Source organism: Leiobunum rupestre, chromosome 2 (assembly GCF_980474605.1).
Source record: "Leiobunum rupestre chromosome 2, qqLeiRupe1.1.hap1, whole genome shotgun sequence".
Classification (NCBI taxonomy): Eukaryota; Metazoa; Arthropoda; class Arachnida; order Opiliones; family Sclerosomatidae; genus Leiobunum; species Leiobunum rupestre.
The window spans coordinates 57,323,007-57,611,364 of NC_143385.1; the positions used below are offsets into that span (position 1 = coordinate 57,323,007).

At 33.1% G+C, this 288,358-nt stretch overlaps 1 protein-coding gene across 1 annotated transcript; it reads right to left on the reverse strand.

Annotated features, from left to right (window-relative positions):
• Window positions 1-6,554: 6,554 nt before the first annotated feature.
• Window positions 6,555-240,048, reverse strand: Ephrin (ephrin). Its single transcript, XM_090164968.1, has 6 exons — window positions 239,500-240,048; window positions 10,874-11,015; window positions 9,761-9,929; window positions 9,580-9,684; window positions 9,192-9,515; window positions 6,555-7,997 (listed from the first exon to the last, which is right to left on the reverse strand). Exons 1-6 carry the CDS (start codon window positions 239,601-239,603, stop codon window positions 7,822-7,824), a joined length of 1,020 nt encoding a protein of 339 aa, XP_090021094.1. The 5' UTR covers window positions 239,604-240,048; the 3' UTR covers window positions 6,555-7,821.
• Window positions 240,049-288,358: the final 48,310 nt, after the last annotated feature.

Below are 288,358 nucleotides of genomic sequence, written 5' to 3' on the forward strand. Positions count from 1 at the left end.
GCCCATAACCCAGAGGTCCGTGAATCGAACCATGCTCTGCTAGCTAAGACGGTTAACTTGTTTGCCGAGGATTTTTTAATTTTTTATAAATGAAACTTGTTAAACAGGGCATCCGTCAAGCAGAGTGGCGCAGTGGGAGCGTGCTGGGCCCATAACCCAGAGGTCCGTGGATCGAAACCACGCTCTGCTAGCTAAGACGGTTAACTTGTTTGCCGCGAATTTTTTATTTTTTATAAATGAAACTTATTAAACAGGGCATCCGTTAAGCAGAGTGGCGCAGTGAAAGCGTACTGGGCCCATAACCCAGAGGTACGTGGATCGAAACCACGCTCTGCTAGCTAAGACGGTTAACTTGTTTGCCGAGTATTTTTTTTTTTTATAAATGAAACTTGTTAAACAGGGCATCCGTCAAGCAGAGTGGCGCAGTGGGAGCGTGCTGGGCCCATAACCCAAAGGTTCGTGGATCGAAACTTAGTCTGCTAGCTAAGACGGTTAACTTGCTTGCCGATGATTTTTTATTTTTTATAAATGAAACTTATTAAACAGGGCATCCGTTAAGCAGAGTGGCGCAGTGAAAGCGTACTGGGCCCATAACCCAGAGGTACGTGGATCGAAACCACGCTCTGCTAGCTAAGACGGTTAACTTGTTTGCCGAGTATTTTTTTTTTTTTTTATAAATGAAACTTGTTAAACAGGGCATCCGTCAAGCAGAGTGGCGCAGTGGGAGCGTGCTGGGCCCATAACCCAAAGGTTCGTGGATCGAAACTTAGTCTGCTAGCTAAGACGGTTAACTTGCTTGCCGATGATTTTTTATTTTTTATAAATGAAACTTGTTAAACAAGGCATCCGTCAAGCCGAGTGGCGCAGTGGGAGCGTGCTGCACCCATAACCAAGAGGTCCGTGGATCAAAACCACGCTCTGCTAGCTAAGACGGTTAACTTGTTTGCCGAGGATTTTTTATTTTTAATAAATTAAACTTGTTAAACAGGGCATCCGTCAAGCAGAGTGGCGCAGTGGGAGCGTGCTGGGCCCATAACCCAGAGGTCTGTGGATCGAAACCACGCTCTGCTAGCTAAGACGGTTAACTTGTTTGCCGAGGATTTTTTTATTTTTTATAAATGAAACTTGTTAAACAGGGCATCCGTTAAGCAGAGTGGCGCAGTGGGAGCGTGCTGGGCCCATAACCCAGAGGTCCGTGAATCGAAACCACGCTCGGCTAGCTAAGACGGTTAACTTGTTTGCCGAGGATTTTTTAATTTTTTATAAATGAAACTTGTTAAACAGGGCATCCGTCAAGCAGAGTGGCGCAGTGGGAGCGTGCTGGGCCCATAATCCAGATGTCTGTGGATCGAAACCACGCTCTGCTAGCTAAGACGGTTAACATTATTGCCGAGGATTTTTTATTTTTTATAAATGAAACTTGTTAAACAGGGCATCCGTTAAGCAGAGTGGCGCAGTGGGAGCGTGCTGGGCCCATAACCCAGAGGTCCGTGAATCGAACCATGCTCTGCTAGCTAAGACGGTTAACTTGTTTGCCGAGGATTTTTTAATTTTTTATAAATGAAACTTGTTAAACAGGGCATCCGTCAAGCAGAGTGGCGCAGTGGGAGCGTGCTGGGCCCATAACCCAGAGGTCCGTGGATCGAAACCACGCTCTGCTAGCTAAGACGGTTAACTTGTTTGCCGCGAATTTTTTATTTTTTATAAATGAAACTTATTAAACAGGGCATCCGTTAAGCAGAGTGGCGCAGTGAAAGCGTACTGGGCCCATAACCCAGAGGTACGTGGATCGAAACCACGCTCTGCTAGCTAAGACGGTTAACTTGTTTGCCGAGTATTTTTTTTTTTATAAATGAAACTTGTTAAACAGGGCATCCGTCAAGCAGAGTGGCGCAGTGGGAGCGTGCTGGGCCCATAACCCAAAGGTTCGTGGATCGAAACTTAGTCTGCTAGCTAAGACGGTTAACTTGCTTGCCGATGATTTTTTATTTTTTATAAATGAAACTTGTTAAACAAGGCATCCGTCAAGCCGAGTGGCGCAGTGGGAGCGTGCTGCACCCATAACCAAGAGGTCCGTGGATCAAAACCACGCTCTGCTAGCTAAGACGGTTAACTTGTTTGCCGAGGATTTTTTATTTTTAATAAATTAAACTTGTTAAACAGGGCATCCGTCAAGCAGAGTGGCGCAGTGGGAGCGTGCTGGGCCCATAACCCAGAGGTCTGTGGATCGAAACCACGCTCTGCTAGCTAAGACGGTTAACTTGTTTGCCGAGGATTTTTTTATTTTTTATAAATGAAACTTGTTAAACAGGGCATCCGTTAAGCAGAGTGGCGCAGTGGGAGCGTGCTGGGCCCATAACCCAGAGGTCCGTGAATCGAAACCACGCTCGGCTAGCTAAGACGGTTAACTTGTTTGCCGAGGATTTTTTAATTTTTTATAAATGAAACTTGTTAAACAGGGCATCCGTCAAGCAGAGTGGCGCAGTGGGACCGTGCTGGGCCCATAACCCAGAGGTCCGTGGATCGAAACCACGCTCTGCTATCTAAGACCGTTAACTTGTTTGCCGAGGATTTTTATTTTTTATAAATTAAACTTGTTAAACATGGCATCCGTCAAGCAGAGTGGCGCAGTGGGAGCGTGCTGGGCCCATAATCCAGATGTCTGTGGATCGAAACCACGCTCTGCTAGCTAAGACGGTTAACATGTTTGCCGAGGATTTTTTATTTTTTATAAATGAAACTTGTTAAACAGGGCATCCGTTAAGCAGAGTGGCGCAGTGGGAGCGTGCTGGGCCCATAACCCAGAGGTCCGTGAATCGAACCATGCTCTGCTAGCTAAGACGGTTAACTTGTTTGCCGAGGATTTTTTAATTTTTTATAAATGAAACTTGTTAAACAGGGCATCCGTCAAGCAGAGTGGCGCAGTGGGAGCGTGCTGGGCCCATAACCCAGAGGTCCGTGGATCGAAACCACGCTCTGCTAGCTAAGACGGTTAACTTGTTTGCCGCGAATTTTTTATTTTTTATAAATGAAACTTATTAAACAGGGCATCCGTTAAGCAGAGTGGCGCAGTGAAAGCGTACTGGGCCCATAACCCAGAGGTACGTGGATCGAAACCACGCTCTGCTAGCTAAGACGGTTAACTTGTTTGCCGAGTATTTTTTTTTTTTTATAAATGAAACTTGTTAAACAGGGCATCCGTCAAGCAGAGTGGCGCAGTGGGAGCGTGCTGGGCCCATAACCCAAAGGTTCGTGGATCGAAACTTAGTCTGCTAGCTAAGACGGTTAACTTGCTTGCCGATGATTTTTTATTTTTTATAAATGAAACTTGTTAAACATGGCATCCGTCAAGCAGAGTGCCGCAGTGGGAGCGTGCTGGGCCCATAACCCAGAGGTCCGTGGATCGAAACCACGCTCTGCTAGCTAAGACGGTTATCTTGTTTGCCGAGGATTTTTTATTTTTTGTAAATGAAACTTGTTAAACAAGGCATCCGTCAAGCCGAGTGGCGCAGTGGGAGCGTGCTGCACCCATAACCAAGAGGTCCGTGGATCAAAACCACGCTCTGCTAGCTAAGACGGTTAACTTGTTTGCCGAGGATTTTTTATTTTTTATAAATGAAACTTGTTAAACAGGGCATCCGTCAAGCAGAGTGGCGCAGTGGGAGCGTGCTGGGCCCATAACCCAGAGGTCCGTGCATCGAAACCACGCTCTGCTAGCTAAGACGGTTAACTTGTTTGCCGAGGATTTTTTATTTTTTATTAATGAAACTTGTTAAACATGGCATCCGTCAAGCAGAGTGGCGCAGTGGGAGCGTGCTGGGCCCATAACCCAGAGGTCCGTGGATCGAAACCACGCTCTGCTAGCTAAGACCGTTTACTTGTTTGCCGATGATTTTTTATTTTTTATAAATTAAACTTGTTAAACAGGGCATCCGTCAAGCAGAGTGGCGCAGTGGGAGCGTGCTGGGCCCATAACCCCGAGGTCTGTGGATCGAAACCACGCTCTGCTAGCTAAGACGGTTAACTTGTTTGCCGACGATTTTTTATTTTTTATAAATGAAACTTGTTAAACAGGGCATCCGTTAAGCAGAGTGGCGCAGTGGGAGCGTGCTGGGCCCATAACCCAGAGGTCCGTGAATCGAAACCACGCTCTGCTAGCTAAGACGGTTAACTTGTTTGCCGAGGATTTTTTAATTTTTTATAAATGAAACTTGTTAAACAGGGCATCCGTCAAGCAGAGTGGCGCAGTGGGACCGTGCTGGGCCCATAACCCAGAGGTCCGTGGATCGAAACCACGCTCTGCTTGCTAAGACCGTTAACTTGTTTGCCGAGGATTTTTTATTTTTTATAAATTAAACTTGTTAAACAGGGCATCCGTCAAGCAGAGTGGCGCAGTGGGAGCGTGCTGGGCCCATAACCCAGAGGTCCGTGGATCGAAAACACGCACCGCCAACTTTAATGGATGACTCGGACGCCGTGGATTTTTTATTTTCTGAAAACCGTTTTTTTTTTAAATATTAATTATTTAAGATTTAGGTTTTATTTGACGATGGTTTTTGTTTTTCTTATAAACCGTTTAAATAAGTTTTCTCGTCGTGTGGTTCGTCTCCGTAAAAAAAACGATATGTCAAACGCAAATACTTTTCGCAAATTACACCTTAATCCTTACTTTCAAAATACCTCTTGAGAACTTAGAATAAATTTAACAAATATAAATACCTAATGAGACTAACCACCACATTTCAAATCGCTATCTTTTACCGTTTACTTATTTGAAAAATTCTAGCATTTATGTAATCAACTTTCATTAGGTATAGGTTATAACATAATAAGAGATTAATATATGTTCATTATTCTCAACAAGGGAAGAGAATGTTACCTTGCAGCAACTTGGGGAACAACCATTTCTTTTAAACTTGGCACTTCCTTACTTTCTCCCGACTGCTACTAAAGACTGTCTCTCAGCCTTTCTCTCTCCTTTTATCCTTACCCCCATACTGGTGCCACCAATGGTGGCCTTTGGAGCTAGGTCTAGGGTCAATCCACTTACCATGATATCTACAAAGTAGCAACCCTTTGACTGTTTTACAGTTTTGAAACTTTATTGCATTGATTTAGTGAATATATGGTGAAGAGCAGATCTGAGAATATGTGTTTAATAGCATATCTTAGAATATGTGGTCAAGAGCAGATCTGAGTATATGTTGTGATTAGCAGATCTGAGTATATGTTGTGATTAGCAGATCTGAGAATATGTGGTGAAGAGCAGATCTGAGTATATGTTGTGATTAACAGATCTGAGTATATGTTGTGATTAGCAGATCTGAGAATATGTGGTGAAGAGCAGATATGAGACTATGTTGTCAAGAGTAGATCTGAGAATATGTGGTGAAGAGCAGATATGAGAATATGTGGTGAAGAGCAGATCGGAGAATATGTGGTAAACAGCAGATCTGAAAATATGTTGTCAATTGTAGATCTGAGAATATGTGGTGAAGATCAGATCTAAGAATATGTGGTGAAGAGTTTACTGTTTGGCAAAAAGCAAATTTAATACAAAACTCTTTTTTTATTCCCTTTCAATACAAAAACATACAGCTCTTCTATACATTTCAAATCACAAATTTTAACTTTTCAATTTTGTTTCATCATCATTTAATTATTTTTCAATAACTTTTGTTGTTTTCATCCGAATTATTTCTACGAGTCGCTGCTAACACAGTATTACATTTATGTGACTAAATATTTTTTTTTAGTTTTTGTTCGAATTTCGCTTAAACGATATACACAGTTTTTTATTTTATTTTCTCAAATAAAACTTTTTCAATTCGTATTTCATAAATAAAATTAAAAATTTGGCGCGCTTATCGTAAGAACTACACAACCCCCATTTTCGTTTGACTGAAATTGGATTTCTATTTTTCATTTAAATTTTATTTTAACCTAAAATGATAACGTTATTTTTTCCGTTTTACATAATAAATTACATAACGTTAAAATTAAAAGGTTAAATAATTAAGTTCTAAAGACACCTAATTTTATGTATCATTTTTTTTACACATTAAAAAACCGCCTAAAGCTTCCGAAGAAATTAAACTAACCTTTTAATTATTTTGGCGCTTTCTTTTAAGTTTGAGATCTTAAATTAAGGGAGTTCAAAATTAAAAATTCGGCCAAAACGAAGAAAATGTATATTTCAAAAAGCAGACAAATGTACTTTAAGTTAACAAAGGTATTGGCGTGCAATTTTAAACTAACTCTAGACTGTATTTAGTATTGAAATTTTCAATAATTAAGTTAAGTTAATTATATCCAGATTTTTAATAGTTTGGAATAGCTAATTATTAAAATTACCCTGGACTTTAAATTGAATAAATTTCAAAAAATAAAAATATAGATTTAACTATCGACTAATTATCAAAATGTTAAATTAAAAATTAAGTTTTAAACTAAGCCATTATTATATTTAACATTAACAGAGTATTAGTTTAGTAAAATTTTCAATTAAAGATAATTACGTAATTACGGGTAAGGTACGGTCTAAATTGAATTAAAATATTCGAATTCCAATTGTTCTCTTAAAGTACATTATTATACAAAATTATATTACAATAAGGTATAATTAAAACTAAACTAATTCGCGAAAAATCTACGATATTTTAAATTAGTTTAAAAGCATGATTTTGAACGGAAAGAAAGTAAATAGCTTATATTTAAATTAAAACATTAAGGCACTTCTCACCACTTCAAAAATTAACTAATTAACTAATATTAATTATCCCAACTAGCGCCATGTTTTCAGTGAAACAATAACTAAAAAAAAACAGCTCCAGTAAATGAGTTTACTACGTTTTGGCACATTATACCGATTTTCTTTCAACAGAAAAAAAACTGCACTAATTTTAATTAGTATTTTTTTCTTTAATAGATAAGGCGACTTTTATTAGATATATTTAATTAAGATTTAAGCTCCTTCAGAAACGACGGAAATTTTTTTGAAAAATAAACTAATTTAAAATACGTAGACTTGGATATCGTGGAGGGGGGATTCTGGGCAAATTGTTTTATTTCTGGAACACGATAGATGGCGCCTGTGTTTACACGTGGAGGGTTGAAGGGGGGGAAGCGCGCGCCATTCAAGCTTTCGTATAAAACAACATTACAAAGATATTTTTTTTATACAAGCGCGGTTTTTTTTCTTCTTTTAATTAATATTTTTTTTTACAAAATAATACGTGGAAATTAACGTAAATCAGGGAAGGGTCATATACGCACATGTTAATTCTACACCTCCCGATGAAAAATTGTCTTTAATTTGACCAGATATCGAAGTGTATTACGTTCGCTTCGGTATTAAATTATTTAACACAATTTTTTCTTCTTCTTCTCTTCACTATAATACACGGTTTTCGTTAGGCCTTGGTTTAGGCCTAACACGCTGGCTGTAGCGTCTTGGATTTTCTCGTCTTTTTTAAATTAGTTCCATCTAGCGTTAATTATTGGACGCAACATCATTTTTTTTTACTTATTCGAGCTTTTATTTTTTTAAGTATTTAAAAAAAACCACGAAAAATGTGTTTTTTTATGTCTTGGACCGTGAACACGCTGTGATTTCTTATTTCCAGAATCGCGCGCTGAAAACAAACTCCTCAAAACGGAGTAATTATTTTTCCGTTAGTTAGGTTAAGCTTAATAAGTTTTTTATTTAAAGTTAATTAAATATTCGAAATGTCTTGGGCGTTTTTTGTTTCTTAATTTTTTATCTTAATATATATTTAGTTAAAACGTTTATTTTTTGTTTTTTTCTTAATCTTTTATATTTCACCTCACCGTCGTCGACGATAGTCTCGTCGGCGACCAATAGATGGCGCCGCAAGTCACAATCAACGACACAAACGTGAAATGGAGCCGCGACCTTGACGCGATATCACAACCCGAGTTTTTCACCAATTCCTCGTTTTTGGCTCGCGTCTCGTTCGGTAACTTGTCGCGATCCTCTGCAAAATAAACCATAAGGAATTAAATTAGTCAATCATTTCAACTTAAGTATGTGAAGAGTAATCAAAAACGGTTAAATATTAAACCACCAAATCAAAACGCAAAGATAAATATAAAGAATTAGAAACGGTAATATATTAACGATAATTTTAAAGCAACACGTTTCAAAGGTAATTTAAAATTATCCTTATTCAGGGTTGCCACAAAATTTTTAGATTAAAATTCCCTGACCATTTTAAGAAATTTTCCCTGACTTTTTAGGGCCAAAAGTTTGTTTTCTTATTCACTTTTATCAGGAGTTAATAAATTTAAATGGACTTATATTTCAGTAAAAAGGTTATTGCAAACTAGAGTTAAAGTACCTTCAAAAAGTGGCAAATTAAAATTGAATTCCCTGACTTTTTACAAATTCTTGAAATTCCCTGACTTTTAGGCACATTTTAAAATTCCCTGACTTTTCCCTGACGTGTGGCAAACCTGTTATTTTAATAATGTGATCAACAGCGTTTAGTATATGTAAGATAGTTTGCTAAATATGGGAGTTCGAGGACTTTAAATAACAAATATCAGTGTAAGATAAATCCGATAGCATAAGATGAGATACTAGGTGGTTTCTTTTCGCCTATTCTCGGACTAAAAGTGTACTCTTTTTACCCTAAAACGTTTTATTGGCCGGTTCCGGGAATGAAAATTACCCTGGCCCATAAACTATTCGCTGGTTCCGGAGTATTATGGCTACTCTTTCTACAACAGTCCTTCTATATCTTACCCATGGAGAATATAAGTGGTTTCTTTTCGCCTGTTCTCGGACTAATAGTGTACTCTTTTTACCCTAAAACGTTTTATTGGCCTGTTCCGGGGATGAGAATTACTCCGGCCAATAAACTATTCGCTGGTTCCGGAGTACTTGGTCTACTCTTTTTACTCCTTGTGGAAAGAAGGTGTCAAGAGAATGAATCGGATTTTGTGGTCTGCTAGCCAGAATTTATCCGCTAAAATGGCCACAGGCAGCCATTTTGGAAAAACCTTTTTATTGCGACCCAAACTATTCGCCACCCCAGAATCGGAGTAAAATGACGTCATAGCCTTGCTCTTATTACTCTACTCCGAAATCCCGGAACAAGCGAAAAGAAACCACCTTATATTACAACGTAATAAGAATTAACGAATTAGCGAATGAAAAGACCGCGAACCTGTTTTCTTCGTGGGTTTTTTCCTGTCGCCATCTACTGGCAGATCGTAGGTTTTGTAAGGCGGTCTCGTGGGCGGGTAAGGTCGCAACCAGAAGGGTGGTAGCGAGGTGCTGCTGCTGCTGAAGATGTAAGGAGGCAGCGCCTTTCCGGGAGAACTGGTGGGGAAATACACAGCCGGACCGTACGTGCTGGACTGCAGCTGCACTCCTGGCTTAGTGATTCCGGAAATAATCGGGCTGTAGTCAATGGCGGGTCCCTGGCTGGCAGCCGGAGCCAAGGTCGGCAGTGTCACAGCCGTGGTGCTGCTGCTGGTGGTGGTAGTCACTAGGGAACGAGAAAAGAAAGTTAATTCACTATTCTAGAACGCGGATCCGGCGACGCGACTTACTTTTGGATGGGTCACAGCAGACCTTGAAGATGACCTTCATGTTGTGAGTCTCGCATCGTCCACCTATTCGCTGATGAAGTCCGCTTAGACCACCCGTCGACGTAGCTGAAAAAGTATATTAAATGGTTAGCGACGGCGGCGACGGCGGGCAACGGCGGTGACGGTCGGCTACGATACTCACAAATGAAGTAGTAGTCTTGACCTGGTCGGAACTCGAGGCCTCCGGGCTGGGGCGTGAATGAGCGAAACGTAATGGTGAAGTACATAACTTGGTGAGGCTTATCACAGACAGCAATTATGCGAGGATTCGGATTCGTGATCCGACACGAATCGTACTCTTCTTTCGATACCTGCGCGAGAAAGGATTAAGTTCAAATTAGTTCAACGATTTACAAACGCGCTTCCAACTTGTAAATCTAGGATAAATTGATTTTGGTTGTAATAAGATTTTTGTTTAATTAAAAGATTTTCAATAACTCCAATTTAATTTTCATATGACTAACTTCGACCACGTTCGACGCCGAAATTCATGCAAAGTTTTAATTTAATTTTAAAACCCACGAATTTTTCTTTAATCGATAATTTTTCTTAAATCGATAGTTTTTCTTTAATCGATAATTGTTTTCAAAATCGATACTTTTTTAAATAAATATTTTTTTCTGAAATTGATAGTTATTTTTTTAAAACAATATATTTGGTTAAATTAATAAATGTTTTGAAAACGATATATTTGGTTAAATTGATATATTTTGAAAACGATATATTTGGTTTAATTGATATATTTTCTTAAATCAATATTTTTCAGTAATTAATTATTTTTTCTGAAATCGAAATTTTTTTGGTAGTTAATTTTATTTCCAATCGATATTTTTTGGTAATTCATTTTATTTCCAATCGATATTTTTTTCTGATATATTGTTTTTCTGAAATCGATTTTTTTCTGATATATTGTTTATCTAATATCGTTTTTATTATAATATATGGTTTTTCTGAAACCGATTTTTTTCTGATATGTTTTTCTGAAATCGATTTTATTCTAATATATGGTTTTTCTGAAATCGATTTTATTCTAATATATGGTTTTTCTGAAATCGATTTTTTTCTGATATATTGTTTTTCTGAAATAAGATCTGAAATCGAAATATTTTGGGTATTTTGGTTCTGTAATCGATAATTTAACTTTAATCAATTTTTGTTTTATGAAATCTAATTTTATTCTGAAATGGAGTTTTTTTTTGTAATCGATACTTTTCTGTTTTTGTAGCAGTCTAGGCTGGGTTTCACTCAAACTCACATTGTAAATTATGTATCTTTCCATGTCTTCCTCCTTGGTTCCGGGCGTGTACACTGGACAGATGATGTTGACTTGGTCATACTCGAACGGATTGTTCCCTTTGTTGACGTCTATTATGTGATCCGTGTTGTCTATCCGGAATCTGCAACATTCAATTTTTACAAATTAATCAAACCAACGTTTTAACGAAAGTGGACGTTATTTAGCCAGTTTTGCACTTTTTGTGGATGTATAACTTAGCTTCAAAATTTACTTATTTGGAAACGGGCTAATGTGATATGATTTCTACCTTAAAATTATCAAAAAAAATTACAAACATCTTCGAAAGTCTATATATTAATTATAAGATTTCTTATAAAATACTATAAACGTCTATAAGATTTCAAACCAATCTTTAAACTTCTATAAGAGTTCAAAGAAAGTCTATAAATGTCTATAAGATTTTAAACCAATCTTTAAACTTCTAGAAGAGTTCAAAGAAAGTATTTTAATTTCGATAAGATTTCAAAAAAATTATAAACCTCTATAAGATTTCTTAGAAATTCTATTGAATTCTTAGAAAGCACATAGACTTCTATAAGCTATTTATTAATAAGTACATATATTTCTAAACGACTTTCTAGAAAGTACTTAGTACACAATAAGATTTTAAAGAAAGTAGATGGACTTCTAGAAAGTTCTAAGAAAATACAAACTTCTGTGAGATTTTTAAGAAAAAACAGACTATCATATTTTATGGAAAATACAGACTTTATCATATTTTATGGAAAATAAAGACTTCTGTTAGATTTTTAAGAAAATACAGACTTTATCATATTTTATGGAAAATACAGACTTCTATCAGATTTTATGGAAAATACAGACTTCTGTAAGATTTTATAGAAAATACAGACTTCTGTAAGATTTTATGGAAAATACAGACTTCTGTAAGATTTTATAGAAAATACAGACTTCTGTAAAAAAAATTAGAAATTACAGACTACTGTAAGATTTTATAGAAATTACAGACTTCTGTAAGATTTTATGGAAAGTATGGAGACATTAGCGGTAAAGGAAATATTTCTGAATAATTCTTTTCGAAATTGTCGCAGTTGGAAATTAATAATGAAATTAAAGAGTAGCGTGCGTTAATACGGTTCAGAGCCGCGTTCATAAAGTGAACCGAGTCCGGCTCTACGATTCCGATAACATAAAAGTCATCGTGTAGGAGTGAATCACTGAAGTACATATTTTTTATATTTTCAGACGAAATGAGTTTGCCCAACGATAGATGGAGCGCTTACAGGCGAACCTCTTCCCTGAAATATGGAAGGGGGTGGAAACACTCATTTTCGATTCCCCGATACTCCAGATATCTTTGTGAAACTCTGGGAGCAAACGCAAGCCGGCAAACATTTTCGTCTTTGTGGACTTTATAGATTTAACGCGCTCCCTCTACCGGAAGAAAATCAGAACTCAAATCTAGAGCCGTCAAAAAAATAACATTTTTCCAATAGAAGGGACGAGGGAATCTCTATTTTTAACAAGAGCGTCACGATAGGGCCAAATTATAGATATACTTCTACTTTAATTATATTTAAACTTTGAATGGAAAAAAGTGAATTTATAATTCAAATTAAATACCGTAAAGGGGCACAAATTAAAAATAAATAGTTCGAAAAGTATTCTGTCGTGATATTTTGAATTAACGAAATTAAGAATTTTCAATTGTCTACTATAAATATTGCATTACGATTCTAAATTTACCTGTATGTTTTATAGGTTCAGTATTTAATAAAAAATATTTTAAATTACTTCGCCTTTAAAAAAAAAGTGTAAGTTCACTAAAGCGTTGATGATTTTTAAATTCATTATCCTTTTATAAATTAGGATTAAATCTTGGTCTGAAATCTAAAAGCCTTATGCTATTTCAAATTGAAGTCTTTATTAAGTTTAAAGGGAATATAACATCAGGTTTTTTGGTGTGGAACACCAACCCTTCGACCATTTCCCGCTCCCTCCTATGGCTTCAGTTATTTTTGGCGCTGGTTAGTGATTTCCCGCCTAAATTGTTAACATCAAAAACATAAAAAAAACTTTAAAGGGAATATAACCTCAAATCTTTTTTAAAGTTTCTATAACTTGAGGAGTGTTTTGTAGTTATTTATATTTCGAATGGTTTCGGTTTTATTTAATGGCTATGGAAAATAAAAATAAGAAATATATTTCTGTAGATAAAAATAAGAAGTATATATTACCAAGAATTGATCTATTTATATATAGAGAAACTCGAATAATATGTATATTATCTATAATATCTGAGAGTCGAAAAACGTTACGCTAACTTGTGGTCCAGTAATTCATGAAGCTAAAAGGAAATCAAATAACGAACTATAAGAGTGACGCTTCAGTCTGACGCCCCCGCGGTTATTCATTTATAGTTTCCACCGTATGTGGCAAATTTCTAATAAATATCTGTAGAGGTCAGCATAAACCTCTTCCCTTTAGCGCAAATGCCTGTCCCCCACATACCATATATACAAAGTTACTAGTTTGCCAACTTTCGCGTTTATAGCCAAAACGACTCTTTAGACTTTAGCCTGCCAGCGTCCCCGCCTTCGAGCGCGCTTTATTCAAAGAGTGGGTAACCGCTGAATCAGGTAACTTGATTCTATAGCAGACTTTTCTTCGAACTTTTGGGACACTTGAAAAGTCGCCAAAGCTCTTCCCTTCGCGAGACACGTTTTAAATATTCTGCCATCCTTGCTAGAACTAGGCTTCTTCGAGATCTAAAGCACCCTACCCGAACTTCAAAAGTTGTTATATTCATAAATTTCGTACCTGCAAAAGTTTTACAGAATTTGGAAAGGCGTTATTTATTAATATTTTTCTGTTTCGACTGTTTAAAGTTCATAAATTGAATGTTTCTAATAGTTCATAAATTGAATGTTTCTAATAAGTTCATAAATTGAATGTTTCTAATAAGTTCATAAATTGAATGTTTCTAATAAGTTCATAAATTGAATGTTTCTAATAAGTTCATAAATTGAATGTTTCTGTTCATAAATTGAATGTTTCCAAAAGTTCATAAATTGAATGTTTCTAATATAGCTCATAAATTGAATGATTCTTAAAGTTCATAAATTGAATGTTTCTAATAGTTCATAAATTGAATGTTTCTAATAGCTTATAAATTGAATATTTCTAATAGTTCATAAATTGAATGTTTCTAATTTTAAAGAGACTAATTAATTTATATTTTCATAAATTGAATAACAACTATTCTATTTTTAAAAGTATTAATAATTAATTTAATTTAATTAAGCCTTATTTTGATTTTCAATTATCTGGCGCAAAACGTTTCAAAGGTAGAAAAATTAGAATATCGGAACATATTTTTTACTTGTTTTATAAGCAAACTATAATATCCAAAGAATAGTTCTTAATGGATAATTTTTCTAAAGTTATTTGTCTAAGGCTTCCGATACCTTTTAAGGTGTATAAAAAAATTCTATAGAAATGATGTCGAAATTTCTAATGGCTAGAAAGAAATTCACCTATAGATTTAAAAGAAATTTGTGTAATTTTCTATACTAATTCAACTACGGTAATAATTTTTTTATAGAAGTTTGATAACTTTTCTATAGAATTCTAATAACTGTTGTAATGAATTTCGGAGAATTTCTTATTATTTTTCTATAGAATTCAAATCACTGTGGTATTGAATTTCTGATCATTTTCCATAGAATTCTAATCATTAATTGTTGTACAGAATTTCTGATAATTTTCCATAGAATTCTAATCATTGTTGTACAGAACTTCTGATAATTTTCTAAAGAATTGTAATCACTGTGGTATTGAATTTCTGACAATTTTCTTAAGCATTCTAATCACTTGTCTACAGAATTCTGATCATTTGTCTACAGAATTCTGATAACGTAACTTCTATAGAATGGATAAATCTATTTCTATAGAAAATCTTTGTAATAATATAAAGAAATGTGACTAATTTAATGGAGAAATAACGCTCAAAAAATAAATAATCAATTGACTATATTTACCCGAATTGAAACACCGCAAGCGGGTACAAAAATTTAAGTTAAATTCGAAATACCACATATACATAAATTGATATCTTTTGCTAAATTGTGGTCCATTCTACGCTTGCTACAATATAAAGCCAGCAAATTATACATTTCTAAGGCTGCTCCCGAGTATAGCGGGTGAATTATCCCAAAAACGAAGCGCTGGAGTCTGGAGAATCATGATATGTCAGTTGCATCACGAGATACAATATCAGTAGCTAGAAATATAGAAGCGACTGGGACGGGGGAGGAACGCCATTGAAAACGGAGAAGAGTGGGCTGGGCCTCCATTATTCCCGAAACCATGCTTTATCCAACGGAGGTTTCCCCCTTTGAAGAATGTCAGCCTATCAGAAACACCTGGAGACTCTTCCACGACGTTCCAAGTTGCTTTAATTAAGTGGCGTCGACCACTTCGATTCGACGTTTCCGAGGTATTAAGCGACGTAAAACCACGTCGTCTGAAAGCCTAACCCACGTAACCTCATTGAACGGGGCATTTAAAAAAAAGTTCATTTAATCATGGAGGAGTTCGGAGGTTTATTGGAAATAAAGTCGAAATTGAAAGGAAATATTTGAGAATTATGGGGAAAATATTCGAGATTTTTAACAGGGTTCATACAATATTTCAAAAACCATTTTCCCTGATATTTCCAGGTTTTCCAGAATAGTTTTGAATATTTTCCAGGTGTACTTTTAAAAAACAATAGGGATCTATAAAATGTTAAAAGCATTACCGTTACACTTTTTAATATAATATAGTCAAGATTGAACCTATGAATTCAATACTAAGTAATAATTTCAGTAATACTAAAACAAATTGCACATAATTAGGAGTTCTCATAATTATTTTCCCTGATTTCCCTGATTTTTCAGGAAAGTTTTCATTTTCCCTGATATTTCCTTGACTTTTTTGATTTCAATAAATTTCACTGATATTTCCAGGTTTTCACTGATTTCCATGTTTGTATGAACCCTGTTTAAATAAATAATTGTGAATAATGGGAAGTATATTCGATATTTTAGAGAAATATTTGAGAATTATTTGGAAATATATACGAGATTTAAGGGATATATTTGAGAAATATAGTAGAAATATTTGAGAAATATAGTAGAAATATTTGAGAAACATAGTAGAAATATATGAGAAATATAGTAGAAATATTTGAGAAATATAGTAGAAATATTTGAGAAATATAGTATAAATATTTGAGAAATATAGGGGAAATTTTTTAAAAATACGTGGGAAATATTTGAGAAATATAAGGGAAATATTTTATAAATATAGGAGAAATATAAGATAAATATTTGAGAAATAAAGGATAAATAATTGAGAAATATAAGGGAAATATTTTATAAATATTTGAGAATTATAGGATAAATATAGGATAAATATTTGAGAAATATAAGGGAAATATTTGAGAAATATTTGAGAATTATAGGATAAATATAGGATAAATATTTGAGAAATATAGGATATTATTAAGAAATATCGGAAATTATTCGGGATTTAATTGAAACATTTGAGAAATATCGGATATTATTAAGAAATATCGGAAATTATTGAAAAATATGCATAATATTTTGGTAAAAAAATATAGAAGATATTCGACAAGAATGGAAAACCATCGAGAAATGTCGATAATATTGGAAAAAGGTAAAAAAATAATTGAAAAATGTCGAAAATGTTTGAAATATTTACTGCGGTATTCTACACTGGTTTACGGATTCATCGTAAATTCGAAATAACATTTTAAAGAAAAATCACGATATGAAAGTTACGTGGTTTTGACTTTCAGATGACGAATATTTTTTTTACTGTTTAGTCAAAGCCTCCGCGTCTTGCGCCGAGTTTTAAGTCCAGTGGTCTAAACCACTTCGCGTAAAAATCTCGCCGGGAAAACTGAGGTCGGAAGGTTATTGGATTATCCCGAAAGGAGCTTTCGAGGGTTCTAGTGACGCCAAACGCCAAGAGATGGCGCTAGTGGCGTCGTTCCTCGGATAAACTCTACAGATGAACTTCGTATAGTTTATCGCGGTCTGTAGGCTTGTTGTTCAGTCGCTAGTTTCGAGTGAACTTTGTATTGTAACCTCATTTTTGAGTTAATAATGGTGCGAACGCCAAAGACTCTATTCTAAGTATATACATGACAATACTTGTTAAGCGAAAAACTTAGCTAAAAGCGTCAGATTTCTGAAATTAGATTATGTGGGCCTGATTTCTAAAATTAGCTAAATTAAGAAAGGTTTTTAAAATTAACTGAAAGGAGAAAAATTTAAACAAACTATTAAAATTCGTTCAAAAGGATCACATTTTTATAATTAGTTAAAAAGGATCACATTTTTAAAATTAGTTAAAAAGGATCACATTTTTATAATTAGTTAAAAAGGATCACATTTTAAAAATTCGTTAAAAAGGATCACATTTTTAAAATAAATTAAAAAGTTAGATTTTTATAATTTGCTAAAATAAGTTAAATTTTTATAATTTGCTAAAATAAGTTAAGATATTTCCTAAATTTGTTAAAAAGGATATTTTAAAAATGCATGTTTTTTTTAAATTTGCTAAAATGAACTAGATTTATGAAATTAGACGAAAAAGATAAACTGCTTAAATTATCTGAAATGGCACAAAGTAGCAGAAAATTTCTTAAAATTAACTAAGTACGAGTAGATATTCCAAATTAGTTAAATACGAGCTGATATTCACGATTACTTAAATACGATATGATATTCCAAATTAGATAAGTATTTGATATTCAAAATTACTCAACTACGTTCTGATATTAAAAATAATTTCAGTGCGATCTGATATTCCAAACGAGAATAAGTACGACCTGATATTCCAATTTAGATAAGTACGATCTGATATTCAAAGCAAAGAGTATAAAAACTACGTAACCTAGAGATATAATGACGGTCGAAAGCAGTAAAGGAAGTTGTAGCAACCGGGGGGGAAGGCACTCAGTGAATTTGAACTTCAAATTTCGGTACCGCAGCGCCACTACGGCAGTTTTAAGTGGCAATCATTTTGATTTAGTTCAACATTCTTGAAAATTCCTTAAGGACTTGGCTACCTTTAGGACTTGGCAACGTTAGAGAACAAACGCCTTATTCTTCACTTTTTGAAAATAAACACCGAAACAACGAATCCACAAATTCTAACTAAAAAATCACGAAACAGTAACCAATTACTGTCACTTTTTTGAATTGACAGATATTAGACAATTAAATATCCAAAATGCCAAATTTAGCACCTCCGCAACACCGTAACTGCCATTTTTCTCCGGTATTATTATTTATTGTACTAAAAACTGCCGTAGTGGCGCTGCGGTACCGAAATTTGAAGTGCAAATTCACTGAGTGCCTTCCCCCCCGGTTGCTACAACTTCCTTTACTGCTTTCGACCGTCATTATATCTCTAGGTTACGTAGTTTTTATACTCTTTGTTCAAAGTAAGCTAAGAAAGCTCTGATTTTACATTATATGGTTGAGTGGTCCATTGAAAAAACACACATTTTCGGACAAGATAAATATACATTTTAGAAGTGGTTTCAATTTTCCGAAATTCTAAAGTAACAAAACGGTATAAAATTTCTCCTCTCCGAGAAGAGAAAGTGAACTAGCTGGTCTGATCGTCAAATCCCACTAATGTAAAAATTGACTATCAATCGCGCGTCATCTACCACCGCCTCGTATTTTGAAAATACTCGGATTACGCAGACTGCAAAGGCCTATTCTCCACCCCCCCCCCCCCAAACGGTATTGCACGCGCTGCGAGGGAAAACGTAAAAAGATGAGAGGAAAAATAGTTCCTGTAGGGGGCGCCCTGTTCGTAATCAAAGCGGCGGATCAATTTAAAAGGCTTCTTTAACGTAAGCGCCGACATTAGCCTACGCGCCATGCCTCTTTTTTAAGCTCCGAATTCCATTTAGAATCGTTGGTCGGTTGTGAACGCCATCTGTTTTTTTCTCTGGTAATGATATTTCGAACAAATCAAAATACTTTTCCCTACTATATTCAATGTAAATCCAATTTTTATTGCCTTTTTCGAAGCAATATTTCTATAAATTTAATAATTGTATTTTTTGGTAAAGTGACGTATTAACTACAAAATAAACTAAGTAATATAATTTACTAATCGAGATTTCTAAAACGGTTTTTTCCATTTAATTTAGATATGAAAATGAAAACCACTTTGATAAATTTCAACCTTAAATTTAAAAAAATCAAAAAATGACATTGTAAATAGCATTTTTTTATTTTATAAAAATAAATGTTCAAATTTAACCAAGTTTAATTTTCATACTTCTTAGACATTTTAAATTATATTTTTAATAGGGACCAATGTTCAACAATATAAAATTTTTATTCGAACCACATTAACTCAAAAGCTGACTTAGTTTTTTAATACAATAGACTAAAGAGTTGCGAATTAAGTAAATATTAAGTTTCGATACGACTCAGCTTTGACAATTTCGTAAGTACCAAAATATGCTGATTTATTAAAAATAGGGTACGTTAGGGACCAAAATCCCAAGAAAAACAGAAACTTTTAGGTAGTAGAAAATCCGAAAATAGAGTGAACAAAATAATGTGGAATGTACATTATAAATTTGAAATGATTAAAGGAGCTAAATGTCGAATACACCGCAGATCCAAATGTCCATAGCGAGACGCCCCAATAAAAGGGGAGCAAAGGGGCTAGTGCCCCTGGTAAGGCGCCCCCTATAATCATTTTAATGGGCTTTTGATGCACAGCGAGAGAGGGCGCTAGTGAGAGATCCGAAAACATCTGCTGGCTTCCCAACGTCCTCGCTAAGCCTCGGCTCATTTGGCGCTAAGTCTCGGACAGCGAGTTAAACACGTCCAATAATATCCCCGCTAGCGAATCGAGGCCAGCGCCATCTACCGGATGACGGCGAAAATATAAAATATTTTAGGCCTTGGACGCAAAATTTATTTTACCTCCTTTGTTATTCTTAGAAAATTAGGATTAGGAAAAGTTATCTTCAAACTTTTAAAATCGTTTCCGACGAAATTTTAACAGCAGAGTTTTGTTTTTGGAAAGAGTTCGAAGGGGATGGGAAAAGCTAAAATTGAGTTTATTTTAGGAGCGAATTCCGCTACGGTGGTAAATTAAAAATAGAACTTTATAGCGACGAAGTAACTAGAATAGGAATTTCAATCAGGAAAACAGGTCACTTTAACATTTCGAGAAAATTAATATTTCAGTTAAACGAATATGATATTTTGATATTTTTCAATTTGAGAATGAGTGATTTAAATTAAATTTAGAAGGAAATATTAATTGGAAAGTTTCAAACATATATTATTTTAAATTTTAGATAGTATATTTCGACAACATAAATTAAATAAGAACTAGGTTTTGTAAAAAGGTTCCGTGAAAAATTAAATATTAAATACAATATGATATTATTAAAAGTGCCAAAATAAGAGTTAATTTAGTAAGATTTAAATATTTTTAGATCTTAAATGCACAAGTAATTTTTAAATTTACTATTTTTCTTCATGATAATTGCAACGAATTCCAATGGGTATTTTATCGGAATGTTGCGCGCGAAACTAAGATCCAATATTTATTTCCCCTCAAAGATGGACAGGTGTGAAAACGTCGCTGGAAAAAGCGCGAAATTTATTCATGAAAACCCCGCCCACTTGGCATTTCGAGACGTCACTCGGGGGCGTGTCCAGCCGCGAAATTTGGGTGGTGGCGCGATTCTAAAGACTCTTTAAAGGCCCTATAATACACGTCGAAAAAGCGAAAATATATAATTCTTTCGGCACAGTTAGGCGTTTCCCCATTAGACCGTGTCTTTTTTTTTAATATTATTTTTATTTCGAAGCGAAATATTCGGCGCCGCGAGATGGCGTGGGCGTCGTAGTCTCCCGCAACAAAAATATAAAGGTGATAATGAGAGGAATAACCACTTTGGTGGAAATCGCTATTTCGCGCCCGCTAGCGGCGAGCCTACGCATTACCGTCTCGGATAAATTGCGACCAGAAAATCGGCGATTGTGGGATGAGCTGGAATTAAAAGCCGCGGTTTGGTCGATGTACGAGTTGACACTGAAATACACGAAAAAGCGAGTTTAATTTTAAATGCAAAAAGATTTAAATTTTTTGTAATTATACAAAGATTTGTAAAATGATCAATTTCAGATATTAATTTAAATTTATTTATCGATAAGCTTGACTAATTGTGAAGCTTATCGATGAATGCACTATTCGTTAAGGTCGTTAGTCAGACTTCGTTGATCGGAATTTCGCTAATCCGACTTATTCGTTAATCAAACTATTCGTTAATCGGTCCATTCATTAATCAAACTATTCGTTGATCGGTCTATTCGTTAATCGGTCTATTCGTTAATCGGTCTATTCGTTAATCCGACTATTCGTTAATCCGACTATTCGTTAATCCGACTATTCAGTAATCAAACTATTCGTTAATCGGTCTATTCGTTAATCCAACTATTCGTTAATCCGACTATTCGTTAATCCGACTATTCGTTAATCGGTCTATTCGTTAATCGGTCTATTCGTTAATCGGTCTATTCGTTAATCGGTCTATTCGTTAATCAAACTATTCGTTAATCAAACTATTCGTTAATCAAACTATTCGTTAATCGAACTATTCGTTAATCGATCTATTCGTTAATCGGTCTATTCGTTAATCGGTCTATTCGTTAATCGGTCTATTCGTTAATCGGTCTATTCGTTAATCGGTCTATTCGTTAATCGGTTTATTCGTTAATCGGTCTATTCGTTAATCCGACTATTCGTTAATCCGACTATTCGTTAATCCGACTATTCGTTAATCCAACTATTCGTTAATCAAACTATTCGTTAATCAAACTATTCGTTAATCGGTCTATTCATTAATCCGACTATTCGTTAATCCGACTATAAGTTAATCTGACTATAAGTTAATCCAACTATAAGTTAATCTGACTAGAAGTTAATCTGACTAGAAGTTAATCCGACTATTAGTTAATCCGACTAGAAGTTAATCCGACTAGAAGTTAATCCAACTATAAGTTAATCTGACTAGAAGTTAATCCAACTATAAGTTAATCTGACTAGAAGTTATTCCGACTATTAGTTAATCCGACTATAAATTAATCCGACTAGTAGTTAATTCAACTAGAAGTTAATCCGACTAGAACTTAATCCGACTAGAACTTAATCCGACTAGAACTTAATCCGACTAGAACTTAATCCGACTAGAACTTAATCCGACCATTAGTTAATCCGACTATTATATAATCCGACTAGTAGTTAATCCAACTATTCCTAATACGCTTAAGCTAACCGTATAATTGAAGCAAAAATTCCTTAATTTCATTAACTGATAAAATAAGTAATCGTTAATCGTTAAATATACTAATCGTTAATTGTTAGGCCGACTAATCCTTAAACTAGTAGCTAAAATCATACCTAAAAATCTTCAACCTTAAATAATAAAGTAAATCCAAAAATATATAGTTCGAAACAACAGTTGAATAGTTTCTCGAAGTTGGGTCCATAGATGTCACCTTAGTCCTAAGTCGATATCTAGTAAAGGGGGAGTGCACTCAGTGTTCGGTCGTAAAAAGAAGCGACCTAATCCCGTGCACGCGCGCGACGCATCGGAGGATTTACAAAGAGATTAAAGGCGGGGTTTCCATGGCAACGAGTGAGAGTGAGAGAGAGGTTTCCTAGATAGATAATCCCAACACGGGGCTAATAATCCCGGAGACACACTTTACACGTGGACTTTAAAAGGAAATGAAAATAAGAGCTTTTTCTTTGTCTTCGATAGTAACGCCAGGACAATACGAAAAAGACCTATGGTAAAGGTAAAACAAAAAACTAAACCCACTAAGTATCGTTTAGAAGGTATTTAGGTTACTGAGAACGCAATGGTTTACAGAAGCAAAGACGAACTATCAAAATAAATAAAAACTAATAATGAAATGAAATAAAAACATAAATGCAATATTTTCTTAAAGGGAATATAACCTGCAAAGCAATATTTATGGAAGACCCCTTAAATTTCCCTGTACAGTGGCGCCAAACATTTCTAAAGCCAAAGGCAAGAGCGGACAGAGCCGCGAACGTTGGTGTTCCACACCAAATATATGAGGTTATATTCCCTTTAATATTAAATAAAATAATTTTTATATATTAAACTTATTATTTACCATGGTGAATATTAGTAGAAATTATGTTTAATTCAGAGAAAACGGCATGGTATTAGAAGATAAAACTTATTTTATACAAGACGTTTCGAGCCGAGGCTCTTCTTCAGTCGTTCGTTAGTTTTATCTTCTAATACCACGCCGTTTTCTCTGAATTAAACATAATTTCTAAAAATAATTTTTGTTTTATTTATTTTCATTATAAAAACGGTTATTTAAATTGCTGGAAAATGCCATAGATGACTAGTCATCGAGCGATTTTTAAAGCCATAAATTCAGGTGTCCGGGTTACAAATCGTGGGAGGGTGGTTGCAGGCCCTAGTGCCAACAGCTCCCTACACTCACTATTACCGTTAACTTCAACAAGCGGGGAGCAAACTTGCAATCTCAACGCAGAAAGAGTTGTTCCGATTTTTCATCCAGTGCCACAAACTGGGATCGAACCCGGCTCCTCTCGCTGCGAAACTGGAGTGCTAACCAATCCGCCACTGTTTTTTTACTTTTATTATTATTATTGTTCTAAAGTAATAATACTTGTTCTCTAAAAAAAACAAGAAAACGTTCTTACGACTGATACTAGATGGAGCTATGCAATCGGAGAAAAAGAGGATTTTTATTTTGTGAAAGGAGCTTAGGTACGATATCCCCTGAAAGTTGAAAGTAGACTGGACCGTTTTCAGTAATCGGAAATTTCAGGGGAGATTATGTACTATTGGTTATACGTTAAAATTGATAAAACTTCGAGATAGTTCCCGTGTGTACGGTTTAAAGTGGCTTTTAAGTACTTAGCGACTTTTGTAGAGGGTGTTACCGTGGAATCATTCCACAAATACGAGGATTTACTGTTTTAAAAATAACGTTTTCAAGCGAATGTGAATAGTTGAAAAAAAAAACAGAACACCCATAAAAGACTATAGAATTTCTAAAGAATCCTTTTGAGTTATTCTTATATCTATAGAGCATTTTTGGGACTTCATAAGAACGCCAAAGTAAATAGTGCTAAAAATATATCGTAATTATAAGATAAAATTATAGGATAATAAATTATAGTATAAAAACTTACAAATTATAGTATGAAAACGTATCTATTATAGGATAAAGGATAAAAACGTATTAATTATAGGATAAAGGATAAAAACGTATTAATTATAGGATAAAGGATAAAAACGTCTTAATTATAGGATAAAGGATAAAAACGTATTAATTATAGGATAAAGGATAAAAACGTATTAATTATAGGATACAAACTTATTAATTATAGTATAAAAACGTATTAATTAAAGGATAAAACTTATTAATTATAGTATAACAAAACTTATTAATTATAGGATAAAAACGTATTAATTATAGTATAAAAACGTATTAATTATACGATAAAAACGTATTAATTATAGGATAAAAACGTATTAATTATAGTATAAAAACGTATTAATTATAGGATAAAACTTATTAATTATAGTATAACAAAACTTATTAATTATAGGATAAAAACGTATTAATTATAGTTTAAAAACGTATTAATTATAGGATAAAAACATATTAATTATAGGATAAAAACGTATTATTTATAGTATAAAAACGTATTAATTATAGGATAAAACGTATTAATTATAGTATAAAAAGGTATTAATTATAGTATAAAAACGTATTAATTATAAGATAAAACTTATTAATTATAGGATAACAAAACTTATTAATTATAGGATAAAAACGTATTAATTATAGGATAAAAACGTATTAATAATAGGATAAAAACGAATTAATTATAGGATAAAAACTTATTAATTATAGGATAAAAACGTATTAATTATAGTATAAAACGAATTAATTATAGTATAAAAACGAATTAATTATAGGATAAAAACTTATTAATTATAGTGTAAAAACGTATTAATTATAGGATAAAAACTTATTAATTGTAGTATAAAAACGTATTAATTATAGGATAAAAACTTACAAATTCTAGGGTAAATTAACTTACAAATACTAGGATAAAATCGTCGGAATTATAGGATAAAAACTTCCCAAATTATAGGATGAAAAATTCCAAATTATAGGATAAAAACTTACAGGATAAAATGTAAAATTTATAAGAAAATAAAAGAATAAAAATTTCAGAGTTGTAATGCAATCAAAGATTAAAATCGGAATAATATAGGATAATTATATAACTTAATTATCATAAGACGGATCGAAAAAAATTGAAAATTTCGGCTCGCGCGGATTGGAATCTCACGATGTCAAATCGAAAAATGAATGCACGAAACAAGAAGTTCGAAGCTACCGATTCCCAAAATCACATCCTCACGATTTTAGCCCTCACACTTAAAATGACATTAAGGTCGAAAATCACATATGAACCAAATAATAAAGTAACGCCACCTATAGTACGGAACACGAACTATAAAAAAATGGAAATGAAACTCAATTAATTTAATTAAGTTCACCTTAAAAACAATCAAAATTGGAAGCGTATAATAAATTTTATATTGTTTCGAAAGCCGCTTAGTAATTTCATAACGACGTGAAATCTAATTCGAAAACCATGGTAATATCGCCTTAGGGCGACCATCACGCTAAATCGTTGTTGTTCCGAGCGAAATGGTCACCGCCAGAGCGCGAGCGGTCAGTTACCTCATCTTCCAGCTCAATTATACCCGGCGTATACCGGTATAAAGCGCCATCTTACGAGGATAATATCGTGCCCAGATATAATATTTTTACTACAATATACAATTACGTAAACGAATTTAAATCTTTGTCGTTGCGTTTAATTGTGGTAAGCGACTGTATTTTATTTTAAATGAGTTTACAAAAATTAGCCGATCCTTCTTTGTCACGGTCGAAAACCTGGCGCCATCTCTAAATATTAATTACTAAAGTAATAGAATTACTATGAAGATCTACAGTAAATTAATACATTAATAAAATGTAATTTTGTCACTTATGCAAAACCAAATTTTTTCACTCTTATAGAAATAATATTTTATCACGTTTGGAGAAATATATTTTTGTCACTTGTCTAGAAATAAAATTTTGTCATTTATGCAGAAATAAAATTGTCATTTATGCAGAAATAAAATTTTGTCACTTATTTATAAATAAAATTTTGTCACTTATCTATAAATAAAATTTTGTCACTTATCTATAAATAAAATTTTGTCACTTATCTATAAATAAGATTTTTTCACTTATCTATAAATAACATTTTGTCACTTATCTATAAATAACATTTTGTCACCTCTTTAGAAATATTTTTTTTTTTCACTTTTTTAGAAATAAAAATTTGTCACTAAAGAATTTTGTCACTTAAATAGAAATAAGTTAAATAACACCATTTTTTTACTTATCAACTATCAATATTTTGTCCATAATAATTTTATATTTGATTTTTTTTAAATACAATAATTTTATTATCTATTCATAAAATCGGATAATTCATAAATTTATCTGTTTTGTGTATGACCATTTTACCTAATTCTTACTCATCTTAAGTTATCATAAACTGACCAAAGCATATAACAAGTTATTACGCCTAAGAAAATCGAGATTGTAATTGCCAAATTAAGTAGAAGAAAATGGCAATTTGACTAATAACTCGGGGAAATTCGAGTACTTGTAGTAGTGGACAGTGGTCAAGTCATTAAGTGAGAGAGAGAACGAGAAAGAACTGACCAAAGTGACCGAGGGAATTCCTTCCTCCCTCAAACCGAATTAACACGATTGGTCGAGAAAAAAGGTGGCAATCTGAAAACCCAACGGAAATACGTGACCAGTGGTCAAATAGCCAGATAAGGAAAGAAAATCTGTAATGGACTCCCCTCCCGACTCCTGCGGGAAAATGACCAAAAGAATAAATAAAGATTGACCCGCGAAGGTGACCAACAACAATGAAAGCGAAACAGAAAAGCCTTTATATACTCTTTCCTTCGACCACACGCGCGGACCGATATGGTCAATCCCGTCTGACCATAATGCCACGCCTTCAAACCACCGCTCTTCTACGAGTCATTACAGCCATATGCTGTTGGTCATTTGGTGCAGGTGTTCGGACAACATTTGTAGTCATTGTCTTAACTTGAGTAAATATATAATTAACAGTTAATTAAAAATTAATTTTTAATTAATTATAATGAAATTTTGCGCATGAACATGACAGTTTGAAATCGTTCATGGTGAAATTTAGTGATTGTCAATTATAAAAGTCCATGGTGAAATTTTGTACAAGTTCACAATGAAATATTTTTAAATAACCGTGGTAAATTTATATACTATTCCAAAAACTATTGCAATATTCGAAAGAAATAGTGCAAATGTTGTGTTATTCCGAAATATTTCAATATTCATAGCAATATTGCCATATTCACAGAAAAAAATGCGATATTCAAAGAAATATTGCCATATTCACAGAACAAAAATGCGATATTCAAAGAAATATTGCCATATTCACAGAAAAAATGCGATATTCAAAGAAATATTTGCGATATTCATAGAAATATGACAGTCTTCAAAGAAATATTCATAGAAATATGGCAATATTCAAAGAAATATTCATAGAAATATGGCAATATTCAAAGAAATGTTCATAGAAATATGGCAATATTCAAAGAAATGTTCATAGAAATATGGCAATATTCAAAGAAATGTTCATAGAAATATGGCAATATTCAAAGAAATGTTCATAGAAATATGGCAATATTCAAAGAAATGTTCATAGAAATATGGCAATATTCAAAGAAATATTCATAGAAATATGGCAATATTCAAAGAAATATTCATAGAAATATGGCAATATTCAAAGAAATATTCATAGAAATATGGCAATATTCAAAAAAATATTCATAGAAATATGGCCATATTCAAAGAAATGTTCATAGAAATATGGCAATATTCAAAGAAATATTGCGAAATTATAAAGAAATATTGCAATATTCATAGAAATATGGCGATATTCATAGAAATATTGCAATATTCAAAGAAATATTGCAATAATCATAGAAATATTGCAATAATCATAGAAATATTATCAAATTCATAAAAGTATTGCAATATTCATAACAAAATATTGTCAAATTCATAAAAATATTACAATATTCATAGAAATATTGTCAAATTCATAAAAATATTGCAATATTCATAGAAATACTTTCAAATTCATAGAAATATAGCAATAGTCATTGAAATATTGTCAAATTCATAAAAATATGGCAATATTCATAGAAATATGGCAATTTTCATAGACATATTATCAAATTCATAAAAAATATTGCAATTTTCATATAAATATTGTCAAATTCATAGAAATGGTATAGAACACCAAAGCATGCTGGCAAAGATTCAAACCCAGATAAACTAACATTCCAAATGAAATTCCTGAAATAGGTAAGGGTTACTCCTCTAACCCTTCAAGCAAAATAATCAATTAACTGCGACAAAAGAGGTGCTGGGGACAATATTCTACTTGATTGTGAAAAGGGGAATAGAAAGAGCCGTTGCGGCTCAGGGGACGTGTTCCGGGAGTCAAAATCGGGGAACATTTACTTTTTGGAAGCTTTTTTATACCAAGAACTGTCTTTGTTTTGGAACAAGATTTCGCCTCGAAAAGAGGCAAAAACAGAAATGGTTTGGAGCTGCAAATTCTTAATCAGGGACACCCCTGAAGAAACGGAAAAACTAGATTCAATTCATTACTGAGCTAAGCCTTGGGAACGGATCTAGACAACGTTCTAAGGCTTTTTGAATTTTGTATACGCAGCTTAAGTTAGAAATATGCCCATGTCACTAATACAATATTTACGAATGTTATTTTAAATTAATTTAATTCTAATAATCTTACATCCATTCTAATCAGCCCGATTTAATCGGGGCGTGATATCATAAGGGACATAATAACAATAAGTATGTCAATTATCACCGTATTGATTTTTAGAGCTTTTGAGCAATCTAAGTTTAGTTCTCAGCACAGAGCCTTCTAGTGTCTAAATATGCCCCATTTGAAATATTCTACTATCAAGGACCATAACACGTTACTAGGTTCGAGTGCAAGTCAAATTCAGTGTGGATAAAAAGTTCGGTCAAGAAATTAACATTTAAACAACAGGAAGTATCATACTACTTCTTGTTATGTTACTTATGGTGATATATTATCTTTATTAAATATTTTAATTAAAGGGGAACAGTCAATCTTTAACCAGTTAGATAGCCCTATAGCCCATTAAAAACTAAAATTTATAACGAAAACCGCATCAAAAAATATTGAGTGGTTAAATTTTAATAAAATAAAGAAATTTCGGGAAATCGAAAAGCGCGCGTCCGCCGCGACACCTGGTGAGAAGTCGGTAAGACGGAAAAACAAAGTAAAAGCGCGCGCTGCTGAAGACGCGAAAAATTTGTTTTGCACGCGCGGCGCGTTCCAGTTATAAAAGACTTAAGCCTAAATTGCGCGATTTTAAAAGTTAGGATAGTTCGCAAAACGCTCATACGGGGTTAGGGGCGCTGGCGGCAGCCCCTAAGATGGCGGCGAAAATTCAAACCCAAACACCTGGCGTTATTTTTCGTTTCAACTTTTTGGGCCAAAAGCTATTTTTTCAAGTCAAAAAAGGTACGTGTTAGTATTTTGAACGTCTTGTTGATCTTTTGATACGGAAATAAGGCCATATTTGGAAAAGCTTGGCCGTTCCCCTTTAACGAAATATAATAACAAATATTATAACTCCGATTCTGCTGTACTCCACATTATTGAGCTTATAATTTGGTATATATTGTACCTAAAATATTTGATTTCTTATTTAAAATTTGCTTATAAAATCGTGATTTGTTATTTCAATTTTAATCAAGGTTCAGTAGGCGTTGTCTTATAAGTATTAGATCAATAACGCTACTCCAAAATGTCGTAACGTTTTGGAACTAGTTTACTAGCAGAAACTTGAAACCACGCCCCAATTCAAAGCGCCATCTATGTAATCCACGCGTAGGGAGTTAAAAGCGGAATCTGAAATTATAAATTCCAACGATTCAACTATGAAACAGCACTATAATGACTCGCTTTATAAGTGTAGGGTGCCCCTTGACCTTTGGTCATCCATTTCCATATTAATAATTGGTTATTTTAGTTATTACATATCCCTACATTCTCTGATATATATCCCAACTTCAATGACTACACCCATATAAATTGTTACGTACAAAGTTTCCTAAGTGCTCGGTATCGTAAAATTTTAAATTACTTGGTTACATTCGTTACCAAAACCACTGGAAACAATGTAAAATCAATAAATAAAATATAAATGAAAGCCTTATATGAAAACCAATTTTAAACCAATTTCGTAGCCTATAAAATAAAAATTAAACGTAAATTATATTTCGGCTTCTAAAAAGCACAGTATCGCAACAACTACATAATTAATATTCAGAGGACGTGTGGAGTATGGCTTTAAAATGTTTTGCCACGATAATCTGTCGGTGAAAGGTGAATAATAGTGTTTAACGACAGAGCAAGGGAGATGCATTCTAGGGGCTACAATTGTGGTTCTCTTTAAATGTGCAATAAATAGGAACTCTATGCAGACTAATGGGCTATAGCTCTCTAAAAACCAGCGTTATTAATTTTTTTAAATTGAAGTCGATTTGATTTAAATCGGATGAAATTGAGTTTCTGATATTTTACAAGAAATTGATTAATAATTTGTAAGCATTAGTATTGTAAAATAAATTTTAAACAATCGTTTTAATTATATTTAATTGATACTTTTGATTTAGTTTGCTATTTATGGTTGTTCCTACCGAAATTCTATTTTGTACGTTTTCATAAAAATATTGTAAATCATATTATTTAAATCAGACTGATTTCGAAAACAGTGACAAAAATTGCAAAAATTTATAAATAAAAATGGCAACATTTCGGAAAGAATGGCAAATATTTCAAAGGATATGACAAATATTTGGAAAACATGTCAAATATGTCGAAAAAATTGCAAAAATTTAATAAAAATAGAAACATTTCGAAAAACATGGCTGTTAATTCGAAATAAATGACAAATATTTCGAAGGAAATGAAAATAAAAATATTTTGAAAAACAAGGCAAATATATGGGAAAACATGGCAAATATTTCGAAAACATGGCGAATATTTCGAAAACATGGCGAATATTTCGAAAACATGGCGAATATTTCGAAAACATGGCGAATATTTCGAAAACATGGCGAATATTTCGAAAACATGGCGAATATTTCGAAAACATGGCGAATATTTCGAAAACATGGCAAATATTTCGAAAACATGGCAAATATTTCGAAAACATGGCAAATATTTCGAAAACATGGCAAATATTTTGAAAAAGGCTTTATTTTCAAAACAAATGACAAATATTTGAAAAAACATGGAAAATGCTCTGAAAGATCATGGCTGTTATTTCGAAACAAATGGCAAACATATTTGAAAAACATGGCCCAGATATTTCGCAAACATGACTATTATATCGAATCATATTTGGAAATACTGCGAAAAATAAAGCAAAAAAGGCAAATTGTTTTTAGAAACATGGATAGCATAGTTTTGTACTAAAATTACCATTTATAACCAAAACCATCTTCCCGAGAAATTAACCGAAATAGAAAACTTAATTCGAACCAAATTATTATAATTAAACTAAGGACCATTTTTGGGCCATAATCGAAATAACATTTCGGAAACGGACCAATTCGTGGTCATAACAAGCCTAATAGCAGCAAAGCGCGTCGAATGAGACTCAACAGAGAGATACTCGAGGTGGTATTGGCCCTAGGGCACCCATGTTTTCCCCTCATTTTTCGGCGTGCTATGATTACAAGGAAGATACAGCGAGACATTAACACCCTAGGACCGGGTTCTTAGGCCTTAATTTCGGAAGGGTAATTTTCGGGTACCACCATTTCGAGGCGGCTATCATCAAAGAACCGCTTTCCCCCAAATATTTTTTATAAGGGCGGGAGAAAAATGTTTAGACCAGTCTGGGATGAGACGGCAGAAAATACGACTAACGTCTTTTCCCGGTATTCGGCGATTACTTATAGAATTTTTATTACCCTCGGTATTAGCAGAACTATCTTATATATCTTACGACGAAATTATCCAACTAGATCATGAAAATTTAACAAAATTAATAATAATTATTAAATAATAAATAATAATCAGCTAGATTAATACCCAAGTCAGCTAGTGACTATTTAATACCTTTAAATGCGTGCTACATAATCGTAAATAAATAAATAAATAAATACTCGGTACTAGCTAGGCTCGAGTGCAAAGTCGGTAAGTTTCGGTAATAATTTCCATCTGTGGGCGCTCTTATTTGAAAATTGCGCCTTTAAAAAGCGGAAGAGTACTAAGGCCATCTATCGATCAGATAATAAAGTTTCTAGGATGTTTATTAATGTTAAATGGCAACCGATTTAGTTTTCTCGGGTAACATTGATTTCGAGTATTGTTAATAATTTTTATACTTGCGATAAAAGCGGTGACGTCACGTGCAAACCTAATCGTCGAACGAACTCTAGCCAAGCAGAAAAGGTAGTCGGTATTTTAACCGCGATAGAGCAATTAATCTCTTACGCGCGCCACCTACCGCCCATTCGCGGCGAAATTATTCGCTGCAAATCGGTGCGGGACCAAGTCCCGACCCGAGGCTTAACTACCTCCAAATGCCATTGATTCGAAACGGGGTTTCCACCCACATTCGCCAGTCCGCACTTTGCATAATTAATTTCCACTTTACTCGTCTGGTGGTGCCGCTGTCGTTAGGATCTTTCGGTTTTTTTTTTTCCATTTTCGAAAATACTTTCACCCTAGTCCCGCTTCTTAGCACCCTCTAGTGGCCACCCCGTCCACGCTACGTGTTTGATCCTTAAAGTGCTATCTACAGCTTTTTGTCGGTGAAAGGGACGTTTCGAATTTCGACCCTGAGCTGGCTTCGTACCCTTTAATTTAGATCCAACACTGAATTCTTCTTTCTAGACTATCTTTTTTTTTTCTTTTTAAAAGTTTTTATCTCAGGGAATAAATGATCCGTGTTAAACTAGATGGCGTTAAATACGCCTATCGTCGTTCTCTGCCCTTTCAAACGACGATGCGCGTACTCTAATTGCGCCATCTTTCGGGATAGTGTAAGTCCACCCAAGGTTTTTCGTTTTTCCAAAGACTTTTTTCTTAGTTTTAAAGATTGTTTCATCTTTGATTAATTAATTAATTAATTTAATTTGCTGTTATTTAAGTAATTGAAATTTGGTTAATTAAATATAACGTTAATGTTTCGTTAGTAATAATTAATCATCAACTAATTTTTTATTTAAGTTATTATGACATAAAATCAGTAAATAAATTTCCTTTAAAATCCACAATGTTGAAATACAATTAAAATAACCAACTATATTGTGGACCTCTTTAAGATATATTCAGGTAATTTAACTTTTATAATAGATAACGTTGATTTTAAAGGAATTCCATTTAGATCGGTATAATTAAGTCTCAGCCTACTTTCAATTATTCATAGCAGGCGATTCTTTAAATTAAACTACCGCCATCTCTAGATTCGTAATAGCACGGCTATTTAGCAGACGACTATTTCAAAATTAAAAAGATCTTTGATACATAATAGTTCAGAAAAATTTTGAAGGATGGCGCCAGGTTTGATAGTCATCACGACACACCGGGATCGGATTAGTTAGAGATCCAGGCGTTTAAAAAAATATAAATATTTTAACAAATAAATTTTAGCGTTTAGGCGTGTTAGGTTTTTTTTTGGGTAAAGCAGAGTTCACGAAGACGTACGTTGTGTTTGTAGAAAACTAAACGACTTTTTAGTGTTCCCAAGCGACCAAGACTAAATAGTGTGATTGGTACCTAGAGTAACACAATCCAAACATTTATATCGTCGCCATGTACCCTACTCCGCAAAAAGATGGGGGAATATTTAAAAAAAAATTTAAATATTTTTAAAAACAAGGGAAATATTTTTAAAAACAAGGGAAATATTTTTTAAAAACAAGGGAAATATTTTTAAAAACAAGGGAAATATTTTTAAAAACAAGGGAAATAATTTTAAAAACAAAGGAAATATTTTGGATAACAAGGGAAATATTTTGGATACCAAGGGGAATATTTTGGAGAACAAGGGGAATATTTTGGAGAACAAGGGGAATATTTTGGAGAACAAGCGGAATAGTTTGGAGAAAAAGAAGACTATTTTGGAGAAAAAGGAGAATATTTTGGAGAAAAAGGAGAATATTTTGGAGAAAAAGGAGAATATTTTGGAGAAAAAGGGCAAAATTTTGGAAAACAAGGGAATATTTGGGAGAACAAGGGGAATATTGTGGATAACAAGGGAAATATTTTGGAGAACAAGGGGAATATTTTGGAAAACAAGGGAATATTTGGAAAAACAATGGAATATTTTGGAAAACAAGGGAGTTTTTTGGAAAACAAGGGAATACTTTGGAAAACCAGGGGAGTATTTTGGAGAACAAGGGGAATATTTCGGTAACAAGGGGAATATTTTGGAAAACAAGGGAATAATTTGGAAAACCAGGGGAGTATTTTAGAGAACAAGGGAATATTTTGGAGAACACGGGGAATATTTTGGAAAACATGGGAAGTATTTTGGAAAACAAGGGTAATATTTTGGTAACAACCAAATATTTTGGAGAACAAGGGGAATATGTTGCAGAACAAGGGAAATATTTTCGAAACAAGGGGGATATTTTGGAGAACAAGGGAAATATTTTCGGAAACAAGGGGAATATTTTGGAGAACCAGGGGAAATTTTGGAAAACCAGGGGAATATTTTGGAGAACAAGGAGAATATTTTGAAAATAGTTTTCGTGCGATTTCGTGGGTTACAAAACAATCCATTTTTTAGATTCATTTATTATATTCAATATTCAAAACTATGTACCGAGGTATATGGTAAAAATATAGTATATCAATAATTGTCCATTGGAATATAAATAATTATTAATTTAAAATAATTTTTAAATTTTCGTATGATAGAATGTTACGGAATAAAATGATTTGACCAAAGGACAATAGCTTTGCCTAGAAAATATTCAAACAATATGAAACCACGGTCGTGCTTCATACAAATGGTTAATTATGGACTACTATAATTAAGAAGCTATTTATCAGGGCGTCCGTCTAGAAATGGCAAGTCAGTCTAATGAGAAATTAATTGGTTACTTCATTAAGATTTTCCCTTATTACGAAAACCATAAAAAGATTGCCTCCACTTACACGCTTCGTTGGATTTTGCATTCTTCATTCTGCTCTTTTTTAGAATGTACGCGTTCGTACCGGGATATTTTTTAAATTTACAAAAAATATTTGGTTCGAAAATTCTACTGAGATTTACAGGGTTGCCACAATATTTTGAGATTCAAATTCCCTGACTATTCCCTGTTTTCCCTGACCATTTAAGAGATTTTCCCTGACTTTTTAAGGTCAAATTTTTTACTTTTATCAGAAGTTAATAAATTTTAATGAACTTATATTTCAGTAAAAAGATTATTGCAATGTTGAAAAATTTAGCCAAACTTTCATGGAAATAAATGATAATCATAGAATTGGTCATAGTTCTGGTCTAAAAAATAACCTTAAAAAAGTGCCAAGAAAAAATTTAATTCCCTGACGTTTTACGAATTCTAAAAATTCCTTGACATTTCCCTGACTTTTTAGGTCCATTCTTAATATCTCTGACTTTTCCCTGATTTCTCTGACGTGCGGCAACCCTGATTTATAACTGGGAGCAGAATTTGATCTGACGACAACATAAAAATATATCAATACATAAATAAATAAAATAATTAAATGAGCAGAATGTAGTTGTAACGTACTTTTGGAACAAATTAATTTTCCTATCTGTTGAGTTTTCTTTAAAAACATTAGTTCATAGGCTAAAATTTCGTGAAGGTAACAAAACACCGTCAACCGAAATAGATTTCACCTTATTTACGGAGATGCTGCTCAATCAAACTAATATATACTAAAACAAACTTTATTTGAAAACATTTATTTTTATCCTACGAAATTCATAGAAGAAGGAAAGTTGAAATAAGTTTTTTAAAGTCGTATTTTCAAAAGAGTTTTTGATAAAATATTTTAAAGTCTTAGGATAGTTGTATCATTGCTATGAAAGGGATATTTCAAAACAAGTCATAGTTAGCTTTTACAAAAATTAGTTAATTGCTTTTTAAAAAAAAAAATAAAATTAAAATATTTAAAAAAAACCTAAATAAATAAAAGTCCAAAAACTCCAGATAAATTTTTCTAAACCTTGTAGGATCGAAATTTTTCGTTGGATAAAAAACCTGCTATAATAAACTAAACTTGTACATATTTGGTTAGGGGGAAATACCCCGGTGTAAGATCGAGTGTTTTTGATATAGCAGATTCTTTTGAGACAACATGTGGTATGGAGGCTACAAAACATACATTCGAAATATTTGAAGCGCAAGTTTTTTTTCTAAAGCCATAAGACGGGTTACATAAACGACCCCCAGCGAAAGGAGACGTCACGCTTAACTGGACAAACACAGGGGTAAGACCCACCTATTGAAAAGGATCATTTCCACCGTCGTTTTTTCCTCCTGCCTCTAACCATCCCGATCTTTTCCCCCGCATCCATCACGAATATTATCCCCGTTACCTAACACCTTATAACCTAAGACACATACTATAAGCGCCCGCCTTTGAACGAACTATCAAGTAAGGTTGGTTGATTTATCCTGGTCTTCTCTAATCCCAACAGGTAGTTTGTGACTTGATACTTAAGTCAAAGGCTATCTCTTACGGTACGCGACTTTGGACAAGGTATCAGGTAAGGTTTCGTCACTTCATCTTGAGCTTCCCAGTTCGGTAGAAAATATGGTCCCTTTATCTGATAGTAACATTAAAGAGCGCCGCCTGCGACATCTTTACGTGTATTTGCTATCGGGTTACGTATAAGGATTTCTCCCACGCCATTTCAAAAGCGCTTTTGACAAAAATACATTTGGAGCTTTTTTAAGAAATGAAAGTGTGTTTGAAAAGGTGGGAATCTATGATATATTTTGCGCCAGTTACAAATTTCATCGAAAAAATACGTTTATTTTTGTTACTTATCTATAGCAAATATCGTGTTTGTTGATTTTCGCGCGAAAAATTATAGATAAAGATTCATCTTTTTACGCTTTTAAGGGAGCTCAAAATATTGAAGTGTTCATTTTAGAAAAATATCATTTCCTTTCAGTGAATTTGTTTTTCGTTAAAAAATAGACTCAAATATTTTTCATATAAAATAAAATGCATCTTTCTATAGAAATTTTATAGAGATGTAATTTATCTAAATATTTCGATGGACATTTGATAAATTACCATAAGTTTAAGTGTTGATTTCCAAAAAAATCACTTATCTTTAAAACAGATTACGTTAAAATAAATATTATTATTTCATTAATAGGAATATCGTTTTAAAATATTTTTTTAATTATATTGATCTATTAAATATTATTCCCATTACAGCTGTATAGAATTTCTATAAAAAAAACGTTTTATGCATATAGACATTTACTATAGAAATACATGGGAGCCATCTGAATAATTTCTATAAATATTTGGTAATTTTTTACAAAACCATTAGAAAAAATATGAATTATTTTAGGTATTTCCTAAATAGAAATAAACCCTACAGAAAGTTAAGTTAGAAGAGACCACCTATGGACTGTTAAATGTTAGGCTAGAGAAGTTGTCTTGGAGCCGAAAGGTCCGTTTTATTTCCCCCGTATAGAACATAATTGTATTTCGTTTAATAAATAGTTTTGTGTTTCACTTTTAAAGTTCGTAATAGCAATTCCACAATAATTCGCGCTATAAAAACAAACCCGTTAGTTTTTCAGTCGGCTGACGCGGTTTAAGCTGTAGTCGCTCTCCCAAATTGATAAAACCCGATCCGATCGCGGAAGCCTACTACCTTCTACAGAGCTTTAAAAATTATCATACAAAGACTAAAGAAAAAATGTGTGTAATAAAAAATTACATTTAATATAATAATGAATTAGAAAAATAAGGATATTTATAATCACCGTCAAACATTCTGGAATAGAATGTCCTGATTGTTACGTAAAATATGAAACCTACGAAGATAAAAAAAGATGAGGGGATGTTGGTCCGAGGGGGAAAAGGCTTAGTTGGCCTAATAATATTGATTTCCATTTGGCGTTCGCTTCCATTAAAGGAAAGATCTAGATGTCGCCAGTGCTACGGTTTAGACGCAAACAACGAGAGAATAACAATCTAAAGATCATCAATTTCATAGCGCCGAGCAGAAGGGGGGAGGTGGGCGCCACGGCAGTCGAAGCTCCATCTATCGGCAGCGAAAGAAACAATCGTTTGAAGAAAGGCAGAGAGAGATATAAAAAGAAAACCGAAGCTATCTACTAACGGGCTTCGGACATCACTTACGAAAGGAGGGAAGCTTATGGCTGTTTGGTATCGTGGATGTCTTTCGATATTCATCGCGGAACGTATTTAGGTTAACGAGGACGTACGACGCAAGATTGTTGGTTTTTTTATTTAATGTTTTAATAAATCGAAAAAATCAATATATTCGATTTAAACCGGATTTTTAACTGTTTTTTTTTGTCTGTTTTTGTATCTTTCCCTTAGCAAATTCATTCATTATATGCATGCAACGATAACGTTAACTAAAATTAAAATTATTCGTAATTTAAATAAAATACCACTTGTATTTTAGTTTGCTCTTATATGGCATTGCTAGATATCTTACATTTGTATATTTTTATAAAAACATAATTCAGCTAAAGTTGCAAGAATTAAAAAACCACAAAAGAGGAATTATTTCAAACCAATTTATTTTAAAAACTATTTTTTAATAAACGTTTTCTTGCAAAAATTTACAAAAAACGTTGTTTTCAACGATAGCAGTTAGATGGAGCTTTGCAATTGGAAAAACCTTAGGGAGTAAATGAGGAAAGGTAGACTAGTACGTTCTCAATATAACATACTTACGAACTTAGTAAAAACTAATCTTTAAGTAAGATATATCCTTTTAGTAAAAAACATTTTTTAAGTAAGAAAAAATCTTTAAGTAAAAATATCCATAAGGTAAATATAGCCTTTTAATAAAAAAATTTTTAGTAAAAAGTAATCCGTTAGAAAAAAAGTAATCCATTAGAAAAAAGTAATCCATTAGTAAAAATAACACATTATTAAAAATAATCTATTATTAAAAATAATCTTTCAGTAAAAAACAATCTATTAGTAAAAATAACCATTTGGTAAAAATAATCTATTAGTAAAAATAACCATTTGGTAAAAAATAATCTATTAGTAAAATAACCATAGGGTCAAAAATAACCTTTAACGTTAATTTTAATTTAGGATCGCAAAATAACCAGGGATGGGTACGTCTTTAACAAATACGCGACGCCATATTTGTGGAGAGCGTCGGGAGGGAGGGAGGTTTCCAGATAACGCGGGACTCGCGAAGAGAGCGAAAAAAGAAAACAGATTTATCCTCGGCGTCGCATCGGCACATTAAGATCCTACAGTGATTTCCGAGCAGCGCGACACAATTCTTTATATCATTTCTTCCGAGGCTTGGTCTTCCCTTTTTTCAGCCCGCGCGTCGACCGACACGCCACGCCGCGGCCAATAAATGAATCTGCCGGAAATGTCCGTGCTGGGATATGGAACGGGACGACGTCAAGGCCAAAAACGTCGAGGCTATATTGGGTCAGTGGCGGGGTCAACGCGTCCAAGAAGCCGGACCGAGTGGAACGGACGACTGACCCGCGCTGATTCCTTTCAATCGCAATCGCCGGCGAATCGCTCAAAGAAAGTTTTCGGACCAACCCTCTCTCGTTTGACCAATGGTCAGTTATTAACTCTTTTATTTTTTCGGACCATCGACTTATTCATTTTGATTTATGTATTTATTTTAATATCAGTCGACCTATACGATATTAAGCGAAGGAGTTATGTAACCCGTTACGTAATTTACCTCCTTTTTAAACGTAAAGTACTATGGTTGAATATATTCCTACTTTTTTCTAATAACTTGCTTTTGGTTAAACATTTACCTTATTTTTTTTTAAATTTACTTTTGGACAAAACATTTACCTACTTTTTACAAATAATTTACTTTTGCTTATACCTCTTCTTAATCTCATTATAACATTTACATACATTTTCCAAATAATTTTCTTTTGGTTAAACATTCACCTACATTATCAAAATAATTTACTTTTGGTTTAACATATACCTACTCTAATCATAACATTTACTTTTGGTTAAACATTTACCTGCTTTTTCCAAATAATTTACTTTTGCTTAAAACACGTTTTATTATCTTCATAACATTTACTTTGGGTTAAACATTTACCTAATTTTTCAAATAAATTACTTTTGATTAACCTGTTCCTACTTTTTAAATAATTAACATTTGGTTAAATATATTCCTACTTTTTCCAAATAACTTAATATTGGTTAAACTTTACCTTATTTTTTCGAATAATTTACTTTTGTTTAAACATTTACTTTTTCAAATTAATTAATTTTGAATAAAATGTTCCTTTTTTACAAATAATTTAATTTTTAATAAAATGTTCCTTTTTTACAAATAATTTAATTTTGGTTAAATATATTCCTTTTTTTCGAAACGATTTACTTTTGCTTAAATTTAATTTTGCTTCTTTCCTTTTTTTAAATAATTTACTTTAGGTTAATTAACCTCCTACTTTATAAATAATTAACAGCGGTGTTTCCTAACAATAACCGCTTAATAACTTCTTGGCTGAAAATAAACCTATATAGGCTTACTTTATCGTGTGAAGAGGGTATTAGGGTATCTACTGTCTTTCATCGGATGTACTAAATTATGAATTTAATAAATAGTTATAAAGTTATAACAAATTGATTTAGTAATAAAAAACATGCGAGCTACCCAACCCTAAAATATTAGCATAACTATAGGAAACTAATTCGTAACATGCCAAATATCTGTATTCGTGATAGGCCATCATTAAAAGTGGGCTCCATTTAATGGTCAAAATGAAACTATGGAATCGCTAAGCCCAAGTACAAAGTTATTTCCCGCCCGCAATGTAGCTATAGTTAAAGCAAGATCTTCATATGGAGAGGTTAGCGCAGATCCCTATAACGAATTGTAACCCGTTCGTCAGAAGCGTAGTCTGCTCCCGGCGGGGATAATGAAATCTAGGAGCAACGAACACAGCACCCCCCACAAGGACAACGCCACCCGTCAAAAGTCGTGCATTTTCTTGCGTACAATTTTCATTGGTTAGACGCTTTAGCGCCTGCTGCCGTCGGAAGGGAAAAATTCGGAAATTGTCTTTCTGTAAAACGTTCAGCGTAAAGGCGCGTCCAATGAAATTTGTACACAACACTGCGTTAGCGTGTTTAAAGGCTAGCTGCGTTCTCCTTGTGTTTGTTGCTCCTAGATGGAAGTAGGTAGAGTAGAAAATATCTCCTGTCACGCCCACCAACAACCCCTAGTTATATTAAGAGAGTAAATTATGATAAATACGCCATCTATTGAAATCTTAACGTTTTAATATATGATAGAGCTTTTGTTAAAATATTACGATATAATTAAAAATATTTAAAGAGATAATTGGAATGAATTCATTTACCACTTCCGCTAGATTTAACAGAAATTAGACACGTTGGCGCTAGTTACGTAAAATGCAAGTCGTAGCAGACGAATTTAAGTTTCAGTTTCTAATCCCTTTCAAGAATGCCGAATAACTATAATTGTATCAGTAAAAAGTTCTGTTAATAATTTCTTACAAGCAGCACCGAGAAACTGACGAACGAACAGCGCAAAAGACCGTTAAGTGCGCTGACCTCTCCATCAAAAAATCATGGCTAAAACCTGGTACCAACTGAAGCCTAGAGCGTGTAAGTAGCCGATAAAATATTTACTAATATCGACATCCCCACTCTCGATCCGAGTTGAAGACGGAGCGTGCAAATTTAAAACGGAAGCGTTGCCTGGCAACCGAAACATATAAAAGTTACTTATTTGTGTCGCCCCCTCTAGTGGGCTAAAGTAGCCTTTCCCGAAAAGAGATAATGGGTAGGATAATCCCCCTTTTATCGGATTAACTCTAGGAAGAAAGCTAAAGTAACACAGGGACATTTGGTTTACTTTTTAATCCGTCGATGGTCCTGCTACACCCAGAAACATCGCCTTTTCTCGACAAGACGACAATAGCAAGTACTTACTTTCTTGAGAGGTTCTCAAAGCCTTTTAATGAAATATTTGCCAAGGATTTGTTTAACAATAAATATAAAATGTTTATAATTGCGAAAATTCACTCCTCTGCGTTTTATTTGGGTTTAATTCTTGGTAAAATACAATTTATAATTAAAAGGCTATATTTAGTAACGTTACGTTTATTTTATTAAAAGTTTATTAAGAAATCTTTTTCAAATTCAGAAACGTCACTAGCTTTAAGAATTTGTATTCTAGAATTGTTCTACTTTATATTTAGTGGTCTTATAGAATTAGGGTTTTACTCAAAGTGTTCTTATAGAATTAGGGTTTTACTCAAAGTGTTCTTATAGAATTAGGGTTTTACTCAAAGTGATCTTATATAATTAGGGTTTTACTCAAAGTGGTCTTATAGAATTAGGGTTTTACTCAAAGTGGTCTTACATAATTGGGTTTTACTCAAAGTGGTCTTATAGAATTAGGGTTTTACTCAAAGTGGTCTTATAGAATTAGAGTTTTACTCAAAGTGGTCTTAAAGAATTAGGGTTTTACTCAAAGTGGTCTTACATAATTGGGTTTTACTCAAAGTGGTCTTATAGAATTAGGGTTTTACTCAAAGGGGTCTTATAGAATTAGGGTTTTACTCAAAGTGGTCTTATAGAATTAGGGTTTTACTCAAAGTGGTCTTACATAATTAGGGTTTTACTCAAAGTGGTCTTACATAATTGGGTTTTACTCAAAGTGGTCTTATAGAATTAGGGTTTTACTCAAAGGGGTCTTATAGAATTAGGGTTTTACTGAAAGGGGTCTTATAGAATTAGGGTTTTACTCAAAGTGGTCTTATAGAATTAGGGTTTTACTCAAAGTGGTCTTACATAATTAGGTTTTACTCAAAGTGGTCTTACATAATTGGGTTTTACTCAAAGTGGTCTTATAGAATTAGGGTTTTACTCAAAGGGGTCTTATAGAATTAGGGTTTTACTCAAAGGGGTCTTATAGAATTAGGGTTTTACTCAAAGGGGTCTTATAGAATTAGGGTTTTACTCAAAGTGGTCTTACAGAATGAAGTATTTACACTAATTAACCCAGGGAATTATTTTTACACTAATTAACCTAGGGGATTTTTTTCATTAATTAGCCCAGGGTGTTTTTTACACTAATTAACCCAGAAGATTATTTACACTAATTAACCCAGGGTACTTTTACACTAATTAATCCAGGGGATTATTTACACTAATTAACCCAGGAGATTTTTTACACTAATTAATCCTGGGGATTATTTTCACTATTTAATCCTGGGGATTATTTACACTAATTAACCCAGGGGATTTTTTACACTAATTTTGTCAGTGGGTTTTTTTAACACTATAAGACAAAAACCAGACAATATTAGGCAACGTGCTTTAAGTTATACTTTACCTCAAACATTCGACAATAGAACGGTTAAATATGAATTAAATCTTATTACAAACGCAAGTTCAATAACCATTCATTGAAACGGAAATACGTATAAAACCGGTACGAGGAACAATATCCAAATTTTGAAAAAAGAAGGAATTTTTTCCCTCGTTAATTATCCGCATTTAAACCGGCCGATGAAAACATTAATTTGATGCAATCTGCTCCTTCGAGGGCTCGAGGAAGGGACGCTAATAACCAGAAACGATCAAAGGTATATAGAATAAGTGGCTGGCGGCGGCCCTACCCGTTAATTTAGCGCCATCTAGCGTCGGGCAATTGCCGAATAATGAAGACGAATAAAGGCCCGTTTTCAATGAAGGAGGAAAACACTTCCAATGAATATCAAAAAGCGCCCTCTGTTATTAATACGGCGAAGTGTAAAAAAAATAAAGTTTCATTTCCCGTTATTTGGATAACGAAGAAGGGGGCGTCACTTAATTAATTATTCGTGGTGGCGCTGCCGGCTCTCTGGCCTGGCCTATACCAGCTACGGATTCATTAGGGGGAAAGCGTGGTCGGGCGGGGGGGGGCTGATGGCAACATTAAAAACAAACTATCAATTAAATGTGTTGTTTACCCTGTGACCCCTTCGACGCTCGCCACCAGATGGGGGTAGAGAGCCTAATGAGGGAAATGGCGGTGGACCTTTTAAAAGAGTTGGGCGAGCGGACCAAAAGCCCCAGTACGAGAATCATTAATTATTTGGAATCGCGCAGGGCTCGTAAACCGTAACTCGCTTAATCACCATAATTTCTAAACGCGAGGAAATTTTTCTCGCGACTTCCTTTCGCCGTTGCGGTGTTATTAATTTGTCTATTATATAGATTGCTTTTTGTTTAGTCTCTACCGTTTCTTATTCGTTGGTTTAATAAAGACGCAATGTTATTTTGTTTATTTTTTCTTTTCGTTAGTGAGGACTAATTGTTATCGACGATCAATTTAAAACCATAATAATCAGCTAGGCTAATACCCAAGGCACCACCTTAGGCTCAAGTCATCTAGCAACTTTTTAATTTCTTAGATGCAAGTCCATTTTAATTTTCGTCAACGTCGTTGCGTTTTAGTGTCGCTTAAATAGTATTCAAAATTAGTATACACTTTATCATGTAAAAGGCGTGGAATGAAGAAATTGCAATTTGTTTCTATGTATTTTCTCTATAAATTATTCTAGTTTTTTAGCAGGCGGTAGCTACGGCGTAAAATCCGCTTAAATAGTATGCAAAATTAGTATACAATTTATCATGTAAAAGGCGTGGAATGAAGAACTTATACCTACATTTTTTGCAATTTGTTTCTATGTAACTTCTCTATAAATTATTCTAGTTTTTTAGCAGGCGGTAGCTACGGCATAAAATCCGCTTAAATAGTATGCAAAATTAGTATACAATTTATCATGCAAAAGGCAGGGATTAAAGAAATTGTATCTAATTTCTTGAAATTTTTTTCCATGAAATTTACCTAGAAATTACTTTAGGTTTTTAGCAGGCAGCGGCTATGGCTTGATAAATATCGCTTAAATAGTATGCAAAATTTGTTTGAAAAGCTACATGATATCATGTAAAATACGTAAAATGAAAAAACCGTACCAAAATTTTGGCAATTTGTTTAAAACAATTTTTTTATATTTAACTAGTTTAATTTTATTCTTAAGTTAGAAGAAACCACCTATGGAATTTCTGGCTATTTTATTTAATTTTAATTTATTTTATTACTCGAAGATCTATTTGATCCGAGTTTCGCGTTTTTTTGCTCGAAGACCTATTGGTACGAGTTATTAGTAAGTTTTTTAATTTCTTCAAATTTGTTTAGGATTTAGCTATATTATCCCTTTTAATTATGGACTAATCTACTTTTTCGCGTATTTTATAATAATTTTATTCTTACCGATGTCGCTTTAGCAGGCGAAATGATAAATTTTGCAGGAAAAATTGTATAGAAATTAAAAAAAAAATTATAATAAGATTGAAGAAATTTTATCGAAAATTTGGCCAATTTCCCCTTATGCGTTATAAATATATATTTTTTAATTATTACAAAATATATCAGACGCTTTTTTTTTTCAAATTAGAAATTTGGTCTCAATATTTTGCAAAACTAAGTTAGCAACGTATCTTAACGATTTTGGAACTAAGTTTCGCCCAGATTCCCGGATTTTGAAGCAGATTTCCAAATTTCTAAAATCTTTTTTCTCTAGAGTGTGCGGGATTTCGCTTGAAAATGACAATAAAGAAAGTTATCAACTTATTTCAATTCAAAAAAATAAATTAGAATCGTTTCATCATAACCGCTTCACTAAATAAGCTCGAAGTATTTGAGATACCAAATGAGCAGACCTCTCTTTCAATGAGTTCCCTTTTAGCAACAGGGCCACGAGAAAATTGACTAAATCTAGGTGAAAACGGACAAGTAATGCCAAGGCAAACTAGGTCTAAGGGCCGTTCTAAACTAATTCCAGCGCGTGCTCCAATTCCCAATGACGTCACGTACGATAATTCCTATAGAACCCGTGTTTTCCCAATTCCCTTCTTTTATCGTCGGCCTCTGAGAGCTGCAGCAGGACTCCAAGAGAGCGTTTTAGTTTATTACGGGCATTAACTGCTAGTCAAGTAATGGTCCATAAGAGACTACCTTTAGCCCGCCCTCTATTTATAGGGGCATCTACTCTACTGGCCCACCCAAAAAAAAGAACAACACGAAAAGGGGGCATCATCTTCTTAACCCAACAAAAAAACGGTTTTGTTCGAATTCGAATTTCTTAATTGGAGTTTTTTTGGATAAAGATGCATATTTTTTAAAAAGAGGTACATTTTATATGCAAAGATGTTACAGGTAAACTGGACATTTTGCGTTATTAAAAGATATATTTTGGATAAAAAGATATATTTTGGATAAAAAGATATATTTTGGATAAAAAGATATATTTTGGATAAAAAGATATATTTGGGATTAAAAGATATATTTGGGATTAAAAAATATAGTTTTAGATTTAAAAAATGTAGTTTTGGATTTAAAAATAATATAGGTTTGGATTAAAAAAGATAAAGGTTTGGATTAAAAAAGATATAGGTTTGGATTAAAAAAGATATAGGTTTGGATTTAAAAAGATATAGGTTTGGATTTAAAAAGATATAGGTTTGGATTTAAAAAGATATAGGTTTGGATTTAAAAAGATATAGGTTTGGAGATATTTTGAATAAAAAGAGATATTTTTGGTTAAAAGCGATATTTTGGATTAAAAGAGAAATTTTGGATTAAAAGGGATATTTTGGATTAAAAGAGAAATTTTGGATTAAAAGGGATATTTTGGATTAAAAGAGAAATTTTGGATAAGAAGGGATATTTTGGATAATAAGGGATATTTTGGATAAGAAGGGATATTTTATATTAAAAGGGATATTTTGGATTAAAAGGGATATTTTGGATTAAAAGGGATATTTTGTATTAATAGGAATATTTTGAATTAAAAGGAATATTTTGAATTAAAAGATATATTTTGAATTAAATGAAATATTTTGGATTAAATGAAATATTTTGGATTAAAGAGATATTTTGGATTAAAGAGATATTTTGGATTAAAGAGATATTTTGGATTAAAGAGATATTTCGGATTAAAGAAATATTTTGTATTAAAGAGATATTTTTGTTTAAAGAGATATTTTGGATTAAAAGATATATTTTGCATATAATGACTATTAAATTATACAGTTTGACGATAAATTTGAACAAAATGACGGATATATGACTTAAAGGCAAGGAGATGATAGCTAACACGAGCTTTCAACTATATAGCTAAGGACATCGCACGAAAATAGATACTACTATTATTTACATTCATATTGAAGTTAAATACCTCATGGAATCATCAATTATACTCGTAGCGTAACGAATTTTAGCGAATTAATTCCAGTCAACGAGGACTATAAATTACCCTCTTATTAAAACGAAGAGGATTAAGATGAAGGCTCAATGCGAACGAAACCGTGTTACAAAGTGCGTAAAAATAAAGCGACTTGGGAGGGGGGAGTGCAGAAGGGGGCGGAGCTTGATCTCTGGACTGCAGCTTTAATTACAAGATGAGAAATGAGCTTCGGGGTTTTTGTAGAGATGGCGTTGTGTCGCGCTGTGGGTGGAAGCACGTCCTTATAATTATACACTAAGCCTAGGCAATATGGCGGGGGATCCAAAAAGATACGCGATTAACGGGGGGGGAGGGGGGAGTGGAAGGCGAGCGCGTGAGGAAGCCGGCGCACGCGACGCGCGCTCCGAGATAATTATTCGGAGCTCTTTCCACAATGAAGCCGTTATAAGGCGAGCGTGAGATAGAGCTAGGGAGCCACCACGCGACTATTAGGCAGATGAGGATACTATAATAACAGCGCCATCTAGGATAGCCGAAAAGAAAGAGCTCGTAAAAATAAGGTAAACATTATCCTTTAATATCAAATTTCTCATTAAAAAAACGATGGGCTGTTTTCGGGTAGTTATTAGGTTTCCGTTCATTTTCTTCCGGCAGCGCTTTAGTCGTTGGTTGGTTGGTTTTCAAAATATTCTCAAATACAATTTAACCGTTTTCAAAAGCATCGAATTGCAATGATGGAAAGCCAAAATAATAATCAGATATGCCATAAGTAACATAAAACAATAAGTATGTCATTTCGAGAAAATGATCACCGAATTGAATTTCAGAGCTATTTCGTATTAATTATCAGTGTCTAAATATGCGACATATACTACTAACAAGGACAATAACACGCTACTCAGTTCGAGTGCAAGTCCAAGTTAGAGCTTGGTGAGAATGTTAGTTTCGGTCAGGAAATTAGCAATAAGTGTGAACATAAGCGTATAATATTATTTTATAAGTGTGACACTTCCTATTCTTCACATACCAAATTTTTACTGAGAGCTATTCAAAAGACGTCACCGTTTTGCGTCCGCTTGCTCCCGCGTCACACGTAGCCTTTGGCAGCGCCTCGCTAGGGGGAGATTTTCTTCTTATGATGACGTCCCCAAAGTGACAAGCTTATAGAATAATATTATAGACTTATGGTGTAAAGTGTGATACCTTTTATGCAGGGTTTCCACAATAATATAAGATTGAAATTCATTTTTAGTTATTTTCCCTGACTTTTTAAGGTCCAAATTCGACAGTTTTTATTTTTTACATTTATCAAAAGTAAAAAAATTAATCAACTTACATTTTAGTACAAAAGTTAAAAAACCTTTCTTGGATCTAAATAATAATAACAATAGTAGAATTTGCCATAGATCTAGATTAAAATTATCTTAAAAACGTGTCAATATTAAACTGAATTCCCTGACTTTTTACAATTCTTTAAATTCCCTGCCTTTTTAGCCCTTTTATAAATTCCTTGACTTTTCAGGCCATTTATAAATTCCTTGACTTTTCCCTGTTTTCCCTGACGTCAAGTCAACAGGCCCTCACTATTACCGTTAAGGGGGAAGACTACTGTGGCCATTGTCTACTTTCGCGCTATTTCAAGCTGAACTCTTTTAATTTTGTATTTTAACTTATAAAATTAATATTTATGTGTAGAACAGCCTCTTGTTTAGTACCTAAAATACTTTGTACAATTTTAAATTTAAAATTAATTAAGTTATTACGTTTTAATTCGGACCCCCGGAGCTAAACAAGTTGGGCAAGCGCCCAAACTACCCTTTAGTTAGAACCTTATATCTCGTTAACTATTAATATTATAATTATCGAAATTATTTTAAGCACTAGAGGAAGGTTCAGCCTAATAAGAAAAATATAATTCAATTATGTAATTGTTAAAACAGAAACGTTCACCTTGAACGAAAAAGAGGCTTTTACTGTATTCTTCCCGCTTAACATCAAGTTTTTATTAAAAAGGGAAACTGAACAACTCGAGGGAAAGCCCATATAGCTAGTTCTTGCAAAATAAAAAAAAACACACATTTTTAACTCCTAATTTCCTCTTACAATTGACGTTCCACGTTAAATGACAAATTAATTAAAAATTATTCCGTAATTACACCCTGGTGTCAATAAGCAATAAAAGGCTATACCCGGTTAATTAATCAAACTTGAACCAAAAAAATCGATTTGATCGATCGCAGTGCCAAAATCGATTAATCAGAAAGGGCAGCAATGCGTGGGTCATTCATTTTAATCGGTCAATAAAATCAGCCCTCGACAACGGACAATTAAAATATACTCTTCGGACTAAGGGGTCAAGAAGGGTTTGAAACTCGGACGATTAAACATCGATAATGAGTCGTTTATAATTACCCACCAGCAACGACGACTAGCGGCCGTAGACAGAAATAGATTTTTCGCATCGACACAAGGCAAAATGTAGACTATATTTCACATCATAAGTAATATCATAGTCATAAGTATGACACTTTCTAAGCTAATATTTTTAATAATGTTTCGCCAATGGTCATACAAACTGGATAAATAGATATTTCCTACCAAAACAAGGACAAAGAATTTCTTTCGCATCATAAGTAACATAATAGTGTAAGTATGACACTTTCAAATTTTTGCTAAGCTAACATTTTTAATAATGTTTCGCCAATGGCCATATAAAATTGGGGAAATATATTTTTCGTACCAAAACAAAGACAAAGACTGTCTTTCGCATCATAAGTAACATAATAGTGTAAGTATGACACTTTGGAATTTTTGCTAAGCTAACATTTTTAATAATGTTTCGCCAAAGGCCATATAAAATTGGGGAAATAGATATTTCCAACCAAAACGAGGACAGATAATTTCTTTCGCATCAAAAGTAACATAATAAATATAAGTATTCCTATAAGTCCTATACTTCCTACGCAATTTATTAATGATTGTTTATTTCGCTAATGACAATTTCAAACGTTACTAGATTTTAAACTTATGTCCAGGTTGAAAATGAAAACGCTTTCAAACTGAATATTACGTTTATGTTGGCAAAATAATCAGGAAGTATCAGAAACAAATTAAACTAAATTAATCAATAAATGCCGCTCTCCTTTTCTTATCTTCGACTACTGCGCGTGCGCGAGTCACTGAATATAATAGTCACGTGATTAAGTTAGTTTTATTTGTGGGGGAAAAATTGATAGAGCCCTTCTGTATTGAAACATTAAGCAGCGCGCGCTTTGAAATATAACGCTATTACAAGTCGCTACCTTAGAGCAATAGTCAAACAAGTCTGAAAACCCCTATTTGAGAAAAACCAGTTTTAAGTTCGAAATCTAGCATAATAACAATGATAATCTAATAATGAAAATTGATAAAAATAGAGTGAAAATATATATATATTGAAAATGTTGTACTGATCGAGTCACCTTAATTTACAAACCCTCAAGGACTTACTTGACTTTTGCGAAGTATGTCCTGGCTCTCTGTATTACTACTTCTAGGCAAATCGCTGAACAAGCTATATTGAAGCGTCTATTCGCTTTTTTTACAAAAAGGTATTTTCACTGGTTTTTCCATAAGTTTGTAATATTGATATAAGTGAGACACTTCCTATTCTTTACTGAGAGCTGACACTGCATTTCGGACTCACGAACGCGTCACACGTAGCCTTTGACAACGCCTCGCTAGAGGGAGATTATCTTCTTGTGATGACGTCACTCCGTTACTAGCTCTATGAAAAATATTCCCTAAAGTGACAGACTTATGGAACAATATTATAAACTTATGGTAATTATCATCAGCAAACTAATCTGGTTGTTATTTCACAAACGAAAAGAGAGATTTATAAATTTTCCAGTGTCATACTTACGTCTATTAAGTTACTTATTATCGCGAGCATAATTGAGACGGGCAATTCGTTCAATATTTTCGACCGAATCCTTTTCCGAGTGACTAAATTTCGTCTAAGTAACAAAAGATGGCGCTGCGCGACTTCTCCCCCAGATAGAATATTAAAGAGAGTGTATGGAGGGGGTTCGAAGGGATTTTGGAAGGGTGGTCTAACTACCTATTCATTCATGGATGGTGGGTTTAAAATTAAAATTTCAAAAAGGAATATTTTAGCCCCCAGGGGGGCCAGGTTTCCGTTTCGGGGAATCCCCGACTCCGGTCGACGTTTCAATCAAAGGGGATTAATGTGAAACTCACCCCCAATGACGGGGTGAAGACCACCATAAGGGGCGCTCACGCTTAATGAAGCCGACTATTTTGCCCCAACAAAATGATATGATGAGAATCGATAATCAATGTTCCTTATATTTTTAAACAATACTTGAAAATTTAACTGAGAACGTATTTATGTTCTACTGAGAACAAACCCTTATATTTTTAAACAATACTTGTAAACTTAACTGAGAACGTATTTATGTTCTACTGAGAACAAACCCTTATATTTTTAAACAATACTTGTAAACTTAACTGAGAACGTATTTATGTTCTACTGAAAACGAACCCTTATATTTTTAAACAAAACTTGTAAATTTAACGGGGAATGTATTTATGTTTTACTGAGAACCGTGTATGTGTCGGTCATTTTAAATGAATCCTACTATTTTGCCCCAAACAAAATGATATAATGAGAATCGAGAATCAATGTTCCTTATATTTTTAAACAATGCATTATATTTTAATTAGTGTTCCTTATATTTTTAAACAATTCTTGTAAATTTAAAGGAGAACGTATTTATGTTCTACTGAGAACGTACGAGTTATACCCTGTAAGGGTCGCTCATATTTTATGACGCCGACTATTTTCCCCCAACAAAATGATATGATGAGAATCGATAATCAATGTTCCTTATATTTTTAAACAATGCATTAAATTTAACGGAGAACGAATTTATGTTCTACTGAGAACTTATGAGTTAAACCCAGTAGGGGTCACTCGTTTGTCCTAATTAGCAGGTAGTTCTTCATTTATTATAAAATAAATAGTAAAATAGTTAATAGACCCTCCATACAGATGGCGTTACTGTTTCAAGTTGAATCGAAAATTTATGTCTGTCCTAATTAGCAAGTACTTCTAATTTATTATAAAATAAATAGTAAAATAGTTAATAGACCCTCCCTACAGATGGCGTAACTGTTTCATGTTGAATTGCGAATTTACGTCTGTCCTAATTAGCAAGTACTTCTTAATTTATTATTAAATAAACAGTAAAATAGTTAGTAGACCCTCCCTACAGATGGCGTAACTGTTTCATGTTGAATTGCGAATTTACGTCTGTCCTAATTAGCAAGTACTTCTTAATTTATTATTAAATAAACAGTAAAATAGTTAGTAGACCCTCCCTACAGATGGCGTAACTGTTTCATGTTGAATTGCGAATTTACGTCTGTCCTAATTAGCAAGTACTTCTTAATTTATTATTAAATAAACAGTAAAATAGTTAGTAGACCCTCCCTACAGATGGCGTAACTGTTTCATGTTGAATTGCGAATTTACGTCTGTCCTAATTAGCAAGTACTTCTTAATTTATTATAAAATAAACAGTAAAATAGTTAGTAGACCTTCCCTACAGATGGCGTTACATTTATGTATCTCCTAATTAGTAAGTACTCCATGAGTCGGGGAAAGCGTGATGTTCTCAGTAACCTAAGAACGTTCTCGGTATGTGCCGTTTTGTTTATTCGAAACAAATGAATAGTGGACAAAATAGCCACCAGGGGGAACAACCGTCTAGCTGGTGTCCTACGGGACCACAACGTATGCCCCTTTCCTGGTGCTCCATCTTCGAATCCTTTCCCCCTTCCCTCCCCCCTTTATAAGAGCTTGGAACACCCCCCCCCCCCTAAAAGTAATTATATGGAATGTCATTGGCGAGTCGAGCCCCAAATATACCCCAAGGCCCCCTCTCCCCCATACCTAGAGCCTACTTCGCTTTCGGACCTCATTACCGATGAGGAAGGGTTAGTAAGTACTGTCAGGCGGCCCTCTGGTGAGAACCAGTGCCGACGAAATTAATTTTTCTAGACAGAAATTCGATTTCCGTGGAAGCGTGCTGTTTCTTCTTCTTCGTGCCAAACTCGGACAATCGTTGTACCATAAGTTGTTCGCCATAAGTATAAATTCTACATCGAAATATTACGAACTACGTAACTAGCGACAGTTTCTTCTAATTTACGATAAACCTGGTGGCGGGTTTGTTAAATAAACTGATTCACGGTGATAACAGGTATGTTGCTGAAATCTACAGCAAAATTTAGAGATTTAAGTGGCTAGCAATTTTAAAACTGAAAAGTTGACAAAAAAATAAAAACCAAGGTTTTAAAATATCAAAAGTAAACATTTTAGCCAGGGATTCCAACAGTAGACCGGTTTCGCCCTTTTGGGGCTCATCAGTACTGTGTAGGAACTCTGGCTTTACTCGGAAATCTGCCGATATCAGTAAAACCAAAAGTAGCATAAGACCCAAAAGTGTGTCAGAACGGTATAGTAGTTAATGAGAATTTGTCGCAAAGTAAAACAGGAAAACGAAGAGGGGCTCGGAAATATACGTCATCAAAATCGAGGTACTCCAGCGCCGCCGAGCGAGGCGTTTTAGAACGTATGTCTAAGGGTGAGTAAATCACAGAGAAAATCGGGCCAGACTACCGACTAAATATAATGTTGCTAGTACTATTCCAACTAGTAGGTTATGTAGTCTATAGTGTGACTAGATCTCACTAGAAATTTTAATAGGCGCGAAGGTACAGCCGACACACTTTTGGGTCTTATGCTACTTTTGGTAAAACTAATATACACTCTGAATGTATATAAGGTTTTAAAAGTTTAAAAAAATGCTTTGCCGCTTGAAAATTCACAAGCAGGCGGATTCAAATGCTAAGGCTCCTTGTAAGCGCAGCTGCAGTGCCAAAAGAAACATGTTTTAAAAAATATTATTTTTGCTAAATCACACAGCGATCATTTTAGTTTGGTTAAGAAGATAATTTTAAAAGACAATATTAAAAACGCAAAAATCCTAAAAAAGTGATAAATAGTTACGAATTTACATTAAGAGATTCTAAGTGAGAAAAGTTAGTCTATCTTCCAATTAAAACGAGAACTACGTAACTAGAGCCAGTTACCCTTGGAACTGTTAAATTAGCTGTTAAATTAAATGCTTTTTCGAGATTATGCCATCTTAAATACGATCACCTTACGAGAAACAGTCGTAGATGGAGCCACGCGTGTATTATAGTGTAAAGGTATCTTACTCATCCTATTTCAGTCCACATCAGGAAAAGTGCAAAACCGACAATACTTGGAGTTTATGAAAACAGAGTACTTACCTAGAAAAGAAAAGAAATAATTAGTATAATATTAATTAGGTTAAAAATAAACGTATGTAATATTTGATAACGTAAAACTCAATTTTTGTCGCCATAAAAGGGACGAATTAATTCGATTTTACCATAAGTAACATAATAATGCATGACATAAACGATAAAGCGGGATTACAATTGGTCGAAAAGTGAGTTCAATCGCGTTTAGGTCTTAAGTTAATATAATATAAATAAATTATTAAAAGAATAAAATTATAGAAAATAAATTTTAAAAAAATAAAATAAAACCAATTATAAAAATCTATTCATAAAAAATAAAATATAAATAAAATAACTAAAATTATAAAAATAAATAAAATAACTAAAATTATAAAAATAAACAAAATAATGAAAATTATAAAAATAATTACAAAATAAAATAAATAAAAAATTAAACATAAATTAACTTAAATTATTAAAAAAATTAAATAAGTTAATGTATAATAAAAACCAAAAATAAAAATAAAAATAAATAAATTAAATTATTATAAAAAATATAAAGAACCAAAAGAAATGTCCACAATAATAAATTCAATACTGAATCTTTACTGAGCCGAAGTAAAGTAATTATTTCTAACTGTTGGAAATTTTTAATGAGTATTTTCTGCTCTGTCAAACGTCAACTCGCGAAGAGTTGTTAGTCCGTAGTCATAAACGTTAGTATTTATATTTTCATTGGCGTTACAGACTTTTATATTTATTTTATTACAACTCTTCTGACTGTCTTTAAATATAATACAAATGAAATTAAAAACTAGTATTTCACGTAGACGCTAAATTTCTACGACAGATGGAGTTGGCATACGGTAGTAAAACATTATATATTAAACAAATAGATCTACATTTTTCTTGGATAATTACGCGCCAATATTTCACGAGTAATTCTAAAGAAGAAACCAAGTAATATTTCATTCTTAACATTTCGTTCCGTTGAGCGCCAGAAGCGGGGTAACTCTCATAATGAATACGTTAAATTTGGTGGGGCTCGAAAAAAGAAATATATTTTTTATTTTGTGTAAGAAAGTTTGTGTAAAAAATAAAAAGGTTAATTTGAATAGAGATTTCAAACTAGAGGGGAGGGAGACTTGGTTGGATGCCTCGCAAACCATTACTTAGACATTAAATGGAGGCCGCCACTTTTGAAAATTTACGGTAATTTCGGCTTTAACACCTTTTAGTTTTTTTATTCTTAAAAGCACGCGTGAAAAGATACAGGATTATGAGGGGAAAACCCAGTGGGCTCTTTTGATCTGCTTTGTAAGTGAAACGGTTCTGTGTGAAGTCTCTTTAATAAAATTCTGCAAGTTTTCTAAATAATTAATAACTTGCTAAATATTTTATATATTAAGAAAAATAATGCATATAAGTATTTATAAATTTATATGGATTTCTCATTTGATTAATAAATCCTAATGGGTTCTTCATACCATTAATAAATCCTTAGGGGTTTTTCATACCAATGATAAATTCTAATGGGTTCTTCATACCATTAATAAATCCTTATGGGTTGTGTATAAGATTCATACATTTCTACGAGTTTTTGAAAGTTATAATAAAATACTCAATAAATTTAATAAATTCCTAAAGGTTATTTTTACTTTTCCTAAGGGTTTTCCGTAGTTTAAGTAGAATCCTAAGGATTTTCTATAGGTTCAACAAGATGCTGTAATAAAATTCTTAAGGGTTTATCTACAGGATTATTTTTTCCGAGTAATCAGGGAGATAATTGCCTTAGCTGTTGAGCCATGATCCTAGCAAGTGTCGTTCAAATTCGCAAGTCTACATAGCGCACAAAATGCAATTGAATTAATTCCAAATTAGCAATACCAATTACTTAAAACCTTCTCTTCATCTTAGAGATGCCATAGTGGTTCAATCTTACGTTAACAAGAATGGGTCGGTCGATCAAAGCGAGGGCGGTAAGCGTAAAAGGAATCAGGTAAAATTGGGGTCGAGAAAGACCCCAAAACCACCCCTCCCCCTGGCGGCCATTGCTTTCAATGCGGCGGTAAAAATCAGAGACGGAGGAGAAGTTGGAATTTCCGCTTGACGCTAACTTCCAACTTTCCCTTTTTAACCCAATTAACGCCAGTACTCCCATCTAGCGGCGAGGTCCTTTAATTAAATTCGGCCGGGGGGGGGGTTGGCCACGCTCTCTCCGTTCAACCCCCCTGCCTAATTTTTTTATCCCTCGCTTGCCCTCTTGAAGATCGTTATGGTTTTAACCTTTTTATATTTCCGGTTTCGTTAACGAGGGAGGGTGGGAGTGGAGGGGCTTTATTGGATGTAACGAGAACGTTGTTAGGTTAATGAGTACGGATCTATTCGGCGGTCTCAACGGCGAAACCTAGTAAACGCCAATTTCGAAAATTTTGAAAATTTCGAGTTAGTAGTACGAAATTTCAAATTCCTGACTCATCCAAGTTATCCCTGACTAAGATTGTGGCAATATCCCTGAACTTCTTAGTAATATACCTGGTAATTTTTATGATTTCTGAGGTAAAAGTACAGTGCAACAATTATTTTTAAATACCACAAAATTATATTTAATAACCGCATACAGAGATCATGCAAGAGCGGACAGAGCTGCAAACGTTGGTGGTCCACACCAAATACCTGAGGTTATATTCCCTTTAAGTACTATATAAATTTAAAATTATTATTTAATTAATTTAAAAACCATACAAATTTTAAAATATTAATCTAAAAATGCATCTAGACGTAGAAAAAGTGCAAGAAAATTGATTTAAAAAATCGCAAATGTCAAATTTAAATTATTTTCACAATAATTCACTTATTTATATTGATAAAAAAAGATAAAGTAAGGTTACTAAGTTATTGATTAGAACCAAAGCTTAAATCGTCATTTGAAATTCTGATCCCATGTCAATATATATATTTAAGCTTCTCACACAATAGAGTTTTGATGAATTTAAAATTTGTCAATTTCGTCAAGCTAAATAAGGTCTTTGTTTTGACATGAAACAAAAGGATTGCGTTTGTCGGAAGAAAAAACGGGAATTAGGAAAACAAGGCATAAACAAAATCCGAAACTTTGCCTTAATTTAATGACGTAATAGCCTAAGGCTCTTTTTGAAAATTAGAAAAATATATACATCATACTTTCAACAACTTTTCCGAAAAATTCCTCTTTTAAAAATTCAGGACAAATAACCACTAAAGGACAACTAAAACGGGGACATAGGACACTTTAAAAACACAAGCTGGAAATAGCTTTACCATATGTATATACTTCATCAGTAGAACGTTAATGGGTTATGCGGGAATGCCGACTATCCGGGGAACGTTTCCCGTTCGCCCTAAAGAGCCCATTTACGAACAAAGGTAAGAGATTTTGCTCCCAACGTCATTTCAACGTTGAGAAATGGTTTGAAGCGAGAGAACCAGCTTAAAGTGTCGTCGAAAAGCCTCGGCGAAGGCCTAGCTACGTCAAATTAAAAGAAACGCGAGGGATTAAAGGGGAGCGCGGCTAAACGTCGGCGCTGTTAAGTTAGCTTGTCATCTCTCTTGATTAATGCGCCTAGGCAAAAATGATGGAGAGCTAGGCTGCCTTTAAAGTGGAAAAAATTCTCACCAAGATTCCTCAAACTACTGTATATCCTGAAACTTATTTCGGATGGTTCGCCGGAACTCGAGATTTCATTTTATTTTCAAAACAGGTTGGCCGCGTTGTTAAGGAAATGTTTTGCGCTTAAAGTATGAACAAGGGTCCATAAATTCCCTCACGCCGAGGTCGAGGGTCATCTAAATAGCAGGGTTGTTCAAAATGAATTTTGAGTTTCTAGGAAACTATTTTGCATTTTGTGGGTTTGATGAGTGGAAAAACATTTTCAAAAATTTTTTCCTAAATGTTTTTACACTGGTACCATCATCGCAGCTCTTGTAGAGAAAGTGCGTCTGCTATAGTAACTGGCGATACTCAGTTACTCACCGCTTTATTTACCACGCTGGCTGCGATAATGTTTTTGAAATCTCTACGTAATTATTATTAATTATTAATTGATAATAATACAAAAATATAAATTAATAGAAACATTGGTAGAAACATTTAGCAATTTAAAAAAACCATTTTCAAAATATATTAAATTTTGTTTTGAGCTGGAAAAACCTATTTTCAAAATGCATTTTATATTTTGCTCAGATCGATCCTAGGTATGAACTCAAATTAAATCAGCTCTCACTATTATCGGTAAGTTTTTATGGAAAGGGGAAACCGAAGAACTAGGGGAAAAGACCAGTGTTATTCAACTTTTAGGAGGTTGTCATCGGTTGTCATACCTGGATGAAGTAAGGGTATTTTACGTTAATTTGTTAACAGCTCCCTCTATCAATGGTTAAAATAAGAAAACCAATGTGCAGTTTATTAGTAATAAAAATAAATACACAAAAAATTATTCTTATAACTCAATGAAAATAACCTAGATGGCGCTCATACGCAATAACGATAATATAGGGAAAATTTGACTGGTGGACGCCATTCAAAAGCTTCCGTAACCCAACCTCCAAAAGTTGAATAGCCCTGATAAAACCAACGTACAATTTCAAACCCTGTCCCAGCCAAGCAAAACTAAAACTAAATCTTGAAACTAAAACGCGTTAACCGAGGCTTACCAGAAAACAAAATGACGGCTAAAAAGCAGGCAAAAACTGCAACTGAAACCATCAAAATATATTTAATAACGAGCTGACAAATCTATAAGAAGAAGTTTGGAAACAAAATCATTTTTCAAATAATAAGAACGAGAAAAGCCTTTCAAGTTTTCAACGCAAATATTACGACAACTAAAACGAAAAATAATAAAAAATATATATGCCAGCGATTGTTTGAGCATCAATTGTTTTTACGCCGCTTCGGAAACAAATAGAAAATAACATTTATTTTCTTCCCAACGATAGAAGGAAGACCTTTTGTGGAATATACGAACGAGAAGGCACTTCCGGCCTGGGTGACAAAAGGGCCCCTTTTTTCGGTTAAATTCCATTCCCAGAACGGAACAGTTCAAGAGGGGTCATAGCCTTTACGATCAATGTTTAATAATGCTACCGCGGTAAGAGGGGTCGTAAGAGAGGGGGTGCGAAAAGGGTTAAAAGGACCATCTTCCGCCTTCACTACTGCCGAAAACACACAGCGCCATCCAACGGTTCGTTTTCCAAGTTTTAGGCGGATTTAGGATTCCCGTTGATAAACGACCTGTCGACGAAGAAAATTTATGCGGGCTCGAGATAACCTAATTGTCTCCCTCTGTCGACGCGCTCCGGAATGAAACGCCATCTAGGAGTGCCAATATAATTCACGCGTATTTCCGGACCTTCAAGGGTTATATACTAGATATATAGGTGGCTATAATTAGTGAAAAGCCTGCTTCACTGTATTTGCCGAAATTATGCAAATGATTAAGCGGACATTTTGTAAAGCCCTTCGTAGTTTGACGAAAACGACGTTGCCATGGCGACGGAATGAAATTTAATGTGATATTTAGCGTGATAAATACTTGTGGAGGTTAACAGTAATAGTAAGTGGAGGGAGCTGTTGGCATTGTAATCCGGCCACCTGAATTAAAGGCATCAAAAGTCGCTAGATGACTTCGGTCTAAGATGGTGCCTTGGGTATTAGCCTAGCTTATTATTACACTTATTATTATATTTAAGTATATAATCGTTTTTGTACGATATGTTTTTAAAATTCCCATCGCAAAAATAAATATTAAAATTTGCTTAAAATACTACATTTATCATAAACAAAATGGTATAATATAAAGCATATTATAAAATGTGGTTTATAAACAAAAAATAAATATCCTTAGGCAGTGTATTGATAATATTTTTCATCGCAAGATACGAAATTTAAATATGCTGAAATTTACGTATCACGTGGGGATAAACTTGTAAATATTAAAGTTAAGTAAATAACTTTAATAAATAACCCTAACGTTGGCCTTTGAAAATATTCAAGAATAATTTAACAAGGTTATTAAAAGCTCGAACATTCTTAGTAATCTAAATACGTTCTCGGTAAAAATTTATTCGCTGTATATTTCAAGTCTTTTCGAAAATATTCAATAATAATCTAAGAATCACAAAAACCCTGAACACCAAAAGTATAACGTAGACTCGTACGTTTTAGGTAATCTAAATACGTTCTTCATAAATTTCTTGCACTTTTACATTTTCAGTTTATACTTTTGCCATTGCAATAACAGCGATATTCAAATAATTTTCAAATCCGCGTGTTTTTCAAGATTGAATTTAAAACCTTTCTTTCGAATAAGGTAATTTAGGTAAAGGGATAAAAAAACCTTTTTTAGAGATTTAGATAAATTTGGATACAGAAGTCTATTACCTAAGAATAAATAAAAACCTGCTTTTTTGTGCGCTAGAAAGCAAGGAAAAAAAACACAAAATTTCCGGATATTAGTAAAATCCACAAGTACCAGAGGTCGCTCTGTACCGTCTATATATAAATATATATAAATTCTCGGATAGGGGGTTTGGGGTTGGGTAGAAGGGATATTAGTGGAGCTTTCGGGGAGTAATGTTATGCAGGGAACGTACGAGGGGAATACCAGGGGTTGGTTTCTACCCACTTGATAAAAAAAGTGGGAGACGGGGCAGGGCTAGTTATCGATTCCGGCCCGAAAGATGGCGTGATATACGTGACGAGGGAACGCGGAAGGATTTAATACCCCCAACTTTCAAATTGAAGAATTATAATCCGGATAAAATGAAAGAGAAAAATCCTTCTACCACCCTTAACCAATTCAGGACCGTTCGCATCTCACTTTTTACAAATTGCAGGATTTGGTTAGTTATGAAGTATAATTACACAAAGGTTTAAAATTATTCGGATCGATATTACTTTAAATTTAACATGTAAATGATAAAAATGATCAAGATAGATATTATTGTAAGTTAATCTTCTTCAGGCTTTCAATTAATTAGTTAGCTATCAGTGTAAGGATTTTAATTAATTAGTTACCTATCAGTGTAAGGATTTAAACGAATAAATTAACCATTATTATCAAGCTTTTAATTAATTAGTTAACCATTTTTGCGAAGGTTTAAATTAATTAGATAACCATTATGGTAAGGGTTTAAATTAATTAGCTAATCATTATTGTAAGGGTTTAAATTAATTAGTTAACTATTAGTGTAAGGTTTTAATTAATTAGTTAACCATTAGTGTTAGCCTTTAATTAATTAGTTTACCATTAGTGTAAGGCTTTTAGTTAATTAGTTAACTATTAGTGTAAGGCTTTTAGTTAATTAGTTAACTATTAGTGTAAGGCTTTTAGTTAATTAGTTAACTATTAGTGTAAGGTTTTAGAAATTAACTATTAGTGTAAAGTTTTAAAAATAAACTATTATTGTAAGGTTTTAGAAATTAACTATTAGTGTAAGGTTTTAGAAATTAACTATTAGTGTAAGGCTTTTAATTCATTAGTGAACCATTAGTGTAAGTCTTTTAATTAGTTAACAATTAGTGTAAATTAGTTAGATAAAGGATCTACACTAATTTAATTATTCGTTTAAATTAACTAAATAAAGGCTTTAAATTAATTTAGATAAATATTCGTTAAACATATCACATAATATCTTTAAATAAATTAATAACTATGCTAATACCCAAGGCACCACCCTAGGCCCAGGTCATCTAGCGACTTTTATTGCCTTTTTAATTCAGGTGGCCGGGATACACTGCGTAGGAGGGTGGTGGCAAGCCCTTCGAGACACGCGAGTCAACAGTTCCCTACACTAACTATTTTCGTTAACCGTTACAAGTTTTTCTTAGTTAGCTATCAGTGTAAGATAATTAAATTACATATATATAATACATAATTACATATATATATATAATTAAATAACTTATCTACGCGATTACATTAATAATTACTAATTTAAAAAAGTTAGTAATTAAGAAGAAATTTTTAAATAAAATTTTGATTTCAACTACGTTAATTTCAAGAATACACGCTATTTAAGTTACTCATCAATTTCAACAAGTTGGCAAGCCAAAATATACCTCTCCTCGGAAGAGTTTTTAATTTTCAGTGAAGCGTAACTGTATCCGTGGTTCTGTTCGAATCCCGGCCGATTAAAGAATTATCCTACACCCAATGACAAAAAGAGGGCGCTTTTGGAAAAACCTTTTCCCTGATTCTAAGAAACTGGGTACGCAGTGATTACCCTTTGCCCCGAAAATGCGAACGCGTTCGCAGGCCTGACAGACAGACAGACCCACAGACAGACAGACAGACAGACAGACACGGTGGTTGTATAACCCCTTCTAGGGTACAAAGTCCCCTCGGAGAGGTAAAAATTGAACGGTTTGAAACGACTGACGAAATTTTTGAAATATTGTCTTCCTTTACGAAATAATAGCAGTAGCATATTTTCAAGGTTTCTTTAAATTGGATCAAGTTGAAACGAAATCTGTTCCGAGCGGTCAAAAGGAGGCATTTCTATGGCCGGCCATTCTGCTGCTCGAACCGGATAAGCGTCCGACTTTATGAAATGATTTGTAAGGAGACGTTTTCTACGCTGTCGAGATACGATAGATATTTCTTCTTTTAGCAAGCTTCTATCTCTAACATTTCTTTTCTAGGTTTTAGCCTTTTAGTTCGGAAGGTTCCAGGGGGGAAGGTACCCCTGGGAGTGACACATCAGGAGACGAGGATTCCAATTCGATAAGCCCGAGTCAACTTCTGGCGACGCGATATGTCACGCGTCATCTACAACAACGCCATCTATGTTTAACAGGCGTCGACGGAGTTTGGACGTGAACCGAAGCAAATTTAGTTCGAAAAATGGCCGTATTACAGATATGAAAAATAAAACCATTGGTTATAATTTACCGGAGTTATGGAAGTAAGATTAAATTAAATTAAACGATACTCCGACGTTACTGCGTATTTATCCGCCATTTTTCAAAATGGCGGCTGGTTCTAATCAAAAACATAAGGTTCACCTTTTGGTTATGAGCCACTTACACAATTTTATCGAAATATATTAAAAACTAGGACGGATATGGCTTAAAGGATGTAGCTTTATCCGCCATTTTGCAAGATGGCGTCCAGTTTGGAAACATTAGGTTAATATCTACTAGGTAGTGACCAAACAACGCATCATTCCACCGAAAATGGCGGAAACCTACGGCATATATTACATGAAAGATATAATTTTACCCGACTTTTTCTAAAATGGCGTCAGGTTTCAATCAAACACATTAGATTTATCTGCTGGGTTGATATTAATCATAACTAAACATTTCAGCGAAATCCGCTGATAGATAGGGCTGAAAGAATGTAGTTTTATCCACCATTTTGCAAGATGGCGTCGATATTAAGTCATAAATATTGGTTTAAATTGATGGATTGTGACAAACCAAACCAAACAATTGCACAGACAATTAAATAATATAATTTTATTTTCCATTTTTCAAAATGGTATTGATTTCAACCGAAAACAATAGATCAGAAAATTTTAGAGAAATAGGGGAAAAGATTACTAACAGAAAAGTTATTTCCTAGCTAGTTGAATCTTATAAACTAAGAACGCAAGAATCTACTTTCAGACCTTTTATCTAAGCCTTTCTTTAACGTAAACCCTCCACTTACCCAATTGTATAACGCCATCTAGTATTATCTCTTTATAAATGGGTCGACACGTACGTTCTTAGTAACCTAAATACGTTATATCTAGAAAAATCGATAAAAAGGGAGGGTAACGTTAAGAGAACAGCCAGCCATGTGGAAAAGGTAAAAAAAAAACACTTTCTTTTCCAAACATAAAAAGCCCAAAACCCCCTAACGATTTGGATTTTTCCGAGACATTTGTAATTAAAACCTCAAATTTTAACCGTGGTCGAACCAGCCATTAAACCCAAAGGTGTACAGTGTGTTTCAAAGGTTTTGCAAAAAATTTAAGGAGTTGTAGGAGGTGAATTGAGAAGTATGCCTGTTTTTTCCCCATTTTCCAACGATGAGTTAAAAGAGCGCCAGAGAGCTTCAAAGTGTGGCCTAATAGCCCCTGGAAGTAGGCTACAACAAACGCAAAGCCAAGAAGCAGGGATACGCGAACATTAAGGTTTGGGTTCGTGTGATAGGTAAAAAAGAAATTTGTAAACAAATCAAGGTAACTGGCGTACAAAAGTAAACTTAAACAGTATTTAATGTCCCTGCTGCTTGGTTTTGCCATTGTTGCAGCCTACTTCCAGGGACTAGTAGGCCACACTTTGAAGCTCTTATAACTCATCGTTGGAAAATGTGGAAAGAACAGGCATACTTTTCAATTCACCCCCTACAACTCCTTAATTTTTTTGCATAACCTAATGAAACACCCTGTATAGCAAAAATAAAGGAACAGTCAAGAAGATACGGGTATATAGAGTAGGCGTGGCTTTAGGCTGACGTCTGAAAGGTCGGTGCTATCTGGGAAGAAGCGCTGTCAAAGGCAATTTCCGACGACATGAGACGAAAATCGGAAGAAAAAAAGATAAAGGCATCGTAGTCAGTGTGGGGGGCTTTTTACCAAAAGGACCCGAGCTGACCGTCTGACCGATAGCGTCGGAGGGAAAGAAAAAAGGGTCTTTTTTTACTTCTTAGCTGGACATAGAGGGCAGGATAAACGAAACAACTTAGCAATTTCTCCTACGAAAGAGATATCGAAAGACCCTTTCTCAAAAGAAAAGGTTTTTGCTACTTTGTAGAAAGGGGACGTATGTTTTAAGGAGTTTTCTTTTGGTTTTAATGGTTTTTGCTTATTTTTATTACTTTCTATTTCCAATTGGTGTTTTTATAAAATAAAACAATAAAACAAAACCTTGTCACATGACCTCCCGTATTTTATAGAAAAACCTATAGAATGCTTTTAATTTTGTATTTTAAATAGCAAGTATAATAGGATTATACTGATGAAGGTTATCCCAAATCAATTACTGTCAATATATCTGACCTTATTGGTAATATTTCAAAATTTGTTTTGGGTTTATTTTTAGAAAATAACAATATTATTATCAAAAATAATTACAAATGTCAGAAACTGGAGAAGTTATGAAATTATTCCTGGCTTTGATATGAAAAAAGGCTTGAATTTTAACTAAATTATTTAAATCCCTGACTTATCAAGCGATTTTAAATATTATTGCCAATTTTATATTAATTATAACGAAATAGATTAGATATAACTCAAAACCAGCGATGTGTCTTGACAGTAACTAATTAGCTAAACAATTTTAGGCTCTGATCTATGCAAAAAAATAGTAATTCCAATGGTAACCTCTCCTTTGAAGATTGAAGACGTACCACCCCAAAACAGAATATCTATTAAGCAGCGTAAAAAATATACCATTGGTGGGACTTTAATAATGATAATAATGTAGACCGTATCGTCATTACAGTTCAGCGCGTGTAACTAAGTGAACAGGGGCAGCGCCCGGTTCCGCTTCCACCGCCCTCTCGCGACTGAAATTTAGACTAATGAGGTCTAATTTTTCGAACACGGCAGAGAACGGTTAAACTAACTTTCCCCCGCCATGCCGCTGGCTCCCTCTGGTAGTGACAACAATAGCCAACCACCAGATGTCACTCATTAAAAACGCCTACAGTTTCTCCCGTTCACTTTCCTACTGACTAACAGTTGACGCGCTAAGCCTAATCTTCTCTAAGGGTTCCACGTTTTATATAAACCTAACGATGACTTCATCGGGATATAACAAGTTTCTGCCTCTCCTATCATTAACGTTGGCTTCCCTACTACGCGCGAGACATTTCGAAGGATAATCACCGACAGACATTTCAGTTTCACGGTGACATAACTTGCTAATTATTTGACAATTTTAGCAGACCGCGAAAATTTTATAACCGAAAATTTCGCGGTCATATTAACAGTTTTACTCATTATTCAAATTATGGAAATTTAAATATAGTTAAGGTAATTCAAATTTTTGAAATATAGACGGTAGGATTGAAATACATTTATCGACGTTTTCCTTAATTATTTGGTAATTTAAATTTTTGAAATATAGACGGTAGGATTGAAATAAATTTATCGACGTTTTCTTTAATTATTTGGAAATTTAAATTTTTGAAATATAGACGGTAGGATTGAAATAAATTTATCGACATTTTCCTTAATTATTTTGTAATTTAAATATTTGAAATTTAGACGTATGGATTGATATAACTTTAACGACGTTTTCCTAAATTATTTGGTGATTAAATTTTTTGAAATTTAGACGTTAAGATTGAAATAAATTTATCGACGTTTACCTTAAATATTTGGTAATTATAATATTTGTAATATCGACGTAAGAATTGAAATAACTTTCACGAAATTTACCTTAATTATTTGGTGATTAAAATTTTTGAAATTTAGACGTTAGGATTTAAATTAAAATGAAAACATTAAAGTAAAAATTAAAATGAATAAATTAAAGTAAAAATTAAAATGAATAAATTAAATAAAAAATTAAAATGAATAAATTATATAAAAAATTAAAATGAATAAATTAAATAAAAAATTAAAATGAGTAAATTAAATAAAAAATTAAAATGAATAAATTAAATAAAAAATTAAAATGAATAAATTAAATAAAAAATTAAAATGAATAAATTAAATAAAAAAATAAAATGAGTAAATTAAATTAAAAATACATTAATTCGTAAAACATTCGTAAATTAAATTAAAAATACATTAGTTTGAAAAAAAATCGTAAATTTAAAACTAAAAGTACATGAATTCGGAAATAAAAAATTAAAAATAAATTAATTCGTAAATTAAAAACCGAAATCAATTAATTAATTAAATTAAAAACCGAAATCAATTAATTAATTAAATTAAAAACCGATATCAATTAATTAATAATTTAAAAAAGTTATAATTAAGAAAATTAATATTTAACCAGATTAAATTAAAATATTTTCAAAACAGTAATGACGAAACCTAGTTTTAATAACGCCATAAGCTTAATACGTTTTTTACCAAAAACATTCTTAACGATAGGGTGCGCGGCGCTTTTAAAAGGACACAATACGGTAATTAACTATCGCATACTTATTCATAGAGTATTTCATCAAAAATGTAAAAGGCTTACAAATATAATCCCTTGAAAGTAACTATAGAAAATGGGGGAGGGTGTCAAATTGAATACGGTCACCATGGAAACCGATGGGAGCTAGAAGGGGAGGGGGGAAGGAAGTTAGGTTTTCGGATGACACAATAGACGATTTTCAAAGAGAATTACCTTCGGCTTTTCGCATTCTTAGTCACGTGACGGGGGAATTAACGAACAATTTGCATGATGATAGATATATCAGGCCCGGCTGCATTCGGTATTCGTACCGTAGCCTTAACCCTTAAAACCCTCCCTAATTTAAGGCGCGGAAGGCTTAATAAGTTGTTATTTCCCAGTCAATGGCGCGGCTAGTAAAAGCAATACCGCCAGGACGGGTAAAGACTGCTCGCGGGCAAGAGCGTAACGAACACGCGCGACTCACTGGCCTGATATATCCGCGGTCGGTTCGTAAGACTTGGCTTATATTGAAAATAAAGGTTGACGAGTCGCCGCCAACTTCGGTAAGGGGGGGGGGGAGGGAGGGAGCGGAGAAAGCGCGCGTTGTCATGACAACCGGAGTTTCTCGAACATCAATCGCGCCGGCGATAAAGTTTCATTGTTCTCAAGTAATGGCGAGAGATTTCGCTGGCGACGTTTCCGAGAGAAAGGTTACAAAATGAAGGCGCTTCCGTCACCCCTTCCTCCCCGGAATTACGACGTGCTTACGAAAACAGCGCCGTCTGTTTATCGTTTCGTCAAATGATTCCGCGCGCATAAAGACGTTACGACGTCGTTCCATTCCGAGATAAAACGTACGAATACTTGGAAGTATAATTGCGCAGGTGTCTTATATTTTGATTTCAATGATTCGAGTATTCGGAAAAGAACATTTTTTTTGTGGCGCCATCTACGGTAGTTTTTTTGATATTACTTATGTTTTTTTAGAAACGATTGAAAGGGAAAGGTTTACCGTATCATTTTAAAGAATTTTTCGATAATTCTTGAGAAACTTTTGATAATTCTTAAGAAGCTTTCGATAAATCTTAAGAAGCTTTCGATAATTCTTGAGAAGCTTTCGATTATTCTTAAGAAGCTTTCGATCATTTTTAAGAAGCTTTCGATCATTTTTAAGAAGCTTTCGATAGTTCTTAAGAAGCTTTCGATAGTTCTTAAGAGACTTTCGATAATTCTTAATTCTTGTCCATAACTCTTTAGATATTTTATACTGTTCTTAAGTAATATTATTTTGCTCTTAAGAAATATTCTATTGTTCTTATGAAAAATTATATTGTTCTTAAGAAAAATTATTATTGCTCTAAAAAAATTTATTTTTCTTAAAAAAAAACTCTATTGTTCTTAAGAAAAATTCTATGGCTCTTAAAAAAAATTCTATGACTCTTAAGAAATATTCTACTGTTTTTAAGTAAAATTATATTGCCCCAATAGCCGAGCTAACGAAATTTCAATATCATCCCAAAATCTATATCTTAAAAAATTGTCTATAATTCTTTAGATATTTTCTATTGCTCTTAAGTAATATAATTCTATGGTCCCATACAACGACTACAATTAACGAATTTCAATATCACCCCTAAATTTATTTAAAAAAGCGGCGAGTAAAAATATTGAAACGACTAGCATTCTTATACAGCGAAACTAAAGCCGTCTACACCATGTAAGCGCGGATAAAAAAATATCGGAATTGAAACAAAGACATCTTTCGAAACCCACCCCGCAACTAAATAGACCCCGGAGAGGAGAGACCGAAACCCCCGATGCGGTAAGAAAGATAGGGAGGGGGTTGGGGGCACTGGGATGTTTCTATCGCGTTCCATTGGGAAGCCGATTTACAGGGGCCGTTTACCTCGACGTAACGAAATACAAGGCAAAACTGAAATCCGATTTATCCCTAAAGAATTTTAAAAGACTCGGAAATAGGACACGAACCGAATTTGACAAAAGCGTTTATCTTGCCTCCAAACAATGGTTAAACGGAGCTACAGGATAAATATTTAAAACATTGGCACAAAGGATACATTTAGATATGTTAATGCCTTAAAGAACCCGAAGCGGTATTTAAGGCGAAGATAACTTTACGGGGATGCAAATGGCTATATTATATATAATTAGAAATATTGTATTATTTAATATTATTAATTTATTATTTTCCAAAATTAAAATGAAGGTAGAAATGTTTAAGCAACTTTGAAATAAATTATCACGCAGTTCCCTATAGGCACAGCTAGAAGGAACAAACACAAGGAGAACGCAGCTAGCCTTTAAACACGCTAACGCAGTGTTGTGTACAAATTTCATTGGACGAAACTTTACCCTGAACGTTTTAAGGAAAGGGGGAAGACAATTTCCGAATTTTCCCCTCCTGACGGAAGCAGGCGCTAAAGCGTCGAACCAATGAAAAATATGCACAAAAAATGCACGACTTTTGACGGGTTGCGTTCTCCTTGGATGGGGTGCTGTGTTTGTTGCTCCTAGAGCCACAGTTGCAATTATCTCGAAAAACCAGTTTAGGTCGGTTTGAATACCAGTTTTTGACTAATCACAGTTGCGATATCTGAACAGAGTTAATAATTACGATATGTTTAGATTTTATCAGATCAACACGAAAATAATCTGAATTCACCGAAATTTAAATTATTGTTCATTTTAAAATTGGTTTACACTCAATAAGATTATATTTGAAAAATATAGGACTTTATAAGACTATTTTTTAAAAATTATACGATTTTATAGGACTATATATGCTATTTCATTTACTTACTTTTAGAATTAAAAAACAAAATATATATTTAGTGAAATAAATCTTTGATTTTCAATTAAAAAATAGAAACTATTTAACCATTTAATCACACCAATATTCTAGTTAACCATGATAATAATAATAAAATATAGACTAGAATGAATTTGTATAGGAATGTATCCTATAGCTAAACCTAGCAATTTAACCGAGTGGCGGGATTTGAAATGGGCAAAATATCAAAATTATTAGATTTTATAGGACTTTTTGGTGATTTCGCTAAAAATATCGGATGTTATAGGAAATTTTGAGAAAAAAAGATTTTATAGGAGTTATAGGACCTCTGGGGTCCCTGGAGTAATAAACGTAGAAATCAGATAACTGTTTAGCTAAGTTAATCTGATTATATAGTAGATAGGTTACTTGGAATAACGAATCTGATCCATTTGAAATCAGATTTGTGGGTGACCTTCAGATATCTGAAAATTACTCAAGACTTTAGTTTCGGCTACATTAGGCTATCACCAGATTATAAAATAAATTATTCCTATAAACTTATGATATTTATAAAATGCAAGTTGTATCCAGTGAACGGCGGGGGGGGGGGGGTAGTATTTGATAGTTGCCTTGGAAACGAGTTTTACGATGCCAAAAGAGCAGCTATAAAAACGTAAAAATGACTGATGCCAAACAATTTAAGCTACTAGGTTATAAAAATGGTAAAAAATGGCGCCATTTAAAAATTTAACAACGTAATTAAAGACCCACCAGAGGGAGATCGCGTCGCTCTGAATGAAAACGAAATAATAACGGCGGGAGGGGCTTGGTGGCGTATTAAAAAGCGCCCCCTATACACAAAAGACGGAAAGAATATAGAGCTCGTAAATCGTTCAACCCCGAGACCATTACTTAAAATGTAACAGAGCGAACGCTCGCTTCTTCCATACGCGTTATTAATATTGTCCGACGACTAAAGCGACATCTGTAATTAATGAAACGAACTAGACTGCGGAGAGCACTTGTATCGGTTTTTTTATTACTTTAGAGTGGATGATATCCAAAGCAAATAATGTCAAAATAGGAATTATTTTCGAACACCCTCCATTTAGAAGACTTTACATAGTTTCCATTTTTAGGCCGCCATTTTGAGGTCGTTAAAAATCTAGATTCATTTCGAGGTCGTTAATATATCTAGAGGCAAAACGGTCGCGGTTTCGAGCATTTCGAGGTCGTATATATAACTAGAGGGAAAACGGTCGTGGTTTCGAGCATTTCGAGGTCGTTAATATATCTAGAGGCAAAACGGTCGCCATTTTGAGGTCGTTAAAAAATCTAGATTCATTTCGAGGTCGTTAAAAAATCTAGATTCATTTCGAGGTCGTTAAAAAATCTAGATTCATTTCGAGGTCGTTAAAAAATCTAGATTCATTTCGAGGTCGTTAAAAAATCTAGATTCATTTCGAGGTCGTTAATATATCTAGAGGGAAAACGGTCGTGGTTTCGGGCATTTCGAGGTCGTTAATATATCTAGAGGCAAAACGGTCACCATTTTGAGGTCGTTAAAAAATCTAGAGGCATTTCGAGGTCGTTAAAAAATCTAGAGGCATTTCGAGGTCGTTTATATATCTAGAGGCATTTCGAGGTCGTTTATATATCTAGAGGCATTTCGAGGTCGTTAATGTATATAGAGGCCAAATGGTCACGGTTTCGAGGTCGTTAAAATATCTAGACGCATTTCGAGGTCGTTAATATATCTAGTTCATTATGGACCAGCTTCGTGTCGCTGCGGTCAAATTCTAACCAGCTGGCGTCGCGATCTTTAGAGTGGATTTCTTTAAACCAATGGTAGCCAAGGTCCAGATTACCATGTTTATACTAATTTTGATATTTTAATATATTTTCGAGCTCAACCTCCACCAACTCCAGTTCAATATATTTATACTAATTTTTTTAACGTAAAAATTTAGTACCTCTTCTAGAAAAAATATTTTGAAGGTCGTGATGGCCCTTTTCAAGGTCATGATGTCCATTTCTTAAAAATCCCCCAGCTACGAAAGGCTTCTGGATTTGACTTAGATCCTCGGTTCGGGCGGGGGAGTGGGGAAGTAAAGCAATCGCAATGACATTTATTGGGCCACGATGAGCCTCGGACGCGACTGTCAAGACTTCCAAAGGCGTCATCGCGTTGTAACCAAACCGTTTAGCGTAGAAAAACGCTAAAACTAAAGAAAAGAGGAGAAACTTCAACGTGGCAAAGAGAGCCACGAAATGAAGCGAAGAGAGTGATTAACGCGTTCCGACTTCACGCCAAGGCTTAGACTTAGCCAAGGCCCCCGACCAAGGCTTAGGCGGGGAAAATGTTTTGACGTTTATGAGAAGCGGTTATTTTCCAAGTTGAAGTATAAAAGAAAAGCGAGGGACCACGATGGTCCCGATTGAAGCCAATCCCCGCCTTCAACCCTTTCACAGCGCCCCCTTCGGAGAATTTAATAACTATTAATAACCGAGAATTCCCCCGTGAAAAAGGACGCCCCCCAGCGAGAATATTCTTAAGCTTTTAGTACGTCGTAATTAATCAAGACAAGAAAATGTTGCGAAAAGTACCGCTAACCAATCGATGACGAAAGGTTACGTCGGAAACTCCCCCTGGCGAAACGCTGCCGAACCCTTTCTGCAAGATTTTACCCGCGCGTACGCCATGGCCAAAAGGCTTTATTTATATCTGGAAAAACGGGGGTAGAAAAATCATTTTCTTATACTACCAATAGATGGCGTATTTGGCGGGTAACGGAAGAGGGATGCCCGGGGAGAACCGATCCCCCTCAGGTTTGAGAAAATATATTTTAATTGAATTTGCTCGAGGAGCCATCTATTATTCGGCATATCAATTAAAAAGGGGAGATTTTCGCGGGGTATGGCGCCCCACCGATCAGGGGTTCTAGATATATATACGCCGTGGTCGATGCCAAAGTTGATAATGTCTTTAGTTCTGACAGCAGTCGCTGAGCAATATTTGTTATTAGTTTTTATTCGAACCTTATTAAATGGGTGCTTGGAAGGGAACTTTTTACATGAGGGGTTTGCAGGGATTGGAACGAATGTGGGGGAAAGGGAACGTTTGCGGGGAAAGGGAACGTATGTGGGGGAAAGGGAACGTATGTGGGGGAAAGGGAACGTATGTGGGGGAAAGGGAACGTATGTGGGGGAAAGGGAACGTATGTGGGGGAAAGGGAACGTATGTGGGGGAAAGGGAACGTATGTGGGGGAAAGGGAACGTATGTGGGGGAAAGTGAACGTATGTGGGGGAAAGGGAACGTATGTGGGGGAAAGGGAACGTATGTGGGGGAAAGGGAACGTATGTGGGGGAAAGGGAACGTATGTGGGGGAAAGGGAACGTATGTGGGGAAAGGGAACGTATGTGGGGAAAGGGAACGTTTGCGGGGAAAGGGAACGTTTGTGGGGGAAAGGGACCGTTTAACAGGGAGAGAAACGTGTGCCGGGAAAGGGAACGTATGTGGGGGAAAGGGAACGTATGTGGGGGAAAGGGAACGTATGTGGGGGAAAGGGAACATGTGTGGGGAAAGGGAACGTTTGCGGGGAAAGGGAACGTTTAACAGGGAGAGAAACGTGTGCGGGGAAAGGGAACGTATGTGTGGGAAAGGGAACATATGTGGGGAAAGGGAACGTTTAACAGGGAGAGAAACGTGTGCGGGGAAAGGGAACGTATGTGGGGCAAAGGAACGTATGTGGGGCAAAGGAACGTATGTGGGGGAAAGGGAACATATGTGGGGAAAGGGAACGGTTGCGGGGAAAGGAAACGTTTGTGGGGTAAAGGGAACGTTTAACAGGGAGGGAAACGTGTGCGGGGAAAGGGAACATATGTGGGGAAAGGGAACGTGTGCGGGGAAATGGAACGTTTAACAGGGAGGGAAACGTGTGCGGGGAAAGGGAACGTATGCGGGGAAAGGGAACGTATGTGGGGAAAGGGAACGTATGTGGGGAAAGGGAACGTATGTGGGGAAAGGGAACGTATGTGGGGAAAGGGAACGTTTGCGGGGAAAGGGAACGTTTGCGGGGAAAGGGAACGTTTGTGGGGGAAAGGGAACGTGTGCGGGGAAAGGGAACGTGTGCGGGGAAAGGGAACGTGTGCGGGGAAAGGGAACGTTTAACAGGGAGGGAAACGTGTGCGGGGAAAGGGAACGTATGTGGGGAAAGGGAACGTTTGCGGGGAAAGGGAACGTTTGCGGGGAAAGGGAACGTATGTGGGGGAAAGGGAACGTATGTGGGGAAAGGGAACGTTTGCGGGGAAAGGGAACGTATGTGGGGGAAAGGGAACGTTTGTGGGGGAAAGGGAACGTTTGTGGGGGAAAGGGAACGTTTAACAGGGAGGGAAACGTGTGCGGGGAAAGGGAACGTATGTGGGGAAAGGGAACGTTTGCGGGGAAAGGGAACGTTTGCGGGGAAAGGGAACGTTTGCGGGGAAAGGGAACGTTTGCGGGGAAAGGGAACGTTTGTGGGGGAAAGGGAACGTTTGTGGGGGAAAGGGAACGTTTAACATGGAGGGAAACGTGTGCGGGGAAAGGGAACGTATGTGGGGGAAAGGGAACATATGTGGGGGAAAGGGAACATATGTGGGGAAAGGGAACGTTTGCGGGGAAAGGGAACGTTTGCGGGGAAAGTGAACGTATGTGGGGGAAAGGGAACGTTTGCGGGGGAAAGGGAACGTATGCGGGGGAAAGGGAACGTATGCGGGGGAAAGGGCACGTATGCGGGGGAAAGGGAACGTATGCGGGGGAAAGGGAACGTTTGCGGGGGAAAGGGAACGTTTGCGGGGGAAAGGGAACGTTTGCGGGGAAAGGGAACGTTTGCGGAGAAAGGGAACGTTTGCGGAGAAAGGGAACCTATGTGTGGAAAGGGAGAGTTTGCGGGAAAGGGAGAGTTTTCGGGAAAAGGGAACGTTTGCGGGAAAAGGGAACGTTTGCAGGAAAAGGGAACGTTTGCAGGAAAAGAAAAGTTTTCGGGGAAAGGGAACGTTTGTGGGGAAAGGGAACGTTTGTGGGGAAAGGGAACGTTTGTGGGGAAAGGGAACGTTTGTGGGGAAAGGGAACGTTTGTGGGGAAAGGGAACGTTTGTGGGGAAAAGCAACGTTTGTGGGGAAAGGGAACGTTTGTGGGGAAAGGGAACGTTTGTGGGGAAAAGCAACGTTTGTGGGGAAAGGGAACGTTTGTGGGGAAAAGCAACGTTTGTGGGGAAAGGGAAAGTTTTATAGGGAGGTAAACGTTTCGGCGGGAATGGAATAGCTTGGTATTAGAATCAAGCCCAACTAAATTACAAAACATTTTCCACGTCCCTGCGTAGTTTACAAAAAAAAATGAAACTGATTAAAATATTCAGAAAATGAACAGCAAGCAGCCCTTCGAAACATTTAAATAGCGGCTTCATATTTGAAATTCACAAGGCGTAGCTTTTAAAAATAAATTGGGCCTAAAATAAAAATGTTTACCGAGAAGAAAGTCAACATCGCGCAACTAAATAACTCGAAACAACGTAGAATATCCCCCCTAAATTGCTGCTTTTTTTAAATACTGTTTCTTCTGGGGCGAAAAAATAAAAAAGTTTTGAATTCCGAAATGCTCGCCTCGTAAAAAAGAACCAAGTCTTAATTAAGAGACTTTGGCGAATTAGGAAAACTTAAAAAGACAGAAACTCGGTTCGAGACTAACGAAGGCGCCATCTATGGAGGGCAGTAAGAACGGTTCGAGGCGAGATATCTCAGCCGCTTAGTTAGCGGATTCGCTTTCCTTTGTACCAAAGACTCCCTTCAAGGAGTCAACCGAGCGAAGACTTCCGCTGGAGAGCTATACAAAAAAATCTGAGCAGTTTGACGGCGAGAAACGCCGGAGAATCGAGAGAACAAAAGAGAGAACGCCACCACGCGGCCAGACTAGGAAACGCGCGGAATCAGATTTTTTTTCCTTTCTAGAGCTCAAAGAGAAGCCGGAGAAACTTGGTAAAGGTCGCGCTCTTTTAGAGACTTTCTGGCCAAATTCCGTGGCTTAGCTATTTATTTGTCACCAGGGGGCGCGGTTATAAAAGAATAATTTGCACGTCGACCACACTTTTGGTTATTTAAAAGGGCTATTTTGGTTTCGCTATTTTGTAGCTATAAATGGTTATTTACCCTTTCAAACTTAGACCGTCATGAAATCACTTAAAGTGTTGGTTGCACGAAAAATCGCTAGTAATAAAAACGAATGAATGCGGGCTTGTTTTAAGCCCAGCACGTTCTCTTTCCAAAAATGTCATTGTCGAAACAAATTTCCAAGAATAAGTGTATTAACTTTGAGTCCGAAACTGACCTTTTTCGCTCCCCAAAACCCTGAAATTTTCGCCGAATTACTCTCCACCGTAACACGAGCAATTTGGGGCAAATCAAAGCTGTAGTTTTATTCCTAAAACAGAAGGAACTGAAGTGGAGGGAATCTGTTTACTTGTAGAAGTTTTCAAACCAGAGGTTTTTAATCATAATATTAGGCTTATTATCGAAATAAAATAAAAAAAATTCGCGCGCGCGACCCGACGTTTTACGAAAAATTTAAAAGGAGCCTTCGGTTTCATATCGTTTTTCTACTACGTAGGCTTGTGTATGCCTATTTCAATTACTACCGCGTAGAACTTTTTCTTGTGTGTTAAATCAACCCGCTTTTAATCCCAGATGAAAAGAAATGAATTACAGACAATTAGCCAATGATACGCTTCGCATTTTCTGACGTCATGGGTGCCGATAAGAATTTTAGAAGTCTGGAAATTCGCCGAAAAACTCGATTTCCACCATTTCGTATTCTTTTTGTAATAATTCAAAGACCACTTAACCGATTTTGAAGAAATTTTCTGTACTTGCTATAAAATGTTTGCTCTTTCTAATGAATCATCAATTAGCCATAGCTAAAATTTCCTGCAACCACCACTTTAAGCAGCGATGAAATCATTTCAATCGCCATGAAGTCATTTCAATCACCATGAAGTCATTTCAATCACCATTAAGTTATTTCGATCGCGATGAAATATTTAAACCACGATTAAATAACTTAAACCACGATGAAATCATTTCAATCGTCATGAAGTCATTTCGATCAAGATGAAATCATTTAAATCGCGATGAAATCAATTCGATCGCCATGAAGCAATTTCGATCTCGATGAAGTCGTTTAAATCACAATGAAATCATTTCGATCGCAATCGAGTCATAGTAATCGGAATTGAAACCAATCAATCATGATTTAATTCTTATTTTGATTTAATATTTCGAAGTAAAGAATTTCATATCGAAAATCGCATTATTTAAATGAAAATAAGTAATTTAAATCCACAAGTATTAACCGGATCACTAACGCCAATGTAAAATCAGCGTGACAAAACCCCCTACACTTTACACCTAAACACCCGCACATCAGCTGGAGTAAACCATTTTCGACGATCTGGAAATCTCCATAAACCTTCCTTTTGTTCTCGGTGGATCTAGAAGGAAGAACTTGTCGCTGGCTATGCAAAAATCCGCGACTCGACCATCAAACTGAGAGCCAATAAGCAGTAAAAACTTGCATTACCGAGAAGACTAGTCTACAGGGGCAGCCATTCTCAAATCACCTTCTCTCGTTCGCCTATAAATAGAAAACGGAATGGCCCTCTTGAAAAAAAAAACCAGGAGGCATCGCGTCGCTAGCCCCTTAGGTTGGGCTACGCTGCCAAGTTAAATCGATCTTTTTACATCGATGGGTAAAAAGGCTCAAGCAGTCTACGCAAATCGGCGAAAGGGGGGTAAGGCGAGGGGGCGAATGGAATTGGTCACTTTGGGAAAATACCTCCGTTGCATTTTAAGGGGAAACACGGATGTTATATACCGTTGGATTGGTTTTATCAAGTTAACCGCGGAGTTAGTCGGAAGGTGGCGCCACGGTACGTCAGGAATGGAACGCCCCTAACTTGATACAACTTGGTCCATGTGTTTGCCTGCCTTGAAAGCGGCTTAAGGGAAACGTTTCCGAGTCTGTAGCTAGTAAAATATTTGAGCTTCTTCCTGGTAAATACATCCGAAAAAAGGCACAGAGAATAATTTTTCGGAAGGCGGGTTTTCCCTTTTAATAAATTTACATTTCGCAAATGTAGCCCACGTTTTAACCCAGAAAGCTTTTCCAGAAAATGGATTTTACGTTTGCATAGGGACGATTTTATTAAGTACATTCTACCTTTTGGTTAAATTAAATATAAAATAATGTAACGCGATGTTTCGTTTTACGTAAATATTTAAAACATTACAACGATACGGGATAGATACTTAAAATAAACCTCAGCAGTCACTACTGTCGAAAGCGAAAGAGCCCTCTCAAGCCTGAGCGTAAGGTGGCCAATTTTTCGAAGGTCACGTACCGGAAGTAGGTAAACGTTTCTTTTTAAGCCACCTTTCGAAATCATGAACAAGGAACTTGTAGCTGACGACGTGAGTGTTGCTTGTACACTTCTACGCGTTTTCTAGCGCTTGTTTAACCTGTCTTTCAACTAACATTTCAAGGAGAGGGTGTACCTAATACCGATTAAAATGTTTACAATTAAACCACGATTAAAATTTTAATTTACTTAATTACGATTAAAAATTTTAATTTACTTAATTACGATTAAAAATTTTAATTTACTTAATTACGATTAAAAATGTAATTAACTTAATCATGATAAAAAATTAATTATCTTAATCACGATTTAAAAATAACTTTAATTTAATCAAGATTAAAAACTAAGTATAATTTCATCCCGATTAAAACCGCTAACTATAATTTCATCCCGATTAAAAACACTAGCTACAAATTAATCACGATAAAACAATAAATATAATTTAATCACGATTAAACAATAAATAGAATTTAATCACGATAAAAAAATTAAACTTATCAATTGTTTAAAACCTATAATTTCTTTACGGTTAAAAATTTATAACTTATTAACTGTATAATATTTATATTTATTAATGTAATTTTTTTAAATTTATTAACGGTTAAAAATGTATAATTTATTAATTAACTTATTAATTAAGAAAAATTTATAATTTATTACTTGTTAAAAAGTTATAATTTAATCACAGTTCAAAAATTGTATTATTATTTTTATCTTTATACAGTTAAGGCGGAACCGATATATTAATTAATTAATTTCGATAATTCATAAAAATTTCAGATAACTGTTTATTTATGGATATTATTTACGGTTATAAAACGATATGCAAAAATTTGCGTTTAATTGAGATAATTTTCGGTTATGAATAAAAACCAATAAAACGGATATTTCATATCCAAACCCTGAGCTCTAGTTAAGGCTACAAATTTTTAATTTCATCACATTTAAGATTATAGGTTTCAAGGTTACACTTGTACATTGTAAAATATATAAATATTAAAATTAAGAACACTGCAATAATCTTTTTCGAAACCCGAGATGAACAGCAATATATTTAAAAGGTAGCTTTTACATGTTGCGAAATGGCCACGACTTCAGACCGGCAGATATCGGGGCAAATCCGTCTTCAAAATCTGTCTCCAAGAGGCGCGCACCTCCGCTGGAATTCCATTTACAAAGATGTCGATAGTACCCAGCGCGGATGAGAGAGGGAGAGGATCCGGTTTCCATGGCGACCGTCAAAATAAGCCGGGGAAACAGATATGTTTATCGACTTTAAAATGAAGCGGTGGTAAAGGCTAAGTGACGCCGTTGGAACGACGCGCGGAGTTCAACCCAGAGCCACACTATCAACTTAACTTGGGGGTTAAAGAAAAACATGGTTGCGCAAAAAAAATATATTATAATATCGGGGCACGCGCCGGTATTGCGGGGAAGCCTACAAATTGGTTCTTCTCGGAGGGGGGAATTAAAGACAGTCGTAACGTTATACTGGCAAACGGAAAGGTTAAATGCCATCACACCCCGGGCTTTCAAGGAGGCGGTCATTCAGGGGTGCCACCGTTTTTACAGATTTAAATTCTTTTAAATTTTACAGGTTTTCCCTGACAATTATGAGATATATTTTCCTAACTTTTCAAGGTTTTCCTGATAATTTCCCTGACTTTTGCAGGTTTTCCCTGACAATTACCAGATATATTTTCCTAACTTTTCAAGGTTTTCCTGATAATTTCCCTGACTTTTGCAGGTTTTCCCTGACAATTACCAGATATATTTCCCTAACTTTTCAAGGTTTTCCTGATAATTTCCCTGACTTTTGCAGGTTTTTCTTGACAATTATCAGATATATTTCCCTAACTTTTCAAGGTTTTCCTGATAATTTCCCTGACTTTTGCAGGTTTTTCTTGACAATTATCAGATATATTTTCCTAACTTTTCAAGGTTTTCCTGACTTTTGCAGGTTTTTTCTGTCCATTTTCAAATATTTTCCCTAGCTATTTCCCAATATTTGCCCTGACCATTTCCCAATATTTTCCCTGACCATTTTCCAATATTTTTCCTGGTCATTTTCAAACATTTTCTCTGTTCATTTTCCAATATTTTTCTCTGTTCATTTTCCAATATTTTTCCCTGTCCATTTACCAATATTTTCCCTGGAAATTTTCCAATACATACCCTGTTCATTTTTAAATATTTTCCCCTGTTCATTTTCCAATATTTTTCCCTGGCCATTTTCCAATATTTTCCCTGTTCATTTTAAAATATTTTTCCCAGGCCATTTTCCAATATTTTCCCTGTTCATTTTAAAATATTTTTCCCTGGCCATTTTCCAATATTTTCCCTGTCCATTTTCCAATATTTACGCAGGAAATTTTCCAATATTTTTTTACTTACGGAACCACATTATTGTCATTCAATATTCTCTGATTACTTATAAAACTACATTATTATAGGGAGCTAACAGTTCTACGTTTCACGACGTCACCCATGCTTTTTCCTACCCAACATGGCGGCCAAAGCCAAAGCTACGGAGTGTTAGTTCCCTATATATGATAAACATTCGATTACTTATAAAACCACATAACCACATATTATCTCTTAATTAATTATAAAACCGAATGATTAATCAATAACTACCATTAATTTATCGAGTAAACCTTCCACATTCCATTCGTAATAAGATAAAAATAAAATTAATTGTTAAGCGAAGATTTAAATAGCTAATTCGTTAAACAACAATAAATTCAGCTGACCGCCAAAAGCGAAAGAGCTATATCCATAATTCATAAACTCAACTCGTAATAAAATCAGAACATTTTTGGATTATATTAACTCCTAAAGCGAACAAGACTAACAAAAATGAAAATAAAATAAAAAACTTGAATAAAACTAAATAACCGCGCGTGCCGAAGTCGCATTGTCAAAGAGTACGTTATAGTGGTTTATTTCACGCTTACGTCCCTCGCTTTGACAGCGCTGTAAAGTGATACTCAACCTTGCTTTAAGATAATGAAAATAAGATCGAGGTAGCACGAGACGTTCCTTGCGCGTGCGACGAAATAATTTTTGCTTTTAATCGGTTTTGTTGGATTTATTTTCGGTTACCTCAAAGCGAGACACAAAACCTCCAATTATTCCTTCGCTGTCAACTTATAATAAAGTCAAGTGGCTTTCGCTACGATTAAAGACAATGGGAATTGACTATTAGGCTGTACCGTAAAACGTTTAGTGCTGTGGGACATTTTGGTAATAATGATATTTATTTATTTACGACGTAAACCCAAGATTAATTAAATTAAACGTTAATTTTGGTTTTCACGAAGCGGGAATGTTAGATCTGAACGTGCTTAAGTTGTATTTAAGGTTGAATGGAGTAAAGATATTAATATATTAAAGTTGTAAGCAAACAGGATAATTTTATGTATTTATTTGGTGTTTTTGTCACCCAATTAAAAGCAGTTCAATCTATAATAAAATTTTCGTGATTAAGTTTATTTTTATTAAAAAGGGTATACGTCCAATCAGAGGTATATAAAACAACAGAAGTATCCATCTTTGCATTAAAAATAAAACCAATGTATAATGTAAAAAATTTACTAATTATAAATATTTTCTTACTTATAAACAACATTTTCCCGATGTAATAGTATTAGAAATCAATGGTTTTAATTTGTTTACCAATGTAAAGTGTAACAATTTCCTTATTAGAAATATCTTCTTATTTATTAACAATATTTTCGCGATGTCAATGTAATGACGTTATTCGATCAGAAATAATTTTATTTTCGTCTGAAACATCTTTTAAAAAAGCTGCGGCACCTGCTTAGATACATGTATCAAGCGAATAACATAAGCAATAAACGCAAATGAACACTTATCTGGTATAAGCCAATTCATGCACTTCTGATCATACTTATACTATCTTTTTATTAAAATAATTTACCGAATTATTACTAAACTTAATAAATAGTAATTAAAAGCTGTTATTAGAAGGAGAAACGCTTCGTAAAACGTCAGATTTAGATAAATAATTTGACTTTTAAGAGAGAGCATGAGCTAAAAATCTTCTACCAAGAAAATCGTTTCTTTTGAAATAAATATTTCATTCGTTTTCTTCGAAAAAATGCGTGAGTTTCTTTGCTGAACCGTCACTAATCGTCCTAAATTGTCCAACTCATTAATCTTTATTACGGGGTACATTTTTCTAAAACGGCCACCAATCTAGAGATTACACAATGCACGATAGAAGCCTAAAAGGGAAGCCCACCACACGGCAACTAATCATTACGACGGGAAATATTACATGGCCGATCACGAACGATGGGAAATATTTTGACTGAACGTTTTAACCTAAACATATTAAATTCGCTAAAAATGAAAATAAACAAATCGAAATAGATTGGGTTTTAAGGATTTTGGAGTTGTAAACAATATAATGATATATTATTATATATAAATGTAGTCAGTTTAGCAGGGAAAACTCAGGTGGCATCATCATTTTTGCGGGGGGAAAACCTTAATATATTTACACTGACTCATATTTATTGACAAAAAAAGCAACACAGCGTTGAAAAATGTACAGCGCTTCGATAATACCGATAATGTGGTAGGGCGGTATACAAGGTTTTAATAGAAAACACCTGTATATATATATACCTGTATATATATATATATATGTATATTAATGACGGACGGTTGTCAAGGAAACGCACGCGCCGTTGGGAGCGAATAAAAAAGGCGCACGTGCGATTCTGGAAAGCCACTGGATTTTGGAAAGCCGGTCGAGTTAATGTGGGAACTCGAAACAGCTGTTGATTTTGATAAATAGTTCGGGCGTCCGGGGAAACATTGTATGGCGAAAATGTATAACTAAGCTATCATTTACGGAAAATAACTTCATCGAACAAGCTTTCATTATTCCCAGCGAAAATATGGGAAAACCCAGAGCGCTTTATTATTCCGAAATTAATTTTATCAGCCGTTTTGTCGCGAATTTTGTAGTCGTTGGTTATATTTGTTAATAATATTAAACGATAATAACATTAATTTAATCGTTAGATGACTTGGGCCTAAGGTGGTGTCTTGGGTATTAGCTTAGCTTATTATCTGTAGCCACGCTTACAGTTGAAAATTCTTTATGGTGAATAAAATCGCTAGATGACTTGGGCCTAGAGTGGTGCCTTGGGTATTAGCTTAACTTATTGTTATCTGACTCTGTAGCCATGATTACAGTTGAAAATACTTGTTGGTGGGTTTCACCCGAGTTAAAGGCGTTAAAATCGCTAGATGAATTGGGCTGATTATTATTGTTATTATTATTATTAATTTTATATTATTATATATTTGATTCGATATGACCAAAATCGGCCATAAAATTAAGGATTTTGTGACGAAACAATTGGCTATTGGAGCAAAAATTGACAAAATATATCGCTATAGAACGTTAAGGTAAAAATTTGTTATAATTCAATATTGTCAAATATTTTAGATTCCAAATACATCATGGTTATAAATGGCAAAAATTACTTAAAATATATCAACATTAAAATTGGCAAGAATGAGTTCAAATATATCATGGTTAAAATTGTCAAAAATGAGTTAAATATATCATGGTTAAAATTGTCCAAAATGAGTTATATATATATCATGGTTAAAATTGTCAAGAATGAGTTAAAATATATCACGGTTAAAATTGTCAAGAATGAGTTAAAATATATCACGGTTAAAATTGCCAAGAATGAGTTAAAATATATCACGGTTAAAATTGCCAAGAATTAGTTAAAATATATCACGGTTAAGATTGTCAAGAATTAGTTAAAATACGTCCAGTACAAAATTACAAAAAATTAATGCGTCATGTCAATAAGTAATTATTAAATTTTGTATACTTAACTTTCTAAATATTCAATTTTAAAGTAATTTTAACTAACAATATGCCAAAGATAACGTATAGTTAAAAAAATTACAATGTTTCAATTTATAAAAACCCCAAATCGAAGCAATCAACCCGAGTTGACCTTCATTAAAAGGTTACAATTTTATGAACTATAAAGACATAACCAACTGAAAAAACTACCTTTAAAATTCCAAGATTTAAAACGTTATACGACATCACGCACGCCACCTAGCTGTCGCTGCAGGAACTATAACTCGTTTCATTTTCTCCTCTCTTTTTCACGCTTTTGGGCCAACCTGCCCCGAATCACGAAAATTCGGGGGTCATTTCTGACGCCTTTGAACTACACCCCCATACACCAAAACGGCTGTAATTTAAGGGGCAAATGGGAGGGGGGTTTATAGGGCATTCAGCGCCTCCTTTCGGGGGTATCGAAGGTATTATTATTCACCCTTTTACTCATTTGGTATGCGAAACCTTACATGAAGAGTTGGCCAGTGTAATGTTTTGTGGTATGGCGGAAAATATGAGGTTTTTAACACGATAAAATTTGTATTTAGGAAGTTGAGTTTGTACGTAGAAAAAAGGAAATCATTAATAAGTCGAAACGTGTATAAATCACCTTTTTTTTGGGGGGGAGCCAAAGTGCAATTTGAACAATAGGACACTTAAGTAACGCCATCTACGGTTGAATTTCGGAAATAGATACTATGTATGTTTTGTAGACCAAGGAAAAATTACGTACCAGGCAGTTCTCTTACTGGATGTCGCTGTGGCGCCATCTATGGTAAAAATTTTTAAAGCAGATACTATGTATGTTTTGTACGTATGCTTCAATCGTATCCGTTTTTAAGAAATGTTAAGTTAATAAGAACCACCTATGGACCGAGCTGATTTGATTTTGTTTAAGGGGTAAGGATATAAATGTTAGCTAAAATTTTTCTCAACATAGTACATTAATACAATACAGCAGAATTGTTTAAAATATTAAAATCAATAAATTTATTTTATTTTAATCTCATTTTTTTGCTTTTCAATTTTTTTTAATAATTTATTGAACGTTTTATACAACTTTTTATTGACAAATTAATTAATAATTTGAGTGGAACGGTAATGTAAACTAATGTTTTAATTAATTTTATTAAAATTTATTTGCTAATTAAAAAACAAATTTTATTTAGTTTGCTCAGTATTAACAATTTTAGACAGCCAATGTTCATTTTCAGAAAACAAATTGAAGTATATTAGGATATTTAAATCAAATTCATTTTAAAAAAATCAAGGATTAAAATCAAATTCATTTTAAAAAAATCAAGGAATTAAATCAAATTCATTTTAAAAAAATCAAGGAATTAAATCAAATTCATTTTAAAAAAATCAAGGATTAAAATCAAATTCATTTTAAAAAAATCAAGGATTTAAATCAAATGGATTTGAATCAGACAACCAGGCTGCAATAGAGAAAATACTGTTTAAAAATAACCGGACCAAAGCAACGGAATACACACAAAAAATCAATTTAAAAAACAAATGAGTAGAGGGGTATCTTAAATAAAAAATACCTGTAGGAAAATTTTTCTCCTTATTTTTTCAACCATCTCCTTAACCGAGTTGTAAAGTTTTTTACTTAAAATATTCGTCGGAAATCTGTTTTTTTTTGTCCGGAAAAGCCAGGTTGTGAAGCCAACGACAAAAAAAAATTGGTCCAAACAAAAAAATCTTGGTGAATTCTCGAGGAATATAAGAAGAGAGTACCCCTGAAGGGATTTCGGTGCTTTCCCTTCGAACATCGAAGATAGGCGGCAAAGAAAAACCTTCCTGTCACTTCCACAACGGACCCGGAGAAATCGAAGACTTGGCGTGTTTCAAGGCGACGCCTCACGTGCCGCTAACGGTTAAAGGCGATCTTCGGGGGTAAAGTTAATGCTATTATATTTGGAATTAAATGCCAGGTGATGTCGCGGTTCCCAACTACGAAGTGAGCTAAAAGCCCCCGGGACGAGTCACTCGAACGGTTAAAGCAAATCCGACGCTCTCCACGCGCACCGACTTTCTGTTCTAGATGTTCTTTGTAATCAAATACAAATAGACTGCTGGCTATATTTACAGCCATATATAGAAAAATCAGAGGTCGGAAGTACTGGACATACAACAGAGTGAAGATTTTTTACACCTTCCGATATAAAGGCAAATTTCTATATTAAAATTAGAAATGTTAGTATTTTGTCACTAATAAGGAAAAATGACCATGTTGACACGATTTTTATCCTTGCTGGAAATAGTGGAAATTCAATAGTGACTAATCAAGAAAAATTGAATTTCAAAGCTTAAAAAATTAATTGGAAATAAATTCTAATTGTAAAAATGTCTTAATTTACACTCAGTGTTCCGAAGTGGTAAATGTCAGGTGTCAAATAATATGCCAAAAAGTGGGAAATAATAAATTTTAATAAAAATAAAAAAACATACGAAAGGAAAAATATATTTGTGCTATTTTAGACAAATATACTGTATTAGTTGTCAGGTTTTGGGCTAGATACTCAATTATAGCCCAATCTAGTAATTTGTTTTGGCTATTTTTCAATGATTTTTCCTGAGTTTGAATTCATCTGCTATATATCTTTAAGGTGTTTTTAATGGTTCTTTTGTGAAAAACTGAAACATTATCTCACATGTAAGTGATGTTACATCTCTGAAAGATATTATTTACATCATTTAAATGCATTTATTGATTATTAGTCACTATGTGTCACTTTTTGCCATATTTGCCACTTTATGCCACTGACATGGACTTTATTCTAAAAATGTGACATTTAGGTAACACTGTTTACACTGAACTTAATCAGCTAGGCTAATACCCTAGGCAACACTTTAGGCCTAAATTATCTAGCGAAAGTCATCTAGCGACTTATAATGCCTTTAAACAGGTGTCCGGGTTACAATTCGTAGGAGGGTGGTGGCAAGCCCTGCACACCACGCATAACACTAACTATTATGGTTAACCTCTACAAGTTTTTACGAGAAGGGGAAAACCGAAGAACTCGTGGGAAAACCCCTTTAACCAGTAGGGAGAGAACAACGTTATAATAAATTATTCCCAAAAAAATTCGACTCAAAGTAAGTATAAAGAAATACACGTTTAAGGTCTTTCGATATTTTATAATCAAATTGATAAAATCAGGCTGTTATAAGAACGGTCTCAGAATCTGATATTTTATTCGGTTAATGGAAATATTACCGATCTGAAAACGCTATTGGTTTTCGATATTATGATTAGATTTCGCAAATTAATCGGTTTACGATTAAAATTCTAAATTTTTATCAATTAATAGAAAAACTGCCGATAACTATTTTAATCGATTAGTCGATAACTATTTTAATCGATTAGTCTATAACTATTTTATCGATTAGTCTATAACTATTTTAATCGATTAGTCGAAAAACTGCCGGTATTGATTTTAATCGATTAGTCTAAATATTACTGACATCTGGTTAAAATTTATTTGTTTTCAATATTGCGATCAGATTTCGCAGATTAATCGGTTTGCGATGAATATTCCCGATTTTAATCAATTAGTAAAAAAACTGCCGATATCGATTAAAATTGATTAGTCGATACACTACCTATATCGATTAAAATAGATTAGTCGATAAACTGCCGATAGCAATTATAATCGATTTGTCGACAACTGCCGATAGCGATTAAAATTGATTAGTCGAAAAACTGCCAATAAACAATTTTAACCGATTAGTCGAAAAGCTACCGATACCCAATTTAACAGATTTATTTTTTACCTATTATATAAAAGCCAACTTTCTTTCTGACGTGGGATTGCGCACACACACACACAGCGAGGTCGGCGGTCGAAAAACGGATAAAAATATTTCACGCCAGAATACAAAACGATTGCACTGTCCATATAATGTTCAAACCCCGCGAGAGGAGGGGGGGTGGCAAAAAAACCGAACATACATAAAATATACGAAATAGAATTACTCGTGGACCGGCAATTTCAAAGCCAGGCCGCTGGGTGGGGGGGGGGGGAGATAAACTAAAAAATATATACATATATATCATAAATTTTCGAATAGTTTCCACCTATAGGAAACTCAAAAACAAGAAACAAGTATGCAAAAATGGTAGACACGGAAACAATTTATCATCCACACTACAGCGTATAATTCGTGCCATTGCCGCTAGAGGGAGGGGGCGGAGTTAATAAAGGGCGTGGATAGGGGGCAGAAGCTCCCTCTATCGACGGAATATCGGTATAATGTTTTGAGGATCGTTAACCTGGCATTCGTCTCAACGCGATATCGTTTCTAGCTGACGCGTTTGATTTCAATGTCAGGTAATATATATTTGATATTTTTGTAACCACGCTTGTTTTTATAGGCCTAACTCGCTTTCGAATCATTGTCATTGATTTTGCCATTAAACTTCCTACACCGACCACCAGGTGGAACTGAGAGGGGAGGGGTGGTAGTTTGACGCGATAAAATACGATCTAGAAGTTGGCCCGAAATTTATCGGTAGTTGGTCATATAAAAAAAACCTTAGAGGAGAAACCTTAAGCCTTGGCCATAATCCGGGGCAAGATACTAGATAGAAAAAAAGACCCTATGGCCGTAAAAACTTCGGACTCTCTAGCTTTTTCTTTTAGTTGAAGACTCTCCTACCGTGAAGTTAATATAAAGAGGGGGTCTTGCTGGCTACGTAGAGTTCTGGTGGAAAGGTGGAAAATATTCTGTAATAGAATTTTTTTACGGTGTTTTATGACTAAGATATATATAAATATATATACTAAACATGAACGTATTAAGGCTACTGAGAACGACTTACATCTATTAGTACTTCCATAAGTAACAGAAGTATGACATGACTAAGATATATATAAATATATATACTAAACATGAACGTATTAAGGCTACTGAGAACGACTTGAATCTATTAGTACTACCATAAGTAACAGAAGTATGACGTGACTAAGATATATATAAATATATATACTAAACATGAACGTATTAAGGCTACTGAGAACGACTTGAATCTATTAGTACTACCATAAGTAACAGAAGTATGACGTGACTAAGATATATATAAATATATATACTAAACATGAACGTATTAAGGCTACTGAGAACGACTTGAATCTATTAGTACTACCATAAGTAACAGAAGTATGACGTGACTAAGATATATATAAATATATATACTAAACATGAACGTATTAAGGCTACTGAGAACGACTTGAATCTATTAGTACTTCCATAAGTAACAGAAGTATGACATGACTAAGATATATATAAATATATATACTAAACATGAACGTATTAAGGCTACTGAGAACGACTTGAATCTATTAGTACTACCATAAGTAACAGAAGTATGACGTGACTAAGATATATATAAATATATATATACTAAACATGAACGTATTAAGGCTACTGAGAACGACTTGAATCTATTAGTACTACCATAAGTAACAGAAGTATAACGTGACTAAGATATATATAAATATATATACTAAACATGAACGTATTAAGGCTACTGAGAACGACTTGAATCTATTAGTACTACCATAAGTAACAGAAGTATGACATGACTAAGATATATATAAATATATATACTAAACATGAACGTATTAAGGCTACTGAGAACGACTTGAATCTATTAGTACTACCATAAGTAACAGAAGTATGACGTGACTAAGATATATATAAATATATATACTAAACATGAACGTATTAAGGCTACTGAGAACGACTTGAATCTATTAGTACTACCATAAGTAACAGAAGTATGACGTGACTAAGATATATATAAATATATATACTAAACATGAACGTATTAAGGCTACTGAGAACGACTTGAATCTATTAGTACTACCATAAGTAACAGAAGTATGACGTGACTAAGATATATATAAATATATATACTAAACATGAACGTATTAAGGCTACTGAGAACGACTTGAATCTATTAGTACTACCATAAGTAACAGAAGTATGACGTGACTAAGATATATATAAATATATATACTAAACATGAACGTATTAAGGCTACTGAGAACGACTTGAATCTATTAGTACTACCATAAGTAACAGAAGTATAACGTGACTAAGATATATATAAATATATATACTAAACATGAACGTATTAAGGCTACTGAGAACGACTTGAATCTATTAGTACTACCATAAGTAACAGAAGTATGACGTGACTAAGATATATATAAATATATATACTAAACATGAACGTATTAAGGCTACTGAGAACGACTTACATCTATTAGTACTTCCATAAGTAACAGAAGTATGACATGACTAAGATATATATAAATATATATACTAAACATGAACGTATTAAGGCTACTGAGAACGACTTGAATCTATTAGTACTACCATAAGTAACAGAAGTATGACGTGACTAAGATATATATAAATATATATATACTAAACATGAACGTATTAAGGCTACTGAGAACGACTTACATCTATTAGTACTTCCATAAGTAACAGAAGTATGACATGACTAAGATATATATAAATATATATACTAAACATGAACGTATTAAGGCTACTGAGAACGACTTACATCTATTAGTACTTCCATAAGTAACAGAAGTATGACATGACTAAGATATATATAAATATATATACTAAACATGAACGTATTAAGGCTACTGAGAACGAATTGAAACTGTTAATACTACCACACATATATATATATATTTGTACCACCATAAGAAACATAATAATATAAGTATGACATATAATAATTTCGGTTAATGATAGTCTGTCTTAGAGTGATTGCGTAATCGGAAGTCGTGTAACCGGAAACTCGACCCTCCTTTCTCTCTTTGCTGGCGAAATGACTGCCAAATTAGTTTGATGGTTATAAATAAGAGCGTAAACGCTTTAAAGTCTCAAATTGGAAAATAATTAACTAATATTATCTTAAATTCAATAGTAAATTGCTTTGTCAGTTCTTTACCACTTTATATGGTCATTGTCGAAACAGACTATCATTAAAGAACTAAGCGTTGTGAGAATAGGAAGTGGATACTCATATTTTTATGTTACTTATGGTACTATCTTAACCAGGTGGAATTATCAAAAAGGACTTGTCTTAAAATATTATTTATTGATACGATATTTAAAGATTCTATCTACAATTTTACTAGTAATCTTAAATTATATAGTATTTATACAAATAAGAACGTTAATTACTAGTAAAAACGTCTTGAAACAAGTAGTACAAGGACAGTAATTCGCTATTTGAATTTAAATAGTAACGCCATCTTACGGAGACGTCTTTGGTTATATTTTTTCTCGACACTATGATTTAAAAAATTAGTAAAACATTTCATAATTAATACTAAATGTTTAATTATTAAGTTAAAAATTGAACTTTACATAAGGGTCGAAAAATAAAAGAAAACGTTGTTTCGAACAATACTATATGGCGAAAGAAGCGGGATTTCCATTTCAAAGACGAGCTTAAAAGTAGACTCGTACGTTCTTAGTAAACTACATACGTTCTGGATATAAAAAGAGCGCCTTGATCTACAATAATAAAATCCGAACTTCGTCAATTTAAAAGTTTCGAAATAGTAGGAAAGGGCAGAATTAATGGCTTTAAAATTCGCTCGTTGTGGTGTCCTGTGTGCTAGCCTAGCTTATTATTATTATTAGAGAACAGGACCAAACGTTGGCGTTTCCTGAAATATGAAACTAAGCGCTATTCCATTTCAGGGCTGGTGTCAAAATCACCTGTGCCGTTACTATAGCGACGTAAACTGACGTAAGCATTTACTTTTAAAGCACCTAGAATGCTAGATTAGATGCTTAAAATTTAACAGTTCTATAAAAAGTAGGTAAAATTAAATAAGCTAAAATAAAAAATTGCTGAAATTATTTAAAAACTGCTGAAATTATTTAAAAATTGATAAAATTAGTTAAAATTCGATAAAATGATATAAAAGTCGTTAAAAGTATAGTTAAAAATCGTTAAAATTATTATCAATTATTTAAAAGTCGCTAAAATTAGAAGTCGTTAAATAGAGTGAAACAATTTAAAAGTCGGTAAACTTAGTTAAAATCGTAAAAATTAGCAGTTGTTGAAATCAGTTAACAATGATTAAATCTAGTTAAAATTAGCAGTTGTTGAAATCAGTTAACAATGATTAAATCTAGTTAAAATTAGCAGTTGTTCAAACCAGTAATCAATGATTAAATGTAGTTTAAATTAGCAGTTGTTGAAATCAGTTAACAATGATTAAATTTAGTTGAAAAGAGCAGTTGTTGAAATCAGTTAACAATGATTAAATGTAGTTTAAATTAGCAGTTGTTGAAATCAGTTAACAATGATTAAGTGTAGTTTAAATTAGCAGTTGTTGAAATCAGTTAACAATGATTAAATGTAGTTTAAATTAGCAGTTGTTGAAATCTGATAAGAATGATTAAATCTAGTTGAAATTAGTTTCAATTATTTAAAAGTCACTGAAATTAGAATTTGTTAAATATAATGAAACTATCTAAAAGTCGGTAAATTTAGCAGTTGTTGAAACCCGTTAACAATGATTAAATCTAGTTAAAATTAGTTAAAAAATCGGCCAATTGAATTGAACATGAATAATGAAAATCCGAAATAAGCCGCTATATAGAACCTTCAAAATGACCTTCGAAAGGAAGTTTCCCCTTCTAAGCGTCACCTAATGAGATGAGTTTGGGGACATAAATTTCCAATAGATGTCGTGCGTGTCTCATCTAGACATTTCTCACGGGCCAATCCTGTTAGGAGAGAGATACCGCAGTCCCTCACCGTAACCAATTCCACCCCCCGGCCTCCCCCACCAGCCGCACACTTAACAGTACACCACCGACTAATTCCATCAAAGACGGTTGGGAGAGTGAAGTCGGCACGTTTGACAGGGACATCGCATTAAGCATTTCTTCGAAATAACTGATCTCTTTTCGCACGCTACCAAGTTAAGCTGACGAAATCAACTATGGGCACACTCGGCTCATTTAAGAGAAGTTTGAGTGTTCGGAGTCGTAATAAGAGGGGATTTATTTCATGAACTCTCGACAAACTGTGCTGAGCAAGTGAAATTATATTATTAAATTAAATTAAATTATTTAAGGATTACAGTAATTAATGAAATTGAAGTTAGTTATCAATGTTCGGTGAGCTCTTTGATGAAAATAAATGTATATTTTTTATGCTGAGCAAGAGAGCGCGAGCTGCAATAAATTGTAAATTGAGCGTACAAGCGAATATTGATTTTCCTTAGAAAAATGAGCTACAATCAGAGAGATAAACAATATTTGAGACGCTTTTGAGAAGAGCGTAAGCGACAGTATCCGAGTCACTCTTGAGGAGCGAATGAGGCATTATCTGAGCCGCTCTTGAGTAGAGAGTGAGCTATATAATATGAGCCGCTATTGAAAAGAGCGTCAGCGATATTACCCAAGCCGCTCTTAAGAAGAGCGTGAGCAACAAACATTCCATATTCACATGAGCGGCTTCCGAGCTGAGAATCGATTTCGAGAAAATGCCCATCACTGCACGAAACGAATGGTATTTATTACGCCCGATCAAGCGCGAAAGTGCAGCGCGTATCAAAGGTGGTGCGCAGCCTTTCGGCCAATTTTCGTAAAAGGCAAAAATGTGATCTTTATCCCTATATTCTTTCCCCTTTTTTCTATATTATTATTCTCCGAGTCAGAGCCGAGGCTTAACAAAGGCTTAAACCGAGGCATCGCGACGAGTTCGCCGCAAATTAAATTTCATTCCGGGATAAAAAGTATAACCCCGTCGCTTTCCAAAAAGTGTGGGGGTCACCACGATTTCAACCCCCGCTTTTTCCACATCGGCTTTGACGTAAGGCATTTTTTCGCTGACACCAGCAAACGCTACCAGCTAGAGAGAGAGAGAGAGAGACAGCGCCCCTGGCGGCTAACAATCAGAACTTCAAACGATTTCACGCAGTTTTTGGTACAGGAGGAAAAAATGATGGTCCAAACGAGATGAGGTCCGCTTAACTTGATAGCGAAGTTTTAAGCTTAAGGTAAGCTCGTTTTTAGCATCCGGGTTTGTTCGCTCTTAAGTACGCGACTGATGCGGTAAAACTTGCTAGTTAAGGTGACGTTTAAATTTTTTTCCACCATTGTTACATTCTTGAATTTGAATAAGTTGGGGAAAAGTTCTGGGTTTCAAGTAACGATTTTGAATTCATAGTAACAATTGAACGAAAATCCGCTTACCAGTTAAACAAAGTCAGCTCGCTGTCGTCTAATTGTACTTATCTATGGGACAAATATTGTGAATAGACACAGAAAGTTAACAAGCTTAATTGTACTTTAATGCAAATTTCTGACTTCAAAGGATTTCAACAGATTATCGGATAACAGTTGCGTTATCTCAAGCGAGATAAAAATTGCGATAAATCAGCCGGGTGACCAAAGGAAACCCTCAAAATTTATTATAGGAAAAATACGATATTTATAGTCATTTTATAAGAAATTATAGGAGTAACTTTTAGGTAAATTTAGAAAATTATAGGAACTTTCAGATTAATTTATAGGGATAATTAAAAAAAATGCTTTAAAGGAACTTTGGTTGAGTGGTAATAATATTACATTTGATATTAAAACATCGCAGACTGACTAGATAAAGGAATTAAAGTAATATTACATTTTCGTTTTAGAAAACTAGCCCACCATAAATGAAATAAGTGTTTTCGTAAAAGCCTAGCTGTTTTTGAGCGCCTTCTATCGAATTTAAAAACTATATTGAAAGCAAAGTCCAAAAACTATCAAATTATAGGAAGTTATAGCACGACATTCAAAATATAGGAAGTGTGGTCCTATGCATTCCGAGATTATCTGATCAGTTGATATGGGTCAATAGGCAAAATAAATAGTTTAAATTCGAAACTAATCTAAATTCATTTTAAACCAACAGGCAATAGGTCAGCGTATTTCAGATGACTCATATTTTTCGATTTTACTTTTTACACGAAATTTTATTACTGGTTAATTTGAATTCCTTCCACAATAATATGATTCTACTAATTAATTAATTTTAGCGAATCAGTTCAGATATCTGTTAGTGGGGTTACTGGGTCAGTTACAATTTGAGATCACATTTCTTGGTTAGGGGAATTAAAAAAGAACAACATAAACTGACACACTGATTATTTTCAGATATCAGACAACTGCAGTGGGCATTGATTTATCAGGATTTCCTTGACAATTTCCGGAGATTTTCCTTGTAATTTATATTTTAGTAAATGTTTTCCAATTTGCAAGAAAAATTAAATTTCCCGACTTTTCTTCAAGTTATTTAAATTCATTTTCAATATCCCCCATTGTTAGATACATTTTCAAAATCCCTCATTATTAGACCCATTTTCAAAATCCCCCATTGTTAGATACATTTTCAAAATCCCGGATTATTAGACCCATTTTCAAATTCCCAGATTTTAAGATCCTTTTTCAAATTTCTTGATCCATTCAAAAAAAATTAATTTTTCGATCCATTTTCAAAAGGTCCCGACTTTGAGATCCTTTGTGGCTTATATGTAGGGATAGGGACTGTTAACCAATCGTCGTGTTTTCAAATTTATCAGCGCCTCGAAAGACTCTACGGTCTATTCGAAACAAAGCGCCCGTGTAAAATGAACTTCTGGAGGCGACGTATCCCGAAGACAAGGTATCGATTCGAATCGCGACGGTTCAAAACTATCAATCGAAAGGTGGAATCTGACAGTTGGGATTCGCGACCGCTCGGTGGCGCTGTGTTACGACACGTTGCTAGGGGAAACCGGACGTATAAAGTTAAGACTGCCCAGAACACGTGTTATGGCACGTCACTCTGTCTTCAATCGCACCTTAATAGGAGAATAGCCTACGACTCGACCCATTAGTCACAGATCTTGATATAAAACTGGGGCCTAGCCCTCCCTCGTTCGTGGGGCATATGCCCCCTCTCTTAATGTAATCGTCTCACGTAGCTACAAACCAGTGTTGAGCTAGACATAACTAGCATTAATTTATTCCGAGATGTTGTTGGGCAAAAGAATGGGCTAATTATTTCTCTGGGTTGAAATTATTTTTAGAATTATTAGATTTTTATTCTATAATTAAGTAATAATATTATAAGTATATAAACAGGAAGTATGCTTATGCTGCTAATATTATTCCTGACTAACATTCTGATATTTTTGCAGTGACGTCATTCTTTCTACCTTCTTCAACTTTAGCAAAACCTTCAAGCATGACCAATTTAATATTATAGCCTAGAAAATACGAATTACTCTATTTTTGTGTATAAATAACCAATTATGCCAGAAAAATAATTTTTCCTTGAAATTCCACTAACGAAATATTACATTTGTTTTGTAGATGTTATCTAAGATATTTGAAAATAGTAACTTTTAGTAAGCAAATTAAAAAATTGTTACTTTTGGTAACTAAATTAGACAATAGCAACTTTAAGTAACTAAATTACACAATAGTAACTTTAAGTAACTAAATTAGAAAATAGTAACTTTAAGTAACTAAATTAGAAAATAGTAACTAAATAAGAAAAAAAACTTTTAGAAACCAAATTGAAATTTTTAGTAGCCATATAAAAAATTGTGACTTTTAAAAACCCAATTAGAAAATAGAAAATTTAAGTAACCAAATTAGAAAATATATAATTTTAGTAACCAAATTAGAAAATATACAATTTTAGTAACCAAATTAGAAAATAGAAAATTTAAGTAACGAAATTAGAAAATATACAATTTTAGTAACCAAATTAGAAAATATACAATTTTAGTAACCAAATTAGAAAATAGAAAATTTAAGTAACGAAATTAGAAAATATACAATTTTAGTAACCAAATTAGAAAATATACAATTTTAGTAACCAAATTAGAAAATAGAAAATTTAAGTAACGAAATTAGAAAATATACAATTTTAGTAACCAAATTAGAAAATATACAATTTTAGTAACCAAATTAGAAAATATAAAATTTAAGTAACGAAATTAGAAAATATACAATTTTAGTAACCAAATTAGAAAATATACAATTTTAGTAACCAAATTAGAAAATATTAACTTTATGTAATCCAATTAGAAAATAGTAACTTTTAGTAACCCAATTAGAAAATAGTAGGTTTATGTAATCCAATTAGAAAATAGTAACTTTTAGTAACCCGATTAGAAAATAGTGACTTTTATTAACCAAAGTAGAAAATGGTAACTTTAAGTAACCAAATTAAAATATAGTAACGTTTAAAAACCCAATTATAAAATAATAACTTTTAGTAATCGATTTCAAAAATTGTAACTTTAAGTTAAAAAATTACTCAGTAATAGCACTGTGCTAAAGGTTCAAGTATTATTTTTATATCCTAGACGGATCCAACCGTCGTAAAAGATAATATATTATGTACTTCTGATAATAGCGATCCGATAAAGCCCCGTACCACTCTGGAATCTAAAAAATAAAGGCATCACATTTTGAAGCCCGCTACGAGAGTGTCGGGCGGCTAATGGTCAAGACTGGCCTACATTTAAAGACCATTACGGCCAGGAAGTGAGCAGCGTCCAGACAACGTACGAGGGTGTCCAGTTGGTCAGATACTTCGATCCGGACAAACGGGTCGAAAAATCGGACTCAGTATCTATTACCAAGCGAAAGAAGGAGGGTGGGTTTCCTTGTCTTCGATAACTAGCCGTAGCTTGACCAGAGGCTAGCCGGGCGCGAGAAAAATAGCCTTAAGGGGGAGAGGAATTCGCGTCCCACTGACCACTGATAAACCGGACATAGTCTGGCGAAGGGAGGAGAGTTTCTTCAATAAGGCCGTTGGCCAGGGAGGCACTAAGAATGTCGGGACTGGTCTCAGTCTGGATGGTCAGTTAATAGTGGACGCGATAGGGGGCGGCACGGTCGAGTCACCGCGCGAAAAAGGCAAGCTCTTTCTGTAACGATGGTTATAGTAGCCACTTCCTTCCTGCGGTTGGTCATCGCAGTCTCAACGGGGATATTTTCCCTTCAGTCATCGCCTGTGGCCTTGAAGGAAGGCTTTTCGGACGAAGAGATGTTGGGGCCGTCACCTATAGAGCCAGCGCGCGGCGGAGCTAGCCAGGAAATGGCGGGAAACCCGAAGGAAACGGCTATCTAGCAGCGTTAAAACATGAAAAAGGGCATACTCGGATGCTTTCTTGACGGCCAGAAGAGAGATTGTACGGGGACATTCAATTGTGTCCACTTTCTTAGACGAGGATGTTACTTTCGCCTTTCAGACCAATGTCACCAACGAGAACTCTCTTACCAAAAAAAATCTATAGAAATTCTATAGAATTGTAATCGGAATCCTACTGACAAATTATCCCAATTTCTATAGAATTGTAATCGGAATCCTACTGACAAATTATCCCAATTTCTATAGAATTGTAATCGGAATCCTACTGACAAATTATCCCAATTTCTATAGAATTGTAATCGGAATCCTACTGGCAAATTATCCCAATTTCTATAGAATTGTAATCGGAATCCTACTGGCAAATTATCCCAATTTCTATAGAATTGTAATCGGAATCCTACTGACAAATTATCCCAATTTCTATAGAATTGTAATCAGAATCCTACTGACAAATTATCCCAATTTCTATAGAATTGTAATCGGAATCCTACTGGCAAATTATCCCAATTTCTATAGAATTGTAATCGGAATCCTACTGACAAATTATCCCAATTTCTATAGAATTGTAATCGGAATCCTACTGGCAAATTATCCCAATTTCTATAGAATTGTAATCGGAATCCTACTGGCAAATTATCCCAATTTCTATAGAATTGTAATCGGAATCCTACTGACAAATTATCCCAATTTCTATAGAATTGTAATCGGAATCCTACTGACAAATTATCCCAATTTCTATAGAATTGTAATCGGAATCCTACTGACAAATTATCCCAATTTCTATAGAATTGTAATCGGAATCCTACTGGCAAATTATCCCAATTTCTATAGAATTGTAATCGGAATCCTACTGGCAAATTATCCCAATTTCTATAGAATTGTAATCGGAATCCTACTGACAAATTATCCCAATTTCTATAGAATTGTAATCGGAATCCTACTGACAAATTATCCCAATTTCTATAGAATTGTAATCGGAATCCTACTGACAAATTATCCCAATTTCTATAGAATTGTAATCGGAATCCTACTGGCAAATTATCCCAATTTCTATAGAATTGTAATCGGAATCCTACTGGCAAATTATCCCAATTTCTATAGAATTGTAATCGGAATCTTACTGACAAATTATCCCAATTTCTATAGAATTGTAATCGGAATCCTACTGGCAAATTATCCCAATTTCTATAGAATTGTAATCGGAATCCTACTGACAAATTATCCCAATTTCTATAGAATTGTAATCGGAATCCTACTGGCAAATTATCCCTATTTCTATAGAATTGTAATCGGAATCCTACTGGCAAATTATCCCAATTTCTATAGAATTGTAATCGGAATCCTACTGACAAATTATCCCAATTTCTATAGAATTGTAATCGGAATCCTACTGGCAAATTATCCCAATTTCTATAGAATTGTAATCGGAATCCTACTGACAAATTATCCCAATTTCTATAGAATTGTAATCGGAATCCTACTGACAAATTATCCCAATTTCTATAGAATTGTAATCGGAATCCTACTGGCAAATTATCCCAATTTCTATAGAATTGTAATCGGAATCCTACTGACAAATTATCCCAATTTCTATAGAATTGTAATCGGAATCCTACTGGCAAATTATCCCAATTTCTATAGAATTGTAATCGGAATCCTACTGACAAATTATCCCAATTTCTATAGAATTGTAATCGGAATCCTACTGGCAAATTATCCCAATTTCTATAGAATTGTAATCGGAATCCTACTGACAAATTATCCCAATTTCTATAGAATTGTAATCGGAATCCTACTGGCAAATTATCCCAATTTCTATAGAATTGTAATCGGAATCCTACTGACAAATTATCCCAATTTCTATAGAATTGTAATCGGAATCCTACTGACAAATTATCCCAATTTCTATAGAATTGTAATCGGAATCCTACTGGCAAATTATCCCAATTTCTATAGAATTGTAATCGGAATCCTACTGACAAATTATCCCAATTTCTATAGAATTGTAATCGGAATCCTACTGACAAATTATCCCAATTTCTATAGAATTGTAATCGGAATCCTACTGGCAAATTATCCCAGTTTCGACAGACATTATAGAATTGTAATCGATATTATGGGGCCAATTACCCAAATTTATATAAATATTCTAAACAATTGTAACCAGAATTTTGGAGAAAAATTACCCAAATTTAAATAAATATTCTAAACAATTGTAACCAGAAGTTTGGAGAAAAATTAGCCAAATTTCTATAAATATTTTAAAGAATAGCAATTACAATTCTAGAGACAAATTATCCAAATTTTTATAGAAATGATGCAGAATTATAATCGGAAAGAATACCCAATTTTTTATGAACAATTCATAAAATTGAATGCCGAAACCTAGAGAATAAAAAATAATTTAAGTTTCTTTAGAATGGCCAAACCGAATATTACGTAGTGAAATTATTAAAAACGTTTTCAAAAGAAATAATGATATATAGCAAAACAACTCTGGTTTCCACGATTTTGCCGCTAAAATTTTAAATTTTCTGTCAACAATCTCATTCCCTGATATTTCCCGGTTTTCCAGGTTTACAGGTTTAACAGGTCTGTATGTCTGGAACCCTGTAAATCGTTTCATTTTGGAGCCAAAAATTTGATTTAGAAGTGTCGAATTCCCGGCTAAATCAAATATCAAATCGAAATAAATCTTGTGTGATATCGAAATCGTAAAGAGGCAATATTTGAGGAGAGCCCGTTAAGACAATAATAGCAATTTTAATATAAACATTCGACGTAGGTTATTAACGACAGCCCCAAATGACATTCGCTAATATATTTGTCTATCGTGGCAGTCAGTGGTGGAGAGCTTTGAGACAGTTAATATATTAAAAGTTTGTCTCGGGATGTAAACACAAACAGCGCTTTCGTTTGTTGATTCAACTTCGAAAATCGTTTACGAAATATCTGGTTGAGTCGCTCGAACGACTGCCGCGAATCAATACAAGCCACCAGATTCTCCCATTAAGGACTTTATTTTAATTTCCTCACTTTCTGCTGGATGATTTGGTCGCGTTCGAATTAGTTTACCCACGACTAAATACGACATTAAAATTAAAAGCATCGAAGATGATTGTTAATTATTTCCGATTGATTGATATTTCGTTTGTTAAGCGTCTCTGTGCGATATCTATTGTATCTAGATATTTTAAGAATATCTATAGAAACTCTTTAGAATATTTAGAGAAAATCCTTAGAATATTTAGAAAAAAACCTTTAAGGACATCTATACAAATGCATTAGCATATCTAAAAGAGCCCTTAAGATAATCTGGAGACCCCCTTAAGGTTATCAAGAAAAACCCTTAAAGATTATCTATAGAAAGCCTTTAAGATTATCTATAGAAAGCCTTTAAGATTATCTATAGAAAGCCTTTAAGATTATCTATAGAAAGCCTTTAAGATTATCTATAGAAAGCCTTTAAGATTATCTATAGAAAGCCTTTAAGATTATCTATAGAAAGCCTTTAAGATTATCTATAGAAAGCCTTTAAGATTATCTATAGAAAGCCTTTAAGATTATCTGTATGAAACCTTCAACATTATCTAGGAAAACCCTTAAGATTATCTATAGAAAACCTTTAAGATTATCTGTAGAAAACCTTTAAGATTATCTGTAGAAAACCTTTAAGATTATCTGTAGAAAACCTTTAAGATTATCTGTAGAAAACCTTTAAGATTATCTATAAAAAACATTAAGAATACATATAGAAAACATTAAGCATACATATAGAAACTCTTAAGAATGACTTTCAGCAACCCTTGAGAATTACAATTTCATTTAAAAGTATTATCTCTAGAATAACTACACAGCGCCAAATATTCTGTAAAAAGCTCTCAAATATTCTATAGAATTTCTACAGAAAACCTTCGCACGTATCTACATTATCCATTTGCATAAAATTAATTAAAATTTCGATAAATAGAAAAGTTTTAAAAACAAAATTTCTCGAGACCTTTGAGAGATACGCTAAACGGAAGTTAATAAAGTGACAACTAAAATGAAAAATTACGCTGTTCAATTTACATTTGGCCAAAGTAACACATTTTCGTTGTAACAAAAGTTTGAAACTATTAAAGCTACTTCCAAAATCATCGCCGTAAAATAAATTTCTTGAAAAAAAAACGAAATTTGATTGATTACAACTGGGTTACGGAAAGCGAAAAGTAATTGAGACTGACCCTGGTCAAGCCTGATTTATGATCATTGCTGGACTTTCTTTTGGTCAAAAAAACCTCTTTAAAAACTAGTTTAAAGAAACTTCTCACTCGGAGCTTTTAGTAGTCCAGCGGCCATTAGACAACGCCATCTCGATGTGAAATAAGTCGCGAGGCGAAAACCACCTATTTCATTAAAGCCATCAATCAAAGCGAACCGAAAACCCGAGTAGAAAATGTCAACGTTTTTAAAAGAATTGATGGACTACTTAGCGCCATCTAGCGCCGTTTACACTAGGGTATTTGATTTCTAATAGCTTTTAAAAAGAGTTTGAAAAATTTAAAATAGACATAAGGGTTTTTAAAACTTCAAATGAAAGGTTTGGTTCGAGTATATCCCCAACGAAATCTTTCTAAAGAAATTCTACAGAAATTTAGTCGTATTCCTATAAAAAATAAAACCTATAAATAAAATCTAGAGAGATTTTATGTATCTTCCGTCACAGAAAATCATAGAAAATCTATAGAAATTTTTAAAATTATCTATAGGCCCTGAGATTTTAAAAATTAACAACCAATTCGGTCAAATATTTATAGAAATATTAAGAAATTCTATAGAAAGTTGAATATATAGAAATTCTATAGAAACCTAAAATTCTAGAAATTCTATAGAAACCTAAAACTATAGAAATTCTATAGAAAACTAAATTATTGAAATTCTATAGAAACCTAAAATTCTGGAAATTCTATAGAAAACTAAAATTCTGGAAATTCTATAGAAACCTAAAATTCTGGAATTCTATAGAAACCTTAAATTCTAGAAATTCTATAGGAATTTGGTCAATTATCTATAAAAATCTAAAATTCTATAGAAATTTGGTAAAATGTCTGTAGACACTGAAAATCAAAGAATTTCTAAAGAAATTTCGACGATTATCTATAGCCACTAAGAATAATAGAAATTGTATAGAAATTTTGAGCAGAAAATTTTCCCGTAACCCGTATCTCTTTTCGCTCCTCTCATATCCATTTCTTATAAAAATATATTTTACCACTCAATTTCGCTCAAAATGACCAAAACCGCTCAAGACGAGAGGAGCGCACCCACCACTGATAGCTAATAAAATGGATGCAAAAAGATGTTTATATATGAGAAAAGGCAAAACTCCCGAAACATTTGGCCCCCTTAAATTCCCAACGGGGTCTGCGACCTCCAACCACGAAGGAATGCCTTACACACCTCCATATTCCCCTATTATTGATTGGCCCTGAAACGGGGTCTATAGTTTTAAATATTTCACCCGCTAGATGGGGGTGAGGACCGCCTAACATCTCCCCGAGGTACGTTCGCGCTCAGATTCACCGTACCATCAGTCAAATTCCACATTTTTAGATATCTCCCTCCTACAGGGTTGCCAGTTGGGCGGGAAAATAGCCCGATTGGGCTACTTTTCCAAAGTACGATGCAGGGAAAAATTCATGATTATTATTTTTATATTATTAAAAATATTTTTATATTATTAAAAATTATTTTTATGTTATTAAAAATAATTTTTATATTATTAAAAATAATTTTTATATTATTAAAAATTATTTTTATATTATTAAAAATTATTTTTATATTATTAAAAATTATTTTTATATTATTAAAAATTATTTTTATATTATTAAAAACTATTTTTATAATATTAAAAACTATTTTTATAATATTAAAAATTACTTTTATATAATTAAATATTATTTTTATCATATTAAAATTATTTTAATATTATTAAAAATTACTTTTATATAATTAAAAATTATTTTTATCATATTAAAATTATTTTAATATTTTTAAATTTTAATTTTAATAACATTATTTCTATGGAAAGGATTAGTTTTTGTTATTAATAATAATAAAGTTATTTTCGGCGATAATTATGGATTCTTTATATTACAATTTCTAATTTCTTTAATATTAGGTTAATTTGAAGTTGCATATTTACTAGGACTAAATATAAGGTTGGCAATGGTGTAACTTCGCCGAACTTAGGGCAGGCGATCGGATTTCATTACGGCCAATTTCTGATTACACTATTGTTGGAACTAAATTGTCAAAGGTCGGCAGTGGTGCAGTCTCCCAAAACGTAGGGCAGGATAATAATTTTAATTATTAAGGTTATAGAAATGACTAAATATTTGGGCTATTTTTCCCAAAACCATTTTGAAATATTGTGCTATTATAGTTAGTATTTGGGCTGGGTGGGTCACTTGTACCAGGCAGTCGTGGGGGTCAATTCTCGCCGGTATTCAATCTTTTTATTTCGGACAACTCGCGACACCCACATAGACCCCCAACCACCACCCAACCACCACCACCACCGATAGTTCAGAGCTCCCCCTGACTTTCGGACGATGTTTTCGCGCTTTGCAAATGTAACTGGGAGGACCCCACTGGGACTTGTCGGCGGTTTCAGGAAACAGCCCCAAGATAAGATTTATAAGCGAAGTCCGAAAATCACTATTGGAAGGACACGAATTTTTGGTTTTATATCTTGAATAATATCAATAACAATAATATTGCAATAGAAATAAATAATTTATATATTTATATTAAGGGATAATAACTTTGTTGAGACTATCTGCTAATACTAATTCCATCTTCAAATTTTATTAAATTACTGAAATATTACTTAATTTAGTTGCTCTTATAATTCCAAATTAAAGTTAGATCAGTTATTATTAATTAACTTGAGGCACTGGTTGTTATGACCAGTTTATTAACGAAAAACTGAAGATCATTTATCCGTGGTTCTATTGTATTAATTTTAACAAAAATTGGTTCTCGTGCGGCTGATTCAGTTTCATTGGAACCTTTATTTTGATACTGATACTTTTTTTAAAGAAGGCGCGGCCAAACCTATATTGTGATTTGGCCATTTTAATCAATTTATTACGAAGAAATAATTTATAAGCCATGTTAAAAAAATAAAACGAAGGGGTTAAGTTTGAGTGGATTTTAATACGATTCGACTTTTAATTAAATGGATTCCTTGAATTTCTGGATTCTGTACTGGGGCAGTTTTATGGGACAATTCCAGAACGATCTGTATAACTTCTGTCTATTTAAATGATAAATTTAAAAGCGTATAATTGTACTATTAAATGTATGCTATACAGTAAACTCGTATGTAACAACGCGATGCCACTCAATTTTAACGTAACTAGCGCCAGACACTTCAAGCTTCTGTTAAACCTGGTAGCAAAAAATCTAATTAAGGCAAACTACGATAAATATGGAACCATTTAATGTGATAATTATATGGTAAAAAATATAGAATTAATATAAAATTTAATTTGTTTTCTAGACATTTAAATATGTAACATTTACAGGAATACACTGAAGTATTTATGTTCAAAAAGCAGATATTATTTAAATTTTGTTAAAAGAGTAAAAAATTTAAATTTTTCAACAGTAGATGGCGCTTTAGAAGACAGAATTACTGAAATAGCGTAATAAAAAGCTAGTTTACCAACGTCCATTTGGGTCAAGGTTTAACTAATAACAGGTATTCATGATAAATTTAGACGACTTCACTACAATATTGACTATAATAAATGTGTTTTAGAAAAATCCTACGAATTAAGGCAGATCTATAAATATGGTTAAAAATTACTGTAATTTATGTTAGCACGACATTGTAAAGATCTAATCTGCAACAAGGAAAACCTATTGCAGCAGCCAATGTTGTAGATTGAAAAATTACTTTTAAATTTAATTTTTTCACAAATATTTAAATCGTAGAAACATCAATACGTAATAAAAACCAGTTGGCAAGCCAAAATATACCTCTCCTCGGAAGAGTTTTTAATTTTCAATGAAGCGTAACTGTATCCGTGGTTCTGCGGTAGAACGCTCACCTGTCGTGCAAAAGGGCTCGGGTTCGAATCCCGGCCGATTAAAAAATTATACTACACCCAATGACAGAAAGAGGGCGCTTTTGGAAAAACCTTTTCCCTGATTCTAAGAAACTGCGTACGCAGTGATTACCCTTTGCCCCGAAAATGCGAACGCGTTCGCAGGCCTGACTGACAGACAGACACGGTGATTGTATAACCCCTCCTAGGGTACAAAGTAAAAACTATCCAGCTTTGTGTAAAATATCACGAAATATATGCAAATCAACGCCGCAAATTTCGTATATTTAAATTCAGCCGAATTTGCCAAAAAAATATGTTTATATATATTTCCAAATTCAAAAAATAAAAGCATAAACGCATTTTCATCGTGTAAAATTAGGGAGGAAAAATGTTGAATTAGAGATGAAAATTCCTTACGCAGAAAATCGTGCGTTATTTACAAAAGTTAAAATTCGCGCCAATGGCCGAAAAAGAAAGGCTGCATGAAAATTGACGATTTTTCTGCCAATTTTTTGTGCTTTTGAAAAAGCTATTATCCTAGAACACGTCTGCGGTAATCGGCGGACCGTATCCAAATAAATTGTTTAAATCGGGAGCCACTCAACGAAAATAAAACATAAAATGCAGAAAAATATATTATTTTTTCTTCTTTTGATGAAAAAAGTTAAAACAACTTACCAAAAGGCATTATTTAGTCCGGCGCTTTAATCGTCATTTAAAATGCCGCGAAACCGAACATTTGAGAAGAAAGCGTACTAGTAATAATATTAACTTCAAGTAAATAAATATTAAAATAATTTATACTTAATTTTAATTTACGCTCTAATAATATTTTAATATTTATTAAATTTTAATTAATTTAATAGTAAAATAATTTAAAATTAATTTTAATTTACGCTCGAATAATATTTTAATACTTATTTAATTTTAATTAATTTAATATTAATTTCTACTTAATTTTCGTTTAATATTATAATACTTAGTTTTCGTTTAATATTATAATACTTAGTTTTCATTTAATATTATAATACTTAGTTTTCATTTAATATTATAATACTTAATTTTCATTTAATATTATAATACTTAATTTTCATTTAATATTATAATACTTAATTTTCATTTAATATTATAATACTTAGTTTTCATTTAATATTATAATACTTAGTTTTCATTTAATATTATAATACTTAGTTTTCATTTAATATTATAATACTTAGTTTTCATTTAATATTATAATACTTAATTTTCATTTAATATTATAATACTTAATTTTCATTTAATATTATAATACTTAATTTTCAATTAATATTATAATACTTAATTTTCAATTAATATTATAATACTTAATTTTCATTTAATATTGTAATACTTAATTTTCATTTAATATTATAATACTTAATTTTCATTTAATATTATAATACTTAATTTTCATTTAATATTATAATACTTAATTTTCATTTAATATTATAATACTTAATTTTCATTTAATATTATAATACTTAATTTTAATTTAATATTATAATACTTAATTTTCATTTAATATTATAAAACTTAATTTTCAATTAATATTATAATACTTAATTTTCAATTAATATTATAATACTTAATTTTCAATTAATATTATAATACTTAATTTTCATTTAATATTATAATACTTAATTTTCATTTAATATTATAATACTTAATTTTCAATTAATATTATAATACTTAATTTTCAATTAATATTATAATACTTAATTTTCAATTAATATTATAATACTTAATTTTCAATTAATATTATAATACTTAATTTTCATTTAATATTATAATACTTACATTTCATTTAATATTATAATACTTAATTTTCATTTAATATTAAAATACTTAATTTTCATTTAATATTATAATACGTAATTTTCATTTAATATTATAAAACTTAATTTTCATTTAATATTATAATACTTAATTTTCATTTAATATTATAAAACTTAATTTTCATTTAATATTATAAAACTTAATTTTCATTTAATAACAATTTAATTCTAAGATTACGCTCTTAAATTTAATCTCCCACCCCACAGACAAGAACAGACAGCGACGAAGCCCTTCATATACTCTCCCTGTACGCCCTTCGAGTCAGTTCGCTGATATCCAAGGGCCGTTCTACCTTTAGCAATGGTTCATCCAAAACTTGTAAGTTTAAGAAATGTTTGCCTTTATCGGGGTATAATTCCGGGGCCATGTACGTCGCGGCGGACTGAAAAAAGAAGACTATCTAAACCATAATAGCTAGTTGGTAAAGGCAATAAAAATAATACTGTATCTAGAAAAAGCAACAGACATTCAAAACCGGACTACCAAATGTTTATTTAGTAATAACACGATAGGATCGGTTTTTTTTTCAACTGATATGAATATTTGATCATTGTGAGAATCAATTTCGGGCTTCTTTTCGTAGTATCGACTCGAAACGGGATTGGCTTTACTGGCCAATGATGAGTTAAGTGACGGTAATGGATTCTGTATGGCGGTAGATTTACTACACGATCTACCGTCGCTTTAACTGCCAGGTAATATTTCGGATGTTTTTCGGTCGATATGCGGTTAAATAAACTGATCATGTTAAGTCAAACAAACTTTTAATATTTATTTTGTTCTATTTCGTCAAAGCAAAAGGTTAAACGTTTATTAGCATAAATACGCCCCCCAAAACACGACAATTTTGAATAAAAATTATATTAAATATGTCATACGATATTTTTAATTATTTGTCGTAGGTTTTCCATACCCATATAAAGGAAATAAAATTTGTCATGGCAAAAAAACAAAAACAGAATTAATTTGAATAAAAATTATATTAGTTATGTCATACTTTATTTTGAAATTGTTTGTCGTGGATTTGGCAACAATATCAACATAAAAACCTAAATTGAAAAAACACATCTTTAGAATACTCGATTTATAAGTAATTATTTATATTTTCGGGTATAACAGAGTACAGTAATTACGGGTAATTAATTACAATCAGTATAATATAATTCAATAGTAATAAAATGGGTATAAGCCATATTAACTTGTTAAAATTGGGAATGTGGTAAATTAAGGAATCAGAAATATAAATATATCTTTATCATAGAAATAAGTAGAAATAATTAAGTATAGGATAAACTTTGTTGAAATTATAGAACAAAATAACAATTTTTAAAGCTTAAACTCATGCTTTTAAAGGAATTTTTGTTGCATGATAACAGTACATTTGAGTTTTACCATGAAATTACCTTATTATTATCATTATTATTATTAAAACCCGTATTCGGTGTAAATTATTGGTTTAGGAAACACTTTAAAAAGAAAAAGAAAATAGTATGATATAAAGGAAAAATAAACTACAATAATTAAAAATAAAATATTATAATACATAGGAAAAATAAACTTAAATAATATAATACATAGGAAAAATAAACTTAAATAATATAATACATAGGAAAAATAAACTTAAATAATATAATACATAGGAAAATAAACTTAAATAATATACTATATAGCAAAAATTAAAGTAAATATTAATTAAGTTTCAACGTCACTATGACAACAAAGAATTTAGAGAAATAAAGTTTTCTCCTCGACCCTTAGAAAAAATAGAAGATAATAAATAGGACAAATAAAAATATGTAGAACCAATAAAAATATAGGATAAATATAAAAATATTTAGGAAAAATAAAAAATATTTAGGAAAAATTAAAAATATTTAGGAAAAATAAAAAATATTTAGGAAAAATAAAAAATATTTAGGAAAAATAAAAAATATTTAGGAAAAATAAGAAAAAATATTATTTAAGAAAAATAAAAAATATATAGGAAAAATAAAATTAAATATACTGAAAAATATAGAACTCATTTTTAAATAAATTCAGGAAGTTACGGTCAGATTGCAGTGAGTGCGAACGGGGCTCCAATCAATATGAGAAGTAAATCAGAAAGTTAGTAAAGGCGAAGGAAGCATCTTTGCCTCTAGTACGTTATAAACCAGAAGACGAAAATCGAAGAGCGTCTCTTTAGTTTCTTCGAGCCCCGAAAGCGAGACCCCGTGGAGAAGGCGGCCCGGGCCAACAGAGAAAAAAACAAGCCTTGAAAAATATGGCACTCGAGGGCGCCACCAGGTGTTACTCTTTATTCTTTTTTTTTTTGGCGAGACTTGACCCTGACTTTGACCCCACGCGCCATCGAACCTTGGCGTTTCTTACGGTCAAGTTTGTCCAATATCGTCTCCACACAATATACACGGGTTTGTATCATTCATGTCAATAACTTACAAGCTACACTAGGAACGGGCGAAGGTCAAAATAGCTTCGCGGTTCGATTAAAGGTGGGAAAGGGAGGTGATGTTTGTACGGTTTCGACCCAAGTTAGGGTGGCACTTCAATTGTGGAAATCGTGGTTGAAATGATAAAAAAAGACTGCCTTATCGTAAACAGTAGTCTGGCTATTTTCAGGAGAATGACCTTAAGAGAGGATTTCAACGAATTGATTTAAGATTCGTTCTGTAAAGAATAAGATGGATGTCAAAATGTAAAGTAATTAAATTAATTTACATCAATTATTGGGCAGTTAAATTAACTTGAAATACTTGGGTTTAAAAGAATTTATTTGTAGAACTTTTGGGCCCTAAAGGTAAATAAGATGATAAAATTAATTTTATTAGACGAAAGTTTTCTTAATTTTATTGGGCGAAAGTTTTCTAAATTAATTTTATTGGACGAAAGTTTTCTAAATTAATTTTATTGGACGAAAGTTTTCTAAATTAATTTTATTGGACGAAAGTTTTGTAAATTAATTTTATTGGACGAAAGTTTTCTAAATTAATTTTATTGACCAAAATTGTAATTAACTTTATTGATCAAAATTTTAATTAATTTTACTGACCAAAATTTTCTAAATTAATTTTATCAATCCAAATTTAAATCCATCTTATTTTTACGAAAGTTTTCTAAATTAATTTTATCATTCAAAATTGAAATGAATTTTATTGTTACTAAAGTTTTCTAAATTAATTTAAATTTTGCATAATAAAATGAATTTCTTAAACTTTCATCCAATAAATTTAATTTAGAAAACTTTATGAACTTTCGTACAACACGATTAACTTACATAACTTAAGGTCAATTAAGTTAAATTAGATAAGTTTTGATCAATAAATTTATCTTAGATAGATTTTAACAACTAAAATTCATTTAGGTTCATTCGGATAGATTTATATTATTTTTCTTAACATAAATTATCATCGATAACGTCCAAACCATCCGATTAAAAGCTAATCATAAAAAGAACCAGATAGAACCTGATGAAAAAAGCTACGCCCCCTAGCGAGAAAAACTATGAACTAAAGAAAAATAGCAGTTGAAGGTATATAAACGAGAAAAAAATCGGTTTGAGACGAAATTAAAGAAAACTAGGCCCCATCAGTCAGTTTTCGTAATAAATAGATTTCTTTGACCCTAACGCGCACCCCCTTTACTGCCCTCCTCGGCCCGTAACCATCCGGCCCATCAAAAGGAGAGAGAAGTCAAAAAGGTTGGGTTGATGTCTGCCCGTTCATTTCGGTTATGACATCTCCGATAATTTATTGATATTTGGCTGCGAATGCTGCGAGAAATGAAATAACATTCCAACGAGTGTATAGATTGAGGTGCTGCTAACAGGGGGGCGAGATTTCTAGTTAGACGCGAGACTGATGTGTTTTTGGCCATCTCGGGGAAAATATATTTCTATCATTTTAATTGAGTAAGATTTATCCGTATGTCTCAGAATTTATTCATCCCCGTCACTTCCACAAAAGAGTTTTTATTATTGTTTTTTTATAGAAAAAAAATGGGTGGTGTGGTAGGAGGGCCAACAAAATGAAAAGTGTTCGTGGATATTCCTAGAAACATACTGATGGAAAGGTCAATTCAATTAAGTTAATCAATTGGAAAATTACATTAAAACAAAAATTATAACTTTTGATTTCTTTTGGTCTTCGTATTTTTTTAAATTAATTTCTAAAAATTTCAACAGATAATTTGGTTTGATATTATTATTGAAAATTCGTAATTAGATTTTATTCGTTATTATTTAAACCGAAATATATAAAATTTTGAATTATTTTACAAAATTCAGATAGTGATTTTGAATTATTATTCAAAACTTTGGTGTCATTTTGAGTTATTATTCAAAACTTTGATGTCATTTTGAATTATTTTAAAAAATTTGGTGTGATTTTAAATAATTATTCAAAATTCAGGTTGAGATAAACATAATAACTATTAAAAATTCCAATTGAGATATATAATAACTATTAAAAAATCAAATTTAGATATTCATAATAAATATTAAAAATTCAAATTAAGATATTCATAATAACTATTAAAAATTCAAATTGAGATATATAATAACTAATAAATATTCAGGTTGAGATATATTCTGGTTTTGTTTGGGTTTACTACTAAAATATTCAAACCATTTTTTTAAAATTATTTCTTAAAAATTAAAATCAAAGATATTGAAATTATTTACAATAATAAATAATAATCAGTTTATACCCAAGGTACCACATTCAAGTCGATATATTAAATAAACAGGTAGAATTTTAATACTATTAAAACTGTATTAAAAAAAAACAAAGCGATAAATTTTAAAAACTTTAAGCAAAAAAGTTGCACACTTATCTCGTAAGAAATTTATTTATGTACTTCTGTCCAGGCAAACATTAAAATTTCACCTGTAGAGGGTCTAAGAGATTACAGGGTTATTTAAATACGTCTTACCACAGATTTCGGAAACACAGCCAATTTATAAATAACTTTGTCTATAAAAAAAGCTGATAGTTCTTCATGACTAATTTTCTCACACGATCACGTGACTCGATTATAAGCGACTACGGGATATCGTACCTTATCATTAGTCGGAAAACGACCGACCAGCGAATTAAAACCAGCAAGGAATGGGGGAAGCGAAGCCCCCCCCCCATGCGACCGAAGAGCAAACCCCAAATTAAGAATCGGTAGTTTCACGACCCCGAAAATTGCCGATTCATGAAATAGAGATTGCACCCCGTAGTGGGTCACCCCCTTTAATCAAATTAGTAAAATGAGTAGAAAATGAAAGTCAGTGGGCTCCTCTTGATTCTGATCCATCGGTTTCGTAACTCCTTTCCCTACCCCACCCCCATGCGTAGAATACGTAACTAACGCCTCTAACGACGATTTCTTTTCAGAAACGTAGCAGCGCAAGCAATGTAAAAAACGTAAGTATGACACGAAAGGTTAATTTTGTTTATTTTCAAAAAAAATTCTTTAATTTGGTTTTGTTACAAAATAATTTCTTTAATTTTTTTTGTTAAGTTTGCGTACGAATTGATGAATAGATAATTTGCCTACAAACTTATCGATATTCTTAAGTTTGTAGACAAATTATCTTATCATAAATTCCTATGTTAACTAAATAGATTTGTAGAAAAATAATTTCTTTAATTTGGTTTTGTTGCAAAATAATTTCTTTGATTTGTTTTCGTTTCAAAATAATTTCTTTAATTTGGTTTTGTTACAAAATAATTTCTTTAATTTTGTTTTTGTTAAGTTTGCGTACGAATTGATGAATAGATAATTTCCTATGTTAACTTAATAGATTTGTAGAAAAATTATTTCTTTATTTTGGTTTTGTTGCAAAATAATTTCTTTGATTTAGTTTTGTTGCTTTATAATTTCTTTAATTTGGTTTTGTTGCTATATAATTTCTTTAATTTTGTTTTGTTGGGATTTTTTTAATTTTGTTTCGTTTCTAAATAATTTCTTTAATTTTTGTTTTGTTGCAAAATAATTTCTTTAATTTTGTTTTATTGCCAAATAATATCTTTAATTTTGGTTCATTGCAAAATAATTTCATGAATTTAAAATAATGAAGATAATTGAATAGAAACAAACGCTTTAAAAATCGAAATGGATATTTAAAAAATATCATTCTACTAATTGGTCTCAATAGCTAAAACTTCACAAAGAAGACCGCTAGATCGTCCTACTTACGGGGTACTAATTTCCTTAAGGTAGCGACCAATTTCACGAACCCGTGACAGTTGAATTAGGGATGGTCAGGCACTGTTATTACCGTATGGATTTTTTTCATTTTGGTGGTTTATTCTACCCCCAAATTGGTTTTCACGCGCTATCACCGACGTCGCTATGGCAACCGCACGACGTAGCAGGTTTAATACCGCGGTGGAGGGTAATGACGATAGGCTGCTTTTGTGTTAGTCACGCGTTGGTGAAGTTTAAAGTTTAGAGAGAGAGACGGAGGTCGTTGCGGTGAAGATGAGCCGCGTTAATGAACCAACGTTAATTAAGGCTTAACGGACCCCAAAATTTGGAAATTAAACCAGCCCGTTTAATTCGCGTGATTCGGACGATAGGTAGCGCCGTCAGCGATTGCGTTTGTTATTACGGTGTTCGAACAAGTCTCCAAATGTCTCCTCAATGGCGAGTGCCTGTTTGAAACGACTTCCAGGAAACTTTTAAATATAAATATAAAGACTGAATGGTTGATAATTTATTTGAAAATCAATTTAATAAATTATACGCCCCGTTAGGTTTCTGTTCTACATTTGATGCAATTTAATTTCATGAAAATATAAATTTAATACGGTAGTTTTAAATAAATTGTGTATCTTGTAGAACGATCTAAACAGCTTATGCCAAACGATACTACACTTCGATCTTAGTCAAAGCCTAACGAAGAAGCTAATTATTAAATTACAAAAATGTTATAAATTATAAGTTTAGAGTTCATTTTAACTAATAAATTTATCTCGTGCACTTTGAAATATTTCGTTGTTGTTCTTTTATCTCGTTCAAAAATGTTGTTCTATTTGCAACGAAAACTATCGCTACGCCCCCTTTGGTTCGCCATTGAAACCTAGATACGGATCCGCTAAAGCAGACGCTATTAGTTTTTCCTCCTCGTTATTCATAAATTTGACTTTGTAAATATTGATACTTGCATTTAAATATAATTTTTGCATCGTTTGCTTTTATTTCGATAAGATTATTTAAGAAAAACGTCCTTTTTACAAGGTTGGCTGAAAAACCTCGCCAATTGCTATAATTTAGGTTTAAATATAATCTTTCTTGTACTTCCCCCTAATGTTGCATTGGATTCTACCAAAATAGATTTTAAAATTTAAAACTTTTATATGATTTTTAGCTTAAATTTAATAAATTCATTATACATATACATAGATTAATACTTTAAAAATTAAAACATATTTTTAAGGTTAAATTATGATACTAAATTATATAAAACTTTGAAATTTTAATTAAAATCACAAAATCATAAAAATCAATAAAAATCCGATTTAAAAAAATCAAAAAATTGCCAACACTGCCTTATTACATTTTAATTTGTCTGTAACGCTAGGTCATAGGTGCTGCCTCGGAAAAGCTAGCGCTGTTAAGCCACCTAAACTCATTTCGAGGATACCAAAGATGTATTTATTTACACTTAGAAAGAATGACTGCATTTACGATTAAATTTCTAAAGGTTCCTACACGAGTTATATTAATCCATTTTAGAAATGTCTACTGCGTAAATTTCAAAGTGACCAATAAATATTTAATGGATTTTATTAGTTTTAAGCTTCATTAGTATTATGCTCCCAAACAATCCTCAAATCGCGTGTTTATTTTCGTCAACGTGGTAATATCGGCATTACCCGATATATACTTACCCTGGACTCAACAAAAGGGTTTTTTTTAGTTATGCCTCACTTGTAGTACTAAAAATAAATTATTACCACTGTTTTTAAATCTTATCTATGACTCTATGTTAATTAATTAATTATAAAATTATCACTTACAAATATAACGCAATAACATAAGTGTATAATATTTTTCCATAAGTGTGACACTTCCTATTCTTCACACGTAACAATTTTACTAGATCTCAGTAAAATATTCCCCAAAGTAACAAACGTATGGAACAATATTATAGACTTAGGGCAATAGACGATATTTTCAAAAATTATATTACACGCGAGAGCACACTTAGAAATTCAAACGTAAAAAGATTATAAAAGATATAAACGATAAAATAAAGCCAACGTATTTCGGTTGACGTTCAACTAAATGAAAAGTTGGGTAAATTTTAAAAAGGGTTTTTTTAATTAAACCATTTGTCCGCCAATTTCTACAAGAATTAAAAGTCTTTAGAGAATGATTGGGTCGAAAAGTTCCTCTTTCCAATTATTATCGGATGGCACTATTGAAAATGAGAAAATGAGAGAACAGAAATTGGGCTATCGTAAATCCGCTTTCCTAATTTTAGAGACTTTGGGAAATGCGAAAACTTTTCAAGAGTTAAAGCGTATAACGGGTAAAGGTGAGCGAACGAGTACGGACTGTTCCTTATAAAACGTGCCATTTTAAGCTCAACCTACAGGGCGAAATATGTAACTCGCTGTCCAAGGCTTAGGATGGAAGAACGGAGAACACTGACCTCGAGGCTGGAGAGGAAAATTTTCCCCCACCTTACGCCGCCACCCTCCGACATTTTTATTTTCCCTCCTGCATTTCATCTTTCGCCAAGGAGCCGTTCACAAATTACGTCACGAGGTAAAGGTGGTATACGTTTTATAAGCTTAACTAAATGTTAGCTAGGGATATTTAATTTTGTATCGGAAGCTAAATTTAATATATCGGACGGTTTCATTAAAAATATAGTAAACGCCAAATTAAATAATTTCGAGTTAGTTGTAAATTTAAGTGTAATTTACCGAGGTTAACGGTAATAGTTAGTGTATGAAGGTGTTGGCCACTGTTTTTTCATATTAAAATTCCCTGACTTTTCCAGGTTTTCCCTGACCATCTCCAAAGATTTTCCCTGATTTATTTTGAGACCAAATATTTTATTTTTTATTTGTATTTTAATAAAAGTTTACTATTTACAACCGAAATTAAATTCCCTGACATTTCTAGGAATTACAGGATACCTATGCAATTATTACCCGGCCACCGGTAATTGGCTCTACAAGTCGCAAGTGGACTTAGGCCTGTGTGGTTCCTTGGGTTATTATTATTTTTTTATACCTAATGTAAAAATTTCAAACCCTTCTACAAAGATTTGTCTATGATATATACCACTAAGAATAAGTTACATTACTGTAAACAAAAATCAATCAACTAATTATCTCGAATTTAAAAAAATGGTGTTTACAAGGTTTTGTCATAAATTTTTCTCAGTGATGATTTGTTTTTTAATGAATAATAAAAAACTATTAGTTTCAATATTAGATTTTAAAGTGTTATTACGTTACAAATTGTGAAATGGCAAAGTCGAAAAAATATGATTACTACATATTAATCCACCTGAATTAACAATTTAGGCAAAAGTTTATTTTTTATATAAAATTAAATATGATTTAAATAATTTATCAATAAGTTTAAGCTAGTACAAAAGTAGTTTAATTATGTAGTGATTTAGATCGTGGTTATAGTCTTTCGAGTCATTTATAAGCTATTTAATATATAAAATTAAATATAGTTTAAATAAATTATCAGTTCATTTGATCTGGTTCATAAATTGTATAATTACTTAATTATTTAGAGTTGTAGTCTTTCGGATTTATTCTCTTTTTAAAAAAAACGTATTTTTTAGCGTTCGTCATTTGTGAATGACCCCGTAAGTTTCCATCTCCTACCCCCCCCCCCCCCACTCGGAGAAGCATGCCCCCCGCGCATATTGGGTCCATCTATCTATCGCCCACTTTCAAGAGGATTGCAGAGATTTCCAACCCCTCGGACCATACACCGCGAGTGGCCAACTTTTAAATATGACGCCGTTCGCGCGATACCTTTCACTTTTACAACGTTGTTTAGTTTCGTTGATGTAGTTACTTTAGTATAGTTTATTTACGAATATATTTTTATTTATAATTAACGGTTCAGTTCACGTCAATATTGTATAGTTCAGTTTCAGATTATTCGTTTTGTCGATACAGTTACTTGGATATAGTTAGAGCTCGGAGAAACGGATAAAATAATCGTCAAATATTCAATAAATCATCAAAAATTCGAATAACGGTTCATTTATGGATATTATTCGCGACTATTATACGATTTAATATGCAAAATATAAGATTTTATTCGGATAACTATCAGATATGGATATAAAAGAAATGAACGGAAAATTTCTTATCCGAACGCCAAGCAATATATATAGTTTTTTTACGAATATATTTTATTTATGCAGCGATACCCCTTTGACCAGCACCGTGCTTCCGCACAGTACGCGGGTGTATTTTAAGTTACGAGGAATAACGTATTTACTGACGAACTATAGTAGTAATTAATGTATACAAAATTGTAGCTAAAATAGATTGTGAAAGCCTTTTGAAACTAAATGATTTTTTATTGAAAATTGTCTCGTGTACACTTCAACTCCGACCTTAACTAATTAGCGAATAAAGTTAAATTTTCAATATTAATAGGAGTATTTTATAACACGAAATGAAAGCTCAAACAATCCTGTATCTAGCTGAGAAACGCAACGAATCGGAATTTAGTGGTTTAAAAGATCTAAGCAAACAGGCGAGGTGACTTCAGGGTTTTAGGAGGATCTTCAAAATAACTCCGTGCGAACCGAGCTCTATATTGTCAACGGAGAATACTACATCTCAAGTCGAGGTATTCGACGCCACTAATTCCAAAATGCCTCGCTAGTAGGCGCTGGCCGCCTTCTAAGTATAGGTGCGAAGTAGATAGCTCCATCTTGAGACGGGGAGTTGCGTGCCAGCGGGATTGCCAGTCGCCACGACGGCGAATAGACGATTTAACAGTAAATCCGTATCATGTAGCCTATTGATAAACAGATGAGAACATTCCTAGCGATACATCTATCGCTCTCCGCTTAACGCCGAAACGCGCACTAGATATTTCAAATGCTTTGCAAATTAAATACATAAATAATATACGTATTATTTACCGTGGTATGACAGGGTTCGTACAACTAATTGCAACCCGATTTCCCTGATATTTCCCGGTTTTCCCACGGGTATTTCCCTCCTTTTACCGGGTACAAGATAACCACAATTAAAACTAAGACTTACAGAGTAACTCATTTCATGATTGTCAATTAAGCTAAATTAATTCCATATTATCATACATAAAAGGAGTAAAAAAGTCAAATATTATTATTTGTTGAAAAAGGTAGATACATTTCGTATAATTGATGTTAATTTGTACTCATTACGGAAACCTTTCTCAACCCTCATAAATTTCCCTGATTTCCCAGATTTTTACATAAACACTGGAATTTTCCTGACTTTTCTGTCGACGGTCGAATTCCCTGATATTTACAGGTTTTCAAGGTTTTCCAAGTCTGTATGAACCCTGTAGAATATAAATATCGAAAACTAACGTGAAGAAGACATACGTTATGGAAACAAATTACCAAAATGGAATAACGAAAATACCAATAAGTAAACATATTCAAATACAAAATATTACCAAAATAATTGTAAGACAATGAATAAACCCCAATTAGTTAGTTACGAACTGTGATTGGTTCCCTAGATGTTCACGTGATTTATATCCAAATATCATACTCCTTAATTGTATTTTGTGCGAGTAACTTTGCCTGTTACGTTGCCAAGGACCCAAGGTTCATACCACTATTGTCAAACCGATTTCTCGATATGTAATTTTTTTCCACTGATATGTTCTTGATTTTTCTTCCGAATTTTCTGAACCCTCATAAATTTGCTATTAAAGGGAATTTGTTTGGTTTCCCTGATTTTTACAAAAGAAATTGTAATTTTCCTGATTTCCCTGATTTCCTAATTTTCACTTAAATAACAATTTCCCTGATTTACCTGATTTTGACTAATTATGGGAATTTTCCCAGCTTCCCTGATTTCCCTAATTTTACTAAAATTGGTAATTTCCCTAATTTAACTAAAAATGGTAATTTCCCTAATTTATACTAAAAATGGTAATTTCCCTAATTTTTATTAAAAATTGTATTTTCCAAGTTTTTTAGGTCTTTATGAACCCTGGTAGGTGATGGCAGATTTTGCATTACCCGAAAAGCCTGTACTCAGGTAATCGATGTAAATATTTTTAGGAAAGTGTTTATTTTCGAGAAGACAATAAATTACACGGAATAATTAAAGATTTCACAAGCGGAATAGCACCTAGCTATTACGGTATAATTGCAACGTCATACTTTACAACTTAACCAAGCAAAACACTCCAGAGAAATGACATTTCTGATTAGTTGGAAAACCGTAGACTTTGAAGAGCGGTCGGCAGAAGCGCGTTTCAGCCAAATTAATCCCCTAGTGGCCGCTGTAGGGGAACATCGAGGGGAAGCGACCAATTCAGGGGAGAAAACAATCCGTTGTAATAACACGAAGAGCAGAGGGTGGCCACCAGGGGTAAAAGCATCCAATTACCTGCTTCGACAATTAGTGAGCGGGCGGACTCCAAATTAGCACCGGAAGGAGCTCTTGGACGCCCGAAATTTAACGGGCCAAATATAAGAGAAAACCAACGGGGAAACTGACTCGAAAGGGGCTGAAAAGTAGAACCCGTTCGTATTGGAACCGCAAACAAATTTCAATTTATAACGTTAAATTATACGTGGTTGGTTATTCGATAATTCCTCATTATTTGGCAAAAGTAAACGTTATTTTTAATTTTGTAAAATTATTAAATTTTCAGTAGGCCTTAGCTGCTTTGTGAAAAAGGCTGCCAGGTTATGTTTCATGTTCTAATTGGTGAAAATTTGCCTGGATCAAGTTACAGTTATTACTTTAAGTAATTGCGCAAATAAATAAAAATTTTATACTACAAATACAGGATTCATACAACATTTGTAAAATTAATTTCCCTGATATTTCCAGGTTTTCTCCTGGAAATTTCCCTAACATTTCCAGGTGCTAAAGCACCGTATGTTTTCGTTTAATCGAAAAAAATGATATATAATTATTGAGGCGCTTCCAGACTCAAACGAATTTCCCTGATATATCCAGGTTTTGGATAAAAATTTAAAATTTCCCTGATATCTCCCTGATTTTTTTGGAAAGAATCTGTTTCACTGATATTTCCAGGTTCTCCAGGTTTGTATGAACCCTGTTATGTTTCATGTTATAATTGGTGAAAATTTGCCTTGATCAAGTTACAGTTATTACTTTAAGTAATTACCCAAATAAATGACATTTTTATACTACAAATATGTAGTCTCAGTATTGTACACTATAGAATAGTAGCACTCCGTGGCTTTGGCCATGGCCGCCATTTTGGTCGCAATTTTTTTATCTATAGGAAAGAGCATGGGTGACGTACTAGGAGGACGTCACAGTGCCATTACTCTTTATTAGATTCGTAGGCTGCTCGTGGGTGTGGCTTGTGTTCGTTGCCGTGGTAACGCGTATACGTCGCCATGACATTTAGACGCCCATGGCAGTCACGTGATTATTTCGCAGGATCGTATATCGGTTTCTCTCGTGATCTCTGACGTCAAATTTATGTCATGGCGGCCGTTTCAAGGCGGGGCTTAGTTATGACGTTACCCACGACGTTACGAGCAAGCACCCAATACTACACTCTGATCTTAAGCAAACCGACGAGCAATTTATAAAATTTTCAAAAATAATATTTAGTACGAAATGATACTAGAAGAAAAATTTATATATTTGTTAAATAATTGTAAATATTTATTTATATTTATATTAGTTTAATTTGAAATATTTAGATATTTTCTAATTCTTTACTTTATTTTAGATGATAATGTCAAAAGTAAAAGCTGTAAAATTAGCTCGACGATTTGTTTCGTAAATACTAATATCAAATTTGTAAATTTCAAGACGGATAAGTTGAATTAGAAATTCTCTACAACATGCGATTTATAATATCGACCAAGTGCGAACACAACCACGAAATCAGTAGAACCAAATTTTAATAAGCGAATTTATACCGAGTTTCTCGAGTATTAGATAACGAATTTAAGGATCCCGTAGAACACAGAATATATATAAAATATACTAGCATAATATTAGGTACAGTAGCGCCATCTGTTACTTCATTACCTTATATTCCTACCCCTAATTAAAACGTTTCTCGGCAATGCCCGGAAGTCATCTTAGCACCGGCTTCCTATCGCCCCCCCACCCCCCCTCCCGGTAGATAAAATATTCTGATTGGTCTTCAGTCTGCTTTGCGAAAATTCCACCCCGAACCCCTCTTTTAAAAGTCTTATTAAAATCGGTTCCGAAAAATCCCGAACCGGTAACCAGGGGCAACCATTAATTTCGCACGTGCCGTGATTCCCAAAAGAACGAAAAGTTGCGGGGGGGGGCGGGCAAAGGGGCATGGAAAACTCGCCTTAATACAGCCCAAGTATTAATAACAACGACGGTTCTAGAATGGTTGAAATTAATACGTTGCGGTTAAGTTACTTCGAGGCTTTTCTGTTCGAGGAATGGATACAAAAATCAGTTAACCATTCTGTAGGTGGTTCGTCTCAATTAATTTTTGTTCTGTTTTTTTTTTTAAACGAAGAGGAGAATTTTATAGAAGCGTTTTTCTTTTATTTAAAAAAAAAAAGAGCAATTATGTAAAATGCCACCAGAGGCGCCAAAAACGTTATAGGAGAGTGAATTTGATACCGTTCGCGTTGTATAGATAAATATCAAACTGCACGAAAATATGATTGAAGGAATTTTTAATTAGGAGATTTTTTTTCTATTTCTATAGATTTGGGCTTTTTAATATGAAATATCGTATATTGATTAATAGCGAATTTTATAGACAAATCCGGTTTATTTTTATTATCCGGGTATTTTGGTATAGAAAATTATGGGCTTAAATTTTTTCTCTATATTCTTACGTTAAATTCCATTTTTCTTTTTTATATAATTTATTTAAATTAGTTTTATCGCGGAAGTTTAAATCTTAACGTGTGTGAGACACGAAAATTATTATTTTTATTATCTTACCTTAAGTTTAACTTCGAACTTTTGAACTAGAGTGCAATGCTATTATATTTTATTAAATTTTCTACGTTGATATTTTGCCAAAAAAAATTGGAATTCTGGTTTTAATATTGTAATGTATATTTAACAAATAGTGGTGACCTTGCAAATTAAATAATTAAACGCGAGAAAAGAAATTTAAACAAAGCATATATATCTTATAATTAAAATTAAGGAATATTTAATTTAATCGTAATCAATCAATCTGTAAATTAAAAAACTCTACGTATGAAGTAATAACTATAATTATTTAGTCAAATTTAAATTAAATTATCCAAGATTACGCAATATCCGTATAAGACTGTCTAAATAAACCCCTTCACAATTAAGAATTTTTAAAAGAACCACAGACATTTAAAAAAAAACTTCTCAACAATAATATAAAAAAAATAACCCTCAAAATCTGTCAAATGAAAAATTCGTTTTTAATTGAAGAGGCGGTAGCCAGCGCCATCACTCGTAGGATCTGAAAGCTCGGACTCGTATCAATTAAATATAATTGCCCCTATTTAAATACGGTTAATAAAAGAGCCCACCGCAGTCGAGCTCCGTTTCCGCCAGGAGGAGATCCGCCCCCTCTATTTAGCTACTTTTAAGGCTGCCGCTTCATAGATGACGCCGGAATTATACCCCGATAGAGAGACGAATTTAGACGAATAGAGGGAGAGTATGTTGAGGGCTTCGTCGTTGTCTGTTCTAGGAATATGGAGCCCCCTATCGTACACTGAAGGTTAAACTTAACAGAATTTTTTTTATTAAATTACGTTTTTAACAATTAAATTAATATCAAATTACGTTTTTAAGAATTAAATTATTATCAAATTACGTTTTTAAGAATTAAATTATTATCAAATTAGAATAAAGAATTACCTTAATACCAAATTAGAATAAAGAATTACATTAATACCAAATAAGAATAAAAAAAGTACAACATAATCAAATAAGAATAAAGAATTACATTTTTATCAAATTAGTATAAAGAATTACATGAATATAAAATTAAAATAAGTAATTACATTAATACCAAATAAGAATAAAAAAAGTACAACATAATCAAATAAGAATAAAGAATTACATTTTTATCAAATTTGTATAAAGAATTACATGAATATAAAATTAAAATAAGTAATTACATTAATACCAAGTAAGAAAAAAGAATAACATTAATACCAAATATGAATATAAAATTACATTATAATCAACAAAGAATAAAGAATTACATTAATACCAAATATGAATATAAAATTACATTATAATCAAATAAGAATAAAGAATTTACATTAATACCAAATATGAATATAAAATTACATTATAATCAAATAAGAATAAAGAATTACTTACATTAATATAAAATTACGTTTCTAAGAATAAAATTAAAATTAAGTGCTCATTAAATTAATATAAAATAACGTTTCTAAGAATGAAATGAAATGAAATTAATATAAAGTAACGTTTCTAAGAATGAAATTAAATGAAATTAAAACTAAGCATTAAATTAATATCAAATTAGAATAAAGAATTACATTAATATAAAATTAAGTTTCTAATAGCGAAATTAAAATTAGATTAAAATTAAGCATTAAATTAATATACAACTAGAATAAGGAATTACATAAATTGAAAATTAAATATATAATTAAATTTGAGCAATAAATTAATATCAAAATAAAATTAAGCATTAAATTAATATGAAATTAAAATTGAGCATTTAATTAATATCAAAATGAAATTAAGCATTAAATTAATATCAAATTAAAAATAAATAAATACATTAATATCAAATTAAAAATTAAGAAATAAATTAAAACCAAAATAAAAATTAAGCATCAAATTAAAATTCAGACTTAAATTAAATAAAATTATTAATATTAAAATATAAGAACTACGTTTTCTCGTCGCACTTTCGATTTCTCGAATGAAGATGACGCCTAAAGCACCGAACTATAATTTTCCATTTTTCAACTTATTCCTCTAAAAATTGTTCCCCGAGTCAAGCCGAGCAATTTCGCTCACAGAGAAACAAAGAAACAAATAGATGGCGTAAGTGAAGTTAAACATCGGGAGTCCTCTGGGGAGGGGGCTTTTTATTGTGGCCAGAACGCGGTGGGATGGGGTAGGATCAACTTTGCAATTAAAGTTACACAAAGAAAGAAACAGAGTTGAATGGAGGGTTTACGCGGCGTGGTTGTCTTTTAATTACACAGCGTATCCTTTTCATAACAGACAGACAAACGATCAGACCAGACACGCAGAAAATTGCGGGAAAATGGAATGGCAATTGCAAACTCGACATCTGGTGAGCGAGGAGCGCATCGAAGGTACATTTTGGGCCCCTGCTCTGATCGATCGGGGGTTTCAACATTTCGAATGGGGCTCAAAACAGTGACGCAACACCTTTTTCTAAATTGGTATTCGTGACGAAAAATTTAGGTTATGAGTTATCATTTCATATTGTTATCAAAACATCTGCTAAGTAAATAATTTTAGTTAAAACCATTTAAGTATTACAGGGTTCGTACAAAATTCCTGGAATTAAATTCCCTGGCATTTCCAGGATTTCCCTGACCAAATTGCCAAATTACCCTGACCATTTTTGTAGAATAAATTAATGTTTTAAGGTAAAATCTTGAAAAATATTGATTATATATTTTTATACATCTTTCCAAAAATTTATTTGCCGGGTTTTTTGGGGTCATTTTAAAATTCCCTGACTTTTCCCTGACCTTTTGGAAACATTTTCAAATTCCCTGAATTTTCCCTGACCTTTTGGAAACATTTTCAATTTCCCTGACTTTTCCCTGATCTTTTGGAAACATTTTCAAATTCCCTGACTTTTCCAGGTATTCCAGGTCGCGTACGAACCCTGTATTATTACTATTTGTTTTAGTGCTGTTTATGTAGTTAAATAACGTAACTTCACCATTTTCAAATGTTCTGCTAAAAAATCCGATTTTCTAAATAATTTTTGTTAAAAAAATTACTTATTACTACTTTTTAGCTTTAGTGGTTTATGTAGTTAAATAACTTAACTTCACCGTTTCAAATCTTCTGCTAAATAAATCGTTTAACTAATTTATGTCCATGTGTTTAAATATACTGTTAACTAAAATTATTTAGCAAACCATATTATTAAAGTAATTTAGGTTTTTTTCATTTACATTTACAATTGTCTGTTAAATAACTCAAATTGCTAAATAATTTTAGTTAAATAATTAAGGTAGTTATAATTTACCTAATTACTCTTTACCGATAAGTTAAGTTTCGTTGAATTTCGTTAAACAAAACTAAATAAGAAAAACATTTTGTTTTTAAATCCTTTTCAAAATATCCTGGTTAACTGAATTATTTAAGGTGACTAAAGAGTTATCTGTAGATTAACTGTTACAATTAACACAATTTGTGGAAAAACCATTCCAATTTTTGTTTAATTAAGGGTATATTAAACCTCCCAAAGCAAGACATATGGAGGAAAAAACGCAAAGCAATTTTCCCAACAAACAACTGGTATTATTCACGTTTTTCCTATTATTATTTCTTATTGAATTATTGGGTTCAACCAAGAAACTATTTATGTTATACCAAGAACGTACGAGTCTTTCTTTCAGGTTCGCCATCATCTACTATGCTCAATCTGAAATCATCCATTTCCCAATTTGTATGCCACCATTCAGCTATCAAATGAAACGTTCGTAATAAAGTTTCATTAATTTTTCACAAAGGATAAAAGTTCGATTCCACTCTTAATTTAATAAAAGCTGAATTAATAATTGAATTAATCGCAAATAATTGAATTACTCGCAAATAATTGAATTAATCGCAAATAATTGAATTACTCGCAAATAATTGAATTAATCGCAAATAATTGAATTAATCGCAAATAATTGAATTAATCGCAAATAATTGAATTAATGGCAAATAATTGAATTAATGGCAAATAATTGAATTAATGGCAAATAATTGAATTAATCGCAAATAATTGAATTAATGGCAAATAATTGAATTAATCGCAAATAATTGAATTAATGGCAAATAATTGAATTAATCGCAAATAATTGAATTAATCGCAAATAATTGAATTAATCGCAAATAATTGAAATGATAGCAAATAATTGAATTAATCGCAAATAATTGAAATGATAGCAAATAATTGAAATGATAGCAAATAATTGAAATGATAGCAAATAATTGAAATGATAGCAAATAATTCAATTCATCGAAAATAATTCAATTCATCGAAAATAATTAAATTCATCGAAATTAATTCAATTCATCGAAAATAATTCAATTCATCGAAAATAATTAAATTCATCGAAATTAATTCAATTCATCGAAAATAATTAAATTCATCGAAATTAATTCAATTTATCGAAAATAATTAAATTCATCGAAAATAATTCAATTCATCGAAAATAATTCAATTCATCGAAAATAATGGAATTCATTGAAAAAAATTGAATGCATCGAAAAACGTTATTAATCGAAAAATTTAAATAATAATAAATAATTTAATTAATAGCAAATATAAATAAATAATCAATAACTTAATTAATGGAAAATATTAATAAATAATCAATAATTGAATTAATCGAAAATATTAATAAATAAATAATTTAATAAATCATAAATATTAATAAATAATAAGTAATTTAATTTATCGAAAATATTACTTCATAATAAATAATTTCATTAATCGAAAAATGTAACTATTGATAAAAATTTAATAAATAATAAGCAATTTTCTGGGTAATTTCATTAATCATAATCCATAAATAATTTATTTAATCATAAAAAGATGGTTTATCCACATAAATAGCGTAATAGTCGGTAGATTCTCAAAACATTCTAATGAAAAAGAATTTTAAATGAAGTCGCCAACTGTTTCGTTTTAAAACGTGATTTACTACTTTCTTGCGTACGCCAGCTGAGCTCGTACGTTCTCTGTAACCTAAATAAGTTCTTGGTTCTCCGAATGACGAATTATGTGGGAAATGAGGGTCGGTGGGTGGGTCTCACGGTTTCGCTGAGATCCCGGTACACAAACACGAGCACCTGGTATTGACTATTGGCTATTACGCGATGAGACAGGGTAGTAGCACCATTTCCCCAATCAATAGGCTATTACTTTGAAGAATATTGTAGTGCCGAAAAAAATAGGAAGTCTATTTTCAGAAAGTATATTTACACGTCTATATTCAGAAATATATTTCTACCAATATATTATTGGCGAGAAAAATTGAGGAAAAACTGTACGTTACCCAAAATACACTGAGAAATGATTTAGATCCAAAGAAATACGATCTCCGGATAGAAATGGGTACTTACCTGCAATAAAAAATTAAAAATAAATTAGTTAGCATTCAATATTTTATAAACACAGAAAAATTGATCAGTCTTGCGGTCGAAGTTTGGGTAATAGTTTATTTCTCGTAAGCGGATAATTTTCGTCCATGCAGTATAGCTTTAATATAGTAATTTTTCTAGCGAAATCTAAAAGTAAAACCTCTTAGACAAGCTAGAAAAAAACTAAATTAAATTTCTAATTATAGCTATGGAAGACTTAACTAAATTACTAAATGAGTTGAGGGAAAACGAAATAATTTTTTAAGAAACTACGGGAAAATAAATTAATATTTAAGAAACTTTAGCGAAAACTAAATTTGTAAAAAAAACTCTTAAAAAAACCTTTTTTTAAGAAATTATAGGAAAACCAAAATTTTTATAAAAAACTACGTACAATGAAACAAAATTAATAAGAAAGGCTTGCGAGAAAAATTAAACTAAATTTTAATTATAGCAGGAGATAATTATAATAAATTTTAATTTTAGCTGGATAAAATTATACTAAATTTTAATTATAGCAGGAGATAATTATAATAAATTTTAATTTTAGCTGGATAAAATTATACTAAATTTTAATTATAGCTGGAGATAATTATACTAAATTTTAATTTTAGCTGGATAAAATTATACTAAATTTTAATTATAGCTGGAGATAATTATACTAAATTTTAATTTTAGCTGGATAAAATTATACTAAATTTTAATTATAGCTCTAAGCTGGAGAAAATTAAACTAAATTTAAATTATAACGGGAAAATAAACTAATTTTTTAATTATAGCTGGAGAAAATTAAACTAAATTTAAATTATAGCATGAGAAAAATAAACTAATTTTTTAATTATAGCTGAAGAAAATTTAACTAAATTTAAATTATAGCAAGGGGAAAATAAACTAATTTTTTATTATAGCAGGGGAAACTAATTTTTTAATTAAAGCTAGGTAGGGCTAAACTGAACTTCTAAGTAATTTCAGTGAAAACAAAACTTAATTTTTAAGCAAAGATATCCTGTGGGTTAAAATACACATAACTCAACGAAGAAGCCACCCAAAATATCCAAACCCCGAAAAATGCAATTGACAACATACAACGACACGAATTACCATTTGAAAACGATTTAAAATTTTTCCTTGTCCAATTTTTAATTTTTTTAACAAAAATGGACTTGAAAAGCGTAGGACTTATTTTTATCGTATTGTTTAGAACAGCAACTACAAAATTCCGCGAGTTTAAACTTTTTCCGGTTTGTACTAAGCCCGAGTTTCATTTTCCGAAACGAAAAATCTCGAGAAAAGAGAAGAATAATATTTTCTATTAGAATTCGCCCAAGTCTGAAGTGTGTAAGTCCTTCTCGTTTAAACTTTGAATATAAAATATTTGCATACGACTGCGACGTCTAGTGGAACTATTTTATCTGTATTTTTCTATTTTATTTTAAAGCTAGCTGCTTTTAACATATATATATACCACCAACTTGGGAGAAAATTCCTGGAAAATTGAAAAATACAAAAAGTTGTATTTCTCGGATTTTATTTGGCAACGAGTGAAGTAAAACAAATTAAACCGAAAAAACTGCTCTCCAACAGTATAAATTAAATGGGTTATTCTTTAAACGGGTATTGACTGGAAATTATTTACAATAAGAGCGGATATCCCACCCATATTGAAGGCAACAGGTTTAGCGTCGCGGAGTACCTAAATTTTTTTTCCAATTAAGATTTAACTGCATAAAATAAACCTACAGATTTAAGCTAAGAACAACATTAATTAAGTATATAGGATTTCTTTATTGGTGTGACCAATATTATTAAATGCATATTATAAAAATTAATTAACGAACTAATTAAATAAATTATTACAGTTAGATCTTATCGTTGGTTTTCTTTTAACTCAACTAGTTTTTTAGGTCAAATATTAAGCAAAAATATATATCTTACAATTTACAGAAAAAATATTAACGATTTTTCTAAAATGAACTAAATGAAAGTAATTTTGAGTCATTCCATGTTACTTCGGATTCGGATTCAACAAAACGTTAAAGATCTAAGATACAAATTTTCATCGGTTTTGGTGTTAAAAATTAGTCCAAAATCTAATAAAAAATTATATAGAATTTTGCAATTTATTTAATTTAAAGACCGAAACATTTGGGAATCTTAGTTTCTTATGCTACTAATTATTTAAAAAAAACATTAAAATTAAACCAAATATTCGTCAAGTGGAATTCAAGATGGGTGAAACTCAATAATGCTTATATTTTTAGCATAAATATTAATAATAAAATGAAGAATACATAAATATTAATTAAGGTAGAAACACGGATTTATGAATTTTCGCAGTAGAAATCAATAGCTGGTGAATTTAACTCAATAATGCTCATATTTTTAGCATAAATATTAAGAATTTAGCTAAAATAAAACATTTAGGGTTTTCGCAATTTAGAAATGAATGCTGGTTAACATATATTTATCAAGAAAGGTAAGAATTTAGCTAAAATCATATCGTGAAAATACGGTATAACAAGGATTTACGAACTTTCTACAAATACAAATCAAACGCTGGTGAATTTAGTTTTATCAATATGGGTATAGCTCCATAAATCAAGAAAGGATCCGAAAAATACCGCAGCGTCCCTAGCGGAGACTAGGTGAACTATTACAAAACCCATCGATCAACCAATAAAAGGAGCGAAGTGGGGGTTGCAGAAAAAAAGCAATTTCCAACAATGGGTTATAGTAGAATCGTGTAAAAAATTGGGGGTCCGTTTCCCTTTTAGGATTCATTTTGGCTCCCTTTTCAAGAGGGTCACTATTTGGACCAGCGGAATGGCGCGGCGCGGGGAGAGTGGGTTACCGTTTTAACAAAGGTTGAATGGGGAACATCTAGATGGCGCTACCAATGCGCGCCGTAAAGATCCGTTTAGTTCTTTTATGGTTTTCCAAAATGGAGAGCCCTTGAAAATGGTAAACAAAATCTTAACACCTGGTGCGATCTTTAAGGTTAGGCCATTTGATATCCAAGAAATTGAGTAAGCTTTGACTATGACCGCCATATTATTTTCCTTTCTACGAATAAAACGCGCGTGTGACCTTGTGTAACTTGAGATCGAAATTTCGCTATAGCCATGAAGAATTATTCGTCGTCGTGGGTTCTACTGTATCTTACAAAAATACAAACTCTAAATCAGTTACAAATTTGGTACAATAAAATCGTAGATGACTTTAAAAAAATTGTTGTTACAACTTGGGTACAATACAATGGTAGATGACTTTAAAAAATTGTTGTTACAACTTTGGTACAATAAAATCGAACGAAACTGTAATATTTTATAGTAGATGACTTAAAAAAAAGTTGTTTTTCACAAAAATATATTCAGTGGCGTTATAGCAAAAATTTTAATTAGATTAAACTTCGTTAAATAAAATTTAAAAAAATATAAAAAACTTATTAAATTTCGTTAAGTCTATTTACCTGGTCGTTAAAATTTATCTTGGGAAAAAAATAGAATAGTTCTTTTTATTTCTTGTTGAAATGTTGCTCTTACGTCACAGTGTCTTACTTTGACAAGCCTACGAGCGCGCTACAGTCGCGAGGAATATAGCTTTTTCTAGAGCGCGTGCAAATCGCTCGTGCGAGGAATACACTAATAAAGCTGGGTCTTGTGACGTAAGAGCAACATTTTAACAAGTTGGGCAAGACCACTTTTTATTTTATAAAATCAACTATTGGTTGTAAATTTTATACAAATACATTGAATGACCTTAAACAAAAGCTTTTTATTAAAAATTAAATTAAAAATTAATTGCCCCTTGACCATTTCTACATTATATAAATATATTTCAACTTAAAAATTAAGTGACAAAATTCTAAGTCAGTTTTAGCTCAAAAACATTAGAATTTGTCTAAAGTTAGTTACGTCTATATGGTCGTAATCAGTTCCATTTTACCTTAAAGAATAGGTTTTTTTTAGGTTTTGTACACGAATATTGATCTACGACTGCTTTAATTCAACCTAGACTCTCCAAATACTACATTTTAAATGAAGAAGGAACTAATTAAACTTTAAAAGACAACTGTCTATCGAGCCAAAACAATGTCTGGCTTTGAACTAAAATTAGTATTACGAGACGAACGCTAACATCACAAATAATAAATGACGTCTGCCCAATACGCTCAAAGCCAAATACAATTTTTGATCGACACGTCAAGACTAAATTAACGCAAGTTCTTGAGATAATATTGAAGGTACTAAAAGGCCAAAGGGTCGTTCGGATTTTGAAGGTAGAGTCAGGGCCCCGGGGCCCATTATGTAATCGCGGGCCCTACTAATTGTAATTTCTATGAAAGTGCTGGTGTAGAGCAATGTGATGAGGCCCTATCGTACCGGACCCCTAAAAAGGCTGCTTGTGGGCCCCATTACAGCCCCAACTAATTACAACCCCAACTAATTACAACCCCAACTAATTACAACCCCAACTAATTACAACCCCAACTAATTACAACCCCAACTAATTACAACCCCAACTAATTACAACCCCAACTAATTACAACCCCAACTAATTACAACCCCAACTAATTACAACCCCAACTAATTACAACCCCAACTAATTACAACCCCAACTAATTACAACCCCAACTAATTACAACCCCACCTGATTACAACCCCAACTAATTACAACCCCAACTAATTACAACCCCAACTAATTACAACCCCAACTAATTACAACCCCAACTAATTACAACCCCAACTAATTACAACCCCAACTAATTACAACCCCACCTGATTACAACCCCACCTGATTACAACCCCACCTGATTACAACCCCACCTGATTACAACCCCACCTGATTACAACCCCACCTGATTACAACCCCACCTGATTACAACCCCACCTGATTACAACCCCACCTGATTACAACCCCACCTGATTACAACCCCACCTGATTACAACCCCACCTGATTACAACCGCACCTGATTACAACCGCACCTGATTACAACCGCACCTGATTACAACCCCACCTGATTACAACCCCACCTGATTACAACCGCACCTGATTACAACCGCACCTGATTACAACCGCACCTGATTACAACCCCACCTGATTACAACCCCACCTGATTACAACCCCACCTGATTACAACCCCACCTGATTACAACCCCACCTGATTACAACCCCACCTGATTACAACCGCACCTGATTACAACCGCACCTGATTACAACCCCACCTGATTACAACCGCACCTGATTACAACCGCACCTGATTACAACCGCACCTGATTACAACCGCACCTGATTACAACCGCACCTGATTACAACCGCACCTGATTACAACCCCACCTGATTACAACCGCACCTGATTACAACCCCACCTGATTACAACCGCACCTGATTACAACCGCACCTGATTACAACCCCACCTGATTACAACCCCACCTGATTACAACCCCACCTGATTACAACCCCACCTGATTACAACCCCACCTGATTACAACCCCACCTGATTACAACCCCACCTGATTACAACCCCACCTGATTACAACCCCACCTGATTACAACCCCACCTGATTACAACCCCACCTGATTACAACCCCACCTGATTACAACCCCACCTGATTACAACCCCACCTGATTACAACCCCACCTGATTACAACCCCACCTGATTACAACCCCACCTGATTACAACCCCACCTGATTACAACCCCACCTGATTACAACCCCACCTGATTACAACCCCACCTGATTACAACCCCACCTGATTACAACCCCACCTGATTACAACCCCACCTGATTACAACCCCACCTGATTACAACCCCACCTGATTACAACCCCACCTGATTACAACCCCACCTGATTACAACCCCACCTGATTACAACCCCACCTGATTACAACCCCACCTGATTACAACCCCACCTGATTACAACCCCACCTGATTACAACCCCACCTGATTACAACCCCACCTGATTACAACCGCACCTGATTACAACCGCACCTGATTACAACCGCACCTGATTACAACCCCACCTGATTACAACCCCACCTGATTACAACCGCACCTGTTTACAACCGCACCTGTTTACAACCGCACCTGATTACAACCCCACCTGATTACAACCGCACCTGATTACAACCGCACCTGATTACAACCCCACCTGATTACAACCGCACCTGATTACAACCCCACCTGATTACAACCCCACCTGATTACAACCCCACCTGATTACAACCCCACCTGATTACAACCCCACCTGATTACAACCCCACCTGATTACAACCCCACCTGATTACAACCCCACCTGATTACAACCCCACCTGATTACAACCCCACCTGATTACAACCCCACCTGATTACAACCCCACCTGATTACAACCCCACCTGATTACAACCCCACCTGATTACAACCCCACCTGATTACAACCCCACCTGATTACAACCCCACCTGATTACAACCCCACCTGATTACAACCCCACCTGATTACAACCCCACCTGATTTCAACCGCACCTGATTTCAACCCCACCTGATTACAACCCCACCTGATTACAACCGCACCTGATTACAACCCCACCTGATTACAACCCCACCTGATTACAACCCCACCTGATTACAACCCCACCTGATTACAACCCCACCTGATTACAACCCCACCTGATTACAACCCCACCTGATTACAACCCCACCTGATTACAACCCCACCTGATTACAACCCCACCTGATTACAACCCCACCTGATTACAACCCCACCTGATTACAACCCCACCTGATTACAACCCCACCTGATTACAACCCCACCTGATTACAACCCCACCTGATTACAACCCCACCTGATTACAACCCCACCTGATTTCAACCCCACCTGATTACAACCCCACCTGATTACAACCCCACCTGATTACAACCCCACCTGATTACAACACCAGCTGATTACAACACCAGCTGATTACAACCCCACCTGATTACAACCCCACCTGATTACAACCCCACCTGATTACAACCCCACCTGATTTCAACCCCACCTGATTTCAACCCCACCTGATTACAACCCCACCTGATTACAACCCCACCTGATTACAACCCCACCTGATTACAACCCCACCTGATTACAACCCCACCTGATTACAACCCCACCTGATTACAACCCCACCTGATTACAACCCCACCTGATTACAACCCCACCTGATTACAACCCCACCTGATTTCAACCCCACCTGATTTCAACCCCACCTGATTTCAACCCCACCTGATTTCAACCCCACCTGATTTCAACCCCACCTGATTTCAACCCCACCTGATTTCAACCCCACCTGATTACAACCCCACCTGATTACAACCGCACCTGATTACAACCCCACCTGATTACAACCCCACCTGATTACAGCCCCACCTGATTACAACCCCACCTGATTACAACCCCACCTGATTACAACCCCACCTGATTACAACCCCACCTGATTACAACCCCACCTGATTACAACCCCACCTGATTACAACCCCACCTGATTACAACCCCACCTGATTACAACCCCACCTGATTACAACCCCACCTGATTACAACCCCACCTGATTACAACACCAGCTGATTACAACACCAGCTGATTATAGCCCACTTTTACAGTTCCTTTTATAACCACGAAATATTCGCTTTAAACTAGAGAAAACGCTACTTAATAATCGATAAAAATGTTTGTCGAAAATGGCACGATCCAAAACGGCCTATTTTTTATTTAAAATAAAAGTAAACTCAGCCAACTAGACGTCAACTACCCCTAATGACTACTTTCTTTAAAAAAAATCGAATAAAAAATAAGGTACTGTATAAAAAAAGAAAGCCTAGGCTTAAGAACCGGGCCTTGGCTAAATGGTAAAACAGTGAGGTTTCGTCGTAACAGACGGCGTGGAAAAACGTGAAAGATAGAGTAATGTTCAAAACAGTTCTTTGGATAATATTTTTTCTTTAGCAGAGGTTTTTTTATCCTTATCTTTTTTAGCAGAGAGAAAAACTAAAGGTTTCCTAAATGCGACAAAACGTTAAGAGTTTTCGCGAAACCGAGGCTTAGCGAACGATTTAGTCCAAGGCTTCGGAAGATGTCGCGAGTGCGCTACGTAACCCGAAAGGCGTTCGATTTAGAATGGCGTTGGACTATAGCAGCGACTAGACTGGAAACGTCGAAAGTTTAGTTTTTCCACCGTCAGAGGGGGCGTTTCGGAGGCCGATGTGACAAATTGAACTTGACACGTAAAAGTGGTTGATGAAACTGGCGTCTCTCCTGCTCCACCCACCGTTGGGCGGCGCTGTTGAGAGTCAACATCAGACGATTTTTTTATTTAGCCCCGTTGAGTAGTTTCTCGCTCTTATTTTATTTTCTGTCGGGCTGAAAATTTCAGCCTTTTTTTTTATTTAAATTTATACGAAGTGTTTTGTAGCGATGACGTTTTCAAGGGCTCGATGTGACGTCGGTAAACTGGGTCAGATTAAGGTTGTACCATCGGTTAAAAGGTTAAAATTTTATGTTCCTAAGTACTTTGGAATTAGAATTGATGGACTAGAGTCCAAGATCAGCCCGTAAATCAGCTTTAAATCAGTTCAAAAACAGTATCAGGTTAGTCCAAGATCAGCCCATAAATCAGTTTTAAATCAGTTCAAATACAGTATCAGATTAGTCCAAGACTAGCCCAATAAATCAGGTTTAAATGAGTTCAAAAGCAGAATCAGATTAGTACAAGACCAGTGCACAAATCAGTCCAAGACCAGCCCATAAACCAATTTTAAATCCTTTCAAAATCCGTATCAGATTAGTCCAAGACCAGCCCGTGAATCAGTTTTAAATCAGTTCAAAAACAGTATCAGGTTAGTCCAAGACCAGCCCATAAATCAGTTTTAAATCAGTTCAAATACAGTATCAGATTAGTCCAAGACTAGCCCAATAAATCAGGTTTAAATGAGTTCAAAAGCAGAATCAGATTAGTACAAGACCAGTGCACAAATCAGTCCAAGACGAGCCCATAAACCAATTTTAAATCCTTTCAAAAACATAATCAGATTAGTCCAAGACCAGCCCGTATATCAGTTCCAAAGCAGTATCAGATCAATGGGGCACCAGCCTTTTAATACTATAATAATCATCATCTAAGCTAATACCCAAGACACCATCCATGTCATTTAGCGACTCTTACTGCCTTTAAATCAGGACAGAAGCGCTTTTAGACCAGTTCAAAAGCAGAATTAGCTTTGCTTTTTAGTCGCTATTTTTAGAATCAGTTTATCACCAATTTGTGAATTTTAAATATTATTATTTGCTTAGTAAGGATAAAGTAAATTGACTGGTTCAACCATCAAACACGGCCCGCGCGATTTGTAGGGGAAAAAAAACTCCGGCGATTTCACACACGAAAAACTCTGGTACAAATTGCTCGTTACAATCCGGTACCAAAGAAGGACCATAGAAAGAGCTAACAATAATGGACTTAAGTGTGGATCCGTCCTGGTAACGAAATCCCCGTAATCCCCGCACTCAAATCTATCCGTTCACGTATAGATTAATAGCCTCCTCAAAGGCGGTATATCCGAGTTACAGGGTTGCAACTTCACCCTAGCGAAACCAAGAGAAATCAGGTGAGCTAAGGACTTAGAAGCTAAATAAAAAAGTTTTAGATCCTAGAAACTACCCTCAAAAAAAGCTTTGAAGAAATATCGTGAAGTTATTCATGCTGAAAGGGAAAAAAGGAAAAGTACTTGAAAAATTGTGAAATCCAGGCGTTAAAGATCGGCATTTTACCAAGACAGTTCCCGGGTGGGGGGAGGGCGAGAGGGGTTGTCCAGGGGGTTCCGTCCAACCCCTTAAATTCGACGGATAATAATATCAAGTACTAGAAGCGGACGCAGGAAACGTAGAAAAGATAAAGCTTAAGAAAACCTTAGCGCCGCGGAGTACGGACGAGAGTCATTCAAAACCGTCCAACGAGAGGGAGCCAAAAAAAGGTTCAATTGTTCGCCACTAGGGGAGCGTTCGTCGTTAAGGGACGGCCCTTATATAACAGATTTCTTTGGAACTCGTGTCTCTTTTATGTGGGGATTTATTTCGACCTGGATTTATAGGGTCAAATGGACACTGACATTCTGTTCTCCCCATTGTTGGACTCGCAGGTTTCGATATCAATTTTACATTGGAATCAGTCCACTGTATTTAAAGGTGTTCATAGTAGGTTCAATGTCTAACGTGTCTACGGATTTTAAATGTGATTCGATACGGTAAATATGTTATTATCCTTGACAGTAAATACAAAGAAAATATTTCGTTAACGTAAATAATTTAAACGAATACCAAATCGAATATTCGATGAAAATATTTGGTATTATTAAATAATTTAAACGAATACCAAATCGAATATTCGATGAAAATATTTGGTATTATTAAATAATTTTAACGAATACCAAATCGAATATTCGATGAAAATATTTGGAATTATTAAATAATTTTAACGAATACCAAATCGAATATTCGATGAAAATATTTGGAATTATTAAATAATTTTAACGAATACCAAATCGAATATTCGATGAAAATATTTGGTATTATTAAATAATTTTAACGAATACCAAATCGAATATTCGATGAAAATATTTGGTATTATTAAATAATTTTAACGAATACCAAATCGAATATTCGATGAAAATATTTGGTGACACAAAATTTTTTCGAATAGCAAATCGAATATTCTATGAAAATATTTGGTATTATTAAATAATTTTTCCGAATACCAAATCGAATATTCTATGAAAATATTTGGTATTATTAAATAATTTTAACGAATACCAAATCGAATATTCTATGAAAATATTTGGTATTATTAAATAATTTTAACGAATACCAAATCGAATATTCTATGAAAATATTTGGTATTATTAAATAATTTTAACGAATATCAAATCGAATCATTGATGAAAATATTTCGTGACACAAATAATAAAACAGCATTTGAAAAAGCCACAACAAAAAGCAATATAACACAAACAAAGTTTACGTTAGAATTATAACACAATTATCGCAGAACAATAATAATATTACCATTCAAAAGATGTTAAAGATAAACTTAAATTATCCTACATTGTCTAGTATTTAAAAAATATTCTGAAAAATCTCTTGATAGGCCTATTTTCAAATTTAGTTCCCCTGACTTTCTAACAACCGCGTAATCAATCTGCGGACACACACAAAAATCAATTTCGAATACGCAGCCGATAACAATCAACCCAGGAAACAAGGAATCATTATCAATCGAACCAGCAACCCTTTAAAGTTTAAATAAACCCTTTCCGGCAGAAAAGAAAATAAGATAAAAAAATTTCAACGTTTATAAACTTTAAAAAGAAAATTCAGTCCTTAATCCACTTTAGTCGAAGCCAAAAGATCCGTCTACAGCGCCATCTATGGGAATCTTGTTTCGGGTCCCCATTTAAAGCAAGCAGTAGGAGCCCGCCACTAGGGAGCGCTGGCCATTGTTCAATATTTCTCCTAATACGTCGTAGCTGTAAGAACGGTGCCGAAAAAGACCGTCCCTTATAGGAAACAGCGCCATCTGCGCGCTAGATATTTTACTATCCCGTGTCCCTGTCTACCGACCAAACGACTTCCTTATCGGACAATAGCCGGTAAGCCTCGGAATAAAGTACAGTTTGCGTAGAGTAAGGACGGGCTAGAATACGAACTGAGCGGCGGAAGGGAGTGGAGACGGAAAAAAAAGACCACGAAATCTATACTACTATACGCGGGATCATTGTGATTCTGGCGGAACATGCAAAAGGACGTGCCAAAGAAGCGCCCGTTATACCCCTGGTGGCCTTTTCTGGCATTAGAAGTTCGTCCCGGACTGACGGTTTTACTTCTTAGCGAGCTTTGGCTCTCCTTAATAAAATAAAAAAAAAACGACAAGGCTTAGGGAAAAATATTTTTTCTCTTTCATTCTTTTATTCGTTCTTTTGCCTCGAATATATAAAGAATATATCGGAGAAATTTAAAACTTCCTGCCCCCCGTCCCCCCTAGCGTGGGGGGACGGGGGTGAGGGTGCTGTATTGTGTTTCGTCTAGATCGTCTTCACTATCGACAATTGCGACTCAAAGCGAGGACTCTGGGAAAAGACGTGCTCGATACCGTTGTTTGATGGTGGGGTTTTGGTGATTTAAATTTAAAAGCAGCGTTGCCAGACGTACGATTATTTATCGTACGCGTCGATAATGTTGAAACTGTTTTTGGGATTGTACGGTATTTGCGAACGAATTATATTGGGCAGTACGGTAATTTGTAACGAATTATTTTGGGCAGCACAAAAACTTATAACGAATTATTTTGGGCAGTACAATAATTTATAAAGAGTTATTTTGACTATACGATAAGGGCCAGAGAATAATTTTGGGCAGTACGGTAATTTATAACGAATTGTTTTGGCAGCAAGTTAATTTCCAGCGAATTATTTTGGCAGCAAGGTAATTTCCAGCGAATTATTTTGGCAGCAAGGTAATTTACAGCGAATTATTTTGGGCAATAAGGCAATTTTCAGCGAATTATTTTGGGCAATAAGGCAATTTTCAGCGAATTATTTTGGGCAATAAGGCAATTTTCAGCGAATTATTTTGGGAAGTAAGGCAATTTTCAGCGAATTATTTTGGGAAGTAAGGCAATTTTCAGCGAATTATTTTGGGCAATTAGGCAATTTTCAGTGAATTATTTTGGGCAGAAATATAACTTCAATTTCAATTTCGATATATAATTCTAAAATTCTAAAAAATAACTAATTCTAAGATTCCAAACAATATCTTACTCTAATACTCTAAGATTCTAATAAACAACTTAAGAATATTCTAACGTACTCAAGAGTCTCAGATCATGTTTATATTTATATATATTCCCTCACCAAGCAATCTGACCTCAAATTGTATCTGATTCATTACATCAAGTAATCAATCTGAGTTGATAAGAGTTCGGTTATATAATTTGGTTCATTGCCATACCTATCATGGACTATGTTACTTATGGTTATAGTCCAAAACAAAAACAAAACCAGAAGAGCTCTAAGTAATAACTAATAAAAAAGGCATCTTGCTGGTGCGGACATGGACGAGCTGGAAACGGAAGTCAAATGAAATTAGGGAAAAATAAAATTGTCGGCGCCGCGACAGCGACACCTAGCGATACAATTTAACCCGACAGCGCGGCCTGCGAAAACAATAGAATACAGCGGCGCGCCCGCGCAAAAGCCGATAATTCGGTTTCCTGCCAAGAGAGACATTGTCACGACTCCTGTCGTCAGTGACACCTAGCGATGGCCGAAGGAAACAACCGGCCTAGAGGAAAAGCCCGACTTCCGGGCGCCCCCTGAACACGAATCAGACATTAAAACAGCTTTTACGGAGTCTAACGCGGTGCGACCGTTTTGTTACCGCTTTCTCCCCGCCTTTGAACGCGCTCGATTCTAAGCTTTGGTCCCCGAAACGCGTGGAAACATGTGATTTTCGCACGAAATTAAAGGTGATCTCAATAGGCGAAACTATAAAGTAAATTTGATCTTAACCAACTTGTTAAAATGGGAGAACTAAATCACGTGACTACCATAACTTCGATCGGTAACTTGTTCGTAGTTGGTCGTGTGACGGTAAAGAAATAAAAATAATAATTAGATAATTTACGTGAATCGATCAAAATTTAAACAGCCATTAGCAAAAGAAAATGAATAATAATTCGTATTTCTTAGGATAGATGGCGCTGCCATTTTCCACAAAGTCACGTGACTACCATCGTTTCAGCCAACCTGGACTTTATAATTTCACCTATTGCCGTCCAGGGTTGCCAGAAAAGTTTCAGATTAAAATAAGTGTTTACAAAAAATAAAACCCCATCTAAGGGGGTAAGATTATGTTTCGTCGACGTCACAAGAACGTCACAATTTCTGTCATGTGTTCCAAGTTTTGTCTGCTAATTCGGTTGTATACCTTAGGCCTAGCTCGCGTTGAAAAGTAATTAAAGCAAACAGCCACTGTGATAAAGTTCTGGTTATGTTCCTATAAACAAAAGCGTTACTATGATAAAATAAAAGTAAATATTTATTAAAATTATGGATTCAGACCAATCAAGGTATGTTTCAAATCCTATTTGGAGAAAAATCCACGCCAATTTCTAATCAGAGTTTTCAGATTCAAATTCCCTGACTATTCTCTGTTTTACCTGACCACTTGAAGACATTTCCCCTGACTTTTTAAGGCCGAAATTTTTAAGATATATTTCACTTTTATCAGCAGTTAATTAATTTAAATGGACTTATATTTAAGTAAAAAGGTTAATGCAATGTTGACAAAAAATTCCAAACTTTCAAGGAAATAAATGATAATGATATATAATATAATTACAAATATTTTACATATTTCACAAGTGGGTCATTTCCAATTAAATAATAAAAATTTGTGGAAAAAATTTTAATAGGTACCTAATTCAGAAGAAAATTTAATTAAAGGTAAAAATAAATATCAGGAATTTACAAATAAAATAAATAAAATTAATTGTGACTCAAAAAAATATATTTTTGTCACGGCTAAAATTTCCATATGGCATTTTTCTAGTGCGTACGTTATGGAAAACATCTTAACAAAAGACTGCCAATATCTGTCTCGGATTACAAGGAAAGCAATTTGAATACAATAACACCAATTTCTCATCGTCACACCTGAGAAACAGAACCTACCAATCAAAGTCGAGCCGCTGGAATTCGTTAAAAATAATTGTTATATTCACAAACCGCGTTAATACGCTCAGTAGCGCCTCTAGTTCCGGGAACCTCAACAGATGGCGCTGGCAAACGGAATAACTTTCTGACAATCAACGGACACAAAAGGCAAAAAAATAGTTTCCCAAACAGACATTACTTGTCAATTCTGTTGGTGATACAAATATTCGATTGGTACTGGATGGTAATACCGGTACCGAGGAAAAAATGGTCAATGTCAATGGCTTTTGAATAATTTGGCAAACAGCAGCTGTGGTTATTCCAAATGCCAATAAAGAACGCCACGCATTGATTTATCAAATGCGAAATAAATTAAAAACGTTATTGACAATCGATAATTTCGCCTGTCGCAGCTTGCGTAACTTTTAATATTTTAAATAATAGCCTAAGATTATAAACCTATAAAATATAACTTGAGCTTTGTTATGTAGTTAAATTCTGATAATATTAGCGGGGTTTAAAAAAGAATGTAGTTAGGTTTTAACGAAAACGTACTAGTCTTCTGTTTGTGGATCGTTAACATGATCTACTACCTCAAACGGAAATCCCATTTCTGAACGTCATCTATTCTTCGATAAGTTATTGGTTACTAAATTAGTCAATCAACAGCGTTCCTAGCGGTCAAACCACTATTTTTGCAGTTCTTTTAATAGCTAGAAAATATTAGCGTATAATGTCACCAAGGTTATAACGGACGATGTTTTCAGATTCAAATTCTATGACTTTTGTATATTTTCCCTGAACATTTTCCGGACTTATTTTGTACAAAATTTTGCATTTTTAACCTAAATTAAATTCCCTGGCATTTCCCTGATTTTAGACTAATTTTTAAAATACCCTGACTTCAAGACCCATAATAAAATTCCCTCACTTTAAGACCCATATTAAAATTCCCTCACTTTAAGACCCATATTAAAATACCCTGACTTCAAGACCCATAATAAAATTCCCTCACTTACAGACCCATATTAAAATTCCCTCACTTTAATATCCATATTAAAATTCCCTCACTTTAAGACCCATATTGAAATTCCCTCACTTTAAGACCCATATTGAAATTCCCTCACTTTAAGACCCATATTGAAATTCCCTCACTTTAAGACCCATATTAAAATTCCCTCACTTTACGACCCATATTAAAATTCCCTCACTTTAAGACCCATATTAAAATTCCCTCACTTTAAGACCCATATTAAAATACCCTGACTTCAAGACCCATAATAAAATTCCCTCACTTACAGATCCATATTAAAATTCCCTCACTTTAAGACCCATATTAAAATTTCCTCACTTTAAGACCCATATTAAAATTCCCTCACTTTACGACCCATATTGAAATTCCCTCACTTTAAGACCCATATTGAAATTCCCTCACTTTAAGACCCATATTGAAATTCCCTCACTTTAAGACCCATATTGAAATTCCCTCACTTTAAGACCCATATTGAAATTCCCTCACTTTAAGACCCATATTAAAATTCCCTCACTTTAAGACCCATATTAAAATTCCCTCACTTTAAGACCCATATTAAAATTCCCTCACTTTAAGACCCATATTAAAATTCCCCGACTTTTCCAGAAATTCCAGTTTCTCCAGGTACTGTTACCACCCTATCACACGCTAAAACAACGCTCTTAGTGACAAAAATATGAATTTCGTTAATCCAACATCGCCCGTCCTACTTTAAACTCCCTATAAAAGGGATTTTTAGTGACGTTCTTGTATAGAACTTGTCTAGTAGGGGTTAGGAGGGAGGGATGCAACCTTTAACCTACAGAAATGAGGGCGTACGCGCCTAGGGTAGTAGCCAGCTTGTTTAATGGGTCTAGGCGTCGCCCCCTGGTGGATTTAAAGTTGGATGAAAAAGTCAGGTTATTTTTTGTCCTTTCGGCGTGACAGGCTATTGTTTATGCCGTTAGAGGGAGGTTAAGTGTAGGTGAGCGCCATTAATTCTGGACCGCCAGGGGAGGAGTCATACAGGAATGCGCGTCAACAGGGGCCGAGCCGAATAATAAGCTCAAAGACAACAGCGAGTGATAAATCTTCTCCCTCTCTCGCTCTCCGTTGTAGTATCAAACACAGCCTTAAGTTGTACCAAGGAGGCCAGCGTATATTCAATTTACTATAAAGCATCGCAACGCCTTAAAAGGACGATTTTAGCGCGTCACTTTTCATTAGAAAACTGAATGAAAGTCGAGCTGAAAAATTGGGATAGTTTTTTGGGTATTTTCGTTAAGGCTTATACTCTTTTCAGAGTAGGCGGAAAGCTTAAAATGAGCTGAAAAATTCGGGAATAATTTTCTGTTTTTTTCGTTAAGGCTTATACGCATTTTAGACTAGATGTAGAGCTTAAAATGAGCTGAAAATTTCGGGAATAATTTTTCGTTTTTTCGTTAAGGCTTATACTCTTTTCAGAGTAGGCGGAAAGCTTAAAATGAGCTGAAAAATTCGGGAATAATTTTCTGTTTTTTTTTCGTTAAGGCTTATACGCATTTTAGACTAGATATAGAGCTTAAAATGAGCTGAAAAATTCGGGAATAATTTTTCGTTTTTTCGTTAAGGCTTATACGCATTTTAGACTAGATGTAGAGCTTAAAATGAGATGAAAATTTCGGGAATAATTTTTCGTTTTTTCGTTAAGGCTTATACGCATTTTAGACTAGATATAGAGCTTAAAATGAGCTGAAAATTTCGGGAATAATTTTTCGTTTTTTCGTTAAGGCTTATACGCATTTTAGACTAGATGTAGAGCTTAAAATGAGATGAAAATTTCGGAAATAATTTTTTGTTTTTTTCGTTAAGGCTTATACGCATTTTAGACTAGATGTAGAGCTTAAAATGAGCTGAAAATTTCGGGAATAATTTTCTGTTTTTTTCGTTAAGGCTTATACGCATTTTAGACTAGATGCAGAGCTTAAAATGAGATGAAAATTTCGGGAACAATTTTTCGTTTTTTCGTTAAGGCTTATACGCATTTTAGACTAGATGTAGAGCTTAAAATGAGCTGAAAATTTCGGGAACAATTATTCGTTTTTTCGTTAAGGCTTATACGCATTTTAGACTAGATGTAGAGCTTAAAATGAGCTGAAAATTTCGGGAACAATTTTTCGTTTTTTCGTTAAGGCTTATATGCATTTTAGACTAGGCGTAGAACGGATTGTGCGATGGAAGTTGAACAATATTTTGTTTTTATAATCGTTTAGGATTATAAAATTTTCAGAGACGGCGTAGAGCTTAAAATGAGCTGAAAAATTCTGAACTAGGTTTTTGTATTAAAGTTTATACATTTTTTAGATTGTAGCATAGAAACTCGGCTGAAAAAATGGCCCACATTGATTTCTATTTTCGCTTAAGCTATTAAGCATTTCAGAAATTCAGACTAGGTGTAGATCGGAAACCGCGCTTAAAAATTCCGCAATTTGTTTTTACATTTTCGTTAAGCCTTACATATTTTTCAGACTAGACCAAGAATGTATTTATTTATATTTAGGAAGAATGATTATGTTGCGACAATCGCCAGGCACGTTGAACGCCTTTCCCCCGTCTCGCGCGTTAGGTGACGTAAATTTTAAGCAGCCAATGAAATACCGGGACTATTCGTTTTATTTTAAGTGGAGGAGCGTACGGGGGGGACCAACGGGTGGATTGAGAGAAAGGCTAAAAACCGTCTCGACATAGACATTCTCCCTAGGTATAAATAAATACATTCTTGACTAGACTTAGCGCTGAAACTGCGCTGAAAACTGTTAAATGTATTTTTTGGGATTTTCAATTTGGATTATACCCTTTTCAGACTAGACGTAGCTTTTAACTTAGCTATATGGTTTATACGCTTTTCAGACAAGGAATATCAATCATTAATTTTGAATATATATTTCAGTATAGAAAAATAACTATAGTTAACTAAAAAAGTGTAAAACTCTTAAAGAAACCCAAAATGTTACTAATCATATTTAATTACTCACAGCATTTAAAACACTTTTATAATATATAATATATAAAATATATTATATAATTTATAATATATAAAATATAAAATATAATATTTAAAATATATTATATAATATATAATCTATAACATATAAAATATACAATAAAATATATAATATATAATATATAATATATAATATAAAATATATAATATATAATATAAAATATATAATATAGAATATAAAATATAAAATATACAATAAAATATATAATATATAATATATAATATAAAATATATAATATAGAATATAAAATATAAAATATACAATAAAATATATAATATATAATATATAATATAAAATATATAATATAGAATATAAAATATAAAATATAAAATATAAAATATACAATATATAATATATAATATATAATATATAATATAAAATTTACAATATAAAATATATAATATAGAATATATAATATATAATATAAAATTTATAATATAAAATATATAATATAGAATATAAAATATAGAATTCAAATAAATTGTAGAAAAAATGAAAAATTGTTAAAATAAAATAAAATACGTACAAAGTAAAATCAAATATACTTCTAAAAATCAAAATCTTCGTTCACAGTACATTAACATATAATTCAAGCAACCTAATTGGACGGGAATTCTACAGGCCACCGTTACAAATATACCCCGCCAGGATTACTTAATAAGAGGCGGTAAAGGGCCTTTTAAAAAAAATCAGAGGATCTTAATCCGAGGTGCTGAAATCCGGGGTGCGCGCTCATCTAAATTGATGTGACTCATTTTTCAATGGCCACGGGGAAAAAAATTTCTCCTAAAAATTCAGATCCATTAAAAAGCGGATTTAGCGCCTTAATAGGGGTCCCACACTCGAGAGCGGACGGGGAAAAAACGCACTTAAATAAATAGCGACATCTACCGGGACCAAGTCGTACTTACCTTCTCCCGTTAAAAAAGACTTTAAAAATCTCTAATATTTTATACGATTAAAAAAACCAACGATGAGGCTAAAAAGATCGGTTGCCATGACGACGCGAACAAGATGGGCTGGTTATTTGAAACGATTGCACGCGTAAATAAAACTTTTTTTGACTTCTTCCACGACAACGCTTTTGAACGCTAAATTTAAGCACAGTACAATATTATCTAGTGCTTAAAGGGAATATAACCTCAGGTATTTGGTGTGGAACACCAAAGTTTGTAGCTCTGGCCGTTCTTGCCTTTGGCTTTAAAAATATTTAGCGCCACTGTACATGTAAATTTGAAAAATTTAAAGGGCGTCTTCCATAAAAATTTTTTTGCAGGTTATATTCCCTTTCATATAGTTTTAATTTCAATAGGTTATAAATTATAACGTATTAATTGTACAAGATGAGCTAAATTAAAGGATAATTGGTTTAGGTTTGGTTTTAATTTGGCCAAAAATTCATACTACACAGCTACAGACAGTTTTAAATTCAATAGTTAAATATGTTATAAATTGTTAAAAAGTGAATACTGTAATAGTTGAGCTAAATTAAAGAAAAATTGAAATTGAAGGGATTAAAATGCTTTCAAATATATTTATAAAATTACACCGTATGCTTTAAAAGAAATTTGCGTTTCTAAAACGGTCGAAATTATTCACCAATTTTTAGTTTTAAGTTTATTTAGATTTAAATCTCTTACTGTAAAATAGATAATCTTCAGAACGTTAAAGGAAGAAATTTAAAATCGAGGAAAAATTATCAAATATAGGAGTTCTTAATGTTAAATCTAAGAATTGTTTTAATTAATATTATCAATAATTTATTTATTGATAATTTGAAGAAATGACAAGCGGTGGTCAAGATATAATATAACCGCTCCTTAGGGATTTAGGAGTAGAGTAAGAAGAGTAAGTATATGACATCATTTTACTCCGATTCTGAGGTGACGAATAGTTTAAGCCGGAGTAAAAACGTTTATCCAAAATGGCTGCCTGTGGTCTTTTCAGCAGATAAATTCTGGCTAGCAGACGACAAAATCCGATTTACTCCCTTTACACCTCCTTTTCAGAAGGAGTAAAAAGAGTAGCCCTAATACTCCGGAACAAGCGAATAGTTTATGGGCCGGAGTAATTCTCATCCCCGGAACAGGCGAATAAACATTTTTGGGATAAAAGAGTGCACTTTTAGTCCGAGAACAGGCGAATTATTACCGTTAACCTCAGCAAGTGTTTTACGAAAAGAAGAAACCACTTTAACCAATGAGAGGAGATAACTTATAAACTCAACGCGGGAGAAGTTGTTCCGAGTTTACTCTGGCCGTGAGGTGATAACGGTAACTAATCTTCCACCACAGCGACGGCGAAGAACGTTTCCATAAGTTCTCTGCCGAAATATTTCTTTTAAAAAAAAATCCGGGTGAAGTAAAAAAAAAATAGTTCTCTATCCGAGCACGCGCGTGGTTACATTAGGCCACGGGGAGACGATTTTTAGGGTGATAAATTGAGATGAAATCCTTCGAGTGGAAACTGCAGACGAGGTCAGGGTGGTTCGAGTGGCTTCGCGTAATAGGTGACGCTGGTGCAAATTGGGGACCATGGTTGCGTCACTCCAATCATTTTTTTGTACCGCGATGGATGAAATATGGAGGCGATGGTCGCGCCCCCTGCATTGGAAAATGCGCGATCATTGACCTATTTTTCTTCTTCGATGATTTCGGAGTTGATTTATGAGTTATCAATTGGAATCCACTATTGAACCAGAGTTTTCAAACTACCGCTTTCAGCATCGGTTGAGTATTTGATTGCCTGATTGTTAGACTATGATTTTGGAATTTTTATCAATTAAAGGGGAACGGTCAAGCTTTAACCAGTTAGATAGCCCTATAGCCCATTAAAAACTAAAATTTACGGCGAAAACCGCATCAAAACATATTGAGTGGTTAATTTTTAATAAAATAAAGACAGTTCGAGAAATCGAAAAGCGCGCGTCCGCCGCGACACCTGGTGAGAAGTCGGTGAGACGGAAAAACACGGAAAAGCGCGCGCTGCTAAATACGCAAAAATATGTTTTGCACGCGCGGCGCGTTCCAGTTATAAGAGACCTAAGCCTAAATTGCGTGATTTTAAAAGTTAGGATAGTTCGCAAATCGCTCATACGGGGTTAGGGGCGCTGGCGGCAGCCCCTAAGATGGCGGCGAAAATTCAAACCCAAACACCTGGCGTTATTTTTCGTTTCAACTTTTTGGGCCAAAAGCTATTTTTTCAAGACAAAAAAAGGTACGTGTTAGTATATTGAACATCTTGTTATTCTTTTGATACGGAAATAAGGCCATATTTGGAAAAGCTAATATAAAAAGCTAAATATTAAAGTTTCGCGTTTACTAGATCCAGCAAATATTTTTCGCTATAGGCTTCGTGCGTAGTTACAATTTTGGTCATAAGTATCACCACCTACCGACCGAGATTAAAATTAATTATATGAAAGCTGTCTGTTCGTTCAAAATTCTCTCTGCGCAACAGCTGAAATTTCAAACGGAAAACTTAATAATTCAAAAGTCGTCTGCTATTTCTTTACATATTTAGTTGACGGATATTAAGGCAGATAGCGCTATATTCCCTAAGCTCGAAACCTGTTAGTGCATGCAGAAGTAAGCTAAAACTAAATTTACCACTATTAGACCAAGCAGAAATAAGCTAAAAAATAAATTTCACAATATTAATGCAAGCAGAAGTAAGCTAAAACATATTTCCCACTATTAGACTAAGCAAAAGATAGAAAATAAATTTCCCTGAATTTTACCCAAATAGGTAATTGCCCTGATATTTCCATAATTTTTACAAAAAAGTTAATTTCCTTGATATTTCCCTCGTTTAAAAAAAGGTAATTTCCCCAATATTTCCCTGATTTAAAAAAAAATAATTTCCCTGATATTTCCATGATTTTTACAAAAAAGGTAATTTCTTCGATATTTCCCTCATTTTTACAAAATAATGTAATTTCCCCAATATTTCCCTGATTTTCAAAAAAAAAGTAATTTCCCTGATATTTCCATGATTTTTACAAAAAAAAGTAATTTCCCTGATATTTCCCTCATTTTTACAAAAAAAAGTCATTTCCCAGATTTTTCCAAAAAAAAATGTCATTTCCCTGATATTTCCATGATTTTTACAAAAAAAATGTCATTTCCCTGATATTTCCATGATTTTTACAAAAAAAAAGGTAATTTCCCTAATATTTCCCTGGGTTATATGTCGACAATCGAACTCCCTGACATTTTCACGTTTTCAAGTTTTTCCAGGTCTGTATGAACCCTGACTAAACATTTCGATCGTGGCTAAATTCTAGTAATTAACCGCCATTCTCAATTCAATCGATAAATCGTAATTAAATACATTCCAGCGGTTACAAGGGAGGAGTCCAAGCGTACATGGTGTGTTAGCTTAAACTCAATTTCGCTTAACAGCGTCTTTGGTAAACCGTAATAAAAAAAAGAGGCTAAACTTTCGTCTTCCCAATAAACTAAGAAGACTCATATTATATAGCCCAGCTCGCCATTCTAGCCAGGTTTTTAATTAAGAAAGCGAGTGTGTTACAAACCCGGGATGACAAAACATTGTCCCGCCAGAGAATGAAGATTCTAAGTTGTCATAGTAACGTTTCTTTTTAATTAAAAAACCGAAAGCTTGTAACAACCGTATTCTTTTCATTTCTCATTATTTTCGTCTCGACGATCAAGACACGTGAGTCACCCTGGCGGGAGAAAGTCGCAACTTCCAAAAAAAAAGACATTGATAATACGCGGGACAAAAGACGACGTGAAATAGTATTAAAAAAACTAAACATGTAAGAGAAATCTAATATGATGGAAGTCTTAGTAGCTATTTGAATTTGCCGGTTGAGTCATACTAATATGGGGTCGTATTGGGGTCCTCTCGGGGGGTAACCTTTGATACAGAGCGAGGTGGTAGGCGAGAGAATTACTAGGGGGAGATATATGGTTCCTATGGGAATACGACCTCTCGACCTAAAGTGAAAACCAAACATTTTATAAGGGTTTTAGTGGGGGGTTCCCATGCCCCAGTCTTTTCTATATACTTCGCGGGGTGGGGCCGTGACCCCATACACCCCCGTACTAAAGCTTTTCAAATAAATTACCGACTATTTATTTATATCATCAGGATTTGATCTATTATTCATCTACTGCCCCTGTAAATGTGTTCAACTAGCAATACACTTAATAAAAATATTTTTTCACTTTGGATAAATTAAGTAAATTACCAGAACAAATTATCGACTATTTCTAAGATTCGAATTTGGTCAATTTTTCATCTACTGCCCCTGTAAAGGTGTTCAAATAGCAATACACTTAATAAAAATATTTTTTCACTTTGGATAAATTAAGTAAATTACCAGAACAAATTATCGACTATTTCTAAGATTCGAATTTGGTCAATTTTTCATCTACTGCCCCTGTAAAGGTGTTCAAATAGCAATACACTTACTAAAAATATTTTATTCACTTTGTATAAATTAAATAATTTATCAGAAAAAAATTATCGACCACTTCTAAGATCAATATTTGGTCAATTTTTCATCTACTACCCCTGTAAATGTGTTCAACTAGCAATACACTTACTAAAAATATTTTATTAGCTTTCGATAAATTAAGTAAATTACCAGAAAAAAAGCAATTTCTAAGATCCATATTTGGTTTAATTTTCATCTACTGCCCCTGTAAATGTGTTCAACTAGCACCACTAACTAAAAATAAGTTTTTATAGGTTTGGATAAATTAAGTAATTACCAAAAACAGAAGCTATTCGTAAATATTACTTAATATATACATGATTTAAAATTTAAATTACAAGCTAATTTCGTATTCTTCTCGTAAAAAGGTTTTTTTATGGAAATTCTAAAATATTCTATGATCCTAATGATAAATCTTTCTTTGAAGTATAATTTTTTGAGAAATTCAGCAACTTTTTATTTCATTTTCTTCGTTATCTGGCTAAGATCAAAGTCAGGTTTTGACAAAAAATATTCAGATTCAGATTCAGATTCCCGGACCATTCCCTGTTTTTCCTGACCATTTTAAAATTTGTATTTTATACTTAATTTTAACAAAAGTTAATTAAATTAAATGGACTTATATTTCAGTAAATAGGTAATTACAATGTTGAAATATTGGCAACACTTTCAAGGAAATAAATGACAATCATAAAATTTGTCATAGATCTAGATTCTAGAGTACCTTCAAAAAGTGTCAAGATTAAATTGAATTCCCTGACTTTTCCCTGAATTTTTACAAATTCTTAAAATTCCCTTACCTTTCCCTGACTTTTTACAAATTCTTAAAATTCCCTTACCTTTCCCTGACTTTTTACAAATTCTTAAAATTCCCTCACCTTTCCCTGACTTTTTACAAATTCTTAAAATTCCCTCACCTTTCCCTGACTTTTTACAAATTCTTAAAATTCCCTGACCTTTCCCTGACTTTTTACAAATTCCTAAAATTCCCTGACCTTTCCCTGACTTTTTACAAATTCTTAAAATTCCCTGAATTTGTAGGCTCATTTTTAAATTCCCTGACCATACCCTGATTTCCCGGTTTTCCCAAACGTGTGACAGCCCTGGTTTGGGTAACATTAAAGTGTAGTATATTTAAACAAATCCTTTTCTTGAAGCCCTAGGTTTTTTCCTGCCTGTCCCTTTTAAATTAACTTAGTTTAGCACAAATTCCCTGGTGGTAGGCCAGCCGCTGAACATGTTGGCCTAATTTAAAGGGGGACAGGCAGAAGAAAACCTAATCCTTTAAAAAATGTTTGACTGAGATCAAAGTGTAGTTTCTCAAACGAAAATCTTTCGAATCATAAAATAGGTAAGCTTTACTTTCGCAATTAGCAAATAAAATAATCCAAGGCCAAAATAAAATCCGCCTAGGACGATGGGTAAATTTTATAATCCTTGGGTTTCCATTAAGAGGGGCGGGGGTGTTGGCCACGGCGAATCAATTTGCACCCCATCTGACGGTGTTTTGTCAAAGAGGCTTTACTTAGCCTAAAATATTGGGGGGGGGGGGGGGGGGTGCAATTTTTAAGACGAGGAGAAGATGGAATTAATCCTGCAGTTTTTGATTAGACTGGGGGCTTTTAATCAAAAAGGGAGAATCCTTAAAACTTTGGGAAAAGGGCTTTTTTATTCCGACGAAGCGCCGCCTAACGGCCATATTTTAATCCTCTTAAGTTTCATTCCCGCAATAGTACGCCAACGAATTTTAAAAGATAAAATGTTCGAAAATTTTATCGAAATAAATTATTAATGAAGATTACCCTTTAGGAGTTGAAATTTAAAAGAGCTTTAATTTTAGAAATATTTTTGTTTTTATCTTGTACCAAGAAGATATTTAGATTATCGAGAACGTAGGAGTTCCGCTAATATAATGTACACGTGCATACGTTGGTGCAACTTAAATAAAAACGAAATTAAAACATTTTATTGTTAAAAAATAGCTTACTATTTTTTAATAAAATTATAACAATACTGTTTCAATTTGAATTACATAAATTAAAATTCCAAAAATCTACTATTTGTCAAAAAACCGCGTTACTATGGAAACCCAAAATATTTCGTATTAAAACCACGCCCCCATCGTGTAAACAACTTGTTTTGGGAAATTTTTGTGTCTTAAGCCTGTATTATGGCTTAATTTTAATTTGTAAAAACAATTTATAATTTTTTCAATGAGTATTCCCTAATTTTGTCAAAAATGTCTTTACATATTTTATATATATGTTAATATAATTTTAAATCCGAAATTAAAATACCAAAAAACTACAATTTGTCAAAACACCGCGTTACTATGGCAACCCAAAATACTTCATATTACCAACCACGCCCCCATCGTGTAAACAACTTGTTTTGGGGAAATTTTCGAAAAGATAAATCTTTACTTAGTTCCGAAATATTGGGTCACAATCTTCGGCTTTTAGACTACAGCTGAAAGAGGGTTTCTTACGGGAGGGATTGGTTGCGAGATTTTGTTGACAGTGTACACAGCGCTTTCAATGATACCATCTTCTTCGACGGTCAACAGTCTACGCTATACACCAAATTTGATTTGTTTGTATAGTAGAACATCAAAAGCATCTGAAGAGCGAGTTGGAATATGGTCAAGGCTGAATATTATCTCGTGTTTTTGGTGTAGAACACCAACACTTCAATTTTCGCCCACTGCGGCGCTGATGGGCGGTATTTGTAAGCCCTGCAAACACGTGGCACAGCTCTGCCTATGGAATTATGGTAAAAAGCTAAATTTCAGGATAAATTCGGATACGCGACGGTCTAAAAATAAATTTGGACTTGATTTAAAGCCAGTATCGATCGTTTTAATTATAAGAGGCGACCTTTTTAAATGTCAGAAGTTATCGATTTATAATATAATAATATTCATTAATATTGATCGATTTAATGCCAATATCAATCGGTTAAAAGTGAATAACGATCGCTTCAATGTTGGTAGCGATCGATTAAATGCAAATACCGATAAATTAAATAACATCGATAAATTAAATACTAATATCGATAAATTAAAAGCCAATATCGATAAATAAAATGCAAATATGGATAAATAAAATGACAATATCGATAAATTAAATTCCATTGTCATTCGATTAAATTTCAATATCAATATATTAAATTAGAATTTCGACCAATTAAATGCCAATATCAATCAATTAAGAGCCAATATCGATAAATTACATGCCAATATCGAAAAATTAAATGCCAATATCGAAAAATTAAATGCCAATATCGAAAAATTAAATGCCAATATCGAAAAATTAAATGCCAATATCGAAAAATTAAATGCCAATATCGATAAACTAAATGCCAATATCGATAAACTAAATGCCAATATCAATAAATTAAATTCCAATATCGATAAATTAAATGCCAATATCGATAAATTAAATGCCAATATCGAAAAATTAAATGCCAATATCGAAAAATTAAATGCCAATATCGAAAAATTAAATGCCAATATCGAAAAATTAAATGCCAATATCGATAAATTAAATGCCAATATCGATAAATTAAATGCCAATATCGATAAATGAAATGCCAATATCGATAAATTAAATGCCAATATCGATAAATTAAATGCCAATATCGATAAATTAAATGCCAATATCGATAAATTAAATGCCAATATCAATAAATTAAATGCCAATATCAATAAATTAAATGCAAATATCGATCTATCAAAAGCCAATATCAATTATTTAAAAGTTAATACTGATCGTCAATGTCAATATCAAACTACTCATCCGGAAAGATGTGATAATAGAAGCGCAGTTCGATTTCTTCCCGTTAGGCGGCGCACCTAGGATGGCAGCCTCAACCCGCGAGATCGAGGCACGAATATATAATAAGCCTTATTACCGGCGGATCATGACTTTCGTACAACTTGGCCCCAAAGTTTCCCCAAAACCGAGTGCAATATATTATTCCCGGGTATCGCCGATATCACGAATTCAATATATACGCCGCAACCGACAGAACAGTACAGACTAAACTAACGATATTCCCGAGTCACGAAATATTTCGGTAAAACTTTAAAATATAAGACCGCCGGTGAATCATTAGGCCTTGGTACGATCGAAAACTTTTATTGAAAACTTAAACGACTGATACGTGCTAAACTCACCGGTTCATTGAGTTGGAAAGTAAAGCCAAAACCGATGATATTTAAAGCCTTGATTTTGGTCGATCATGTCATTTCGTATTTCTACTACCAGGTTTATCAGAAGCTACGGTACCTGGCGCTAATTACGTTGAAAACTAGCAGACGATCTTTAAATTAGTAAAATCTTAACGTTAAGTTTGTACGTAAAATATAAATCAATATATATAAATCAAAATATATATATATATATATATATATATATATATACTTTTCTTTAACTAGCTAAATGCAAAGAATTGAAACTACGTATTTATAAACAACCATAATATTATGTAACAATACTATATTATAGTTTGTAAAAAATGAATTATATAAAGAGATTCAATCAATAAATAATTCTTAGCTGTAGATTCAAATTTATCAATTTCTTTCTAATCCGGATTTTTTAATCTAATATCGATTGGAAATATTGGAAATACTTTGTTTTTCTCCAAGATAAATTGTTTTCTTTAAAACTTATCTTAAAAGTAGATTTAAAACATTGAAAGTTGTAATAAATCTTTGATGAAAGATTTACATCCAAAAACCATACATATTTACCGATTTTTCCTGATGGTTTAAAGAACAAAATTAAAACATTTTTAAACTTCAAAGTTAACGTATTTCTTTAACCTAACAAGAGTATTTAAGCTATGTTTTAATTAAATATATATTGTTACGTTTAAAATTACCAGAACTTATAATAGTCACAGAATTTATCAACTAACTAAAATAAAATTACAACTATATCAACAATTTTTGAAAATAAATCTAAAAACTTAAAGGGAATATAACCTCAGGTTTTAGGTGTGGAACACCAAACTTCGACCATTTCCCGCTCCCTCCTAAGACTTTATATATTTTTGGCGCTGTTTAGTGACTTCCCGCCAAAATTGTTTACATAAAAAAGCATCAAAAACAAAAAACAACTTGAGGTTATATTCCTTTTAAATGCTTTTTACAAATCCTTAAAATTTCCTGACTTGTTGTGGTCACACTGTTATAATAATCACAGAGCTATATTAAAATTAAATCAAACTAATTCAACTTCATTAAATTTTTAAGATAAATATAAATTCCTTGATTTTTTTACATTCTTAAATTTACCCGATTTTTAGGTCTTTTTTAGATTCCCTGCATTCCCTGACCCATCGCAAAGCCTATGGCAAAATGAGATGATCCCACCATCAATACGAATCTTTATATAAGAACAATATACCTACAATACACTATCAAAATTCCCTGGCAAAAAATCTAATATAATTTCAGTTATTTTACAACAGCATTTGTTTTACATTTTATCCAATACAGCGCATTAAATCTATAAGAAAACGAGAACATTTTCCAAGGTTTATTTTCGTATCAGGGTTACGGTGTATGGATGGAGAAAAAAATATCAAATTTTCTCTATAGACAAGCAGGGTATAAGGATTACAAATTGCTCCTGATTATTCCACGTGGGTTGAGCGAGCTTTTTCTCTCCACAAAAGGGACGCAAGATGGTGACTACTAACTCCTCTTCGATACCGAACAGACCGTACTCCCCTTACTTAGTTTAAAGCCAAGTACGAGGTAAGAGGACGATACGGAATAAAAGCTCTTTTGAGTGGAGAGAGTAAAGCCCAGAGCATTTTATCGCGGAGAAGCACGAGACTTTTCAGTCGCCATGGCGACGGCGCGTGCGCAGATGCCGCGGATAATTTAGAAGCGCGCTGACGATCGCGCGCGACTTTGACAAGTATTTGAGAATGAGGGAAAAGCGGTGATGAGGAGGAGAGGGTAAAGTCGGCGGCTATGATGGAACTGCAGCGCCGTATACGCCCCTGGCGGCGGAACTTAGTACTCGAGAAAACCTAAGAGCTCACTAGACGGCGGATGATTTTCAAGAATGAAATAGGGGGGGGGGGGTGCATGGGGGGACCTAGGAGCCCGCAGGCCCAAAAACCGGCGGATTTTCTGAAATATAAACCCAAAAAAGAACGAATATTTTTCGTAGGGGACAAATATACTACTTAAAATGAAGGCTGGATTTCTTTAAAACTATATATATATATATATATATACCACGGATTGGGGAAGAAATGTAATGAAATTCTTTGTTTTGTTTGGGTTTCAAAGATAATAAATCTATTTTTTCTATTTTTTATTTTTATTTCAAAATAAAATAAAAAATTCGACGGTCTTATTTAAGTGATAAAATACGCGAATAAGTAGAATAGTCCATAATGAAAAAGGATAAAAAATTTAAACCCTAAACAAAATGGTAGAATTGCCACACCCGCTATGCTTCGGTGTAAAAGGAGAAACCAACTTACGGGGCTCATTTAATAACAGTTTTAAGTATAATACGAGTTTTACAATATTTTCCTAAGTCTAAAAGCAAACGGTTTCGTAAGAATTGTCGATAAATATCAATTAAAAATAATTACGGTTGGTATGCAATATTTTTATAAATTTAACTGTTGGATTTTATCCAATTTTTATAACAAAAAATGATAAGAAATAAAAAATTATTCTGTATTTCAAAAATTTTGTTAAAAATTAACGGATAAAAATATGCACTGATAGGACATTTAGAGGTATATTTGTGAAATATGTTTAGATCGTTATCAGTTGATAGATTTTAATCAATTTTACAAAAAAAATTGGATAAAAAAGTAATAATAATACTGTATTTTGAAAAATATTACAAAATGCAATTATAGGATTTTAAAATTGGTGAGTAATATTTTAAGAATTTATTATCTGTATTTTAAATTATTTGCTAAAATAAATAGAACAGAATATGGAATTATTGGATTTCTATAGACCCATATCAAATATACATGGTGCCCACCAAAAACCCTCCAATTTTTAATAGGAAAATAGGAAATTTATAGTCATTTTAAAGGAAATTATTGGAATAATATTTAGGTAAATATAGGAAATTATAGGAATGTTCAGCGAATTTAATGGAAACTAAAGGAAACATTTTAATAAAGATAAAACAAATGCTTTTAAAGGAACTTTGGTTGAGTAGAAATATTGCATTTAATATAAAACATCACATCAAATCAATTACCAGTCAGCCGTAAAAACCCATTAAATTAGTACTTTAGTAAATTCTGGCTGATTTGAGCGCCTTCTATCGAACTTCAAAACTATATTGAAAGCGCTGTGTAAGAAAAATAGGAAAATGTAGGAAAATATGTCAAATTATTTAGGAAGTTATAGGAATACAATTAAAATATAGGAAAAATTATAAAATATAGGAAGTGTGGTCACCCTGAATAGACCCATATAAATTATAGGATAATAAAAGGATTTATAAAATGACTGGAAGCCACGAAATAACCCGGCTATACTCTGAAATATTAGTGTCGAAATTTGAACCACGACTCTAAGCGTTAAAACGACTTCGAACACTGGAAGCAGCTTCAACAAGCATTGTTATCGACGAAACTAAATGCCTTCCAATATTGAAACATATCCCGAGCTTAGAGAACGTTCAAAAGTGTATTTTGGCTTCTCAGACCCCTAATTTCAAAGATAATTAGGGCCGAAAATCGGTTTAAAAGTTACTTAGCGAGTTAAAGGGTCCTCTATTAGATAAACTGCTTCGCTACTAATTAGATTTAACTTCCTCTCCACTCAACATCTGTTGCCAAGCCGCCGGGATAAAGTTTATGGCCGCCGAGTCTTCTCCAATTAATACAAAATATATAATGGATTAAAAGTTTAAAACGGGCTGCGTAATAAAAACAAAATCATTTTTAAAACAACCGTGCTAACATAAGATATTACCGGTTGCAATAATCTCCAAGTAACTTTAAAATGTCATATTAGATGGTATATTTTCCTGAAAACTTATTAGTAATTTAATCATAAGTAACGGAATACCCAAAAGTAAGGGGTAGGTACATTTGTTCGAATTTCAATCGTCCGAACGGTGGAACAAATGTTCGAATTTAATTCGTCCGAACCGCCGAAATAACAAATGTTTCAATTGTTCGAATCGGACAACTTGTTTATTTCATTCGTCCGAATCGGTAGCATCACTTGTCCGTATTCTGTCGCTAAATTAGTATATCTTATTGCTGTTTTTTTTTTGGTCCGGATTTTTTTTAGTGCAAGAATAAAAAATAAAAAACTGCATTCTAAATATCGTTGTTTGTTCAAGTTGAATGTTGTGGATATTTTAGGTAAGGTTAGGTTAGGTTGAGTTCACGTTAATGTTACTATTTTCTTATATTAACAATATTTAAAAAAAACAACCGATTCCTAATGTTCGAAAAAACGGACAAACGATTATTCGAACAAATGAAATTCGCCAGTAAAGGTAAGTGAACGACTAAATCACCAACAAAAGTTGTGATAAATCTTTCGGGCAAATGAAATACGTTTTCGGACATACGATCCTGTTTTCCGGCATTCGGACTAATGATCATTCGGACATTTGTACCACCGTTCGGACGAATGAAATTCGAACAAATGTACCCAAATCAAAAGTACGACAATTAGGAAAAAGAATTATCATCAATATTATGAAATCATGGTTTAGTCAGTTTGGTTTCGAGTTCAAGTCAGGGTCGAAACAAGGTTCGGTCAGAAAAGAACACCCTTATAAACAAAACCGTAAGATTATCATAACTTTTCACACAAGTGTGACAGTTTTTCATCTTTTTCGAGTGAAATATTTTATGAGACCCAGTTACTTTTTCAGTTTGTTAAGAGCCACCAAGAGGTTAACGCAAGAAGGTCAAACTACTGGACTTTTTAACGGTAAGCTGTTGCTTTCTGTGTAAAAGTATCAAATCGTCTAAACTGAAAATAACTCTAGAATGACTGCACATTTTTATTGGATTTCATAATAAATACTCTTTGCGTAATACCGGAACTTGATAATACCTTTTTAAGATGCGCAATTTTTACGTCAAAACCCACTTAGCTATCAGTAATTGTTTCGACTAACTGACACACTTTAAACACAATTATCGACTTATTTAGTTTATTTATAGAAATAATAGGCAAAAAGTAAATCCAAAATTAACTAATTTGAACTTAGAAACTACAGTAACATTGTTATATAATCCTGATATTAATATTTAATCTAAAACAGTTCAAGATGACGAGATCCAACGTAACCTAATTTTAACATAGAAACTGAGGTAATTCCACAAACACTGTAACACACAGCGGAAGTGCTAACAAAAGGGGGGGCTGCCTTCCCCCTAAAAATTACACAAATTAACAAGAACTCAAACACGACGTCAACTCCCAAAACGCAACTGACGACAAAAGCACGTTGACAAAACATTGACATTCTTGGACAAAAGGGAGTAGACAAACCCCTCTCTCCATTTTTAGTTTGTACAAGCGGGGGCAGATAAAACCCCAACCTCGACCCGAAACGACAGGAAGGGGGTAGAAGGAACCCTTCCCCCCTTAAAACTAAGATCAGGGGGAGAAAGAAATTCAGGAAGAAGAGATTTTAAATCCAACGAAATGGACTTTTAATCCGAAATAGAAGTTTGGACGCGGGGATCAACCCTCTATTTGAATAAAACGAAATACACCCCCTCCGACGCCCCCCACCCTTCGCGGGGGCGTCGGAGGCCCTCCACTTTCGAATAATAGAATGCCCGATTGTGGATTCGTGTATAGATATCTAACAAGTTGGCGAAATGCGAAAATATAGTACGGCGTATAAGTTGCCTTTTACATTTCGTGAAACAACAATGTTAACATAACAATTCAATTTAATTAATGTTGTTTTTAATATTAATTTAATTTAATTAATGTTGTGTTTAATATTCATTTAATTTAATTAGTTGTTTTTAATATTAATATAATTTAGGTAATTTTGTTCTTAATATTAATTAAATATAACTAATTTTGTTCTTAATATTAATTAAATATAACTAATTTTGTTCTTAATATTAATTAAATATAACTAATTTTGTTCTTAATATTAATTTAATTTAAAAAATTTGTTTTTAATATTAATTTGATTTAAATAATTTTGTTCGTTACTTAATAAATTTGTTATTAATATTAATTTAATTTATTTTGCTCTTAATATTAACAAAATTTAATTATTAATATTAACTAAATTTATTTTGCTCTTAATATTAACAAAATTTAATTATTAATATTAACTAAATTTAATTATTAATAATTACTAAATTTAATTATTAATATTAACTAAATTTAATTATTAATATTAAATAAATTTAATTATTAATATTGATTTAAATGTATACATAATATTCATTTAAATGTATACATAATATTCATTTAAATGTATACATAATATTCATTTGAGTGTATACATAATATTCATTTAAATGTATACATAATATTCATTTGAATGTATACATAATATTGATGTAAATTAGTAATTAATAAGGATTTAAATAAATTTTTAATATTGATATAAATTAATTCTTAATATGGATTTACTTTAACTCATTATATTGATTTAATATAAATAATTGAACTCATTTCACTCTTAATATTGATTTAATATAATTAATTAAACTCATTTCATTCTTAATATTGATTGAATTCGTTTAATTCTGGCCAATAAATTAATATTACAAGTAAAACCTTAAAAACAACTAGTTAGAAAATTTTAAAATAGAAACATTATCCTACGACACCACTATTTTCGATACTGTTTTTCATACTGTTTTCCCCAACTACGGCTTCATATTCCCAGAACTAACAGCGACGAAGCATACCCTATATAACCTGGCAGTCATTTTCCATATCCCCAGAGACCGCTCAACCTTTGACAACGGCGTCAAACCAAAAACGAAATATATCAAACTCCTCCCATTATCGGAGTATAATTCCTGCACCGTATAAGTGGCGCCGAAATGAAAAATAACCCGACACTAAGATTAAAGGCAAATCGTCCGTACAGTTTACGAATATTGAAATTGAAAGGGAGGTACGTCGACCCGAATCGTGTTTAGATCTAATACCTTATAGAGTTCCGAATAGGGAGATTTCTCATTGTAAAATTCAAGCTACAGAATGGAAGGTTGACAACTCGACGCCGGGGGGGGGGGAGGGGGAAAGGCATTCTCCCAAAGAGGGGCTTCAAACCCCGCAAGACGTCCCTCTCCCCTGGCCAGTGATGGGGTTTAGCGGTGTTTGGTGACAGAACGGAATTAACAGGAGGGGGGTACTGGCAGCAGCCATTCTCTCTAAATAGAAAAGGGGGTTCGATAGGCCCCCCTCGTAACGGCACTGTGACTGGAAACCGGGAATAGGTACACGCAGAGGCGCGAAACGAACCTCAAGGACTCGCGGGAATTCGAGAATTGGCTTAGACTACCTCCGATAGATGGCGGTTATTGATGTGTGGAGAATAGATTTCGAAGCACCCCCCAAACGGGTTAAGATAGACAGTTGTATAGGAACTTAGCTTGAAGGGAACGCGTTACCTTTGGGCCCAGTCGGCGGTGGTGGATCCAAATATATTATTAGAAAACTAGAGTCAAAAGCCGTCATTCGGAAAACTTGGGCAATGACGATTTTCAATTATTACGGTTTTAAATCTATTTTTTTTAAAAGGAGATAAAGGTTTATGGTTACGCTTTTTGGTGACGTTTTAGTCGACTTTATTGATGGGTCGAAAATGAAATCGTGGACATATTGCCCGAAATCACTGGAAATCTTGGAGCTTGTAGCCATAAACCCTCGAATTCGCGGAAATTTTGTTAGAAATAACTGGATTGATATCATGAAAAGTTAGACGGAAATTACTATAATTTATGGGAATTTTGGTAGAAATCACTGGAAATCCCTGGGTTTCATGAAAAGTTAGGCAGAAATTACTATAATTCATGAAAATTTGGTAGAAAACACTGTAAATCACCGGGTATAATGAGATAATAGGCATAAATTACTGGGTATCATGAAAAGTTAGGCAGAAATAACTGGAAATCACGGAAACGTTGGCTTAAATCACAAGAAAGTTTGAAGCTATTACCTAATTGCAATATTTCGCAATCTGATTTTACCAAAAAAAAATGTTTTTCATCTAAAGTAAAATGAATAACAGGCATTGAATTATACAATTGCCAAAAACTACCAAGAATTTCGCCTCGACTAACGAATTATAATTCGAAATTTAATCCAAACTCAGCCTGTACCAGAAATTCAAAATAATTAAGTATAAAAACGAAAAAGGGGAGGTTGAGATGAATTTTTCCGTGAAAACGAAAAGCCAGAAGGAGCGAAAAAAGAGAACGGATTATCTTAATCCGGACAAAGAGCCGACACAGCAGCCTCTTCGGAAGAAGACACGACGACAACAACAGAAGCTCTAAGCGGGAAAACACGACGGGATGGGGCGAATTAACTTTACCCACCAATCACACTCTTCTCAACGCTGCCAAGTCAAAAACCCGTCGAGCGAACCAGATCTCGAAACGATCGCCGAGAGGGGGGTAGCATTGACGAGGGGGAAAACACAAGTAGTGCCTTCGATATTGAATTTAGCCCCATCTACGGAGAATGGGGGAAAATTACGCGTGCAATCGTGGACTGCGTGACCATGACATTACACAGACGGTCCTACACGCGAGGGGGGCGAGACAGGGTTAAAATTATACCCCCCGTTTTGGCACGCAAAGGGGGAAAGATAAAAACACGTTCGTAATCAGGGTTATTATATTTTTGGTGTCCACCAAATGAAATACTTTTTTTATTGTAATAACTGAAAATTTAAAAAAAAATGTAAAAAACCAATAGAACTTGACATTATTGAAACGTATTACATTAAAATCTCTATAGATAATAAAAAAAGATAATAAAAAGGTGTTGACGGAGTTTATAAATACGGGTTTTGTTGTTGTAATAGTGCGTCCGAAACTAGTCGGGTTGTAAATATTTAAATGTTTTTAAATAAAATATTTTTGGGCACTTGAAATAACGTTGTATACCTACCTTTTTATTAATAACTGAAGGATATTTTAAAAATATTATTAATTATATGTCTATATAAATTACAGGAACCGAAAGGTTGTAAGTTCGATTCCTGCCCGAGGTGATATTATTTTTCTCAGTCACACTGGTATGGAACCATACGCAGAAGTATACCTTGGTTTAAAATGAAACTTATAATTGTGTTGATTCCTGCGTAATAAAAACAAATAAATTCTTATAAATTACAGGACTGGCACTTTTTGATTTTTATAAAAAATTAAATCAATCGGTTTTTTTATTTGAATTGAATTTTTTTGGATTTTATATCATTTATTGATTTTTATACAATTAATGGTTCTTTTCTGTATAATTAACGTATATTTTATTTTCGTGAGTTAGCTAATCTTTAATTAAATGAAATCTTAATAGATCATTCTATAAAATACTTCTTATTTTCTTATTTACTTTTGTGCTTAGAGAGGCAGAAAGTTTAGCCCGATTTTTTATAAACCAGGGTTGAATCTCTGGCAAACCTGCCAACCTAGTTGTCTGGATAAATAGTGGATTTTTTATCAAATTCCTACTCATTTAACGGTTATAATTTTATAGAAACCATTATAAATAGTCCATTAACTATATGACATTGATTTTGTAAATAGTTCAGTTATGGACTATATTTTAAAATGTCCTATCTTCACGTAGGCTACCTAAGCTATATTTTGAAAATCAACTTTATGAATTTTTAAAACTAGAGAATAAATAACTTTGCAAGTCCTACTGAAGTAGCGCTATGTTGTCCTTATGAAAGTGTTTGGCCTGTTTAACTAGGAATTTATAGAAATGTGTTTTGAATTTAATTACTGTTTAATATTTTAATTTGCTCACATTTTCGATGTATTTTATTTTTTTAAGAAACTATTTTTGTAATTTTTTATTCCTCCATCAAAATACATTGTATGATTTAAATCAATTTTTTTTAAATCAGTTGATTTAAATCTTGATTTTAAGCATGATTTTAAGCATGATTTAAATCAGCCATACCTGATAAAGGAGAATTTGGAACATTTTTCAGCCATTAAACCCAATAAAAGTCGCTAGATGACTTAGGCCTAAGGTGATGCCTTGGGTATTAGTCTAGCTGATTATTATTATTATTATTATTATGTCTGTCGATTTAAAATGAATCCATAAAAGGTTCGGGTTTGCATTCTGACTTAGCTATCAACTGATCTGCGCATAATCTGATTGATCACAATTATTTTATCGATTTATAGGAGATAGCGAGAAATTTAAATTTTACAAGCTAACTGCGATCGCTTTAATTTCTGTTTCGTTTCTACACGTGCGAATTTTAAAGAAACTTACTTTTTTAATATTTATAATTAATTAGCGAACATTAATTTTAGTTTCTCAAAAATGTATTTGAACTGAAATACCAAATTTGTAGTAGAATTGATAAAGGACTATAACTGACCGTAGTTTTGCCTTTTGGCTATTAATTAGTTTAGGTTTGATTAGATTTTTCGCAATTTTCAAAAAATAAATTGTTAATGAGCTTATAACAAAGTGACAATTAATTAATTTAGAGATCATAAAGAACCGAGATCGATCGACACGAAAACTTGGTAGTGTTCCCTTTCCTTAGGTACTCCAGTGTTATGAGGTAAAGCCCACAAAATATCTGTAGGGCTACTTGGCGTCACTAGCGCCATCCGTGGTAGAAATATATTTCGTCAAATAAAAAATGTAAGTGATTGAACCATCATCTCTCTACATCCCTGCTGTAAAATTCGAGGTTAGCAAACTAGCTAAACAAATGATAAATTAAATCAACACAAAAAAGTGACAATATGGGCGACACCCAAACGTGGGACCAGCCTAGGGTTGTTAATTTTCCGGAAAAATAAAATGCGGAAAATTTTCCGGAAAATTTTCCGAATTGCGGAAAATTTTCCGCAAATCGGAAAAATAAAAAATTTAAACATAAATTACTTTTCAAGGGTTTTTAATGTTTTAAACTTTTTATCGATTAAAATGACTAATATCAGTAAACATACTACAAAACATTAATAGTGTTACATTTCAACCAGTTTGAACTAGTCTAGAGGTTTAGTTTTACTTTTAGATTAGAAAAAATGAGGTGAAAATGCCGCTTTATTTAAATTTGCAAACAATATATTAGACAAATCATGGAATGAAAACGTTTTTAATATTTTTCGGAAAAATACGGAATATTTCAGGAAAAAAGGCCTCGGTAATTTTCCGCGGAAAATTTCCCGCTCGGAAAATTTTCCGACTTACAACACTAGACCAACCGAACAACGCAGTCACATATTGTTAACTAAATAAATGACGAATTACTCTTAAAAATACCTTAAATACGAAAATAAATTAAAGAAAGCATGAAAGAATTCCAATAATTTAAACTGGTGGCTCCAACTCCACTCCATTTAAATAAATAAATTATTTAACTATAACATAAATCTTTATTTACCAAAAATACGTTTGGGTGATCGCAACTAAATGATCCCTTGAAGATAGTCCACTCGGGAAGACTATAGTGTCTCCCCCCCCCCTCACCGACAGAACGGGGGGAAATATTACAAGAGAAATGGCTAATGGGCGTGGTTAATTTGGCGGGAATCATATATATATATCCACATACAATAACTTATTCTCCGTGTTTTAACTAATCAAGTGGAACGTGTTTTGCCCCAAGACATAATTTATGTGCTATATGGATTTTAAATCTCAAAGTGACCTTCCAAAAGTCTCTCTCATTGTGGTCAGGTATAATTCAATTTATAAATTTCCCATTTATCATAGGCGGAGTGAAAATATTGGTTTATGGCGGTTCCAAGGTTAAAATCACCCGAAAAACTGGATTTCTCATAATTACTATTTTTGATAATTTAGCGTTCTTCGTACGTAATAGAAAATTCGTTTTTAATTAATAACCTATTGTTATTTAAAACTTTATCAGCCCGTTCGAAAACAATTTCCTGTTCAAATAATTTAATAAATCAATGATTTTTTTCGTTCGTTATTTTAATTTTTGATTTATTCATAATTTCGAGTTAATAAAATACGGGTTGGGTTTTATAATTATTTTATACGAAATTTATAAGGACTGTTTTTCCATTAATTTCATTTTTAAGCGTTTATCAGATTTTCGTGGGTGGATAAAAACGTTTTTAACTATTGAAAATATATTTTCGTATTATCAGAAGAAAAAATCCTGGATAAGAATATATTTTTATTATATGTTAAGATATTTCTAACGTATTTGTTTTTATCCGATTTTCTGAATTTCGTTTGTGGAAAATATTTTAAAAATTAAAACTTTTGAAAAGATATTTTCGTATTACCTGAAGTATTTGAATATTTTTTAATATTTTAAGATCGTAATTATTTTTTATACAAATTACGTAAATTAACACACTTTTAATAACGAAGCTAACACTTCTGTTTTCCCAAAATTTAAATAGCGCCATTAACCAAAATATGGTTCAACTACATTTAAAATTAAACCTATTTTAATATCTTTATCCTTGAGAAAAGTGATTTTCATATTATTATAAATGAAAAAAATTATCACCGAGTTTGCGGTTATAAAATGAGTTGTAAATTTATTTTAAAATTTACAACCCCCATCATATTTAAAAAAAAATTATTTTTACCGTTTTCTATTGTATACTTTATTTTGCATATTACAGTATATTTCGAGATTAATATTAATAATAATTAATAATATTAATAATATTAATATAATTTTTTATCAAATTTCATAATATTTAGAGATTCATATTGTATAATTTTTTTATCAAATTTCATAATATTTAGAGATTAATATTGTATATATTATTTAGCATATTACAGTATATTTAGGGATCAATATTGTACATAACATTTATTATATTTTACATTTGGATATTAATATTGTATGTTATTTATTATATTGTATATTTATAGATTAATATTGTATATATTAATAATTATATCGCACATTTAAAGATTAATATTCTATATATTGTACATTTAGAAATAAATATTTCATATTATTTAAATTATAGTCTACATATAGGATTCATATTGTATGCGTTTAGTAATTTTATATCTAGAGAATGCTATTGAATATATTATTTACAAAATTTTTGCATTTAACGATTCGTATTGAATAAATAATTTGTTTATTACATTTCAATAATTTGATCGTTTACTATCATATCTTATAAACTAAATCTATAATTCTAAATAAATTACATCCAATTAATTTGACCTCGATTTGAATATAATTACATCCTATGATTCCGTTAAATAAACGCGAAAAATCAGCTCTATATAAAAATCAAACGCGTTTAGAATTTATAAATTAACACTCTTCGGAATAAAATAATAACACCGAAGGGGATATTTCATTAGGAACTAACCGGAATACAAAAACAAAAGTTAAGAGACACAAGGAAATTTAAATTTTAGTTTCTTCCTTCATTTAAAGTCGGGAATTTTCACGCCTCCTGAAAAATTCGTGTCTAATATAAAAAAATACCCTTTGGTCATGTTTTGAATAAAACTAGAATTACACTTTCCATTTTTTTTATTGCGCAACTAGCAACCAAAAAGGGGGGATAACCCGTTACTTTGGACCTCCTCGTATTCGTCGTAAAAATGGGTGCTGAAGAAAAATCCAAAACCGAATAGTTGAACAATCTTTCGTGCGCTATCAATTTAGGTGTTTTTTAGTAAAAGGGATTTTTATATTTTTTATTATTATTATCTAAAGTTTGGCGAATTTGGGTCATGGACCCGAGCAACACGACTGGCTTAAAGAGGTTGGCCACTACGCGTTTATTAGAAAATATTTTAAAAAGGATTATTTTAACGTGATGTTTAAAGCTTTGAGTTTTTATTTTGTTATTATTGGACAATTGTTGAACGATAAATCACGGCGTTGGTTTTATTGGAGTACTTTGTAATGTTGTAATTTCAACGTGGAGTTGTTTGGGCCATTGAAGGTTTTCTGAATGACGCCTATTCAAATCAAACTTTATATGATTGGGTACTTTCAATAGTGTTTTTGGAATTTCAATATTTTAAAATGTTTAGATATTTTGATTAGTTTCTAAAATTAAACGATTTTGATGTGACTTTAAATTGGGTATTTTATTCGAATTTGGATACATTAAATATTTCAACTAATGGTTTAAGCATTAAATAAGAATTGGGATAGTTTAAAATTCTTAAATATTTCGAAAAATAGTTTCCAAATTAAACGATTTTAATGTGACTTTAAATTGGGTATTTTAATCGAATTTGGATACATTAAATATTTCAAATAATGGTTTAAGAATTTAAATAGAATTGGGATAGTTTAAAATATTTAAATATTACGAAAAATAGTTTCCAAATTAAATGATGTTATTGTGCCTTATCGGTATGTTATTTACATATGATTTTGAAATTCAAATTAAATTTGGATACATAGATTAAAATATTTGAATATTTCAAAGTTATTTATTATTAAGTGCTTTGAATATTGTATTTTGTAGAAAAACGTTTATTAAGTATAAAGTTAAATAAAACGAACATTTTTAAATAAGATAATCAAGTTTAACAATTAAATATCAGTATTAAGTTAAATGTTCTTATTTCTAAATAGCATTTAAAACAGCATTTTTAATAAGGATGCATAGTCAAAGCGAAAACTACCTTAATTAAATTAAGCTACACAAATTAAACAATTGACAAAATTATTTGATAAATAAATTACTTTGTTCGTATTTCTAAATAACGTTTAAATAAGGATTCATAATCAGTGTGAAACCTGCCCTAAAGGTTTATAAGACGCAATTAAATCTGAAAAATATTTAAATAAAAAAATAGTAATTATAATATTCTAAAAATATAAATTATAAAATACAATAATTACATTTTATACACTAATTTTAATCGAAATATACAACTTGGGGGTGATTTATAAGAAAAGGCCAAAAGCAACACCATAAAATGGGTCACTCGCTTTCCATGGAATATAAAACAAGTTTTTTAAAACTCGTGATAAAGTCTGCCCAATAACGAAATATTAGCGTATAAAACTTAGTTTAATCCCGTAAAGTTTTAAAGATATTTATCTAAACACCTAGAGGGCAATTTAACTTAACTAGTCTTAATAAATTGTCTAAATGTCACTTTTTATATTTCTTAATTCCGTAAAAAACAGTTTCGAAAATTTCAAACGATTAACGCGATTTTAAATCGTTTTTATCAGTCGAATGCTTAAATATCAATCAATTTATAGCGGGTTGTTAAACTAGGCCGTATACGTGTTTTCGTCGCGCGAATTTAACAGTGATTATTGGCTAGTTAAGGGTCGAAATTATATAGACTTAAAACCAGGTGGTACCCCTTTGTAACGAAAATGTTTGAAAAATTATCGAAGACTAAAATCGAGTTTAAGTCGTTTGGCAACCCGTTATTATACGAGGTGTCCGGGCACCACTAATGCTATTATTAAAATTGATTATCGTTGTCAATTGAGACCAAAATTGATCACCGAAAACCTTAAATTATTTATAGCAAAAATAGGAAATTTGTAATTATGCGATTTTATATTAGATATATTTTTGGAAAATAAATAAATTATATTAATTTTTGGTATTAATAGAAATACATTGAAAATAAACAAAAAATATAGAAAAAAGGTGGTGTGGTAACCCTGTAATTTCAATCTTTGATAATACGTTGTTAAGTTTCAAGGAACGCCTATCCCTCAATAGCTCGCGGGTGGGATTTTTGGAAAATTAACATTTTGAAATTTTCAAATATACGAAATTTGAATGAATTATTTTATTAACTTATATATATATTATATAATTTTACAATCTAAAATGTTAAATTTTTAATTCAACTTTAAGCGAAATTTTCCAATAAAATTTACGACAGGTCAAATAAATTTTTAAAAAAATCTTTAACACGTAACTGAAATTTGTCGATAAAATTTACGGCAGTAACTAAATTTTACCAAAAATACTGATGATAGTTTAGCTAAATTTTACCAAATAAAACCCACTCAATTAATGAGTTTAATTAGAACTAACCACAGTTAAACAAAAATTTGTCACAAAAATTAGTGATAGTTTACTTGAAAATTGCCGAAACCAAATTTTCCAATACATTTTACCATAAGTCTATCATATTGTTCCATAAGTTTGTCACTTTGGGAAATATTTTACTGAAAATTTCAATATGCAATAATTTAATAGAAATTAATGCAATAAAATAAACGACCGTTGAACTGAACTTAAAACCTCTTACAATCAGATATAATTGGACTTCAGCTAACCTCTCTATTTTTGATGTTAAGACAATCCGCTGACACATCATGGTCGCATTTTGCCCAGTACGAGTGAAGAGAGATAGGAACCAATGAGATACCTTGCTGTAACTCTTCGAGTGAGCGTGAGAAAGGTTTGGGTGTAACCCAAAAACCCTCAACGTTTAAATAAATACTAGGGTTGGCACTTTTTTGATTTTTTAATGAAAGATAAAACGAATTATTTTTTTATTTAAATCGTATTTTTGTGATTTGAATTAGTTTATTGGGTATATTCCCATTCGATCGAAATCCCATTCAGCCGAATTCAATATATTTCCGAAGTATAGCCCAAAAGGCGGATTCGGTTCATTGGGACCTTTTGTTTTGTTTTTTACTTTTGCCCCGAGATATAGCAGGGTACGCAAAAACCTTATACCAGAACAAAATTGCTACAGGTGTACTAACGGTAAGGTTAGGTAAGGTTAGGTTAGGTTAGTCTCTCACTTCCCTAGGGTGGCGCGCTTTTATAAATATATTTATGCTTTGAACTTTTTATTTATATCAAGAATACAATAATTCGAACAATTTCATTTTTTAATGTGAATGGTTAAGTTTTTAGCAAAAACGAAATTTGATGTACTATAAAAAATAATATAAACGTGCAAAATTGGGCTGTAAACCGCACAATTGGGGTATTTTCGATCGATTGGGACTCAATGTTAAATCGTTTTCGAACGAATGGGATTTCGGTCGAATGGGACCAAAGCAATTTATTGATTTTTAAACAATTAAAAATGGTTCATTTCCTGTATAATTAACTTTTATTAGCTAATTTTGAATTAAATTAAATTTTAAATAAATTTAACATTTTACTTTTATTTTTAAAGCACCTATTTTTGGCCAATATTTATTCATCCATTAAAACCATTTGATTTAAATAAATATATTCTGGTACTAACACAAACTAAAATTTAAAAGGTTATCCGAAACAAATGATAAAACCAATTTTCCATAAGAATCTTTGCAAAATCGATCAATTTGACCTTTGGCCTGCCATTGATAATGGCACCGTTAATAAAAGACTAATACACCCTTTAATATTAACCGCGAATACGTTGTTTAAAAGCGCCTCGCTGGGTTTCATCCTACTTTATCGGTGAAATTATTCCAAAGAAACGAGAATCAATCAATTCAACAAAGCTTGAGATTCTATAGAAATTATCCGATACTAAAAGCTATCGTAATAACCAAACGAAAAATACAACTTTTTTGTAAATGACCAAAACATTCTTGCGGGCTTGCCCGGCTAAGTAAAAGATTAAGATTTTGACATTTTGGGGGTAGCGCGGGGTTAGCAAACCTCATTTTAAGCGCAAAGTGTCAGATATTATGATCTATTGGAAACTAAGTCTTTTATTTTTTTAAGTTATTACTTTTAGCACACCAGATAACAAGTTGCTTTTAAAGCTTAGGCTTTCCGTTTTAAAAAGTCGAATAAAAACTGTCAATCATCATCGCTTGAAAAAATAATACATAAGAAATATTTAGCGCATGTGCGAGGTTTTTGGCAAATATTTCCTAAGTAATATTTTTTTTTGTAATCGTTCCTAAGTAATATTTTTTTTTGTAATCGTTCCTAAGTAATATTTTATTTTTTAATCGTTCCTAATATTTATTTTTTATTTTTTAAACGTTGCTAAGTAATATTTAATTTTTGTAATATTTTCTAAGTAATATTTTATTTTTTAATCGTTACTAATATTTCTTTTTAATTTTTCTAAGTATCTAATTTTTTAAACATTGCTAAGTAATATTTTATTTTTGTAATATTTCCTAAGTAAAATTTTATTTTTTAAATTGTTCCTAAGTAATATTATATTCCTAATTTTTTATATGTTAATTGTTCTTGGTATTTTATTTTTGCAATCGTTCCTAAGCTTTGGTTTATTGTGGATCATTTTCAACATATATGTTTAGTTGTTTTATTAACAAAATATAAAATAACTATAAAATATCTTTAGAAAAATTCATTAGACTGCCCTAAGCTTATTAAGCTATTATTTATAGAAACAGTTCGTAAAAACTCTTTCTAAAGGTTTTTTTTAGAATAAGCCAAGGATAATTTCTAAAAGGCTATAGAAACAAGTCTCTATAGAGTTATATAGAATTTTATTCAACAGTTTCTAGAAAACAAAACCTGGAATACAACAGAAATATATATTTCTTGGTTGTTTCTATAATAACATTCTATGAAATAACTATCAATGCCTTTTATACAGTTTTATGTTCATAGAACTACAAAGTCTCTATAAAGCTCTAAATGATTGTATATAATTATTTTTTACAGAGTTTTTCACTAATTAACTAATTGAAATGGCATCCTAAATAAATTTATTAAATTTAAAGATTGTACTAATACCGAACAATAAATATTATGACCTTCAAAATCATACAAAGAAAGAAATTAATAGGAAAATACCCAGGTATCTAAATAAGATATTATCCAAGCAAATCTAATGTATACTGGAACTCAAAACGAGAAAAAATCTCGAAATAAGCTTTAAAATTTCCCGAAAATTTCACGACTGTTTGGTGAATAAAGGACCAATCTAGTTAGTCCACAATAAAGTAGTTTAATTCGCAAGTTTTCCGAAAAGAGCGCCACATAGAAACGCAAAATAGGTTTTGAGAACCACGATGTTTCGTTAAAAAAAATGAAAGAAAAAATATATATAAATATATGATTAAAATATCCCAGCAACAACACATTTAAACACAGACATCGGCCTAAGCAGCCGTGTAAGAATCCGAATCCGCGAATAACAATATTTTTTTCTATATATTTTGTGTGGAACTATTTTCAACAATGGAGAATCTCAAAGGAGGGGGCGGAAACAAGGGGGAAAGAGGAGTGAAAAATTATTTCTTTTTTTTATCCGTTGAATAATATTCATTTGGAAACGCGTGAAAATTCTCACCCCGGTCGGAATGGGCTCGTTCCAGATTTTAGGACCTCGTCACGATCGTGTTCTTTTATAAAGACGCACTCGCTATAGAAAGGGGGACCATTGAGGGGGGGGGGGGGGGACTAAAATTGCCGAAAAAATCCACGATTTTCCCGATTTTTAGTCGGGACCTTTTCGAGAGGGGATTTGGGAGTGCGTATGGATTTGGGTATGGTGTTGCCGTTTTTTGCATACATTTCTTTTGAAGTAAGTAAGTAAGAAGATATTGGTATAATGGAGAGATATATATATATATATATATAGAACATTAAGACTCTGGCCTACATAGGCACCTTTTACTCTGTATCACCATTTTTATTTTATTTTTCTTTGTTTCTGTGTATTAGGTTCTCTTAAGTTTACATGTGTTACAACTTGTTGGTATTTTCTTTACTGTTTTGTGGCACAATAAACCATTATTCAATTCAATATACATCTTATAGATATATTAAAATTCTCCATCAATATATATCTATAACTCTATATATATAGATATATATTGATGGAGAATTTTGATATATCTATATATATATATTGCTGAAGAATTTTAATATATCTATAACTCTATATATTAAAATTCTGCACCAATATAAACAAAAAGGTTTATAATAAGTTTAATTCAAGATTAGAATTGTAACTCTAGCGAAATATTTAAAATTCACATAAAATTGTTCCTGTAGAATTTTACGTTTTCCGAATAACTACTTTAGTAAATTGTATAAAATTTGTTTTAACTCAATATTTTTCTAACAGAGGATTTGCTAAGTTACTATAACGATATCAAGAACGCATTGAGGTAACTAACTTGTAAGATCAAACGAATTTATCTACCTAGTAACAAAGACCATACCACCGGAGGCCTATCATCATAGTGCCCTACGCCAGCGTCCACCTAGCCCGGACAGGTGACAAATCCAACATGGGTAGCAGTACCCTTCTACTGATGGTCGCACCTTTGACGCGAGCCACTCAACCCAGCAGAAGGTGCAGCAATGGGTGGACCAATCCCCACTTCGCACACAGCAGTGGGAGTAAGAGTGGATGCTGTAGCAACTCCACCTTACCTACGTAGGTAAAGAGTCATACCCTTTGGAGAGAGAGCACACAGCAGTCCAAGTAACCCGGTGTGACTCCAAAAGGAGTCTACGACAATTACTTCCTACCACATACTACTAGCTTGATACGTTCTCAGCAACTCAAATACGTTCTTGACGCAGATTGGACGCCGCGATTTTCAATTCAAAAAAATTATCATAGGAGGCGGAAGATACAAAAGTAGAACCCCCCAAAAAATAACTGAAATCCATTAGTATTGTCCAAAGATTTATTAGGTTATAGTTCTCGTATACCCTACTTTACCACACAATCACTAAAATCGATTAAATTGCTTAAATTTCTTTATTCAAACATTTATTCCACATTATGGTCTTCGTGTTCCATCCTTTACCCCACATTTGCTATAATTCGAATGTTTTTGTGGTCTTCGTGTTTTCTACTTTACCCTAAATTATGTATAATTCGATTTTAAATAAAATTATTAACCGAAATGTGATTTATGATATTTTAATGGGGTTGGGGTACAATTTTTATAATTGTACCCTTGATCAAAATCTGAGACGATGTACCCTCTGTACCCCCGCTATTTGAACCCCACATTTTCTATAACTCGAACGTATTTGTGTTTTTCGTGTTTCCTACTTTACCTTAAATTATGTATAATTCGATTTTTATATAAAATAATTAAATGAAATGTGATTTACGTTACTTTCATGGGGTTGGGGTACAATGTATATATTTGTACCCTCGATCAAAATCGGAGACGATACCATGTACCCTCAATACCCCCGCTATTTGAACCCCACATTTTCTATAACTCGAACGTATTTGTGATTTTCGTGTTTCCTACTTTACCCTAAATTATGTATAATTCGATTTTTAAATAAAATTATTAACTGAAATGTGAATTATGAAATATTTGAGTTGGGGTATATTGTATATATTTTTCGATTTTTATATAAAATAATTAAATGAAATGTTATTTATGATATTTTAATGGGGTTGGGGTACAATGTATATATTTGTACCCTCGATCGAAATTATTTATTTTATTCCTCCATAATCCATCTTAAAGGCCGACTACATAAATCTTCGGTTTACTCTGTCTTTCACTGGAAGTAGGCTGACTGCACGGCACACGTGTATTGCAGTAAGCCTACTTCCAGTGAAAGACAGAGTAAACCGAAGATTTGTGTAGTCGGCCTTTAATCTCGAAATGAGTCAATGGTACCTGTGGAGCCCGCTTGTTTCGGAATAGCAGATTTTCGGCCCGAACGGGGAACGGGAGATTAAGAGGGGGGCGTGCAAGTCTGGTTCCTCCGGTCCTGCCGAAAAAATAAAGGTTTCACCCTCGCAGCCCATCGCTTCATTCTTTAGGCTATTAGGAATTCTTTCACAGTGTCTGAGCCATTATTTTTGGCCCAGCTATTGTTCGCCGAAGAGACGCAACCATCGCGGGTGGGTCAAATTAACGGACGGGGGCATGGACAAATACGTAACTAGAGCCAAGGCCCTAGCCAAGGCTTAGGCGTGAAGGCGTACTTTCTTTATTGAGTTTGACACCACACGGACGATATTATAAAAGGTAGCTGCAATATTTCGGAGTGACGGGGCTGATGGCTGTTGGCTCGTAGTTCGCTTCGAGTAATTATCGACGCGTTTGGGGAGCGCGAAACCCTCCGAAGACCTTTAATCAAATTATCCTGCCAGATCTTAAGAGAAAAGGGTACGCAAAAAGGGTTCGATCTATTGATCGAAGATGGCTCCTGTCAAATTGATTTTTTTGGACACGATTTGTTTATAGATTCTTATGACAGAAACGATTAAAACCAAAATCTATGTTGATTCTAGGGGTTTGTTCTTTTAATAGATGCATTTCTATTTTGGAATACTTAAATGTTAATAATTCTTCTAATAAAATATCGATACATTTTTTGTGGTCAATCTAATAATTAGGAAATATGGTTAATTTAGTAAAACTAATAATTAGGAAATGTGGTTAATTTAGTAAAACTAATAATTAGGAAATATGGTTAATTTAGTAAAACTAATAATTAGGAAATATGGTTAATTTAGTAAAACTAATAATTAGGAAATATGGTTAATTTAGTAAAACTAATAATTAGGAAACATGGTATATTTAGTAAAACTAATAATTAGGAAATATGGTTAATTTAGTAAAACTAATAATTAGAAAAAAAAGGTTAATTTAGTAAAACTAATAATTAGGAAATATGGTTAATTTAGTAAAACTAATAATTAGGAAATATGGTTAATTTAGTAAAACTAATAATTAGAAAAAAAAGGTTAATTTAGTAAAACTAATAATTAGAAAAAAGGTTAATTTAGTAAAACTAATAATTAGGAAATATGGTTAATTTAGTAAAACTAATAATTAGAAAAAAGGTTAATTTAGTAAAACTAATAATTAGGAAATATGGTTAATTTAGTAAAACTAATAATTGGGAAATATGGTTAATTTAGTAAACCTAATAATTAGGAAATATGGTTAATTTAGTAAAACTAATAATTAGGAAATATGGTTAATTTAGTAAAACTAATAATTAGGAAATATGGTTAATTTAGTAAAACTAATAATTAGGAAATATGGTTAATTTAGTAAAACTAATAATTAGAAAAAAGGTTAATTTAGTAAAACTAATAATTAGAAAAAAGGTTAATTTAGTAAAACTAATAATTAGGAAATATGGTTAATTTAGTAAAACTAATAATTAGGAAATGTGGTTAATTTAGTAAAACTAATAATTAGGAAATATGGTTAATTTAGTAAAACTAATAATTAGGAAACAGTTTATTTAGTTAATCCAATAATAATGGCACGTAATTTAGTAAAACTTTTAATAACATGGCACGTAATTTAATGAAACTAAGAATTATGGCACATAATTTAGTAAAACTAATAATTAAAAAACAGTTTATTTAGTTAATCCAATAATAATGGCACGTAATTTAGTAAAACTTTTAATTATATGGCACGTAATTTAATGAAACTAAGAATTATGGCACGTAATTCAGTAAAACTAAGAATTATCGCACTAAATTTATTAAATCTTATAATTATAACAGAAATTATTAAATTCAATAATTATGACACGTAATTTAGTAAAACTAAGAGTTATCGCATGTAATTGAGTAAAACTAAGAATTATGACCCGCAATTTAGTAAAACTAAGAATTATGACCCGCAATTTAGTAAAACTAAGAATTATGGCACGTAATTTAGTAAAACTAAGAATTAAGGCACGTAATTTAGTACAACTTATAATTATGGCATGCAAATTTGTAAAACTTATAATTCAGGAATTAAAGTGACTACAATTAAATTATTCGATGGTTTTAATAAAAAATATTTTTTTAGAAAATTATTAAGCCAAACTTATAATAAAGATGAATAAAGTATTTAATTAAATTGATCTAAAAAACAGTTTAATTTACCGAATCTACCTTCTACTGAAATCCATATATTAAATTCAGGTTAAATTAAACCATAAAAAATAAAATAAAAATTTAAACAATGTAAAATTTTAAATTCAGCGCACGTGATGTAGAAAGTAGAGCTAAAGAAATAATTCTTAACCCGCACAAAAAAGAGACACCTTTATCAAATCATCTCAAACGAGAAAAAGAGCCTTATAAATTTACGAAATGCCAAACTTTAAAAACAAATAATGGCCACAGAATTTCCACCGAAAATATATTCAAACAAGATCATTTCTGTCGCGTGTAAGAGAGGTAAATTAATTGAATTTTGTTTTGAGACGGAAACAAAGTCTTATTTAACAAATACCCTAATACCGCAACTCCATAACTCATGGATAGACGCCGTTGACGTTAGTTGAGAAGTTTCCTTCGAACGGCTAAGGCTTTTTTTTTTTCAATTTACCATGACAAACCCCACTGGAAAAGGAAATAAGAATTTTCAAGACGGGGGAAAAACCCTATGTATAGTTTGCCGGGTTATATTTCGATCTGACCTCTAGCGGAAAAAATACTAACTAAAAGGGAAGCCCGCCTGACCAAAAAACACAATCTTCCATTTATAGCGATCACGTGAGCGGGGCTGGGGTCGTGCTCGGCATAGCGGATGTGATTGGGAGGGAAACGAAGGGTTGAAATACACCCCATTTCCGAACCACCCCGGTCCACTTCTTACGGTTTCAAGGAAAAGCTTACGTCGAAGTAAATTAAATCTTTCCTTCGATTGTTTTTCTTCGTAACAAGGTTCCCGATTTCAAATAAAACAAAGGTTATAAATGGCTCTGTTTCGGAGATTCTTGGCGTGTATTCAAATGAGATTTAAACGATACCAATAGAAGATTTTATTTACGAGAAAATATATTCAGGGAGTCCAGTAACAAAATTAATTTCTTATAGGAAAAATATAATTAGTTTTAAAAATTTATAGGATATTATAGGCCTAACATTTATGTCAAATGGCAAATTTCACTTAAGCACGAAATACTTACATCTAACAGTTAGAAACGAAAGTAGACTACATTTTCTGAAGATATTTCAGAGCTAAGGTGGTTAGCACTTACGCCTCGTAGCAAGAGGAGCCGGGTTCGATCCCAGCTAGTGGCACTGGGTGAAAACTCGGAACAACTCCTTCCGCGTTGAGTTTGCAAGTTATCTCCCCACTGGTTTAAAGGCCTAGGATTTCTTCTGCCAGTTTTCAATTAAAGTTTTCTTCCCGCCGCGCAAATATCCTGGTGGTAGGCCAACCGCAGAACACGTTGGCCTACCACCAGGATATTTGCGCGGTGGGAAGTAAACTTAAAGGAAAACTGGCAGAAGAAATCCTAGGCCTTTAAGGGGTTTTAAGCTCTTCGGTTTCCCTTTCCAAAAAACTTTTTGAGGTTAAAGGTAATAGTTAGTGTAGGGAGCTGTTGGCTCACGTGGCTTGAAGGGCTTGCCACCACCCTCCAACGCGTTGTAACCCGGCCACCTGTTTAAGGCTATAAAAGTCGCTTGACTTAGGCCTAAGGTGGTGCCTTGGGTATTAGCCTAGCTGCTTATTATTATTTACTCGGTGGAACAGATAAAAAAAACGCCAAAATTTCAATTATTTATAAAAAAAATTAAGGTTAACTGTTTATTCATGGATATTATTCACGGTTTTAAATAAAATATGTTTTTATTCGGATAATTTTCATTTATGGATAAAAACAAATTAAACATATTTCGTATCCAAACCCCGAACTATAAGCAGAGGTAAAAGTGCCTGCTTAGGTATACGACGATAATTTCGATGGCAATTTAAAGAGGGTATTGTGATATTAGTTACAAATTTTGCCACTAAATACAAATTTTGGGAACCATTTCAAATTTATTTGATTTTAAAGGACATTTCATGAAATTACAGGATATTTTTCATATATTTTGCAATGAATTAAATTCACTAACGCTTGTAACCTCGTGCTCATGTTATTAAATTAATCAAGGTTTAACATAGATTAATAAATTAGCGATTAAATAAATAGTTAATCAGGTTTGCTACAGCTTTTTCAGATTCAAATTAATCCGGTTTTTACTGGGCTTCCCTGACAATCTCCGTAGATTTTTCCTGACTTATTTTGTGCCCAAAATTTTGTTTTTCTTAATCGGTGTTTTAGTTAAGGACTCCTATTTGAAAATCGAAATTAAATTTATTGACATTATCCTGTTTTTATGCTAATTTTTAAAATTCCCTGACTTTTACATCCATATTCAAATTCTCTGACTTTTCCCTGTTTTTAGGTTAATTTTTAAAATTCCCCGACTTTTACACCCGTATTCAAATTCCCTGACTTTAACAGGTATTGCAGGTACTGCGGCAGCCCTGTTAACTAACAGGGTTACTTAATTAATCCTTGTTGTCTCGCCAGCATGGTACTAGAATTTTGAATACAAAATTATCAGCTAAACCATAAACAACACAATCGAGTTTTATTGAAGCGCCTATTGAAATCAGTATGCTTTATGCATTTCTAACAATTACCCTTAATATGGGCGTCACTTCAAACGCAAACAAAATCTCAAGAGTTCAATTACACTCGACCGTCGACCTTTGCCTCGAGGTAGAAAATTATCGAGGCAATCTAAAATAGTTAAATTACGTGATTTTGCCTTTAAAATAGGTCGATCAGGTAATTTCAATCCTATCCAATAATTCTCATACCTTTCCTACTTTCCCCCTTACGTAAAAAAACACCTGTTTAAAAATTCCATTAAAGAAAACATAATACAAAAGAAGACGTAACGTATAAAACAAAATAACAAATTAACGCTTCGAAATTCGAAATCTTTTTCTTTGAAAATACCTTTTAAATATTTTCATTTACCATAATAAAGATCTTTTATTCCACCCGCGGTTAGGGCCGTTTCTCAACGCAGCGTGGCGCTGGAAGTAGGTCACTCTAACAATGCCTACTACCAGCAGGAGGCGTCCCATACGGTACCTGTTATCAGCGGCATCTAGAGGAACGTGGGGTACCTTTTTTTTTTATTAAAACCGGCATTGTCCAAAGCCGCCAAATAACTACTAATTGCCTTATGATAAGCCATTTAAATATCGTTTAAGAGCTTTAAAAAAAACAAAAAGGTCACGTGTTTATTTTCCGGTGTTTTACTTTAACCTATTTCAACTTAGGGGCACGTTAAAGATTTTTTCTTCTGGTACCGTAGATTCGAAATTTTGATAAAAGGCGCGATTTTTATAAAGTTAAAACATTTATTAATAGTTGGAACGTGTTTCAACGAAATATTAAAAACGCTCGCGGATGGGTTTTCGGATTCGGAGGAGTGGTTTAAATAACGTACGAAACGTTTTGGAAATATTATTTAAATAACGTGTGTTTCAATTGTTCATAATTTTTTATAAATATTATTTACCAAAAATGTATTACTTCAAGAAGGTAATATTTTTTTTTTGTTTTTTTAATATTATTAAAATAACCGTGTTTTATATACGATTTATCAAAATCTTAATAGTTTAGATACATTTATTTTCGTTTGCTAACGCTGATTAATTTTGCTTTAATCTTTTGGAAATATTATTTAAATAACTTGTTTATTGTTTTTTCAATAATTTAAAATGTGATTTACTAAAAATAGTATGCTTAAGAATTAAAATTTTCCGTATAAAATTTTAAATTTAAAAACTTGACGCATTACAATGTAAATTTACACATTTAGCAAGTCGCTTTTTAATTTTCAAAATCTTTCACGCGAAATTTTTGAAAATATTTTCAAAACTTCAAACGGTTCATAAATCTCTTAAATTTTCAAAAAAATTAAATAAAAATTATATTTACCGTCAATTGTTTTAAAGTAATTTTTTAATTATATCATATCTAAATCAGGGTTGCCACAAAATTTTGAGACTCAAATTATCTGACTATTCCCTGTTTTCCCTGACCATTTTAAGGGATTTTCCCTGACTTTTTCAGGCCAAATGTTTTTTTTATATTTTACTTGTATCAGGAGTTAATAGTAAAAAGGTTATCGCAATGTTGAAAAAAGTAGACAAACTTTCAAGGAAATAAATGAAAATCATAGAATTTCTCATAGTAAAATATACCTTCAAAAAGTGTCAAGATAAAATTGAATTCCCTGACTTCCCCCTGTCTTTTTAAAAATTCTTATAATTCCCGGACCTTTCCCTGACATATTAGGCCTTTTTTAAATTCCCCTTTGTTTTCCCTGACGTGTGGCAACCCTGTAAATGACGACATTGACAGAAGTAATTAAACGTTACCATAATCGTCAAAAGTGTTCGTTTAAAAAAAGTTCCCGTTTTGAAAGTCTTAATTACAACGTTTAAAGACGCAGGCCACAGACCAAAAAAATGCAAAGTTATTAAGCAACTACCTTTCCAGGTAGCCCCTCGGCTCATAAAGATGCGACCTTGGAACGAGACGGGGAGCGAAATTTACTCCGGAGAAAAGGTGGCAAGAGAGACACCAAAAATGGCCCATATTTGACACCCCTGCCACCCCACCAACAGATATATCTCCTAAGATAAAAAATAGAGAGAATTCGGCGCAACTTGGGTCGCCCTTTACCAAAAAAAAACCCTATTTTTTTCGGTAACCCTTGACAGCGGGGGTGGCTTACGCGGTTCTCATTTATGTCCGTACCAAATTAGGATATATTTTTGCTAAGTTATTTACTATCTGGCTTATAGCAAATATAGAAATTAGAAAATTACTAAATTTCTTTATACAGGGTTCGTACAAAATTTCCGGAATTAAATTCCCTGATATTTTCAGGTTTTCCCTGACTAAATTGCCAAATTTCCCTGACCATTTTTGTAGAATAAATGTATGTTTTCAGGTAGAATCTTGAATACATTTTTCAAAAATTTATTTGCCGGAGTTGTTTTTGGGGTAATTTTAAAATTCCCTTACTATTTCGGACCATTTTAATTTTCCCTGACTATTCCCTGACCATTGGGAATCATTTTCTAATTCCCTGACTTTTCCAGGTTTTCCAGGTCGTGTACGAACCCTGTTATAGTTATTATGGAGATATTCGTGTTTAAACGCTTTGTTACCATGGAAACAAAATTATACGAACGTTAAATAATTGGAGAACGGTAAACACAATGATCCTGATTAAAATTGTATCTAATTTTTAAGAAATTTGGTTTCAATCTTCACCAAATTTGTGTCCAATTCAGACCTAATTGTGTCCAATTCAGACCTAATTTGTGTCCAATTTAGACCTTATTTGTGTCCAATCTTGACTACATTTGGATCTAGTTCTAAATAAAGTTGTGTACAATCTTGACCAGATATGGAACTAATTCTGACTAAATTGGTTTCCAATTCTGAGCAAGTGTCTGTCCATTCTTGGCCATAATTCTGTTCAATCTTGGCCCATATTTGTGTCCAAAATTAATAAAGTTGGATCCCAATCTCAACAATCCTAATAAACATTATACCTTAAGGAATATAGCGTGCAAACTTCATAACTAAGGGGTTCTATTTCATATTCCTTGATTTTTCCCTCACGTTAATTTTGGAATAATTTTCGTATTCCTTGACATTTCCCTGACCTTTTGGAATCATTTTCAAATTCCCTGACTTTTCCAGGTTTTCCAGGTCGTGTACGAACCCCGTTGAAGAACAACGTAACCCCACGCGACATCCCGTTCCGTTTTAGCGAAACATTTTTGAAAATACGTACCAAATAAATTCAACTTTTTCTCTATCAAACAACGCCTTGGGGAACTCCGGCGGAAAAGACGGAACCACTACAATAAAGATATTCCCACTCGGCGAAGGGAAGACCTTTAGATTTCTGCGGTGCTAGGGGGGCAGGGGGGTTCGCAGGGGTGTCGGGTGGACGGGACCGGGCTGGGACTACGCTCGGGACTCTCCCATTCCAAATTTATCGACGAAAGGCATATACAACAGGTAGGAGAATTTATCATTGGCACTGCTTAAAAAAACACACACCGAGAAAAAAGGGGGAAAGGAAAGCGAAAACTTGTCAACCCCCTTCGTCGCTGCAGTCTCGATTGCTAAGAAAATATTTGAGAGCATCTTCAACCAAAAGGAATTCACGATGAGCAACCAACGGCGGGGTAAGAAAGAGGGGATATTTTTTTCTGGTCATATATGCAAATTAAAGGATTTGGATCGATTGGGAACTTACGCGTTATGTTGCCTGTTTCTTTTAAAAAGTAGGTGGTTTTTGAAATGAAAAGAAAATATTGCGAAGGAAATTAAAAATATAAATTATTATAAAAGGTGGAAAATTTGTGGGGATTATTTAAAATTTTGGGCAAATTTTTTTTAATTTTTCTTCGGGTTATCCAGGGCAGGACTACTAAAAAAAATCCTTGACTCCTAGTCATTTTAGAAGTCCGAATTGGCGATTTTTTCAATGCGGCGATCGTTTCGAGCTTGCCTATTTTGAATTTTTCAAATCAAATCAAAATCGCGGATTGAAAATTTGTTTTAATCCCTGACTTTTCACAAAATCTTAAAATTCGCAGACTTTTGACAAATAATCTCTTAAATTCCCTGACTTTTAACAAATAATCTCTTAAATTCCCTGACTTTTCACAAATAATCTCTTAAATTCCCTGACTTTTAACAAATAATCTCTTAAATTCCCTGACTTTTAACAAATAATCTCTTAAATTCCCTGACTTTTGACAAATAATCTCTTAAATTCCCTGACTTTTCACAAATAATCTCTTAAATTCCCTGACTTTTCACAAATAATCTCTTAAATTCCCTGACTTTTCACAAATAATCTCTTAAATTCCCTGACTTTTCACCAATTATCTCTTAAATTTTCTGACTATTCCCAAACTATCTCTTAAATTCCCTGACTTTTCATAAATTATCTCTTAAATTCGTTGAATTTTCACAAATTATCTCTTAAATTCCCTGATTTTTCACAAATTATATCTCAAATTCCCTGATCTTTCCCTGACTTTCACAAATTCTTAAAATTCCCTGATCTTTCCCTGACTTTCACAAATTCTTAAAATTCCCTAACCTGTCTCTGAATTTCCGGACTTCCTAGGCCTATTTTTGAATTCCCTGACTTTTCCCTGACCTGTAGCAACCCTGGCTTATAGGACCGAAATTACTAAACTAAAAATAAAGTACAAATTACTAAAGCAAGTTCTACAACGGAAACTACTTACAACTAAGTCGTAGAAACCATCTAAGTTTAAAGCTATCAAAACCTCCGGGGAAAAAATATTAGAAAGGAAACTCCAAGAAGTGACCAGTGTCCGTAATACCCGAGGCTCTTAACCAGCCCAGCTGTCAGCGTTTCTGGGGTGACAAACAGACAAGTTCATTGTATTAGGGCCACCGGGGGGGGGGTTCATTCCATTAGCCGCTGGTCGTCACTTGGTCCCCCAGACTGACCAATCAGTGGACGGCATCTTTCGATTTTCTCCGGACAACCTCGCTCCCCCATCCGCCCCCTTTTCGGCGTCCACACGTAGCGACCGCTCAATTGACCGCAAGAATGGTGTTACCAAGGATGGAGGGGGCAGTCCAAAATCATTGTCCGATTAGCCGTCAACAACGAAAAGTGACATTACCAGCGTTTGACCAGTGTGTACTGATAATGTCAAAGGATAAGCAACCCGTGAAAGATTTTTTTTCTGAGCAAGCACTTTTTTTTCCATCGGATTTATTTTTATTTATTTTTTAAAAAGAGGCTTATGTCACTTATGTTTTATGACAGAAAATAAAAACTTGGCTTTTATATCTCCTTTTTAAGGAGTTTTGGGGCGAACGTTTCTTCCTATAAGAAAAATATTTGGGGAACAATAATAGCACTAGATGGAGGTACTATTCGCTCTTCGAACCTTATTTATTTGTTGAGAAATTTTGTTTCAAAGTTTATTTATAAAAAAAATCGGCGTTTGAAGTCTTACAATTTTGGGCTGGAATTTTTATCCGATTTTGGAGAAATGTCTAAAGAACTTCAGGTTAAATTTTATTTCATATGGAACTTGGAAGCTAAATCAGAGCGAAGTAAAATTTTCGGTAAAACCAGATGTATATAATACATATTTTAAATCTTTCTATAGCACTTATGTTATTCCCTTGACACATTTACCTTAGCAAGCTCTAATTCGAATATTTTTAAATTTATTAAATATAAATATTTGTACAATAAATTATTTAGCTAAATTAATAATATCGGATAGTATAAATCAATTATTTAATTAAATAGAATCAAGTATTCTATAGATATTTTTATATCTTTCTATTTAGAAAAAGATATAAATATTTTTAGAAATATTAATTAATTTATTAAATAGGAAATGTTTGTACCATAAATTATTTATCTTAATTATACGTGTAAATTAGTTAACGAAATGGAATCAAATATTCTATAGATATTTTTATATCTTTCTGTTTATAAAAAGAGAAAAATATTTTTAGAAATATTAATGAATTTATTAAATAGGAAATGTTTGCACCATAAATTATTTATCTTAATTATACGTGTAAATTAGTTAACGAAATGGAATCAAATATTTTATAAATATTTTAATATCTTTCTGTTTATAAAAAGAGAAAAATATTTTTATAAATATTAATTAATTTATTAAATAGGAAATGTTTCCACCATAAATTATTTATCTTAATTATACGTGTAATTAATTAGTTAACGAAATGGAATCAAATATTCTATAGATACTTTTATATATTTCTGTTTAGAAAAAGAGATTTTTAGAAATATTAATTAATTTATGGAATATTTGTGCAATAAATTATTTTTTAAATTAATAATACGGATAAATCAATTATTTTACGAAATGGAATCAAGTATTCTATAGGTGGTATTCACGAGAAGATGGCGGCCATTGCTCTAAGGTAGATAATTATGGGGGAAAGGGGGGTGACACTAGCCTTCCACTACAGCGATGATGATGTCCCGAGAATACACCCTATTAATATATTAATATATTTCTTTATAGAAAAGAGGAATAAATATTTAAACAAAAACTATTTAGCTAAATTAATAATATGGGGTAAAACAATTAATTAATCAAATTGAATGAATTTGTTTCACGATATAGACAATCATTAGACCCAAATGCGAACGCAACCCTGTCTTTCGCGAAAGCGAAAACGGAAGCGTGTAGAACGTTTTATCGAAGCAATTATCAATGAGACGTTTAGTGCTTTATCCGGGCTAACTTTTTCCCTTTGACGTTCTGCCGCTATTACCCTTTTAACACAAGTTACCACTATACCCCAAAAGCCTGTATCTCTTCCTCTATTTTTTGTGTCGTGCAGGGAAAAAAATATATAGGAAGATCTCCGGAAAGTCCGTCCTTTTGCGAATAGCGGCTTGATAGAACCCAGATAAAGTAGATTCGGAAGAACGGAGCCCGGAAAAAAAATAAGTGGGCGGAGTCTAAAAGTAGGACTTCTCCATCCGACTGTGACTAGGGCCCAAACGGAAAGAAAAAATATGGCACCTACGTTATATATATTTGTTACTAAGGGTAAGGCGCTAGTTTAACCCTCAGGAAGTGGATAGTTATTTTACCCCCTTACAAGCCTACGGTATCGCTGCCAGGTTGACAAGTGTGGTCGGCGATATGGTATTTGTTACAAGCGGAGAGTTGAGGGAGTTTTAGCTAGTTGCGAAGATTACGACCGAGGTTAGTCACCTCGCCGCCAGAGGGAGCTCGAGGTGTAAAAAAAATCAAGACCCGCCTTACGCCTAGGGCTACTCGCTACTCTCTCGTACGTTTGGCTATTTATTATATTTTTCTGTCTCAGTTTATTCTGGTTTCTTTATTTCTCGGGTATTTCGAAATTTCTGGCAATGTTATAACCCCTTTAAACGGTATAATGTGTGAGTCAGTTGGGTTTGGTTTCGAATTTAGGAAGAGCAACTATGGTTGGCTAAAACTTAAATGTCACCAAGACGGGTACCAGTTTAGTTCGATTCTAAAAGTTTTGGGTAACTTCGGACAAAATAAATTTGTTTAACTTCGGACAAAATAAATTTGTTTAACTTCGGACAAAATAAATTTGTTTAACTTCGGACAAAATAAATTTGTTTAACTTCGGACAAAATAAATTTGGTTAACTTCGGACAAAATAAATTTGTTTAACTTCGGACAAAATAAATTTGTTTAACTTCGGACAAAATAAATTTGTTTAACTTCGGACAAAATAAATTTGTTTAACTTCGGACAAAATAAATTTGTTTAACTTCGGACAAAATAAATTTGTTTAACTTCGGACAAAATAAATTTGTTTAACTTCGGACAAAATAAATTTGTTTAACTTCGGACAAAATAAATGTGTTTAACTTCGGACAAAATAAATTTGTTTAACTTCGGACAAAATAAATTTGTTTAACTTCGGACAAAATAAATTTGTTTAACTTCGGACAAAATAAATTTGTTTAACTTCGGACAAAATAAATTTGTTTAACTTCGGACAAAATAAATTTGTTTAACTTCGGACAAAATAAATTTGTTTAACTTCGGACAAAATAAATTTGTTTAACTTCGGACAAAATGAATTTGTTTAACTTCGGAGAAAATGATTTGGATGACTAGACGGATGAATAATTCATGATAAATTAGTTCATTTCCCCTCCATGTGAAAATACCGATAAATTAGTTCATTTCCACTCCATGTGAAAATACAGATAAATTAGTTCATTTCCACTCAATGTGAAAATACCGATAAATTAGTTCATTTCCCCTCAATGTGAAAATACCGATAAATTATTTCATTTCCCCTCAATGTGAAAATACCGATAAATTAATTCATTTCCACTCAATGTGAAAATACCGATAAATTAATTCATTTCCACTCAATGTGAAAATACCGATAAATTAGTTCATTTCCAGTCCATGTGAAAATACAAATTCCATAAAACACTCCCAACGATTGAGAGTCAATCAGGCATATAGCGTTCAACGTAAAAATTTCTTTATACCCGATAATATTTAAGCTAAAAAACCCAGGCTTTCACCAGAAACTAATGCTGCTTCGTCTCGAAAAAACGGTAAAACTGAGGGGGTTCGATTCGTTAAAAAAGGGGATGGTAACAGGAGGTGGTTGGGAGTCAAAGGGGTCATAGATTTACTTCCGCGGAAGTAGTTTTTTCCGTTCAATTCCGTTCAAGAGGGTAGTTAATAAGGTTTTCCATTCGGAACCCGGCTATCAGCCCCTGCGAGCTTTTTTTTTACTTCGCCCAGGCACACCGACACGAGCGCCCTCTCTTTTTCGGCAGATAAATTACTGGCGGGTTACCCCTGGGAGAACTGTTTTACATTATAGCAAACCCCCTCAACCCTCCGAACAACCCTCCGCGCGCCATCTATCCCGAGCATTAAAAAACTAAAAACCATTTATTTTTTGGGGAAAAACCGACGTGAAAAAAAAACTAAATTGAAAAAAAAACTTCAGTTGATCGTCGTCTTCGAAAAGTGATTGGTTGAACGGGGCAAAAAAATATAATGATTTTTTGCGTCTATCCCTTTACCCTTCCGTCGAGTTCGGGTTTTCGTCCTAATCCTAACTATAAACGATGTTCGAAAGATTTCCGAATATAAATTGTTTCAGGTTAAATTTTCATAGTGAGTATTTTCAGGGAAAAACATTCTGTAGGTCGTCCGTAGTTAGCTCATATTTGTAGTTAGCTAACGCGGGATGTCGTGGTCGTAGTTAGCTTCCCCGGGACGTCATATTCGTAGTTAGCTTTCCCGAAACGTTATATTCGTAGTTAGCTTTCCCGAAACGTTATATTCGTAGTTAGCTTCCCCGGGACGTCATATTCGTAGTTAGCTTCCCCGGGACGTCATATTCGTAGTTAGCTTTCCCGAAACGTCATAGTCAAAGTTAGCTTCCCCGGGACGTCATATTCGTAGTTAGCTACCCCGGGATGTCATAGTCAAAGTTAGCTTCCCCGGGACGTCATAGTCAAAGTTAGCTTCCCCGGGACGTCATATTCGTAGTTAGCTTCCCCGGGACGTCATAGTCAAAGTTAGCTTCCCCGGGACGTCATAGTCAAAGTTAGCTTCCCCGGGACGTCATAGTCAAAGTTAGCTTCCCCGGGACGTCATATTCGCAGTTAGCTTCCCCGGGACGTCATATTCGTAGTTAGCTTCCCGGGATGTCATATTCGTAGTTAGCTTCCCCGGGACGTCATAGTCAAAGTTAGCTTCCCCGGGACGTCATATTCGTAGTTAGCTTCCCCGGGACGTCATATTCGTAGTTAGCTTTCCCGAAACGTCATAGTCAAAGTTAGCTTCCCCGGGACGTCATATTCGTAGTTAGCTTCCCCGGGACGTCATATTCGTAGTTAGCTACCCCGGGATGTCATAGTCAAAGTTAGCTTCCCCGGGACGTCATAGTCAAAGTTAGCTTCCCCGGGACGTCATAGTCAAAGTTAGCTTCCCCGGGACGTCATAGTCAAAGTTAGCTTCCCCGGGACGTCATAGTCAAAGTTAGCTTCCCCGGGACGTCATATTCGTAGTTAGCTCCCCCGGGACGTCATATTCGTAGTTAGCTCCCCCGGGACGTCATATTCGTAGTTAGCTCCCCCGGGACGTCATATTCGTAGTTAGCTCCCCCGGGACGTCATATTCGTAGTTAGCTCCCCCGGGACGTCATATTCGTAGTTAGCTTCCCCGGGACGTCATAGTCAAAGTTAGCTTCCCCGGGACGTCATAGTCAAAGTTAGCTTCCCCGGGACGTCATAGTCAAAGTTAGCTTCCCCGGGACGTCATAGTCAAAGTTAGCTTCCCCGGGACGTCATAGTCAAAGTTAGCTTCCCCGGGACGTCATAGTCAAAGTTAGCTTCCCCGGGACGTCATAGTCAAAGTTAGCTTCCCCGGGACGTCATAGTCAAAGTTAGCTTCCCCGGGACGTCATAGTCAAAGTTAGCTTCCCCGGGACGTCATAGTCAAAGTTAGCTTCCCCGGGACGTCATAGTCAAAGTTAGCTTCCCCGGGACGTCATAGTCAAAGTTAGCTTCCCCGGGACGTCATAGTCAAAGTTAGCTTCCCCGGGACGTCATAGTCAAAGTTAGCTTCCCCGGGACGTCATAGTCAAAGTTAGCTTCCCCGAGACGTCATATTCGTAGTTAGCTCCCCCGGGACGTCATATTCGTAGTTAGCTTCCCCGGGATGTCATATTCGTAGTTAGCTTCCCCGGGATGTCATATTCGTAGTTAGCTTTCCCGAAACGTCATATTCGTAGTTAGCTTCCCCGGGACGTCATATTCGTAGTTAGCTTCCCCGGGACGTCATATTCGTAGTTAGCTTCCCCGGGACGTCATAGTCAAAGTTAGCTTCCCCGGGACGTCATAGTCAAAGTTAGCTTCCCCGGGACGTCATATTCGTAGTTAGCTTCCCCGGGACGTCATATTCGTAGTTAGCTCCCCCGGGATGTCATATTCGTAGTTAGCTCCCCCGGGATGTCATATTCGTAGTTAGCTCCCCCGGGACGTCATCATCTCTATAATCAAATGGCAATGGACGCCATATTGACAAGCTCTCTTAAAACCTTAACATAAGCTAGTTATTTATTTCCAACTAATAAAACTAAAACCAGAAAAACTTAAAGCCAGATCATTTAAACTTAAATAAATTCCAAATTAAACTTAAAAACTAAAATTCATTAGCTACGAAATATAATTTTTTTTTTTAAAAATTACATCCTGTAACTTCAACAATAAAATAAATCTATTCAAAAAATGCCACAAAACTATTAGCTGAATTACCGCCCATTGAAATTCGGCCATAATTCGTACGAAATCACTCCAAAAATACGCCCCAAAACGGATAACCTTAGTTCAAAATAAGCGTACAAATGCCAACCAATGGGCAAATTTCAAAGATTACCAATAGAAATGAACTATGGAGTAGAAAAAATATTTAATTCTACCATATTACCCAAACTTCAAATATAAACGTCAAAAGCTGATCCAAACCAACATTTTCTTGAAAAATGGGAAAAAGGTACTTACCTAGAAATAAAAAAAAAATACAATTAGTCATGGTTAGAAGACCTTTTTTTAACGATTTCGTTTATATATGGAAAATTCGCCACTTTTATATTACGGCTATAAAAATTTATATAGAAATCCAGGAAAAATATGTCTTCCTTTTCAAAAGCTGAAATGACTGGTTAATTTATTCCTTTTTTTGCGGGATAATTATTTAGAGGTTTTAAAGGACTACCGGTTCCTCCCTTCCTCCCTAAAAATCCCAAACGAAAATATATAAAAGAAAATATTAGGAGCGAATTAATGGATTTCAAATGGTTCTATCTTTTTTTCATCATTTTCCCTAAAGAGTCTGAAGATTTTTTTTTCCCGTATACAGTTCACTTTTACATTTCGCCGTTGTAATCTCATAGGGGCTTAAATGTAAAAGGAAATGGTTATTTTGAAATGAAACACGTCAACTTACATCGCCATACACACGTTGTATTGTTATTTCTACAAATTATACGTTTTTTACGGCTGCGAAATATTATATCACTGTATTAAATACTAAAATGTTCTGTTAACTTAATCGTCCCTCGCAAATGGATCCTTAACAGGCCACATGAATAGCGTGATGCCTTCGCCACGAGATAGCGACTATTAAATAGAAAAGGTCTTTAATATCATCTCTAATTTGTGTGATTTAAGATTTTGATATAAATCAGTAATTTTGGGTTTTTAAAGTGACTAAAATTTATTAAATTTTAATTTTTAAACCAATATTGAAATGTTTGACATCGAAGTTAATTAATTATTAGTAATTTCCTAAATTTATTATTAAATAAATAAATAAATAAATAAATTGCGTGATTTATAAGAAGATTTTGTTTCAATTGAAGTCCAGACCAAGAATATATTTATTTAAACCACCTCACAGTAATGATATCTCATTGTTTCTCTAAAGCTTACGACGTCTTCCAAAGTGATTGACGCACACGCCGGTGATATATTTTCTCCACCCTCTCTCGTACAGAAGGGAAATTTGACCATGATGCTCGCTAACTATATTTACCACTTATTTCTGATTTCAAAACTTTGTAGCTGGATTGTCGTTTAATATCAAGATTTTGTGATTGGATTTCACATCTGATTTTAAGATTTTGTGATTGGATTTCACATCTGATTTCAAGATTTTAATATTGTATTGATTTGGAAGCTGGTTTTTCGTTTAATTTTAAGATTTTGAAGCTGGTTTTTCGTCTAATTTCAAGATTTGGAAGTCGGTTTTTCGTCTAATTTCAAGATTTTGAAACAAATTTTTCGTCTAATTTCAAGATTTGGAAGCCGGTTTTTCGTCTAATTTCAAGATTTGGAAGCCGGTTTTTCGTCTAATTTCAAGATTTGGAAGCCGGTTTTTCGTCTAATTTCAAGATTTTGAAACAAATTTTTCGTCTAACTTCAAGATTTGGAAGCCGGTTTTTCGTCTAATTTCAAGATTTGGAAGCCGGTTTTTCGTCTAATTTCCAGATTTTGAAGCTGGTTTTTCGTTTAATTTCAAGATTTTGAAGCTGGTTTATCGTCTAATTTCAAGATTTTGAAGATGGTTTTTCGTCTGTTTTAAAGATTTTTAAGCTAAATCTAATTTCAGAAAGTTGAGGCAGATTTTATATCTATACTTTTATATTTTTCGAACTTGAGACGATTATTTAAAACAACATTTCCTAGAACATTGCCGACCAATTCCTAGAACATTGCCGACCAATTCCTAGAACATTGCCGGCCAATTCCTAGAACATTGCCGACCAATTCCTAGAACATTGCCGGCCAATTCCTAGAACATTGCCGACCAATTCCTAGAACATTGCCGACCAATTCCTAGAACATTGCCGACCAATTCCTAGAACATTGCCGACCAATTCCTAGAACATTGCCGACCAATTCCTAGAACATTGCCGACCAATTCCTAGAACATTGCCGACCAATTCCTAGAACATTGCCGACCAAATGGCGATTTATGCAAGGTCCAAAATAGGAAAACCCCAACCCCTAAAACCGACAAAAATCGTCGTCGTCAATCGGGCCCATTGCTACAGAAGCGTCAATTTGCAAAACGACAAAATTAATAAACAACATTCCGCGTATCGAGAAAAAATATATAATTGTGGCAAAACGGTCATGAATTCCGAAATGAGGTACGACGGTACCCGGTCCGGGGCGCAGTGGTAAAAACCCTTTGAACATGACCGCGGCGTGGTAAAAGCCGGGACGTGCCGCCTCGCCCGAATTAACTTTAAAGGGGAGCCTGTAGGAGAGACGTTGATACATTTTAACATGTCGATCACGTGCCTAGTGGGCGTGGTCATTTGATATTTCAGCCCCCCCCCCACCCCCTTTTTGACGTGTTTGGCGAGGCCCCGCCCATCGCCGCTACTAATTACAGGCTTTGACCGCTAGAAGGCCAGTACCACCACCACCTCGGCTTCGTCTCAAATAATATTTTTACAATTTTTTTTTATTTTTAGCTTACACGGGGAAATAAATTTCAACGTTTTCTTTTTTTTTGCGCTTCGGCCAAAAACTACCCACGTGTTCTAATTGATTATTTTTCCTGTTGTATTTTATTTTGGGTGGTTTGCTTATTTCTTTTAACTAGTTGTAGAAAATGGTAGCAGGGCTTTGAAAATTTTTGTTTCAATGGTATTAAGTGTATTTTTATGGTTTAAAACGGCAACGAAACCATAAAAGTATACTTTCTTTTATTAAAAGGTAACAGAATTTACAATTCATTTTATTTTATTTGAAGAGGTACCAGATATTAAAAACCATTTTTGAAAACACTTTACAAATCAAAAAAATCTAATAATTTTGAAAAAGGGTACCAAATTAAGTACCTGCACTTTTGAAAAAGGGTACAAAATTAAGTACCTGCACTTTTGAAAAAGGGTACAAAATTAAGTACCTGCACTTTTGAAAAAGGGTACAAAATTAAGTACCTGCACTTTTGAAAAAGGGTACAAAATTAAGTACCTGCACTTTTGAAAAAGGGTACAAAATTAAGTACCTGCACTTTTGAAAAAGGGTACAAAATTAAGTACCTGCCCTTTTGAAAAAGGGTACAAAATTAAGTACCTGCACTTTTGAAAAAGGGTACAAAATTAAGTACCTGCACTTTTGAAAAAGGGTACAAAATTAAGTACCTGCACTTTTGAAAAAGGGTACCAAATTAAGTACCTGCACTTTTGAAAAAGGGTAGAAAGTTAAGTACCTGCACTTTTGAAAAAGGGTAGAAAGTTAAGTACCTGCACTTTTGAAAAAGGGTACAAAATTAAGTACCTGCACTTTTGAAAAAGGGTACAAAATTAAGTACCTGCACTTTTGAAAAAGGGTACAAAATTAAGTACCTGCACTTTTGAAAAAGGGTACCAAATTAAGTACCTGCACTTTTGAAAAAGGGTAGAAAGTTAAGTACCTGCACTTTTGAAAAAGGGTACAAAATTAAGTACCTGCACTTTTGAAAAAGGGTACAAAATTAAGTACCTGCACTTTTGAAAAAGGGTACAAAATTAAGTACCTGCACTTTTGAAAAAGGGTACAAAATTAAGTACCTGCACTTTTGAAAAAGGGTACAAAATTAAGTACCTGCACTTTTGAAAAAGGGTACAAAATTAAGTACCTGCACTTTTGAAAAAGGGTACAAAATTAAGTACCTGCACTTTTGAAAAAGGGTACAAAATTAAGTACCTGCACTTTTGAAAAAGGGTACAAAATTAAGTACCTGCACTTTTGAAAAAGGGTACAAAATTAAGTACCTGCACTTTTGAAAAAGGGTACAAAATTAAGTACCTGCACTTTTGAAAAAGGGTACAAAATTAAGTACCTGCACTTTTGAAAAAGGGTACAAAATTAAGTACCTGCCCTTTTGAAAAAGGGTACAAAATTAAGTACCTGCACTTTTGAAAAAGGGTACAAAATTAAGTACCTGCACTTTTGAAAAAGGGTACAAAATTAAGTACCTGCACTTTTGAAAAAGGGTACAAAATTAAGTACCTGCACTTTTGAAAAAGGGTAGAAAGTTAAGTACCTGCACTTTTGAAAAAGGGTACAAAATTAAGTACCTGCACTTTTGAAAAAGGGTACAAAATTAAGTACCTGCACTTTTGAAAAAGGGTACAAAATTAAGTACCTGCACTTTTGAAAAAGGGTACCAAATTAAGTATCTGCACTTTTGAAAAAGGGTACAAAATTAAGGCCCTGAACCTTTGAAAAAGGTTTAAAAATTAAATCTCAAAACCTTTGAAAAAGGGTACAAAATTAAGCCCCTGAACTTTTGTTAATGAATACAAAATTAAACCCCGAAATTTTGAAAAAGATCGCAATACCTAGAGCAAAAGTACATTTAAAGGGACTATGAACTTTATATTTATGGTAGATTAACGAAATTCACATTTCAGTCGAAGCTTGTTTAGTTTTAAATTTGACATATCTACCACCAGGTTTCGCTCGAGGGAACTTAACATGAAAACAACATTCGATTTTACGATTTAGAATATAGTACAATTTTGGCCCGAAACGATTTCCGCGCATCTAAAAAGCGAAACCTCAAAACGAAACAAGAAGCACGTATCGCCGGCAAAACACAATACAGGGGCCATACAGGCATTAGGATCCACACATCTCTAATGGTCATTCGCGGCAGCTGATGGCTGCGAGTGAGAAACCGCTCTATAAATGGAGATTATATGCAATCCTAATGCGCTGGCTAGGTTCTGATCTAATCCGTTAAGTGTAGTAGACATAATGGCAGTTCGCGGTCGTACAGGCCAGCTAATTCCCAGATAGCCTCGGAGGCTAAGGCGCAGATAGAGTTCGATGTCTGCGATGGGCGAATTAGGCCATCAGAATTCAGCTTTTTTTTCGCATACTCCTCTTTCAAAAGTCAGACTGATTTACAGTTTTATCTATTCCTAAATATTAGCTTTAAAAATCGATGAGGGAGCGTTCATAAAATACACTTTTCAGACGAGGCCTACAAAACCATAGGATTTCGGAACCAACGTTTATAAATTCGGGGTGTCTACAAAACGTACTGGTTCCAAAACCAACGTTTATAAATTACGAGGTACTACCTTTTTCAGACGAGGCCTACAAAACCATAGGGTTTCGAAACCCACGTTTATAAATTCGGGGTGTCTACAAAACGTACTGGTTCCAAAACCAACGTTTATAGATTACGAGGTACTACCTTTTTCAGACGAGGCCTACAAAACCATAGGGTTTCGGAACCAACGTTTATAAATTCGGGGTGTCTACAAAACGTACTGGTTCCAAAACCAACGTTTATAAATTACGAGGTACTACCTTTTTCAGACGAGGCCTACAAAACCATAGGGTTTCGAAACCCACGTTTATAAATTCGGGGTGTCTACAAAACGTACTGGTTCCAAAACCAACGTTTATAGATTACGAGGTACTACCTTTTTCAGACGAGGCCTACAAAACCATAGGGTTTCGGAACCAACGTTTATAAATTCGGGGTGTCTACAAAACGTACTGGTTCCAAAACCAACGTTTATAAATTACGAGGTACTACCTTTTTCAGACGAGGCCTACAAAACCATAGGGTTTCGAAACCCACGTTTATAAATTCGGGGTGTCTACAAAACGTACTGGTTCCAAAACCAACGTTTATAAATTACGAGGTACTACCTTTTTCAGACGAGGCCTACAAAACCATAGGGTTTCGAAACCCACGTTTATAAATTCGGGGTGTCTACAAAACGTACTGGTTCCAAAACCGACGTTTATAGATTACGAGGTACTACCTTTTTCAGACGAGGCCTACAAAACCATAGGGTTTCGAAACCCACGTTTATAAATTCGGGGTGTCTACAAAACGTACTGGTTCCAAAACCAACGTTTATAAATTACGAGGTACTACCTTTTTCAGACGAGGCCTACAAAACCATAGGGTTTCGAAACCCACGTTTATAAATTCGGGGTGTCTACAAAACGTACTGGTTCCAAAACCAACGTTTATAGATTACGAGGTACTACCTTTTTCGGACGAGGCCTACAAAACCATAGGTTTCGGAACAAAAGTTCATAAATTCGGGGTGCCTACAAAACCTAATGGTTTCAAAACCAACGTTTATAAATTACGAGGTACTACCTTTTTCATACGAGGCCTACAAAACCATAGGGTTTCGGAACCAAAGTTCATAAATTACGGGGTGCCTACAAAACCTACTGGTTTCAAAACCAACGTTTATAAATTACGAGGTACTACCTTTTTCGGACGAGGCCTACAAAACCATAGGTTTCGGAACAAAAGTTCATAAATTCGGGGTGCCTACAAAACCTAATGGTTTCAAAACCAACGTTTATAAATTACGAGGTACTACCTTTTTCATACGAGGCCTACAAAACCATAGGGTTTCGGAACCAAAGTTCATAAATTACGGGGTGCCTACAAAACCTACTGGTTTCAAAACCAACGTTTATAAATTACGAGGTACTACCTTTTTCGGACGAGGCCTACAAAACCATAGGTTTCGGAACAAAAGTTCATAAATTCGGGGTGCCTACAAAACCTAATGGTTTCAAAACCAACGTTTATAAATTACGAGGTACTACCTTTTTCATACGAGGCCTACAAAACCATAGGGTTTCGGAACCAAAGTTCATAAATTACGGGGTGCCTACAAAACCTACTGGTTTCAAAACCAACGTTTATAAATTACGAGGTACTACCTTTTTCGGACGAGGCCTACAAAACCATAGGTTTCGGAACAAAAGTTCATAAATTCGGGGTGCCTACAAAACCTAATGGTTTCAAAACCAACGTTTATAAATTACGAGGTACTACCTTTTTCATACGAGGCCTACAAAACCATAGGGTTTCGGAACCAAAGTTCATAAATTACGGGGTGCCTACAAAACCTACTGGTTTCAAAACCAACGTTTATAAATTACGAGGTACTACCTTTTTCGGACGAGGCCTACAAAACCATAGGTTTCGGAACAAAAGTTCATAAATTCGGGGTGCCTACAAAACCTAATGGTTTCAAAACCAACGTTTATAAATTACGAGGTACTACCTTTTTCATACGAGGCCTACAAAACCATAGGGTTTCGGAACCAAAGTTCATAAATTACGGGGTGCCTACAAAACCTACTGGTTTCAAAACCAACGTTTATAAATTACGAGGTACTACCTTTTTCGGACGAGGCCTACAAAACCATAGGTTTCGGAACAAAAGTTCATAAATTCGGGGTGCCTACAAAACCTAATGGTTTCAAAACCAACGTTTATAAATTACGAGGTACTACCTTTTTCATACGAGGCCTACAAAACCATAGGGTTTCGGAACCAAAGTTCATAAATTACGGGGTGCCTACAAAACCTACTGGTTTCAAAACCAACGTTTATAAATTACGAGGTACTACCTTTTTCGGACGAGGCCTACAAAACCATAGGTTTCGGAACAAAAGTTCATAAATTCGGGGTGCCTACAAAACCTACTGGTTTCAAAACCAACGTTTATAAATTACGAGGTACTACCTTTTTCGGACGAGGCCTACAAAACCATAGGTTTCGGAACAAAAGTTCATAAATTCGGGGTGCCTACAAAACCTAATGGTTTCAAAACCAACGTTTATAAATTACGAGGTACTACCTTTTTCATACGAGGCCTACAAAACCATAGGGTTTCGGAACCAAAGTTCATAAATTACGGGGTGCCTACAAAACCTACTGGTTTCAAAACCAACGTTTATAAATTACGAGGTACTACCTTTTTCGGACGAGGCCTACAAAACCATAGGTTTCGGAACAAAAGTTCATAAATTCGGGGTGCCTACAAAACCTAATGGTTTCAAAACCAACGTTTATAAATTACGAGGTACTACCTTTTTCATACGAGGCCTACAAAACCATAGGGTTTCGGAACCAAAGTTCATAAATTACGGGGTGCCTACAAAACCTACTGGTTTCAAAACCAACGTTTATAAATTACGAGGTACTACCTTTTTCGGACGAGGCCTACAAAACCATAGGTTTCGGAACAAAAGTTCATAAATTCGGGGTGCCTACAAAACCTAATGGTTTCAAAACCAACGTTTATAAATTACGAGGTACTACCTTTTTCATACGAGGCCTACAAAACCATAGGGTTTCGGAACCAAAGTTCATAAATTACGGGGTGCCTACAAAACCTACTGGTTTCAAAACCAACGTTTATAAATTACGAGGTACTACCTTTTTCGGACGAGGCCTACAAAACCATAGGTTTCGGAACAAAAGTTCATAAATTCGGGGTGCCTACAAAACCTAATGGTTTCAAAACCAACGTTTATAAATTACGAGGTACTACCTTTTTCATACGAGGCCTACAAAACCATAGGGTTTCGGAACCAAAGTTCATAAATTACGGGGTGCCTACAAAACCTACTGGTTTCAAAACCAACGTTTATAAATTACGAGGTACTACCTTTTTCGGACGAGGCCTACAAAACCATAGGTTTCGGAACAAAAGTTCATAAATTCGGGGTGCCTACAAAACCTACTGGTTTCAAAACCAACGTTTATAAATTACGAGGTACTACCTTTTTCATACGAGGCCTACAAAACCAAAGGGTTTCGGAACCAAAGTTCATAAATTACGGGGTGCCTACAAAACCTACTGGTTTCGAAACCGACGATTAAATATTACAAGGTACATGGCCTACAAAACCTCTAGGTTTCGGAGTGCATAAACAACCTCCATACCTTTATTACTGCATTTATAGTTCATTTCAGGGGAACATTTGCCAGATGTTTCGAAATAAACGGTTTAAAAAACGGAGTCTACACCGATTTATAAGCCTAGTCTGAAAAGCAGAGTTGGCACTTTTTTATTGTTTTTAAGAAAAATAAAATCAATAGATTTTTTTTCTTTTAATAAGATTTTTTGGATTTCATTGAATTTATTGATTTATATAAAAAATCAATTTTCTCTTTTCCTTAATAAATAACGGATTTTTTACTTTTACCAGTTAGGTAATCTTAAATTTAATTAAATCTTAATTAAACCTAATTTACCTTTAATATATTAGTTTTCTCACATTTTCTACGTACTTTAATTTTTAAGAACCTTTCTTTTTGCTATTTTTTATTCCTCCATTGAAATACATTGCGTCATTTAAAGTTCAAGTTCAAGTTTTTTATTGACAATCTGATATATTTTTTATACATAAGGTATTCCAGGGCCAAGTCAATGAGCGACTTATAGCCCTTGATTAATGATTTACCTTAAAAAGTCACTTGATTTAAATCAGCCAACCCAGCTGAAAGGTGTTTAAGTGAGAATGGTCGCTATTAGGCCCGATGTTTTCAACGATTCTGTGGACCTTTAACATCAGGGTATTTCCAAAATTTACGAACGACCCCCAAAATTACAGGCCAGATAATACGGTAATGTAAAATGAATCTCTGATTCCCGTTCAAAGTAATCCCGTAATACATTGCAAATTAGATACGTATAAAGGCGATAGGCGGCGCTGCTAAGATTGAACCTCCTTTATTGTTGAGGTTCCATAAATTATTTCAACTCCCAAAGCGCAGATTCGTTATGTCGGCTTCTAATGGGATATGGAAATACTGGTTTTATGAATTCTATACTTAAGCAATTTAATATTAAATCAACAATTTCAAACTCAGTCTAAAATTGCACTACTTTATAGTAGGATGGGAGTTTTCCCCTACTTACACACCAATCCTACTACTTCAATCTAGGTAGAGGTCGGCGTTTGAAATATTTATACGATTGTTTATATTTATCCATAACCGAGAATTATTCAGAAATATTCAAAAAAATGATTAATTTTGCATGTTAAATCGTTGTTTAATCCTATAACTTATTCTTATAAATCAAATAATACTAATTTTAATGATTAATTGAAATTTTTGCGGTTAATTTATTTGTTCCGCCGACCTCTAAATCTAGGGATAGGGTGCACGTGTCCGAATAAGGCAGTAGAGATAGGGGCTCCTACAGACTTTCCCCCTAACAAAACCACCAACAGCGTTTCGAGTGGTCAAAACATGAATTTCGTTGAGCTTTAAAGAGTTGTAAAGTACTGGTTTATACTCCTATTTCTATTGAATTTACACAGCCTTTTAACTAATTCAACACAGGCTTTTAAGTAATTAAATAAAAATCACCAAAACTATTTAAATAACTAGATAAATATTTGATATATATACAGAAAAATCAATTGTGGCTGTAAATGTAAAATTCAAATCATTCTGGAGTGGGTATTATTTGAAAATTCAATCTCAGCTCACATGCCGATTATGACGTATTTGTCTCTCACGCACGCTTTGCTCACGAGCGGTTCGGATAATGTATCTCACTCAGGGCCACTTAGATCAAACGCCTTAAAGGCCTAGGTTTTCTTCTGTCTGTCCCCCTTTAAATTAGGCCAACATGTTCAGCGGTTGGCCTACCACCAGGATATTTGTGCTCCACTAACAAAGTTAATTTAAAGTGGGACAGGCAGAAAAAAACCTAGGCCTTAAGCTGGTAAATAATATTTACTCAAATTTCTCACCAAATTGAAAACTTAAACTAATTCTATCATATTGCTGATTTCATCACTAAAATAATAATAATAATAATAATAATATTAATAATAATAATCAGCTTAGCTTATACCCAAGACACCACCTAAAGCTACCAAAATAATGTAATTATCAACGGGAAAATGTAGTGTTTAAGGTAAAAATAAAATACGGTTTTCAGACTAATTAACATTTGGTCGTCTCATCTTTAAGGTACGCTCACCTGCAGCTCATTTTATCAAACTATAATCTAGGTTCTTGAACACCTCCTTCAATAGAGTAGTGTCAGTGCTACATCTCGCAACGTCACCCATGCTTTTTCCTATAGAGAAAAAAACGCGCCTAAAATGGCGGTCATGGCCAAAGCTACGAGGTGATACTACTCTATAATTTGAGAGTTACAGCTCATTCCGACTCTAAGCGCTCTAAAATGAGCAGAGCGTGCCCATCACCATTTCATTATGTACCGTTTCTTATTAAAATTAAATGAAATCAGTTTTTTTATAACAGAGATTCTACCGATTAAAAGAATTCTGTGAAAAATTAATGTACATATTAATTATATTATTCGTACATATTTGATATCTGCCACTGAGTCACGGAAACGTTAAAAGTAGCGATACAAATCTTAACTTTCGGGGTTCCACCATCAGAAGTAACCATCCCCGCGAATGAAATATTAATACTTGGTAGAGAAAAGTGCATTAAGCTTTATACGTAAACGTGGCCTTAAGAATATTTAAAAGACGACCGAGAGAGCAGAACTGAACAATGTAAGTTGTCGTTCGGAAGCGGGAAAGGCCGCGTAATGGAGCGTGGCAAGACGCGACCTTGGGGATGGCGCGAGATAATTTATGCAATCTGATTGGCGGAGGGAACACCCCGTGACGCATCTGCATATTCATGATTGGTTCGTTTCCCTCCAGAAGATAGACAAAGATATTCAACTGGAGGAATAATTTTAAAATGGAACTATGGAATTTAAGTCGAGATTTTGCGGCGTAGAAAGTTCGTAATTGGGTCATAAGTTCGCGGCGGTGGAAATAGCCTCTCATTTCATTGTTTTACGGTCATTATTTACGGGATTACCTTTTGGCCCGTGTCGGGTTAGTTTAGGACCAATTTCGACAGCAGATGCAAAAAGGGCTTGTTAAATTAACTTACTTATTAACCTAATTTAAATAAATAAATAAATGAATAAAAGGTATTATGAAGTTCCTTACTTATGAAGAATCACTAATAATTGCATTCTTTTGCCAGCAGGTTTAACAGAAGCTGGGTTAGATAATAACAAGAATAATTAATTTTAATTTCATAAGTAATTTCAATTAAGATTAATTGAATTTGTAGTTTACATTACCGTTGTACTCAAATTATTAAGGAATTTGTTAAGAAAAACAGGCATAATGCTTCAAAAATCAATACAAGAAAAAGTCAAATAAAAATCAATAAAAATTAAATGTAAATCAAATAAAATCCAATGTAAATCAAATAAAAATCAATAAAAATTAAATGTAAATCAAATAAAATCCAATGTAAATCAAATAAAATTTAATAAAAATCAAATGTAAATCAAAAACATCGATTTTTTCAATTTCTTTTTAAAAAATGTCAAAAAATCAACCACAGTGGTTTATAAAAAAAATAATAACTTATGGTTTTAAGTGGTATTAAACAATTTTTGAGCCATTAGATTTAAAACAGTAATGGCTTCAAAGTTATGAATAATAAAATTTTAAACCATTTATTAACCAGATTCCAACGTCTAATTTTTACACTGTAGACTTAGTTAGGCACACGATAGCAAACGCGAAGGGAAAAACGTGTAGCATTGTCGCGTTTCCTAGCTCGATTTTATCCAATCAATTATCTACCTAGAAGAACAAATTAAAGGTGTCTAGGTGTTAATTTCAAAGCAGCAAGAAATATTCGGTGATCAATTACGTGAACTGTATCACAAAGTAATCACCACGCTGAACCAAAACGTCCGCTATTAGATAATAGTATAAACAAAATAACATCATGCATCATAATAAAATAATTATATTTGTTAAAAACATCTATCAATGTCTAGAGGGCATCGAAACGCAACAATAACCGACAAAAGCCTATTTTCACAATCCAGAACAAAGGCAACGGCCATCTTTAAAGTCAATGTTACGAGAGTATTGGCGAGCAAAATGGCGGCTCCAGAATGACTCCATCAATACCGAGACATATTTTTGAAGGTCACAAACGCAAAAACGAAACTGAAGGAAAGACCGTTTACCTAGTGCCTGACGAATTATGAAGGGGGGGGGTTGAAATTGCCAAATTATGTAAATTAGACTGCCCCTAATTGAACTAACGTGAGAGTACGGTACGGAGCTACGCGCCGGGTACAGTCTAAAGCGTATAAAATTAAGTCAAAGTGTGGAAAACGGTCGCCATTTTAAGGGTTATTAACGATAGCAGATGGACTATTAAATAGTTTAACAGAGAAAAAAAAAACTCACGCGTAGAGGGCGCCGAAGTCGCAGCGGGTAATCAGCCAATCGCGTGACGTCGAACCGCCTTAAACTAATACCTGGAAGGTGTCGCTGCACTGGCTACGACGGGTTAGTCACGAAAACGGAGGCTGCCAGATTATACTACACACTCACGGTTCATGCTTATTATTTTACGCCTTTTCTCTCTATCTCGGAGAATGCGTAAAAATGCAATTGTACAAATGGAACAAGTCGGCCCAATCGATACCAAGTGCCGTGCCAGTAAGTGAATATTAAGGAGAAATTATTGATGCGAAATTCTGGAGCATCAAACTTTCGAAAAATAGCTTTTTTTAGCAAAACGGATAAGGTCGCACGAGAGGTTAACAAAAACGGATAACGAACTATTAAAAAGTTATTATCCTCCAAGAAGTGTTTCAAGAAAATTTCTAACGATTGCAGCTTGTAGCATTGGAATCAAACCTCCGCGTTTAGTTTGCAAGTTATATTCCCACTGGATAAAGGGATTTCCCCCGAGTTATTCGGTTTTCCTTATCAATTACGACTGGTAAAGGTGTTGGCTCTCGTGGCATGAAGGGCTTTCCACCACTTTATCCTACGCATTGTCTGATTTAAAATGCAATAAAAGTCGCTAGATGACTTGGGCCTAAGGTGGTGCCTCGGGTATCAGCCTAGATTATTATTATTATTGTTACATATATTATTATTTAACTAGCAATCAATAGGCGAAATTATAAAGTCCAGGGGGGCTGAAAAGATGGTAGTCACGTGACTTGGTGGAGAATTGCAGCGCCATCTATCTTAAGAAATTCGAGATATAATTCATTTTATTTTGCTAATGGCGGTTCATCTAAATAATCTAATTATTATTATTATTATTATTATTATTATTTAAAACATCTTGTAATAGAAAATTAATTAGCGGTCTGCAGTATCTGGAAGGATTCTTTTCTTTACCGCCGCACGGCCAGCTATGAACACGAGTTACCGAATCGAAGTTGGCCGTGAAATGGTAGTCACGTGATTTTGTTTTCCCATTTTAACAAGTTGGTTAAGACCAAATTGACTTTATAGTTTCGCCTATCGAAAACGGTTTCAATTCTAATTTACATGAAGTAGATCATACGAGTCTGACAAAACAACTGGGATTGATTAGGATTACAATTGCATTTTGTAATTAAGTAGGATTCACGACAGCTTTTTACATTTGCTGTAGTATCGTCCAATCACTTTTTCTTCATGTATCCTGGTTTTACCGCAAAAATAGCAAGAAAATGCTTTATCCGTCTGAACTACCGCGTTTACAACAAGTATCTTCCGGGGTCTCACTGCTCATTTTTTGTAAAAGGTTTTGACTAAAGTTATCATTTGCGTATTTATTTTGTTTGTAGTGTCGTTCAATCACTATTTGCGGCACCGTCATGTACCCCAAGTTATCTAAAAACGTAATCGGTCGTAAGTAGTTACTATTCGCCGAACCGTTTTTGCGATGCTTAAAAACCCAGCTCAAACTTCAGCTGTAGTGTCATCCAATTATAGTTTCCACCGTCGTGTACCCTGGTTTATCTAAAAACGTTAGCGGTCGTTCGTAGGTAGTTACGTTCAATCACTATTAGCACCCCCGTCGCGTACCCTGGTTTATCTAAAAATGTTAAAAACGTGCGCTCTACCGGTCGTAGCTAGTAACTATCCGCCTAAAACCCTTTTTTGCGAAGTTTCGAAAACCAGCCCAAACTTCACCTGTAGTGTCGTCCAATCATTATTTGCACCGTCGTGTACCCTGGTTTATCTAAAACCGTTATCGGTCATAGGAAATTACAATTCGCCGAACCCTTTTTGCGATGCCCAAACTACAGCTGTAGTGTCGTCCAATCATAGTTTTCACCGTCGCGTACCCTGGTTTATCTAAAAACATCACAAACATGTACTTTACGGTAATTTGTAAATGCTGATGGAACTGTCTTCGCGCCTAAAGAAGAGATTGCGTTGAACCCACGACTATTATTTAAATAGGATAAAAACAAGTATAATAAGGTAGATCTTAATTATCGTGTAACTTTCGTTAAATGTTTTAATTTAGTGAAAAAATGTTCGAGCCAAAATATTTGCCATTCATAAAAACAGGACCGAAAAACGTGTAAAAACCGAAAAAATAAAGGGAGACAGCTGACACGTGCGCACCCTGGGGGGAACACCGCGAACTAGCGCTCGCGACAACAAAGAAACGGCCACTTGAAAAGCCATAAAACAAGGGGACAATTCTATTTTAACAAGAAAAGCGCCAAAGCCAGGGTCGTAGAAAATTTTTCTTACTGTACAGAATTCCGCAGTCGGGCCATAAAAATGCAGGCTAGTTTGTCCGCGGGAGCACGCTGCGAAGGGAGAACGAAGCCCATTTAAGTTGATAGCCCAGTCAAAGTCTCACGGCACATTAAGCCTAGCTCGTTGCCAGTAATATACGACGTCTCGAGAAAACTCTCTCTCCAACAACATTGCGTTGGAATTTTTATTTTATTTTACACCCAGCCATCTCCGTAGAACCAGCTTTAGGGCTAAAATTTAAAGGAATGTATGCAACTAGTATAATACGAGATATTTGGACAGTCGTATGGAAAATTGCAACCTTTTCAAAGGTTATAATATATTAAAAATGTATTTCTTTATAGTTTGCGAGAATTACTACAGGGTTGCCATAATATTCTTAGATTTGAATTTCCTGACTATTCCCTGTTTTCCCTGACCATTTTAAGAGATTTTCCCAAGACCAAAATTAGATAATTTTTAACTAAATTTTATATTTAAGATATATTAAGTTCCAATTTATACGAATTTATAAAGTTACGAGTACTAAAATGAATGCTGAATTTAATATTTAATAACAATAAGCATTTAATATTTAATTAAATTATTTAGTATTAAGATGAAGGTAACAATATTTTACATTGAACAGGGTTTCCACAATATAATCAGATTCAAATTCCCTGTTTTAAGTTATTTTTCCTGACTATTTAAGGCCAAAATTAGATAATTTTTAACTTTTACATTTATCAGAAGTTAATAGATTTAATCAACTTATGCCTCAGTACAAAAGTTTAAAAATCTTTCAAGGATCTGAATAATAACAACAGAATTTGCCTAGGCTATTTTCTAATTCCCTGACTTTTCCCCGATTTCCCTGAAGTGTGGCAATCCTGTATAATAATCAAGTGTACCAATCGTAGGTAATCACGAAAGAATATCTTGCTTAGAGTAACTATAGTTTATTAATTCTTTTGAAACGAAATTGCACGGTGAAAGTCGATATTCAAACTATAATTTAAATACCGTAGCAACCAATAAAATTTTATAATCACGCTTATTAAAATATGCAACGAAATGTAACGTCAATAAAATTTTAAAGTTACACTGATTAACAACGATAGAAATTAGCAATCACATCTATTACCACCTATAAAACTAACAGTAACTCCAATTACCACCTATAAAACTAACAGTAACTCCAATTACCACCTATAAAACTAACAGTAACTCCAATTACCACCTATAAAACTAACAGTAACTCAAATTACCACCTATAAAACTTACAGTAACTCCAATTACCACCTATAAAACTAACAGTAACTCCAATTACCACCTATAAAACTAACAGTAACTCCAATTACCACCTATAAAACTAACAGTAACTCAAATTACCACCTATAAAACTAACAGTAACTCCAATTACCACCTATAAAACTAACAGTAACTCCAATTACCACCTATAAAACTAACAGTAACTCAAATTACCACCTATAAAACTAACAGTAACTCAAATTACCACCTATAAAACTTACAGTAACTCCAATTACCACCTATAAAACTTACAGTAACTCCAATTACCACCTATAAAACTTACAGTAACTCCAATTACCACCTATAAAACTTACAGTAACTCCAATTACCACCTATAAAACTTACAGTAACTCCAATTACCACCTATAAAACTTACAGTAACTCCAATTACCACCTATAAAACTTACAGTAACTCCAATTACCACCTATAAAACTTACAGTAACTCCAATTACCACCTATAAAACTTACAGTAACTCCAATTACCACCTATAAAACTTACAGTAACTCCAATTACCACCTATAAAACTTACAGTAACTCCAATTACCACCTATAAAACTTACAGTAACTCCAATTACCACCTATAAAACTTACAGTAACTCCAATTACCACCTATAAAACTTACAGTAACTCCAATTACCACCTATAAAACTAACAGTAACTCCAATTACCACCTATAAAACTTACAGTAACTCCAATTACCACCTATAAAACTAACAGTAACTCCAATTACCACCTATAAAACTAACAGTAACTCCAATTACCACCTATAAAACTAACAGTAACTCCAATTACCACCTATAAAACAGTAACTCCAATTACCACCTATAAAACTTACAGTAACTCCAATTACCACCTATAAAACTTACAGTAACTCCAATTACCACCTATAAAACACTAACTCCAATTACCACCTATCAAACTTACAGTAACTCTAATTACCACCTATCAAACTTACAGTAACTCTAATTACCACCTATCAAACTTACAGTAACTCCAATTACCACCTATAAAACTAACAGTTACTCCAATTACCACCTATAAAACTAACAGTAACTCCAATTACCACCTATAAATATTAATAACTCTTCTATAACCACCTATAAATCTAACAATAACTCCTATTACCACCGATACAAATTAACAATAACTGCTATTACAACCTATAAAACTAACAAGTCATATTAACACCGATAAAATGTAATAAACAAACCTTTACAACCGATAGAATTGAATAAACAATGTACGTTACGCAACGGCAAACAACTTGAAACGATTTAACAAAAGCGACGTTTGTTTTAATTCAGCGCGTTTCAATTTCGCAGAGTTTCTCGTTTTAAACGGCGTAAAATTTAATTAAAAATACCTGTCGCTACAAAGTTAATTAAAACCGAGTCCACTTGATACAGAGCTCGAAATTAAACGTCTTCTAAGATAAATTAAATAGAAGATAGGTATTATTTTTCCCCGAATGTCGAAGCGTTAGGTTTGTGGGGGTTGTGGACCAGTTCGAGCCTGTCAAGGTTATAGGATCCAAAAAGAAATGGAGTAATTGTAGCCCCCTCTTTGTCGCCGTATTTGAGCGGGTGGGGGCGGCCTAATGCAATGTATATAATAGGTTCTAACAAGATTTCGGAGAGCTAAAAAGGGAGGGATCGACGGGTGATGAGCGTGTAACCTTTTGTTTCGACAGAGGTGCTGCGACAAGTTAACCCGAATACGTCTAAAGCGTGGAGCTAAAGGTTGACGGTTCGCTTCCACGTTAAGATGCGATATAAAATTCTCTTTAAAAGCCTTAAATGCCTCGAGCCAGATTTCCTTAGGTAAAAGCGTTACTTACACTACATAGAACACACCATACGTAACATTGCCTCGAAAGTTCTTGTCTCTTTTTTAGCTTTACACTCTCGTTCTTACTCGTACGAAGGTGGTAGGTTATGAAAACGTACTAAACGTCGTTAGTCAACGTCGAGAGATAAAATTCTTTGGTATTCGTGGTACAGATATGTTATGTCATCCACACTTTAAATAGACCATACTCAACTCAACAGCGCCAAGATCATCGAAACACTAACGTTCAACTTCATTTTTTAATAATTCAGAATTATCATTTGGAACACATTTAAAACAGACCATTATATGGGTTCATACAACTAATGACAGCCCTATTTCCCTGATATTTCCCGGTTTTCCCACTTATGTTTCCCTGATATTTCCCGGTTTTCCCACTGATATTTCCCTGGCATTTCCCGATTTACCCACTAATATTTCCCTGGTATTTCCCGGTTTTCCCACTAATATTTCCCTGGCATTTCCCGATTTTCCCACTAATATTTCCCTGGCATTTCCCGATTTTCCCACTAATATTTCCCTGGCATTTCCCGATTTTCCCACTAATATTTCTCTGGTATTTCCCGGTTTTCCCACTAATATTTCCCTGGCATTTCCCGATTTTCCCACTAATATTTCCCTGGTATTTCCCGGTTTTCCCACTAATATTTCCCTGGTATTTCCCGGTTTTCCCACTAATATTTCCCTGGTGTTTCCCGGTTTTCCCACTAATATTTCCCTGGCATTTCCCGATTTTCCCACTAATATTTCTCTGGTATTTCCCGGTTTTCCCACTAATATTTCCCTGGCATTTCCCGATTTTCCCACTAATATTTCCCTGGTATTTCCCGGTTTTCCCACTAGTATTTCCCTGGCATTTACCGATTTTCCCACTAATATTTCCCGGTTTTTCCACTAATATTTCCCTGGTATTTCCCACTAAGATTTCCTGGTTTTCCCAATAATATTTCCCTGGTATTTCCTGGGTTAGCCACTAATCTCTCCCTGATATTTCCTGGTTCTCTCACTAATATTTCCCTGATTATACAGGTGCCAGATAACCACAATTAAGACTAATATTTCCAGAGTTAATCATTTCATGATTGTCATTTAAGCTAAATTGGTTCCATGATATTATCATATAAAAGGTGTAATAAATTCAAATATTATTATTATTTGTGCAAAAAGGTAGATACATTTTGTATAAGAAAAATTATTTATGTAAATTTATACTCATTAGGGAAAACTTTTTGAACCCTAAAAAGTTCCCTGATTTCCCTGATTTTTACAAAAAATGGGAATTTCCCTGACTTTTCTGTCGACAATCGAATTCCCTGATATTTCCAGGTCTAAATGAAACCTGATTATTTGCCCAACGACGCAAAAACTATCACTAAACCAGCGTTCAACTCGAATTCGAACAGGTACAGACTAATCTTTTGAAATACATTTAAAACCAGCAATTATCAACCTAACGACGCCAAAACCATCACGAAACCAGCGTTCCAGAATATTTCTAACTCATCAGAATAGGGTAAAACGGTGAAACGATAATTGGCCGTTGGCCAACTTGTTTCCCAATGGGAAAAGTCTGGCGCTAATGAAATCGTAGCGCAATGCTCTTTAAATGGCTGGGTTAACTCGATAGCTAAGCGACAGGCGCCAAGGTGCTAATTGAACGCCTCCGTGACGCTGCCACCTTACAGTGACGCGAAATGGCTCCGGGCGGAGTTGGAGATCGATGACAAGCCTCGCTTACTGCCCGGGAAACTATTTGGGCCTAAATGTATACCTTAACGATTTTAGCGCCCAAACTCATTCCGGTGTTTGTTTTGGGGGCGCCAATTTTAGCAGCAACGAACGCGCCACCTAGTGTTTGTTCTCGTCGAATTCGACACCTTTTTCCTATACTATAAGGGGGGTAAAAGAACCCCTTCTTGGCCCGATATTGATCCTGGGATGATTGGGGTCTGCTACCCCGGAAAATGAGTCTTCGCCTCGTTTCATTCCGATTTTCGGCCATGTCCGATTTTGGTTTCCTACTTTCTTTGAACGAAAGCCGAATTACGGGGGAATGCTGCTCACCGAAAACAAGAGATTGCAGCTATTCCAACAACCGAACGAACGCGTTCCAATTGGTAAACGACGCTTGGACTAACGATTGACTATCGGGGTTTCTTTTTAGAACGATTTTGTTAGAATATATAGAATGTTTCCACTATTTTTCCCTCAAGATTCCCCCCAAAATCGTAGAAACAAATTGGGAAATGGGGGATTTTTCCTAAGGGAATAAGAAGCAAATAGGGAAATAAGGGATTTTTCAGGGTGAAATAGGAAGCTAATTAGGAAATAGTGGATTTTTCATGATGAAATAGGGGATTTTTCAGGGTGAAATAGGAAGCAAATTGGGAAATAGGTGATTTTTCAGGGTGAAATAGGAAGCAAATTGGGAAATAGGGGATTTTTCGGGGTGAAATAGGAAGCCAATTGGGAAATGGGGGATTTTTCATGATGAAATAGGAAGCAAATTGGGAAATAGGTGATTTTTCAGGGTGAAATAGGAAGCAAATTGGGAAATAGGTGATTTTTCAGGGTGAAATAGGAAGCAAATTGGGAAATAGGGGATTTTTCATGATGAAATAGGAACCAAATTGGGAAATAGGGGATTTTTCGGGGTGAAATAAGAAGCCAATTGGGAAATGGGGAATTTTTCATGATGAAATAGGAACCAAATTGGGAAATAGGGGATTTTTCGGGGTGAAATAGGAAGCCAATTGGGAAATGGGGAATTTTTCAGGGTGAAATAGGAAGCAAATTGGGAAATAGGTGATTTTTCAGGGTGAAATAGGAAGCAAATTGGGAAATATGGGATTTTTCATGATGAAATAGGAAGCAAATTAGGAAATAGGGGATTTTTCATGATGAAATAGGAACCAAATTGGGAAATAGGGGATTTTTCTGGGTGAAATAGGAAGCCAATTGGGAAATGGGGAATTTTTCATGATGAAATAGGAAGCCAATTGGGAAATAGGGGATTTTTCATGATGAAATAGGAACCAAATTGGGAAATAGGGGATTTTTCGGGGAGAAATAGGAAGCCAATTGGGAAATGGGGAATTTTTCATGATGAAATAGGAAGCAAATTGGGAAATAGGTGATTTTGCAGGGTGAAATAGGAAGCAAATTGGGAAATAGGGGATTTTTCATGATGAAATAGGAACCAAATTGGGAAATAGGGGATTTTTCGGGGAGAAATAGGAAGCCAATTGGGAAATGGGGAATTTTTCATGATGAAATAGGAAGCAAATTGGGAAATAGGTGATTTTGCAGGGTGAAATAGGAAGCAAATTGGGAAATAGGGGATTTTTCATGATGAAATAGGAACCAAATTGGGAAATAGGGAATTTTTCATGATGAAATAGGAAGCAAATTGGGAAATAGGTGATTTTTCTGGGTGAAATAGGAAGCAAATTTTGAAAAGTACAGGGTTTGTACGAAAGTTTCTGATCTAAAATCGAATTTGGATCTGACAAATTTTCGATGTAGATTTCGATTCAGATTTGATCCACAAAAACATTTAATAACAGAATGTAACGTAACCATACATCGAATCCCGAAATAAAGCTTTATTCTAAGAATATTAAAGATAAAATTTATATTGCACCTTAAAACTTACAAGGAAGAGTACCCGAGGTGTTTATTGCCGATTTAGTTCAAAGTCGGCCGTAATGTGGACCTATATGAGATATGAAATTTACCAAAAGGAGACGTTGCACTACCCATTCGATTTGCCATGGCAACCGAAAATGTTTTTGACCACTTACAACCAAAATAAGATTTTTCCCTTATTTTACCCAAAATTTGTTACAAATTTACCCTAAAAATGTTTCAATTTACCCAAACTTGATGAAATTTACCTAAATGTGGTCCAAATTACACATTTCGTGATTTTAAAAAATTTCCAAAACCGAGAAAATCCCATGCTTTTTTAAATGAAGATTCTATTGTTTTAAGTGACCAAAAACATTTTCGGTTGCTATAGCAAAACGAATGGGTAGTGCAACGTCTCCTTTTGGGAAATTTCATATCTCATATAGGTCTACATTACGCCCGACTTTGAACAAAATCGGCAAGAAACACCTCGGGTACTCTCCTTGTTAGTTATTTTACGATTGATCATCTAATTAATTTATCATTATTAATAAAGTTTCCAGCTTATGAGTGTTAGTAATACCGGAAGTAAGACCGAATCGCCAATCGCCCTTTGAATACAAGTTAACGGCAAATAAAATAAAACTTCAGTCTTAGTCGAATACTCTTGCAATTTTATAACGAAGCCCAACTTTCGTTAAATAAGTTAAGCAGCGCTATTAAACGCGTACGGGGAACGGGTAAACGTAGCTATAATGTAGACGCTGCACGTTTATCCCAGACGTTTTGCTTAGCCTGTCTAATTAAGAACTCCAGCAGTGCAGTGTGGCCTTTAATTTACCTCAAGATTTTCGCCTATAAACAATCCGGCAAAAACGTCAAACTTAGAAAGCAATAAAGATAAAGGCTATCACCGCCTTCGACAGCCACTGCCAAGTAGGGCGAGTAACTGCCGTTATTCGTAATTGGGGAAACCCCTTTCAACCTGTCACTGGGAATAACAGGCGACGCGCGGTGTCGACTTAATTACAATCTACGGCGCGCGAGTTTAGCTGTGTGGAACGGACAATATTTTTCTATCCCCGCGAAAATGATGGAGTGGCCATATCTGTATAATGATAATGATAATGACTTGGAATTCTTAAAAAAAATAAAGATTTGTTTATACTCAGTGCCAATGTACACCCAAATAGCAGTCTCAAAAGCCGTCTAGAACTTCCATAGTACCAACTAAAAGAGTGAGTGTGCAATGGACTAACGCCTCGAAAAATACGATTTCCCACCAAGACACCGTGTAAAAACTTTAATTTGGTCTCTTCACCGTAGACTCAAAAAGGGGGGGGGGGGGGGTGCCTTTTATAGCCGCCTTTGATGTTTAGCGGCGCCCCGGGCCAGGTATTTCCTTTCCTAGAAGCAGCGCTATCTAGCGGCGTCTCGAGTGAAAACATCACCTACGGTGTTAAATTATAATACCGAAAATAAAAATTATTTTATTATAAGATCGGAATTCAAAAAGCAAGTAGCGCCTCCTAGTAACGGGTTTGCAATTAAAGTCTGAAGAATTGATATTTCATAATGGCTTGTGTGTTGCTGTACAGGCCGCAATTTTAAATTTTGGTTCATTAAAAAATTATTTGTAATTAATTATACTGAGCTTAATTAAATAAATAGTTATAAATATCAGTCTAGATATCAATACCAATATCAGCAAGACATCAAATCAATAATCACTCTATAGACATAAACATCAGTCTCGATAACAATTTAAATAATAGTCTCGATATCAATTTAAATATCAGTCTCGATATCAATACAACTATCAGTCTCGATATCAATACAAATATCAGTCTCGATATCAATACAAATATCAGTCTCGATATCAATACAAATATCAGTCTCGATATCAATACAAATATCAGTCTCGATATCAATACAAATATCAGTCTCGATATCAATACAAATATCAGTCTAGATAACAATACAAATATCAGTCTAGATAACAATACAAATATCAGTCTAGATAACAATACAAATATCAGTCTAGATATCAATTTAAATATCAGTCTCGATATCAATACAACTATCAGTCTAGATATCAATTTAAATATCAGTCTCGATATCAATACAACTATCAGTCTAGATATCAATTTAAATATCAGTCTCGATATCAAATTAAATATCAGTCTAGATATCAATTTAAATATCAGTCTCGATATCAAATTAAATATCAGTCTATATATCAATACAAATATCAGTCTCGATATCAATACAACTATCAGTCTAGATAACAATACAAATATCAGTCTCGATTTCAATACAACTATCAGTCTAGATATCAATTTAAATATCAGTCTCGATATCAAATTAAATATCAGTCTAGATATCAATACAAATATCAGTCTAGATAACAATACAAATATCAGTCTCGATATCAATACAACTATCAGTCTAGATATCAATTTAAATATCAGTCTCGATATAAAATTAAATATCAGTATAGATATCAATACAAATATCAGTCTAGATATCAATACAAATATCAGTCTAGATATCAATACAAATATCAGTCTCGATATCAATACAAATATCAGTCTAGATATCAATCGCAAAAACCAAAACCTACATAGTGAAGTAAGGTATATCAAGTGCTGTATTGATAGAATTTTAACCTTTTGTAGAAATATAGTCCAAGTTATGTAGTCTTACTAACGACTATTACGAGCAAAAATTAATAAAAAAAATCCATTTACTCGGTAAGCTTTAAGGGGCAAATTTACGGCGAAATTTCTAACAATAGCAAAGGACATTTATCCCAGGAAGAGGTCGGTAATTTAATTTGCATTTATTACCGAGTTAATTATGTCCGTAAATCATAAACAAGCTACTTTTTCCACTCCTTCCCTTCTCAAATATAACACAGGGTCGTTGTTAAAAAAAATAATACGAAATTACGAAAATAGCGCCGCCTGTCGCCGAAGAAAAAAATATGGTCGACGCTCAATTTGTCATTTACGGGGACGTCACATCCGTTGTGTCTAACAACCGGAAGTGCCGAATAATTAGTATTTCCCACCTTCCAAGTTAATGGACTCAATCCATCCCCCCCATTTCGTAGAGAACGTTAAAATGAACGGCCCAGTCTAACTGTTAAACACTTTACGGTCGAGATTCTGTACCGGACAAAAACGGGATTTTTGAAAAAACACACAATTTCTAAAGAAAATGGAAAGGCTGGTATTAGAAGCGGCGAAAATGACGTGCTTCCGGTACATTCCAGATGATGGTTCCCTTCGAGTCTGACGCATATTTAAATGGAATAGTTCTTTCTATAACGTTATCGTTCTGACGAAGCTCTTACGTCAATCTTTTTACGTTTTATAAATCTTAGGATAAATAGGATTATATTTAAATTATAGGATCGTAGAGGACATACCATTTTTTATACAGTATTATATAGAACTAACAATTATCTCAAATAAATGGCTATTTGGGAAACATAAAGTAACTACAATTTACAATACTTTTTAAGAATTTACAGGGTAATATAGGAAAGGTCTGAAAATTTTGGATTTTAAAGGAGTTATAGGATTACTGGGCTGCCTGGTAACTATTCAAAATTAACCTTTTATAATCTTATGCAAAACTTGGTACATTTTTTAGCTAAATATAACGATATAATAAATTTAATAAATTAACTAAATTAACCATACTACCAGGGCCCCAAATCAAATCTTAAAATTTTTATAGTAAAATATGATTATATTTCTAAAATATAGGTCTTTATAGGACTATTTTTTAAAATTATAGGATTTTATAGGACTATATATGTTATTTTATTTACTAACTTTATGCATTTAAAAACAAAAGCTATATTTAGTGAAATAAATCTTTGATTTTCACTAAGATATATTTGCTGTTGACTTTATAGTTTTAGTAACTCCTTAAATTTAACCCTATAACCCAAAGGAAAACTGAAATAAAAAGAAAATATAAACCTACACTCTTGATAATTTAATTTAAACGTAGGATATTTTAAACTATATATATAAGTATGTAACAAATTGAATAAATTCTCCAAATTAACCATATTACGTAAAGGAAAACCAATTTAAAATTTAGTTACAGTTTTGGTTATTTCGAAATCTTAAGAGTACGGAAGTTTCAGGAAGTGAAGTGGGCAAACACGTTACCTTTCGGCGAAAATGCAGGCCACACCGAAATCAAATTACAGCCTCTCTTAGTCTTCACTTAACATTTACCGGAGCTATTGAAACTTAAGATGTAGATAACGTTGTATAAGAGTGGTACCAGGATAACGTGGAAACGAATTGCAGACCGTTTCTTTGTAATATTAAATATAAAAAAAATCTTTGGAAACGAAAAAATATACATTACTTCGATAAAAACCGTACAAAAAACGCTTTAAAAACATTTTACAAAAAAGTAAAAATGAAGGAAACAAAATGTACACCAAATAAAATATAAAAAATGCTTTACATTATTCATGACTGACTTAGAACAAAGAACGATATTGTTTGTCGAAATGGCCGATGGCGGCGCCACAGTCGTCCTCCGCGTATTTTTAAAGACGGGATAAATTGAATCGGAATAAAATATTATTGAAAGACCGCGGTCTGTTGGAACAAGCTAAAACACTGTTTGCACGGTATAATAAAATCATTATATAACTTCTTTTTTCTTATTCCCCACTGTATGGATTTGGAAATGTTTCTCAACGAATGTTAATATTTAATTATAATATGACGAGGGAAATACAAAACCTATATTGAAAAGGGTTTGTTGAAAGGTTTTTGCTTATTTCTCAAGTGGTACGGCTATTTTTATTTTTAAAGACTATACGCAAATTTATAATCAACACGTATTTATTACAATGAAATTAACGGGTGTGAAAAATTACTGGTTTTTATTACTCAATAAAATGTATTTGATATTTTCAATTAGGTTGCCATAAAGATGAAGTTTTTATAAATTGTCTGGTGCGAATTTTCTTAAATTTTAAAGTTAAAAATTTAAGCAATCGCCAGGCGTCAAGTTCTTAAGTTATAGTCAGGCGTCAAGTTCTTAAGCTATAGTCAGGCGTCAAGTTCTTAAGCTATAGTCCGGCGTCAAGTTCTTAAGCTATAGTCAGGCGTCAAGTTCTTAAGCTATAGTCAGGCGCCAAGTTCTAGAGCTATAGTCAGGCGCCAAGTTCTAGAGCTATAGTCAGGCGTCAAGTTCTTAAGCTATAGTCAGGCGTCAAGTTCTTAAGCTATAGTCAGGCGTCAAGTTCTTAAGCTATAGTCAGGCGTCAAGTTCTTAAGCTATAGTCAGGCGTCAAGTTCTTAAGCTATAGTCAGGCGTCAAGTTCTTAAGCTATAGTCAGGCGTCAAGTTCTTAAGCTATAGTCAGGCGTCAAGTTCTTAAGCTATAGTCAGGCGTCAAGTTCTTAAGCTATAGTCAGGCGTCAAGTTCTTAAGCTATAGTCAGGCGTCAAGTTCTTAAGCTATAGTCAGGCGTCAAGTTCTTAAGCTATAGTCAGGCGTCAAGTTCTTAAGCTATAGTCAGGCGTCAAGTTCTTAAGCTATAGTCAGGCGTCAAGTTCTTAAGCTATAGTCAGGCGTCAAGTTCTTAAGCTATAGTCAGGCGCCAAGTTCTTAATCTATAGTCAGGCGCCAAGTTCTTAAGCGGAACACTGAAAATTCGCGCAAATCTAGACTAAAAATGAAACCTCTAAAATCTTGGGTGTAGCAGGGGCAAAGTTAATAAAATATAAAATAAATTTACAGCGGTAAATCTAATACAACTGCTAGAAGAAGCCCGTTACCAAAAAATGAAGTTCAATTTGAAATCCCGAGAGTGCCATTAAATCAGCAGAGGGCCAAAACTAATTTAGCCGATAGATAGATAGACAAAAGCGGTGAGAAATATATCAAAAAAATACATGGAAATGTGGGCTTTGAATCCCAGACAGGATATTAAGTTATGTAAAACAGCACATCAGAAAGGCCAGAAAAATGAAGGGGGGATATATAGAATATTTGGAGCGCGGGGAGACTACAACCCCCAACACCCCAACAAAGGGGGGAGGAAGAAAGCATTTTATTTCCGGCAGAGATTCAACTTCCGTTTGCCTATTTTTAGACACAGCGTGATTTGGGAGAGTATAGTGCCCCCATCTAAGTAAGGCCCCCATTTTATAACTCGGGCATGAACAAATTTTCATCTTCCAAATAGCTTTCAGAGTCACCCTTCCATTAGACGACCCTTTGGATAAAGGTCCTCACATTGTTTCAGATTCTGTACTTTATCAAATTTATAACGTCAGAAGTAAATAAATATACAAAGATAAGTAAACATCTTCTGTATTATATTAATTTTATAACGTCAGAAGTAAATAAATATAAAACTAATATATATATATGAGAGAAGTATCCATTTTCTGTACTATAAAATTTATAACGTCAGAAGTAAATAAATATACAGCGAAAGAAGTATCCATCCTCCGTACTAAATCAATTCTTAGTTAAACGTTAATTAGTATACAATGAGAGAAGTATCCATTTTCTGTACTATATAAATGTATAACATTAGAAGTAAAAAATATTTAGCGACAGAAGTAGCCATCCTATGTATTTTATTAGTTTTATAAATTTTATAACATCAGAAGTAAATAAATACACCAAGAGAATCCATCCTATGTTTTATATTAAATTTATAACTTCAGAAGTAAATAAATACACAAAGATAAGTAAACATCTTCTGCATTACATTAATTTTATAATATCAGTAGTTAATAAATATACAACGAGAAAAGTATCCAACGTCTGTACTACATCAATTGTATTATTGATATACTATTGATTTACCTATAAACGATCAAATAAGACCCTTAGAAATGGTAACCACCACACTTCCATGGCACCGTAATTAAATCTTTCAGATGTTAAAATCTAGTAACGTTTATTTATAATTCTTATTTATCATTCAATTAGATTATTCCTTGATTACAGCACATGACAGAATCTTCTCTTAAACAATAGAAGCATTTTAAATTAATTTAATTTTATGTCTATTTATAAACCATACTTTATCTGTGTAATAATTATAAAAGGTCACTAACAATTTTGGTAAGATTACGTATTTGGCAACCTGCGAAGGTACTACATTTGTAGCAAATAGCAGCAGCGGTAGATACTTCCCCTCGAAGAAATATAGTACATACTTCTGAAAACACGTTCTTATTCAAACGAATCAAACGGTTTCCGCAAAATATTCATATTCAAATTCTTTTATTATTCCTTGTTTTCCCTGACCATTTTAGGAGATTTTCCCTGACGTTTTTAAAGCCAAAATTTTTATTTTATATTTAACTTTATTAGAAGTTATTAAATTTAATTGTAATTGTATTTCAATAAAAAAAAATCGCATTGTTGAAAAAATTATAAAAAATTTCAAAGAAATAAATGGGAATCATAGAATTTGTCATAGATCTAAAGAAAAATTAACTTAAAAAAATGTCAAAATAAAATTGAATTCCCTGACTTTTCCCTGACGTTTTACAAATTCTTAAAATTCACTGACCTTTCCCTAACTTGTTAGGCCCATTTTTAAATTCCCTGATTTCCCTGACGTGTGTTCTTGATTGGACTTAAATAATTCTGAAATTTGGTATTGGGTTTCCACAAAGTTATTTTAGATTTAAATTCACCTTTCCATGACTTTTAAGGCCCATTTTTAAATTCCCTGACTTTCCCTTACTTTTCAAGCTCATTTTTAAATTCCCAGACATTTCCCAGTTTTCCCTGACATGTGGCAACCCTGAATCAAGTCAAACCTAACATTGTAGCTTTTATTTCAAAATAATTTGACAAGACATCACAGCGTGACTAGCAACTAAAAGAAAGGTCGGTAACGAAATCGCGAATTTGCGATGGGTGAGTCGTGATTGGTCGAAATCCGGTAGCCAGGCGCTTAAATCGAGCCAAAGTAAGCGGAACTCAGCGGGACGTCTAGGTCGTCAGCGAGATTCTTATTTCGACTATTTTTATTTTCCACCCTTACCCCTAAATGGTCTCGCTGGGCAGGAAGAAGGGCCCCCTATCGGGAGGCGACAGCCCCTGAAAAGCAAGCTCTTTCTCTCTCCAGTAAAGCATTGATGTCGTGCGGGGAAGGAGAACTCCTCCTTAGTAAAAACAATCACGGTAATGGACTTTGGTGTCAATGCATTTTCTATGGAATTCCAGCCTCCGACGACGTCTCCTGTCAGCGAAACCAAAATGAACTCTAAATGCCCCTAATGCCCTGGGATTACTGTCAAGTTAAGTCGACATGACCGGTCGGGTCGCCCCTGTTTCGGGTCACCCTACCAACGCCGGTACAACCTACCCACCCACAGACAACCTACGTTAGCCCTTTACGAGCATTCTCAACGCGACGTCCTGTAGTACTTGGCAGTAAGGATCGAAGCCGTTTAAGGCTATCGAAGCGTTGTAATAGTCAGTAGGAAATCAACAGTGGTAGCAATTAGCCGAAGCTGGGTGCCGGAACCTCTACACGCTGCACACCCCGATTTTTGATAGACTGTCCCGCGCTGTAATGTTACGAGGCCAAGGCTTAACAGCGAGGCCTTTGCCTACTCATCGCGATGGAAAACACCACCCGCCGCGCCAAGGAAATGTTTTTAGCGAAAAGGGTCCTATCAAAAGTATAGGGGTACTCTCTGGCGGTATTCTGGTCTCCGAGACATCAGTAAACTGTCTCCACGATAGATACGCTAATTAAATTAAGCCGTTATCCATATAGTGATTGCCTTCCTCCTGTCTATTCTACTCTACTTATGGATGGGTTGAAACGGGATTGGAATCAAATTATTCTGATACTTTTATCAGAAGTTAATAAATTTAAATGGACTTATATTTCAGTAAAAAGGTTATCGCAATGTTGAAAAAATTAGCCTAAATTTCAAGGAAATAAATGATTTAATGATTATCATAGAATTTGTCATAGATCTATAGTAAAATTGAATTCCCTGACTTTTCCCTGACGTTTTACAAATTCTTAAAAATCCCTGACCTCTCCCTGACTTTTTAGGCTCATTTTTAAATACCCTGATTTCCCTGAAGTGTGGTAACCCTGTTGATTTAACTAAAATAATTTTGAAATTTGGTACAGGGTTTCTCAAAGTTTTATCAAATTTAATAATGTCAAATTTAAATTAATATAGTTCAAAAATGTAAAATGTTTAAGTTGAATACCTCTCGAAAACATTTTAAAATTAGACGAAGTTACAATTAATTTGTAAACTTAAAATTTAAATAGGGTTTAATTATATTAATGTTTAAAAGATTTTTCACATTAAACATTCGTAGACAAAGATAGGGTTTCATATTGAAATAAAACCATATTCATAAATATAACTATTTTTTGGTGTCTGTAAAAAAAATTTAAATACTTTTTAAATACAGATTAAACAGACACTTTGTTAATTTTTCTACAGAAATGTTTTGTTTGAAACTAGTAAAATTTTAACCCTATAGTATCCTATACCAATTTCTAAACCAAGCCCGTATAATTATTAACCCGGCCACCTGTTTAAGGCATTATAAGTCGCTAGATGACTTGGGCCTAAGGTGGTGCCTTGGGCATTAGCCTAGCTGATTATTAATAGAAATTAAAATAAGAGTTTGTTAAATTAGCAACAAAGATAACCATCAACATAATCCCTCTAAATGGAAACTCACCAAAAACCAATTCAATTTGCAAACTTAAAAAACACAACAAATTAAACTTGTAAACATTTAATGTCTACTCTAAAATCCCATTTAATTCCTTTGCCAAAAAAAAACAGAAAATTAAACCCATTATTATAGCCATTTAAACCAAAAGAAACATATCTGGAAATTGTAGACAATTTTAAATAAAAGCGCACGAGCAAGTGGAACCAAATGAGCCAAAAGAACCTTTTCTCAGAGTCCAGAAAATAGTGTCCGATATCTTTGTCCTAATGGGGCCGACCTTTTCTCAGAGGATGACTTCTCCTCGGGAAAGGCCCCATACCCCGCTAAACAGTACAGTTCTTACAGGGGCATAGAAACCCCCTCTTTATCTATCTCTGCCAATGTCAGACAATAGCTGACACGCTCCATTCCCTTCAGAGTTTTCTCTATCTCTATTCTATAGAGCGCGAAAGGGGTTGCGGGGCCCCCTACTGGAATCTGACTGTACAAATTCAGAGGGCTGGAAAGTGATATTTATGTAGCGTTCGATAAGGGACCGTTATGGTTATAGCCTTTCTCCGGCTAAGATTCATAGCCTTTTCTATCTCCTTACACGCAAATTCCATAAACTAAGAAATATTTCGCGCGGATGCTGTGTTCAATTTCTAGACGTATTTGGTAACTTAATGTCGTTGTTTAATAGAAGTTACAATAATAGTTTAGTGGTATTTATTAAGAAGAAGGTCGGTTTAGTTAAATAGTCCATAACTTAATCAAGCTTCACTTATGGCTAAATAAAATGTTTTAAAGTAAATCGAGTTTTATTAATAACCAAATAAAGATTATCATCAATTCGAGTTTTATTAATAACTAAATAAAGATTTTCACCAACTCGAGCTTTATTAATAACTAAATAAAGATTATCACCAACTCGAGCTTTATAACTAAATACAGATTTTCACCAACTCGAGCTTTATAACTAAATGAAGATTTTCACCAACTCGAGCTTTATAACTAAATACAGATTTTCACCAACTCGAGCTTTATAACTAAATAAAGAATTTCACCAACTCGAGCTTTATAACTAAATACAGATTTTCACCAACTCGAGCTTTATAACTAAATGAAGATTTTCACCAACTCTAGCTTTATAACTAAATACAGATTTTCACCAACTCGAGCTTTATAACTAAATAAAGAATTTCACCAACTCGAGCTTTATAACTAAATACAGATTTTCACCAACTCGAGCTTTATAACTAAATAAAGAATTTCACCAACTCGAGCTTTATAACTAAATACAGATTTTCACCAACTCGAGCTTTATAACTAAATGAAGATTTTCACCAACTCTAGCTTTATAACTAAATACAGATTTTCACCAACTCGAGCTTTATAACTAAATAAAGAATTTCACCAACTCGAGCTTTATAACTAAATACAGATTTTCACCAACTCGAGCTTTATAACTAAATAAAGAATTTCACCAACTCGAGCTTTATAACTAAATACAGATTTTCACCAACTCGAGCTTTATAACTAAATGAAGATTTTCACCAACTCTAGCTTTATAACTAAATACAGATTTTCACCAACTCGAGCTTTATAACTAAATAAAGAATTTCACCAACTCGAGCTTTATAACTAAATAAAGAATTTCACCAACTCGAGCTTTATAACTAAATAAAGAATTTAACCAACTCGAGCTTTATAACTAAATGAAGATTTTAACCAACTCGAGCTTTAACTAAATGAAGATTTTCAAGAATTCGAGCTTAATAACTAAATAAAGATTTTCATAAATTCAACCTTTATTAATAACTAAATAAATATTTTAAACAAAACCGAGCTTTATATTATAAATAACTAAATAAATATTTTATCCAAATGGTGCTATATTAATAACTAAACAAAGATTTTAACCAATTCAAGATAAATCTAAATCAACTATAATTAAATTTTTAATACTTAAACCGTACTTCATTGAACGTTTACAAATCAATATTTATTTCTCAAGAATAGCGGTTAAATAAAATAAAAATATCGGTAATAATTTCATAAACTATTTGTTTTCGAACGAAAAAGAAGCGGTTTCGACACAATGATGCCAGTTCGAAATTCGATCGATAGAAACTGAATGAAAAATGTGTCTTAAACCATCGAAATAAAAATTGGTCGTTCAGGCGGCAGGGGACGCTGCGATTCCCGGAGCAATTTGAAGAATTAGTTGGAAGGGGGGTGGAATTTCCTCTTGAATGACCCCCCCCCTCCAATGGTCTTATATCGCCGCAATTTGCATTAATAAAAGAAATTGGGGAAATTTTTCGGTCGATATCAAGAACAGGCCAAAATCATTCCGCCCCCTTTAACGTCACAATCCCCCCCAATTAATCAACACGGGTCTCTCCTCTCTAATTGACCATTAAAATGACCTTCTCAGAATAGAGAGAGAGATAGACAAAGTTAAGAGGTCAGGATTCTCGGTCGGTCACTTTCTAAGTAATCGCCTCATTTAGCGTTTAAACCCACTTGAATTTCTTTAAAAATATAAACCAAAAATGGGCTTATGTCTTGATGGTGGTTCTAAGAATTTTATATTCAAAATATAATACTTTGGAATGAGTTTCGGTTGCGAATTTATAAAGTTACGATGCGTAGAGTAATGAAATTAATGCTGAATTTAATATTTAATAACAATAAGCATTTAATTTTTAATTAAATAATTTAGTATTAAGATGAAGGTAACAAATTTTATATTTAAGATATAATACTTTGGAATGCGTTTCGGTTACGAATTTATAAAGTTACGATAATGAAATTAATGCTGAATTTAATATTTAATGACAATAAGCATTTAATATTTAATTAAATAGCTTAGTATTAAGATGAAGGTAACAAGATTTTACATTGAATACGGTTGCCATAATACTCTCAGATTCAAATTCCCTTTTTCCCTGACATTTTTAAGTTATTTTTCTTGACTTTTTAAGGCCAAAATTAGAGTTTTTAACTTTTTACATTTATCAGAAGTTAATAAATTTAATTAACTTATATTTCAGTAAAAAAATTATTTCAACGTTAAAATTTATTTTCAAGGATTTAAATAATAATAGAAGAATTTACCATTGATCTAGAGTAAAATACCTGAAAAAAGTGCCAAAATTAAACTGAATTCCCTGAAGTTTTACCAATTCTTAAACTTCCTAGACTTTTTAGGCCCATTTTTAAATTCCCAAACTTTACCCTGATTTCCCTGACGTGTGGCAACCCCGTTGAATTTCAAATTAATAGAAACAAAGTGAAGTCATTTTGTTAAGTTTAATAGATTTAATATTATTTAAGTTAATAAATTTCAAAAACTATAAAATTTAGTGTAAGCTTTTTAGGTTTAAAATAAGAGCTTCAATTCTTATTAATTTAAATTATAAAACTCGGAAAATGATTTAATAAAATATCATTATTGAAATATTTCAGTTTAAAATTATATTAATTTCGTGTACGTTATCAAATAAAACCAAATTTAGTAGGAAAGGCATATTGAAATTTTAAACATTGTTTTATACGATCATGGAAAATAAATGAAATTCTACAAACATATAATTTCGGAGATAAATATCAAGTATTAAAGTAAGACTGTCATCCAACCCACATAATTAAATATTTCTCAACCATATACAATACCCCGAAGAAACAGCTCTTAGCAACTAGAGGGGAAAATATTGATATGAAAATAAAAAAATTCGACGTACCGAAACGGAAATAGGGGATGCGCACATCAACTGATATAACATTTTTCGCTCAGAGATTTATGACTAGACATAAAATAAAACTGCGTTGCCCCGAAAAAATAGCCCAAAAATTATTTTTCTCTCCCATATTTTTCGATATTCATTTCGAAGGATTTTTCTTTAGGAAAATCCTATAATCCTAAGCTTTACAACTTCCCATCAACGCCATCTACACAAAAGGTTTCGGTTAAATTATTTAGATTTCTAGTTTACTCGACAAGGAAGGGTTCAAAGGCTGCGGGAGATCACAAACTCAATTTCAAATGTACATTGGAGAATTCGCGTTTATGTTTGGAATGTTTTATGACTACTTTATTTTTACGAGCGGCTGGCTTTATTTCGGGAGTAGCCAATGTTCAAGATTATAGGCCCTTTTTGTATTTTATTGTACACACTAAGTCTGAATTATTTGTATTTCGTTTTAGAGAATATTTATAGCGAACGTAAATTTCAATTGTAAGTAACTAATCCTGTTCTATCACAATTTATAAAAGGTTTATATTTTTTTAAATTCAATTTACAGGTTTTAAGAAAACAAATTTTATTCAGGAACGTGTATTTAAATTCATTTCATACTATAACAAGGTTCGCTGATTTAAATCGTTTTTCGTTTGATTTAAAAAAATATCATTTGATTTAAGCCAAGATTTAAATCGGCGAGTGATTATTTAAAAAAAATCATTTGATTTAAACTAAATTCTAAATCAACTGATTTTAAAAAAAAACAAATCGTTTAATTTAAGCCAAGATTTAGATCGTCAAGTAATTATTTGAATAAATCATTTGATTTAAACTAAGATCTAAGTCAACTGAATTTTTGAAAACAAAATCATTTGATATATTCAAAGATTTAAATCGTCCAATTATTATTTGAAATAATCATTTGATTTAATCCAAGATTAAAATAAGCAAGTAATTATTTGTAGCCCTTATTTGATTTAAAAACCGAGTGTATATCGTCAAGTTATTATTTGCCAAAAAAATCATTTGATTTAATCCCAGATTTAAATCGTCAAGTGATTATTTGCCCAAAAAATCATTTGATTTAATCCCAAATTTCAATCGTCGTGATTATTTGCCCAGAAAATCATTTGATTTAATCCCAGATTTAAATCGTCAAGTGATTATTTGCCAAAATGTCATTTGATGTAATCCCAGATTTAAATCGTCAAGTGATTATTTACCAAAAAATCATTTGATTTAATCTTAGATTTAATCCAAAATTTCAATCGTCAAGTGATTATTTATTTGATTTATTTAGCCTAGTAAAAGTTAGATTTAAACTCCCTAAAACCCAACTTAGTGAATACTTAAATTTAAATTAATTAACAAACAGGTGAATAATATCGATAAAAATTTTAAATAATTTTCCTCGATCTCGACTACAAGAAATTAAAAAAAACGACTAAATTAAATTTGAAGATTTTTCTAAGATGGGAGGAACTCGAACGGCCGCAAAAATTCTACGTGTTTTTCTGATTTTATTTTTGTTTAAGTTTTTTATATATATATATATCGGGGTAGAGAAATTAGACATAGAAATGGGCGTGGTTTCTTTACACGTTCGTCATGTAGGAACCTCGCTATCAGTCGGGAACAAAATCGCATTAACTCCCTCTACACTCGAAAGCGGGGACGAAGGTAAAGTCTAGGTGACTCGATTACAGACGGGGCTATCAGTTGAGGTAAGGGTCATTTCCAAGCTAGAAAAAAAGCGTAAAAAGTTGCCGGGCTACTCTGCCAGTGATTTTGGCCCCCCCGAGGCTGATAATGTATAACTGGGGACCGGTTTACGCCAAATTTTGATGATGCTCTCTCTACCCCCCCTCCTTACCTCAACCGTAAGAAGTGTCTGAATTCGCACCCCCGTTTCAGAATCCCATCGCCCTCCTGCCACCCCCCCCCCTTCTCAGGCACCTTTTACCCCCCAAATAGAAACAAGAAGGCCATCGGGGAGTATAATAATGGGTACGCATAGGAGATAATCTTAATTGTAATATGGTTATTCAGATAATCTTTAAAAATATTGATTAGGTATCTTTCAAAAATGTATTTGACTTGTTACTTTTGGGGGCATTTTAAAATTCCCTTACTTTATGGACCATTTTCAAATTCCTTGACTTTTCGCTGACCTTAATTTTGCAATTATATTCAAATTACCTGACCGTTTAGAATCATTTTCAAATTCCCTGACTTTTCCCTGACCTTTTGGAAACATTTTCATTGAATTCCCTAGCCTTTTGGAAACATTTTCAAATTCCGACCTTTTCGAAACATTTTCAAATTCCTTGACTTAAATCAAGTTAATTGTTGTTCAAAAATTCAATTCCATTCAGTGGAGTTATGTTAAATCTTAAAGGGAATATAACCTCAGGTGTTTGCCTTTGGCTTTAGAAATGTTTGGCGCCACTGTACAGGGACATTTTAAAAATTGACGGGGTCTTCCATAAAGATTCCTTTGCAGGTTATATTCCCTTTAACGAAAATAGTTTGAAACTGATACAAGCTAGATAGATGGAAAAGAAATTTCATATTAATCGGTGAGTTTAAGAAATTAAAATCAATTTAAAGATATCATTTGCTTAGATTTTCCTGTCATTATTAGAACTGATAAAAATATAAAATTTAATTTACATTTCATATTTTTTTAATATTCTATAAATAGTATTGCGATTAATTAAAGATGAACTAGTTTTAATTACTCTAAAACTTTAAATAACCATTATATATGTTGAAGCTTTTTTTAAAAGATTTCCACTGAAACAAATTTAAAAGATTAATTATCTTTAATTAAATTTATATAAAATAATCAATTTGCTACTTATGCCGGCAGTTCTCTGTGTATGGGTGAGATATTAACAATTTAAGTAGATTCTACAACTGGTAACATGTGGGTCATTTCCATAAAGTGCCACGGGGCGATTGAAAATGAAAAGGTGACTAAGTAAAAAGAGAGTTTTCCGCAGCTAAGCACAGGTAGACAGTTTGAATTTAAAACTGCTTTTCTTCCTTGGCAGCCCCCAAAAATAATACTCCACGCGTCTTTTGGTCCCTCCGTCCATATTTTATGCATCTCCGTATTGCCAAAAAATGTTATCTACCCTTCCAGAGCCAAGCCACAACATTTCGATAAGAAATTCGCAACCCCCCCCCCTATCAAATTTTATTAGAGAAATTCAAAATGAAAATATTTAATTCAACATTTCTTTTTCATTGTAAGTCGCCTCATCTATCTAATGAATTATTCCCAGTTTTTTCATTAGCTCTTAAATATCGCTTTTCTTCCAATTAATTTACTAAAAGTTTCCAATTACAGAAACGAAATTGCTTTTCTACGGGTAATTGTTGAATGTTTTTTTTTAAATTGTGTTAATTTTAAATGTGATTGTTTAATGGTGCTGATTTTTCGTTCAGAAAATCTTTTGATAATAAAATATATTAAGGGGGAAGACTACAGTGGCCATTGTCTACTATCGCGCTATTTCAAGCTGAACTCTTTTAATTTTGAACTAAAACTTATAAAATTAATATTTAAGTGTAGAACAACCTCTTGTTTAGTGCTTAAAATAATTTCGATAATTTTAAATTTTAAATTAATTAAGTTATTACGTTTTAATTCGGACCCCCGGAACTAAACAAGTTGGGCAAGCGCCCAAACTACCCTTTAGCTAGGACCTAATATCTCGTTAACTATTAATATTATAATTATCAAAATTATTTTAAGCACTAGAGGAAGGTTCAGCCTAATAAAAAAAATATAATTCAATTATGTAATTGTTAAAACAGAAACGTTCAGCTTGAACGAAAAAGAGGCTTTTACTGTATTCTTCCCCCTTAAACGGTAAAATGTAGCGTTGGTTTTATATAGAATTACGTTAGATTTTCAAAATTCTATTGATTTTCTATGAAATCTTATGAAAGTATATAGTTTATTATTTAATGGTAATGCTCAAGTTCTAAAATGCAGTGTTTGGTTGATTTATGTAAATTTTATAGGAACATTACCCCTTACAATGTTTATAAGAATGTTTATCGAAAAATTACCTACATTTCTAAGAACATTAACCCTTACAAAAAATTATATAGATTTTCTATTAAATCTTATTGGAGTTTCTAATGACTTCTGTTTATAACCACGTTTATGGAAAATTAGGTAATTTTCTAAAGAAATTATATGAAGTTTCGGTTACATTTTGATAGAATTTTTGTAACCCTAGTTTGCTAATTGAGTGTGTGATATTATTTTGTTTTGATATATAGTAGTTTTAATATATTAGTCCAATTAAAACCAACAAATTAAAACTAAAATAATTTGGTAAAACAATTTGTATAATTATATCTTTCGATACTTTATTAAGATATTTTGACAATTTGCCAACTTCCCACGATTTGCGAAAATTTAAAAGCAAGATAAAGATTTTTTGGTTTTTTTTAAAGTTTATCTTGAAAAAAATAAAGATAACTTTGGAATGAGCTAAAATACACTTATTGCTATTGGAACTTCCAAGTATGGTGTTTTTGAAAGCTTTCAAAATTAACGCTGCATCTTATTAAAATAATAAGTATAACTAATTATAAACTATCGTAATTTTTAATAGATGGAATAATAAAAATAAATAATACTTTCATAGTAAAAAAATTACATGGATTTACTAACAAAATTGAACAAATAAAATAAATATCTTAAAAACTATATTAATAAAAATAATCTTAATTTGATTCAAATCAAGTTTTGAAAAAGACGTTTGAAATCGTCTGCAAAGCACAACGGATGGGATAGTAATTCCTAAACATTTTGTTCACCTGATTACAACGAATAATATTCAGTGATTTCAGTACGTGATTTCCAATGATTTCACTATCTTCCTGTGATTATCAGTTATTGAACAATTTATTTGTTAAATCCAGTGATTTAACTATCTTTGTGATTTCACTATTTATCTCTTACTTCAAGTGATTTCACTATGTATCTGTTATTTCCAGTGATTTAACTATTTCCTGTATTTCCAGTCATTTTAATATTTCCTGTATTTCGAATTATTTAACAATTTTTCTTTGATTTTCCGTGATTTCACTATCTTTGAGATTTAACTATTTATCTGTTATTTCTAGTGATTTAACTATTTCCTGTATTTCCAATGATTTAATAATTTTTCTGATATTACCAGTGATTAATCGCACGACGTAGTACGCCTGATTAAACGATATTCCGTAAGTTGAAAAGTCCGAAATGCTTATCATCTAAGACAGACAACTCGAATTTCGGGTAGAATTTTTCAAATGATACTTGTTCCCTTTAAAGCCAACATATCGGGATGCCTCGACGTTCACGTTCATAAAAAGGATGCCGACTGCTTAACCTCAGTAATAAACACCGATAGATTCGTATTCAATTTATATAAAAACAACAGTATTATGTGAACGTAAGCCGCTAAGCCTTTGTCGAGACGTACAAGACGGTTCGTAGAAAAATATCCCCCCAAAAGCCGAGACCTCCCGGGCCAGTCCGACGCGAAGTTCCCGATGCCTGTTCGAGACCAGATAGATGAGAGATATTCAAATATCAAAGAGTGACTTAGGACTATAAGGTGGTTTTAGATCCCCCTTTCGGCTTTGAGAAGCTTTCCCTACTTCGGTTGGGTTTCACTTTGCCTGGAAATTGATTTTTGGTAGGTTTTGGGGAGTTAGGAGGCTGCCAGCAATAGGACGCTCTAAGTTACTATTCTATTCCGCATACAAAAAAAGAATTTGGTTCTCGTCAAAATTGACAATATTGACCCCTCTTCCGAATGCAAATTCAAAAAAAAACAGAATAAATAGAAAATTGTGCCTACTCTGGCAAAATCGCGTAATTTAAAATTCTACGATCTTTTATTATTCGTATGTTTCGGGATTGAAGTCACTCAATGGAGATTTTGTTTAAATTAGGTTTTCATGATTAAAATTTGATCGAGTTTTAAAAATAATATTGTTTGAGAATGATTTTTCTTTTGTTGGTGAACATGGTTGGCTGATTTATATCAAATTGAATTGAATCATGATAAAAATCAAGATTTAAATAAATTGATTTGAAAAAAATCAGTGATTTAAATTTGGTGATTTTTTTTTAAATTAGTGATTTAAATTTGGTATTTTTTTTAAATCAGTTATTTAAATTTGGTGATTTTTTTGAAAATTAGTGATTTAAATTTGGTGATTTGTTTTTAAATCAGTTATTTAAATTTGGTGATTTTTTTGAAAATTAGTGATTTAAATTAGGTGATTTTTTAAATCAGTGATTTAAATTAGGTGATTTTTTAAAAAAATCATTGATTTATATTATGTGATTTTAAAAAAGTCAGTGATTTAAATCACACTATATATTTCAATGTGGGGATAATTAGCAAAAAAAATGGTTTTTAAAACATTAAAATACATAAAAAATCTAAGAAAACTAAAATATTAAATAAAAACTAAATTTAATTAAGGCTTCAGTTAATTGGAGATTAGCTAACTGATAAAAGTAAAATATCAGATAATTATACATTAAAAGAAAACAATTCTAGAAAAATCAATAAAATCATAAAAAATCCGATTTCAATTAAAAAAAAACGATTGATTTGAATTTTATTAAAAAAAAATAAAAAGTGCCAACTATGTTAGTGAATATAGCGTAATATGGTCGTTGTTGAATTGTCTATAATTGTTCTTTTTAGAGTTTAAGGCATACACAAATAATGAAATCATGATTAAATGAAATTAAAACCTACAAAGATGAAATCGTGATTAAAAATTAATAATTCTTAGATAATTATTATTTTAAGTTTAGAGCATACGCAAATAATGAAATCACGATTGAATTAAATTAAAACCTTAAAAGATGAAATCAATATTAAAAATGATTTATTTTATATCATTATTATTGGAAGTTTAGGACAAACTCAATAAATTCTTGATTAAATTAATTAAAACCTCTTAAGGTGAAACCGTATTAAAATTAAATTGATCCTTTCTTCATGATTTTGAAGAGCTTAGGTCAAACTCAAATAACCAACCATGATAAAATTAAATTAAAATCTTTAAAGATGAAATCGGGATTAAAAATTATTAACTCTGAAATTTTGATTAAATCTGTTTAAAATCAAGATGTAATTGAAGCTGTATGAAAATGAAATGAGATCTAAAAATGAGCAAACTTAAAATCAATAACTAATTTAAATTTAAAATATAAATCGCTAAAAGTGCGTAATTACGGCGTAAATTAAGTTACGGTATAAATTGTATAACGACAAAAACCTTATCAAATCAAGTTAATTTTATTTATATTAATTCAAACGACAAAAATCGGTTATCGAAAAAACTCTACAATTCAGAGACGGGAAATGCCAGCAATCGCAGCGGGAATTCGAGCGTCCTAAGCCGGCGGTGTTTTACAAGTATAACAGATACGCCGATGCAGTCAGATATTTTAGACATATTTATGGACGCGTCCACGACCATGTCAAAAAGGTAAAATACCCTATTTTTAATCTATCAAAGAACACCGCTAGTATCGAAAACAGCGGGATCGAAATTAATTTTAATTGCAAATTCCTCCCCAAAATAAAACGAAATTTAAAAGATACTAAACAAATGACATCCCTTTGGAAAATCTTGAAAATAAAATCAGTAACACTTACATGGGATTCGAAGCATTCCAATAAATATCAGCTAACCGCATACACGCTACGTCGGTGATTTTGTCCAACAATGCTAACAAGAAAAATACCAAAATCCAAGGCATGGTGACTGATGGTCGTTGGTCGTTATTATTGTAGTAAGTAGTAGTTATTTAAAAATTCCCAGTAATTTGACGGTGGAAGAATGGATACCGAACCCAAAAAATTCAAGTTATGGCCGAGGACGCAAAAAACAAGTTCTTGGCTGAAGTCGAAAAACTTTCTGGCCGTAAGACGAACGGTCGCTCTACGGCAGAAAACGATTTCCTTTCCAAAATTTTAAATTTACGACGAAATAGTCACTAAAAACGTCGAAATTTCGGCATGTCCGTTATCATATGGCCTTTGAAGAAAGAGTTCATATTTTTTGTTTGAATTAATTTATACTATCGGGGGAAATAGCGAAGCAAACGATCGACCGAGGCTTAAACAGCGCCAGAACGTCGGGACCGCTCCACCGACAGCTACGCGTCTCGAAGCGCGTCTGATAGCTGCCGAATGAAGAGAGGAAAGCGGCTCTCAACGTGACGTCACGACGCTCGTTAACCAATGGCGTTAAAAACGTGCCAGACTTTTAAAACTCGCGACGGGGGACGGTTCGCAAAGGTTGAAATGCGTACGCGGATATTTGCGGGGGTTTGACATTACTGTTTTAAATAAAATTTGCCCGACAAATTTTGTTTTTAAATTTTAACAGGGATAAAAGGTAAGTCAGGGAGAGGTAAGAGAAGTTTAAAAATGGTTTAAATGACAGGGAAGTTGAAAATAGATTTAAAATGACAGGGAAGTTGAAAATATATTTAAAATCGACAGGGAAGTTGAAAATAGGTCTAAAATGACAGGGAAGTTGGAAAACGGTCTAAAATGACAGGTAGGTTGAAAATAGGTCTAAATTGACAGGGAGGTTGAAAATAGGTCTAAAATGACAGGAAAGTTGAAAATTAGCTAAAATATCAGAAAAAGGTCAGATAATTTTAAAAATTAGTAAAACGTCAGAGAAAAGTCGGGGAATTGAAATTTATCTAATTACTAATTTATGAAGCTATTTTTACAATAATTATGTGTTCTATTTTCAATGTTGCAAAACAAGGTTTTTAGAATGAAATTAACATGGAGAATAACTTTTTTACTAAAATTTAAGTTGGAATAAATAAATTTTAATTGAGGAACAACGCATTTCTTATTAAGCTAATTAATTACGATTTAATTGAATCTTTAATTTAAATCTACATTTTAATAGCAAACAGTTATTATGTCAAAGATAAAATTTGTTATCAAATCCTGTTGATTTTGTTGTCATAGGCGGTCGAAAACATGTGAATTTCTTTAATTTGACAGGTCATCAAAGTTAAAAATGGATTGCCTAATTAAATAACGATTAGAATTATCTTGACGCAATTAAAAACTAATTAAGCTTAGGGAAGTCTGAAGAAAGTATTATTTTGGACTGAAGGAACCTAACAAGGAAAGCAAAAATAATTAGATAAAATTTATCAACGTGCTATGATGTTAAAATGATAAAACTAACGTACTTCATTAGATATATATTTAAATTCAATTCTATTCGTTATCTATTGTGTTTATGTATTTTAAATTAAATATTATATATTAATATATTATAATAAATTATAATTTGTATAATTTACAACTTATAACACATAATATATAATACATATTATATAGTTTATGTATTATAAATTATAAATTGTGTATTAATATATATGTATTATAAATTATAAATTGTGTATTAATATATATGTATTATAAATTATAAATTGTGTATTAATATATATGTATTATAAATTATAAATTGTGTATTAATATATATGTATTAAAAATTATAAATTGTGTATTAATATATATGTATTATAAATTATAAATTGTATATTAATATATATGTATTATAAATTATAAATTGTGTATTAATATATATGTATTATAAATTATAAATTGTGTATTAATATATATGCATTATAAATTATAAATTGTGTATTAATATATATGTTTTATAAATTATAAATTGTGTATTAATAAATATGCATTATAAATTATAAATTGTGTATTAATATATATGTTTTATAAATTATAAATTGAGTATTAATATATATGTATTATAAATTATAAATTTTGTATTACAATATGTATTATAAATTATAAATTATGTATTATCTATAATGTATTATAAATTACAAATTATGTATTATACATTATGTATTATAAATTACAAATTATGTATTATACATTATGTATTATAAATTACAAATTATGTATTATGAATTAGGTATTATGAATTAGGTATTATACATTGTGTATTATACATTATGTATTAAAAATTATGTAATATATATTATATATTATGTATTATACATAATGTATTAAAAATTATGTATTATACATGATGTATTAAAAATTATGTATTATACATGATGTATTAAAAATTATGTATTATACATGATGAATTGAAAATTATGTATTTTACATGATGTATTAAAAATTATGTATTATATATTATATATTATACATTATGTATTATATATTATAAATTATGTTTAATATATTATAAATTATGTATAATATATTATAAATTATGTATAATATATTATAAATTATGTATAATATATTATAAATTATGTATAATATATTATATATTACATTATTTATATATATGAATATATAATACAAATTGAACGTTTTAAACGCGTAAGGCAAGGCTGAATATTCTTAATGTGTTTTACTGAAAATCGGCGTGAGCTTTACATATTGTCGACATTGTTCCGGATCTCGAGTTCGGCAACAATGTGAGAGAGTTTCGTGAAGTCTTGATAATCTGTAGGCACTTAGGAAGTGCGCGGTAGAACAATCGCAACGACCAGATCATATTGTCCGCGCAAGGACAAGTGACAAGTGCATCGCCTCCGTAACTAGTACAATGCAGCGGCCGGAGGTTCTAATACATTAAGCTTTAATACCGAGTCGCAATTTAATACGTTGACTTAGTAATTGTTAGTCGATGTCTCAGTGTGTATATATATATAAGGTACATTCCACGTAGAGGAGCTTATACAGACAACGTTACGATTAAGGCTTAAGAGACATTGGATACGGCGCGTTTGACAATGGACTCCAACAGTTGTATAATACCAGATTGTTATTTGTAAATTCTTTAAGTTAGACACGAAAATATTTGGTTTCAAGGGAATATTATCTCTTTTTCTATTATCCCCTAAATTGATCGAATATTCGCCACTTCTAGCTCTCATGACTTTTGATATTTTGAAGCTGATTAATTGTTTGTTAATATGAATGATTAGCTAGGCTAATGGCCAAGTCGTTGTTTAAAGGGAATAAACCAAATATAACGTACAATATTTCTATTACCTACAAATAGTTCTAATATTCGCCACTATCTCAAATTACTTTTGAAAATTTGGAGCTGTTTAGTGGTATATTATTATTAATGATTAGCTAGGTTAATCGTTTAAAGGGAATATAACCTCTAATATTTCTATTACCCACTAAAGAATTTAGATATTATATTATTAATAATTACCTAAATTAAGCGTTTAAATGAAATATAACCTCATTAATTTCTAATACGCACTAAAGAGTTTAAATATTAGTTTTATATTTATTTTGTTAAAGAAGGACACATGACGAAACATTAGTACTTATCACTTAAACTGAACAGTCTTAATTGCTGGGTCATTCGTGTCGTCGTGTACACTACTTTACCAAAATGATACTAAAGTGCAGTTGCTATTTAGACATTTATCACATTTCCTCAACATTTGTTGCCTAGGATTTTGTGTTAGCTTTCGCGTTTCTAAATTTTGTTCCGATGGTAAAACTGTCAAATATATTATTATCTGGTCGTATGAAGTAAGTATTAATTTATTATAGGTACTGTGGTCACCAGAATAAATAAATACCGTTTTATGTATCCTGTAATAAAACCAAAATATAAGCTACTTTTGCTGTCGTATATTTTGGATACGGTTGTTGCTATACCCTAATAATATTATTATATTACAGAATCGCCAAAAACAAACTATTCCTATTCGGATTTTACGATTTACGACGTCATATTTTGGTATCAGTTTTAAGTAGCTTACATAATCTTGTTCACACATGCCGACTGAGAAAATCAAATCTACAGAAGGGAATTTTTATTGCAGCGTCTCTAGATTCTTATCGATATTGGCGGATTTACAAAGCAAATCCGTTAAATTATACCAGCCGTTACGAAAACCAGAATGACTAAATGCTGTTATTTATTTATATATATATATATATATATATATATATATATATATATATATATATATATATAAACAATTTAATCTAATACAGTGCAATGTAGTGTAATATATTTATTAAAAACGTAATTTGTGAACGACCCCTAACACATGATATAATGTAATGCAATGCAATGTAATTGATTTATTAAAAACGTTATTTGTGAACGACCCCTAACACATGATATAATGTAATGCATTGCAATGTAATTAATTTATTAAAAATGTCATTGGTTAACGACTTCTAAGCACATGATATAATGCAATGCAATGTAATTAATTTATTAAAAACGTAACTTGTGAACGACCCCTAACACATAATGTAATGCAATTCAATGTAATATATTTATTAAAAACGATATTTGTGAACGACCCCTAACACATGATATAATATAATGCAATGAAATATAATTAATTTATTAAAAACTTAATTTGTGAACGACCCCTAACACATAATGTAATGCAATGCAATGTAATATATTTATTAAAAACGTAATTTGTGAACGACCCCTAATACATGATATAAGGTAATGCAATGCAATATAATATACTTATTAAAAACGCTATTTCACGTTCGTTACGTAATTTGTGTTCGATCCGTAATGTTAAAATTATCGCTATAAATATTCGACATCAGTTTCTATAGCAACCGAAAATTTCCTTATAAATATTCGGAACCCCCCCCCCACTGTGACATTATTGGAAATCGTCTTTATAAATCCGCATTTAAAATATTGGACATAATAGAGCCTAAATTCTAAGATTTCCCGAAATAGTAAGAACATTTTCTATGGAATAACGATTAATTTTAAGTACCGCATCTACTCGACTATAAGGGTTAGGTTTGGCATTCTTGGACGTGGCTCGAATTTGTCCGGAAAGAGAAGACAGTAGCGCCCTCTGCAAACGACGGCTGGTAGGCGAACTTGAAGATTTCCAGGAAAGCCGAACTAAAGGAGAGGGTCACGCCAAAATCTACATTGCGCCAGCTATTTCCACATAATCTTCGCAATCTATAGAAAATAGTTAGGTCGAATGAGATTTTGCTTAAATAGTAACTCGATGGCTCAATAGATGTCGTGGTCGGTAGGTGCGCCCGACCTAATGTATTAGATACGATTGGTTGAACTTCATCGAAAAATCGTCAGATAAACCTGGCTGATTATTAATATTATTATTATTTTTATTTAATATGGACGTTCATACTCCCTTTAAGATTTTCAAAGGCTACGTATTTCGACTAAATAATAGCCATATGTAGACAATTAATGTCGACCTAACCCTTTTCAAAGTATAGATCGCCCTGTTTATTATAGTTCGTTTTAATAATATTTATTTATTATAATTGTTGTTATTTGTTATTAATAACAATTATTAATAAATTATTTTTATTTTTATTATAATTATTTTTATTTTCATTATAATTATTTTTATTTTCATTATAATTATTTTATATTTTTAAATTATTATTATAATTTTAAAATAACTATTTTATATTTTTATTGTAATTATATGTTTATTTTATTTTATAATAAATATTTATTTATTTTATTTTAATTATATATTTATTTTATTTTATAATAACTATTTATTTCTTTTATTATAATTATATATTTATTTTATTTTATTTTATAATAATTATTTATTTTATTTTATTTTATTTTATAATAATTATTTATTTTTTACTATAATTAATAATCATTATTATTAATAATTCGACAAAAGAAAACACCTGTAATTTCATAAAAGGTGTTCAACAAAACTTGTTATTTTACAGGAAATAAACCCCTTTTGAATTGAACTGAACAATTAATTATTAATATTATTTCGTAATTTCAATTTAACAGAAATTTTCCAGTTTCTCAGAAACTGATTTATAAAATGTCAGGGGAAGAACTCGCTTCGCTCGACCAAATATTTTTTAACACTTTACCCCTACGTCCTCGGTTTTTAAAGGATAAATTTTGAAATTAGCAAAGTTTTGAGAGAGTCTAACCGATATCTATATTCCGGGGATAAAAAATAAAACCAAGTCCAACGTAAAGAAAAAAAAACGCCATCCAATAAATCTTGTTCTAGATTTTCAACGGGGAAGTTTCGCTTTCCTATAAGCTCGACATTTCTCATAAAAAAGGAAGAAACTGTCCATTTTCTCCTCGTAGCTTCTGCGCCAGAAGGGAAAAACCACCTTCGAGGCGCGTAGTCGGGGAAAAAGCCCTAAGTAGTAGAACTTCCAAATCCGAGTTGCTCTAGCCTCCCCGAAAACTAAAAAAAAATATATATATAAGTGAGCCTAGCGAAATAGCGTAGGAAAAGTGCTATAGTACGATTCCAAACGTAGATGAATGTTCTTAGAAAGGCTATGTCGTGGTACGAGCAACGTACCGATTGAAACAGGCCGGGTTTTAGCCTGGATTTAGACGTAGAGTGTATCCAGCGTAATATACGGGCTAGTAAGTGCAAATTACCGAGAATCGGCCGGCCGGTTCTTTACTAAGAATACGGCGAATTGAATCCAAATAGCTCTGATTTCCGAATCCTAACTCCATCTATCGGAGGGATATTTTTATACCCGCTTCTAACGGCTAAAACGAGGTCAAGTCGCTTGTGTGTCGGCCATAGAAGGGGGCAGGGGAGGGGGTTATAAGGTCCAGACAGAAGGCGTGGACGGATCAGGGGTCCTTCGCAAATTACGTCACGAACTTACTAGAGGGTGGGGTTTAAATAAGAGATGATGAATTTTATAATCATTTCGATGAAATGTTAGGATAATTTCAAACAGGAACCTAATTTATTTATAATTTAAAAATTATGGTTGAAATTTAATTCATTTATAATTGCCGGTTCTAAAAAAATGAATTTTTTACAATTAGTTAATGGATGATTAGTTTCGGTTCAAATTCATGGATGTTTCCCTGACTATTAGACCCATTTTAAAATTCACTGACTTTTCAATTCATTTTCAAATTCCCAGACTTTTCCGTTACTTTTAAACCTACTTTCAAATTCCCAGATTTTTCCTTGACTTTTAGACCTATTTTCAAATACCATGACATTTCCTTGACTTTTTAACCCATTTTACAATTATCTGACTTTTCCTTGACTTTAAAACCAATTTTCAAATCCATTGACTTTGCTACCCAATTTCAAATCCACTGACTTTTCAACCCATTTTCAAATTCCCTGGTTTTTCCCTGACCTTTATTTTTTTTTCAAATTCCCTGGTTTTTCCCTGACCTTTATATTTTTTTCAAATTCCCTGGTTTTTCCCTGACCTTTATATTTTTTTCAAATTCCCTGACTTTTCCTTAACTATTAGACCTACTTTCAAATTTTATGCAATTTCCTTGACATTTAGACCCATTTTCTAATTCCATGATTTTTCCTTTACTATTAGACCAATTATCAAAATTCATGACATTTCCTTGACATTTAGATCCATTTTCAAATTCCATGATTTTTCCTTGACACTTGGACCTATTTTATATTCCATGATTTGTCCATGACTTTTAGACCCATTTTCAAATTCCATGATTTTTCCTTGACACTTGGACCCATTTTCAAATTCCATGACATTTCCTTGACTCTTATGACCCAATTTCAAATTCCCTGATATTTTCTAGACTTTTAGTACTATTTGTAAATTCCATGATTTTTCCTTGATCCATTTTAAAAATAAAATATTTTTTCTTGACTATTAGACTCATTTTCAAATTCCCTGATTCCACCCCCCCTTAAGACAAATTTACAAATTCCTCTCTTTTCTATGTTTTCCAGTTAACCCTTTAATTATTATAACCATGCGTTATAGGTAGTAAATTAAAGGGAATATAACCTGCAAAGCAATCTTTACGGAAGACCCCTTCAATTTTTCAAATGTCCCTGTACAGTGGCGCCAAACATTTTTAAAGCCAAAGGCAATAGCGGCCAGAGCTGCAAGCGTTGGTGTTCCACACCAAATACCTGAGGTTATATTCCCTTTAAGTTGTGGAGTACGGAATATTTCTGATAACTGTTACTTTTCGCAATTTATTTTCTGCGTGACGTAATTTGTGAACGACCCATGATGCTTGATAGTCAACACTGCCGCTAGGTGGCGTGAAAGAAGACATGGGGCGGGAAGGGGGTACAGTCTGTTGGGAAAATTGCTTTTGTTTCGCAAAGGTGTGTTTCTCTCTGTCCCTTTTATTGCGGACTTAACTTATGTCTTTATTTTTGTACGCGCCGCTTGTTTATAAAGAGAAAGTTGGTGTCCTTGTTTCAGGTTCGCCCTACTTCCAACTTCACTGCACTCAGTGATGGGCATTTTCGGAAAATTCAATCTCAGCTCGCAAGCTGCTCATACTAACCTGACATATTTGTATTTCACGCTCTTCTCAAGAGAAGTTTAGAAAATATAATCTCTCTCTCATATCCGCTCTTATCAAACGCGATTACTGATAGCTGATCTCTTTTTAATTTCAAATTCATAAGGAAAACGACTGCTCTATCATTCGCTCATTTTCGAATTGAATACTGCTAATGCTCTCTCCCACTCAGCTCAAATAAAATATAATAAATTTCGCTCGTCTCATCAAACACCTGAAAACCTAAACTAATTCCATCATATTACCTATATAATCAACAAAATAAATTCTATATCTACCTAAATAATATAAAATTTTGAAAAATCTAAAGAAAAGCTTAAATTTATTAACCCAGAATACACGGTTTTTACGCTAATTCACATTCGCTCGTCTCAGTTTTCCATTCTGACTCCAAACGCTCTAAAATGAGCGGAGTGTGCCCATCACTGACTGAACTGCATCGACAGGATTATAAAAGCTTAGGAACATTTTTCTGTACAGGTGGTTATTTCGATTGGGCAATACTTTTAAAATGGCAATTATTATCTTGTGGTAGAAGCTTGGATTAATAAAAGTAGTTCCTACCTGGATATATCACTTGGAAAAAACCTGACCAGCAAATGACTTTTGCGACAGCAGCGCCGCTTCGGCGAAGTTAACGGAGAATTTCCGAAACTCCCGTAACACGTAGCCTTCTACAAGGCAGAACCCGTAACAAACACTTAGGAAATGCACGCGGAACGCTAGAGTGATATATCCAGGTAGGAACTACTATTGTTAATCCAAGGTAGAAGTTTATAGAAAAAAAAGTAATTTTATGTAGGTGTGAATTTTATTTAGGGGACAGTATTACAAAAATAATTTTTTTTATCACGGTCAAATATCGATAATTTGGTCATTAAGTATTAATAATTAATAATCATTAACTATTAATGGGGAATAATATTTTTTATAAATTCAAGAAAATCATTAATAAACAGTGGGAAACTAGAAAACTCGGACTTTAAGCTTTTAAACATTATAAATAAAATATTTTAATTTATTATATAATCTTTATAAAATTAAAATGATAATTGTGTTAAATTAATTTAATTTGGTAAATATTTGATAACATATTTAAAATTATTTACCACCATATTTAACACCTGTTAAATAGTATTTTTGAACACTGACCCTTGAAGTTTAAGGCTTTTTTTCAAATTAATTTACTTTTCCCTTGATTTTTTAGGCTTATTTTCAAATTCATTGACTTTTCCCTTTACATTTTAGGCCTATTTTAAAATTCATAAATTTTCCTTTTACATTTTAGGCCTATTTTCAAATTCATTAACTTTTCCCTTTACATTTTAGGCATATTTTACAATTCATTAACTTTTCCCTTTACATTTTAGGCATATTTTCCAATTCATTAACTTTTCCCTTGACATTTTAGGCCTATTTTCAAATTCATTGACATTTAAGATGCATTTACAAATTTCCTGATTTTTACTGACTTCTTTAACTGTGACAATTCGTATGAGTTAAGATATAATGGGTCTTTTTTACCATTCCAACTCCTCCCAACGTTTGCTCTGCCACCTGGGTTAGAAATAGTCAACTAGAAGAAAAAAAACTCCAGCTTAAAAGCGAGAAAAAGTGCTACTTTTGGCGCAGTTAGTGGTTCCACCCCGATTTCAATAAACTTTCCGACTTTTTGGAAATTGTTCTTCCACCATGCATCCTTTAAAAAAGCTTTTTGCACTGAAATATTTTCTTTTTTTTGGGAATGCCCGTAAATTGGCTATTAGGGGTAAAAAATGGTTTAAAAAAATCTCTCTCTAGTTGGGGTCCCAACCCTCAAAACAAGTTGCCAAAAAAGTAAAATATCGTCCGGCGCTTAAGACAATCTACATAAGTTGAACCAGATTTTTTTTCTAGAAAACACAGTCATATCTTAATATAAAATTAATTTACTTACATAAAACGAATATACTATTTTATTATTTTTACTAAATTAGATCTTGTTCTTAATTTAATATTAACTTAATATATTTTTATAGTTTAGCTCTTGTTCTTAATTTAATAGAAAGTTAATATATTTTTACAGTATAGCTCTGGTTCTTAAGTTAATATTAAGTAAAAATATTATTTGTTTATTAATTTACCTCTTGTTTTAAATTAAAACTTATAATTTTATAATTTAGGTTTCTTCTAAATTGCATTTGATTTTATTAATATTACAATAATTAGGCTCCTGTTCTTAACTTAATACAAATTTTATAATAATTTCGATCTCGCTTCTAATTTCATATTAAATTAATTTATTAAATTTAAAATAATTTATTTCTTGCTCTAAGTTTAATCTAATTAAGTTTGGTTAATTAAATTAATTATAACTTAAGTTTTTAAACTTAACTTCAATCCTTAGCTAGCGCGTACTATATTCCTAGAACAGAAAGCGACTATGTATACCCTACGAACCAATTTAAAAATAACCATGATTAGTCTAATAATGCAAATTTAAATAAAGTGGCATTTTCGCCTCATTTTTTCAAATCTTAAAGTAAAACTAAACCTCTAGACTAGTTTTAAACTAATTAACAATGTAACACTATTAATGTTTTGTAGTATGTTAACTAATATTAGACATTTTATATCGATAAAAAGTAAAAAAAAAAATAAAAAAAGCCCTTAAAAAGTAATTTATATTTAATTTTTTTATTCCGATTTGCCGAAATTTTTCCCGCATTGCACTTTTTCGGAAAATTAACAACACCAACACTGTCAATGAAAACCAAATTTCTGAAATGTTTACCTTAATCAGAGAATAATTCCGGCGCCATCTATAACTCGAAAAAGAACGAAGCGGTACACTACAAGTAAATACAAATGGTATTTGTTACTTTTAGAACGCGGGGGGTCTTAAAAACGGTGACTTATTTCCCACACAGAATAACCTTTTTAGGGCTTGCATTTTTTGAGAAGGATGTACCACCATTTCGTTTCGAGCGTTGTTTCTTCCTATTCACTGGGAAGTCACCTGCGTTAAGGAAAAAACTATCTTTATCCGAGTATTGTCCCTTTGGGGACGAACCTCTATTGTTCGTGGAGCTACTGTTGAAGTGCTATCACGGTTTAAATTGCTCCAGATTTCTCAGAGTCAACTTTTTTTGTGCAAAAACATTGTTGGCAAACTGTTGGGTACATTTGCACTTTCGTTGGACAAGTTTTTAAAGAAAAACGAATTGTTTTTATCGAGGAGTTAAACTCTTCCTTAAATTCCGTACACCGATTACAGCGAGTACAGCCTTTGCTAGTGCTAAATCTGTAATCGATTACGTAATCACTTTAGTGCAGCCAAAGCTACGGGATTGTACAGCGATTACGGATAGTGGTCAGCCCTTCGGTTTTTATGACCTAGGCTTAGATCACAAAATTTATGTCTGTAATTATTTAATTAATAATCTATAAAATACTCATAATTTAATAAAAATCTATAAAAATATTCAAGTTTTTAATAATTTAATAAATAATCTATAAAATACTCATAATTTAATAAATAATCTATAAAATACTCATAATTTAATAAAAATCTATAAAAATATTCAAGTTTTTAATAATTTAATAAATAATCTATAAAATACTCATAATTTAATAAATAATCTATAAAATACTCATAATTTAATAAATAATCTATAAAATACTCATAATTTAATAAATAATCTATAAAATACTCATAATTTAATAAATAATCTATAAAATACTCATAATTTAATAAATAATCTATAAAATACTCATAATTTAATAAATAATCTATAAAATACATCTTAATTTAATAAAGTATCTATAAAATACGCATAATTAAATAATCTATAAAATATTCATAATTACATAATTTTTAAAATACTCATAATTTAATAAATAGTCTATATAAACATTCAAGTCTATAATAATTTATTTAATAATCTATAAAAATATTCAATTCTTTAATAGTTTAATAAACAATCTACAAAATAAAATTAATTAATACATTAATAATATGAAATGAAATGAAATGAAATGAAATGAAATATAATACATAATATAAAAGCTATAAAATAAAAAATAAAATAGTTAAATATATAATAATATAATAAATTCTATCCAAATATTCAAGTATCTAATTTAATAATAAATAATAAATAAAATAATTAAATCTATAATAATTTAATAATAAACCTATAGAACTATTCTTCTCAAATAATTCAATTAATAATCTTTAAAATAATTAAGTTTATAATTATTTCAAGACGATTCGTTAGCTTGCTTATTTTTTAAGCTTGAAATTTATAAATTTGAAATGCGTACGGTTGTTAGTGCGAAGTTAATTTTTCGTCGACTTTTATCACCCTAAATAATAATAAAGTCAAAAAAAACTAGTACTATTTTAATAAAGATATAAAAACCAATTTATTGAATTCCCCAACTAGTACCTTAATTTTTTAAGGTTTGCAACTGAGATTACGTTTTACAAAATAGGTAATTATTTCGTAACTAAACCTACAAAACCTACCAAAAACGCTATTAATTTTTACTGTACTTCCTTTGGGTTTCAGAGGTTAAAAATTAGTAAGTGAAGAAAATGCATTTATCAGGTTTATTTTGTAAGCCAAGCGGATTTACAGACCACAATATAATTTTAAAAGCGCCGTCTATTGTGAAAATGCGAGCGTTTTCAAACTCTCTCTGACAACAAAACGTTTGAGTACCCACTACAAAGTTCCAACCCACTAGCGCAGCCGTATTTGAAAGGGGTCAGTGATGGGAACGAAATATGGTGGTGCCCCGTGGTCAGCGAGGAGGTGACCACCACGAGGCCATCCTTCCCTTTTCACGGTCGGTTTAACCGACCTCCGAATGCCCCGCTATAAAACTGCGCGAATCGGACCCTACCCCGAAAAACGTTTGGCGTCCCATCCGGTCAACCTCACTGTTTGCCCACGGTTTAGCAAGTTTGTATTTTTAAATCGGAATTCGCCATGGTTTATTAAGGGAGTATCTATCATTTTGGACCCTCATCAGTGACCATAGCTCCTTGTAAATCTATCATGGAATTCCCGTACTAACACTCGCAACTATTCCCATGGGGTTGGTTCGACCAAGAACATACATAGGCCAGTGAGAACGCGCGGGTTTATAAAAATAATAATAATAATAATAATAATGAAATGAACTGTTTGGTTTAATGTGCACAACAAAAGTTACATATATTGAACCTACAAGGTTGTACACGCAGTTGAATAAAATAGCCAATTTTACAAGAAAAAAATAATGTAGTTGAATAATATAGTTTTACAGCGGTAAAGCATAGTATATAGGGCTTTGATATTGAATCTGTTATTTTTAAAATTTCGGAGAATTTACAAGAATTAATGTCTAGGGGAAAAATAATGTAGTTGAATAATAAAGTTATACATCGGTTAATTATATTATATAGGGTGTTGATAGTTATTCTGTTATTCTGTTAATAATAATAATAATAATAATAATAATAATGTTTATTTGTTTGCTCCAATAAAGCAAGATCTACAAGAATAATAGTAGGCCAAGTCACAGATGACTTTTAGGCCACTTACAACCTTTAGGCAGGATTAGATAAGAAGGTTAAGTAAAAAGATATATATATATATTTATACATATATATAAATAGGACGAGGGGTATTAAAATTAGGGAAGTTTGTATAGTTTAGTTTGTATAATATTTTTTGCAACACTTTTAAAATGATTTAACGTCTTAATTTCATTGGTTATACAACTGTTAAATAATCTTCCCAACTTTGCTAACGTGATCTACTACCTAAACCAATTCTTAAGGGGGTACCCTTAAAAATCAATTTCTTTCCTAAGACCCAGGAGGCTATGACAACTTTGAAATTAGCGTTTGGCATTGGAACACGTGGTTTAATTAGATATAAATTAAATTTATATAAAATGTAAATCGAAGTTGATTTTCCAATCATTTATGGGGGCCCGACAAATTCCTAAGGGGGGTAACCTTAAAAATCATGTTCTTTCCTAAGACCTTTGACGCTATAGCTACTTTATAATGAGCTTAATGGTCCACACTGGTCACACTGGCGTTTGGCATTGGAAATAGATATTAGAGCTCGGGGAAACGGATAAATTAACCGCCAAAATTTTATTAATCATAAAAATAAGATTAACTGTTTAGTTATGGATATTATTCGCGACTATTAAACGATTTAATGTGCCGATGAGAACGTTCTTTGTGAACCGTAGAACGTCACTACACGGAGGGAATCACTTGGGTAAAGCCGAATAAACGACCACACCGTACAATAGTATATAAACTTCAGTACAACGGAAAATTAACCTTAGTGAGTATAGTCCAATCAATATTTCTACTTGATTACGGGCCATATTACTGTTTCTGCTACAGCTAAAACTTTCAACTTCAAATGGTGGAAGGGATACTAATATAGTAAAGCAAGGTACACAAAAGTAAATAACATAGTTTGGGCAGTTGGACTTAACTTAATTTCATATATGAACAGGATATGTTTTATTTATTTTGTTACAATCGACTAAGAACGTTCATCTAACGTGATCTACTACCTAAGGCAAGTGACGCAATCAAAATTTTATTTAGTGCGCTACTGGAAGTTTACGTAACTCAGAATTTAATTAAATGGGTAATCCAGTTTTTTTCAATTGTAAAGCGCCACCTAGTATCGGTTGGAAGAACTTAACCTTTTACCGTTTAAAAAAAAAAATTTGTTCCGGAAAAAATCTATTTAAACCTTAATTTAGCTAGTACACATTAATAAAAGCTGGTTTTAAAAATTAATTAACTTAATGAATTATGAATAGTAAAATAGTATATTCAAAGTTATCGAGATAAGTAAAAAAGGACTTTTTATATAATTTACTCTTCAGTTGCAGCAACTAAAAAATTAAATCGATCATTAAAGAATTAATGAATTACTAATTTTCGGAAGAACGTTTTCTTTTACCTTTCAAAAAATATATAAAATTAGTTACGGATAAAACCTATTTAAACCTTAATTTAGCTCGTAAAACTTTAATTAAAGCTGATTTTCAAAAATTAATTATCTTCATTAATTATGAATAGTAAAATAGTATATTCAAAGTTATCGAGATAAGTAAAAAAGCACTTTTTATATAATTTGCTCTTCAATTGCAGCAACTATAAAAATTAATTCGATTATTAAAGAATTAATGAATTAATAATTTTTTTCGTTCGTGAGTTTGATTAAAGATTCGATTATTTGTTCCCCAGTTCATCGTTATCATGAATGAAAACTCTTAATCGATCTACTTAACTTAGAACCAAAACTAGTGACTGAACTAGTGACATTTATGGGTCAGTTCTTTAAAACCTAATCCACAATATAATAAATGAACTGAAACTAATGCAGAACACGAATCAAATCGAATAGGGGTCATTGAAATAGAGGCACCAATGGACAGATGGACAAAACAGAATTGATAGGAAGTCCTTCAAACTAGCAGCTGCTACGAAGGCATAGATAGAGATTCGTCATTCATAGAGCAGACGACATTATCCAAAAAAATATACAATGCACAATAGAGATGAAAATATAAAAGTTCTTTCTAGAAATCCCCCCCAAAAATTCGAAATCCACTTCGAGCAATTCCAATCGTTTTGTGTGCCTCATGAAATCGCACTCTATCAAACGTAATAAGGGGGGGGGGAGGGGGTTAGTTAGGGACCCATTCAACACCCTTTTCTAACCCTTTTTAACAAAATGGTACAATTCGGATTTCGGTACGTAAATAGTTTATTAAATATTTTTTTTCAACCTCGGTTTGATGTTAGGTTTTCAATACGTCCCCTATTTGCGAGATTTCTGACAATGGGGTTTAAGGACGACCCCTGTGACAGTTATACGAGTTGGGGTGGGGTTCCCAAACCCCATACGTTTTACCCCGTCAATCTAGCTAACCCCCAAAAGCGGTGTTATCCAAAAAAATATAGCCGCTTCGATAACGACAAAATCGTGATATATCGGTTTTAACCTCGTACTTTTGACGAAAAGGAAATATACTTCGATACCAATGCAAAGATATTCCGTATGGTACGTTTAAATAATCCTAAATAGTTCCTTTAGAGTTGACAGTAAGGTTAAAGGATTAAAAATACCACAATACGCTATCAATTTAGTACGTTTTCTTATAGTTCAAACCGTACTGTAATAAAATACTGCTGTAAAGTAAAACGGTGTTTCCGTGATAAAATAGAACGCAAAAGTACCTTTAAACTTGTCCCTACAGATAACAAATGTCCCCATTATAAATAAAGTTGGGGACTTAAGTCCAGTTAACTTGGCATTACAGAATTTCTAAACATTCGCGATGGGAAATTCTTTGCAAAGCACTTCACTTCACTGGGCACTGTGCCTGCCATAAAATCCTTTACAAAAAAACCTCGGAAGAGTTCTGAAGGTGAGGGGGTTACCAAGGCTTAAACCCCTCCAAATAAGGGTTGGTCACAATTGGTACGGGACAGATATTTTGACGGAGACTTCAATAAAATCAGCCCATACAGTTAAGGAAGGATTAAGTATTAAAGATTTGGTTAGTAACGACATCTACGAGGGGGTATGGGAAAATTAAGAGTTTAAAAAAAAGGTTTCCGGTATGGTTAGTTCCGATTTGCATCGCTGGAAGGCGTTTCGATTTCTACTACTGAAAATTTATAAGCCTTGAACAAGTTAAGCCACTAGATGGCGTTCTTGGTGCCTTTAAATGTAAAATTGTAAGACTTAAGCCACTAGATGGCGTTCTTGGTGCCTTTAAATGTAAAATTGTAAGACTTAAGCCACTAGATGGCGTTCTTGGTGCCTTTAAATGTAAAATTGGAAGATTTAAGCCACTAGATGGCGTTCTTGGTGCCTTTAAATGTAAAATTGTAAGACTTAAGCCACTAGATGGCGTTCTTGGTGCCTTTAAATGTAAAATTGTAAGATTTAAGCCACTAGATGGCGTTCTTGGTGCCTTTAAATGTAAAATTGTAAGACTTAAGCCACTAGATGGCGTTCTTGGTGCCTTTAAATGTAAAATTGTAAGACTTAAGCCACTAGATGGCGTTCTTGGTGCCTTTAAATGTAAAATTGTAAGATTTAAGCCACTAGATGGCGTTCTTGGTGCCTTTAAATGTAAAATTGTAAGACTTAAGCCACTAGATGGCGTTCTTGGTGCCTTTAAATGTAAAATTGGAAGATTTAAGCCACTAGATGGCGTTCTTGGTGCCTTTAAATGTAAAATTGTAAGACTTAAGCCACTAGATGGCGTCCTCTAACGGAACCTTAAAAGATTGTAACCGCTAGATGACGATCTCCATGCCTTAAAATATATTGAAATATTGCTTTATATTAATTAAAATATATATTTTTTTATACGTCACAAAGTAAAAATAAAATATTTTCTCTTCACACTACACATTTGACGACCAATTAGTTGAACACAATCAAGGCCGTGCAGAGGTAACCTGGGGCCCGGGGAAAACTTACTCGCGGGCCCCTTCGATTTGCACCCCCCCTCCTTGAGCCCTGAAACCTTCTCCCAAGTTATCTTGATTTGCACCCCCCCTTGAGCTTCTTCGATGGGCCCTACAACTACGGGGCCCCCCTCGTGGGCCCTTTTCACCCGGGCCCCGGGGATTTTGCCCCCTTGCCCCCCCTCTGCACGGCCCTGAACACAATTTGGTAGATTAACTAATAAACCTTTACGTAAGTGGGGTAGCGGAGTGGTTAGCACTTTCGTATCGCAGCAAGAGGAGCTGGGTACTGTGCTAGCTTGGGCCTTAATTTGTGGCACAGGTTGAAAACTTGAAGTTAACCCCACTGGTTAAATGGATTTTCTATAGAGTTCTTCGGTTTCCCCTATCCATAAAAACTTGTGGGGGTAATAGCATAAGAGTATAATATTCTTCCTTAAGTGAGACACTTCCTATTCTCCACGTCACACGTAGCCTTTGGCCGCGCCTCGCAACGGGGAGATTTTCTTCTGGTGATGACGTCACTCCGTTACTTGCTCGCAGTAAAATATTCCCCAAAGTGAAAAAATTATGAAACAATATTATTAACACCACCTTCCTACGCAGTGCAATCCGGCCACCTAAATTAATGGCTTTAAAAGTCGCTTGATGACTTAGGCCTTGGGTATTAGCCTTTATTAAAAAAGAAACCTAGTGTTAAAAAACGACTTCTTAGTGACTTCTGACAATGGCCACCAGATGGCTTTAATTTCACTACAAAGGTTAATTGACTTTACTACGTTGTTTAGTGCGAACACACTAAAATACTAGTACCCTTTCAGACGTCAATGTTTGGAACCAAACCCACAAAGCACCACTTAAAACACACAGCTAACAACAACAAAAAAGTATTTCATCAACAAACTACAAAGAGTGGCGCCATCGTTTGACGAATACCAGAACCAAAAAAACGTCCCAATTCGAGAGAGAGAGATTGAGAGAGAGAGAGAGAGAGAGAGAGAGAGAGAGAGAGAGAGAGAGAGAGAGAGAGAGAGAGAGAAGGGAAAAAAATAACGTATCAAACAGCGCGAAAATGTTTCCCCAAATCACTTGTAGAGGTCGCCCCCCGCCTTGTTAGTAAGGAGGGGAGAAAAAAGGTACGTAATAATAATAATTTGAAAAAAAATGAGAACGTCGTTTTGCAGCCCCCTCTGGTGGGAAGAAAGAGCGGAAAAACACTTTTTTTCTTTCAAAGTCCTAACAATTTTTTTATTATTATTATATGCCTACATTTAGTCTTTTTTTTTCTGTAGGGAGAATTTTGGGCGCAAGTCGACGCTACGAACGTATCCGAACGAAAAACTCATCACTCAAAGTCAACGGAGCGAACGCAAAAATCCGTAACGAAGAAATATGGAAATCAAGGCGCCGCCGTCGCTAACTAGATGGCGCTCTGGTACAATGGCCTTTTTTCCATATTTCCAAACCCACACGGCGTGTTCTCCTTTTCTTTAGTAGTTGCGTGAAATTCTTACAATAAAACTGACTGAGGGCGAGAGGGGGATAAGAACTGTTTCTCCCCCCCCCCCCCCCCGCTAAATAAGTATTAATAATGAGCTTTTCATAATGAACCTCGGGCGCGAGACTAGCGCCGCCTGGTGGTAACTTCCCCCTTTTTTCCCGTCTGGCACGAAATATTTTGTTTCGGAAAATGAGAGGGTTTATGGTTGCTAAATTCTTAGCGTTATCTTGTTGGCGATACAAATTACTTTGCTTTTGCTATTTTTATACTTTTGGACTTGTGTGTGGTGAGAAATATGGTCGGGAAGAGTGTGACAAAATTGGTTTGTGTGAGAGAGATTTAACTTAAATGAGGGTGACGAAATTGGTTTGTGTGAGGGAGATTTAACTTAAATGAGGGTGACGAAATTGGTTTATGTGAGGGAGAGTTAACTTAAATGGGGGTGACGAAATTGGTTTGAATTATGGTGACATAATTTGTTTGAATGAACGAGACAAAATTGATTGGTTTGAGGGTGACGAAATTGGTTTGAATTATGGTGACATAATTTGTTTGAATGAACGAGACAAAATTGATTGGTTTGAGGGTGACGAAATTGGTTTGAATTATGGTAACCTAAATAGTTTGAATGAACGAAATAAAATTTGTTTGAAGGTGACGAAATTGGTTTGAATTATGATGACACAATTGGTTTAAATGAAAGTGACAAAACTGGTTAGTATGAGCGAGGCAAAACTAGTTTGAATTATGGTGACATAATTGGTTTGAATGAACGACATAAAACTGGTTTGTTTGAAGGTTACATAATTGGTTTGAATGCAGGTTGACGAAATTGGTTTGAATGAGTGTGACAAAACAGATTTTAACGAAAGTGATAAACCTGGTAAAAAGATTTTAACAACTAGCGCTTCTAGATCACAGTTTCTGAACTGAGGAAATAATTGTGAAAGATAAGATTTGAAATAAGATTACTTTGTGAGGAGAACATATCAGTTCTGATCTGACTAATATGTTTATTAAAATGTCTGAAAATAGCGACCTAAATAAACTGATCATAATGAATGATTTTTAAGATGGTAAAAATATGGGTTCGGAAAATAATGTCAAAATTGGTAGCGAAGATGTGACGAAATTTGGTACTTAAGATTTGACAAAATTGGTACCGAAGGTACAACAAAATTGGTACTTAAGATGTGACAAAATTGGTAGCGAAGATACGACAAAATTGGTACTAAAGATGTGACAAAATTGGTAGCGAAGATACGACAAAATTGGTACTAAAGATGTGACAAAATTGGTAGCGAAGATACGACAAAATTGGTTACGAAGATGTGACCAAACTGTATAAACTGTTTTGAATGAGAATGATAAAACTGGTTCGAAATTCGGTGACAATATTGGTCGAGAATTAGATGTAACGCCAGATTTTAGGCATTTTATCAATGTATATAATCTCAAATATTAAACAGGAATGTGTTAGTTTCCCTTAAATGATTTCACTTCCAGTATTTCCTTTCCTTTAAATTTAAGTTATTTTCAGTTCAGAGAGTAGTTCTGCATTTGGCGCCTATATTTCGTTAACTTTCTCACTGCCATAAATAATATAAGAGTTTTCACGTTAGCGCTTGTAAATATTACCCAAATGTTCAGCTCCTAGCTCCTTAATTGAACTGTTGGTCCAAGACTTCAGCGACCCGATGTCGTGTTGACATAAGTATGTCTGTTTATTTTACTTTTGGTACCAAGTACGAAGGCGTGGTGCTAATAGAGTGGGCTAGGAGTGGTTTTAATTGTGTTGTAAATATTTATGTTATTAAATTGTGTTTTAATGGTTGATATTTTCTTTTGTTTATTAGTTTATTATGTTTGATATTTCAATATCTTGCAGGTTAGTAGTTAAATTATTATTAAAGAATAATTATTATTTTAATGTTCATTCTCTAATAATAATTAATTATTAAATGGTGGCAATCCTTGTCATGAGGCTAAGACATAACTAACGATAGATTTGTTCAAAGTGTAGTATCTGTTCGCTATATTTTTTGTTTTAAATTTTAAGATCAAAGTGTAGTACCTATTCGCTTGGAAAAATAGGTGAGTACGTAAAAGTTGGGCAAATTTAAATTTTATAATAAGCTTATTCATTTGGCTAACACATAACTAACGTTAGATTTGATTTAAATGTAGTATCTGTTCACTATATTTTTTTTTTTCAAATTTAAAAAACGGACTTCTTCACCGTTTGGCTAAGATCAAAGTGTAGTATCTTTTGGCTCGAAAAAATAGGTGAGTTCGTAAAAATCGGACAATTTTAAATTTTATAATAAGTTTATTCGTTTGGCTAACACATAACTAACGTTAGATTTGATCAAAGTTTACTATATATGTTTTGAAATTTTAATTTAATGCACCGTTTGGCTAAGATCAAAGTGTAGTACGTATCAGCTGTGAATCATATCTCACCACAACCACCAATAAATCGATTTATTGGTCAAATAGTTTTTAATGCAGATTGAACTAAACTTTCTCTAAAACTCATATCATACAAGTTCTACCAGAAGTCACATATCGCTGATTCGGACCGTTTCGCATCACACCGAAAAAGGGAATCAAAATAAAAAAACGAACTTAGTGGAAATCGAACACTCCAATTTTCAAATTAAATAGGATTAGTTCGGGGAATCGCCACCCAGACAAGCCGGCGCCCCCGAATCGCAGGGTATTCTTTTAATTAACCCTTTTCGAGTTGAACGGTAGAGGGCGGGCTCTATATTGATCGCAGCGAAGCCCCGTCGAGAGGTATTTATTAAAGCAGACAAAACTTTTAAAAAGCGTTAGCCCTAAAAATTGGAAAGCGAACCTCGCAGTCTGGAGGTAGCAGAGGCGAAACCCGATAAGTTATATTGGCCGAAAAAGTATTAGACAACGAAATTGGATATTATGTTTCTACTCTATGCAAATTAGAGACACTTAATTGGCTTACGGAATTTTCCCAACTGCCCGATAATTGGCACACCGAAATCGTATAAGTTTTTTTTTTCAAAATTAGAATCAAGTATATTGTAACCCTTTTTTTCTGATTCTAAGCTATAAAACTAAACTTAGATTCTGTTATTCACTATGGATTTATAAAAATTTATTGATAATTAAAAAAATTAAATATAAATAAATATAATATAAAAATAAATTAAAATATCAACCTTTTTGGATCAGTATTTACTTTGACTTTAACGTGGTTGTCTGATGTATATTTATATAAAATATATTATAGATGAAAAGTTGGATATTAACAAACCGGAAAACAAAATTATAATATTTAAATTCTAAAAATCATTTTCACAAATTGTAAATTGGTTAAATTGTCCTACACAAAATGCTTAAAAACTTGTGAGTCTTTAATATTTAAAAAAATATCAAACTCAAAAACTTGATATATCAGTCTTAATAAATAGTAAATTTATCACACTAGAAAATTAGTTATTACTCTAATAAAGTTTTAATTATCAAGCTCAAAACATTAAATGGCTTCAAAATTTATAGGGTTATTAATATCGAAAAAATTGTTAAATAATATTTTTTTTAAATATATAAATTTATCAAGATCGAAAAAATTGTGAAATAATCAGTTTTTAAAATTTATAAAATTATCAAGGTCGAAATATTTTTAAAATTATCAGTTTTTAAAATTTATAAAATTATCAAGATTGAAAAATTGATAAATTATCAAGATTGATAAATTTTTAAATTATCAAGATTGAAAAATTGATAAATTATCAAGATTGAAAAATGGTTAAATTATCAAGATCGAAAGCTATAAGGCTCGAAAAATAACAAAATTATTAGAATCGAAAGTTTCTTAAAATTATAAAACTGATAAAATGTGTTCTAGTTGATAACCCTTAATCAACACTGTATTCGTCCAATACATAACTTATCACCCTGTTTAGCTAATTTTGTTACAACTGTAAATAATGAGAAAATAAACAGTTTCCTGCTTAGACTGTCACGTGGTTTAAACAAATTCCTAATTAAAACCAAATTCGCTAAATTTCTGATCTGCAGCTCAAAACATCCTTATTATAAGTGGGTAGCGTTTACAGAAGACTTATTCACACAAACCAACAATTTTGGCCGCGTTATTTTCGACTCTGGTTTTGCTAAAACAAGAAGTGGTTGAGATTTCACGCGTTAACCGGCGAAGAAAATTATTCGAAATTTTTAATTAATTCATCTTCTACTACAAATATGTCAATTTATATTAATAAAGGTATATATTTTGCATAATATCATTTAGTTTTGTGTAATCTAAAGGATTTGTACAAAAGTAATTACATTTAAAATAATACCCAAGTCATATAGAGACTTTCAATGCCTTTAATTCAGTTGGCCACGCGAGCCAACAATAGTAAGTTTTTAATTTCTTCAAATTTGTTTAGGGTTTAGCTTTATTATCCCTTTTCATAATGGACTAATCTACTTATTCGCTAATTTTATCAACAGCTCCCTACACTAACTATTACCGATAGCCCCAGTAAGTTTTTTGGAGATAAAACTTGCAAACTCTATACTGACCAGGGCTGGAAATATCGTTTTTAAAACCAAATATTTTTTCTTTGTAAAACTGACTTAAATTCCATTCTTAAATAATTTATAAAATAAATTAATTTTAACTGATTCTCTCTTCTGCCCAATCGCAAGTAATAACAATTAGTAATACCGAGTTTTCACCCAGTGCCACAAGCATTTCATATTTGAAGCTAAGATTCGGTCATAAAAACCGGCCATTCTTCAGAACTTGTCCAACAAATGAAATTGTCTGTCAAACAAGTTGTTAATATATGTTGTACGATCGTGTTGGCCAACAATGTGAATACGTTTCAAAAGTATTTTTAAATAAAAACTGGCCATTCTTCAGAACTTTTCCAACAAAAGAAATTGTCTGTCAAACAAGTTGTTAAAATATGTTGTACAATCGTGTTGGCCAACCATGTGAATACGTCTCAAAAGTGATTTTACATAAAAACCGGCCATTCTTCAGAACTTGTCCAACAAATGAAATTGTCTGTCAAACAAGTTGTTAATATATGTTGTTCAATCGTGTTGGCCAACAATGTGAATACGTTTCAAAAGTATTTTTAAATAAAAACTGGCCATTCTTCAGAACTTGTCCAACAAAAGCGATTGTCTGTCAAACAAGTTGTTAAAATATGTTGTACAATCGTATTGGCCAACAATGTGAATACGTTTCAAAAGTATTTTTAAATAAAAACTGGCCATTCTTCAGAACTTGTGAAACAAAAGCGATTGTCTGTCAAACAAGTTGTTAAAATATGTTGTACAATCGTATTGGCCAACCATGTTAATACATTTCAAAAGTATTTTTACATAAAAACTGGCCATTCTTCAGAACTTGTCCAACAAAAGCGATTGTCTGTCAAACAAGTTGTTAAAATATGTTGTACAATCGTATTGGCCAACAATGTGAATACATTTCAAAAGTATTTTTAAATAAAAACTGGCCATTCTTCAGAACTTGTCCAACAAAAGAAATTGTCTGTCAAACAAGTTGTTGAAATATGTTGTACAATCGTGTTGGCCTACCATGTTTTCGTATAAATGTTGGCTTGTGTGAATACTTCTCAAAAGTATTTTCACATAGTTCCCCGAATTTCTTCGACTGAAATCCAATCTTTAATTAACCCATTTCGATTCCCAAAACATTTGTGGCGCTTATTTATCGGACAGCGTCTGGCGTTCCCCAAATACGGTTTGATTCCCCAAACCGATAACTATATAAATAACCGATAAACAGTTAAATACCCTTTTCACCGACGTCCCCAGAGGGGGCGGACATAACGATAACCTCGCTATCTCCACGGCGTTATTTAGTATTCGAAATTGGCCCATACAATTTCGGAAAAAGGCTGATAAGAACCAAATAAATACTATAATTAAACGTAGACTTCACGTAATCTTTTAAACGAAGAATTTATAAAATTTATATAACCAAAAAGATAAAACGACCTCTGGTGGTCGAAAAAAATAAAGGCGGTGAAATTTAATACGTCTGGGATTGTATTTCTTAAAAATTCAATTTGGGAATTAAAATAAAATTTTGTAATTTTCTGTCATTTAGCATGTTAAGTAGTGGAATAATTAATTATTAAATCGAATTGGTAATTAGATTTACCACTATTAAATGAACGCAAAATGTTAAATAGCAGTACGACACTTTTACCATAAGTCCCCTTAACAAAGTGGCGAATTCCAAGTAGCAGTGGACGACGTTTCAAGAATCAAACTGGTACTTACCTAGAAAAGAAAAAAGTTAAGAAAATTAAACGACTAACCATTGAAAACAAATTCAAAATTTCCTAACGTTTAATTTATAAATTTATATATATTTTCATAATTTTTTAGGAAAAGATTTTCAAATTTTTAAGCAAACAGGGTTGCCACCATTTTTTCAGATTAAAATTCCCTTGATTTCGCAAATATTTTCCCTTAGTTTTCTACCGAATATTTTTCGAATTTGTACATTTTAGTAAATATTTTTCATTTACAAGTTCATTAGATTCCCAGATTTTCCCCTGACTTTTCGATGCTTTTACAGTTACTGTGGCAACCCTGCAAACGCTTAAAACTTTTTTTTTGCATACAACTATAGAAATAACAATATAAAAAATGTGGAGTAACCCAACTTTTGGAAAAAATATAAAAATTTATTTTTTTATTATAATAAATTAATATAATGTATTAAGGATTAAAATTTATCATTTTTAATTAATTCGTTTAACGGGAATTAGCTAGTGTACCTGGCGCTAATTACGTTATCAAATGATTTTTGGATTCAAAACATACTCCCTTTAATTTTGTGTGTAAAATATGAATCAACATTTAGTAAATCAGCTTATCATCCAAATATTCACTTACAGTATATAACATCTGACCATTTTTTAACCATAAAAGTCATGTCCACGAAAATTAAACACTCAACAACCAATGGTATTATATCAAATAGCCCTTTCGTAGCGGCTAGCTCCACGCAGCGGTCATCGCGAGAAGTTCATATTATCAAATGTAACATTATCCTACATAATTATTCCCATAATGGTATTTTCTTCAATGAAACTTAATTCACATTATATTACGTAAGTCGCATCAATTTTTAATTTGTGGTCCGTTTGAGATGTTATACAGAGGCATAATTACGAATGAGTATGTGAAATACGCAATTTTTAAGCACCAAAATAATGAAATCGTTTTTGAGGCAAACAAAGTTAAAATATTATTATGAAAATAAATCTTATAAATGTTAAATGCAGGGGATGTTAGCTATTAAAAACCTTTTGAGATAGTGATAGTCATAGAACCTGATCCTAGGTCAGAAATACCATGGGCGGAGATTTTGGAGAAAACGAATTTTTTTTCAGACTCAGATTTTCACCGGGGTATCTCATTACGGGGCTTTTAATGATTCATTCACACCCCTTTCGGAGGAGTTTAGAGGCAACCTCAAAACGAACGCCATTTTCGTTTCGTCCCTTCATCCTGGTAAGAGAGACTCGACCTCTGGCGTGAAAAGGTCGAACTACGCGCGTGAAGAACGTAATCGTTTTTGAGACGTTAAAGTTTCTTTTTTTATTTCCTTTATCCCCGGTTTTAGGAACATATTTGACCTTCTGCCTTGGAATTTAAGATCGACATGAACGTATTGGAATCGCGACACGTGTTTTTGCGCTACGTTTGTACGAATTTTATTATAAGTTAATTATATAAAATGTGTTTAAAGTAATATTAAATATTGGTAGTATTAAATTAATTATAATATACACTCTTTTACGAAGTCGGCCATTTCATTACAGGCCTAATTTAAAATAGTACAGGCAAGGGCGCCTGCGCGTGCTCATCAGCTCGAGACGTCGCGTGCACGTGACCGCGTGAGGCGGCCTTGCATACACTAGATGAAATCAGACCTGTAATAAAATGGCAGCTCTCACAAATAAGGATATAAAAGAGTGTATACTAATGGCTTTAAAAGTCGCTTGATGACTTAGGCCTAAAGTGGTGCCTTGGGTATTAGCCTAGCTGATTATTATTATTATTTAAATAATATTTTTCCAAAATAAAATAACTATGGTCTGAGTTATTTTTATGGAGAAAATTGATTGAGATTACAATATTAGATATTACCCATAGACATACGTCAAGCCTTTTGGCATATCAACCAAACAAAATAGCGAAAACACGAAACAAGTGTGGTTTTGGAAAACGATTACAGATAAATACGATCAAATTCAAAATATTTATTTATCTTAAAATTTCATTAGTTTTTGGAGGGCCGAGTCTTCAAGCGACTTAAAATCAGTAAAAAATAGGGCTGTACTGAATCATCATCGAGTACCCATGTTTTTTGAGGTCGAGTACTCGAACTCGATCGTGAATAAGTAATTGGAGAATACTCGTCGATTACCGAGTACCAAAAATGGATTACCCGATTACTCGAATAAGCTGCTCTCTAAACTCACCGATAATTTGGTTTTTTCTATCCTCGTTGCTTCAAAGTTCAAATAAACGGTACCTACAAAGTTGTCGAAACTGTGGTTCATTTAAATTAAAGGACTATTTTTCAGCATTGTAAGTTTCTTTATACTCTATTTAAATTTTATTTCATAATTTCTTGAATACAACCTGAGCTCTCCTAATCAAATACTCGATAACCCGACTCGTTAAAAATATTACTTGAAGTTTTTTATTAGTTACTCGACTCGAATAAGAGAAACTTTCCTCTTAATCAAATACTCGATTACTCTACTCGACTTCAATATTACTCGACTCAAATACTCGATGAAAAAAATTGGGTATTCGATAACTGACTCGATTGCCTAATCGCACAGCCCTAGTGAAAAACCCTTAAGAAATTGAATAGTACTGTGCTAATTCAAAAAAGAGACCCTACTCCAGTCGCGATGAAACACCATTATGATCTGCCTAGCTTGTTATCTTAAAGGCATTAAGCGTTATTATTCGGAACTAATCGACTCGCGGGCCACCATATTTCGATCATCTTATCACATACTACAGAAACGCCACCTATGATCGGGGCCGAACAACCGCTACAAAACAAAACCATTTCGGGACTCATCAATCTAACATGACACAATCGAACCCCCCAAACTGCCTCCAAGTAAACCCTCCACCAAACCATCGTGTCTATGTAAAACATTCTCAAATCAAGCCTCATTCTTTGGGAGCCATTATCATTATGTCCGAAAATTAACTATTAGAGAGTCGTCTGCTTTTATTTCTGCAGGCGACGTTTCAACCCTTTAAAGGGTCAATAATATGCTCCGATACAACTAGTCATCGTTTTTTTGCCCTAGTAAGAAATACTTTTACCGAGGGGCAGGTCACTTCCTTGATTAACGACGCACCCCTCAAAAGATTAAATCCGATTTAATCGTGATTATTTTGATTAAATTCAATTTAAACACGATTAAGTTGATTAAATCACGTTTAATCAAGATTAGAATGTTTAAATCTGATTTAATCATGATTAAATGATTAAATCTGATTAAAATGATTACATTTGTTTAAAATGATTAAATCCTGATTAAAAAATTATATCGTGATTAGTATGATTAAATAGTACTTTAGTTTTGATTTTAATGACAAATTCTCTATTCGACCGATTATATTGATTAAATCGTGATTAAAATGATTAGATCTAATTAAAATTATTAAATCTAATTAAAATTTTCAAATCTAATTAAAATTTTTAAATCTAATTAAAAAGATTAGATCATGATTAGAATGATTAAATATCGTTTAAATGATTAAATCCTGATTAAAAAGATTAGATCATGATTAGAATGATTAAATCTCGTTTAAATCGTGATTAGATTTTCTAATCTTGATTAGATTTTCTAATCTTGATTAGATTTTTAATCTTGATTAGATTTTTAATCTTGATTAGATTTTTAATCTTGATTAGATTTTTAATCTTGATTAGATTTTTAATCTTGATTACCCTGATTTAATCACGATTACCCTGATTTAATCACGATTTCTCTGATTTAATCACGATTTCTCTGATTTAATCATTTTACTATGATTAAGACGCACCCAAAATGGAAGTGACCTGCCCCTCGACTTTTACATATAAAAAGGTATTCATTTTTAAATAAGAATTGGCTGCTCAGGTAAAAATGGCTGGTGCGGATTTATCGGGCTTCGTTATTGGCGTATTAGAACGCAATTTAAAAATTTCGTTGGGAGAATAGGTATGCTCATACTTATGGTTGTTATGTTACTTACGTACAAATTATTAAATGTAATAAATTATATGAATATGTAATGCCTACTGGTTGAAATTTAAAGATAATAATTACAAATGGATGGTTTCTGTATGTATTAATTTTTAATGATTAAATTAATGATTAATAATTAAATATTGAAAGATTGTAATAATTAAAAAACAATCCACGTGTAATTATTTTAAATTTAAACCAGTGTACATTATAACCATAGCCAATAATAATTTTACTATTTAAATTATGTAATGTCTGTTTTAAATTTCATTTATATCTTAACTTGCTCAAATATAATTTATAGATAAAAGATATTTAAAAAAATACGTTAAAATATAATTTATTGATAAAATATATTTATAAAATATGTTTAAATATAATTTATTGGTAAAAGATATTTAAATATAATTGATAGATAAAAGATATTTAAATATAATTTATAGATAAAAGATATTTCAATATAATTTATAGATAAAATATATTTAAATAAAATTAAAATCAATTTTACCGTCACTGGAGGTCTCCATCGACTCAATTTTTTTGGAAAAAATTAGGACAATCGAACAGTAATAAATGAAAGTTAAATATTTTTACCAAAATTTTATAAAGTACTTTTCCAAACCTTAAAAGACGATTCGCTACATTAATTAAACTACTAGCAGAAATAATTGATGATTAATTACGAATTTAAACCCTTTTTAGAAATCGTGGGTATAAAATAGCTATTAGGCGTTCTTATTTTAAAGAAAAAATGCAAATTAATATAAATATTTTTTGTTCCTGGCACCTACAAAGTAATTAATTTTAAAAATGAAACCACTAGGCATAATTTTTAAACATCATTTTTAAATTTATTCTTAAATCTATTGTACAATTTTAAACATAATAATTTCAATCGAAATAGTCCAGATATATTAGAAATAAATATCGGTATTAATATTATTATAAATTGGGAAAACTTCCTCATATAAAAATAAAATTGGAAATTGCAAAGTTTGGTAAGAACCGGAATTTTAAAGGGCGGGATGCAGATTAAAAGGGGTAGAAAACAGCGCAGAAAAAGGCGTGGCTATCTCGGCGCAGAAAACCTCCATTAAGGCTCGACGGAGCATTAATTTCGCGAGAAAAGGGAGGAAACTATTTAGCGTCACTAAGCGGCTTCTTTTGATATTAGAGCTCGGGGATGAAAAAAACATTATATATATATTTTTTTTCTTTTCGTTATTAATTTTCCGTCATAATCGTGGGTAATTATAATTTTTTTCCCTCGCGAAACCCCAAAATGGATGTTTCGGCCAACCAAACGGCTAAATGTTTTTAATATTTTTAAATATTATATTATTATAAACAAAATATTAATTGAGGAAGTGAATAATATACTTTTGGCGAAATTAAAATTTGGATTATCTAATATATTTTCCTAATTTTTAGTACCAAGGTAACGCATTCGATAATGGAAAAATATTAAAGGTCAATAAATTTTAATGAAATTTATAACTACCGAGATTTGGTCAATATTTTACTGAACGTTTATACAAAGTTTCAATCGTTACTCTCAATTTCTTAAAATTATTAAATATATTATTTATAAAATCTTATATTAAATATGAATCTTATAAAATATTAAAAATAATTATATATTATTTTAAATTTTTTTATATTATATATGAATTTTATTAAATACTAAAATTTATTATATATTATTTATAAAATCTTAATATTAAATTTGAATGTCATTAAATATTAAAATTAAATACATTATTCATAATATCTTTATATTAAATATGAATCTGATTAAATATTAAAATAAATTTTATTATTTATAAAATCTTTATATTAAATATGAATCTGATTAAATATTAAAATAAATTATATTATTTATAAAATCTTAATATTAAATATGAATCTGATTAAATATTAAAATAAATTTTATTATTTATAAAATCTTTCTTGGTTTAGAAGTCGTAAATGTGCATTGTCACAGTGACAAAATATTTTTCTTGACACTGAATTTGGGAAAAAAATTTCATAGTGCATCGCCATTGGAAAAAAGGAAGCTTTTACTGTATTTTCAAAAGTTATCATTTCCAATATCTAATATTCCAAACAAATTCGGTAGAAGACTTTCAATCATTAGTAAATTAAAAATGTAAGGATAATCTTAAATAACAATAAATTAGGATATTACCCAAGCCACCACCTTAGGCCCAAGTCATCGAGCGACTTTTAATGCCTTTAAAAAAGGTGTTCGGTTTATATTGCGTAGGAGGGTTGTGGCAAGCCCTTCATGCCACGCGAGCCAACAGCTCCCGACACTAACTATTACCGCTAACCATTAGTGCGATTATTTATGATAATAGGCCTGTTTTCCAAAGCCCGTACAGTCTAGGGCCTTTCCTCCAAGTTTCTTCCTAAAAAACCTACAGTTATCTTTCGACAAAACTAAAGAACGTCCAAATATGTAAAAAAAAAATTTAAATCTACTCAAATATCATCAAATTCCAGTGATCTGGTATCAAATAATTTTAAACATTGCCAAAAACATGTGGCATATGATATGACGCCGAAATGTCTGCCGCTTATATCCTAGCTTTGGGTATCAAGCTGGAATGTTTAGATCTGCCCCGATGTCCCAACCACGACAGCGAAATCCGCGTGGCCATGGCAGAATTCGTGGCATGGTAATCATTTCTCAATTTCACTCTTAAATCGACTTTGAAACACCGTTGAGACGCGAGGTCTAAATCTTAGAAATTACGCAACACCCGAACCATCACAAAAGAAAATAAAAAACGTGTTTATCTGTCTTCAAAATAGTCATTGTTGATGGATATATATGTATCTAAGGAATGTACTTCTAGAGAATGACTATGTGGAGATTATTTATAGCGTTACTGCCTAACCACATCATGCTTTGCCAGTACACCCCTCCCTCGAAATGCCAATCACGTCGGTCCAATACCTGGTTGGTTCCCTAAAACTTACGTTACTAAAACCTGATGGAATCACACGGAGAATTTGGATTAATTAAACAAAGGGATATCTCACAGAAGCAAAAATGGGGAAACGATGGTGATGAAGCCTTTATTGGTGAAATTGGCGTCCAAACGGAAATGACTAAAGCGCTTGCGCGTTAAGTGGATCATGGAGAGGTACGATAATTATCGAACAGTGCGATAATTTCATCGAAATTTTTAGGGCGTACTATAATTATCATGGCGTACGATATCGTACCATTATATCGATAATTTTGCCTCAACGTACTATAAAGTATGATAATTTTTAGATTTTTTTAAAAATCTTTACACGATTTAAATTTTGTTATTTATTTATATAACTTCTACTTAAAAATGAATGATAAACATTTTCTTCTGAACGTACAGCGTAGTCCTGAGTGTTAGTTTATTACTCATAGCTATTACCGCATTTTTTATACATTTTAAAACATATTATATTCAGTTAATAAAACTCCTGTAGTGCTTTATAAAAAAGCATGTAAATTCAACGCATTTATGTATGAATTAAAATTTAGCGCTAAAAAGAAATGTGCGATAATTTTTCAGGAAAATCGATAATTTTTGGCCTAGATACGATAATTCCAGATTTACGATCTGGCAACGCTGGCTCAGATTCACCATGATGGCAATTGAAACTAAAATGATGATCATACATTTGAGTTGTTAGGTATTACACCATTCGAACCAAGCAATATTAGCAACCGAGTCAACGGTAAGAACTTCATTACTGAAATTTGTAATCTGAGAGTATATTAATTAAGATTATAGCAATTGAAACTAAAAATGTTTAGCGATCTACCGTTGGAAATTCTGGCTATTTTATTTAATTTAATTTGGTTTTTCACTCGAAGATCTCTTTGGTCCGAGTTTCGCATCTTTTTGTTTGCTCGAAGACTTAATGGTACGAGCTATTTGTAAGTTTTTAATTTTCTTCAAATTTGTATAGGGTTAAGCTTTTTTATCTCTTTTCATAATGGACTAATCTACTGATTCTCGAATATTTTTATTCCTTTGCATTGCAGTCCATAGCCGTGGCTCCTTTTAACATTACACCATCCGAACCAAGCAATATTAGCAACCGAGACAATGGTAAGAACTTTATTACTAAAATTTGTAATCTGAGAGAATATTAATTCAGATTTTACCAAATTAATAGGTGAAAAGAATAATAATAATAATAATAATAATAATAATAATAATAATAATAATAATAATAATAATAATAATAATAATAAACAGCTAGGCTAATACTAAGCCTTGGCTCGAAATGTGTGCCTGTGTTTAAGTAATCTCAGCGAGGAACTAGACCATGAACTCAGCGAATTGACCATCCTCGCTACGGTAAAAATGAATACTTGGAGGGAGGTAGAAAAATTTGGTTCAAAGTCGACTATTACATTGACGGATTCATACGGATTTAATGACGTAAGTGTAGGTGTGAAGTAAGCCACGCCCCATTCCATCCGCCGACATTCTTTCCGGGACTCAATGGATTTCTTTGTGAATGCCTTTTGATTTTGACCAGAGTTAAGATCGACTGGAATTTCAACAAGCAAGGCTACGTGCTTACGTTTTGGTATTTCGTATTGTTGTTCGCTGTAAATACGACTATACGTATACGGGCAACTACGGGAACTATTCTAGTAGGTTTCGCCCTAATTATCGGGGGCGTAGGTTAAAAAACAGAAATTAAAAAAAAATGATATTGTTGCACGTGCTTTAATGGTACTCTTTTTGGCCTCTAATTTTCGCTCGCGCGCGCGCAATTTTCGAGGCGCGAGGAATATTCGGTTTTGTTCGCACTTTACGCAAAATTTCCAAAAGTGAAAGCGTTACGATAGACTTGCAGTTTGGTAGTAATCATATTTCGTAGAGGCCATCTGTGGGGCATAAAAACTACTGTATTTACCAACAACGAAAATAATTATATTGCAAATTAATATAGTATTTTTATATTTTTTATAATATTTATATTTTTTAAGTTATATTTAATTATTATTAAATAATAAATAATATTTATTTTTTTAAGTTATATATTATTTTTTTAAATAATACTTATTTTTTTAAAATAATATTCAATTTTTGAAATAATATTCAATTTTTGAAATAATATTCAATTTTTGAAATAATATTCAATTTTTGAAATAATATTCAATTTTTGAAATAATATTCAATTTTTGAAATAATATTCAATTTTTGAAATAATATTCAATTTTTGAAATAATATTCAATTTTTGAAATATATATATATAATAATATATATATATATATATATATATATATATATATATATATATAGGGATCATCAGTGATTCTCAGACATTCCAAATGTATAAATATATAATTCCCTGGTGAATTTTGAATTCAATAACGCTTATCTATAATTATTTTACCATAACGAGATACCAAAAATAAATTTAGATTTAATTACGAAATCTACCACAGATGTCACTAAGTAACGTTCGTATATATGGGAATCATCAGTGGTTCTTAGACACTCAACGTATATAATTAATATATTTCCTGGTCATATTTTAATTTGATAATGTTAATATACAACTATATTTCTCTAACGAAGATCCAAAAAAATAATTCGATATAGTTACGAAATTTACCGCAGATGTCGCTACGAACGCGACCCTGGGACCCAATGAAGCAACGAGCAATCTAAAAATTGCAATATTATTCTCTTTCTCCGGCCTTTTGTGTGGGGCAATCTCCACCCCTTACATATTCACTCCCACCAAAAAAACCCCCAAAAAGTAGAACACATGGTAAGCCCCAGAGGGCAAAAAAAAATCTAAGCGCCGAACCCAGTTCGCAAAATTAGTTTCCAAAGACCATTTCGGGGCTTCGGTCACGTTTCTGGGGGTCGCGAGCGGGGTCAAATTTGAGGGGCACCGTGGGGGTCCCCGATGGACTATCAAAAGTAATTGTCAGTGGGGTCATAACCCCCGCGGCAGAAGCGACCTACTTCGACACACGCGTGGCCACGAAACAGCCCGAAGCGTTTTTAAGGGGAAAAAAGTTCGTCGAATCGACGGTAGATGGCGCCAGGAGAGCGGAAGGGAAGCCCTCCTCAAAGGCGTAAATCGCTCCCTTTGGTCTCCCGGAAAGCGCTCTCTCTGACTCAGGGATCGTTCGGCTGTAATTTTTAAAAGAGGGGCCGGTGCTTTTAGTTCGGGAGGATCAGAGGGAGGCGCGCCATCTAGGGAGAGAACCCGGCATCTGTACTGTGTTGGCTGTGGAAAATATTTCACGCGGATTTCAATTGCTTCGCAGCTACGAATTAAGTCCTTTTTGTACGAGTTAAATAAACCGATATAACTCTGGGAACATGAATACGTGTAGATTGGGTTTATATTCAGTGGGAAAGTTCAATGACGCTGATTAAATTGGAATATTGGTTTTAGCTCATAAAACCAATATCCAAAAAAGGTTGATTAGTTTAATGTAAGATGAAAATAATTACGAGTTACTACGACGGCCACAACTCGCATTATTTTAATACTTTCACGGCGTTCGTATAAAGGTATTACGAAAGTGTTTTTGGTTATTTTGCCTAAAGCATAAAATATTGTAAACAATAATTGTAATTTAAAAAATAATTACAGGAAGTGTTTACTATTTGTTTTGGAATATGCCTAGTTAAATCAGGTGCCCGGGTTAAACTGCGTATGATTACATTAATTATTACCGTTAACATCAACAAGCTTTAATGTATCCTGCTCCAGCCAAAAGTACTTCAAAAATACTAGTTGTTTTAAATAGTTTTCAATAGTTTTAATCGCAATACTGAAACGTTTCAAATTAAATAATGAAAATTAATTAGAATTAAAGGCAGAAGTTAAAATAATTTTTAGATATTGCCCGGCTACAGCCAAAGTACTTCAAAAATATTAGTTGTTTTTGATAGTTTTCAATAGATTTAATAGCAGTATTGAAACGTTTCAAATTAAATAATGAAAATTAATTTGAATTAAAGTTAAAATAATTTTTAGATATTGCCCGGCTACAGCCAAAAGTACTTCAAAAATACTAGTTGTTTTAAATAGATTTCAATAGTTTTGATCGCAGTATTGAAACCTTTCAAATTAAATATTGAAAATTAATTTTAATTAAAGGGAAATATCTAAATATTATTTTAACTTCTAAGTTAAAATAATATTAAAATATTTGCACTCAACGCGGAAGGAACTATAGCGAATTTCTACACAATGCCACAAGCTGGGATCGAACCCGTTTACTCTGGCAGAAATCCATACCTCAACTTGGAATGCTTATCCTGGCGTATCGCGTATGGTAAGACCACTCTGACGGCTTTGGCCCCGTCTACGAGATAAAAAATCCCCTCTGCGCGCGCTCCCCTCTCACGTTGTTGTTTGTCAAGTTAACATTGTGACGTCAAAAAACCCGTCAGTCACATCGAGACGAAAATCTACCGCGATAAGCATTCCCAGTAGAGGTATGGATTCTTACCACCCCAATAAATACGACTATTGAAATCGTTTATTAGCCATGTTACAAATTAACTTAATTTGGATCAGTGCCGGGGTTGCTATGGACAAACCCAGTTTAAGATTTATTCGTTGCGAGCACGTTTAAAAATTAAATTTCCAAGTTGCTTCCCGCTAGGAAACATCCTAAATTAAAACATTACCAGGATCAATAGAGACAGTAGGCAGCCCTCAATACCCGGGGTAACATACGTTAAATTTCCATCAAGCGTTTGGAAAACTGACAAGCGAGTGAGGGGAACATCCAACAGACAAGCTTAGCATCCCCTTAACACCCTACCTAAAAAAAACGTTAGTAGGAACGAGAAAGAATGTACATGAGCAGTTTTCTAGGAACCAACCGTTGCGGGAACTCGAACAGATCTACATCTCAATTTCGGCCATATAGCTGGAAAAAGTAATGCAATTTTTTGAACGAATAGCGGCGGTCACTGGATCTCTATTTTTCTTTGGACCATGCCATCGTAGGAAAAAATAACCAGGATCCGTATTCCATATACAACTGACAAAAACCTTAGAAAGAATGTATATCTGTTATAACAGCATATCGCCCTAGATCGCAATCATGATTCATCGTCTTGTAAATTGGAACTCGGATTTCTTGTGGCGAGCCAACAGCGAACCAAAACATCCCTTCACTTAAGCAGACATCCAGATTATAATGGACGCTGTTGCTTGCATTAAAGAAATAATTTCTTACTAAAAGTATTTTCAGAAGTCGATCGTTACGTTTCATAAGTGTGTCGGTTAGTCGAAATATTTACTAATAACAATAATTTATTATACTGACTCTGATCTATCTCGGACTTGAACTCGCAACTAGACTTATACTTGGAGGGATGAACGAAGCCTTTATTGTACAATAATCCTGGTTAAACTTACGCATTAATTCGTATCTTTTTTAAGTAATTTTATAATCTGATAGCGTAAGGATAGAATTAGTTCAGGCAAAAGTGACATAATTACCAAAAGTGTGTCAATCGGACCTATTTCTTAATGAATGTTACAAGCGAAATACAAGTTGGGAGGGGAGAAGGGAAAGTATGCCTTGGGGAGGGAAGGAAATTAAAACCAACAAATAACGACTCGTAGTGAGGAACGGAGAAACTAAGTAGCACTGGTCAAAGTTAGTGTATTTTTTATTTTTCATCGTTTTGTGGAGATGATATCGCCATCTACCCACGACATAATAGCATAGACTAAAAAAAGATCCAGAAAGGCGACAATAAATAGTCTTTTATGTGGTCGATCTCGAGTCGAGCATTCATTAAACCTTTAGCATACGAAAGTACAGGGATTGCCACACTTTTGGTAATTATGTCACTTTTGGTTCAGGTCATTTCGGTCGAAATTTTCTGATATCTGAAGATAATCAGATAGTCAGATCAGGTTTGTCAATTTAATCTCCAATTGTATCTGATTCCTTATCTCAGGTAATTAATTCGAACTGATATGCTCATCTGCTTTAGTTCATCTCACCAGATTCAGTTAGCTGATCAGTTTTCTAACTTATACGCTTAGTAGATGCATACTCTTATGGAAGCAAATCTAAATAAACAGTGATTAAAATTTTGAAAGGAATTCAATCCTGGAGCTTTTAAGAATCTGAAAAGTTAACTTTCTGTCTGTAAGCTTACAATGAATTCAGATTAGTTTCGGGTTTAAATAATCTGAGTTGCATTTTGATCCGTATCAACTGATTTGAAAAATCTGATATCAGATTTATCATCAAAATTTTATCAGCTCAAATAACCCAAATTTATCCAAGAATCAAAAATTATTCTGTACAATAATTTTCTCAGCTCAGATAACGCAAATTTATCCAAGAATAAAAAATTATTCTGTACAATAATTTTCTCAGCTCAGATAACGCAAATTTATCCAAGAATAAAATACTATTCTGTACAATAATTTTCTCAGCTCAGATAACGCAAATTTATACAAGAATCAAAAATTATTCTGTATAATAATTTTCTTAGCTCAGATAACGCATATTTATACAAATTTATACAAGAATTAAATACTATTATCTATGGTAATTTTATCAGCTCAGATAACGCAAATTTATACAAGAATAAAATACTATTCTGTATGTTAATTTTATCAGCTCAGATAACGCAAATTTATTCAAGAATCAGTTAGAAGTACTTGTAAATATTATTCTGTAATCGTCACACTTATTGATATTACGTTACTTATGGAAATACGACCTTGCGACAGGCTGGTTTCAATCTCAGCGCCAAATTTTCATTTTTGTAACTTAAAAATACACAGATGATTAGGGACCACCAAAAGACCAGAAAACTATTTCTGGGTACGAAAAACCAACGTTGTTGCCACTTTAAATCCGGCAAAACGAAAACCATATGGAATATCTTAAAAACCTCGAGAGTTACCACCTACCACTCCGGAGCTCAGTTGGGTCCTTATTTTTAATAGAACTATCAGGTAAGTCGTTAAATATTCGCCTTATAGCTTACCATTACGCGAAGGTAACCTGATAATTCGAGATATAACCGCGTGGTACCTTCGTAATGTAGTATTAGGTAACGCACCGACTTTAATATAGCGCCCAGTACTTCATTACCAACTTAACCTCTTTAATACACTAAAAACCCAAGCGCCACCTTCAGTAACGCTATTCGCTTAACCCGTCGCCGATACTACTAAGAAGGGAGTCAAAGGCGACAGCTTAACTTGGTAGAAATCAATTACGGGCCCGTTACGCGCCGCTTCCAATGTCAATAAACGTCGACACGTGTTGTGCGAATTTTACCTCCAACGACGAAATTTCTCTCCCTTCCATTATGTGCCCTAGTCAATCGCGGCTGACCGTAAACGTTCGTAGAAAACCGGTTTTTGTTGGGTTAAAACGTGGACAGGTACGATTGACATTCGACGAGCTTTCAAGCCGATTAAAAGCGAGAGTCTTTAAGGCGAGTGCTAACAATAATGTTTGTTTACGTGTTAGAAACGGGGCGCCATTAAAAGAGAAAGGAGCGACCCCTGGTGGGAGTTCTGGTCTTTAAATAGCTATGACCGAAAAGGGGTGGTCCTTGTTAGTCCTTGCCAATCGATTGTCTATAACGTGTGAGGGAAAATATTTTCAGAATTAGTAAGTGCAGGGCAAATAATATTTAATTAAATTTAAATTAATATTAATATTATTGCACGTTCTAAATCTAGGGCTTGCAAACCGATTCTCAGATAACGACTTAATTATATTTTAGTTAACGATAATTAATTAAAGACAATTAACTAACGACAATTATTTAACGATAATTAAGTTAATTTGATCAAATCAGATGACATGGCTCAAAATGCATAATGGGAGCCCTTTAGAACTTGCTACGAAGGTATTATATTGCATTTCAATTGCCTAGACCACTGGCGATAAGGAAGTAGTGATTTCGACCATCAAATTGTTCATCTCGAAAATATATATTCGACAAACCAAATTGTTCAATTTCGATCTACCAAATGGAGATTTAGACCAACGAATAGCCGATTTCAACTTTCAAAATGATGATTTCGACCTTCAAATATGAAATTTCGGTCTTTTCGACCTTCAAAAAGGCGATTTAGATCTCCACAAAGGATATTTCGAAATTCAAAATGTTTTCCTCGAAAATGTACTTAAATCTTATAATAAAAAATAACTACTTATAACCTAATTCGACCTTGAAATAAGTGCTCTCCACCTTCAAAAAATGTCCACTTTTGAAATTGGACAACACTGCCATAAATACATACTAAAATATATTTTATATACTTGTGATATAACTAAAAAAACTCATTTTAATCATTATCTCATCAACGGCAAAAAAAAATAATATTAATAAAATAAATTACCCAAAAATTCAAATTACCAAAAACCTAAATCCCCTTTAACTTCGGCAATTAATTCTGGTAAAGTTCAATATATATTTACCTGTCTCTATCGCAAAGTTTGGAACAAAACCCTCTTAAATCAAGCCTTTTATTTAACTCAACAACAAGAATAATGTATCTCGAGGGTTGGGTTTAAGCGAGCGCCATCTAGGAGAACAAAACGAAAACACTTCGCAACTCCCCCCTTGGCTTTTCAAAGGTCCCTCTTCAAAATAAATTCTTCGCTAAAGTTAATATAAGCGTGAAAAGGGAAGCAATGGAGTGGGAAAAGTTGTTGATCACCTTCAGAGAGGCTGCGGGGTACCCTTCTTAAGCACGTGACCCGAAAACGGATACGAGAATATAGCGCCATCTATTAATTAATAAAGACGGCTTAGGGTGATTGATTAAGGATACCGAGAGACGCAGAATGCTTTAACAATTTAAGAAGAGTCCTCCGTTAAATTCGGGGCCGGCTCCCCCTAATCTATTCATTTTCCACTCAAAACTAAGCCTTGGTGGCCGTAAGCCTTGGTTCCATAGGCTTAACGTGCTAGATCGAACGATTTTCAGCCAGCCCGGGATAAATCTAGACAGCTATTTAAAAGCGGCGCTGCGAAAGTGGATGGGTGCTAGTTTAAGGAATATTACTATAGAGGGCGCTTCGCTTAACAAAATGCCGTATTTAGCGACGGCCCGATACCCGAACTAAATGAGCGTGCCAAGGCTTAATTTAGTGTCGAGTTGGAAAATGTGTTCGTATATATATATATTTAAAATATTATTATATAATATTATTTGAAGGTATTAAATTGACTTCATTAAGGATTTCCCAATTAATTTCTGAAAGGATGTTTAAATCAAATGGGTGATTTAATTGCTGAATTTAATTGCTTTGTATAAGACAATATTTTCAATAGATTAAAATTAAATGTCTATGAATATCTGTGAATAATTTCAGGTTTTAAGCTGTTGTTAGAATTAAATTAAGGACTTTTAATTTTATTTTATGTGTAAATCATTAATTAATAAAACTCAATCTTGATTCTGACCTGTACCATAAGTCTATAAAACTCTTTCAGGATTCTGTCATATGTATCATAAGTCTATAAAACACAATTGGGATTATGACATGTACCATTAGTCTATAAAACTCAATCGGAATTCTGACACGTACCATAAGTGTATAAAACTCAATTGGGATTCGGACATGTACCATAAGTATATAAAAATCAATCGGGATTATGACTTGTACCATAAGTATAGAAAACTCAATTGGGATTCGGACATGTACCATTAGTCTATAAAACTCCAATCGGAATTCTGACACGTACCATAAGTGTATAAAACTCAATTGGGATTCGGACATGTACCATAAGTGTATAAAACACAATCTTGATTCTGACATGTACCATAAGTATATAAAACTCAATCGGAATTCTGACACGTACCATAAGTGTATAAAACTCAATTGGGATTCAGACATGTACCATTAGTCTATAAAACTCAATCGGAATTCTGACACGTACCATAAGTGTATATAACTCAATTGGGATTCTGACATGTACCATAAGTGTATAAAACACAATCTTGATTCTGACATGTACCATAAGTATATAAAAATCAATCTTGATTCTGACTAGTACCACAAGTGTATAGAACTCAATCAGTATTTTGACATGTACCATAAGACTATAAAATTTGATCGGGATTCTGACAAGTACCATATGTGTATAAACCTCAATTTTGATTCTGACTTGTACCATAAGTGTATAAAACACAATCTTGATTCTGACATGTACCATAAGTATATAAAAATCAATCTTGATTCTGACTAGTACCACAAGTGTATAGAACTCAATCAGTATTTTGACATGTACCATGACTATAAAATTTGATCGGGATTCTGACAAGTACCATATGTGTATAAACCTCAATTTTGATTCTGACTTGTACCATAAGTCTATAAAACTCAATCGGAATTCTGACATGTACCATTAGTCTATAAAACTCAATCGGAATTCTGACACGTACCATAAGTGTATAAAACTCAATTGGGATTCGGACATGTACCATTAGTCTATAAAACTCAATCGGAATTCTTACACGTACCATAAGTGTATAAAACTCAATTGGGATTCTGACATGTACCATTAATCTTATAAACCCCAATCGGAATTCTGAAACGTACCATAAGTGTATAAAACTCAATTGGGATTCGGACATGTACCATTAGTCTATAAAAACTCAATCGGAATTCTGACATGTACCATAAGTGTATAAAACTAAATAAAGATTCTGAAGTTTTTGACTTGTACCATAGGTTTAAAAAAATCAATCTTGATTCTAACATGTACCATAAGTGTAAACATTCTGGCTTAACCGGGTCAAACTCAACACTTTTATAAAAATAAGTAACTTAAACATACTGCTATCAACATGGTGCATGTGAGTTTCGCTTTAAAATTAATTACTCAAAGCACAAAATGGTCGCTAGGCAACCGCATTATCATCCCCTTTTTTTGAAAAAGGTGTCGGTTGCCAAGCGACGGCCATAAATATTGTTTCCCCATATCTTCGCAAAACCCCCTTTTGAGTAATTCCCATCTCGAATGTCCACGGTTTGGTAAACTCGGCGGAGAGTGTTTCCCGTTCCCTCCGCTAGATGGCGGGGGCGCCTGTCGTTTGCGTAAATTGCCTATTGATTGATGTCTTGTTTACCCCTCACTTGTCAATGGGACAGCTGCCTCGTCCGCGTAAAAAGCGCTCGCGTTCTCCGGGAAGCTTTTAAACGCTAAAGCGCCATCTATGTACGGATCTCGAAAACTTTTATTTTCGCGCGGAAAATGTACATCTGTAGAAGTTATACCGTGTTTGGAAAACTAAATTTGAGTCGTCTCGCTGTTGGGGCTATTAAGTTTCCGACTGTATGTTTAGAGTCAAGTCTAGCGTTAAGTTTTAAATTCGTAGGATTGGATGGCGGCGATGTGTCATCGTCGTGAGAGGGCGCTGTTTGTCGCGGTTAAAGGGTGAAAATGAAAAGCCGGCTACCGTGTCTTTTGGGTTCGGTTTCAAACCAGCGCGAACTCCGTGGGTTTCGAGTTACTCGAATTGCCGTAATGAGATCGCACTGATATAAATTATTAGTTTTGTAATAGCAAGAATATTAGAAACGATATTCCAACTAGTGTCTATAATAACAACAAAACGTTTTACCGTACACTATAAAAACTTTATTATTAAAAATAAAAATTTCGCGTAATTTTTTTAAATTTTAAATTTTTTAATTTTAGTTTTTTTAATTTTAATTGTATTAATTATAATTTCGATAAATTTATTATTTTTAATTTTAATTTTTTAATTTTAGTTTTCTAATTTTAATTGTATTAATTCGAATTTTGATAAATTTAATTTTTTTAATTTTTTTATTGATTTCTTTTATTTTAAATGATTTAATTTTTTTATATAAATGTTTTTAATTTTAACGATTTTAATTTAATTTTTTTTTATTTTTATTATTTTTTATTTTATTTATTTTCATTTTAATATTTGGTATTTTAATTTTTTGTTTTTTAACTTTTTATTTTATTTTTAATTTTTACTTTTTAATTATTAATATTTAAGTTTTCATAGTGTTATTTTTCATCAATTTTATTAAGAACAGTTAGTAGTTATTATAATTATAGTCCTATTAGTAGTAGTTTTAGCCTTTATTAAACTAAAATTCTTAAAATTCAATTTCGAAATATAGCATTGATAATGTTTGAAACTGAATATAAATTTAGAAAATTAAAAAAATTAAATTTAGAAAATTAAAAAAAATTAAATTTAGAAAATTAAATTAAATTTAGAAAATTAAAAAAAATAAATTTAGAAAATTAAAAAAATTAAATTTAGAAAATTAAAAAAAATAAATTTAGAAAATTAAAAAAAACAGATTTAGAAAATTAAAAAAAATTAAATTTATCAGAACACGTTTTTTTAATTTTATAAAATATTAAATAATTATATATCTTAAACCCTTTTTAAATTGCATTACGTTTAACATAAATATATTTGGAATTAAGTAAAATTATCACGAATATTCTGTGAAATTATACATGTCTTGAAAATTTTTAAAAATATCAAATTCAAAGATTTATAAAATGAAATTATACGGGTTGAAAATTTCTATTTCTAAAATTACGTCCGACACGAAAATTAAAATTACACTTTAAAATAAAAAATATATATTTAATTACACAAATCCACCCCAAATGAATACAAACCTCTTTTATATCAAAGAAAGTTAAAAATTGTAACACTAAAAAATCGGACTTTATCGGCTTAGCAAACGTTAATTTTAGGAACCAAACAACTCAAACTAATTGCCAGGCAACGGTTTAATATCCTCGCCATTTCAGTAATTTTTTCGTTTACCGAGTAGAAATTTAATTGGTGATAATCTTTAAATCAACCCCAATCAAGTTGAGCTTTAATAGAGAAGGGGCTTTAATAGAGAAGGGACTTTGGATAAAACCCCTTCTAATTAGTCCTCGAATTAACATTTACTTAATCACTTTAAACCGAAATGGAAACCTTAATTGGCTGCATCTAACGCAGCACTTTCCAAAAACATTCAGGGTCTTTCATTTTCGTACACGCATTTATTTCGTTAACTTCGTTTTGCAGCCTGGGATAAAAACACAATTAATTTTCTTGACAAAGTCGAAATAAAGATGGCGCAGTCGTCCTACCGTTTTAAGTGTTCCCCTGGCGACCAAGCGAAGCGAAAATACGAAAGAATTTCTCCACCGTTTCCCCAATCAACGCCTTCAACATTTTTTAATTAAACTAAAACCCCTTCGTTCTAAATAAAGGTGCGCGAGCCGAGGCTTAAAATTAAGCCTTTGTAGCGGCTTTGTACCCGGGCAAGAGGAATGGGGGTTTTAGGCAAAGACACTAAATTTTAATCCGGTTATAGTAAGAAGACTGTTTTCAATCGTACTAACAATGAGAACGCCCTGGTTTTCTAAAGATATTGATTTAATTAAGTCCTTCTTTACTTCCGAAATTAGTGAGCAGGAAGCCCTCCAGGCGGCGATACTGTACTTCTAAAACTTGGCGAGTATTATTTCTATTGTCATTAACCATCCCCCCCCCCCTTAGAAAGCCTGTTGCTGTAATGTCGATTCGTGTTAATTTCGTGTCCAACAGAGGGCGCTTGTTTGAAAGGAAATTTAAAAGGGTGCCCCCCGGGGAGGGGGCTATGTTTTGCCCTTATCTCGTAACTTCCTCTTCATAGATGGCGCGACTGCAATGCTATAAAATGGAGTGGGGCGAGAGCGTGATTGAAACGACTCCTGGCGGTGGGGGGACTTGAAAGCATGTCGCACTAATTACTAGATTTAAAGGGCTTCCACGTTTCAACACCCTTCTTACATTCAGAGACCTTCCCAATTATGAATAAGATCATTTTTCGAAGATTTGCCTGTGTGTGGACACCGAGAACGTGCTTAGGTTAGCGAGAACGTATTAGTACTAACCTCTTGCGTGATCTAGCGCCTTAGGGGTTAGATTACATTACTTGGGGCTCCTAGGCACAAATTTATATTTGGTAGATTCCTCAATAGCCCTTTCCATAAAATAACGTGGTACTCAGCTCTCCCACTTAAGAGAGCTACTGAATTCGTTTATAGGCTTGACTGCACTATCGTAAGATCAAGTTGGGCAGCGAATTAATGGCTTTAAAAGTCGCTTGATGACTTTGGCCTAAGGTGGTGCCTTGGGTATTAGCCTAGCTGATTATTATATTATTATTATTATTTATGGAAAAGCTTATTGGAAAAATGGGACTCCAAATTGGGGCCTTGTACACCTAAGTGTAAATCTGTCCAGAAAATAAGGTAACTTCAAATAAATTAATTAAACATTTTTGCGTACTTCGAAAGATAATTTTATTTTTCATTAATAATAAAAATATTAAAAATTGCGCCTGTATAGTTTCAAAGATTTTGAAGTTAAAATGGCGATTTCATATCTTAATTAATTATTTAATGTGGCTCCATCTACGGTAAGTAGTTTTACGGAAGCAGATATTATGTAGGTTTTTAAAAATCGGGTGAAAAGGAAATTACATTCTGAGCATTTCTCTTCTCTGGTGGTAGATGGCGCACCAGTTAAGAGATTTTCCATTAAATTTAAAAATGTAATTACCATTAAGATAGATTTAACTAATAATTTAACGATAAAATTCCGCATAAATTGCCAAATAGTTGTTATCAATAAAAACTTTTAAAGAAAGTAACACGTACAGATGCCGTTACTGTTATAAAATAAATTGCGATTTTTAGTCTGGTATTATAAACGGGTTGACTCGTTCGTTCTCAGTAACCTTAATATGTTCTTGGTGACACAATTAAAGAGGAGAGTCTCCCCTACTACATTAATTATTGGGCTTAACAATGAAACATTTAATCACGTTCAAACCAAGTTTTGTCTCGTCAGGGGTCCCACTTTATCACGAAATGTCGCTTTTCAATAATTATATAGTCTACAGGTGGGATGCGCATATAAAGCGTGCGCGCATGCGTCGTTTCAAAAAGTTCGCACACGGGCAAGCGAAGTGTGTGCGAAACTAGGAGTTTTCCTAATTTTCTAATTTCATGTGTGCAGCCGGCTTTCAGGCTTTCTAGACCCCAAAATTTATTAAAATATATACGCGTTAGCGCCACCAGTGGCAGAAAAACCGAGTGTACTATTTCCGAAAACATATCTGTTAGATATATTCCCTTTAATAAAAAAAAGGTTAAAAATGGCGTCCAAAATTATTTGCAATTATTAATTTAGCCATGGACGTCTTACCATAAGTGTATAATAATCTTACATAAGAGTGACACCTTACTGAGAGCTATTCACAAGACAGACTGCATTACGGGCTTCAACGCCGTTATGCGTCCGCTTGCTAAAGCCAGGCGCTCACTAGTGAGCTCTTGAGCCACGGTCACACTAGAGCCTAAAGCCCTGTTTAGGTCGGTTTGTATGCCAGTTTTGACCGCCTACGATAATTCTTAGTTCACACGTGTAAAATCGCTTCACCCCGGTTCGCTTATAGGCAAGGCTTAACGCTATTTCAAATTATGACTAGAATTTGGAAAATACTAAAATGTATCCCAAAACAATTAGTTAATCATGTTTACTATACATACAGTAATATTATTTGACAATATTTAGAATTTTATTCCCATTATTTTGGAAATTACGAGCAATTTTACTTGCCCGCCTTGTCGTTTTGAAAGCGATTCTAAGCGAACTGACTTGGACGAGTTGCTTCCCGAACCAACACGAAGCGATTTCTCACGTTGGTTTTAAAAACCAGTTATCTAAACGAAGCGAATTTAGGGGTAAGTGTGAACGTAGCTTTAGTAACGTCTACCTTTCACAACCCCTTTCCTTCGTAACGGAG

Coding starts and splice junctions, on each gene's coding strand:
- Ephrin (XM_090164968.1), bottom strand. CDS start 239,603: ATGCCTTGGATTTTGGTATTTTTCTTGTTAGCATTGTTGGACAAAATC. Junction 11,016..239,499: donor TGGAATGCTTCGAATCCCAT/GTAAGTGTTACT, acceptor TGAATGTTGCAG/ATTCCGGATAGACAACACGG. Junction 9,930..10,873: donor AAAGATACATAATTTACAAT/GTGAGTTTGAGT, acceptor TTTCTCGCGCAG/GTATCGAAAGAAGAGTACGA.